This window comes from Citrus sinensis, chromosome 1 (genome assembly GCF_022201045.2).
Source record: "Citrus sinensis cultivar Valencia sweet orange chromosome 1, DVS_A1.0, whole genome shotgun sequence".
Lineage (NCBI taxonomy): Eukaryota > Viridiplantae > Streptophyta > Magnoliopsida > Sapindales > Rutaceae > Citrus > Citrus sinensis.
Genome location: NC_068556.1, coordinates 6376317 through 6664674, shown reverse-complemented (window position 1 = coordinate 6664674; position 288358 = coordinate 6376317). Strand labels below are relative to the sequence as shown.

The window sequence follows — 288358 nt, the reverse complement described above, 5'->3', positions numbered from 1 at the left end:
TCTGGCACTTAGGCAAACTCAAAAAAAAAAAAAACATCACATGCTATGCCAACCACTTTAGCATGCACCAGATTTTTCTTAGATGAGCCACCTGCAGCCATCATACCTTCCTTGAGGTTCTCCTCAAGCTCTGTGACAGTCATACGTACAAACTCAGGGTTACTTTCACAAGATCCAGGTATGGACGAGGTGTTATGAGAGATCTACAAATGGAGATCAAGATCATGCATTAATAAAGTGAAAAATATCATATAGCTGTAAGAAGCAACGACCACTCTATCTCCAGAAAGAAGAAATTATCGAGCAAGAGCTTTTCCAGTTTTCCTAGTCCCTTCATACTATACCAACCAATCAAAAAATGCAACTAAAACATAAGAACATGATTTCTCCATGTTGGGTACAAAAATTTTACTACTTAGATAAAGAAGCATTAGTTCAAGTATTTGTTTAAGCATCTACATCACTAAATGGAATTATGCAATTTACAAGAGACTACAAAGTAAATTTCACATTGTCCAAATGCCTCATTTCGTCCACCCAACCTAAAGAAAAGTGGAATATTTATCTGCGAGAGGGTGCCTTAGTCGATTCGCTGTCATTGGAAAAAATTCTCTTGACTTCACAGTCGTCGGAGCAGGATTTATGGTAGCTTACACACACAATATATAACACATTTGCACAAACTCGAAAAGTATACACGCTAAAAGTAGACATTTAGCTAACCAAACTTGTTTAAATAAATATTGTAAGCGACGAAATTTATATTTGGTAACTAAAAGTATACATGCTGAAATCACGCATTTAGCTAACCAAACCTATTTAAGTTTAATGATTGTGCTGAAAGAAGAACCAGAGGTAACCAATCCATGATTACCTCTACTACCAATATCCATCGTAGATCGGCACATGTTGCCAATTGTAGAATCATTCAGAAAACATCGTGCACTAAAATTGAGGAATGGATCAAGTCTAGAGTTCATACTAATAAAGGAATCACCATTGTAAAGTGGATCTCGTGTCGTCGTGGCCTCCGTAAATGGCGGTGGCACCATTCTGCTTGTTCAATTTGTTTATAGCTGTTGGAATTCCAGTGACTCAATTCGCTTCTGTAGGGTATATATTATACCAGCAGCCCTTTGAATTGATTACTTTTGGCTGATATTTTCTTCTACGAGTATCGCTCAAATTTGAGTCAGTTTTTCGACATCGGTCCTGACTCTCCCCTCAATGGTTTTATTTAAGAGAGCTCGTAAAGATAAAACACACTTCATAATTTTAAAAAAATTATTTTAGTCGAATTGCTGTCATTGAGAAAAAATCTCTTGAATTCACAGTCGTCGGAGGAGAATTTATTGTAGCTTACACACGCAATATATAACACATTTGCACAAACTCGAAAAGTATACGCGCTAAAAGTAGACGTTTGGCTAACCAAACTTGTTTAAATAAATATTGTAAGCGACGAAATTTATATTTGGTAACTAAAAGTATACATGCTGAAAGTACACATTTAGCTAACCAAACCTATTTAAGTTTAATAAATCAAGTCTAGAGTTCATATTAATAACAGAATCACCATTGTAAAGTGGATCTCGTGTCGCCGCGACCACCGTAAATGATGGTGACACCATTTTGCTTGTTCAATTTGTTTCTAGCTGTTGGAATTCTAGTGACTCGAAAAGTACACATTTAGCTAACCAAACCTATTTAAGTTTAATGATTGTGCTCAAAGAAGAACCAGAGGTAACCAATCTATGATTACCTCTACTACCAATATCCATCGTAGATCGGCACATGTTACCAATTGTAGAATCATTCATAAAAAATCGTGTACTAAAATTCAGGAATGGATTAAGTCTAGAGTTTATGCTAATAAAGGAATCACCATTGTAAAGATGATCTCGTGTCGTCGTGGCCTCCGTAAATGGTGGTGGCACCATTCTGTTTGTTCAACTTGTTTCTAGCTGTTGGAATTCTAGGGACTCAATTCGCTTTTGTAGGGTATATATTATACCAGCAGCTCTTTGAATTGGATACTTTTGGTTGATATTTTCTTCTACGAGTATCGCTCGAATTTGAGCCAGCTTTTCAACATCGGTCCTAACTCACCCCTCAACGGTTTCATTTAAGAGAGCTCGTAAAGATGAAGCACTCTTCACAATTTTGAAGAAATTATTTTAGTCGATTTCGCTATCATTAGGAAAAAATCTCTTGAATTCACAGTCGTCGGAGCAGCATTTATGGTAGTTTACACACGCAATATATAACACATTTGCACAAACTCGAAAAGTATACACGCTAAAAGTAAACGTTTGGCTAACCAAACTTGTTTAAATAAATATTGTAAGCGACGAAATTTATATTTGGTACCTAAAAGTATACATGCTGAAATCACGCATTTAGCTAACCAAACCTATTTAAGTTTAATGATTGTGCTGAAAGAAGAACCAGAGGTAACCAATCCATGATTACCTCTACTACCAATATCCATCGTAGATCGGCACATGTTGCCAATTGTAGAATCATTCAGAAAACATCGTGCACTAAAATTGAGGAATGGATCAAGTCTAGAGTTCATACTAATAAAGGAATCACCATTGTAAAGTGGATCTCGTGTCGTCGTGGCCTCCGTAAATGGTGGTGGCACCATTCTGCTTGTTCAACTTATTTCTAGCTGTTTCAATTTCAGGGACTCAATTCCCTTCTGTAGGTGTATATGATACTAGCAGCCCTTTGAATTGGATACTTTTGGCTGATATTTTCTTTTATAAGTATCGCTTGAAATTGAGCCAACTTTTCGACATCGGTCCTAACTCTCCCCTCAAAGGTTTCATTTAAGAGAGCTCGTAAAGATGAAGCACTCTTCTCAATTTTAAAGAAATTATTTTAGTCGATTCACTGTCATTGGGAAATATTTTCTTGAATTCACAGTCATCGGAGCAGGATTTATGGTAGTTTACACATACAATATATAACACATTTCCCAAACTCCAAAAGTATACACGTTGAAAGTAGACATTTGGCTAACCAAACCTGTTTAAATAAATATTGTAAGCGACGAAATTTAGATTTTGTCACCAAAAGTATACATGCTCAAAGTACACATTCAGCTAACCAAACCTATTTAAGTTTAATGATTGTGCTCAAAGAAGAACCAGAGGTAACCAATCCATGATTACCTCTACTACCAATATCCATCGTAGATCGACACATGTTACCAATTGTAGAATCATTCAGAAAACATCGTGCACTAAAATTGAGGAATGGATCAAGTCTAGAGTTCATACTAATAAAGGAATCACCATTGTAAAGTGGATCTCGTGTCGTCGTGGCCTCCGTAAATGGTAGTGGCACCATTCTGGTTGTTCAACTTGTTTCTAGCTGTTGGAATTCTAGGGACTCAATTCGCTTCTGTAGGGTATATATTATACCAGCAGCTCTTTGAATTAGATACTTTTAGCTGATATTTCTTTCTACGAGTATCGCTCAAATTTGAGCCAGCTTTTCGACATCGGTCCTGACTCACCCCTCAACGGTTTCATTTAAGAGAGCTCGTAAAGATGAAGCACTCTTCACAATTTTGAAGAAATTATTTTAATCGATTTCGCTATTATTAGGAAAAAAATCTCTTGAATTCACAGTCATCGGAGCAGCATTTATGGTAGTTTACACACGCAATATATAACACATTTGCACAAACTCGAAAAGTATACATGCTAAAAGTAGACGTTTGGCTAACCAAACTTGTCTAAATAAATATTGTAAGCGACAAAATTTATATTTGGTAACTAAAAGTATACATGCTGAAAGTACACATTTAGCTAACCAAACCTATTTAAGTTTAATGCTTGTGGTCAAAGCAGAATCAATGGTAACCAATCCATGATTACCTCTACTACCAATATCCATCGTAGATCGGCACATGTTACCAATTGTAGAATCATTCAGAAAATATCGTGCACTAAAATTGAGGAATGGATCAAGTCTAGAGTTCATACTAATAAAGGAATCACCATTGTAAAGTGGATCTCGTGTCGCCGTGGCCTCCGTAAATGGTGGTGCCACCATTCTACTTTTTCAACTTATTTCTAGCTGTTTCAATTCCAGGGATTCAATTCGCTTCTGTAGGGTGTATAATATACGAGCGGCCATTGAATTGGATACTTTTGGCCGATATTTTCTTTTACCAGTATCGCTCGAAATTGAGCCAGCTTTTCGACATCGGTCCTGACTCTCCCCTCAACGGTTTCATTTAAGAGAGCTCGTAAAGATGAAGCACTCTTCTCAATTTTGAAGAAATTATTTTAGTTGATTCGCTGTCAAAGAAGAACCAGAGATAACCAATCCATGATTACCTCTAATACCAATATCCATCGTAGATCGGCATATGTTACTAATTGTAGAATCATTCAGAAAATATCGTGCACTAAAATTCCAGAATAGATCAAGTCTAGAGTTCATACTAATAAATGAATCACCATTGTAAAGTGGATTTCGTGTCGCCGTGGCCTCCGTAAATGGTGGTGGCACCATTCTGCTTGTTCAACATGTTTTTAGTTGTTGCAATTCTATGGACTAAATTTGCTTCTGTAGGGTGTATATTATACTAGCAACCCTCTGAATTGAATACTTTTGGCTGATATTTCTTTCTATGAGTATCGCTCAAATTTGAGCCAACTTTTCGACATTTGTCTTGAGTCTCCCCTCAACGGTTTCATTTAAGAGAGCTCGTAAAGATAAAGTACTCTTCACAATTTTGAAGAAATTATTTTAGTCGATTCGCTGTCATTGGGAAAAATTCTCTTGAATTCACAGTTATCGGAGCAGGATTTATGGTAGCTTACACACGCAATATATAACACATTTGCACAAACTCGAAAAGTATACACGCTAAAAGTAGAGGTTTGGCTAACCAAACTTGTTTAAATAAATATTGTAAGCGACGAAATTTATATTTGGTAACTAAAAGTATACATGCTGAAAGTACACATTTAGCTAACGAAACCTTTTTAAGTTTAATGCTTGTGCTCAAAGAAGAACCAGAGGTAACCAATCCATGATTACCTCTACTACCAATATCCATCGTAGATCGGCATATGTTACTAATTGTAGAATCATTCAGAAAATATCGTGCACTAAAATTCCAGAATGGATCAAGTCTAGAGTTCATACTAATAAATGAATCACCATTGTAAAGTGGATCTCGTGTCGCCGTGGCCTCCGTAAATGGTGGTGCCACCATTCTACTTTTTCAACTTATTTCTAGCTGTTTCAATTTCAGGGACTCAATTCGCTTCTGTATGTGTATATGATATCAGCAGCCCTTTGAATTGGATACTTTTGGTTGATATTTTCTTTTATGAGTATCCCTCGAAATTGAGCTAGCTTTTCGACATCGGTCCTGACTCTCCCCTCAAAGGTTTCATTTAAGAGAGCTCGTAAAGATGAAGCACTCTTTTCAATTTTAAAGAAATTATTTTAGTCAATTCACTGTCATTGGGAAATATTTTCTTGAATTCACAGTCATCGGAGCAGGGTTTATGGTAGCTTACACATACAATATATAACACATTTCCCAAACTCCCAAAGTATACACGTTGAAAGTAGACGTTTGGCTAATCAAACTTGTTTAAATAAATATTGTAAGCGACGAAATTTAGATTTGGTCACTAAAAATATACATGCTCAAAGTACACATTCAGCTAACCAAACCTATTTAAGTTTAATGCTTGTGGTCAAAGAAGAACCAAAGGTAACCAATTCCGGATTACCTCTACTACCAATGTCCATCGTAGATCAGCACATGTTACCAATTGAAGAATCATTCAGAAAATATCGTGCACTAAAATTCAAGAATGGATCAAGTCTAGAGTTCATACTAATAAAGGAATCACCATTGAAAAGTGGATCTCGTGTCGTCGTGGCCTCCGTAAATGGTGGTGGCACCATTCTGCTTGTTCAACTTATTTCTAGCTGTTTCAATTTCAAGGACTCAATTCCCTTCTGTAGGGTGTATATGATACCAGCAGCCTTTTGAATTAGATACTTTTGTTTGATATTTTCTTCTACCAGTATCGCTCGAATTTGAGCCAGCTTTTTGACATCGGTCATGACTCTCCCCTCAATGATTTCATTTAAGAGAGCTCGTAAAGATGAAGCACTCTTCACAATTTTGAAGAAATTATTTTAGTCGATTCGTTGTCATTGGGAAAAATTCTCTTGAATTCACAGTCGTCGGAGCATGATTTATGATAGCATACATATGCAATATACAACACATTTGCCCAAACTCCAAACGTATACACGCTAAAAGGAAACGTTTGGCTACTATAACTTGTTTAAATAAATATTATAAGCCACGAAATTTATATTTGGTTACTAAAAGTATACATGCTGAAAGTACACATTTAGCTAACTAAACCTATTCAAGTTGAATGCTTGTGGTCAAAGAAGAACCAAGGGTAACCAATTCCTGATTACCTCTACTACTAATACCCATCGTAGATCAGCACGTGTTACCAATTGTAGAATCATTCAGAAAAAATCGTATACTAAATTTCAAGAATGGATCAAGTCTAGAGTTTATACTAATAAAGGAATCACCATTGTAAAGTGGATCTCGTGTCGTCGTGGCCTCCGTAAGTGGTGGTGGCACCATTTTGCTTGTTCAACTTATTTCTAGCTGTTGCAATTTTAGGGACTCAATTCGCTTCTGTCGGGTGTATATTATACTAGCAGCCCTTTGAATTGGATATTTTTGCCTGATATTTACTTCTATGCAACAGCTTTTCGACATCGGTCCTGACTCTCTGCTCAACGGTTTTTCATTTAAGAGAGCACATAAAGATGAAGCACTCTTCACAATTTTGAAGAAGTTATTTTAATCGAATCGCTGTCATTGAGAAAAAATCTCTTGAATTCACAGTGGTCGGAGGAGGATTTATGGTAGCTTACACACGCAATATATAACACATTTGCCTAAACTCCAAAAGTATACAAGCTAAAAGTAGACGTTTGGCTAACCAAACTTGTGTAAATAAATGTTGTAAGCGACAAAATTTATATTTGGTAACTAAAAGTATACATGCTGAAAGTACACATTTAGCAAACGAAACCTATTTAAGTTTAATGCTTGTGGTCAAAGAAGAACCAAAGTTAACCAATTCCTGATTAGCTCTACTACCAATACCCATCGTAGATCTGTTAACATATATGTTTTTATAATATTGATTTTGATGATAACAAACAAGATTAAGAATGATTAATTTTTTAAACTCAAAATTATTTTTTATACATTTTAAATAAATCATTGTTTTCACATTATAAATGTTTTATATTTAATGGAAAAATAATTTTATGAAATTGGTTGTTTTTCAAAGTTTATGTTTTAATTGAAAGAATTTTGAAAACTTTGAAATAAAGAAGTATTGCTTGAAATTTTGGTAAAGGACTTATTTGAAAAGTGTCATAGCATTTTGGGCTATATCATAATTTCAGAAAGTTTTGGGATTGACAAAGTATTATTTAAAAATTCTGAAATTAGGCTTATTTGTAAAGTTTTATAACGTTTTGGGCCGTCGTACAGTTTTATAAAATTTTGGGATCAAACTATAATTTTGGAAAATAGTTCACTGTAGCAGTTACTGTAGCAAGCGGCTATCCGGATTCTGACAAACGGAAGTCCGGATTTTAGGCAGAATCTATCCAAATTGAAAGTGGAAATCCGGATCCTGACAAACGGAAATCCGGTTGTTGGGCAGTAAGCTATTGAGCATAAGCGGAAATCCGGATGTGACAAAGCGGCAATCCGGATGTTCAGAAATTTAAAATTGTGGCTGTAACGGTAACATTAAGCGGAAGTCCAGATGTCCATAACCGGTAATCCGGTTACGACCAAAATGTGCATAACAGCTAGTTTTTGAGCTCAAACTATATAAACTCAAAACCAATTCATTTTTGGTAATCCAAGCAAGCAAGAATAAGTGCACACAACATATATTGAGCTTCAACTTCGTGAATCATTATTCATTAAATCATCTTTGTTCTTCAATTTGTATATCCACTCTTAAAGAGAGATTGATTGTTGTATTTTTCATTTCTCATTAAATTATGAGAGTACAAGTGTGAGAAACACTTAGAGTGAAGAGATTGGAGAGATAATCTCTTGTCGTAAAGGTTCATTGACACCTTGAAGTCAATTGTGAACGTTTGAAGCCTTGGAAAGGCATGGATAGTGAAATCCTCAAGCCCGGTGTGCTTAGAGGCGTGGACGTAGGCGGTGATTGCCGAACCACATAAAAATCCTTGAGTTTGCTTTCTCTTCCCTTACTCATTTATTATTGTGCTTTTATTGAATTTATTGTTTTTGAATTTATTAAGGCATTAGATTAGATTTGTGTGTGGTTTGCTTAGCTTAATTTTTATAATCCCAATTCACCTCCCCTCTTGGATTGCCTAGTTAATATTTCAAGATCAACACATGTTACCAATTGTAGAATCATTCAGAAAACATTGTGTACTGAAATTCAAGAATGGATTTAGTCTAGAGTTCATACTACTAAAGGAATCACCATTGTAAGGCAGATCTCGAGTCACCCAGGCCATCATAAATGGTGGAGGCACCATTCTACTTGTTGTATTTGTCTCTGCCAATTGCAATTTCAGGGACTCAATTCGCTTTTGTAGGGTGGATTTTATACCAGCGGCCCATTGAATAGGATATTTTTGGCTGATATTTCCTTCTGAGTATCGCTTGAATTTGAGCCAACTTTTCGACATCGGTCCTGACTCTCCCCTCAACGGTTTCATTTAAGAGAGCCCGTAAAGATAAAGCACTCTTCACAATTTTAAAGAAATTATTTTAGTTGATTTCGCTGTCATTGGGAAAAAATCTCTTGAATTCACAGTCATCGTAGCAGGATTAATGGTAGCTTACACATGCAATATATAACACCTTTGCCCAAACTCCAAAAGTATACACGCAAAAAGTAGACGTTTGGCTACCAAACTTGTTTAAATAAATATTGTAAGCGACGAAATTTACATTTGGTTACTAAAAGTATACATGCTAAAAGTACACATTTAGCTAACCAAACTTATTTAAGTTTAATGCTTGTGGTCAAAGAAGAACCAAAGGTAACCAATTCCTGATTACCTCTACTACCAATACCAATCGTAGATCAGCACATGTTACCAATTGTAGAATCATTCAGAAAACATTGTGCACTAAAATTTAAGAATGGATCAAGTCTAGAGTTTATACTAATAAAGGAATCACCATTGTAAAATGGATCTCGTGTCGCCGTGGCCTCCGTAAATGGTGGTGGCACTATTCTGCTTGTTCAACTTGTTTCTAGCTATTGCAATTCCAGGGACTCAATTCGATTCTGTAGGGTGATATTCTACCAGCAACTATGAATTTGATACTTTTGGCTGATATTTCCTTCTATGAGTATCGTTCGAATTTGAGTAAGCTTTTTGACATCGGTCCTGACTCTTCACTCAACGGTTTCATTTAAGAGAGCTCGTAAAGATGAAGCACTCTTTACAATTTTGAAGAAATTATTTTAGTTGATTTCGTTATCCTTGGGAAAAAATCTCTTGAATTCACAGTCGTCGGAGCAGGATTTATGGTAGCTTACACATGCAATATATAACACATTTGCCCAAACTCCAAAAGTATACACGCAAAAAGTAGACGTTTGGCTACCAAACTTATTTAAATAAATATTGTAAGCGACGAAATTTAGATTTTGTCACTAAAAGTATACATGCTAAAAGTACACATTTAGCTAACCAAACCTATTTAAGTTTAATGTTTGTGGTCAAATAGGAACCAAATGTAACCAATTCCTAATTACCGCTACTACCAATATCCATCGTAGATCAGCACATGTTACCAATTGTCGAATCACTCAGAAAACATCGTGCACTAAAATTCAAGAATGGATCAAGTCTAGAGTTAATACTAATAAAGGAATCACCATTGTAAAGTGGATCTTGTGTCGTCGTGCCTCCGTAAATGATGGTGGTACCATTCTGCTTGTTCAACTTGTTTCTAGCTGTTGCAATTTCAGGGACTCAATTCGCTTCTCTAAGGTGTATATTATGCCAGCGGCCCTTTGAATTAGATATTGTTAACTGATATTTTCTTCTATTATTATCGCTCAAATTTGTGCCAGCTTTTCGACATCGGTCCTGACTCTCCCTTCAACGGTTTCATTTAAAAGAACTCGTAAAGATAAAGCACTTTTCACAATTTTAAAGAATTTCTTTTAGTCGATTTTGCTGTCATTGGGAAAAAATCTCTTGAATTCACAGACGTCGGAACATGATTTATGGTAGCTTACACATGCTATATATAACACCTTTGCCCAAACTCCAAAAGTATACACGCTAAAAGTAGACGTTTGGCTAACCAAACTTGTTTAAATAAATATTGTAAGCGACGAAATTTAGATTTGGCAAATAAAAGTATGCATGCTAAAAGTACACATTTAGCTAACCAAATATATTTAAGTTTAATGCTTGTGCTCAAAGTAGAACTAGAGGTAACCAATCCATGATTATCTTTACTACCAATACCCATCGTAGATCAGCACATATTACCAATTATAGAATCATTTTGAAAACATCGTGTACTAAAATTAAAAAAAAAAAAAGATGAACGCCAACCATCGAAGCAACAACAGAATTACAATTGGTTTGAACCAATGATGAAGCAGTAAAAGTATTTCGCAGAAAATATCCAGAAGGCATTACAAAACCACTTTACAGAGTGTGACAATTCAAACAAAATCTGCACATCCCCGTTGTATAGCTACTCATACCCACAGAACCAGAGCTAGTCAAATCTTGATTATGATTAATGTCTGTAGAATCTCCCACACCCACCATAGATGAGCCCATATTGCCAACCGTAGAATCATTTAGAAACTCTTGTGTACTTTTCAAGAATGCATCTAGTTTAGAGTTAATGTTAATAACAGAATCAACATTGTAAGAGTAGATCTCGAGTCACCGTGGCCGCCGAAAGTGATGGAGGCACCATTCTGCTTGTTCTATTTGTCTCTGGCAGTTGCAATTCCAGGGACTCAATTCGTTCTGTAGGGTGTATATTATACCAGCGGCCCTTTTGAATTAGATACTTTTGGTTGATATTTCCTTTTATGAGCATTTCTCGAATTTGAGCTAGCTTTTCGACATCAGTCCTGACTCTCCCCTCAACGATTTCATTTAAGAGAGCTCGTAAAGATGAAGTACTCTTCACAAATTTGAAGAAATTATTTTAGTCAATTTCGCTGTCATTAGGAAAAAATCTTTTGAATTCACAGTCGTCGGAGCAGGATTTATGGTAGCTTACACATGCAATATATAACACCTTGACCCAAACTCCAAAAGTATACACGCGAAAAGTAGACGTTTGGCTAACCAAACTTGTTTAAATAAATATTGTAAGCACCGAAATTTAGATTGGGACACTAAAAGTATACAAGCTAAAAGTACACATTTAGCTATCCGAACCTATTTGAGTTTAATGCTTATACTCAAAGCAGAACCAGAGGAAACCAATCCCCGATTACCTCTACTACTAATATCCACCGTAGATCAGCACATGTTACCAATTGTAGAATCATTCAGAAAACATTGTGTACTAAAATTCAAGAATGGATATAGTCTAGAGTTCATACTAGTAAAGGAATCATCATTATAAATGGATTTCGAGTCACCGTGGCCACCGTAAGTGGTGGAGGCACCATTCTGCTTGTTCTATTTGTCTTTGACAGTTGCAATTCCAGAGACCCAATTAAAGGATTGATCTAAGCATTCAAATGAAGTGGAGAAGCGAGAGTAGACTAACGAGAAAAAAAAGACTAAATATAGAGTGAAAAACTAAAAAAAAAAATTACGGTAGGCTATCCTAATTTTATTTTACACATTTTAAATTTTTATCTTATTATCATTTAAATACCTTTAAGTTTTAAGATTCTTAAATACAAGCTAATGAATAAATTTTATCATCATTTATAATTTTTATTATCATCTATAATTACATAATTGTTAAGAAATTTTAAAATAAAATTACATTAAATGGTGAGTGGATATGGATCTGGATCTAGATATTAAGATAAATCCGAACTTGCTCCAGATCCGCCTTAGATTCACGCATCGATATCCAAATCCGATCAAAATCCATTTTAATTTGACCCAAATCCGATTCGATTGGATTTGGATCACTTGGATCATGGGTAAGATCTAATCCATTGCCATCCCTAATATACACACCAAAAGTTGACGTTTAACTATCCAAACTTGTTTAAATAAATATTGTAAGCGACGAAATTTAGATTTGGTCACTAAAAGTATACGTGCTAAAAGTACACATTTAGCTAACCAAACATATTTAAGTTTAATGCTTGTACTCAAAGCAGAATTAGAGGAAATCAATCCCTGACTACCCCTACTACCAATACCCACTATGGATTAGCACATGTTACTAATTGCAGAATCAGTCAGAAAAAATTGTACACTAAAATTCAAGGAAAATGATGAACGTCAACCAACGAAGTAACAACAGAATTACAATTGGTCTGAACTAGGGATGAAGCAGTAAAAGTATTCCGCGGAAAAGATCTAGAAGGCATTGTAGAACCACTTCCCAGAGTGTGACAATTCAAACAAAACCTACACATCCCGGTTGTATTGCTACCCATACCCACAGAACCAAAGCTAGTAAAATCATGATTATGATTAATGTCCCCAGAACCACCCACACCCACCATAGATGAGCTCATACTGCCAACCGCAAAATCATTCAGAAAACATTGTGTACTAAAATTCAAGAATGTATCTAGTCTAGAGTTCTGCCGAAAATGATGGAGTTACTATTCTGCTTGTTCTACTCGTCTCTGGCAATTACAATTCCAAAGACTCAATTCTCTTCTTTAGAGTGTATATTATACCAACAGTCCTTGGAATTGGATACTTTTGGCTGATATTTTCTTCTATGAGTATCGCTCGAATTTGAGCCAGCTTTTTGACATCGGTCTTGACCCTCCCATCAACAGTTTCATTTATAAGAGCTCTTAAAGATGAAGCACTCTTCACAACTTTAAATAAATTATTGTAGTCGATTTTGCTGTCATTGGGAAAAAATCTCTTGAATTTGTAGTCGTCGGGGCTAGATTTATGGTAGCTTACACAGGCAATGCATCAACTACATTGGCGTTTGGGCATGGAGTTCTTGTAGGAAATGGAAAGAGAAACTGACAGAGGGCTTTGCCAAACTTCAATTGATAGACCGAGAGTGCGCAGTGGGCGAGAAAACACGATGGAGGTAAATTAGCACTTTAAACTAATGAAAAGGCAGGCCTATTGGGTTGCGTTATGCAAAATGTAGCTGCGCCTAGGCCAATATGCGGGCTGCGTTGCGCAAAATGTGGCTGCGCCGCTGGGGGTTAAGTTATATGGGGTATCCATGAGTCTTTTGACATGTGTTGTTTTTATTATTCTTCCTGCGCAAAAAAATTGTGTGGTATAATTTTACAATCTCTTTCTATTTTTTTAAAAATTTTTTTCCCTAAATTTAAGTTGATAAAAAAAAATTGAGAAAATAATCAGGGGCCAGAATTCTTTTGTAGTTCATATTCATTATTCTTACGAGTTACTACATGTTTCAACAGGTAAAAACTTAACAAAGTTCTAATAAACAGTTTTCTAATTTCAATTAACTCCAATTATATATATATATATATAATCTCAACTAATCGCCGAAGAACAACGTCGTCACATATCAAGATTAGTGTCTAGTCCAAGCAACTATTGTAGTGGGACTCAGAGCACTCAGCTGTGACGTTATGCAGTGTATAGGACTTATTCATTAAGTGCAATATTGTTATTTTCCAAGTCATTTAACCATATAAACATAAAAATAGTAATTACTGTTACTTTTTTTGTAATTACATTTAAAAAGTTATTAATCTTCAATAAAAAAAATTATTGTTGCCAATTCTTATTTCGGCACAATTGTAAATAGTAAGAGAATAATGAAACCCTTGTAATTTTTTGTTCCAGTAAATTCTTGGACCTCAACATAATGGTCAACAATATAAATTATTCGGTGGCCCAAACATTTGACTGAAGTTACAAGACCCAATATCTGTACCCACACGGTTACATTTGACTATAGAAATGTCATTCCATGTGCAATGATTGATAAGAACAAGCATTACATTTGGTTTACTTGCATTTTTCATTGATTCTTATACCTACAATTCACAACTTTTGTTTCATAGAAGCAATGAATTCATTCATGCTCTTGTTGAAAAAGGTTGCTTATATAAGATAGTGAAGCAATTAAATCACTCAATTCTCAATGAATTTGCGGAAAAAAGAATTGAGTGATTTAATTGTTCTTTGCAAACAATTAACAGTACATGAGAAAGCAAGCAGTGAGTTAAAGAATGCAAGAGACAACAAATTGTATGACAGCAGGTTTTATGCGCTTGAGATATAATTACAGTAAGAAAAATCAAGAGAAGAAATCAATCCCCCCCAAAATGGCTGCAGTACTTTCGCACCAGTTAGCTCAAGTTTGAAAGTAGATGGCTCATCAGCTTGCTGCTTTTCTTATGATTATATGCCCCGATGAAGGATAAAACAAACTCAATATCACCTGAAACCACAACCAAAATATTAAAGTGGAAACTTGTCCGTCTAAATGGGAAACGTTTTTGTCTAGCTAGGGGCTGGGATGCTGTAACGATTGCAACATTTGAATCAGATGGCGACATTTGTCATTAGTTTTAGTCATTTTTCTTCCATAATGTAATTCCAAAGTCCAGTGACTTACTTGCTGGTAGAAATACGAGCCCGTGCAAGAAACCAATAATAATCAATGCCAGGAACACTTGGAGGTAATAAACCTGCAAAATATGGAGAATTCTTACGTCCATTATGTGTGTTAGCAGAAGTCATTTGCCGGTTTCCGCCACGCGTTGGCCAGCACCACCGCCATCAATCCATTCCTCTCCATCAGCTGAACCTTTCCCTACTAAAATAGATACGAGCTTTATGCCATTCATCTTGCATTTCCAAGTAAACACATGCATTAGGTAAAATTTCGAGATGTACTTTGATTAGCCATGAATCTAAACTTGGAAGCCTGTTATGGAGCTTCTACCGAGTTGCTACCATCTTAATCTAGCTTCTGAATCTTGCTTCCTGCACCTCAGCTCAAGATTTAGCTTTTGCTCAATTCACTGCACACATACACACGGGAGAGAAAAGAGAGAGAAGTGCATTGTACTCATGCCACATATCCGTGAATGGTAAACTTATAATGGGTTGTAGTCACTTACATACCGTGGCTGGGTGAAGGGACTCCTCACGTGTTAGTACAAAATTATCCATCTCAAAAGTAATAAGGTTTTAAGGGTGCGTTTGAGATTAAGACTGGGCAACTGTAGCTAAAAACTACATCACTAAAGTGTTTGGTAAACACTAGCTGTTGTAACTTGGAAGCTATGTTGATATGATTTTTCACTTGTATAATGAAAAATCTATTATATCTTTAATAATTTTATCAAAATTATTATTTAAAATTTACATTTATTATATATTATTAAATTTTGTTTCGTAGTTACCTTTTTTTTTCCACAACAGTTGTACCTTAAAAGCTGCAACACCTTAATCTCAAACGTACCATAAATATACTTAAAATAAATCACCTTATTTTAGTTATTAAATATAAAAGTGGAGTGTTACAAGAAGAAACTAACACAAGCACAGCAACACAAAAAAATTTGTTAGTCTGCCTTCTCATGGAAAAGTACATTTTAGTTTCTATGAAAACCATGCCCAAGAACTAATATGGATGCTGCAAAAGTAAAGCAGAGATATTATAATCATGTATTGAAATTAAAATGTCAAGGGACGAATGTAAAGGTACTTTGTAGAAAAATGGAAAGGACAAACAAGGCTTAAGTTGAAAAATAATGATAGAGGTTAAAAAAAAAAAAAAAAAAACTCATGATTCCCAGTTGTTTGACTTCATATTAAACGATTTGGGTAAGTCCAACAAGAACCCCGTGCAAACATTATTATCCATTAAAAGCGTAAAACACCTTAATCAAGTCAAAGAAAAGTAGCTCGTGTTATGTTGCCATCTAAACCATCCAAAATTTACTCAATTGTATAATTCTATGACACTCTGCAAATATCAACACACGTCAACTGGGACAATAGTAGTGTAAGGTCAACCTCAGGATGGAAGCTCCAAACGGTACTCAGAGCCTTTTGTGCCCGTTGGTCCCTGTTCTCATATGACAACAAAACCTTAATATCTAAACGAAGAGAAGCCTTATATTACTAACAAAAAAGCATGCACCATATGTACACAAAACTCAACAGCAACCTATTGACATTATTAGGTTTGCGACAGAAACTACATTTAGCTAAATACCCAGAGTTGCCACAACCCCCAGCAGAATCCAACAAGAAGGAAAGTTTTGTGCGCATGAAAACTAATACCGGAAGCAAAATAGAAAAATGATACTTTTAAAATCGATGTGATAGATATAGAGTAGTATCTGAAACAATTAGGAATATACATTTAAAACAATGTATAGAATATTTTAGCAAGAAAGAGAATAACAAAACAAGCAATGAGTATATTGTGAAACCATACCAAGAGATCATTGACCATCATCACCAATACAAGAAGTATGAATGATGAACTCCACAGTTCATTCAGAAGCAAAGGACAAGAAAACAAAGTCCAGTATGTCAATATACAAAGAAAAAATTACTCAAAAAGACAAAAGGGAAAACAAGGACCAGAGAAGGAATTAAAACCTGGATGTGATGATTAGAAAAACAATAAATATAGCACCCGCTATAATTATCAGATGAATTAGAAACCGATGTAATAAGAAGCTCAGAGTTCAATTCCCAATGACCCCAAAAAAAGGGAAATAGAAAGTCACATAAATTATAGAGAGAAATGCAGAAAGGTCTCAACAATAAACTCATTAAAACTGAAAAAAAAATTAGAAATATGGCTAAGATTACTGATTCATAACAAACATGAAAAATAAAAGGAAAAAGCTATTTCCCCCGAATTTAATCCCGAATCGCGCCCCGAATTGAAAAAACGATGTCGTTTTGATTAAATTGAGAACGCACCATTTTCAATTTAATTTGCGGTCACAAACCAGACTCACGCACTCTCTTAGTCTCTTACTTTCCTTTTGACAAACCACGGAATCACACCCACAAACAACAATCACCCACGGTCACGCGAATAGCCGGCATAGACGAAGGACGAGCCCACAGACGACGGACCACCGCCATCACGTGATCGAGGTCTCTGTTGCCATCACTGACAGTCACGCGACAACCGGCACTCACAAAGCTAACACGAGCAACAGCCAGCACTCCCCTCCTCATCCACTCACAAAGCGCCACACTTCGGCTCCCCTTGGCCAAGTTGTTACTGCTGAAATTTTTTTTGCTGGAAATGTACTGGTGTTGGAATTGGTGTTGGAGTTGTTGCTGCTGGAATTTTTTTTGCTGGAAGTGTTAGTGTTACTGAATTTTTTTTTTTTTTGCTGGAAGTGTTAATGTTATTGGAATTGTTTTTGTTGGAAGTGTTACTGATGTTGGAATTGGTGCTGGAATTATTGTTGGAATTTTTTGTTTTTTTTGTGTGAACTCCTGATTGTTTTTGTTTGTTTCTGTTTCTATTCCTGTCTCAACTACAAGCTTCTGTAATAAGTGTTTGGCCTAGGCACAAAATTTTTATGTTCTGATTTATTTTCAAAATGAATTGAAGCAGAGCAGAGCTCACAACGTGCTGCCCAGCTGAAATGAATTGAAGCAAAGCAGAGCGACGTCGTTTGATGAAAAGGGAATGCTCACACGCGTGCTGCCTGGTTGAAATTAAAGAGGAAAAAGGACTAAAAAAATGATGTCGTTTTCACAATATTCGGGGCTTGACTCGGGGCATATAGCAGAACTCAAAATAAAAAGAAAGGAAAATAAAGTTCAATAACAAGGCGAAAGTTATGAACATCACCATCATTGATCAGTTGTCTAAAGCACCAAAAGACCATAATATCGAATGTCTGTCATTGATCAGTGGTCCAAAGCACCAAAAGATCATAATACCGAATGTCTATCAATATATGAAAACAAATAGGGATGACAATGGAGCATATATAGATTGGATCTACTCTTCTCCAGATCCAGATCCATAATAAAAATTAAAATCCGTAGCTACTCCAGATATGTCATGGATCTATATTTTTCGCTCCATATCTAGATCCAAAACAAAAAATAAAGATCTATATCTACTCCAAATCCAAAAAGAAATATTAAAATTCAAATATACTCTAGATCTGTCATGAATTCTAAATTTTAATAATAAGAGATCAATAATTTTGTAGAAAGAAAAATTAAGACTAAAGTGCATTGGCAACAATTAAATTATATAATTTGTATAAAAAATCTAATAAGTATTGTAACTTCTACTTTTACACCAAAATAAACAAATAAGAAAGATAATAAAATATCCATGAAAAGTAATTGTAGGAATAAGATCATTATCATATTCTAATGTCTCCTTTACCATCCTGATATCAACGGCACACCATTATCATTCCTATATCATTAAATAATAACAGATAAGTTAAAAATGATTTATTATATTTAGTGCTTTATTATTTTTATTATGATCATATTTAACTAAATATACGTTTAACATAATTATTTTATAGTTGATAGCCACCATTGATTCATGATTATACAAAATAAATAAGATTATGAGAAAATGATAGAAAAAAAAACTCAAGTTTATAAAATTTCCTAGCAATTAAAGGATTGATCCAAGCATTCAAATGAAGTGGAGAAGCGAGAGTAGACTAAAAAGAAAAAAAGATACTAAATTATAGAGTGAAAAACTTAAAAAAATTAGGGCATGCTATCCTAATTTTATTTTACACTTGATAAAGTTTTGTCTTATTATCATTTAAATACCTTTAAGTTTTAAGATTCTTAAATACATGCTAATGAATAAATTTTATCATCATTTATAAATTTTATTATCATTTATAATTACATAATTGTTAAGAAATTTTTAAAATAAAATTACATTAAAATGATGAGTGGATATGGATATGGATTTAGATATTAAGATAAATCCGAACTTGCTCTAGATTCGCCTTAGATCCACACATCGATATCCAAATCTGATTTAAATCTATTTTAATCCGACCCAAATCCGATCCGATTGGATTTGGATCACGTGGATATTGGGTCAGATCTAATCCATTGGCATCCTTAAAAACAAAGCTAGATTTGAAATTATAGAATTGTCATTATGGTATTTGGAATACTGACCGAGTGCTACAGCAATATTGACAAAATTAATCCTCCAAATATCCAGATATTGCTGAAAGAAGATATAAAACACTTAGTAAGGAAAAATTTTGATCTACATATCAGAAAAGTAATGCTGTAGAGAATTAATAGGAAAGCATGCAAATCACGATTTGGGGCCACTCCAGCAACATGAAAAGAATGGACGAAATGAAAAACAATTGATCTATAAGAAATTGTTACACAGGAAGGTTAAGTTCAAATCTTCAAGGTATCAAACAATCTTAAGCTGAACTCCCTTGCAGGTCGCAATGAATGAACATAGTCACCCCATGAAAATTTCAGTTAAAAGGTTTGCATTCAACAAAACTCATGCTGTGAGTGAAAATTTTAGTATCAATCAACAGTCATACTTATTTGTTCAGTGGCAAGTGAAAAGTGCGAATCTCTTATGCCTGCTAACATGTTAGAACAAATAATTGTAACTAAACCTGCATCTAACCCGGAGGCTTTGGGCTCATGTTAACAGAAATATGTGCCAAGAAGAAGGCTTCAACTAACCATTTAGATCCACACAACTGAAGCAGGCCTCATGGCCATCCTTTGCACAATTTAGAAGATGGCAGTGCATTAACCATGAAAGCTTCTTCTAATAAGTTGCTCCACGGATGGCTGATTGTTAACAAAATCTGAGTCACGAAAGCACTACAAGAAACTCAATATAAGTCTTTCAACCCTTTTCAAGAAATATGTTATATTCTCTATACAACAACAAAAATCCATTATCAAAGAACAGTATAAAGTAACGAGTATTTTGGACAATTTGGGGTTAGTAGAAAGTACGAAAATATGGCCATGAGCAAATATAGAGAGAATGAGAGGACGGGAATTACCGTTGTGCAGTCTTTGCAGACTCCACCCATACCACAAGGTTCTTCATCATCAGGTGAACGGCAAGGTGGCTAGAGAAAAGTTAATCAGGTGTGTTGGAAATTAGGCCTTGATTTTAGCCTCAATCCTAGAGATATTTTAGGATCCATTTCCTATGTAAATATAGATGATAGCTGTCAAATATTAGCTCTTAATTAGTTTCCTTTTTTGTTATAATTGCTCTTTTTAAAAGAGATCCTTGTACTAATTGTCAATAAGAAGGATACCACTTTTTCCTTATAATTTTTAAGTTGGTATTAAAGCATAAGGAATCGTGTCTGTAACCATGTCAGAAGTCACGTCTGAAACCACTTCAACCCCTGCTGCTGCCATTCTAGAAAAAAACATCTGAGACCCTGCGAAACCCCTCCAACTCTCATTCTATTCAAATCACCACCATCCGCCTAAATGGCGACAACTTCCTCCGCTGGTCGCAATTTGTCTGGATGTATATCCGTGGGCAAGGAAAAATCGGTTACATCACTGGTGACAAGAAGGTTTATGCTAATGATGATCCGCTGTTCGCCACTTGGGATGCTGAAAATTCCATGGTTATGACATGGCTGGTCAACTCCATGGAGGAGGATATAAGCTCCAATTATATGTGCTATCCTACTGCTAAAGAATTGTGGGATAATGTTAGTCAGATGTATTCTGACCTGGGCAACCAATCTCAAGTTTTTGAGTTAACTTTAAAGTTGGGAGAGATTCGTCAATGTGATGATTCTGTCACAAAATATTTCAATTCATTGGAAAGGTTGTGACAAGATATTGACCTCTTCAACATATATGAATGGAAATCCGCTGATGACTGCAACCACCACAAGAAAACTGTGGAAGACAGTCGTATTTACAAGTTTCTTGTCGGCCTCAATGTTGAGTTTGATGAAGTATGAGGAAGGATTATTAGCAGACCTCTTCTACCACCCATTGGCGAATGAAATGCAAGTTATGCAACCCAAGAGGGGGGTGAATTGAGTTTTTAAAAATATGCAATACAATTCGCACAACAATTTAATCTATTGCCTTAATCAAATCCAAAATCATAAATTCAATCAAGCATAATATTAAAAGAGTAAGGGAAGAGAAAACAAACACAAGAAATTTTACGTTGTTCGGCAATCCCCGCCTACGTCCACGCCTCCAAGCTCACTCGGCTTGAGGATTTCACTATCCAAGCCTCCCAAGGCTTCAAATGTTTACAATTGACTTCCAAGGTGTCAATAGACCTTTACAACAAGAGATTATATCCCCAATCTCTTCACCACAAGTGTTTTTCACACTTGTACACTCACAATTTGATGAAAAATAAAAATCACAACAGTGAAACTCTCTTTAAGAGTGGATAACAAATTATAGCTCAATAATGATTCAATAAATAATGATTTGCAAAATGGAAGCTCAATATATGTTATATGATCTTATATTTGCGTGCATTAGTTCTTAAAATGAAGTTGGAGTTGAGTTTTTATAATTAAAGCCCGAAAACTAGCCGTTATAGGCAAATTCCTGTCCCCAAGCGGTTAGCCGCTTGATTTATCTGGCCAGCCGCTCATGAATAGTGATATTACCTTTTTTTTGAATTTTGCTACAGTAATATTGTTCACTAAAATTATACTTTTAGCCCAATACTTTCTATAATTATACTACTGCCCAAAATATTATAAACCTTTGCAAATAGGTCCAATTTTAGAATTTCCTAAGAATAGTTGTCTTTCCAAAACTTTCTGCAATTATGATATGGCCCCAAAGATATTATTATTTCACAAAACGGTCCTTTTCAACATAATACCCATATTTTTCAAAGTTCTCAAAATCTTTCACTTTAGTCCAAAATATTCATAAATTATAGTATGGCCCAAAATATTTTAAATATTTGCCAAAAGGTCCAACTCTGAAATTCAAAATAATACTTATTAAAATCACATATTTCAAAACTTTTCATTTAAGTCCAAATTACTCAAATCCACACAATACTCTTTCTTATAAATATAAAACTTTTTAGTTTATGAAAAGTAATTATTGAATTAATCTCTTGAGCTTCTCAAATGATAAATCATGCATCAATTAAATCATACCGGCTTTACAAGAATTTATCGCACTAATTTGTTCGTTGAGCTCTAAACTATATTCTTGATGTCGCCGTTGTCCGTTGAGTGTTTTCAATCTTGATTTCACTTGCATAAATATTATCCTTAAAAAACTAGTGAAAATGTGAAATACAATATTTATTATTTTTACTTAAGACACATGTTTGTTATCATCAAAATTACATTATGTGTAGCCCTTTAGGCTAACAACGAAGTCTTTGCTGAAGTCCGAAGAGAAGAAAGCCGAAGGAGCGTAATGCTCGGGAAAAGGAGTACCGGTGAGTCAATTGAGAATTCTGTCTTAATTACTGATGCAGCAACCTATAAGACTGTAAATTATCAGCGCATGTCTGATGATAAGTCACAGGCCTGGTGCGATCATTGCCACAAGCCTCGCCATACACGTGAGAAGTGTTGGAAACTTCATGGCAAACCTGAAAACTGGAAAAGCAGCAAGCAAGGAGAGAAGAATCGTGGGATTCCTTCTGTCAATGAAGCCAACTCAGGCCACTTTAACAAAGAGCAGATTGATCATAGATTCTGGAGCCTCTGATCATATGACGAGTTCTTTTCATTTATTTAATACCTATTCTCCTTGTTCTGGAAATCAAAAAATTAGAATTGCTTATGGTAGTTTTTCACCTATTGCAGGAAAATGACTTATCAAATTGACCGAGAAAATTAATCTCAATTTTGTTCTTCATGTCCCTAAATTAGCCTGCAATCTTTTGTCTATTAGTAAATTATCTAGAGATTCTAATTGTCGTATTACCTTCTTTGAATCACATTGTGAATTTCAGTGCCGGAACTCGGTTTTTCAAATTGGGCTTGTCTAGGATTGGCATTCAAGTCTTTACTTCTCAGATGAAATCTCTTCCTAGTATAAACCTGAAGTTCAGAATTTAGATCATGTTGATCTGTTTGTAGTACTTCTCCCCCTAAACGAGAATCTCTTGTACTAGGCACTAAAGAACTTGTTTTTCTCAACTGATCATTATCAGAAAAGTGTGGTCCTTGAATAGGACAAATAACTTTTGGAAGTGGGATAGAAATGTCCCAAAAATTGTCTTCTACTCCATTTGTCTCCCCCTGAAGAGAATTTTGAGTGAAATAAAGAGTTTTTTTTTTCCAAAAACGACACATCTATACTCACATGGAATGTTTTTGTTTGAGGGTCAAAACACTTATACCCCTTTTTGTTCGATGAATAACCAAAAAATACACACTTTTATAGCACGTGGGTCAAGTTTTAAACGAAATTGACTTCGAACATGAACATAGACAGTACACCCAAAAACTTTGACAGGTTAATCATAACACAACTTTGTTGCAGGAAAAAATTCTTTAAGGCAATCAAGGGGGGTTTTGTATTTTAACACCTTGGTAGGCATCCTGTTTATTAAATAAGCTGCTGTTAAAATTGCTTCACCCCATAAATACTTAGGAATATGCATGTAAAACATTACGGCACGTGCTACTTCAAGTAAATGTTTATTTTTCCGTTCTGCAATGCCATTTTGTTAAAGGGTATTCCGACATGTAGATTGATGAAAAATGCATTTATCATTCAAAAACTCACTCAAGTGCTCATTGAAATATTCAGTTCCATTGTCAGAATGTAAAATACCAATTCTGGTTTGAAATTGATTTTCAATCATAGCGTAAAAATTTTCAAATAAATATTTTACGTCAGATTTTTTATGCATGAGATAAAACCAACATAAACGAGTATGGTCATCAATAAAAGTAACAAACCATTTTTTACCAGAACGGGTAGTGACCTTAGAAGGACCCCAAATATCACTATGAATCAAATAAAAAGGTTTGGAGGCCTGGTACTGTTTTGGAAAATAAGTAAAACGATGAAATTTTCCAAAAGTGCAACATTCGCAATAAAAAGAAGAGCAATCAATCCCTTTAAATAATTCTAGAAACAAGAATTTCAAATAAAGAAAACTAGGATGTCCTAGTCTATAGTGTCATAGCATTATTTTTTCTCGAACAGAAATTAAACTAGTACTAATAAAATGCCGAGCTTTTTTTATTACTAATAGGTACTTCATCAAAGTAGTAAAGACCTTCAATCAACCTAACACGTCCAATCATCATCCCTGAGTTCCGGCACTAAAATTTCAGGTAATCAAATCCCAACTCCCGCTTTGATTCCTTCTATTGTTTCCAATGATTCACCAATTATTCCTGATCTTGATGTCCCTATAGCTATTAGGAAAGGTGTTCGAAATTGCACCAAACATCCTATGGCAAATTATCTTTCCTATCAAAGACTATAAAAAAACCATAAAGTTTTCACATCTAGGATTTCACACTTGTTTGATCCAAGAAATGTACAGGAAGCACTGGATGACTCGAATTGGAAATTAGCAGTCATGGAATAGATGAATGCCTTGAGGAGAAGTGGTACTTGGGAGATAGTTGATCCACCCAGAGGCAAGAAAATAGTTGGGTGTAAGTGGGTGTTTAAGATAAAATGTAATGCTGATGGAAGCGTTGAGAGGTACAAGGTGAGACTGGTGGCTAAAGGCTTCACTCAGACTTATGGGATTGACTATCAGGAGACTTTTGCTCCTGTTGCTAAAATAAATTCTATCAAAATTTTATTATCTCTTGCAGTGATTTCTGATTGGCCTTGACACCAACTTTTCGTTAAAAATGCATTTCTCAATGGTGATCTTAAAGAGGAGGTGTTCATGAGTCTACCACCAGGATTTGAGAAGAGACTTGGTAGTGATAAAGTCTGCAGATTAAAAAAGTCATTATATGGTCTCAAACAGTCAGCAAGAACGTGGTTTGAACGCTTTAGAAAGGCAGTTATCAGTTATGGCTTCTTGCAGAGTCAATGAGATCACAAAATATTTTATAAACACTCAAAAGACGGTAAAATTACAATTTTGATTGTTTATGTTGATGATATCATTTTAACTGGTGATGATGAAACAGAATTAACAGCCCTCTAAGGTTGAAGAAGTAAAGGATAGGGAACAGTATCAAAAACTCGTAGGGAAGTTGATCTACTTGTCTCTTACGCGACCTGATATCGCCTTTGCAATCAGCATGGTAAGTCAGTTTATGCACTCACCAGGGGCAGAGTATTTCGAGGCAGTCTACATGATCTTAAGATATCTAAAAGGAACTCTAGGGAGAGGCCTAATGTTTTAAAAAACATGGACATCTTCAAGTTGAAGTCTACACAGATGCAAACTAGGCAAGAAATGTCACTAATAGGAGATCAACATCTGGCTACTGTTCCTTTGTTGGTGGGAACCTAGTTACATGGCGGAGTAAAAAACAGAATGTGGTAGCTAGAAGTAGTGCGGAAGCAGAATTCAGAGTTGTTGCCCATGGAATCTGCGAGGTTATGTGGATAAAAAGAATTCTGGAAGAATTGAAATTTGCTTTCTCAACTCCTATGAAAGTCTATTGTGACAACAAAATTGCTATTTCTATAGCTCATAATCCAGTTCTTCATGATCGAACAAAACATATAGAAGTGGATAAACACTTCATTAAGGAGAAACTCAATACTGGAATAATATGTATAACATATCTTCCAAAAAATGAACAATTAGCTGATGTATTAACAAAGGGATTGCACAAGAAGCAATTTGATAAGTTGACTAGCAAGCTAGCTATGAAAGATATCTTTAAACCAGCTTGAGGGGGAGTGTTGGAAATTAGGCCTTGATTTTAGCCTCAATCCTAGAGATATTTTAGGATCTGTTTCCTATATAAATGTATATGATAGCTGTAAATATAGATGATAGCTGTCAAATATTAGCTCTTAATTAGTTTCCTTTTTTGTTATAATTGCTCTATTTAAAAGGGATCCTTGTACTAATTGTCAATAAAAAGGATACTACTTTTTCCTCATAATTTCTAAGTAGGTGACAGCAAGGCAGCTAGAGAAAAATTAATATGCTTTAGTAATCTAAAAGTAAACAATCATCTAGCAAAACAATATCTAATCACTACATACCACTCAATGGGCTTCATCCTTCCTCTTTGAAGGGGGTATAACTAGACCATCAACATATATTTGACAATGTGGACAGGTGTTGTGGTGTATGAGTGGTAGGTGTATGACAGTGGAAGTGAAATACTAACTAGGCAACCCAAGAGGGGGGTGAATTGGGATTTTAAAATTATCCTAGGCAAACCACACAACAATTTAATCTAATGCCTTAATAAATTCGAAAACAATAAATTCAATAAAAGCACAATAATAAATGAGTAAGGGAAGAGAAAGCAAACTCAAGGATTTTTACGTGGTTCGGCAATCCCCGCCTACGTCCACGCCTCCAAGCACACCGGGCGTGAGGATTTCACTAAGCTAGCCTCCCAAGGCTTCAAACGCTTACAATTGACTTCCAAGGTGTCAATGGACCTTTACAACAAGAGATTATCCCCAATCTCTTAACCCAAGTGTATCCCAACACTTACAATCTTTTAACTTGATTTTACAAAAAAGATTACAAATGAATCTCTCTCACACAATGTGTTTGATCACAAGTGAAAGCTCAATGTGTGAATGAATGAGATGAATACAAAGATTTAAAGCTCAATGAAAGTTGTATTCTCTATATTTTGCACAATGATGATCGTTGGAATGCCCCTTGTTTGAATTGGATTGAGCTTATTTATAGTTGGAGCTGAAAAACTAGCCGTTATAGACTGTCGGACAGAAAACGGTTCGCCGTTAACCCTAAACGGTTAACCGTTTCGGTCGGTCAAAGTTACCGTTGGGCTAATTTTCAAATAAACGGTTAGCCGTTTAGGCTTACCCTTTCGCCGTTAATTTCCAGAGACCTGCAAAACAAATTTGGTTTAACCGTTCTTACTAAACGGTTCAAGGTTAGCAAACAGGAAATAATCGGTTAACCGTTTTCAATAAACGGTTCACCGTTAGTTTCCAGAATCATCATATTAACAATACTTTAAAGAACATGCTTTCTGGAAATTATCGGTTAGCCTTTTTAAATAAACGGTTAGCCGTTTGCTACAGTGATTGCTTTGTAATGCTTTGTTAATCCCAAAACTTTCTGAAATTATGTTATAGCCCAAAAATGCTATGACACTTTTCAAATAAGTCCTTTACCAAAATTCAAGCAATACTTGTTTATTTCAAAGTTTTCAAAATTCTTTCAATTAAACCATAAACTTTGAAAAACAACCAATTTCATAAAATCATTTTTCCATTAAGAATGAAACATTTATAATGTGAAACTAATGATTTATTTAAAAAGAATAAAAACAATCAATTTCATAAAATCATTTTTCCATTAAATACAAAACATTTATAATGTGAAAATAATGATTTATTTAAAAGAATATTAAATAATTTGAGCTTAAAAGATTAATCATTCTTAACTTTGTTTGTTATCATCAAAATCAATATTATGGAAACATATATGTTAACAGGAAGCAAAGATGGTTCCATGTGAGAACATGCCAACGTTTGTGTCCAGAATGAGCTCTTTTGGCAAAAAATATTGAAGATGCTAAATGTCCACTTAAATTTCAGCATAGCACATGTGGAAGAAGCACAAACCTGATCATCAGGCGGACAATAAGTACCATTCACAAACTTCTGACAGCAGCCAAAAGCCTATGGTTACATCCAGACAAAGAAAGTCATAAGTTATGAAGCAGCAGGCTTAACTATGTGGCCTAACTCTGGAATCAAAGATGCCCTTGATATCTGTGAAAAACAAAAAAATACACAAGAATAAGAATATAAAGAAACAATAAGAAAAATTAACTCCAGCTTAACTTTCACATATATTTAGGATAAAGAATTCATCACATCAGGAAAGTGTTAAGAGCATCAAAAATTTGTTAACAATTCTTGATATGGACATGTCAAATCTACCAAGAGTAAAAAGTGATACTTTGCATCTAATAGTAAACTGAAATTAGTTGGAACACTGAATCACCTTGTTCAAATGAGAGCTTGAATCATACCGTCTGATGGAGCATAACTTGTTTGTATGTCTGGATTCCAAGCTGAGTATGAAAGCTGTTTGACATCTAAACAAAACAGTTTGAAGATGCTTAATGTAAACTGTAGTGTTAATCTCCATTTCAATTATGCAATAACCCCAAAATTTTGAATTTATTGCTTCATATGCTTGGGACCCAAAAAAAAAGTCTTAAGCAACCTGAGTGTCAATTGCAGACTAATATACAGTAATGTCATTGATGTTTTTTTTTAAAAAAAATCAAAACTTCCTGTTATCTAATCATTATGAGAAAAAGTGCATGACAAGACAACCAGACTGATACATATAGTTGTAATTGTTAACAACAAAATATAACGAAGGATCAACTCTTAGATACTCTGTGGTTTTATCGAAATACCCGTGATGCATTAAAAGAAAAAAAAATTGATGGTCAACAAGGTCCAAAGGGGGAACATCAATGCTAATAAACAATCAAAAGACAAAGAAAAGTCAATTGAGGGTTCAAACTTGAAGATAAGAGTACCGAGGAAGAACAATCTGTTGCTCTAAACCAGGTTCAACCTTTATAGATAGAACTTATTATGGATAAGAAACAAGCTAATATACAATAAAGGAACTCAAGAACTAACGTGGATAAAAATTTACTTCCAAGACTTAAAAAAAAGAAAAAAAAGAGTAATAATGTTGAAAGTCATGAGCCACCCATGATGCTTGTGACAGTGAACGCAAGAAACACAGCAACAACTACCATCCTCGAACCCAAAAGTCGAAGAATGTGTGCATGAACTTCCTACGTGAAGTGATATCTTTTAAAAGAAAAGCAAGAGAATATAACTTTTCACGTTTGGCCCAAGGTAATTAGCATCCTAACATATCTCAACATACTTGACTTAATTATCAATAATACTACCTTCCATACAAAATAAGCAAAGAATTGTCTGCAATTACCAGGATGAAATTTCCATAGATTTCAAAAGTAAGCTTTCAAAAATTTTAAAAGTTTTATCTTCATATATCGAGCTAGCAGTCAAGATGCTATCTGACTGCTGCCTGCACCTCACCAAAATGACTTCATAAGATCTGCTAATGAATAAGAAAACAAGGGATATCAACACTATGGTGTTGATAATTTTTTGACACTGTGCTACAAGATGTACAATGAAAACTATGTAAAGATTGATTAAAGAAATACCTTCATCAGATTCTCCACCGCATGAAGGAACCTTTATGCATAGAAAACAATCAATCTTGTTATCCTCAGCTCACAAGCAGTTAAAATCTATCAGTAGCAACTAGCAATAAAGGCAGTAACTTGCAAAAGGAAGTCGAGTAGAATAGTCGAGGCTTCAAAAAATTATCCTTTAAGTTATACAATTTTTGGACCTGTAAACATAAAGAAGACACAGCAAGCTGGCTTGGGAATGAAGTTTCCAATTGCAAATGTCAGAAACTCTGATAAACTAGCAAGAGTTATAAATGGACCAACTTCAATCAGTGCATTGCTTATTTGTGTCTCCAAAAAAAAAAATTCCAACCAAATTAAAGGTTACAGGAACCACAGAATAACAAATAAAATAAAGAAACAATAAAGAAACTACATATGCAAAGAACATATATGTGCCAGCATAATTCACAAATAGCCCCTCTGCCAAAATGAAAACATAATATGAAATATAAAATGGGTGCTTCATTCACATTAAACACACTTATACAGAAACTCCTCAGACATGTTAAACGTATGACTGGAAAATGTATAATGAAGAAAAGCCAAGAAAATTTAGGGAGTTGACATGAATTTCATCCTGCGTTGGTGTTGGTAAATTTTATAAGCAATATCTATTAATGCCAATGTGTAAGTATACACAACAAGTAATAAAGTGATAAGTATTCAAGATCGTCTCCACAGGGATTGATGTTATTCAAAATGTTATAGCACTCACAATAACGCAACTCAACTTGAAACCAAAACAAACAATTGTCAAATAATTTCTATCGTAATCAGTAATTGAAATAAGAATTAAATAAGACAATACCGTAATGAAATAAACTAGCTTAACTGTGTCTAAGATTCAATTGAGAATATAGTAGTTGAATGATCAAACTCTCCTAATTGGGTAACTGTTGTTTACCAAAATAGCACCAGTTGTTACAATAAGTGCTGCAGCACTGGGCAGAATAAATCTACATCCTCAGCTATCGCATGTTGGAAATCTCATACCTGTAAATCTACTAACAATGACCAGTTGCTCATATATTTATGGTACGGCATTATAACCTGTAATCTCTCTACCCTACAAGGTGAACACCTATGTTTAGAGTGCCACAAATCTCAACTTCAAGCATTGTCCTTTTTGGATTCAAGATAACCTAATCCAGGAAACTCTACTTAAGAACAAGTAATACTCTAATAATATCCACTAAGACATGCTCTTTTGCTGCTCTATCTTAACTGAAACTATTAAATGGGTGGTCAACTGAAATAACAGTTATATTCATAAAAGCTACTAGAGTATAATGTTATAGCAATACCGTAACAACATATAAGAACAGTCAAGAACCCATTGGATTATTTGTCACTCAACTTCAAGTAAATTTAGTTCATAATCTGAATGAGAAAAGTAAACATAAACATATTGGTCTCGGAATACATCAAATCAATTAAAGAAAAAAGATAAATATATGTTGAGCACAATGAAAATCAAAGTCAAGTAATTCGGCACGATTGTCCAATGTTGCCGAAACAATACTCCTTAATTCTGATCTTCTTCTTCTTCGTTCCTTCTAATTATTCTAATGATAATTCTTTGCCGCCTTTTTATGTGGTGCACGCCTCATTTTTATATTGCAAATTAGGTTAAACCAAAGCCCATGAGCGTGCATGTGTTTAAATTAGGAAACACGCAGATCGTGATTTTCTGGCTGACTCGCGCTTAAGTTTTCTCCCGTATTGCTCGCAGATTGCTACAGCACTGGTTGCTCTAACAGCCGCCACAACACTGCTTTATTCTTGATTGTATTTTACTTCTTTTATGGCTATCTTCCTTCCTCCTCTTGCTCTTCTAATGCCTCAACATCCTCTCATGAATTTAAAACCTATAATTTAAAACCTGTTTTTAGCACAAATTACTATGCTTCAAGCAAAGCTTATTAAGACTCAACTAAAATGAATGTTTATGCAAAAGGTAATCAAAATGTAATGAAAATACTTTATTTGTTCTCTAAGTGGCGTTAATTCAAGTCTAGAATTGATGTAATAACTCTCATTTCCTAGAGTTATCACAACCCCAAACTTAAACCATTGCTTGCCCTCAAGTAATGACACATACTAACATTTCTCGCAAACAAACATGCACACAACTTTAGCTCTTTTATCAAATTTACAAGGATTCTTCCACCTTCAGATCATAACCCAATCATACAAAATGCCCATAGTAACTCAGTTCTAGACTTAAGCTTCTTTTTATCCATATTGTGTGTGTGCTCCTTCGGTTGAATTCCAGATATGCTATAACATCACCAAGGGATTGCATGAATTTCAGCAATGAGAATACTTCATTCATAAATGGGGTAACAAAACTTTCACATACTCAACTGTGACAAATTTAGAATTTTACAAACTAGGGAATATTCAACCTCATACTGTAACATTTATCTTTCATGTGAATGTCAATCAATTATAATGATGACACTCAATTACTCAACCCATGCCAGATCAGGGTTGTTGCAGCAGTAACTATGATGTAATCTTATCTAGAGGTATCTTTTACTCAAGGCTGAACATGGAGCTCATGAACAGACCTGGCTACTCAATGCCTTAGACAGAGGATTTTTTTTTAACAGTGCTACAACATTGCTCATAACTCCTGCTACCTTTGAACACAATTCTGCATATGGGGTACATACTCATATCTGGTTACTCAGCAACTTGAGCCATTGGAACAGATTGTATTTCATAGAAATCACAGTTAATCAAACTTGCTTCTCCCCCTAAACTTAGGATCTGCTCTATTCTTCTGGCTTTGCTCTGGCAGTCTCATACAATTCAACCAAAGTCTAAGTGTCAGGACAGAATTTCACTTTCATCTATAACTTATCTCTGCTTGGCATTCCTACAATACTGAATAACATTCAATTTATCTTCATTAGGTATTCAAATCCATACACAAATACTAGATAACAGAGCTTTACACCACACAAACATGAACACATGTATACAAACATAAACATATGCATTCGGAAACAACACCCCCAAACTTGAGAGATATTGTGTCCGCACAAGCATACAGAACAAAGGCACACAACTGGATAAGGATATGGAAGACCTTACGAAACTACCACACAAATTGACAAACATAAATTTTTTTTTATAATCACTGTAAGGACATAATACTCCCCTGTGGTGGGGATTGCAACTCATAACGGGATGCTATTAAATGCTTCTTGGATGCACTGCGTAGCTTATCCTTTGGTGAAGCTTGTGGTGAAGTGGCTGGCAATGTCTTTGTCTTTTTCGTTGCGGGGCTGGTGAGAGGAGTTGTAGATGGGGTTGCTGTAGCAGGGCCTTTAGAAGTACTGCCTTTTCTTTTGCTGGGAAGTCGCGGGCTGGCGCGAACAGGCTGGCTAGGAGTTTGTAGGGAGGAATTGGAGTGGATGTATCAGCTGCCTAGCGCTCAGTTATGATGGCCACAATGATGGCCAGTAGTTTCTTAGCTTGTTCTGGTGTAAGCGTAACTTTGGCTGCTGCAGCAGCTAGCTCGGCATCAACTTGCTCCAATTCATCTGCAGAGTTAGGAGGTGTTGCCATTTTAGCTTTACTCTTGTCATTTCCTTGCCTACAAAGACTGGAAGAGACGGTTTATCTTCAAAGTCTTCCTCCTCCTCTTCTTGAATAATGTGCTGCTTTCTAGTTTTGGACTGAGTTGGGATGGTTGGTTCTTCACATTTTTTCTCCGAATTGTCCTCTGCCTCTGAGGGTGAGCTATCAGTCTCAGACTTGTCACCTTCGTCCTCAGGTGGGTCAGATGATTCAGCATCTTCTGATTCGACTTCTGCTGGTTCATCTGTAGCAGTGGCTTCTTCACTGGCTGCTGCTGGAACACTTGTGGTGTTGGTATCAAACTTGTACTGCTATAGCAGTGAATCAGGGAAGTTCCGGTGAGTGCGTTTCATGTACAGAGCAAATTGGTGTAGTTGGTTATCCAGGTGCTGTTGATAACTCCAAAATTGACCATTTTCCCTCTGCTAAGCTTCCACACATTGAGTGATACTGGTGCTGAGTGCCTGGATGGTCTGTTCTAAGCCAATAGCTCGTCTTGCTCCTGTCACAGCAGCTGGTTTAGTGGTTGTTCTAGCACTCTCACCTGCAACTCTCTCAATTGTACGTGCCGTAAAGGCACCATCATTCTTAACATGGTCATCTCTGTCGTCAAGACGAACACCTGAAACTACACAAATGCTGGTGACAAGTGCAGGAAATAGCAAGGCAGCAGTTCGGTGAGTCTTGATTGCATACTCTCGGATTTCTTGTGCAATAATGCTTCCCACATCAATGGGAAGCCCTCGAACAAGGACATATAACAAAACTAATCTCTCTTGTGAAACTGTGGTAGTGTGAGTGGTGGGCATAAGCCTAGATTTCAAAAATTTCACCCACACCTTAGCAATAGGTTTCAAATCTATCCTATTAACTACACGTCTTTCCTCGTTAGCCCATGATGCCCCTTCGATGGTAAGAGTTGTGAAAATGGTGGTCCACTTTTTCGGGGTCAATTTATCATGCAACTTGGCATACTCACACTTAATTTCAACAGGTAAATTATAAAAAGCATTTATAAGTCGGGAATCTAATGGAACAAGAGTGTTTCTTACCCAAATGTGATGCTGATCAGGGCTTACCAAATTGGCGTAAAACTCTTTGACTACTTGAAGCACAGGATCACGAGGATGATTGCAAAAGTCTAACCATCCTCGCTTTGCTGCAGCATTATGAATTGTTTGTACAATTCCAGAGACTTGATCTGGGAATTGAAACCCTTTTTCTTCCAGAATCTTACGCGGCTCTATGAATTCTTCATATTTTTCTTCGGCGTGGTAGCTCTGGAAGCGTGACGGATCTTTAAGGCGGCTGGCTGTTTTCTTGTATCTCGGCATTGCTGTAGCAGTAACAAATTGAAGCTACTTTTCTTGAGAGTAAAAAGAGAAAAACAATTTAAGGATTGTTAGAGTTGTCTTTGCGAAGGAGATGGGGAATAGTGGCGTAGAGCCCTAAACACAATGACTTCTTTTTATAATGGATTTTAATTTGAAGATAAATACGGTAACTAGAGATAATTGAAGGAATAAAATATTTGAATTAAATGTCCATATCCCCAAAATTATCGTTCAGTGAAATTAAAGCTTTAATTTCAGGGATTTTTTTCCTCAATTTTCTATCCATATCCATGCATCCATCTGTCACGGTTTTATCTCCAACGGTAAGTGAAAGGCTCCAGCTTTTAATTTACTGTAACGGTAAAATTAGTTGCTGCAGCACCCATTTGCTTGTTTTGACAATGGATACATACTCTATACTAAAGCTTCTGACACGTGGCTTACCCCTGCATTCTGCCATCATACACTCTCACTTGTCAATATGGAATTCAATTGTCACACTAACTTCAAAATAAAATTAATTCGAAAATTATTAAGAGAAATAAATAGATAAAATTAAAGCAAAAATAAAGAATGTAATAATGTAAAAGCATAAAAATAAATGGCTAATCATAGAAAAACAAAATTAAATAAGATGGTAAAGAGGGGTAGTTGTCTACAAAACCAACGGATATTAGAATTGGTTTGAAGCGGTTGTCTCCCCAATAGGTTGCCTCCCATGGAGTGCTTGATTTAAGGTCCTTCAGCCTGACCTTATTTCATTGCTCAATAGTTGGGTTCTTGAAGGAGTAACACCTCCTTGGAACAATCTGCCGCTGGATGTATGTAGTGCTTAACCCTGTGTCCATTAACCTTAAATTCTTGACCTGTTTGTTTATCTAAAAGATCAACAGCTCCATGGGGATAAACTTTGAGCAGCTTAAATGGGCCAGACCATCGTGACTTGAGCTTTCCCGGAAATAATCTTAGTCTTGTGTTGTGGAGCAATACTAATTGTCCAGGGCTAAATTACCTGCGTTGAATATGCTTGTCGTGCCAGTGTTTTGTCCTTTCTTTATAAATTCTTGCATTTTCATATGAAAATAGTCGTAGTTCATCAAGCTCATAAAGCTGAAGCTTTCTTTACTCTGTTGTAGCATGAATATCCCAATTTAATTTCTTCAGTGCCCAATGTGCTTTATGCTCTAGCTCTAGTAGAAATGACAAGCCTTTCCATAAATAATTCGGTAAGGGGACATGCCGAGTGGAGTTTTGTACGCTGTTCTGTAGGCCCATAGAGAATCATATAAGTGTAAAGGTCAATCCTTCCTTGTTGGGTTCACCACTTTTTCTAAGATCTTTTTTATCTCTCTGTTGGACACTTCAGCCTGACCATTAGATTGTGGGTGATATGTTGTAGCTACCTTGTGTCTGACTCCATATTTTACCATTGCTGCAGCAAATACTTTGTTGCAAAAATATGTTCCCTCGTTACTAATAATTGCTCTAGGAGTGCCAAATCTGGAAAAAATATTTTTCTGCAGAAAAGCCACTACTGCTTTAGCATCATTGGTAGGTAATGCTACAGCTTCTACCCACTTGGAGACATAATCCACAGCAACAAGGATATATAAGTTCCCAAAGGATGGGGGAAAAGGTCCTATGAAATCTATTCCCCAAACATAAAAAACTTCCACTTCCAGTATGTTGGTCAATGGCATCTCATGTCTGCTAGTTATGTTCCATGTCCTTTGACACCTGTCACAACATTTAACAAACTCATAAGCATGTTTAAAAATAGTTGGCCAGTAGTAACCTGGTTGCAATACTTTAGCAGTTGTTCTGTGACCACCAAAATGTCCTCCATATGCTGCAGCATGACATGACTCCAGTATATGGGGAATCTCTCCTTCTGCAGCACATCTTCGTATTACTTGGTCTGGGCACAACTTATATAAATGTGGGTCATCCCATTAGTAACTTCTAACATTATGAAGAAATTTCTTTTTCTCTTGAAACTTCAGCTCGGGTGGTAACAATTCACTTACTAAATAGTTAGCAAAATCTGCATACCATGGAGATTCTGACTGCTGCAGCATTTGTGCTTGCTGTGCCACCAACAGCTGTTCATCAGGAAAAGTTTCAGTAATGTCTTTTCTTGTCAATGTGCTTGTGTCTACTTCCAATCTTGACAGGTGATCTGCTATTTAATTCTCAGTCCCCTTTCTATCTTTAATTTCCAGATCAAATTCTTGTAACAATAAGATCCATCTTATTAATCTTGGCTTGGCATCTTTCTTTGAAATTAAGTATTTGATGGCTGCATGGTCTGTATATACAGTCACTCTAGTGCCCACTAAGTAGGCTCTGAATTTGTCAAAAACAAATACTACTGCTAGCAATTCTTTCTCTGTAGTGGTGTAATTGATTTGAGTTTGAGTAAGAGTTTTGCTTGCATAGTATATAGAGTGAAAAACCTTATCTCTTCTTTGCCCTAATACTGCTCCCCCAGAATGGTCACTAGCATCACACATTAATTCAAATGGTAAAGTCCAGTCTGGAGATATGATTACTGGAGCAGTGATCAGAGCTTTCTTTAATTCTCCAAATGCTTGATGACATTCTTTGTCAAAGTAAAATGGTTTATCATGTTCTAACAATGAGCATAATGGTTTAGCCACCTTGAAAAAATCCTTAATGAATCTTCTGTAAAATCCAGCATGACCCAAACAACTCATTATACCCTTTACTGAAGTTGGAGGTGGCAGTTATCTATTACCTCTATCTTGGCTTTGTCTACCTCAATGTCATCCTTGGATACCTTGTGACCCAACATTATTCCTTCTTGCACCATGAAATGGCATTTTTCCGAATTGAGTACTAAGTTGGTCATCTCACATCTTTTAAGAACTTCTTCCAAGTTGTGCAAACCATCATTGTATGTTTCTCTAAACATTGAGAAGTCATTCATGAAAACTTCTAAAGTCTACTCTACCATGTCAGAAAATATAAACATCATGCATCTCTGAAAAGTTGTTGGAGCATTGCATAACCCAAAAGGTATTCTTCTAAAGGCAAATGTGCCATAAGGACAAGTAAATGTTGTATTTTCCTAATCTTCTGGAGCTATAGCAATCTGGTTGTAGCCTAAATACCCATCTAAGAAACAATAATAATGTTTTCCAGCAAGTCTGTCCAACATCTGATCTATGAATAGAAGTGGGAAATGGTCTTTCTTTGTGGCTTTGTTGAGCTTCATGTAATCCATACATACTCTCCATCCAGTTACTGTCCTTATAGGAATAAGTTCATTCTTCTCATTAGCTATTACTGCTATCCCTCCCTTCTTTGGAACACATTGAACTGGGCTCACCCATGAACTGTCTGATATTGGATATATGATTCCAGCATCTAACCATTTGATGATTTTCTTCTTCACCACTTCTTTCATGATATGGTTCAACATTCTCTGGTGCTCAACTGAATTGCTGGAGCAATCTTCTAGCAAGATTTTATGCATGTAAATTGATGGGCTTATCCCCTTTATATCTGCCATGGTCCATCCAATTGCTCTTTTGTATTTTCCAAGCAAATCTACTAAACTCTGTTCTTGACCTGCATCCAAAGTAGAAGAGATGATTACAGGGAGTGTGTTATTTTGACCAAGATAAACATATTTTAAATGTGAAGGTAACAGTTTTAATTCAAGACTAAGAGGTAATTCAATAGATGGTAAAGTTATTTTTACTTCCCTGTCTGAAAGATTCAGATGCTCAATGAACCGGGTGTGCCTATCAGATTGCTTTTCTTCTATCCAATCTGTCTGAATTGCCGCAACATTTTCCTTTTCTACATCATCAAAGGTATTGACTCTGTCAAATGCTTTACTGCAGCATCTATCCATTCTATCTGCTACAACAAAATCCACTACACTTAGGAAATTACAGTCTTCTACTTCATCAGGGTTTCTCATAGCCTTTAGTACATTAAATGTGACTTGCTAATCATTCACTCTCATGGTGAGCTCTCATTTCTGAACATCTATCAAAGTCTTTTCAGTTGCTAGAAAAGGCCTTCCAAGTATAATGGGTACCTCTTTATCAGCTTCAAAATCCAGTACAATGAAATCCACTAGAAAGATGAATTTATCAACCTTCACCAGTACATCCTCTATTTTTCCTTCAGGGTATGCATGAGATCTGTCAGCCAATTGTAGAGTGACTGTTGTTGGTCTGCATTCCTCTACTCCAAGCTGTTTAAATACAGATAATGGCATCAAATTAATGCTAGCTCCCAGGTCACAGAGTGCTCTGCCAGCATACCTAGTTCCTATAGAACATGGTATTATGAAACTTCCTAGATCTTTTACTTTTGCTGGAATTTTATTTTGGAGCATATGACTGCTTTCCTGTGTTAAAGCAACAGTTTCAAACTCTCCTAGCCTTCTTTTTCTTGCCAAGATGTCCTTTAGAAATTTTACATAATTTGGCATTTGCTCCAAATCTTCCACAAAAGGTATGTTTATGTGTAATTGCTTCAGCACTTCCAGAAATTTGTTGAACTGCTTGTCCTGTTTTTGTTTCTGGAACATTTGTGGGAAAGGTGGTGGATGTCTAAATTGCTGGTTAGATTCAGGAGGTACCAAACTTTGTTTGTTTAGGTTGGTGCAGTCTGTGGCTACTGGTGTTGTAACTTCTTTTTCAGTATGTTCTAGTTGAATTTCTTCTGCAGTTACTGTAGCTGGGCCCATGTAATCAGTGTCTTGATGGGGAATTTACTGTAACAGGCTTCTCTTTTGAGTTGGTTTTTGTGCTGAATTGCATTCTATCCCATTTTTTGTCACCTCAACTGGTATATCAACATTCTTTCCAGATCTCAAATTAATTACTTTGCAGTGTTCTTTGCTCTCTCTCTTAGGATCTTCTGTATTGCTAGGCAGGCTTCCTTGAGTTCTGCTGCTGATTGCTGTGGCTAGTTATCCCATTTGATTCTCTAGGTTTCTCAAGGATACAGTTTGACTCTACACAATTGCTTCATTCTTTGCAATATACTCCTTAATCAGTGTTTCCAATGAAGTGATTGAATCCTGATTGATTTGCTTTTGCCCTTGACTCTGCTGATGAAAACCAGGTGGCTGTGTGTTTCTATTCTGTCCATTGAATGCTAGAGCATTTCGATTCTGATTGCTCCATGAGAAATTTGGGTGTTACTTCCAGCCAGGGTTGTAAATATTTGAATATGGGTTGTTCTGAGGTTGTCGATTGAAATTACCCACATAGTTTACTGAAGCTAGATTTCCTGGACAGTTATCAAAGTCATGTTCCTCACCACAGTATACACAAGAGAGTGCAGTAATTTGCTTTACTGTTGCTGGAGCAAATCTCATGGCTTTTACCATATTAGTCAATGAAGTAACTTGTGCTGATAAAGCTGTAATTGCATTAATGTTATGTACCCCTGCTGATCCTCTTGCTGATGGTTGCCTGACTGAAGGCCACTGGTAATTATTATTGGCAATTCTTTCCAGAATTTCATAAGCTTCAGTGTAAGATTTGGATAACAGAGCTCCATTTGCTGAGGCATCCACCATAGAAAGTTTCTAATTGAATGCAACAAGGAATACCGTGATGAGGACATCTTCTGAGCAATTCCTTGAACATTTCCCAAGCCTCGTACAAACTCTCATCTTCAAGTTGATGAAAAGAAGTAATCTCATTCCGCAACTTTGCATTTTTTGTTGGTGGGAAATATTTCATTAGGAATTTATCAGCCAATTCATTCCATGTAGTGATGGAATCATATAGTAATGAATTTAACCATGCTCTTGCTCGATCTCTTAAGGAATAAGGAAAGAGCCTTAGCCTTAAGGCATCTTGTGTTGCTCCAGCAATTTTGAAGCATCACTTACTTCCAAGAACAATTTAAGATGGAGATGAGGATCTTTATTTGGCAATCCATTGAATTGCCCAACTGTTTGCAATATTTGAAACATCACTGGCTTTAACTCAAAATTTACAGCGTTTACTTCAGGTCTGATGATGCCAGGATGTACAACTTGAGGAGTTAGCACAGTATAATCTCTTATGGCTCTGTCTCTGTCATCAGCCATGTAAATAATATTGTTGTTGCCTGGCTGTCTCCCGTTAGCATGTTCATTATGTTCTTCTTGAATGTTGACTGGTTGTAAGGGCCTGTGAGGGTTCAAATTTCCCTCATCCTGTAAATTATTCATGCCTGAAACAGTCTTTGAATTTCTTTGTTCTCTTTGCAATCTCCTGACAGTCCTTTCAATCTCAGGATCGAATTGGAATACCACAGATCCGTCCTTGCGCATGCACGTACTGATCTGCCAATCAATAGAATGAATCAAGTCAAATTTGGCACTATCACGATTTACTTCACACTTCAAAAATAAACAATCAATCCCTGGCAACGGTGCCAAAAACTTGGTAAATTTTATAAGCAATATCTATCAATGCCAATGTGCAAGTATACACAACAAGTAATAAAGTGATAAGTATTCAAGATCGTCTCCACAGTGATTGATGTTATTCAAAATGTTATAGCACTCACAATAACGCAACTCAACTTGAAACCAAAACAAACAATTGTCAAATAATTTCTATCGTAATCAGTAATTGAAATAAGAATTAAATAAGACAATACTGTAATGAAATAAACTAGCTTAATTGTGTCTAAGATTCAATTGAGAATATAGTAGTTGAATGATCAAACTCTCCTAATGGGGTAACTGTTATTTACCAAAATAGCACCAGTTGTTACAATAAGTGCTGCAGCACTGGGCAGAATAAATCTACATCCTCAACTATCGCATGTTGGAAATCTCACACCTTTAAATCTACTAACAATGACCAGTTGCTCATATATTTATGGTACGGCATTATAACCTGTAATCTCTCTACCCTACAAGGTGAACACCTATGTCTAGAGTGCCACAAATCTCAACTTCAAGCATTGTCCTTTTTGGATTCAAGATAACCTAATCCAGGAAACTCGACTTAAAAACAAGTAATACTCTAATAATATCCGCTAAGACATGCCTTTTTACTGGTCTATCTTAACTGAAACTATTAAATGGGTAGTCAACCGAAATAACAGTTATATTCATAAAAACTACTAGAGTATAATGCTATAACAATACCGTAACAACATATAAGAATAGTCAAGAACCCATTGGATTATTTGTCACTCAACTACAAGTAAATTTAGTTCATAATCTGAATGAGAAAAGTAAACATAAACATATTGGTCTCGGAATACAGCAAATCAATTAAAGGAAAAAGATAAATATATATTGAGCACAATGAACATCAAAGTCAAGTAATTATGCACGATTGTCCAATGTTGCCGAAACAACACTCTTTAATTCTGATCTTCTTCTTCTTCGTTCCTTCTAATTATTCTAATGATAATTCCTTGCCGCCTTTCTATGTGGTGCACACCTCCTTTTTATATTGCAAATTAGGTTAAACCAAAGCCCATGAGCGTGCATGTGCTTAAATTAAGAAACACACATATCACGATTTTATGGCTGACTCGCGCTTAAGTTTTCTCCCGCATTGCTCACAGATTGCTACAGCACTAGTTGCTCTAACAGCCGCCACAACACTGCTTTATTCTCGATTGTATTTTACTTCTTTTATGGCCATCTTCCTTCCTCCTCTTGCTCTTCTAATGCCTCAACATCCTCTCATGAATTTAAAACCTATAATTTAAAACCTGTTTTTAGCACAAATTACTATGCTTCAAGCAAAACTTATTAAGACTCAACTAAAATGAATGTTTATGCAAAAGGTAATCAAAATGTAATGAAAACACTTTATTTGTTCTCTAAATGGCCTTAATTCAAGTCCAGAATTGATGTAATAACTCTCATTTCCTAGAGTTATCAGTTGGCAAGCCCAAGATGAATGTAGGACACAACTCCCCCCACAAACAACATCAAGAAAGCAATAGAATTCAAAGAAAATTAAAGAATGAACTTACAGCTAAGACATGGAAAGGAATAACTCCCATTCTGATCAATGTAGATTTAACTCCAGAGGCACTGAAAAATCCAACAGATCCAGAGTACAGAAAACATGATGAGTATAACTCTAGGAAGGTCCAGTAACACCTATAGACCAAAATTGTAAGTCGCATTGATTAATAGCACACCTATTTTTGTCAAATAGATATCAAGGTCTCAAGAAGCATAAGATATACCTCTACTGAGCATGAACTTACATAATACAACTTCATATGAAGATAAACTCAAGCAAGAGGACCTTAATAAAACTCGGTATTTATCACATAAAAAAATAACCCATGAAACACCTCAGTATAAATTACAAACAAACACAGAAAATCCATATAAAATAAAAATAAAAGGTAGGTTACAACTTAAAGCCAAATAAAATCATACCTTGGATGCAATGTAGAAAGAAGATAAATGAGGTGTGTCTCCAAGTGCCCCAGAAATGTAGGCAAACATCACAAGACAACTTGCCTGAGATGCCGATGGCTAAATGGAGAAACCAACGAAAAGACCAATCAAATCATTAATAAGACCACATGATACAAATTGTTCTCAAGAGGAAGTTGGCCAATGTGAAGAGCTATTCTCAGTGACTTACTACTATGGTGACGACATCTGCAGTACTTTCTCTTTTCAGCTCTTCCTCAATTGAAGTTTGTGATGAAAACGAAAGAGTAAGATTGCTAGACCGAACCATTAGTAGCAGCTACTCCTATCAATTTTAATTTTTTGGAAATTTACTTTCCAACCAACCATCAAAAGTTGTGTAATATATATGAAATACAAATTACAACTGCCAAAACAAACAAATGCAACCATGCTCTAACGTAGCCAAACAATTCCTTTAAAATGGTCTATTTTAACTAAATGAATCTCCAAAGTTGCATGAAAGAGATAATCATCCCACTATACATATGTCCATACCTTAAAAATGCAGGCCATCTGATATTTCAATTATAGTTGTTGAACCATCATCATGAGAAAACACACTTAGAGATTAGATAAAAATCGATAGAAAACACCAACAATATTCTCTGAGCATGCAAGATCTTTTATGCCATTGGCAAACCACTACCACACAGTGAGAAAGCCTTTGATATACTCAAAACTTAGACAAGCATGTGCTTCCTCATCTATGTGCTACTTTGAGATTGAACAACAAAACAAATACACTAAACACATATCACCTTATCCCACTCAAAGGAATTGTCCAACTTTTGAAGGAGTTCATGCGCAGATACATTTTTTCAGTGATACATGAAATTTAGAAGTCCAAAGAAAAAATTCAAATACCACTAAACAAACAATTCTGCCAAACCTTGCCAACTAAATGAAAGCCTTTTCCCAAGCCAAAGTTTTTCTTTTCTCCTCACTTGTTTCATCAATTACATTATTGACTGGACATGTGATAATAGAGGCAGAAGCCTAAAATCGAAACACATCAACGGTTAGGATACAATCAGCTTTCAAACAAAGGGATAAAAGTATTACCTCAAAATAATCGCTCCTAGAAAATCCTAATAAGACAGTGTTTGGATCGAGTGGAGCCGTAAAAGCACTCAAACATGCGTCTGAAGAGGCATAATCCTGAAATTGGAACACACAGGGAATTAAAAAGTCAACATGTAAATAACAGTCCTAGACATACCTTAGTAGCTGTCGTGTAACAGTAACTAGATTTATAACTATCGATAATTTAGGGATTCTTAACTATTTTCTTGTTATTTGAATAAAATAGGAAAATATCATAAATCAGGAAAGTAGATACACTCTGATTTTATGGTCCTAAAAATTAGCCCTAGAATTGCTCTCTAGTTTTCCTATTTATTTCTACAGATCACTGTGTTTTGAATAATAAGGAAAAGTTCTATAGCTTTGTCTCTCTGTTTTTTCCTTTTTTCCTACATGGTATCAGAGCTTTAGGGTTCGGCCATGAATTACAAAGCAGCCATAGTTGGCTCTAATTTGACTTCCTCTAATGCCAATAGCACTGTGACATCCTCTGAAGGGATTTCCCAGCCATCCCCAATTGTGCCTGTTAGTGAAAACACTTTACAAATAACCATTCACAAGTTAAATGGTAAAAATTATTTAGAGTGGTCGTAGTCTGTGCGTTTGGTGATTGATGGCAAAGGCAAACTCAGATATTTAAATGGAGAAATTCAACCTCCAACTGCTGGTGACCCAAAATTCCTACAGTGGCGATCAGAAAATTCAATGGTTTCCGCTTGGCTTATTAATTCCATGGAACCTACTTTGGGAAAGCCGTTCATGTTTCTGCCAATTGTTCGTGATGTCTGGGAGGCTGTTAGAGAGACATACTCTGACCTAGAGAATCATTTTCAATTATATGAAATTAACACTCGGATGTGGCGGACACAACAAGGTGATAGAGATGTAACTGCATATTATAATGACATGATGATTTTGTGGTAGGAATTGGATATGTTTGAAGTTGAGGTATGGGAGAGTCCAAATGATAGTGCTCGATACAAGAAAAAAGTTGAGCAAAGTCGAGTGTTCGTATTTTTGGCAGGACTAAATACAGACCTTGATGAGGTTCGAGGACGAGTTTTGGGGCGAAAACCTCTGCCCTTTATTAGAAAAGTTTTTTCAGAGGTTTGTCACGATGAAGCTCGGAGACATGTGATGTTAAAGCGAGTAGAGGAACCAAAGATTGATCTTGATGGTTCAGCCCTTGTAGCTCGTGGTAATGAGCAATAAAGAGATAGACGATGAGGCAAACAAAGGCCATGGTGTGATCATTGTCGGAAACCGTGGCATACACAAGAAAATTGTTGAAAACTCCATGGAAAACCTGCAAATTGGAAGAAGAAATTAGGTGACGATGCTCGGCCAGCAGGAGATACTCGTGCTTTCTAGGTTAGCACCACTAATCCAGAGCAGCAGTCATCCTCAAAATCTCTTCCTTTTACTAAGGAACAAATGGAGCACCTGTACAAGATGTTTTAATCCCAATCCGTAGGAAATTCTAGTTCATCTTATTCTTTAGCCCAATCATGTAATTCTTTCACCACAGCCTTTACCTGTATCAATCCAAACACCTCCTGGATATTAGATTCTGGAGCAACTGATCATATGATTGGGTCCTCACAGTTCTTTTCTTCTTATTCACCTTGTACAGGCAATCAAAAGGTCAAAATAACATATGGTTCCTTTGCAACTGTTGCGGGGAAAGGAAAAATTATTATTTCTCCTCTTCTTACTTTGAAAGATGTCCTTCATGTTCCTCATTTGTCCTATAATCTCTTGTCAGTCAGTAAATTAACTCGTGATCATAACTGTCAAATTAATTTTTGGTCTTCTCATTGTAAATTTCAGGTTTTAACCTCGGGGAAGACGATTGAGGATGCTAGGCAAGATGGTGGCCTCTACCTCTTTAATAATGGTTCGAACTTTGGAAGGCAAGACCAACAGACTTGTTTTAATTCTATTTCTATTTCCAGTAACAATGAGACTATGTTATGGCATTTTCAGTTAGGACATCCAAGTTTTCAATATTTAAAGCAGTTATTACCCAAATTATTCATGAATAAAAATGCTTTCAATTTTCGATGCGAAGTTTGTGAATTAGCTAAACACCATCGTGCTGTTTTTCTGCCACAACCATACCAAAAATCAAAACCATTTACTATAATTCACAGTGATGTATGGGGCCCTTCTAGAGTGGCAACCTTTTCTGAAAAAGGCTGGTTTATTACATTTATTGATGATCATACTAGAGTTACGTGGGTATTTCTGCTCAAAGATAAATCTGATGCTGAAAGTGTGTTTAAAAAATTTTATACTATGGTACAAACACAATTTCAGACTCAGATTAAGATTTTTCGAAGTGATAATGGCAAAGAGTTTTTTAATCAAGTGTTAGGGAATTTTTTTGATGAGAAAGGAATTATACATCAAAGTTCTTGTAGCAATACTCCACAATAAAATGGAGTGGCTGAAAGGAAGAATAAGCATCTCTTTAAAGTTGATAGGGCCTTGAGCTTCACAACTAAAGTTCCAAAGTATCTTTGGGGAGAAGCTGTTTTGACAGCCACATTTTTTATAAATAGAATGCCTACAAGAACTTTGGGGTTTAAGACACCAATAAATCTTTTTAATGAATGTTTTCCAGCTTCAAGGTTAATAACAAGTATTCCATTAAAAATTTTTGGCAGTATTGCTCTTGTTCATAACCATGACTCTAGAAGAACAAAATTCGATCTAAAGGTACATAAATGCATTTTTGTAGGCTATCCTACAAATCAAAAAGGTTATAAATGCTTTGATCAAGTTTTGAAAAAAAAATGTTTGTTTCTATGGATGTCACTTTCTTCGAAGGACAATCATACTCTCACAATTTTCATTTTCAGGGGGAGAAAAACAATAGTGAAAATGATATGTGCTTAAATGATTCTGACTTAAACATTGAATTTGATTGTATTAATAATGATGTTTTGCCTAAAGAAAATGAGAAAAGGAATCCAAATGAATTAACTGTTGAAAATTCTGAACAACCTCCGTTAATGCCATCACATAACCAAAATTCTGGAATGTTAGAGATGTGCACAAAACAGTATAAAGGTCTTGTGTATTCAAAAGAGTACCAAGAACAAAAAAGGAAGAGGAACATTGTCCTACAGCATCACCAAGAATCTGACCAGAGGTTAGATCATGAAAATTCTAACAAGAATCCTACAGGTAATTTTGAGTTAAATTCCTCAAATCAAAAAGATCTTCCTATTGCTCTTAGGAAAGGTGTTAGGTCTTGTACTAAACATCCTTTATCCAACTTTATTTCTTATAACAATGTGACCCTTCCTTTCGTGCCTTTATTTCACAAGTCTCTAGTGTGGTTATTCCAAATAATGTACAGGAAGCTCTAAAGGTTCCTGAATGGAGGGAGGCTATTTTTGAGGAGATGAGAGCTCTGGAGAAGAATGCTACTTGGGGAAAAGTCGATCTACCACAAGGAAAAGTTGTTGTTGGTTGTAAATGGGTATTCACTGTGAAATATAACTCTGATGGGTCCTTAGAACGATACAAGGCTCGACTGGTAGCAAAAAGCTATACACAAACTTATGGAATAGATTATTCTGAGACTTTCTCTCCAGTGGCTAAACTAAACATTGTTTGTGTTCTTTTGTCAATTGCAGCAAATCTTGATTCGTCTCTAAATCAGTTAGATGTAAAGAATGCTTTCATCAATGGTGATCTTGAAGAGGAAGTCTACATGGAGCCTCCACCGGGTTTTACTGAGAAGTTTTGATCCAAAGTATGTAGACTTAAAAGATCATTATTGGTCTTAAGCAGTCACCTAGAGCCTGGTTTGAAAGGTTTACAAAGTTTGTGAAGAGCCAGGGCTATAGTCAATGACAGGCATATCATACTCTCTTTACAAAAGTCTCCACCAAAGACAAGCTCTCGGTTTTAATCGTTTATGTAGATGATATAATTATGATAGGAGATGATACAGAAGAAATGAGCCGATTAAAGCAGTGTTTAGTTAAGGAGTTTGAGATAAAGGATTTGGGGCAATTAAGATATTTCTTGGGAATGGAAATTGCGAGATCAAAAAAAGGTATAGTGGTGTCACAAAGAAAGTATACCTTGGATCTCTTGAAAGAAACTAGTATGAGTGGGTGTAAGCCAGCTGATACTCCAATTGAAGCAAATGTGAAGCTTGAAGAAGTGAAAGGAGGAGTTCATGTGGATGCTGGCAGATATCAAAGGTTAGTTGGGAAGTTGATTTATTTGTCTCATACTCGACCTGATATAGCTTTTGCTGTAAGTGTGGTAAGTCAATTTATGCATTCTCCTTGTGAGGAACATTTTGAAGCTGTGTTTCGAATTCTTCGTTATTTGAAAGCAACTCCGAGGAAAGGTCTGTTTTGTGGTAAAAATCAGCAAAGAGGAATTGAAGTTTATACCGATATAGATTGGGCATGTTCAATCACTGACAGAAGATCAACATTCGGATAATGCACTTTTATATGGGGTAATCTAGTTACTTGGAGGAGCAAAAAGCAAAGTGTTGTTGCTAGAAGTAGTGCAGAAGCTGAATTTCGCTCAATGGCTCAAGGAGAGTGTGAAGTACTTTGGTTAAAACGGGTTCTAGAAGAACTTAAACAGCCATTTAGTCTCCCTATGAGGCTATACTGTGATAATAAATTAGCTATTAGTATAGCTCATAATCCGGTGTTACATGACAGGACAAAGCATGTTGAGATTGATAGACATTTTATAAAAGAGAAGCTTGACAAAGGGATAATTTGTACTCCTTTTGTTCCCACTGTGAAGCAGTTTGCAGATGTCTTCACCAAGAGCTTGATGAGACAGCCATTTGAACTTCAAGTTAGCAAGTTGGGCATGATTGATATCTTTGCGCCAACTTGAGGGGGAGTGTCGATAATTTAGGGATTCTTAGCTATTTTCTTGTTATTTGAATAAAATAGGAAAATACCATAAATCATGAAAGTAGATACACTCTGATTTTATGGTCCTAAAAATTAGCCCTAAAATTGCTCTCTAATTTTCCTATTTATTTCTACCGATCACTGTGTTTTGAATAATAAGGAAAAGTTCTATAGCTTTGTCTCTCTGTTTTTTCCTTTTTTCCTACAATAACTGAAAACAATAATCAGCATGTCCAATTCCTCCAAGGGAATCGTAATTTCAGGGTCCTTTTCGAAACACTACCAGAAAAGGTGAAGAATACGAAAACGACAAAGTTAACACTTGGAAAGTGTACAATATATTTTTGTATATTTGCATCATCGTGGTGAATCTAAGCATACAATTAAAGATAAAAATATGTCCCATTAAAAAATGATAAGCATAGTACCTCAGCCTCTCCAAGAAGTAAGGCCTTCCCCCAAAATACTCTGTTGGCTCTAATAGAATCTAAACACATCATACAACATATATCGGTAGACACCTCAGCATCAAATCCATGGAAATGCAGGAAAATATTAAAAGGCCTGCAGAAAACATTAAATGCTCGATTCTAGGCAAAACACTTGACAAACATGAATTTAAACTCCGAATAGAAAGCAAATCCCCAAGCATTAGATCCCAAAAAAAAAAAAAATTAGAAACCTCATTATTTGTTAAACTAGTTTGTGCTGCATTATATGCGGTAGTGAGTAGACTTGGCAAAATCCGGGTCCGGTCCGGGTTTTGGTGTTGCCCGGGACCGGACCGGATGAGAGAAATGCAAGCCCGGACCCGGGTTAAAACCCGGTTTTTCCGGGTGCGGTCCGGGCTTGAGCCCGGCACCTTCCGGGTCCGGGTTTTGATCCGGGTTTTTAAAACCCGCATGTGATAACTTCAATTTTTTTTCAATTTTTTTCTTTAATTTTTTTTTTCATTTCTCTAACAATGCAAATTTTAAAAAAGAAAATAATTAAATAAACTCATTCAATCTCAAACTTTAAAAAAGAAAATAGTCAAATACAAATATATAACACATTAACAATGCAAATTTTGCACAAATGATAAATAAAAATTATTTCAATCTACTTTCTAATACCTAAATTCATCTAATTTCTAACTTAAACTCATTCAATCTATATATAAAATAAATAAATTAAATTCAACAACACAATAAATTTAAATAACATCTAACATATCATAAATTCATAATTATATATTTATATATAATATATTTATTTTTTAAATTTATTAAAAAACCGGGTCCGGTCCGGGTTCCGGGTTTTTTGTGTTGAACCCGGACCCAGGCCCGGAAATGTCCGGGTTTGAGAATTTCAAACCCGGATCCGGTTTTTATATGCATGCGGTCCGGGTTTTGCCCGGACCGGATTGGCCGGGTCCGGGCCGGGTCCGGTCCGGGCGGGCTTTTTTGACACCCCTAGTAGTGAGGAAATAGTCACTGAAATTTGATCACATTATGGTGGTGTAATTAATGACACTTGTGAAAGATGGTTTCAAGCTTGACTGCAATTTCAACACACATTGCAAGTCTTAAGAATAAAATGAACCAAAACCATCAAATGCTAGTCCATAGAACGCAGCTCCGGTAAATGATAATCGGAATCCTCCAAGCAATGATTATATTATTTCTTTCTTCAAAACCAAGAATGATCACCACAACTGCAAGCAGCAAAAACTTGTAAAGATTCACAAGAATGAGTGTTGGTTAACAGCCTCCCTACCACACCAGATTTCTTGGAACTGGAGTGAAGAGATTTCAAGCCTGTACGTCAGTAGCCCATTGAGCCCCCATTGTCATTGCATTGGCCTTCCAAAAGAAGCAATATTGCAAGGCATGTAATGCTTTTCACAGAGGTTTGGGTGAAATTTTCTAGGGACGGCATTGAGCAAAACTGCAATCCACCATCAAAGCTGATTCATCCCAAACCTCTAACAATCAATTCGAGAAACACTTCAACTACATCAAAAGCTTTGACATCACTACACTCTTTAATTCTTTTCTAATCTCCAAGCATTTAGTGATTAAAGGGCAGAGTTGATTCAGATGACTATAATTGAAAAGAAGCATTATTAACGCAGCATCAAGTAACCCAACAACAAACAAAAAAGAAATTTGTGGGCAAAATTATATAATCTTTTTTGAAAATTTTGATCCTTATAAAGACTTAAGGGAGAGATTAACACGCAAAGTCACTTTTTTTCTTTTATTATTTTTTTCCCTTTGGTTGATGTTAAAAGGTTGCCTAGCTAAGTCTATACTAATAACAAAAATCAGTAGTATAGTTTTATGATCTTATTCTTATTAAAAATCAAAATATCACAGTAAGTTGACACATTAAGCTATCAGAAGTAAATACATTAATGATCCTTGTGCCTTGGCTACAAAACAACCAGACTGCCACTGCCAAACTGCCAATGCATTGTTTAAAGGTTGGGCTGCCATAGCTAAGCAGATGTTATCCCAGTTAAACAATTTTTTTAAGACAACTAGAGCTTTTATTCTTCATATAACCAATTCCTAAACAATATTAGTTAATACAGCTAGAGCTTCTAGAGCTTCTACTCCACAACACTACAAACGAACTGTAAACTATGCATGAAAAGCAAGAGCTGGTGCCATAGAATGCAGCTCAGATTAATGATATTCTGGAGCTTCCAAGCAATGGGGATCTTATTTTCTCATCAACAACAAGAATGACCACCCTTGGGTTTCAATCAAAAAGGAAATCATTAGACGCACCTCACATCAAAGCATCAAACAAGTGCACATAACTGCAGCAGCAAAAACTTAAAAAAGGTTCTCAAGAAGTCCATCACCCATGAGAGCTAACAGCCTTCAGTGTCAGGTTTCTTAGAATTGAGCTGGAGAGACCTCAAGCCTGCAAAGGCAGCACAGCTTGAAAAGTCACAACAGTCATTCCAAAGGCCTAACAAAGTTAGGCGATATTGTAAGGCAAATTATGCTTCCTGCACATCAGGGAAACTAAAGGAGCCCTACCCGAAGCTGCAATCAACTATGAAACCAATCCCTCCAAGAAGAGTATAAAAGCACTTAATATTACGTGTCCCCTCAGGTTTACTTCCCAAACTTCTCACAGGCAATTCATCAAAATTCAAGATGCGGTTGTACCTGTTGTAAATACTGGATCCATTCTTGCTGGTGTTGCTCTTCTAAAGGCCTGAATCGAGGAGAGAAGAAGGCGTTGTTGCAGTTTTAAAAAGTTTAGCCTAGCATTAGGACCTCCAGCAACATAAACATCGGCTATCCTCCTCGTATTCTTCAAAAAAAATCTTCAAAAGGTCAATTCTTTTCTGAGGCATTAAGGCTCTCATTGCATTCACTATTTGATCCACGCCAAAGACCCTACAAATCGTAAAGACTTCTTCTGCATCAGTAGCATCCCCACCCAAACAATTCTCCAACCCATTATCTTTAAACACCTTAATCACATTCTCTTTTTCTGCATCACCACCAGCGATCACATTCTCATAGTCATTCTCCCCTATTAATTTTTTTTTTAAAACAAAAGTTATTGTTATTGTTCACATCATCATCACAGTTGAGAGGTAAAGCATCAAACCCAAACGATTTACAAAATTATCATTAAAATAAATAAAAAGATCATACCTGACGATGAATGCATGGACATATTGCTAGCTATTATTTCAGATAAATAAATAAAATTCCAAGAGATTGATTTATTGGGTTTGTTGAATTTGAAGAATTGACCACAAACTCTTCATAAATAATAATAATAAGATCCCGACGCAGCGGCAGGGCATAGGGCGCGGGCCGCAGGGGCAAGGGCAACGGGCGCAACGCCTAAATGGCTTGCCATAAACAGTACTTTTTTTTTTTCCAAACAAAAACTTAAACATATAATTCTGAATGGTTAGGAAATAAAAACTAGTACGGGCTGATTTCTTAGAGCAGTCAACTTGATCCCTGCATTTAGAACTAATAACCTAGTAACCTGTTTGACATCTTTACTTGAAATGGTTAATTTGCGTAAAACCGAACTGACATCTTGACTTGAAATGCTCGCAAGCATCAATATAACTCAGATCCGGCAGCTGCTTCAGGAAAACCAAACTGGCTTGCAGTAGTAGTATTGAGAATAAGACATTATGACCCTTTGCAACAGATTCTCCGGCCTCGGAGCCATCTTTGGCCATGCTCCCAACTTCTATATCCATCTTGATAATCCATCACATCCCATGAGCCAGCACAACTCAAACAAACATAACATGGTTCAGATGTATTCTGATGACTTGATAATATTGCGACCATTTTCATTTAGAATATGCATTTTCAACTATAAGTTTGAATGTACTGGGGTAGAGAATAAATAAATAAATATGCATTGAAGACGTGCAATAGCCATTGTTTGGCTCATCATCACTACCATTTCATTCAATAAATCTCCCATTCCCTACACAAATATTCTCTTGTTATCAATATTATGTTTTACTTGGACACAAAGTTGTGATACAAAGTGATGTGACATGCATACATGGTAAGCTGACTCCACGAGAAATTAAATTCCCATTCCCTGCATGCATACAAAGTGATGAAATTTATTTATATAAAGCTTCTAAACCCTTTTGCTTATTGTAGATGCCATGGGACTGGAGGAAGATTCTGGAGGTGCTGATACTGGCCAATTTGTTGTAGAGAAGGTGATTACTTCCCTCTTATCTTGTAAGTTATACTTGGTAAGCTGACTTCACGAGAAATTAAGAACTAAAAGAAGTTTGATGAATTGATGCTCACTATACATTATTTCAAGTGTATTGGGCCAATCAGATGCTTATGATGTTATCATCATCAAATTTCATCCAAATCTAAAATAACACATTCTTGTGTTTCTTTTGCCTAAAAATTGACATAAGCTTTCAACTTTCCTACCTTTATCAATACCTTTTTTTTTTTTGGATATTTAGCAATGCGTTTCCTTTTTGAGACATGTGAATCGTCTGAGTCTTGTTTGCTTTGCTCTGTGGGTTGTGGAGCAGCCCAAGCTTCAGCCAGAACGTCGGGTACTTTTATTGGTGGCTATTCAGTGCAGAGTATCAATCACGTTGCAATTTTATCTGGTGCTCTCTTTGGTGTATTTCTGGTTTGGCTTCTCAGCAGAGTTCCTTCTCAATTTCCTGAGAATAAGGCATTGAATCTTCGCAAGGAAAGAGACAAAACTTTGTGACAAAATTAACCAACGTGTTGTATAAGAGGACAGAACTGCTTGTAACAGCAGTTAATCTAAATTGTTAAATACTCTTATCCATAGAATTGCGGGATTGGATGTACTTCAAATTTATCCGAGTTGTCGGTGAAAAAGTTATTTTACAATGAAAACGAAGCTTATTTCTTGAGTTGTGAGTTGGAAAGTTATTTTAAAATGAAGAATACATGGCAGTGACATGAGTCACGACGTGTTTTGTAATTGCTGGAGATATGATATAGTAGCTCGTAAATCGGGTGCTTTCGGGAGGGCAATTAACTAAAAAGCTGCATCTATGCTTTTACGTTTGCATTCCTCTGTACAAGAAAAATTTTCCCCTTTAGCTTCTAAATGAAGCCGTGTTTTAAAACTCACAGCTCAGTATTGTTTATGTTAAGTTTTCTACCCCAAATATTTTCATAGTCACGTTTTCAAGGGAAAAAGCCGGCCTTTTATTTGCACAACTAAACGTTTTTTCGAAGACAGAAAAAGTAAATCAGGATGTTTATAACGTGGGATGGCAGAAACAATGCGAATTTTTGGTACAGAAAATATCAGCAGATACATGGGCTGGGATGGGGATGGGACTGGTTTTCACTTGCATAAAGAAAAAAAAGGTTAAAAATGAGAAATTCCCTTTTCTATGTACAACATATTGACTGTAATTTCCTTCAACATTTTTTTTTTTTTTACTGATGAAGAGTATGAATGTAGCTGCATCAAGAAGCAGATTTTGCATAGCTTTTCAGTTCAGGAACACCACTGTACATGAATTTGCAAGCTGACTGTACATACCGATCTGCCCTAGAGGCTGCTTCTGGCAAATAATTGGCAACCTTGCTCCAGATTTACAGGAATGAGAAAGGTACATGGATGTTGTAGCAAACCACGAGCAGTCCAAAGAAGAATCAGTATCTCTTAACAGCATTCGACCTTTTTTAAGAGCTGCAGCTGACCCTTTTTTATCGCTGCTAACTACATTTGGTATCTGTAAAAGATTAGGATAGGAGGCACTTGTAGCTTCTTTGTGATATAGTGTCTCTAAGCTTTCAACTGGTATCTCTTCCTCTGCCTCCATTTCATTGGTCCTTTCCTTATTTTTGATTTTACTTAGAATCCTTTTTGCCTCCTTGGTCAATCCAGTGGGACGCCAAGCTTCTGCAAGAAGCAAGAAGGTGGATTTCTGAGGGTGGACTCCAAATGCTTTCATGATTTGGAGTATTTCTTCAGCTCTCCATGGTTGCTTGGCTTCGTTGTATCCCCACATTAGGGTCTCAAAAGTCTTCAAATTGGGAGAAACCCCATGTTCACACATCTTGTCAAAAACCTCAATTGCACGATCCATGCTACCATCACTGCACCACCCACTGATGACGGTTGTGAAAACAACTACATTCGGGTGGAATCCCAATTCAATCATAGTCATTAGTAGCTCTTCGGCTTTTTCTGGTTCTTGTGCACGGACATAACCTTTAGCAAGAATGTTGTAAGCATGTGCATCAGGTTTTATGTCAGCCTTCACCATGTCATTGAAGATCTCTTTGTTAAGCAAAGCCCTAGCCTGTAATGCCAACAAATTTAGTTAGTTACCTGTGATATCCAAGATTTCATAGCCATAACTGGACTCCCGTGATTGGAGAAAAGAAGGGGAAAAAAAAAATATTACTCACCCAATCCACCAAACTGTCTTCCACAAAAGTATGGGTTGAGTCGACAGGTCGACGACCAGTAATCAATTCCAAAAGCATGACACCAAAGGAGAAAACATCTGATTTCTCTGTGAGTTTCCCACTTGAAGCATATTCTGGAGCCAGGTATCTGCAGGTGCCAAGCATATAAGAAAATGAAAAATTAGCTAATTCAAAGTCCTGAGTGAGCATATAAATCTCACTCATCAAAACTCTAAACCTATCTAGAAAAATAAACCAAAAAAATAGATCTGATCATTATCATTAGAATCAACTGAAAAGATTAACAACAATAATAAGGGTTACAATCATAGCAGAACCAGCTGCCTTAAAACAGATCACTATGAACAGATGAAGCCAACTTCAAACTCCAATATAAAATGTAATGAAACAAATAAAAAAAAGAGAAATTATCATTGCACCATCTTTATTTTGTCTTATGTTCATTCAACCACTAAAAAATTATAACATGTACTTTGCACCACCTTTCTTTTCACATTTGTATCAACTAGTCACTTTTACATTAACACTATTAAATAATTTTAATAAAATAATAATTTTACCCCCAAATAAATTAAAAGACCATTTTATTTTATAAAAAAATTTAAAAAATTAAAAAATATAATAATCAAAATATCCCTAAATTTAATAAAAATAAATCCCAAAATTAGAATTTTTATTTTTAATAAAAATTATTTTAATATAAAATTATAATTATAAAAAGAATTGCAAAATTTTGGGATTTAATAAAAATACCCTAAATTATTAAAATTTTAGGATTTATTCTTTTAAGAAATAAATTCAGTTATTTTAATAAAATTTTACAAAATTATAATTTTTTAATAAATAAATTCATTTATTTTTATTAAAATTTTGTAAAATTATAATTTTTAATAAAAATAATTATTAAAATTTTGTAAAATCTAAATTTAGTAAAAATCAATTGAGCACCTCTATTTGGGATTTATTTTTTATTAAATTTAGGGATATTTTTATGATTATAATTTTTAATTTTAAAAGTTTTTATAAGATAAAATAATCTTTTAATTTATTTAAGGGTAAAATTATCATTTTTTTATAAATTACTTAATAGTGTTAATGTAAAAGTGGCTAGTTGATACAAATGTGAAAAGAAAAGTACTGCAAAGTACATGTTAAAATTTTGCAGTGGTTAGATGAATATAAGAAAAAATAAAAATGGTGCAATGATAATTTCCCCAAAAAAAAGAGAGTTTAGTGCAATTGAGTTCAAGCAATCACAATGAGGTTTGGAGATATCTTGGGGAAACAAATATAACTTATGAAATTTTTGGGCCACACTCTAGTTCAACTCAAACTCAATATGGTTCATCATCAGTGGATAGGACAATTAGAAAAAAGAATATCAAAGTAGTCGGTCTTACCCAAATGTACCCATCACTCGGGTGGAGACATGAGTATTAACATCAGAAGCAATCTTTGCTAGTCCAAAATCAGCAACCTAAGGAAAGTAACTTCAAGATTAACATCACAAATATAATTGATACCTACGAAAATTTCAAATCAAACTGGTGCTAGATAGAATTTGATATTAGGTTCTGCTTGTGTTTCCACTAGTTCAAAAATTTTGAGTTTAAAAAATTCACTAATGCAATCAATACCTTTGCCTCAAACTTGAAATCCAAAAGTATATTAGCTACTTTAATATCATGATGAATTATTTTAGGATGACCCGAAAGTACCAATAGACAAGATATTAGGGTAAATCACTGTACAATCAGAAATCACAGTCCATGAAGTTAGAGAGAGAGATCTTACAATCATCATGGAGGTAAGCCAGTCCTTTCGCAGAACCTAAAGCAATTTTGATTCTTGTTGGCCAATCCATGGTAGGTTGACCCTTCCCTGCAATACGCTTTCTGTCAGATCCTTAATAAATTTCTAACATCAGCTAAACAACATCTATTACAAAAGCATCTGTGAACCATTATCTTAATTGCATTTGGTGCCTTAACAACATAATGAAGGCCAATAGAATAAGTACAAGAAGAGCTTAAAAAGTACTTTCCAACACATAAGTTCACATAACGAGTTATCTAAGGTCTTCATATGCAAACTTACCATGCAAGTGAAACACCAAAGTGTTGTTTAGAACAAACTCATACACAAGCATTCTTTGTGATCCAGCTGTATAGTATCCAACCAAGGATACAAGATGTTTGTGATGTACTCGGCTAATAATTTCAACTTCTGCCTGAAACTCACGTTCTCCCTACCAACTTCCAGCTTTCAGCTGCTTGATTGCAACTTCCTTACCATTTGGTAGGACTCCTCTGTGCACATAACCAAAACCATCTTGTCTGAGGAGGTTAGCATCTGAGAAGCCATCTGTTGCCCTTGCTAATTCTTCGTATGTAAAAGTGCTCTTCGAAAAACCTAATGAGAGGCCAGGTGATTGAGGTAGGATTGGTGCCTCAGACCCTGAATAATTAGAGCCAGAGCCTCCACTGTTGCTTATGAAAGGTGGTGGTGGTAGAGGAGGAGAGGGAGTGTATACTGGCGAATGTGGTGGGCTTGATGCGACCAGAGGTGGAGGAGACGACCTTGGTGGCTGTGTGACTACATGTGCTGCAGGAGGTGGGACATTTTGCTGCCAGTGCTGCTGTCTGCCGCCGTAAGGGTCAACTGACAAATCATAAAGGAAGCTGAAAAAAATTACTTATAATACTCAATAGTTATTAATTGAAGCAGGAATCTCTGGAGATGTTAGTCAAGGAGTTATTTGTACAGCCTGTAAACACTTTTTTTAAAATTAATTACTCAAAGAAACTAGAGAAATGACTATTACTTGCTCACAATGTATTACCAATATGGCATCACACCTTGAATTAAAATGCGTAATGAAATCAAAATTAACAATTCAACATCAAAAAGCAATTTTCAAGGTCCTCAAAATCTCAAGAAAAAAAAACAATAGCAGGAAACCATTTTTGGCACTCCTAATGATAAGATGTAACTTAGTCAACTGAGATAAAATCAAGAGTCTTGGCCACAAGCTGTAGATAAATATGTGAATGGAAAGCATCAAAATCGAAAAGGTAAAACAAAGAACAATAATTTACTAGAAGTTTAAAACTTATGTGTTACCCTAAGTAGTTCAAGATTTTAGATTTTGCAATAAACATATTTTTGGAATGGAGTTTGCCGGTTTGGTAGAATGAGACTTTGGCCAACTATATGGTAACAAAAACAAGGACCACTGAAATTATTCCGAAAATGTCCCAATTCTAGTAATAATCTTGGATATGAAAATATCACAACACCTCCAAAAGAGCAAATTTGACTCCGTTGCAATCCACAGACATTAGACAGCACACATGCAGTTGCATATCACCCATGTCTACAAAGTACAAAATAATTCAGAGAACCAAGTAAAAATCAAAGATAAGATGGTTTCATTGATACATGCATCAATCAAACAATACTGTCAAAATTGAATTACACAAATGCAAGAAAAATAAAAAAACTAAGTCCGATTTAAATTCATGCAATGCGAAGGATGAATCAAATCTTAATCATAAATCAAGAACAACACTGCAAAAACAGGTCACGGAAACGCACAAAATGATTAAAATCAACAAAACCAGAAGCAATTTGAAATAAATAAAAATACTAATTTAAAGAAAAGAAAAAAAAGTTAAAAGCAAAAACCTTTTGGGGCAAGAGGAGGTGGGGGTATATAGTAACCGGCCTCGTCATCTTTCCTCCTCCTCTTCTTGCGCAACACAAAAACAACAGGCTCACCACTACAATTACCGCCAGCACACCAATCGCTAACCCCACCACTAACCCAGTACTCACCCCACCACCACCGTCGTCACCCGTCGGAGGCGGCGGCGATCCCCGAACCGTGGGACGAGACGGCCTCCCGGAACTATTGGGAGGCGAGGGAGGACTCCTGGCCACCGGATTTGACGGGGGCGGAGGCCGGCCAAAAGGAGTGGATGGCGAGGGAGCGCTTGAGGAAGAAGGAGGTGTCAGTAAAGACGGGGGTGGCGGGGGAGGTGGAGAGGCAGGAGTGGTGGGAGGTGGAGCAGCATGAGTGGTTGGTGGCGGGGCAGCAGGGGTGGAGGGTGGGGGAGCCGAGGGAGTGGTGGGGGGCGGAGGCGAGAAATGAAAATACCGCTCAATGTATAATGTTTTATTTTGAGAAATGAAAAACAAATTTCTTTATGGTATTAGAACGAGGTACGCTGCTCTGTTTGTAACAAAAACAGAGGAAACCAACTCTTTCCCACAACCATTTTCCACCATTTTTCTTCCTTAAAATCATTCCTAGCATTACAGAAACCCATGCCAATAAAAAAACAAGCCACCTATACGTAAAAACTTGAGTTTATAAATCCATCAACAGTCTCATATATTTTCCAAGATAATGTCTTTAAAAAACCGAGAATTTCATCAAATTTCTCAGTTTCCAGTAAGCAAATTGTAAAAATTTCGCATCTCAACACAGTCGCACGCGCCTCCAGGCACTTCCCGAATTCACGGCTAACCCTCACGCGCCCGCACGCGCTCCAGAGGTTGAAGATGATTCAAAACGACATGTCGTTGTCATCTACAGAAGTGCAGCATATTGAAAAATGACTTGTCATTTTTATTCCACAGTAACCAACATGTCGGTTTGTTAAGCAGAAACAAAATGACGTGACATTTTATTCTTAGAAGTGCAGCAGCCTTTAAAAATGACCTGTCATTTTTATTCCATCAAAACAGACATATCGTTTTACTAAGTAGAAACAAAATGACTTGTCGTTTTTTCTCAAAAAAATTATATTTCCCTTGTTTGAAACTATACACCAAAAAAAATGGAGAAAATTTCAACTAAATCTACTCCTGTTGTCATTCAATCTGTTCAATCTGATGAGGTATTTAATGCCGGAATTATCTTTACTGAGATAAACTACGATGGTTGGTCTCAAATAATGGAGATGCATCTCGCAGAAAGAGAAAAACTCTCATATATTTGTAGCAGCACAAAACCATCTGACGAGTCTTCAAAGGAATATGAGAAATTGAATAGTGAGAATCAAAAATAAAAAAGATGGTTACTCATATCCATGTCTCCTGAGATCATGAAGCGATATTTACGAATTCCTACAGCCTACGAAATCTGGAATGCATTATCAAAAGCCTTCCATGATGGAAGCGACGAATATCAAGTTTTCACTCTAAACTAGAAAGCGTTCTCTACCAAACAAAATGAACAATCACTCTCTAAATTTTACTGAGAATTGATCAAAGTATTTTGAGAACTTGATCACCGAGATAAAGTGGTCATGAAAAATTCAGAAGATGTTGTAATATACAAAAAGTCTGTTGAAAGATTGAGAGTGCACATTTTTCTTGCTAGGCTAGATGAAGAATTTGACCAAGTTTGTGGAGAAATTCTACGAAAATATATTATCCCAGACTTAAAAGAATGTTATTCTCTTATCCGAAAAGAAGATATATGACAAAGCAAAATAAACAAGAAGGTCAAATCAGAAACGTCTACTATGATAGTACGACAGCAGCCTCAAAGGAAACTTGTTAACAAATCATCACTCTATTGCACTCATTGTAGGAAGAAGGGTCATACGAACGAACAATGCTTTTAAATCATTGGATATCCTGACTGATGGGATACTCAAAAGAAGAACACCAAGTAGGGATTAAAAACTGCAGTAGCTGAATCCACATCCACTACAGATCTTAGAAAAGAATCTTCAGCGCAAATTGCAACCTCTGTCAGTCCAGGTAAAGCCCTTAAAACTCTTACACCTGTTATTAATAGTACATGGATAATTAATTCTGGTGCAAGTGATCATATGACTTTTGATTCTTAATAAGTTTCTCAATTGAAACCATCTTCACAAAAATATGTTTCCACTGCAAATAGAACCACAACCTCAGTTATTAGGGAAAGATCTTTAAGACTCACAGATAAATAAAATTTAGACTTTGTGTTAATTGTTCCATCTTTAGATTATAATCTTTTATCTGTGTCTCAAATAACCACTTACTTATCATGTGTTGTAATTTTTTGCCCTGATCATTGCGTGTTTAAGGACATCCAAACAAAGCAAACGATTGGTTATGGTATTAGACGAGGCAACTTGTATTACCTGGAGATGACATCAACAAACACTGAAAAGTTAAGCCCCGCATTAGTAGCAGATAGTTCCATGAAAAAAAGGAAATTAGAAATTTGGTTATGGCATAGACGTTTAGGGCATTTGTCATTTGGTTACTTTAAAAAATTATTTCCTAATTTGTTTATGAAATTTGATGTTTGTAACTTTAAATGTGATGTTTATGAACTTTTAAAAAGCCATTGAACTACTTTTTCATTGTCCTTAAATAAGAATTCAGTTCCTTTCATGATAGTACATTTTAATGTGTGGGGACCATCTAAAGTTTCTACAATTGGAGGAGCTCATTGGTTTATTACATTTATTGATGATTGTAGCAGAATGACATGGATTTTTTTGATGAAATCAAAAGACGCAGTAAACTTTTTATTTCAAAGATTTCATAAGATGGTGACGACTCAATTTCAGACACAAATTCGAGTTCTACATGTTAGCCTAAAAGGCTACACATAATGTAATTTTGATGATAACAAACATGTGTCTTAGTTAAAAATAATAAATATTGTATTTCACATTTGTCACTAGTTTTTTAAGGATAATATTTATGCAAATAAATCAAGTGAAATCAAGATTGAAGACACTCAACGAATAACGGCGACATCAAGAATATAGTTTAGAGCTCAACGAACAAATTAGTGCGATAAATTCTTGTAAAGCCGGTATGATTTAATTGATGCATGATTTAGCATTTGAGAAGTTCAAGAGATTAATTTAATTAAATACTTTTCATAAACTAAAAGGTTTAATTTTTATAAAGAAAAGTATTTTGTGGATTTGAGTAATTTAGACTTAAATGCTAAGTTTTGAAATCTTTGATTTTAATAAGTATTATTTTGAAATTCAAAGTTGGACTTATTTGTAAAGATTTGAAGCGTTTTGGGCCATATTATAATTTATGAAATTTTGAGGACCCGAATGTAAGCTAAACACTTGAAATCCAAAATTGGACAGAGGGGAAGCTGCTAACCGCCTGAGGCTAGCAGCTGGCCGCTTGAGGAAAATCTCATATTTTCAATTTTTGGATTAAAGTGAAAGGTTTTGAGAACTTTGAAAAATATAGGTATTATGCTAAATTTGAAAAGGATCTCTTTGAAAAATAATAATATCTTTGGGGCCATATCATAATTTCAAAAATTTTTGGAAAGATAACTATTTTTAAGAAATTCTGAAATTGGATTTATTTGTAAAGTTTTGTGACGTTTTGGGCTATAGTATAATTATAAAAATTTTGGGCCAAAGTGTAATTTTAGTAAACAGTGTTAATGTAGCAAAATTCAAAAATAATGGTAATATCACTGTTCCTGAGCGGCTACCCTCTTGGGCGCGGGAACTTGCCTATAACGACTAGTTTTCGGGCTTTAACTATAAAAACTCAACTCAAACTTCATTCTAAGAACTAATGCAAGCAAATATAAGATCATACAACATATATTGAGCTTCCAAAACGCAAATCATCATAGATTGAATCATTGTTGAGCTATTATTTGCATATCCACTCTTAAAGAGAGTTTTTATTGTAATTTTCATTTCTTATCAAATTGTGAGTGTATAAGTGTGAGAAACACTTGGGGTAAAAAGATTGGGGAGATAATCTCTTGATTGTAAAGATTCATTGACACCTTGTAAGTCAATTGTAAGAACTTGAAGCCTTGGGAGGCTCGGATAGTGAAATCCTCGAGCTTGGTTGGTTTGGAGGCGTGGACGTAGGCATGGATTGCCGAACCACGTAAAAATCTGTGTGTTTGTTTTTCTCTTCCCTTACTCTTTTATTTTTACGCTTATTTGAATTTATTGTTTTCTATTTTATTAAGGCGTTAGATTGATTTGTTGTGCGAATTGTATTGCATAATTTTTAAAATCTCAATTCACCCCCCCTCTTGGGTTGCATAACTTGCATTTCACTACATACTGATAATGAAGGCGAGTATATGAGCACAACAATTCAACAGTTTCTGAAATCACAAGGAATTGTCCACCAAACTACTTGTGTGGGCACACTCCAACAAAATGGTGTTGCTGAACGAAAAAACAAACATTTAATAAAATTTGTTCGAGCATCACTAATCCAGGCCCACATGCCACTATATTATTAGGGAGAAGCACTGGCATCCATAACATACTTGATCAATCGAACACCTTCAAGCTCCATTAGATTCCAGACTCATTTCCAGGTTCTAAATGAAGCAATTATGTCACCAAATGTGTCGAATTTACCCCCACAAGTGTTTGGTTGTGTTGCCTTCGTTCATTTGCCGCAACAAGACAAATTATGTCCTCGAGCAGTACGTTGTGTGTTTGTAGGGCATGTCTTACATCAAAATGGGTACCGATGCCATCATCCTCCGTCAAGAAAAATATACATTACCATGGATGTCGTCTTTCATGAAGATATCATGTACTACCTATCGGAGCCTAAATTTCAATGGGAGTATAATGAAGAGGAAATTCATACTTTTACATATCTTCCACCTAAATAAGATCAATCCTCCATTGAGGTAGTAAACCTTCAAGATACTAGAAAAGAAAATGGTGATGATTCTCGGGCTGAAATAAGTAAGACACATTTGGGAAGCAAAATAACTCATACACAACCATAATCGAGAACGAGTCTTATGAAGAACCACATGAAGAAATACTTAACCAATCGTTTACAGAGGATGTTCCTACCACAAGTCCTAGTCTAATCAGAAGAATACTTCATCAGCGTCAATATAGAGGTATCTCTAAACCCACATATGAGCATGACCTCTCTAGTAGAGTCAAATACCTTATGAGTCATTTTGTGTCTAACCATCGCTTGTTAGAATTAAATCAGTCATTTATGAATCAATTATCTACTGTATCTATCTCTAACAGTATGCAAGAAACCTTAAAAGACCTAAAGTGGAAAGCAGCTATGCATGACGAAATGAGATATCTTCAGAAAAATCAAACATGGGAACTAGTTGATCTTCCACCGGAAAGTTGCCGATGGATCTACACTATAAAGTACAAGGCATATGGTTCCATTGAACGATACAAAGCAAGGCTCATAGCTAAGGGTTACACCCAAACCTACGAGATAAATTATACTGATACATTTGTATCGGTAGCAAAAATTAATATTATTCGTATCTTATTATCATTAGCAGCAAACTTGGATTGGCCAGTGCAACAATTCGATGTAAAGAATGCTTTCCTTCATGGAGATCTGTCTGAAGAAATTTATATGGATCTACCAACAGGATGCAGTGGACCAAAACGACTCCATCAGGAAGTATGCAAATTGAAGAAATCATTATACGGGTTGGAGCAATCCCCAAGAGCATGGTTCAGGAAATTCACAAAGATTATGAGTGTTTTTTGCTATAACCAAAGCAATTCAGATCATACCTTGTTTATAAAAAAAAGGGCAAGGTAAAATCACTGCCCTTATCATCTATGTGGATGACATGGTAGTTACAGGTAACAACAAAGAAGAAAGAAAAGCTCTTCAGAAGTATTTGTCGAGAGAGTTTGAGATGAAGGATTTAGGAGCCTTAAAATACTTTCTTGGAAGGAATCTTCCTGTCTCAAAGGAAATATGCCTTAGATCTATTGCATAAAACAAGAATGACAGCTTGTTAGCCTATTGACACCCCAATAGAAGAAGGACTAATGTTCTGTATTACCCCAAACTAAGTTCCAGTAGACAAAGGAATATATCAAAGACTGATTGGAAGATTGATGTACTTGTCCCACACAAGGCCAGATCTTGCTTATGCATTGAGTGTTGTAAGTCAGTTTATGCATAATCCCGGAGAACAACATATGGAAGCAGTAATGCGGATCCTGAGGTACCTGAAGTTAAATCCAGGAAAAAGAATCCTATTTTCCAAAAATGAAAATTACAACAACATAAAAGTTTATACTGATGCAGATTGGGCCGGGTCAGCTAGTGATAGACACTCTACTTCAGGCTACTTTACATTTGTAGGAGGCAACCTTGTCACATGGAGAATCAAAAAACAACATGTCGTTGCCCGTTCGAGCGCTGAAGTAGAATATCAAGGCATGGCCCTTGGAGTATGTGAAGGGCTATGGATAAGCTTTATCTTAAAAGACTTGGGTTATCTATCACAACAACCAATACAACTATACTGTGACAATAAAACTACACGAGATATTGCTCATAACTCAGTTTAACACGATCGAACAAAACACGTCGAGGTAGATAGATTTTTAATTAAGGAGAAATTAGATGAAAAAATCTTAAAACTGCCGAAAATTCATTCAGAATATTAACTTGCAGATATTTTAACGAAGGCCATTTCAAGTAGAGCATTTACAAAATTCCTAGACAAGCTAGGCATGCAAGACATCTATGCACCAGTTTGAGGGGGAGTGTTGAGAATGTCAAATAAAACGGCATTGAAGGAAGTTTTCAAAGGCATGATCCGCACTTGCCAAAGACACGATCCGCACTGAACGGATTGACACGTTTCCTTTTGTAATCACGTATGTAATCTTTGAAAAAGATGTAGCCTCTACATCTATAAATAACGCTCAATGTATAATGTTTTATTTTGAGAAATAAAAAACAAGTTTCTTCAGCTGCCTGAGACTACATTTTGTAGACCCATAGCTACAAGTTTGAAGTAGTACAACAAAGCAAGCAACTCTCAGAAACTCCAAATGATCAAGAATTAATGGAGTATTGAACATCAATTGTTAAAATTTCATTCTGAAACATTCAGCTTCCACTGACACTAGTATTAAACTCTCAATTAATAAAAATGAAGGGGACTTACACAGCAGTAAGAGGGGTACTAGATCCTTCAGAGCCAGCACAGTCCATGTTAAATATGTGGCCTCCATTTGGTTGGTCTCTCATCACACGCATAGCTTCACGAGTGCAGAGAATAGATCCAACTAGATTTGTTGAGACAATCTACATAAGGATCCCCTTAAGTTACAGTTGTTGTAGCTTTACCGCCTGCGATTTGACTAACTAACCAATAACAATCTGCCACATGGACAAAAAAAAAAAACAAAGCATAACTAGTAGAAACGGTTATAGACGGGGTGATTGAAAAAGTCAACCCAGATGATTGACTGTTGCGGCCGGTTGCAATTGATTAAACGAATTGAATCCCTCACCTCTTAAGATAAGAAAACAATGACGAAGAGAAGCTAAAGTTGCGTCTCCTCCAACCAGCATCCTACTGAAAGTCCACCACCAAGAGAAGCCGAAGCTGCATCTCTTCTAACGACCATCTTACTCGAAATCCACCACTGAATTTTCTACAAACTAGGCTTCACTTGATGCAAATGGACTTGCAAATCAAATTGGCGCAAGCCGTTCACTTCTTGCATGACAAGACTGGATCATGTAACCGGGTGGCAGCAAATTAGTGGCTCATTCAGTTTCGACAAACTAACTCTGCTTGGGAGGTCACAACCTCTATCCTCTCCTCCGATCTCCAGTCGTTGCTAGCCAATTTCAAAGTCGAGTTCTTGGCTACTCAGATTCTTAAGAGAAAGGTAAATTTCTAGGGTTTTAATTCTAGTTTGATGATAAATTGCTTAGTGTAATTTGATTTTCTTGGGTGCATTTGTTAATCAATCAATTACCTACATGTAATTTACTAAAAATTTATAATTCTCTGCAGGCAGCTGATCAAAAACAGTAATGGCCTTTTTACATTTTATATTCATTCTTCCTTAATTTACTCATGGTTTAGAGATCTATAGAATTGGTTAATTAGAGTATTTTCCTATTTACCCGATATAAACTTGTTAGTTGCATGATTTTTAACAATTGTTTCCTGAATGCCAACAAGATGAATGTATAAATTGATTTTTATTTTTAAAATATATAATGGTTGTTGTTGGTTATTATTATAATTAAATGTTATTGATGTCAATGTGCAAGTGTACACAACAAGTAATAAAGTGATGAATATTTAAGATCGTCTCCACAGGGATTGATGTTACTAGAAATGCTACAACAATCACAATAGTGCAATCTACCTTAATTCTGAAATTAGCAAATGTAAATTTGGTTCTATTGAAATTGATAATTGTGAGAGAATAAAATAAAACAATGCAGTAATGAAATAAATTAAATAAAATGCGTCGAAGAATCAAATGAGAATAAGGTAGTTGAATGATCAAACTCTCTTTATGGGCTGACTGCTTTTCATCAAGTTAACACCAGTTGTTACAATAATTGCTACAGCACTGGGCAGAATTATTTTGCATCCTCAGTTGTCGCGTGTTGAAACTCTCATACCCTTAAGTATATTAGCAATGACCAATTGTTATTCTACCTACGGCATGGCATTGTGAACCTTTATTCTCTTCACCCTACAAGGTGAGTACATATGCCTAGTTTGTCACAAATCTTAACTTCAAGTATAGCTCTTATGGGATTCAAGATAAACTTAATCCAGGAAACTTAAATTAAGATTAAGTATTACTCTAATAATATCCACTAAGACATGCCCTTTTGCGGCTCTATCTTAACTTGAACTATTAAATGGGTGGTCAACCGAAATAACAATTATAATAATAGCTACTAGAGTAAAATGCTACAGTAATAACATAGCAACTCATAAGAACAGTCAAGAACCCATTAGATTATTTGTCACTCAACTACAAGCAAATTTAGTTCATATTTTGAAAGAGAAAAACAAACATCAACATATTGTTCACGAGATACATTAGATCAGTCAAAGAAAGAAGAAAAGTATATGTTGAGAACGACAAAAAGTGAATCTAAATAACTCTGCGGGATTTTTTCAATGCTGCTGCAGCCGTTCCCTTGAATTCTGATATTCTTCTTTTTTTCTCTCTAATTTCTCCAATGATACTTCTTTACCGCCGTTTTATGTAGTGTGCGCCTCTTTTTATAACTAAAAAGTAGGGTAAACAAAAGCCTCGGGCGTGCATGAGTTAAATTAGGAAATTGTAGATCGCAATTCTGCAGCTGACCCGCGCTAAGTTTTCTCCCTCAGTGCTCCCGGATTGCTACAGCAATGGTTGCTCTAGCAACGACTATGACAATGTATTGTTCCCGGTTGTGCTGCACTTCTTTTGTGGCCATATTCTTTCCTCCTCTTGCTAGTCTAATATCTCAGCATCCCTTCATGAATTATAAACTTCTAAAAACCTACAATTATGCACATGTTTTGAGCACAAATTACTTTAATTCAAGCAAAACTTATTAAGACTCAACTAAAATGGATGTTTATGCAAAATATAACCAAAATATAATAAAAACACCTCATTACTCTCTAAGTGGTCTTGATTTAAGTCTAGAATTGCAGTAATAACTCTCATTTCATAGAGTTATCAGTTGTCAATTTCGGCAGAACTATGTGCAGGTCAGTATGTTGCAATCATGTGTACCGATTTGTGGAGTCTTGCTATGAACTAATGAGAAGGATAATTGTTGTTACAACTGAGTTGGCTTATGAGGCATTTGAATCAGCATGTTCACTTGAGAAGGAAGTAGATGATGCATCAAAGATAGAAGGAAGGTTATTGGAAAATATCTCTTCCTCTCACTATTTCTCACTCTCACTCTAGTTTTTATATGCAGTAATATCATACCATTAGCTTTTTATTAATCTTGTTTCACATATGCACGATATCCCAGTGTTAGGGAGTATGGATGCTTTTCTCTTACTTGTGAATATTTTGAGAAGGAAAACATTTATTTTCTTAATTGTGAAAGTCACTCCTCACCAGAGCTAGATCTTGGCTTCAAGCAACAATTGATACTAAAACGATGTTGCTTTTTCTTTTATAAACATATTTTTCTTCACTGGCTTGCTTCAATATGTATTCATTAAAATAGAGGTATAAATCCTCTGTCAAGAATGATATGATTGATAAAGAATGAGAAATTAAATTAGAATGTACAGCATACTCATGGAATTGAATTTCTGCATGAGAAAGAGAAGCCACAAAAGCAAAGATGAACAGGACACTAAGTAACAGGCAAGAGCTCCATGGCTTGATTGTAATTATTTTGAGAATCCCCATTTCTTGTGTTGAGTAAAGTCTTAGGTGATTTACTAATCTCTGGCAAGGTAAGTTCATATTTTTTTTTAAATGATTTTTATTTCTTTCCAGTATGACTAATTTCTGTTATTCACTTTATATGGAACTGATTGAAAATAACATGATATTACACCTAATGTTGTGGCATTTATTAAGTTATGAGTTAATCTGAATGATGGACACTAAGAAGGCTTCTACATCTCATCGGCCCTCATATATTCATAATTATGAACTAATTTGTGTTTGATGCAATTTTAAATGTATTATTTCCTTCCTTTCTCTGTCATCCTTGTTTTCTAGCATTAATATGACATCTAAATAAGAGATTTATCTATGACTTACATATGTCAAATATAAATACTATGCATATCATTTAAATTTTCATGGCAATATTAAAATTTTTCAGTTAATTCTTTTGTAAAAGTAGTAATGAATGAAATGATGACTTAGAGCACTTGTTATGCCTTGTTTGGTTGGTTTGATGCTTAAATTGCAACAATTTTATTCCCCCATTTAAGTTCTCGTTTTATCCAAGGAATATTTCTAACTTATTACATTCATTATGCACAAATCAGGCATAATAGTTTTCCTTGGCACTAAACAGTTTTTGATTTCATATAAGCGATTCTATTATTCATTTTATGACCGGAACCAGGATCACATTGGCGTACATCAGTAAATAAGGAAAATGAGTTCCTTCACATGCAAATAAATAATGCACTTGGATCAATTTTGTATGCTTTAACTCGCAACTTGATAAAAGTTCGTTATATGACATTACAAGGCAAGAGAAAAAAAAAAGGTTCTTTTTGCTATAGATAACATTGCGAAAGTAGACCATTCACAGAAAAATTGGGATTTGGGCGGTAAAGCTACTACATTGCTGTAGTCCAAGGAAGAAAAAACCAAGATGCAAACTGAGACGAAGTTGTCTCAGGAAAGACTTGGAGTTGTAAAAAAAGAATTTGAGGATTTGACTAAGAAATCCTATAAGATAGATAGTAACTTGCTAACTATTCAAATGTAGATATAGAAAAGTTCAAGATCTGTCAAATAGATGGAACTTACACACCAAGTTGTGTACTCCAATAAAAGGAAGCTCTATTAGAGATTAGAGAGAAGGGAAAAACATAAATCGAAAGCATGATTCTTGAATATATGCAACATGTGTTTGAGGTTGATTTGACGGAGGCAGAGATGAAGATTGTAGAAGAAGAATTGTAGCTAGAATTGGGAAGAGCTGACAAGTTGCGAGTATGGAGGGTTGCAGCTGCCAAGAAGAAAACCCAACTGTTGGACCACACAAACAGTAACTTATACTTGTTCTTGGAAAAGACAGAAGAAGAGCTGGGTGGTTTCGGTGAAGTAGGTGGTTGGATGGCTCCAAAGCTTACCAAGTTGGATTTTCCACGTTATGATGGCTCTGAAGATCCAACACTATGGATTTGCAGGGCGGAGCAATTCTTCGATTTTCAAGCAACAGCTCCTAATGATCAGGTTCGATTAGCAGCATATTGAAATGCAAGTTATGCAACCCAAGACGGGGGGTGAATTGGGATATTAAAAATTTATGCAATACAATTCACACAACAATTTAATCTATTGCCTTAATCAAATCAAAACAATAAATTCATTCAAGCACAATATTAAAAGAGTAAGGGAAGAGAAAACAAACACAAGGATTTTTACGTGGTTCGGCTATCCAAGCCAACCGAGCTCGAGGATTTCACTATCCAAGCCTCCTAAGGCTTCAAATGTTTACAATTGACTTCCAAGGTGTCAATAAACCTTTACAACAAGAGATTATATCCCCAATCTCTTCACCCCAAGTGTTTCCCACACTTGTACACTCACAAATTGATGAGAAATAAAAATCACAACAAAGAAACTCCCTTTAAGAGTGGATAATAAATTATAGCTCAATAATGATTCAATAAATGATTATTTGCGAAATGGAAGCTCAATATATGTTATATGATCTTATATTTGCTTGTGTTAGTTCTTAAAATGAAGTTTGAGTTGAGTTTTTATAGTGAAAGCCCGAAAACTAGCCGTTATAGGCAAATTCCAGCGCCCAAGCCGCTTATTTATCCGGCTCGCCGCTCAGGAACAGTGATATTACCGTTATTTTTGAATTTTGCTACAGTAACACTGTTCATTGAAATTACACTTTGGCCTAAAACTTTCTATAATTATACTATGACCCAAAACGTCAAAAAACTTTACAAATAGGTCCAATTTCAGAACTTTCCAAGAATAGTTGTCTTTCCCAAACTTTTTGAAATTATGATATGGCCCCAAAGATTTTATTGTTTCGCACAAAGGTCATTTTCAACATAATACCTATATTTTTTAAAGTTCTCAAAATCTTTCACTTTAGTCCAAAATATTCACAAATTATAGTATGGCCCAAAACATTTAAAATATTTGTAAAAACATCCAACTCCGAAATTTAATTCTTATTAAAATCAAAGATTTCAAATCTTAGCATTTAAGTCCAAATTACTTAAATTCACAAAATATTTTTCTTTATAAAAACAAAAACTTTTAGTTTATGAAAAGTATTTAATTAAATTAATTTCTTGAGCTTCTCAAATGCTAAATCAAACACCAATTAAATCATACCGGCTTTACAAGAATTTATCGCACTAATTTGTCCGTTGACCTCTAGACTATTCTTGATGTCGCCGTTGTCCGTTGAGTGTCTTCAATCTTGATTTCACTTGATTCACTTGCATAAATATTATCCTTCAAAAACTAGTGAAAATGTGAAATACAATATTTATTAAATCTCTCAATACATATGTTTGTTATCATCAAAATTACATTATGTATAGCCCTTTAGGCTAACAATCTCCCCCTTTTTGATGATGACAAACATCTCATGTATTTTGACATTTGTACTCCCCCTTAATACATGGCATATATAATTAAACATATAAATCAAATTCAAAACAAAAACTCTCCCTAAATATTTGATTTATGATAATTTGTAAGCTCCCCCTTAATATTTCAAAATCATGCATAAATACTTGAAATACAAAATATGTATTACATGTCTTCATATTCAAAATACATGACTTCTCCCCCTTCATCATCAAAATTACTAGAAATTCATGTTGAGACCGATAATATGTCAATGGTTAATCAAGAAACATATAATTACCAAACATCCAATTAACCATTAAACGATCATGAACCATCATGCCATCAAAAGAATGCTCAAAATGCATATTATCCAAAAACATATTATATGCTCCCCCTAAATATATGGCCAATTAAAAAATTTAACCAAAATGATATTATCCAAAAACATATCATATTTATCTCCCCCTAAATAAGAAAATAGATAGATGTAATTGAAACAAGAGCATAAAAAATAATTCGATAAGGATATTACCAATTTTGTGCGAGGAAAAATTTCAGTAGAGTCTCCCCTTAAAATGCACAAATCCTTAAATACACAATGTGATTAATAACACTTCCATATAAGCTTAAACAATTATAACAAACCAACAACTCCATTAATTTTTCAAGCGACACATATCAAATTCAATATGAATCTATGTTTATACCAAAAAGAACATCTCAATGATTAATCAAGAACCATATAAAAATAAAGCACGCAATTAATCCAAAGAGTCGTATTCATTCTAAGAATTCAGAAAATATCATCCAAATATAAATTATCCAGATATTAAACAACCATCATCCATAATCCACAATTAAAACAATTATGCATATGAAAATATAGGTGCATAATATAATAAGGAACCATGGTAATTTAAAATACCCAAAATGCACAAATTCGGTTTTGTAAAATAATGAGTGAAATGGATTATTTTAAACCGATTATATTTATCCAAGAGATGATTTAAGATAATGGATGGTGTTGATATGAACTCCATATTATCTCCATAATTGTCCTTACATCTCTTGGCAACTTGTTTGCTCATGATTTATTACCATCCACCATTGTTGGAACAAAAACAAGCTTAAAGATCCAATTTTGAGTTTACAAAAATTGAGTGAAATGGATTTGTTTGAGCCAAGAAAATTGATCCTAGAGATGAATGAAGCTAATAGATGATGTAGATTGGATAAAAAATGGGCTAAAGAAGCTTGAAAATGTAGAGAGAGAAACGGGTAGAGTTAGGTTTTTGATTTTGGGTTTTATGTGGAGAGTTGATGAAATGAAATTTTGAGAACGAAAATTGAAGGAGTAATGGATGAATAATGATTTGGATGATTGATTTTAACAAGAAAATGAGTGAAAGATGAAGAATTTTGAGAGAGAAATGGAGAGGTACTGTTCACGCGTGAGAGATGATGATGAAATGATGAAAAACAAGTGAAGAAATCATGATGGAGAAGTGTTTAATGAAAATGAAATGCATGGGTATTAGTTTGAATGGTTGATTTGGGCATGAAAATGGATGAAAAAGGAAGAAAATGGAGGTGAAAATGGAAAGGATGTTCACGGTTTTGGTGAGAGAAGAGAAACATGTGCAGAAAAATCATGAATGAAGAAGAACAAGCAAAAAAAAATTGTCCAACCCGTGACCACGCGGCTAGCCGCTTGCTCTCGGGTTTGGGACAGTTTTCCAAGCGGCTAGCCGCCTGGTTGCTGTCCACCTGCACTCTACTTGCTTTCCGGCTTGTTTCAATCAATTCTGTGATTATTTTGTGATCCCGAAACATCTCAAGAGCCAATTTAATGCATGATTCATGATTTTAAACATCCAAAAGATAATTAATTAAAACAAATAATCCATCCAACAAGCATACAATCATGAAGCATATAAGCATTCAAAACTTAATAAAATACAGAAAGGTCAAATTCAGAAAAACAAAATGTATTGATTGAGCCAGAATTAACATGCAACCTATATACCGTTGGAAAGATAATTAAGTTAGCTTTCCAATAAAGTTTACAGAGCTTGATTTGGAGTTCTCTAGAAGGAGTTATGACCAATTCATTACAGCTTGTGCAGACTTGGGATTTTCAACGACTCCTTTGTTTTCCAAACAATTTTAATAGATTCAATAACATAGATAGAGATGTTAATGCGAAAATTTCATCATCCCAAGTTCATGCCGAATTTTTGAAAATTGTTCTTCGCAAAGGGGTTTTGTGAAAATATCGGCAAATTGTTTTTTCGTAGAGATAAATTCTAATGCAATATCATTCATTCCTCATGCTTAGGCATTACATAATCATTAAAAATCAAACAAATTCATCATGATGAGTTGACATGCTACCATCATATATATTTATCCATGCATCATGATTACACACAATAATAAATTAATTATGTAAACGTACGAGCATGCTTTTGTAAGTTCAAGCTATTATCCATCCATCATGATTCACTCAACATAATCAATAGCCAAGATAAACTTATCCACATCATGTTAATGCACTTAATGTTATGATACCAAATGAATTATTAAATACTTACTAAGATTAAAAGACCATCACTTATAATCAATAAGGCAATAATTGTTACCAAAACAATTAAACCATCTTGCCTCATTATTTTTGCCCAGACCATGATTAAGTGATTATCCTCACAAGCTTCATCAAGGAACTCTCCATCCTTATTTGTGGTACCTACAAAAAATTGTTCAAGTTGTGTATTTTGGTACCCAAATATTCTTGGGTCCTTAAGTGTTAGCAATGGTTCCTTTTAGAACCCAAATACATTTTGCTCCATAATAAGCATTTCTTTTAACTGGACATCTATTCTTTATGTGACCATTTTGATTGCAATAATGACATACAATTTGATCATTAATGGAGATAGTTTTAACAAAATAACTCTTATAGTATTTTTGTTTCAAATTTGGCTTATAACCAATACCTCCTTTATCAAACACACATTTTTTGTGAATTAAGCAAGTTATCCAACATCTTTTGCCCATTTGTGAATTTTAACACAATTTGATTTAGCTCATTACTCTTCTTCTTAAGCACTTCATTTTCTTTCATTAATTCATCAACATGTGATTTCTCATGCTCATATGAAGTACTTTGTTTGCATTTAAATGATGCAATTCTATCATGCAACATTTTATTATCTAACGTTAGTCCTTTAATCTTTTCATTTAATGAATCATTGCATTTTTGTAAAGCATCCTTTTCATTTTTCAAGTCATCTACATATGATTCTAGATGCTCATGTGAAGTGTTAGGTTTCTCATTTGACAATGCAACTCTATCATGCAATGTTTTATTCTCTAATTCTAGGCATGTAATCTTTGCACTTAGAGATTCATTCTCATTTGTGAGTTTTACCATTTTCTTTTTAAGACAAGCATTCTTTTTACCAATTTTTATCCAATTATCATGCAATTCTTTAAAAGCATCATATAATTCATCATAAGTAGAAAGATCATTTACCTCATCAAGTTCATCATCCGATTCATCTCCAATTGCCATGAGAGCTAGATTTTTCATTTCTTGATGCTCTTCATCATCACTTGTTTCCTCATCGCTATCATCCCATGTGGCTACTATTGCTCTCTTCTTGAGCTTGTTGAGAAGAGGGCATTCTGTTCTTATATGACCAGGCTTCTTGTACTCATAGCATTTGATTACTTCCTTCTTCTCATTTCGGTTCTTGAGGTCTCTAAATTTTCTTCGTTCACCGGATTTCTTAAAAAGTTTTCTAAGCCTCCTAGCCAGCATATCCATCTCCTCCTCATCCAGCTCGCTTTCTTCATCACTTTCATGTTTCAAGGCTTTGAGAGCAATGTTTTTCTTCTTCTCCTCATTGCCTTTTTCGGCTGCCAAGTCTTCCTCATAAGAAATAAGAGAACCAATTAAATCATCAATAGGTAATACATTTAAATCTTTGGCTTCCTCAATGGCAGTCGTTTTTTATCTCCATTCCTTAGGTAGTGACCTAATGATTTTCTTAACTTTCTCACTATTTGAAAAGGTCTTTCCTAGGGCTCATAGAGTGTTCACTATGTCCGTAAATCTAGTGTACATAGAATATACACTCTCATTTTGTTCCATTTGAAACAATTCATATTGTCGAGTGTACCTACTAATTTTAGACTCTTTCACTTGATTTGTGCCTTCATAAACAACTTCAAGTTTGTGCCAAATTTCATTAGCACTTTCATAACTAGATACTCTATGAAACTCTTTCTTATCTAGTGCACAAAACAAGGCATTCATAGCTTTGGAGTTTAGATAAGCTTTTCTCTTTTCCAATTCATTTTATTCCCTTGAAGGTTTTGGAATATCTTCCCCAACTTCGTTTTTAGTCAAAGGCATAAATGGACCATCACAAACAATTTCCCAAATTTCATAATCTAAAGCTTGTAAATAAATTCTCATCCTAGTTTTCTAATATGGGTAGTCATTACCGTCAAAGAACGGTGGTCTAATTGTGGATTGTCCTTCCCTAAAGGTTGAGTCACTATGGGTTGCCATGAATCTTTAACTCTAGACGGCTAAGTCTACAAAAGAGCACATCGCTCTGATACCAAATGAAATGCAAGTTATGCAACCCAAGAGGGGGGGTAAATTGGGATATTAAACATTTATGCAATACAATTCGCACAACAATTTAATCTATTGCCTTAATAAAATCAAAACAATAAATTCATTCAAGCACAATATTAAAAGAGTAAGGGAAGAGAAAACGAACACAAGGATTTTTACGTGGTTCGGCTATCCCCGCCTACGTCCACGCCTCCAAGCCAACCGAGCTCGAGAATTTCACTATCCAAGCCTCCTAAGGCTTCAAATGTTTACAATTGACTTCCAAGGTGTCAATAAACCTTTACAACAAGAGATTATATCCCCAATCTCTTCACCCCAAGTGTTTCCCACACTTGTACACTCACAAATTGATGAGAAATAAAAATCACAACAAAGAAACTCCCTTTAAGAGTGGATAATAAATTATAGCTCAATAATGATTCAATAAATGATTATTTGCGAAATGGAAGCTCAATATATGTTATATGATCTTATATTTGCTTGTGTTAGTTCTTAAAATGAAGTTTGAGTTGAGTTTTTATAGTGAAAGCCCGAAAACTAGCCGTTATAGGCAAATTCCAGCGCCCAAGCCGCTTATTTATCCGGCTCGCCGCTCAGGAACAGTGATATTACCGTTATTTTTGAATTTTGCTACAGTAACACTGTTCATTGAAATTACACTTTGGCCTAAAACTTTCTATAATTATACTATGGCCCAAAACGTCAGAAAACTTTATAAATAGGTCCAATTTCAGAACTTCCCGAAAGTAGTTGTCTTTCCCAAACTTTTTGAAATTATGATATGGCCCCAAAGATTTTATTGTTTCGCACAAAGGTCCTTTTCAACATAATACCTATATTTTTTAAAGTTCTCAAAATCTTTCACTTTAGTCCAAAATATTCACAAATTATAGTATGGCCCAAAACATTTAAAATATTTGTAAAAACATCCAACTCCGAAATTTAATTCTTATTAAAATCAAAGATTTCAAATCTTAGCATTTAAGTCCAAATTACTTAAATTCACAAAATACTTGTCTTTATAAAAAAAAAAACTTTTAGTTTATGAAAAGTATTTAATTAAATTAATTTCTTGAGCTTCTCAAATGCTAAATCAAACATCAATTAAATCATACCGGCTTTACAAGAACTTATCGCACTAATTTGTTCGTTGAGCTCTAGACTATTCTTGATGTCGCCGTTGTCCGTTGAATGTCTTCAATCTTGATTCACTTGCATAAATATTATCCTTCAAAAACTAGTGAAAATGTAAAATACAATATTTATTAAATCACTCAATACATATGTTTGTTATCATCAAAATTACATTATGTATAGCCCTTTAGGCTAACACATATCACTTGGAAAATGATGCACAGTTATGGTTTCAACGTTGTAAGAATTAAGGGCATCTTGTGACATGGGAGGGCATGAAGGCAGGCTTGTTAGAGCAATTTGGCTCTACTGAATATGAAGATCCATTCGGTGAGTTGTGCAAGCTTAAACAGACAGGAACGATATCAGAGTATCAAACTCAGTTTGCAAGGTTACTAGCCCGAGCAGGTCACTTAACAGACAAGCAAGAAGCTGGGTGTTTTATCAGTGGGTTAAAAGATGGGTTACGAACTGATGTGCGAGTACAAAATCCTTTAAATTTAAGTGCAGCGATTGCGTTGGCCCGAACTTATGAATTTAAGACCCAAAGATCCACGAATACACCAGTCTCATCCTTTGGACAAAATTCTAACACACAACTAGGCACAATAAATTTCTCCAGAAACTCTACTTCTGACCTCACACTACCAATTCACAGGTTCTCCCCAACAGAACTCCAACGTCTGCGGGAACAAGGATTGTGTTATAACTGTGATGAGAAGTATACCTTTGGACACAAATGCAAGAAATTATTTTTGATTGAGGCGGAAGAAGGGGACGAGCCAGAAGAACATCAAGAGGAGAAGGACGATACATAAGAGACTCCCGCTATTTCCTTGCATTCTCTAGCTGGGGTCCAATCTCCACAAACAATGCGACTTCAGTCAAGTATTGGTAAAGCCTCTCTGACTATTTTAATTGATTCTGGTTCAACTCATAATTTTTTCCATCACAAATTTGTAAAAATTACGGGACTGAAGCCGGAGCCAGGGTGTCTGCTTAGTGTGGTAGTTGCCAATATAGAGAAATTGACTAGTCCTGATCCTTGTAAGGGAGTACAGTTGCAGTTGCAGGGGACTCAAATTAAAGCAAAGTTTTACCTCTTTTCTCTAGAAGGATGTGATGCGATGTTAGGGGCACAGTGGTTATGCACCCTTGGACCAATCTTTTAAGACTTTGACAAAATGGAAATGCAATTTACTAAAGATGGGCATTAGGTGACATTACGGAGTGCTACTACTTTAGAACTTAAAGCTATTGAGGGAGATACAATTCCGAAAACATTGAGGAAAAACCAAGGTCGTGGGATCATTTTACAACTTTGCTCAATTTCAGTGGATAACGAACCAACAGCAACCCATGAGGTAACACAAAATGATGATTTGGGATTCTTACTTACTGAATTTCATGATGTTTTTGAAACTCCAATAGGGCTGCCGCCCTCGCGTTCCCAAGACCATCAAATTCCTCTTCAGCCAGGAACTGGGCCGCTATATGTTCGTCCTTATCGATATTTCTTCACCAGTATTATTAGTACGAAAATATGATGGGAGTTCGAGGTTTTGAGTGGATTACAGAGCACTTAATCGACAAACTGTGAAAGATAAATTTTCAATTCTGGTGATCGATGAACTATTAGATGAATTGCATGGTGCCAAGTTCTTTACAAAGCACGACCTCAAGTCAGGCTATTTTCAGATTCGCATAAACCTAAATGACGTGCATAAGACGGCCTTTCGAACTCATCACGGACATTTTGAATTCCCAGTAATGCCCTTTGGGCTCTCTAATGCACCTTCTACATTTAAGTCCCTCATAAATGATATCTTCAAAGCTCATTTACGTAAATTCATCCTAGTTTTTTTTATGACATTTTGATTTATAGCAAATCATGGTCCGACCATCAAAAACATGTTCGAATTACTTTCTCGATCTTGCGAGCTCATCATTTAGTTGTTAAAAGGGAGAAGTGCCAATTCGGGGAAACCCAAGTTAAATACTTAGGCCACATTATTTGTAGTAATGGTGTGAAGGTTGACCCTGACAAAATTAAAGCAATGGAAGGCTGGCCAAAACCATCTAATGTCAAGGCATTAAGAGGTTTCCTGGGACTCACTGGTTACTACAGAAAATTTACTACATGTTATGGCAACATAGCCGCTCCTTTGACGTCCATGCTGAAAAAGAAATCTTTTTTTTGGAATTCAGAAGCAGACATGGCCTTTAAGTTGTTGAAACAATCCATGACTCGTGCTCCAATGCTAGCCTTGCCAAATTTCACCCTTTTATTCATCGTTGAATGTGATGCATCTAGGAGTGGTTTAGATGATGTTTTAATGCAAGAACAGAAACCAATTGCATATTTTAGCACTGCTTTAAAATGAAAGAATCTATTACTCTCTACTTACGAAAAGGAGTTGATGACACTTGTTTTAGCAATAAAGAAATAGAGACTGTACTTGTTGGGGCGCCATTTTATAGTTCGAACTGATCAACAGAGTCTAAAATACTTGTGGGAGCAGAGAATAATGACAGAAGCTCAACAGAAGTGGCTACTCAAACTGATGGGATATGATTTTTCCATCGAATACAAGAAGGGAAAGAGTAATGCAGCAGCAGATGCATTATCTAGAAGGGACGCACAAGGCGAAATCAATTTTATATCCTGCCTTTTACCACAATGGTTAAAGATGGTTTGAGAGGAAAATCAGTCACATCCCGAGTTACAACAAATACAGGAGAATCTACAGCAAGGTGAGGCAGTGGGGCCTTGGGAGAATCGAGATGGCATTTTATTCTTCAAGGAACGGATCTACTTACCTGAAAATTCACCATTAATTCCAACAATCATCCAAGAGATCCATGATGGCAGTCATGAGGGGTTTTACAAATCCTTCCACATAATCAAAGAAGTTTTCTATTGGAAGCACATGAAAGAGACACTTAAGAATTATATTAAACAGTGTGATGTGTGTCAACATCACAAGGTTGATCATCAATCACCCTCGGGCCTTCTTCAGCCTTTACCTATTCCCACAGAGGTATGGTCTGATATCTCGATGGATTTCATTGATGGATTACCCCCATCTAAAGGAAAATCAGTTCTCTTTGTGGTGGTGGATCGGTTGTCTAAATATGCCCATTTTATTCCAATATCTCATCTTTATTCTGCTCCTAAGTTGGCACAACTGTTTTTTGAGAATGTGTTTAAGCTTCATGGCATGCCAAGATCAATTGTGTGTGATCGAGATTCTAACTTTTTGAGTTCTTTTTGGAAGGAGCTTTTCAATTTACAGGGCACTCATTTCAATTTCAGCTCATCTTATCATCCGCAAATGGATGGGCAAACTGAGGCAGTGAACCGAACTATTGAAATGTATTTGCGATGCTTCACAAGTGCCAAGCCAAACGAGTGGGTTCACTGGATTTCCTGGGCAGAATTATGTTATAACACCAGTCTTCACGCTTCCACTTGAAAGACTCCCTTTGAAGTGGTGTATGGGTGAGCTGCACCTAACTTGTTAACTTATGTTCCTGACACAGCTAGAGTAGAAGCCGTGGACCAGACGTTGCAAGCTAGAGATCGGGTCATGCGAGAGCTAAAGACTCAACTCCAACAAGCACAAGATAGAATGAAAGCTGTATATGATCGTGGAAAAGTGGAAAGAGAATTTTTTGTGGGGAATTGGGTGTATTTACATCTGTAGCCCTACCGGCAGACCTCCTTGGCTCTGAGATCGTCAAACAAACTCTTGCCCCGCTTTTATAGTCCTTATCGAGTGTTGGAGAGAATTGGATTAGTTGCCTATCGCCTCGATCTTCCGCCTGGAAGTAAAATCTATCCTGTTTTTCATGTCTCTCTCTTGAAGAAACAACTGGGTGCCCAAGATCGAACTCTTTCTAGCCTTCCATCTATAGTAGATGAAAGTGGAGAACTTCAGCCCCAACCTTCAGCAATTCTGAAACACCGTAGGACAGGACACAAGTGTGAAATGTTGATTCAATGGGATGGTCTCCCAGCTTCAGAAGCTACCTGGGAGGAAGAAAGTTCTTTTATGGCAAGGTTCCCTCACTTTAAGAGTCCTTGAGGACAAGGACCTATTCAAGGGGGAAGGAATGTTACGAGTCTGCAGCACTCTATTTTAATTATTCTTTTAATTCTATTGAGTCAGTCAAAGTAGTTGGTCACTACTCTGAATAATGTGCACAAGTCTGATTTATTTGCTATTTTTTAGCTACTGTTGCTATTTTTTTTAGTTATTAGTTGTGCTTTCGTTGTTAAGATGCAAAGTCTTGCAGTGTATAAATTCAGCATAGTTTATTCAATAAAGGCATCAAGAAAATTCACAAACTTTATTATATTATCAATTGTTCTATCATTATTTCCCACTGTTACTCTTATTACAACAACATAGCTCGAGGAAGGGGCAGAGGGAGGGGTCGAGGTCAAGCCATTGGAACATATTGTGACAATCTCTTCCTTACATTCTTGTATATTTAACAAGCAGTAGTAAATACAACTATTGGGGGGGGGGGGGGGGGGGGGGGAATTACATATTAGAGGGGGACTTTCAATTCATAGTATGGATGAAAAAGAAGTGTGTGCCGGGGACTTTTGTAACGCCACTTTTTTTGTTTATTTATTTTTTCTCTTTTACCCTTATTAAATTGAGTATGATAGTTATTATTGAGTGTTTGTGTGTGAGTAAAATTTATCAAATTACTTTTAAAAAGTTACATAAGTTACTAGTTTTTATAAAAAAAAAGTATTTATTATTTACCAAGTATTTAAGAGGAAGCCATTTTTTTAAGAAGCCGTCTTTTATTTTCTACGCCGTTACAAACTCTAAAAAAAAAAAAAACATAAGTCTTTGGAGAAGGAAAAGAAAGTTTTATAACTTCTTTTCTTAGTGTTTGCCTTAAGGTATTAAGTATTTTTTTGAATTATATGATTTATTTTTATGAATTGTTTGCCTTTAATTACTTGTAGTATAGTTTGGGTAATATATGTTTGTTTGTAATGTTGTGATGATATGAACAGTCTCTAGTCCTTGCTTGAAATCGTTTTCTTTATTTAGAATCACGTGAACATGCTTACATATCATGGAACTAGACATCCTAAGCTTTCCATTGATAAGTTTTGTGTTGAAATCCTCTGAGTATGCAAATTGTTATGGTTTTTCGAAATTGGGTTACTGGTGCTGGAAAATTCTGATTTTCAGCAGCGGTTCTCACTTCTAGAAATTTTTCTGTAAGGTTACACATCCTTAAAAATTATGGCAATTTTTATATCAACAGATCTTGTCTCCTATGCTTGCATGTTTAATTTCATAGTTTTATTCTTTATGGTTAAATTATTAAAAATCGTAACATGTGGCTGCTGCAGATCTGGAAACTGTTTTCCAGAATTGCAGAAGCTGAAACGTGTAACAGTTGGGCTAATTTATGAATATTACATGCCATTTTAGGATTTTATAATGAAATTTCAATCTTTCCTCTGTCTTTAAAAACTGGAATCGTGATTTTTGGGCATGTAAAATAAAATATATGAATTTTTGAAGTTCTGTTTTTAAATCTGAAATTTTCTGGCAGGTTCGATGTTTTTGGAAATAAAATGCTTTTAAAATAGTTTCAGGCGTCCAAAAATTATGAATTTTAATTATATTATTTTTTAATGTGTTTTCTGTAATTAAAAAAAAGAAACATATTATTTCGAGTACTAAAGAATATTTTATGAATCTCCTAAGTGGTAAATGTCTGTTTTGTTCAATGCTGGGCAGTTTTGTTACTTTAGTGAAAGGTCAATATTCTGGCTCGATTTTGACTTGTGCTGATTTTGTGAAATATTGTATGCAATGCTATGCATGTTCACAGTGCCTCTGTAAATTTTCATGGTTTTCCGACATTTGTATAGGTTATTAAAAATCAGCATATGTAAGATACTCATACTTATGTCTAGAATATGTATAAGTATTGAGCTAGTATGCCTATGAATTAAGGATGATTGGGATTATGTTTAAGGTCATAGATGATATTGATAAGGATATTTTTATGATGATTATAGGATGTGGGTGAGCTCGTTGGTTGTTCTTATGGTATTGAGTTGATTGCTGCGGATTGAGGTAAGTAGATTCACGCATGATGTGCTTCATAATAAATGTAATTTATGTTATAAGAATTATGTTTAGATAAAAAAATTTTACAAAATTGATTTCTAAAATATTTAAATGAATTTTGTAAAATAACCTTTAAATGAATTTATAAAAATAAAATTTAAAATGAATTTTTCTTAAGAAATTAGTTTTCTTAAACAAAATGTTTTCTTAAAGAATTTTCTAAAATAATTAAATGATCAAAGCCAGGTACTTAAATGTTTTAGAAGACTTTAAATGCTATTTTTGAAAGGATGTAAGGTGGATTCAAAAATGTTTTGACTCAAAATCCGTAGTAATGTATATGATGCCCATGTTATGATGTTACGAAATACTATGGCCAGCTTGCTAGTATGATGATGATCTTGTGCACAAGGATGTTATGAACAATGTGGGGTATAATATCCTGAACGATGAATGATGAATGATGATGACTACATGGCATGAGCTACCAATGTTTATGTTTTAATGTTTTTAATGCTTTTACATGAATCCACCCCTTATGCTAAATGAAGATGTTGTTATAAAATTTTTAAAGGTAAAATGACAAAAAATTTTAAATATTGTGCATGAATTTGCTTACCGAGTTAATGGCTCACCCTTCGTCTCCAATATTTTGCAGATTGATTAGAGATATGGCTTGAGGCTTTTGAATATAGAATTTTTCTTAGTGGATCTTTAGAATTGCTTTAAAGATTAAATTTGGCTAAATTTTTATTTTGAATTAGAGACTTTTCTTTGGAAACTTTATTTCAGATGTTTTATATAAAGATTCAGTTGAAGTATGAATAATGATTGTATATCTTGAGATTTATTAATTAAAAAAAAATATGCGGTTTCATTCCAATTTTACCCTTGTGTTTTCACGGGTAATTTTTGGGATGTTAGAACTTTACAGAAAAATAGTGTCAATTGTTAGGGGCTTCCGCTGAAACCTTGTCTGTGACTATTTTTCCTCGCCTTTCCCATCTCTATTTCTCGGGTGTTATGGCCTTCACTGCTAGAGCTGGAAGAGTGTAAACCGTAATCGCTGGTAGGTCTACTGTACCCGCTACTGGCACTGATTTCCTGGCTGTTTAGTGCCATCTTCCTGAATTTTTTTAAGTCTTCATTGTATTGCATTGTATCATAGTCTAAGCTTCCGTATACACTGCTTTGGCCAGGTCTGATTCCTTCATTAAGGTCAGCCAGAGATGCATCCCCTTCCAAAGTACGGACTATCTGCTCTATAATAAATTATGAATTAGAAGTCTGATTAAAAAGATGATGTTTTGGTAATTGATCAACCAAATTCAAGCTCATTACCTGGCTAATTCTTGGTCGGCAACGTGCTGAATGGCGCACGCAGGCAGCTGCACAAGCAACCATGCGAGCCATCTCGTTGTGGTTGTATTCATTATGCAGTTTTGGATCAACCAGAGTGTCAAAGTTTCCATCTTCTATAGCTCTATTAAGCAAAGGCCTTGCCTGTAATGCCAACAAATTTAGTCAGTTCCCTGTGATATCCAAGATTTCATAGCCATAACTGACTCCTGTGATTGAAGAAAATAAGGGGAAAAAGGAAAAATATTACTCACTCAATCCACCAAATTGTCTTCCATGAAAGTATGGGTTGAGTCGACAGGTCGACAACCAATAATCAATTCCAAAAGCATGACACCAAAGGAGAAAACATCTGATTTCTCTGTGAGTTTCCCACTTGAAGCATATTCTGGAGCCAGGTATCTGCAGGTGCCAACCATATAAGAAAATGAAAAATTAGCTAATTCAAAGTCCTAAGTGAGCATATAAAGTTCACTCATCAAAACTCTAAACCTATCTAGAAAAATAAACCAATAAAATAGATCTGATCATTATCATTAGAATCAACTGAAAAGATTAATAACAATAATAAGGGTTACAGTCAGAGCAGAACCAGCTGCCTTAAACAGATCACTATGAACAGATGAAGCCAACTTCAAACTCCAATGTAAAATGTCATGAAATGAAGAAAAAGAAAAAGAAAAAAATGAGTTAAGGGCAATCAAGTTCAAGCATTTACAACGAGGTTTGGAGATATCTTGAGAAATCAAAATATAACTTATGAAATTTTTGAGCCACATTCTGGTTCAACTCAAACATAATATGGTTCATCATCAGTGATACGACAATGAGAAAATAGAATATCAAAGTAGTTGGTCTTACCCAAATGTACCCATCACTCGAGTGGAAACATGAGTATAAACATCAGAAGCAAGCTTTGCTAGTCCAAAATCAGCAACCTAAGGAAAGGAACTTCAAGATTAGCATCACAAATATAATCGAAACCTATGAAAATTTCAAATCACACTAGTGCTAGATAGAATTTGAAATAAGGTGCTGCTTGTGTTTCCACTAGTTCAAAAAATTTGAGTTAAAAAATTCACTAACGCAATTAATACCTTTGCCTCAAACTTGAAATCCAAAAGTATATTAGCTGCTTTAATATCACGATGAATAATTTTAGGATGACCTGAAAGTACGAATAGACAAGATATTAGGGTAAATCACCGTACAATTAAACATCACAATCCATGAAGTTAGAGAGAGAGAGAGAGAGAGAGAGATCTTACAATCTTCATGGAGGTAAGCCAGTCCTTTCGCAAAACCTAAGGCAATTTTGAGTCTTGTTGGCCAATCCATGGTAGGTCGACCCTTCCCTGCAATATGCTTTCTGTCAGATCCTTAATAAATTTCTAACATCAGCTAAACAACATCTATTACAAAAGGATCTGTGAACCATTATCTCAATTGCATTTAGTGCCTTAACAACATAATGAAGGCCAATAGAATAAGTACAAGAAGAGCTTAAAAGTACTTTCCAACAAATAAGTTCACATAAAGAGTTATCTAAGGTCTTCATATGCAAACTTACCATGCAAGTGAAACTCCAAAGTGTTGCTTGTAACAAACTCACACACAAGCATTCTTTGTGATCCAGCTGTATAGTATCCAACCAAGGATACAAGATGTTTGTGATGTACTCGGCTAATAATTTCAACTTCCGCCTGAAACACACGTTCTCCCTGCCCACTTCCAGCTTTCAGCTGCTTGATTGCGACTTCCTTACCATTCGGTAGGACTCCTTTGTGCACATAACCAAAACCGCCTTGTCCGAGGAGGTTAGCATCTGAGAAGCCATCTGTTGCCCTTGCTAATTCTTCGTATGTAAAAGTGCTCTTCAAAAAACCTAATGAAAGGCCAAGTGATGGAGGTGGGATTGGTGCCTCAGACCCTGAATAATTAGAGCTAGAGCCTCCACTACTGCTCATGAAAGGTGGTGGTGGTGGAGGGGAGGGAGTGTATACGGGCGAGTGTGGTGGGCGTGATGCAACCGGATGTGGAGGAGCCGGCCTTGGTGGTTGTGTGACTACATGTGCTGCAGAAGGTGGGACATTTTGCTGCCAGTGCTGTTGTCTGCTGCCGTAAGGGTCAACTGACAAATCATAAAGGACACTAAAAAAAATACTTATAATACTCAATAGTTATTAATTGAAGCAGGAATCTCTGGAGATGTTAGTCAATGAGTTATTTGTATAGGCTGTAAACACCTTCTTTAAATTTAATTACTCAAAGAAACTAGAGAAATGACTATTACTTGATCACAATGTATTGCCAATATGCTATCACACCTTGAATTAAAAGCGTATTGAAATCAAAATTAACAATTCAACATCGAAAAGCAATTTTCAAGTGCCTCAAAATCTCAAGAAAAAAAAAACAATAGCAGGAACCATTTTTGGCACTCCTAATGATAAGATGTAACTTAGTCAACTGAGAGAAAATCAAGAGTCTTGGCCACAAGCTGTAGATACATATGTGAATGGAACGCATCAAAATCGGAAAGGTAAAACAAAGAACAATAATTTACTAGAAGTTTAAAACTTATGTGTTACCCTAAGTAGTTCAAGATTTTAGATTTTGCAATAAACAGAATTTTGGAATGGGGTTTTTCGGTTTGGTAGAATGAGACTTTGGCCAACTATATGGCAACAAAAACAAGGACCACTGAAATTATTCCGGAAATGTCCCAATTCTAGTAATAATCTTAGATATGAAAATATCACAACACCTCTAAAAGAGAAAATTTGACTAAGTTGCAATCCATAGACATTAGACAGCACACATGCATATGCATATCACCCATGTCTAGAAAGTACAAAATAGTTAGAGAACCAAGTAAAAATCAATGATAAGATGGTTTCATTGATACATGTATCAATCAATCAATACGGTCAAAATTGAATTAAACAAATGCAAGAAAAATAGAAAACTAAGTCCGATTTAAATTCATGCAATGCCAAGGATTAATCAAATCTTAATCATAAATTAAGAACAACACTGCAAAAACAGGTCACGGAAACGCACAAAATAATTAAAATCAACGAAACCAGAAGCAATTTGAAATAAATAAATAAATAAACATGCAAATTTAAGGAAAAGAAATAAAAAAGTCGAAGCAAAAACCTTTTGGGGCAAGAGGAGGTGGGAGCGTACAGTAACCCGCCTCATCATCTCTCCTCCTCCTCCTCTTCCTGCGGCAACGCAAAATCAACAGGCTCACCACCACAATTACCGCCAGCCCACCAATCGCTAACCCCACCACTAACCCAGTACTCACCCCACCACCACCGTCGTCACCCGTCGGAGGCGAGGGAGGACTCCTGGCCACCGGATTTGACGAGGGCGGAGATGAGTCAGAAGGAGTGGACGGTGGAGGGGCGCCTGAGGTAGGAGGAGGTGTCAATGAAGACAGGGATGGCGGGCTCAGCGCCGGAGTGGTAGGTGGAGGTGTCAATGAAGACGAGGATGGCGGGCGCAGCGCCGGAGTGATAGGCGGAGGTGTCAATGAAGACGAGGATGGCGGGCCCAGCGCCGGAGTGATAGGCGGTTCTCTCAATGGAAACCCAGATGGCGGGCCCAGCGCCGGAGTGATAGGCGGTTCTCTCAACGGAAACCCGGATGGCGGGCCCAGCGCCGGAGTGATAGGCGGTTCTCTCAATGGAAACCCGGATGGCGGGCCCCGCGACGGAGTGATAGGCAGATTTGTCAATGAATACGGGGATGGCCGGCCCCGCGCCGGAATGGTAGGCGGAGGTGGAGAGTCAATAGTGGTGAGAGAGGGAGCAGCAAGAGTGGAGGATGGGGGATCCAAGGGAGTGGGGGGGGCGGCGGCGAGGTGGTGATGGTGGATGGAGGATAAGCATATGCCGGTGTAACAAATCAAAATAACGAAATATAAAATATCTTGAATTGAGAGAGAATGTTGGCGTTGTGTTTGTTGTGTTAGAAATTAGAATTGTGAAAAATGAAGAGAGCTTAGTATTAGTATTAGTATTAGGGACATGTCTATGGTACAGATTCTTTAACAAATATGTCCCGTGATCCCACCGTCCCATTTAGGGGTGGGTAAAAAAATTGTAGTCTTAAAAAAATTGAATTGAATATGGTTTTTTTTAATTTGGTATGATTTTTTTAAAAAAAAAAAATCAAACGGTACAATTTATAAAAAAATTAAAATATCGGTTCGGTATTCAATTCATTTAACTGGACCGAAAAATCGAATTATTTTTAAATTTTATTAAATTAAATATGTGTTAATTTTTAACTGATTGTGTAAGATAGCTAACATAAACTTGCATACACACAATCAGAGTATATATATATGTTAGTGTTACAATTTCGTAAATTTTTATTTTCCAAAATAAATCCTAAAATTAAATATAAAACAATTTCGTAAATTTCGTAAATTTAAACTAGCATCTTATTATATAGATTGTTTATTTAATTATTTATTAATAGTTAGTAAGATATTATTGATAAAATGTGTTTTGAATACTTTGTATTTATTGTTAATATTTGTAATGAAATTATAATGAACTTATTGAAAAAAATTATTACATTTATAAAGCCCAATTGACTAAAAATTTGAAAATTCAAAATAGGCCCAATAGGTCCAGAACTGAAAAAATCGAACCGAACCGAACCGAACCGAAAAGAACAGTTTGAGTTCGATTCTTTTTTAGTTCGGTTCTTTTTATAAAATAATCGATTTAAATCGGTTCTACTTAATTTCGAACCGAACCGAACCGTGCCCACCCATAGTCCCATTTTCTATTGTTTAGTTTCTCACTCCACATCCAACGGCTGATGTTGCGGTCTGTAGCTTACAGATTCTGTAAGCTAGTCAAGTCATTGGCTTACAGATTCTGTTAGAAAATAAGTACAACAAGACAAAGCGGATTACTGTCTGTTTGTTGCGGGGACGATTCACATGGGGAGGAACTCAAAGAGAGAAAGAGAGAGAGGAATTATCGTCTGCCAGCTTTTTCTTTTATCCTCCTTAATTCGTGTAAATTATTCAAAATTTTGTATCTGTGAGGAAATAAGCTACTGGTCAACTAATGGTCGTTGGGTTTAAATGGAAGATTTGAAGAAGTCTGGGGGCATTGTGCAGATCGACTTCAGCTGGAGGGGTCTAGTTGAAATATTAAAGCTGATGTGGCAAGAATTCGTTATGAGTTCGTTATGATTTCCCAGAAATACCAGAGTATATATATGTGTGTTTTAGCCTCTGATATGGGGTTTATAATCTTTCTCATTTCTTGATCATTTAGTGAGCTAATTGGTTCTTTGTGATCCTTGTAAACTCCTTTATAGAATCAGCTTGTAATTCGATTCATAGTGATCAATAAAAGAGCAGTTTTTCCTTCTACAAGTTGAGTGCTTGGAACTGTGCTCTGTTAAAGTTCTTTCCTGTTTCTTTCTTGATTAGCTTGCTTTGATTAGTTCTTTCTAGATTCAATACGTTAATAGGGTGATAACAATTGGTATCAGAGCCAGTGGTGGTTCAAAAACATGTCTCTTCCAAAACCCGATATTGAAAGGTTCACCATTGGTGGTGACTTTTCACTTTGGAGGATGAAGATGAGGGCTCTCCTTGTTCATCAAGGTCTCGAATCAACGCTGGAAGAAGATGATCTTGGGGATGCTTCAAGTTCAGTCTCTGATGAGAAGAAAAGACAGATACAGAACAAGGCTCACAGTACCTTGATCTTGAGTCTCAATGACTCAATTCTAAGGGAGATTTCTGAAGAGAAGACTGCCCTTGGTATCTGGAACAAGGTGGAGGCCTTGTGTATGAAAAAGTCCCTGGCACACAGATTGTTCTTGAAGAAAAGGCTATATACCTTTTTTATGAGAGAAGGAGTCTCGATTCAAGAACACATTGACAACTTCAACAAGATCATTCTTGATCTTGAAGGAGTTGAAAATGTGAAAATAACTGATGAGGATAAAGCCTTCTTTCTACTGAGCTCACTGCCAAAAATCTATGAAGGATTTGTAGACACCATGCTGTATGGAAGAACTACACTCACTTTAGAGGATGTAAAAGCTTTTTTGAGTTCTAAGGAGATCCAGAAGAATAATGGGCATGAAGTTAGTAATGGTGAAGGCTTATTTGCCAGAACAGAAAAGAAAAATCAGAAGAAGAAGAACCAGAGTCAAGCTAAAAAGGATGATGTATCTGTAAAAGAAAAAATGAAGAAAAGAAAGTGCTTCTATTGCAAGAAACAAGGTCACTACATCAGGGACTGTGCTGAGAAAAAGAGGGATGAAAAAGAGAGAACATGTGATGCAGCAGTAGCCCCAGAAGACTCCTCTGATGATGGATACCATAGTGCTGATTTGTTGGTGGCTTCAAACAGCAATATCAAAGGTCAGTGGGTTCTTGATTCAGGCTGTTCATTTCATTTGTGTCCTAATAAAAGCTTTTTTCATACATATAAATCTGTGGATGGTGGTAGAGTGTTTATGGGTAACAACAATGTGTGTAAGATTGTTGGTATGGGGTCTGTCAAAATAGAGATGTTTGATGGGTCTGTTCAAACTCTAAGTGATGTAAGGCATGCACCTAGGCTAAAGAGAAACTTGATATCTTTAGGCATGCTAGATGGTATGGGATATCACTTCAAATCTGAAAATAGTGGTTTGAAGATTATGAAGGGGACTGAGATGGTAATGAAAGGAGTTAAGAAGAATGGCCTTTATGTGTTAGAAGGGTCATCAATGCCTGGATCAGTTGCAATGCCTGCTGTTTCTGATGTTAATATAACCATGTTATGGCACCTTAGACTAGGCCATATGAGTATTAGAGGAATGCAAGAACTGAGTAAGCAAGGGCTGCTGTGTGGTGATAATATAGATGAGCTAGACTTCTGTGAAAACTGCATCTTTGGCAAGGCACACAGGTCCAAATTCACAAAGGGCATACATGTATCTAAACAACCATTAGATTATGTACATGCTGATTTATGGGGGCCTGCACAAGTACCATCCTTGAGTGGGGGAAGGTATTTTATGTCAGTCATAGATGACTTCTCCAGGAAAGTATGGATCCACATACTGAAGACCAAAGACCAAGCCCTAGAGAAGTTCAAGATTTGGAAGACTTTGGTGGAGACTCAATCTGGTTTCAAGGTGAAATGCTTAAGAACAGACAATGGACTTGAATTCTGTAATAAAGAGTTTGAACAATGCTGCCAGGAATGGGGAGTTAGGAGGCACAAAACAGTAAGATTCACCCCTCAGCAAAATGGTTTAGCTGAGAGGATGAACAGAACACTTATTGACAAAACAAGATGCTTGTTGATAAACTCTAAGCTTCCTAGGAACCTTTGGGCAGAAGCTGTTTCTACAGCTAGTTACCTGGTAAATAAAAGTCCATCTTCAGCAATTGGCTTCAAGACACCTGAAGAACTCTGGTCTGGAAGACCTGGAAAATATGAACACCTGAGGGTATTTGGATGCCCTGCTTATGTCCATGTCAGACAAGGGAAGCTTGATGCAAGAGCCATAAAAAGAGTTTTTGTTGGCTATCCAGATGGGGTTAAAGGCTACAGGGTCTGGTGTAAAGAGGCTAACAAGTGTCTGATCAGTAGAGATGTCTAGTTCAATGAAGTGGCCATGATCAATAACTCTGACCAAGCCACTTCTGCTAATGACATCAATACAAGTGACACACAAGCCACTACAGAAACTGAGCAAGGTGAAAAGATTGAAGTGGAGTTGTCTAAAGACTATGAAGATCAAATACAACCAGAGGCTGTTGAAGCTGAGACTCAAGATGCAGAAGTAACAGAAGGTGAAGTACCACAAGTAACTGATTTACAACAATATCAATTAACTAGAGATAGAGAAAGAAGACATACCAGACCTCCAGCAAGATATGCATATGCAGATATGGTTGCATATGCCTTGATGAGTGCAGAAGATGTTGCAATTGAAGAGCCTAACAGCTATAGAGAAGCAATGAGTAGCAAGAATAGCAGAAACTGGATTAAAACTATAAGGGAGGAAATGGATTCTCTGGGAAGAAATCAGACTTGGATTCTGGTCCCAAATCCAGGGAATAGGAAGATTTTCAGCTGCAAGTGGATATTCAAGAAAAAGGAGGGCATTCCAGGTGTTGAAGATTCAAGATATAAGGCAAGACTGGTGGCAAGAGGGTTCACACAGAAGGAGGGGATTGATTTCAATGAAATCTTCTCACCAATGGTAAAACACAGTTCAATCAGAATCTTGCTTGCTATGGTGGCTTTATTTGATCTAGAGCTTGAACAAATGGATGTAAAGACTGCCTTCCTACATGGCAATCTTGAAGAAAAGATATTGATGTCTCAACCTGAAGGCTTTGAAGAACAGGGACATGAGGAGTATGTGTGCCTTTTTAAAAGGTCTCTATATGGCTTGAAACAATCCCCTAGGCAATGGTATAGAAGATTTGATCAGTTTATGATCTCCAATGGCTATTCCAGGAGCAAATATGATAGTTGTGTCTATCATGGGATTATAAACTCAGGTAAAGCAGTATATCTTCTACTATATGTTGATGATATACTCATTGCTGGTAAAGATCTCAGTGACATTAAAGAGCTTAAGAATTTGCTGAAGGGGGAATTTGAAATGAAAGATCTTGGCAGTGCCAAGAGGATTCTTGGGATAGATATTGTTAGAGATAGAACAGTTGGTACCTTGTTTCTAAGCCAGTCAAGGTATATCAGCAAAGTGCTGGAAAGATTTCAGATGTTGGACTCAAAACCAGTACTGACACCTCTGGGGGCTCAATTCAAACTCTCTGAAGATATGTCTCCAACTTTAAATGTTGGGGTGGTAAAGATGGTTGACATACCATACTCTCAAGCTGTGGGAAGCTTGATGTATGCAATGGTTTGCACCAGAGCAAACATAGCTTATGCAGTAAGTGTGGTGAGTCGATTTATGAGTAATCCTGGTAAGCTTCACTGGGATGCTGTAAAATGGGTCATGAGGTACCTAAAGGGAACCTTAGATCATGGTTTGATGTATGGTAAATCCAAGCATGAGGTCTGTGAAGTCAGAGGATACGTTGACTCTGATTTTGCAGGTGACTTGGACAGAAGAAAATCCATCTCAGGTTATCTGTTTATGTTGGATAGTTGCCTCATAAGTTGGAAAGCTACTCTACAGCACATAGTAGCTTTGTCATCTACTGAGGCAGAATTTGTTGCTGCAACAGAGGCAGTGAAAGAATCAATGTGGTTGAGAGGGCTGCTAAATGAACTATAGTTGAAACAAAAAACAGTAGAAATTTTTTGTGATAATCAGAGTGCCATTCAGCTCATCAAGAACCAAGTTTATCATTAGAGAACAAAGCACATTGATGTGAAGTTGCACTTTATCAGAGATGAGGTTGCAAAGGGGTCAGTTGCAGTGATCAAGATACATACAGACACCAACCCTGCTGATATGCTAACCAAAGTGCTACCAACAACAAAATTTAAGTTTTGTGTAAACTTCATTGGTGTTGGCAGCAGCTCTAGTTCCTGAAACATGTGTCTTTAAAGGTTTTTTATGTTACTTAATTGAGATGATCAGCTGAATCGAGTCTGTAAGGTGGAGAGTGTGAGGAAATAAGCTACTGGTCAACTAATGGTCGTTGGGTTTAAATGGAAGATTTGAAGAAGTCTGGGGGCATTGTGCAGATCGACTTCAGCTGGAGGGGTCTAGTTGAAATATTAAAGCTGATGTGGCAAGAATTCGTTATGAGTTCGTTATGATTTCCCAGAAATACTAGAGTATATATACGTGTGTTTTAGCCTCTGATATGGGGTTTGTAATCTTTCTCATTTCTTGATCATTTAGTGAGCTAATTGGTTCTTTGTGATCCTTGTAAACTCCTCTATAGAATCAGCTTGTAATTCGATTCATAGTGATCAATAAAAGAGCAGTTTTTCCTTCTACAAGTTGAGTGCTTGGAACTGTGCTCTGTTAAAGTTCTTTCCTATTTCTTTCTTGATTAGCTTGCTTTGATTAGTTCTTTCTAGATTCAATACGTTAATAGGGTTATAACAGTATCAACCAACAAAACGACTAGGAAAGGAACTTGTACGGCTTAAAAAAAAAATAGAAAAAGTTTCAAACTGTGAAATATTTTATTGCATATATTTCCACGAACGAATGCACCTAAATCCCACTGGATTTTGGTTTATTTATTTTATTAGAAAATAAAACAGTGTATCACGCGGCTTTAAAAAAAATTAATATTATTCTTTTTTTTTTACTTTACACTTAATGAAACTGATAAAAAAATATGAATTGATTTTTTTTTAAAATGAGGCAGCCTTATAAAAAACAAAAAAAAATTATTAGCCAGCAATATAAATAAAGAAGCAATGTAAAATAAAGAATAAAATGAGAAAATATATTATAGAGTTATTTTATTCATTTCAATTGTGTGTGTACAAAATAAAAAGATGAGCTCTCCTTTTATAGTTACATAATCACTCCATAAAATTAATAAAAAATTATGGATCATAATTTCTTGTGAAATAGTGAGAGTTATAGGGAAGTTAAAGGTTGCTAATGAGAGATAGTGGGGAGACTAAGAGATATATGTTATGAACATCTACATTTATTTTAATAAATTCATAACACTCCCCCTTGAATTTTCATTACAAAGAATATACTTCATTAAAATCTTTACATAATTGTATTGTGTAATAACAATCAAATTAATTATGAGAAGATGAAAAACCAAATATAAAAAAAAATTCTCTATTTATTAAATAATAAAAAATATACAAAGATAAAAAATAGTGATGTCACATCACCTCCCAAATCCCAATTTTATATATAGATATAGATTGGACTTCTATCTTACGGAGAGCGGAACGTGTTAGAAAATTTGCCACATACACCTAGCTCTTTGAATTTCCTTTCCTCCAATGAAAAATGAGAAGAACTATCAGTGACAATCAAACCTCACCATCCGTACGTAATACGCCTTACTATACAAAGTCTTTTTAAGTCGCCTAATTACTTCGTGTCAATCTCATGTATTAATTGTAGCCCTTCCGTTACTTACTGCAATCTGCAAATGTGTCAAAAATCGGTTAGCACGAATTGTGGCAGTCTGGCAGATTGTTGAAGATAAATATTCCACAGGATCATCATTCTTTGCTCCACAAACTTTTTAACTTTTTAAAACATTGAGTTTGTAGTTAAATGTCATAATAATGATGCTTTACGAAATTACGATTATGTTTACTGCTTGCACCTTTTTGATGAATTTGATTATGATGGCATTTCTAATCATAAATTATGTTACTATTGTATGAATTTATTATTCTGATGTTATTTATAGACGAATGTCAATAAATATTAACATATTTTTGGGGTTCTCTTTTTTTTGTATTTAAAAAAATGAAGTATGTTGTTTGACAACATTTTGGACCAAATCAAATTAAGGAGTCTTTTAAGAGTTATTAAACGTGGGTATAATATGCGCAAGTTGGAGTGCAAGGGGGGCGCCATTGGGATTTGGGAGCGAAGGAATATTATGACACGTAGGGGTGTTCACGGATCAAATTTTACGGATTAGACATCAATCCATATCCGATCCATAATTTTGCGGATTATAATTTTTCAATCCAATCCAATTCACGGATTGATTAAACTCAATCCAAATTCAATACATACATCTACGGATCAGATGCGGATTTGACTCAATCCATATCCAATCCATATGTCTGCGGATCGGATGCGGATTTAACTTAATCCATATCTAATCCACCATTTTGTGCATTAGTTTCGAATTTAAAATTTTTAGTTCTCCCCAATCCATGAACAAATGAAATTTTAAAAAAAAAATCTAATATAAAAATAATTTTACTACCGATTAAAATTAAAATTGAATAAAATTTAAACAAATTAATTGTTTAAATAAAACTAAAATAATACGTTTAAAGTTTCAAAATATAACATACTAAGATTAATTGTTCAAATAAAGTTACAATAATACATTAATATAACACTGAAATTAATTGTTCAAACAAAGCCATAAATAATTGAAATGACAAAGTTTCTGAAACCAAACACAGTCTGATCCTTCACCAAGGCTGTCGCACTTGTCGAAAAATGGTGATTATGGGTCGAAAAGTGGTGATTATGGAGCCGTCAACGATGGGAACCAGGAGAAGTACGGGTGGCGATCTTAAAGGTTGTGATAGTGCAATTGTTTGGCTGTAACCAGTGATTGTGAAGTGGCTCGATGGACTCAGGGAAGAAGATGGCTTGCTCTCGCTGGAATCACGCGACCAATGTCCTTCAAATCGGTGTCGAGAGTGTATCGAACCAGTATTGGGTGTTGGTAGTCGCGTGTGACGGTGAGGAAGCTTAGAGTTTTTTGTTTGCAAATTGTTGGTGACTTGGTGTTATTTTGCTTTTGAGTGACTTTGCAAATTATTGGTAATTTGACATTATGTTACTTTGTTTTTGCTAGTGCGTGTGACTTTGCTTTTATTTTGTTTTACAATTTTTACAAGTTATATTTGTATATTTAATTATTTAATTATTATTTTTATTTAATATTATTATTGGGTAATGGCTAAGATATGTTATAGTGCTTATGTAACTATGTAATGTCACATTTATAATATTCTTTAATTAAATTTATAATAATTTTTTAACTATATATATATATATATATATATTTTTTTTTTTTTTTTTTTTTGCGGATTCACGGATTTTTACGGATTTACAGAAGTAAATCCATATCCAATCCATCGAATGCGGATTTTTAAATTTTTAATCTATATCCAATCCACGGATCTATGGATCGAATTTTTACGGATCAGACGGATTGAGCGGATCGGATTGGATTTTAAACACCCCTAATATTGACACATATAACATAATTTCATTAGATAAAAAAAAAAGAGTTATATAACTAATTGAGAAATTAATGATGTCATAAATAAATTCACATTTAACTTAATGATGTTATAAATTAATGATCATACTCGAATTTATAACATCATACTCGAACTTACTGATTTCATGTTGTATTTAATTGTATTAAAAAAAGATAAACATGTTTTGGAGAATCGCTCTTAGTAATGTCTGCATAAAATTACAATTATTATACAGAACTTGTACCTTAATTAAAAATAATAATAATAATCTTCTTTTCGTTGTTCAATATTTATCCGCCGTTTCGGATTCGTTGCGATTCTGTGTGCGCTCCTGGCACGTTGCATTGAATCCACGCGGCTCCTTATCAGAGCTTCCCAGTTCAAGGGATAAGGCGTGGTGCAAACGACGTTGTATCATCTGCAAACCTACAACTTTTGACAAAAACTTCGGTCGAGAATATTGATGTCTACTTCATGGGCCTGAGCCTAACATGTACAATCAGGCCCAAATAAATTAATTAAAATAATGAAACTTTCATTACAAAGCTTCTATTCACTCATGGGGTTCATTACAATTTCGTTAACGCATTACGTGTTACCACAATAAAAAATTCTTCACTAAATTTTGTATCTTTTTTTTTTTTCAAATCTTTACATAAACCTACACTATGACTACGTACGGTACATACTTTATCCCAGGATGAATGATCTAATAAGATAACTGAACACTTGCATATATGGTTAAGGGCCTGAAATTGCCCGTGAATTCACACTAAAAGTGCCAGCTTGTTGTAGTTCTGACGCTTTCTGGTTGCAACCGAAGGTAAAAAGAATCAGGTGCCTGGAAATGTGTTGCTACCTGTGCTGGAGAGGATTATGAAGGCGCAAACTACGGAAAGGGAGAACACGGATACCCATGTGTTCTCTGTGTACATCTCCATTGCATCTGTAAAGGAAAACCGTGCCCGATTTTCAGCCCAGTTCCGTATCCGGTCTGCTTCTGCAGCATACAATGCCCTTCCCTGCAATAGTATACCAGGAATAATCTTTTATTTGAGACTTGACCGGGCAGAGGTTGGTACAAAATGATGAAACTGGCCAGGTATGTTACTAAAAGGAACTAGCATTACCTGGTCATCAAACCAACGTCCTCGTCGCAGCCATGCAGTGACTAATGCAAGTAGTATCCTGGGAGGAGTCAAGTAATTTATAGCCTTCCCTGAACCCTTCACCACCCGTATCCGTGGAACTAAAGTTCTAGCCACAGTTTCAGGAAGCTCGCAGATGATATTAAACATTTGTTTGTTTTGTATAGTTGAGCCACTGCAGAAAAGCCATGAGCAAACGTTTTCAACGTTAGCATCACCAATTAAGTAATGAGGACCACTCACAAGCCAAAACGATCAGCAAGGAAAACTCTTGTGTGCGTGTGTAATGGAGTTTAAACAAATTCAAGCTGTTTGGAGAGATCATAGTACCAGTTCAGTTGGGCACGAGTTAGTTAAACTACAGTCAACCAGACAAGTCAAGTGGAATAACAAATGAAGCTTGCATGGTACCTTAACAGCAAATCCGTAAGGACCATGCCTGGCGATGCTGTATGCACTCCAACTTTAGACCGCTTAGACTCCTTGAAGAGTGATGCTTGAAGCTGCCTGAGACCACATTTTGTGGACCCATAGCTACAGGTTTGAAATAGTACAACAAAGTAAGCAACTCTCAGAAACTCCAAATGATCAAAGAATTAATGGAGTGTTGAACAGCAGTTGTTAAAATTTCATTCTGAAACATTCAGCCTCTGCTCACACTGGTACTAAGCTCCCAATTAATAAAAATGAGGGTGACTTACACAGCAGTGAGAGGGGTACTAGACCCTCCAGAGCCTGCACCGTCCATGTTAAATATGTGGCCTCCCTTTGGCTGGTCTCTCATCACACGCATAGCCTCACGAGTGCAGAGAATAGATCCAACTAGATTTGTTGAGACAATCTACATAAAATCACTAGGTGAGAGCCCAACTTATTTAAACTGTAAGGTACAATCACCCTCGACTAATTGCTTTCATGAAAATGAATACCCAGAAAGAATTTGAGAACATGCAGGCATTCTTGCAATCTAAATATTTCTGCCACACATAGTCTCAAACAAAAGTGCAGAGAGAAAGAGATAACAAAAGCCCAGGGGTTTGGGAAACACTGAAACAATGACGAGCCTTAAATATTATAGGCAGTAATTTTTTTTATAAGAATTTTTTAGACAGTGATTGAAACAACTATAACAGGCAGTGATTAATATCAGGTGGGAGCTCCTGGCACTCAGGCAAACTCAAAATACAAGAAAAAGGATTCTCAAATACCAACACTTTTAAGACCAACCAAGAACCCTTATCACATATACCTGTTCAATTTCTTCATTTGTAAACTGCAGCAAGGGTTTAAAACCTTTGTTTGTACCCGCATTATTTATCTGTAAACCATTAGAAAGTAACAATAAAATAAGAAGATGTGAAAACCTAAAGCAAGAAACATGTTTGCAAGAGACAAACCCAAACTACTCACCCATATGTCGATAGAACCAAATTCATTGACAGCAAAGTTTGACAATTTCTGCACATCAGCTGGTTCACAAACATCACATGCTATGCCAGCCACTTTAGCATGCACCAGATTTTTCTTGGATGAGCCACCTGCAGCCATCATACCTTCCTTGAGGTTCTCCTCAAGCTCTGTGACAGTCATACGTACAGACTCAGAGCTGCTTTCACAAGATTCAGGTATAGGCGAGGTGTTATGAGAGATCTACAGACGGAGATCAAGATCATGCATTAATAAAGTGAAAAATATCATATACCTGCGAGAAGCAACGACCACTCTATCTCCAGAAAGAAGAAATTCTCGAGCAAGTGCTTTTCCTAGTCCCCTCGTACTACACCAACCAATCAAAAAAATGCAACCAAAACATAAGAACATGATTTCTCCACGTTGGGTACACAAATTTTACAACTCAGATAAGGAAACATCAAGTCATGTATTTGTTTAAGCATCTGCATCACTAAATAGAATTATGCAATTTGCAAGTGATTGCAAAGTGAATTTCACATTGACTATTTGCCTCTATCCGTCCACCCAACCCAAAGAAAAGTGGAAGCTTTATCTGAGAGAGGGTGTCTTTTAATTCTTGATCTAATGAAAATCCCCCCCCCCCCCCCCCAAAAAAAAAAGAAAAAGAAAGAAAAAAGGAAGATAGAGAGAGGGAGAGAGGAGAACCTTCCAGTAATGACAACATTTCTTGGACCAGCTTTACAATGTTCTTCTAGAACCATATTAGCTCCTACCATAGTTCCAATAATAATTCCTCCAAGCCAGCTATACCATATCAGTGCATTCATCTGGCTGTCTCCACCTTCATCAAAATTTGCAAACAAGCGATTTTCCACAGAAGGAGTATCAAATTTTACGGAAGAATTCTAGCGTGCACATCTCAGTTTTTTTTTTATCTTTTTTATTTCAGTGAGTTATGGCAATGCACATATTGTGAAAGTATAACAAGTGCAAGTAAACTAACCTGACAGCTGAAAACCAACGGCAAGTACAACTCCAGTGCTCATCATTGTCACTATATATCTCCCAATTTGAATGGCAATCTGGGTCACAAGATAAAAATAGGCAGAGTTAAACAAAAACTTACTACAATTTATGATGGTTTTTAAAACTCTAAATTTGTGTTCTTTTGTTCCCAGAATTCAATCAAGCCAATTTAATCAAGTAAACTCTAAACAGCCGGTCTCATCAGGGGAATTCAATTCAACTTCAAGCAACCCAATAAGCTCATTAAACAAACAAACCCCTGATAATAAAATAAGATAATTACATAATTAGCCAAGCAATCTCTTCAACATATTCAGAACAAATTCATACGAAAAATAAAATTCAATTAACAAACAAAGAACTTACCGAAGAGAAAACTTTCTCAACTTTAGCCACGGCCTTACAATACTCATCACTTGATTGAGAACCCGGCCCATTTACCCGAAAAATAACATCTTTCAAAGAACTCCAGAACCCACTTGTTTTCTTCAACTTTAGCTCACTCTCCGCCTCATTTTCTCCCTTGTCGTCGGTCTTGAAGGACCTGCACGGCTGCATGTGCAACCCATAACGGCGTTTGTACGCACCCAAACCGGACCGGTAAGAAGCCGGTCTGAGACAGGGCCCGCGCTGCTGGTCCTTGAAGCAGTAATAGTGCAAGGTTTGTAGGGATATGTGCGGCTTGGTGAGTGTTGCTGGTGTCATCTTCGCGAGAGCTTGAGATTAAAAGAACGCGAGTTCATGTAATGCGAGTGCTTCTGCAGTTTGCAGTTCCAGATATTGTGGGAAAATGTTCGATGTTGTTTTAAAAAATAAAAATAAAATAAAAATATCTATTCGAAGGTTTAAGTGAGAAGCTGGATTCTGGTGCGGTGGGGATGGTCCGGAGAAATGTGACGACCACACGTTAAAGCAACCTCATCTTCGCCCACGTGGCCCTTTTCTGGGTCTGTCTGTCGCTTTCCTGAAGAAAGACGACGCTTTCACGCTTTGTTCTACTACTCTCTCCTCTCCATTTTGGTCAATCATAATAATCTTTATCTTAACAACTAATAATTTTTGGACCTATATATATATATATATATAATCTCCTCTTGCTTTGAAGTTTTGGATTCGCAGTGCCGAGTCGAGAGAGAATTGCTGATTTGGGTAAATGGGGTGATTGATTCATTAATTTTGTCTTAATATCAATCGGATCCTGATGGATGGATATACTTTAACACGTGTCACGCATGCGTGTAGGATAACAGCAAAATTTAGAACATATTTTACTTTTACTGGATATTGCTATAAGAAGAAATAGTCTCTCCGTATATTCATGAGAGCAGATTTCAAATTATTTTTTTTTTTAAAATAACTATGAATCGAGTAAAGGCGAAATAGTGAAATATTGGTGCTTAATATAATAATAATAATAAAGATAGGAAAAATATCCACGTCTATCCGTTTTTTTTAAATTTTTTTAAAAATACACAATTTTTATTTTTATTGGAATCCATCTAAAATTATATTTTATTTCACTTTTCCACTTCCGTTTGAAATCCGTTAAAATCTTAATAAAATAATTATTTTACCCCCTAAAACGAAAATTACAATTTTACCTTAAAAATTATAAAAAATAATCAGATTAAATCTAATTATTTTCTCCATTGGTCAATAAATAAATTGATTCTACAACCATCAAATGCATATTTTTTTTAAATATGTCTGTAATTAGAATGCTAAATTATAACAATAGTATTAAAAATAATTTAATCTCGCAAACCATCAATTGAATTTAAGATAAATAGAGTTTTATTATTCATTGAGTTATAATTTCTAGTAGTTAAGATTTTTTTGGTACTTCATTAACGTACCAATCATGATATTCATCATTAAATCTGATTGTTTTTTGTATTTTTTTAAGGTGAAATTATAATTTTTCGTTTTGAGGGTAAAATGGTTATTTTTTTAAGTTTCCGTTAGTTTTCTTAACGGATTCCAAACGGAAGTGGAAAAGTAAAATAAAATGTAACTTTAGATGGATTTCAGTAAAAAAAAATTATATTTTTTAAAAAATTAAAAAAAAAATGGTGGACGGTAGATATTTTTCTATAAAGATATTGAGAAGTAACGGGTTATTTAATAATTTTTGATAGCCAAAGAATTAATTAAATTTTAGGTTTTCCAAAAATATTATCCGACAAAAACCACAATAAAAGGGGCATTTGCGTCTCTATGGTCGGTGCCGCCCGACACCTCAGACTCGAAGGCGAGAGACGCCGAGCACTTGTCGTTACTGAGATCTGAGTGGTTGGCAAATGGCAATTGCACTTCGCCAAAATTTTAAGCCCACATAATCCCAGTATTACAAAGAAGTCTATTACGTTACGTAAAAAGGCTTGCATGTGCCATGCTTCACTTTCAACCAAGAAAAACTTTGCCCGTTATAGAAATGGATCAGCCCGATTAACAAAGAAGGCCAGCCACGGCCCGCTTGGCCAAGACCAACCCAGGCTGGCGGGCCGTCGGTTGACAGTTTGTTTTTAATTTTTATTCTGAGTAAGATTTTGACATCCTTCAAAATTTCTCATGAAGCTCCTTTCTAATTACAATTACTTAAATAACTAAATATATTTTTATTAATTTCTTATTTTTTGAATGGAAATTTAATTAAACACTTAAATAAATTATTCTTATAACAAAACTTTTTACACACACTGTATTTCATAATTTATATTTATAAATAAAATTTTCAAAACATATATTTTTTCAAGGAGAAATTTTATGCGAAGTTGATTAATTTAAGGACAATTATCTACTGATCACCTATTTTTTTCACATTTTTTTCAAAAATACACAATTCTTAATTTTTTTCTGAACTCCACTCGAAGTTATATTATTTTGCACATATCCACTTCCGTCTTCAAACTGTTAACAGAACTAACAGAATATTATATAAATGATTTTTTTACCCCAAATGTAAAAGAGCAATTATCCACCAACCACTTTTTTTTTTTTTGCATTTTTTTGAAAAATACTCAATTTTTTTTTCTGAACTTCACTTAAAGTTATATTTTTTTGCACATATTCACTTTTGTCTTCAAACAATGTCATTGTGAAATGAAAATTTTACCCTTATGACGCCAGCAAATTTCTAACAGTGTTATAACATGAGTGGATTAGTAAAAAAAATATTAATTTCAAGGGAGCGCTGCAAAAAAAAAAGTGTATTTAAAAAAAACTAGAAAAAACATATGGTCAGTGGATAATTATCCTTAATTTAATATATGTTTTTGCATTTTATATGTTAAATGTGGGGTATTTTAGGAAATAACAATCTAAAAGGGTGTTAATAAGGAGTTAGGCCAAGCCAACCTCGAAATGCTTGAGCTCGCTCAGATCGAATTTTTCTACCATCTCTATTTTGAAACTTAATAAGTGGTAATATTTGACTTCTTTTATTTATTTGATTAGCCTCTTTTTTTTTTTAGTTATTCCCGCCATTTTTTTCTAACTGCTCTCTCAATATACTTCAAATAATCCACAATTTAAACTTACGAATACTTTTTCATTTTTTATACACCCTCTTATTTGAAACTCCAAAAGAAATATACTACACTACCTTTAAGATATGGGAAGAGATGCTGAAAAAAAAAATTGCTCAAAGTTATGTTCATCCCAATATTTTGTATTTTTGAAGCTCATAAATTAGAAAAGTTTATTTTAAAAAATTAACGGTGTTCAATACCATCATATGTTAAATTAATTTTTTTATATGTTAATAGTATTGTCTAAAATTGTATATTAATGACTAGATAACAATAGATGGCAGGGGACACATTTGATATTTCAATCAACAATATTATATCAAGGATCAAATGTGTTCCATAATAATTTGAAATTATTATTATTATTTTTTGTTAAGATTATTCACCATTAACCATTGTCTACTATCGTCGATATTATCTTCCACTATCAATCACTGCATTCGTATCTTTTTAGCTACAATTTGGTAACATTAAAATTCTCGTTGTTGCACCTACACAACTTTATTTTCCACTATCAAGTATCAATCATGTAATGCGAGTGCTTTTGCAGTTTGCAGTTCCAGATATTGTGGGAAAATGTTCGATGTTGTTTTAATGATGTGTTTACTTAAACATTTAAGGAATGGTAATGAAAGAATGAGAATGAAACACATGTTTACTTAATAAAATATAATTTAGGAATGAGAATAAAATGTGTGGTTCCGCACAAATTGAGAATAAAGAATAAGAATCTCATTCATATAGGGGGATTGAGAATGGGGTTTCCCATTCCCTAAACTGACTTTTGTATCCCTATAATTTTTTTAAATTTATCAAATTACCCTCGTTGAAATCATAATTAATTTTATTATTTTAAATGTCATTATTATTATTATTATTAAATTTTATTAACTTTATTATTTTAGTTATTATTAATTTTATATTTTTTTAATTAATATCATTTTTATAATAATATTTATACATGTATTAAGTTAATAAAAATTACATTATTTAATATTATGAGTATTTTGATAAATTGATTCACATTCACATTCTCATTCTTCATTCATATTTATTTTGTTAAGTAAACACATCAATTACATTTCAACGTATTCTCATTCTCATTTTACTTCATTCTTATTCTATGAAATAAACACACTATAGATGACAAGCTGGATTCTGGTACGGTGGGGATGGTCCGGAGAAATGTGACGGCCACACGTTAAAGGAATCTCGTCTTCACCCACGTGGCCCTTTTGTGGGTCTGTTGCTTTTCCGAAGAAAGACGACGCTTTCACACATTGTTCTACTATTCTCCTCTCTATTTTGGTCAATAACAGTAATCTTTATCTTAACTACTAAATAATTTTTGGACCTATATATATATATATATATATATATATATATATATATATATATCTATATATATTCTCATCTTCTTGCTTTGAAGTTTTGGATTTGCAGCGCCGAGTCGAGAGAGAATTGCTCACTTGGCTGCGTGGGGTGATCCATTAATTTTGTCTTAGTGTCAATCGGATTCGGATGGATGGATATACTTTAACACGTGTCACGCATGTTTACTTTTACTAGATATTGCTACTTGATCCAAAGACATTTATGTCCTCAACATATTGAGAAATCAGTTTAAAAGATTTTCTCTCCGTATATTCATGAAAGCAGATTTCAAATTATTTATAAAAAAAACTAATTATGAATAGAGAGAGTAAAGGCGAAGTAGTGAAATATTGGTGCTTTACACAATAATAAAGATTTCGAGAAGTAACGGGTTATTTAATAATTTTCGATAGCCAAAGAATTAATTAAATTTTTAGGTTTTCCAAAAATATTTTCCGCCCAAAAACCACAATAAAGGGCATTTGGGTCTCCATGGTCGGTGCCGCCCGACACCTCAGACTCGAAGGCGAGAGACGCCAAGCACTTGTCGTCACTGAGATCTGAGTGGTTGGCAATTGCACTTCCACCAAAATTTGAAGCCCACGTAATTCCAGTATTACAAAGAAGTCGATTACATCACGTAAAAAAGCTGGCACGTGGTATGTTTCTACCAAGAAAAAGTCTGCCCATTATGGGACTGGATCAGCCTGATTAACAAAGACGGCCAACCCCGGCCTGCCAGGTTGGCGGGCCGTCTTTTGGCAGTTTATTAAGCTCCTTTCTAATTATAATTACCTAAATAACTAAATATGATTTTATTCATTTCTTATTTTTTGAATGAAAATTTAATTAAACTTTTTACAACCACTTTATTTCATATTTTATATTTATAAATACAATTTTTTAAAATATATTTTTTTCAAGGAGAAATTTTATGGGAAGATGATTAATATAATGTATATGAGTTTGTATTTTATATGTTAAATGTGGGGTATTTTAGGAAATAACAATCTAAAGGGGTGTTACAAGGAGTTAGGCCAAGCCAGCCCCGAAATGCTCAAGCTCGCTCGGATCGAATTTTTCTACCATCCTTATTTTGAAACTTAATAAGTGGTAATATTTGACTTCTTTTATTTATCTGATTAACCTCTTTTTTTTTTTTTAGTTAATCCTGCGATTTTTTTTTTCTAACTGCTCTCTTAATATACCTCAAATAACCCACAATTTAAACTTACAAATACTTTTTCAGTTTTTATACACCCTCTCATTTTTAACTCCAAAAGAAATATACTATACTATCTTTGAGATATGGGAAGCGATGCACACAAAAAAAAAAAAAAAAAAAAAAGCTCAAAGTTAGGTTACACTATCTTTGAGATTAAGGGAGGAGATGCTGAAAAAAAAATTTGCTCGAAGTTAGGTTCATCCCAATATTTTATAATTTTGAAGCTCATAAATAAGAAAATTTTATTTTGAAAAGTTAAGGGTGTTCACTGTTCAATGCCAGCAAATGTTAAATTAATTTTTTATTTTAATTTTTTTTGTCTAAAATTGCATATTAATGACTAAGTAACAATAGATGGCGGGCGACACATTTGATGTTTCAATCAATAATATTATGTCAAGCATCAAAGATGTTCCATGATACTTTGAAATTATTATTATTATTTTTGTTAAGGTTATTCACCATTAGCCATTGTCCACTATCGTCAATGTTATCTTCCACTATCAAATCACTGCATTCATATCTTTTGAATCACAATTTAGTACCATTAAAATTCTCGTCGTTGTACCTACGCAACTTTATCATAATCATCGACAATGAAGCTTCTATTCGCCGTGATTTGGAACTGAGTCGGCATCATCTAGGCCAGGTTTCTTCGCCAAGCCTAAATGATGGACTGTGTTTAAAATTGGAAGCAAACCATAACCAAAGAGCGTGTGCACTCCAGCTGCGTCGTGGAATTATTTCGTGCCCAAAATGATTTTGCATTACAGCTCATTAACAGAGGAATTGCAAGTGGGACATTCTGAGAATCAACCCACAAAACAAAAACACACGCATCTCCAATGAGATGATGCATTCTTTTGTTAAACTTCCATGATACTTCTCTTTCAAAGTTTCAAGCCGAGTCTCTTACCATCAGCCCAAATCTTAATTCAATGTCACTGACCATAACAACTCATGTTCCACGTGAACTAATAATAATAATACATAATTGTGAATAAATGAGGGATATTTAAGTAATTATACCAAACTAGAAAAAGAAAGTCCAGTGGCTAAAAACTGGAGGGGACAGTGAAGCAGCAGCAGTGTTAGAAGAATCGGGCGCAAGAGTCGGAGGGTGGGGAATTAATTTCCTTAAGTGACCGCCAAAGACTCAACAAGAAACAAAAAATTCTATCTTTATCTGAATCTCCATTTGGCTTTTAGATTAAGAGGGATTAGGCGCCAATTACCTCAGCTGGGGCAGATGCAGAAGAATCAAGATCGACGGTCAAGATCTGCCAAGCCCGCCACCATTCATGGCTGCGCCCAGTCTGGGGATCTTCTCGCCTTCCAGAGGCTACTTCGAGAGAACCCATCTCTTCTCAATGAAAGAAATCCCGTTGTAAGATCTTTTCTTTCTTTTATCTTGCTCAAAAGAAATGATCTTTGTGCTGTAATCTGCTTTGGGTAGTCTTCATTTTGGTCAAATGTTCATATGATCAACCTTTTCATTTTTCCATTGCTTACTCTTAGCGAAGTTTTGAAATTTTTTCTTTCGTTTTTAATATTTTTACGATGTTTGACTAGTAAAATGAATTGGATGGGGCCTGCATATACTTCATGCAGTAGGATTTACAGTATAGACAAATAAAGTGCCCCAAGTGAAGGGAACTTAATGCAAATATGAAGCTAGATCTAATGCGAACTCAAGTGGGTTTGGTAATTGAATTGTTTTATCATGATAGACCCGGTGAGCTGCTACTGGATTTCGAGTTTTGTTTCTAATTGATTTCATTGTGTCTGAGTTTTGGAGGTTAGGCTTCTTTCTATAGCCAGGAAGAGGTCAATGCTAAGTTCTGCATGAGTTCAGTTGAATGACTTTGTCATTTGAAAATGGTTGGGACTTCCATTTCAGTTACTTGTCTGTGATTACGCTGATAGCATGTATTCTGATTGTTCTGTCTCCGTAAATTTCTTGTCATGTAAAATGTGTGCCGGCAACTTGTGTTTTCTCTTCTTGTTTATGTATCCTCTTCATTTGGTTGAAAATGCAGATGGCACAAACACCCCTTCATGTTTCCGCTGGTTATAACAAGGCTGAAATAGTTAAATCTCTGCTTGAATGGCCAGGAAACGATAAGGTTGAGTTGGAGGCCCAAAACATGGTTAGTAAAATTCATGTTGTATGGCACTATTTAACATGAATCCTCCTTAAAGAGCTCCTATTGATATGCTTAAATGATCACAATTTAGGTGCTAATCTGTTGAGTTTTACAGTATGGAGAAACTCCATTGCACATGGCAGCGAAGAATGGATGTAATGAAGCTGCAAAGTTACTTCTTGCTCATGGTGCTTTTATTGAAGCCAAAGCTAATGTATGTTCTTGTTAACTCCATTTTCCCTTTTTTTAATGTTTTTTAATTCATGTTGTAGATTATGGGAGGTGCAACTTTATACTATTTTTTTTTTCCTCCCTCTCTTTTACATGCAGAATGGGATGACACCATTACACCTTTCCGTCTGGTACTCTATTCGGTCTGAAGACTACGCAACTGTTAAGACATTGCTTGAGTATAATGCTGACTGCAGTGCTAAGGACAATGTACTATAGATTGGAATTAATCAATTCTATTTTGAAATTTTAAAATCTTTTGTTTTTCTAAGCAATTGTTGTTGGTATGACCAGGAGGGCAAGACTCCTCTAGATCATCTCTCAAATGGCCCAGGCAGTGCGAAGTTGCGTGAACTATTACTCTGGCACAGTGAAGAGCAGCGGAAGAGAAGAGCACTTGAAGCGTGCAGCGAAACAAAAGCCAAGATGGATGAACTTGAAAATGAACTATCAAACATTGTGGGATTGCATGAGCTCAAGATACAACTTCGAAAATGGGCAAAAGGGATGCTTCTGGATGAGAGGCGCAAAGCCCTTGGTTTGAAAGTTGGTGCTAGAAGACCTCCCCATATGGCATTCCTTGGAAATCCTGGAACAGGTACTCCGTTGCTGATTATTTTTTATAAGATGATAATGTTTTCTTGTATGTATCAATGGCAATAATTACATTCATATCTGTTGCTACTTTATCTTCTGTAGGAGACTATCTCATAATTTGGCATTATCGTTGGTAACAACTTGGTGTTCTCATTGTCACTTTTATTTTAAGAAAAAAAAAAAATTAGTTTCTCATTTTCTTCTTTACACTTGACTTCCCTTAGATTTCCAACTTCATCTGATGCATGCATCATATTGATGGTTTTTTAAGCATGTAACATTACCTCAGCTTGTCTAGATACAATTTGGCAGTGAAGAACCATGGTCAATAAATCTTCAACTTCTTGATTTGGAGCTGGGTACACTATATTGTTTTTTTGCATTTCACCTTGATAAGGGCCATACTTTTGGTTCATAGGCTTACCCATCCAAGTAGTACTCTTTGTATTGCATGGTCAAGTTTGTTCCTTGATGTTCTTATGGTAATACTACGTCAAAATGTATGCACTTCATCATGTTGATGCAAATATGAAGCTTTGATCTCCTTTTCCTCAATACACATTTTAGTGATCAAAGTTTGCTTTGAAGAGAGGGAATCTATTTATAGACACGTATTGGTTTGATTTGTATTTCTAATTGTGTATCATTGTCTCAATCTAGTTTGGTTAACTGACATGATTTTTTTTTCCCCCTCTTTTTGATAAGGGTTAGCTGACATGATTAATCACACATGATAACAGGGAAAACTATGGTAGCTCGAATTCTCGGAAGATTATTGTATATGGTGGGAATTCTGCCTACTGACAGGGTAACCGAAGTACAGCGAACAGATTTGGTTGGTGAATTTGTTGGTCATACTGGACCAAAGACTAGAAGAAGGGTGGGCCATTTGCTTTCTGAAATTACGTGTTTAACTTTTATTTGGTAAAAACAAATGTAAAACAAACTAATTTATGAACTATTGTTCCCAGATAAAAGAAGCTGAGGGAGGAATTCTTTTTGTGGACGAAGCTTATCGATTAATACCCATGCAGAAAGCAGATGATAAAGACTATGGCATAGAAGCCTTAGAAGAGATCATGTCTGTTATGGATGGCGGAAAAGTTGTAGTCATATTTGCTGGCTACAGTGAACCAATGAAGCGCGTAATTGCTTCTAATGAAGGCTTCTGCCGAAGGGTAACCAAGTTTTTTCATTTTAATGATTTCAATTCTGAAGAGTTGGCCAAGATCCTCCATATCAAGATGAACAATCAAACAGAGGATAGCTTGTTGTATGGATTTAAGCTGCACTCTTCTTGTAGCATGGATGCAATTGCAGCACTCATAGAAAAAGAAACAACAGAAAAGCAGCGCAGGGAGATGAATGGAGGTTTAGTGGATCCGATGCTAGTCAATGCAAGGGAGAATTTGGACCTTAGGCTCAGTTTTGACTGTTTAGACACTGATGAATTGCGCACCATCACCTTAGAGGATTTGGAAGCAGGTCTAAAGCTTTTATTACGCTTAGGCATTTAGGATAAGAAATTTAAAAGACTAGCTTGTAATCATTCTTTTGGCAGCCTGACTGGGTTACATTGAATTGCGAAGCAGGAGATCTGTTTACATATGCCTTCATTCTTTTGCCTCCAAACTGGGGGGTTTGTTGTTGAATTTGCTGCTTGAGTGGATCTATTGATGCCCTTGGGGTTTTTCTTATGTATTCTAGTGAACTTGTTTTTTTATATTTGATCTTTTGGAACAGCAATAAATTTCTTTCACAGCATGTTTACTTGGCAATTGATGTAGTTGTTGCTTCAAGAACTCGGTTCATTAATCATTTTGGCGTGGTTAACTTGAAGCTAAACAGTAGTTAATGCGTGGTTGCATTTGCTTGCTTCGTTTACTAAGATTCATCGGCTTCCAGTTCTTTTTACTTGGGTGTGTGTATATGATTTTACTAACTAAATGGTGAATTGGTCCCAAATATCTCAAAACGTGCACATTAAAGCATAAATCAACAATAAAGTATGAGCAAATAAACAGCTAAGAGAGTATTGGAGGAGTACCCAAATCACTACAGGATTCTATGATTAAGGTAGAACAATGATCCCTTTTTTTTTTTAATCTCTTCTAATCTCTTTTAGTTAAATAAGTGATAAGATTGAGCTTTAAATTTTAATGTCGATAATTAAACTAATCTTTTTTACTAAATTAAAAAAATTATAAGAGACTGAAAGTGAATAAAAATAATAAGGAAGAATCCTAATCCATTAAAATAACATTCAAGCAAGTGCAGAACTGAAGCTTCTTGCCTCGACCACTAATGGAAAACAAGAAGAGTTGTCATAATATGAAGTGGACAAAAGCCTCGCTGCTGATATTATTATTGTTTTATTTGGCATAGAAATCAGCACTCGAGGTTCCTCAAAAATAGAGAGATTTTTTCTTTTAATTTTCTATTGTACAATTTTTTGGTCGTCTGGTCAATTCACATGCATCTTCACTATCCCAAAACAAACTCGTTTTATTTTAGACTGCTGGAGAAAAGAGACCACATCTTTCCAAAAACACCCACACAAGCAAATAAAAACAAAAGAGCAACTCTGCAAACTTAAAAAAAAAAAAAAAATAGAAGAAATTTCAGTTGGCGTAGACGTGGCCTGGCCTGGGTGACCGAGCCATGGTCACGCCTGCAAAGAAACAAAAAAGACATGCTGCAGCTGCACTGGTACTATCTCTACTGTATTCACAAAAAAAAAAAAAAAAAAACCAACTCCGAAAGCTCACCCAAGAAGGAAATTAGAAAAGGAAAAGCAAAATTACCCACAAGTAGAGAACTTTGCGAGAAATTTTCCGAAATCACCATGAAGGAGATGTACATGCAGACCCTGAAGATGATGACGAATGGCCATTGTTACTAACAGAGTCACTACCTGACGTGCCAAGCGACCTGGCATCCCTCAAAGAAACTGAACAAGCTTCTGCCGGGAGCTTCTTCATTGGAGTCAATGGAGGCGTGTTTGGCACCGGCTGTGGACTAGATGGTGATGCCGGGGCTATCTCGTCTTCGCTGGAAGAACCACCACCTGATTCTAGTCGCGAAGGCGATGTATCCGGAGTTTCAAACGGAGTATCTGCCATGCTCAGCCTGCTTGCATCGTTGTCGTAAATGGGATTGGATATGTACACAAAATGCTCCCCGCCAATGCTACCACCACGAGCTTTGTCATTACGAGCACTGTTGGAACCAACTTGAGCTGCGGTATCTTGAGTTGGCCGAGGTGACGTGATGAAGGGAGTTGGTGGGGAGGATTGAGATATGATGCCTAGACAATGAGGGCTTGTGTTTGGTTCTTGGGTATGAATTTCAAGGACACTGTGATGGGGTTGAAAGCTTTGGTTCTTCATTTCTACCTTGGTTTCTTTTGAAGAAACGTCAGGGAAGAGCAAGCTTCTTGGAGCATCAAGAACTCCCTGGGCATAGAAGCTACTGAGAGGGCTCGCTGATTGTTCTTGGGTTTGTGTAGGCAGAGAAGAAGAAATGTTGGTGGTGGTGTTCCTGAGCCGACGCCTGCGGAGTAAGAGAGAGCAGTAGAGCTCAATTAAGAGCACTAGCACGAGACCTAACACAATGGCAAGACTCACCACCATTATCAGTGTTGCTCCCACTATCACCTTGGATGCGCCCTTCATCTCTGCCCTGCCTCTCTATTTTGGTTCGTCTCTCTCTCTCTGTGAAGAGGAAAGGAGACAGTAAAAGGACAGTAATAAAGGAAGAGCCAGTAAGTCCTTTTGGCGGGAAACAGTCATTTACCTTTGACAAGTACAGGAGACGGGAAGCGAATCTTTTAGGGCACGGGGCATGGGGAATTTAAGAATTTTTTGTTCTCAACTGCGAGCGATTTCCTGATGTTGGAGGTCATAGTGGTCAATGGCAAAAAATGGTTAAATAAAAAAATGAGCTAAAAAAACTGACAAAAAGACAAAATCCATGCCTGAACATTTTCATGGCAAAGTTCATCGCCATTCTTTGTGGCTAATGTCGGCACATAAATTTTATAACTAAAAAATGGTTAACGTAATAGAACCATTACAGAACAAATTTACTGTAAGTAACTGCTTTTAGAAAATAGAACCACAACACAGTAGACACAGCCTTCTCAATTCTTTGTATCAAGTTACACTCAACATTACAACTTTTACAATCTGCTATTGATGCAAATCTAAGAGCACCAAAAGAATACCGTCAGTGCACATGCACATAAGGACTTTAATCCTATGACTGCTAATTCAAAGGGACAAACTTGTGGGAGCACTCACTTACTGTTGATGGAGGTCAGCGCCTGCCTCCATTCTTCTTTCAAACTCAGCACCAGACCCAACTCAGGGAAATGAAAGCAAGAAGATTACTTTGACGATATCATACCAATGAGTAGACGGAAAATAATTGCTTGGTGGTTTACCTCCCTTTCAGTGCTGCAAAGCGGGCAGCCAAATCATCATAATCTGGTAATTTTGGGTGCACATGTCGAGCTTCATTCAACCTATCTGGTTGAAAGGATGCAGCACGAGCAAACACTTTGGTTGTCTTTGGAGTTGCTTGTTCTTTGGGAAGGGAAATTGATCTGGCAGGAGCAGGAACTATCTCTGACATCTCATCAGGAACATCTCTATCTAGAGTCTGAGGCGCTTCACCTGCATTGTTGACCCCATGATGTGCATGATGACTTTTGGACTTTCTTTTCAACAGTCCCGGCTCATATGTCGATGGTTTCATACTGTAGTACATCAAGAGCTTGTCCATTTTCCTTTCCTCTTCATCGTTCTCACACCGGTCATCATCAAACAAGATTTGTAGGCCTTGTCGGGAATCATCCCTTCTCCTGCTTCTTGATCTTCTTTTTACAACTTCCACATCTCCAACACTGCCAACATCATCATTACCAGATGCTGATTTATGGTGTCTCCTCCTGACTGATCTAGGTTTTGGTATAGGATTCCCAGCATCGTCATACTTATAGTGGCGATATTTTTCAACAGCATGGCCATCAACCCTTTTGGTTCCAACAATCTCCCTCTCATGCTCATGAAGATCGGATCCTAACTGCTTCTGTGATCTATCAGCAGAATTAGCTCTAATATGCACTGAAGGATCTTTAGGAACTTCATTATCATCAAAACCAAGATGTGAGGATCCTAAATTGGCTCCATGTTTTCTGTCCTTTGATTTGATAGAACTATCTTTTGATTTCACATAAGGTGGGGGGAGTGCATTATTGCAGTAGGATTTAAACTTCGTTATTTCTTCCTCCTGCACTTTCCTTAAATTTGAATTCTTGTGTTGGCCACCACAGCTGTAAGAGTCAAGTGGGTCATTTCCATCACTCTTAACATGCTGCCCCATATAACTAGGAGAAATAAAGGGCTTCTCATAAGGTGAACTGTCCTTGCCTTCTCTCTTAGGTACAGCATTCTCCCTACCACCATGCGGCTTGAGTGTACCGTCAATGGACTCCATTCTTTTCCCATGAGTTGAACTGCTGCCTCTGACCGTTTTTAGGACAGCGTCCTTCTCTCCATTCCAATCTTTATCGCCAATGATGCCTTGCTTTCCTTGGAGTGAAATATCATCCATTTTTGGCTTGCTTTCTTCTCTGCCATTGAGTGGCTTGAATCCATTGCTTGAGGATGCCAATCTGGGCTGAAAGCTAGGCTCAATTCTAACTGCGGCATTATCCTCTCTACCAATGTGTGATCTGTGCCCATCAATCCTATCTTTATATGAAACATCATGATTGTCTTCATTTGGTATGGTGTCCTTGGCATTGATTGACTTGTATTTATCATTAGAGACACTAAAATAACCACAATCTCTAGGTTGGTCCTGCAAAAACATTCACCAATCGCAAATACCTTAGGAACAGTTTCTCAAATAAGGCAAAAACCATTAAAAGAATTTAACCGTTTTCTCTATCTACTTTCTAATTCTAACTCATAATGATGTCAATCATGAAAGGGAAATAAAGAGGCGCATACCTGGACAGATGCAGAGGGTTTTGACATCCTTTGTTGAAAAGCTTGGGAGTCCCATCTGATGGAATACTCTGATGCAATATCTTGCATTAACTGAATCTTTTTATCCATTGTAGCTGGCTTGGAAGATAATTTCTCCACAAACTATTAATGAGACTTAAGATGTCAGTTATAGAAAATGAGGTTGTAGATTTATAAAGTCATAGATGTAGATCTACAGAAAACTACCTCCATATTCGCAAAGTGTTCCAAGGAATTTCCGTATTTCTCATAGAATATATGCCTAAGGTCACGCAACTCTGGCAGATCAGAAAATCTTGCAGCAGCAAACATCAGGGACGATACAACCTCTCTGCAGTCCATGGGGCAAGCACTGTAAAGGCAACCATGAAATTAGCAATTTTTCAATAAAATCTACAAAGTTAAAAAGTGTTTCAGTTTGAAATACAAAGAAAAACGTCAAAGAATAAAATGAAGCCAGAACCAAGCAAATTCTCACAAGTTTAACTCCACTCCATTAGTGCATCTTCCAAGGATAAAACCATCAACAGGAAAAACACATAATCATAAGATCACATCATGTGCTATTACCCTCCCGGCTATGAAGTTTCAACCACACGCTTCAATGTTGCTTGCCATCTACCATATATTCTTAGTGGAGTTTTACAGGCATGATTTTAGCTATTGATCCTTCCAAACAGATTATAAGTGCACTTGTATTGACTCACAAACTCTAGGAACAGGAACCATTAGATTGTGAAAAGCATACGTGTGCTCAACTCTCTAGGCTCATTTTGCTGATGAACCTCTGGCAAAATTAGAGTTCTGACATGCACTTCAACAGAGCATATAATTTCTTCTCACTGATACTAAAACCCAAGGATTTTCCAACAATACTAGGAAAGAAATTCTAGCATCAATACCAGAGTCGTTAAACTGGTAATCTGGAAAATCAAACTAGGAACATCAAAAGTCACCAGTACCATAACAATTATGCAACAGAGTAAATAGAAAAAATATACCAAACTTTTAAATGGAATGCAAATTTGGTAACATGTTTCAATTATGACATAGATGACTATTAACTTGGTTAGGACTGATGTCATAAAAACCTATGCATGCATGCATATAAAACCACAACTACAATAACTGTTGCATTCTACACGACATCTTCATTCCACGAGTAAATTAAATTAGAGGCCAAACAATCTAATACTGTGCAATAATAGCAGTGGAGCCACTCCACTCGTACCTGAGTCTCTGCATAACTGAAAGACTCTTGTAAACAAAATCACAGCATTGCTCAACAAAATCATAACAAAACGAAACGTTCAGCTCAGCTAGTAGACCGTCGGCCTGTTTCATCACATTGCAAAAGCATCAACTCAACAACATTCACATCTTAAATCGATACAAAATCAAGAAAAAAAAAATCAACAAACCTAAGATCTCAAGACATTCAAGAACTGCTGAAAATGCGACTTCGTAAAACTTTAACATTTTTTTTGGAAAAAAAAAGATCACACGTAAATTAAAAAAAAATCAATAAATAATTACCCTGCCATAAGCATTAATGTCGAGTCCATTAGAGAGCAGATCAGCAATATCTTTCTTCAGAAATTTCTGAGTAGCATTTCTCTTTCTTCTTATCACATCGATCCGATTCTTTACCAATTTTATCAACGACTTACTGTAAAAAAAATCAATCATATTAAACACAATTTTTTTTTTAAAAGGAAAAAAAAGAGAAACAAATATATTATATGCATAAGAATAAAAATACAAAGAGAGAGATCAGAGCACGAACCACTTAGAGGCAAAACCTCGACCTAACAATCCGTCCAGCATCTTCGTCCTCGGTTTAGCTCGAACAGATATAGTGACCGTTGCGGTTTTCAAAATTTAAAAGAGAAATTTCAAAACGAACAGATATAGAGATAATGTGAGACGAGATCCGCCATTAACGAAATAAAAGGAGAAAATCAAGAATCAATAATACATTTTGGACATTTTTCTTTTTTGTTTTGTTGAAAAATGTTTTTCAGACACCTTTTGTGTTTAGAGGTAGCTTAACCACTGAACTCAACTAATTGATGTCTCTGTACACTGTAAATTGTACTTACCCGATAATGCCCTTGGTCCCGGTGCGAGCGAGCGAACGTGTTTTGCAACGTTGAGGAGGGTGTTTTGGGAATACAACGCATTATGATTCGGTGCGCATGAGGCGGAGTGATGGGTTTAGTTTATGGGAGATCGTGGCCGCTCGATTAGACGACAAGCTTTCGTGAGTTCGGCGGAATCTGCTGAGCTGGACCGCACCCTCTTGACTGCGATCAATTTGCTTGATGACTTTTAAATGAATTTTATTGTTATTAATTAATTTATCTTTTGGATTGGGCCAAGACAGAACGACAAGTGTTAAAATTAGAGCGCAGGACTGTTGTCTCGGTGCCCAAGTAAATTTTAACGGCCGATTTAACGGTCTTAACTACAGTTGGTCCACTTCTATTTCAAAAAAAAAAAGTTTATAAATTATCATTAAATTTAAAGGAAATATCAAACGAAAATAAAATAAGGAAAAAAAATATAAAAAAAAAAGTAGTAAAGCACTGGTCTTGCTCCGTCATCATCAAATTCCTAATTTCTTCTAAATGCGTAAGTCCAAAGGAAAGAGAAACCCGCAAGTTATTTCCAAGTCTTGACAGTCGGTTGACAAAATTATTTTTCACTCAAACAAAATCCATGAAGCAAAGGGACAATTCGACGTCGGCTTGAATTTGTTTTGTCCTAAGTTACAACCAATCATCTAGAGCTCAATTTTTTATTTTATTTTTAATGTTTTATCATCGAAAGAAGAATAAAATGGTAAGGAAAAGTAATGCTATTTTATTAGGATTGGTTTCGCATTAAATTTGAACAAAAAGTTAAAAGAGAGAAAAAGACGATGGCACGCATGTGTTATAAACTAAAATTGATTTTAGAGGGTTGTTTATTTATTTATTAATTAATCGGTTGTGGCAGCGTCCACCATCTTATCCCCGGGCCAGAACGTGCCAAAGGAAAAATATTCACGCAAGAAAGTGAATAAAATTGTGAAAATGTCTAATTAGTTTAGATTTTTCTAAGAGTCTAAGATAGCTTAAATATGTTAAATTATAAAAGATTGAAGGAAAAAGATTGGAGACAGAGGTTTACATACAGGGTATCTTGTAAGGTCATTGTTGTTCATGTTATGGTAAGCGATGTTACAACAACACATTACTCTGTTAGACTCATAAGTTTAATAATCTTCACATGAAGTTACGAAATCATGTCACGTGTGTCATCAAAATGTTATTAGCGGTTAAAAAGGAAAATTAGGGTTCTAAGAGATGAAAGTGGGAGATAATCTATTAGAGATTTAAGCACCATTCACCTAATTTTTAAACAAGAAACAAACCTTTCCCTAACGCCATGGCTCAGCAGTTTGTAATAATCAGCAGTGAATATGTTCTTTGATATGAAACATGGGTTTCATGTATGCTTATACATATTGATGACGATAAGTCTGGCTCTGAATTTACCCTTTAAAAGCTTCAGCCCTTGACTATATCCCAATAGGATCTTTCACACATAATGAAAACGTTATAACGTTTCTCATGTCAAGATATAGCAAAATCACTCGACTTTGACCAAAATTCACAAGTGCAGATAATTCTAGCTACCAAAAGCATCGCAAGAAGTTGATGAGGAAGTGGAAAAGATAATTTTCGCGACCAAGTAACTGGCGTCGAACCATTCTCTCCAAGAAGATATTATGAGGTAGAAGTTCACTGTAGTAAAGTATTGTCGTGACTGAAACTACCGGCTCATCTACTATCGACGTTACTAGCCTCACCACCGACCGGAACATCAATGGCGTCAGCGACTGCAAACGAAATACGCACTGCTTTATTAGCGAATCAAATTAGACAGCTAGCAAATGAAGCTGATAAAATGTATTGAAGAGTCATCACACAAACGAATGCATGTACGTACCATGGCTGATGGCTCTGCTTTGGGTGAACTGAATTTAAGACCGAGAAATGTGTAGGAGATGTAATTCTTTCTTTTACCTGAAGCAGCCTACCAATGCCAATCTCCACCTGACTGTCAGACCTAACCGTCCATGCAAGTCTTACAACACGCTAGCTACTAGCTAACATTGTGTACGTTGCTTCTTTCTTTCTTTGCCTGAAATGTTTCTTTTCAATATTTCTAGAAACAGATGATTTTTAGCTAGACTTAATATATTACTTAACAATTATCTTATATCCGTATTGGCTATTCATCATTTGAATGTTAGTTTACTTTAATTAACCTTTCTTCCATTGAAATTTGAAAAAGAAATGATCAAAACTTTGCTCAGTCGTCTCTTAGTTGAATAATCGAAATAGGTTACAGTTTGCTCTAAACATAGTGACCGCACGGATACCAATTAGTCTCATCTGAAGCAGGGGGCAGGCACTTTAGAGAGCAGAAAGAGAATATCCATTAGATGCTTAATTTATTGCTACGCTGTGGGCAAATAAGACTCTGGCTAGCAAATGCTTCTAGCGGGCTCCATGTGCCACCTTATAAGAAAATGGAATTTACTCATGCAACAAATTGGTGCGACCAACAATAATCTTGCTGTTAATAGATGAACACTCAAGACGAAGTTGACATAATTTCATAGTTTGTCTGGCCAAATACAGATTCAGGAGGCAAAAACGTTAAAGGTTAATTTTGAATTATCCCTCAAGAAATGATAATTTTCAAGATAGGATAATTTTTCATTTATATTAATTTGAAAATATCTTGAAAATTATCGAGAAAAATAATTCAACGTTTACCCGGTGGTTAATAGAAACAATAGTCTCGTACTCAAGTTAATGACAGAATTATACATCATAGAATATGGAATTCTGAACTCAATAGAATTAGCTAAAAGACTGTATCATATACATTCTGAAAAGTTGAGGAATCTATAAAAGCAAGGTGGTCTTTCTAGTGTTGATAATAGAATTAGCTAAAGGACAACCAATTGACAAGAGAACAAATTAGAAGCTCTAGGGGAATAAATTATCGGGCTACATCTCATTTCAAAAATACTCGCTCAAGCAACCAATCTCATATTACTTGAAAAAGAGAATACTCTGCCAAAATGGAAATAAAAGCCTACATATAATAATCCTGCAAGAAGTTCCAAAGGAGAGATTTCAATATCCTTTCAACTGGATAAGGAGGAACATCACCTTCGACAACATTCAAGTGGCAAAAATATCGGGCCATCCCCTTTTCTACACTAAGCACACATGATGATTATTAACACACTCTCCAGCTTAGTGAACTCAAAGTATAGCCCTGCTACTGACGTAACACTACTGAGAATTGGAATTCCCTGATTCTTCCTTGTCGGGATCTTCCTTATCGGGATTTTCCTCCTCTTCCTCTTTCTTTTCTTCCTCTTCCTCGTCTTCTTCTGGAGGATCGCACGGCAATGGCGGCGGTAATGGTGTTTTCATTGGACTGAATTGGGGGAATATATCAGGTCTACGGGCAGGCTTAGGTTTCTCCCACTCCTGCCACATAGAGATAAACAGATATCATTTACCACCTCCAGCTCTTACAATTGACACATATCAAAAAATTAAATCCACTAGAAACAATTTTCAAATAACCAAACATCTAGGAAATACAATTCATATTGATAATTATTCATTTAATTCAAAACAAAAGCTAAAAAGCTTGAATCCTCTACCAAGCACTCTATAACCGAAAGCAAAGAGCACATTCAAAGCACTTTTAGATAAGATTTCAAACAAAAAAACTTCCTATTAAAGCACTTGGGTGCCTATTTTGTATAAACATCTAACAAAAATTTCCAAAAAACAATTTGAGGTAGTCATTTTAATTATATTAAAAATTTAAAAAAAGGAAGAATTTTGAAAGCAACTATCAGAAACCCCTAGACAATAAAAAAAGACGAGCAGTTTTTATCTGCAAGCTCTTTTAACGAGCCAAAAGCAATCTCAAAAACTGGAAGTTTCAATCACATGGTGCGCTTGGACAAAAATTACAGTCTCTATATGTTTATAATTCTAGTGACCAATACAGAAGATTATAAATCGAATCAGGGATAATCAAATTACATAACAACAAAACTCAAGCTTGATTAACAATATTAGAAAAATAAATCAAAAGATTAAACAAATAAATAAATACATGAATAAGAAGCTGAATCTCGAAAAGTAGAATTAAAACGAATAGCTTACGATGGGGAAGTCGAGAGGACTACGGCGAGTCAATTTCTCTTCCTCGGGAGCCATACGCACCACCTGCCTCTTCGCTCTCTGATTATATCTAATCACACGGGTAAAGCCGAACTGCGGCACCACCAGCGTCTGCGCAATCCGATTATTCGGAATCAAACGGTTTGAACTGAAATTCGGCACCGATTCCATCGAGCAGCTGCAGCTGTGGCTCGTTGAAGCCGATGACGATGTCATTTTGGCCGCGTGCGGAGGAGCAAATGCTAGGGTTTTCGATGTCGATGCCGTAGATAGACAAAACGATGCCATGAGCTCTTCGACCGCCTCTTATTACCAAACAGCACGGAAACGGAAGAGCTCGCGTTATTATTATCCGCGTGAAATGTGGGCCGTGCCGGGCCTGGATCGGTTCGGCTTTTAGCAAGCCCGCTGAGTTTGCGGACGCGATGCTTTTGGGCCCACTTTTAATGAATGGTGGGTAGCTTTAGACTTTGGGTGGATGTAAAAGGCTCGTTTTATTTTCATCACTTCATGACCAACATATAGTAAGCATTTGTTGTCTTTAGCTATGCACCATTCAGCATGCCATGAGAAATATGCTTGCAATTGTGGGAAACGAAACGAAACGAAACGAAACGAAATTATCCAAGGGGCACAAGCTATTTAGATAGAAGTGAATAAACTTGGTAATGAAAGTTAAAACACAATTCACAAAATAGAGCTGTTAGAAACTATCCCAGTTTCATGCTTTAGCTCTCCAGTTCCCCTTGCGCTTCCGTGCCAACAACTTTAACCTCAAAGCTCCATCCATTTCCTCCTCACTGTCTTCACTATCTAGAACAACTATTGCTTCAGGAATTGGTGATCCTTCTATTTTTTGTTGCTCATCACGATCTGGATTATACTGCTTGACATTACATCGGTGGTCTTGGCTCAAGGGCAAGGACATACCATCCATGGAGAGGTTCTCAGGGTGTGGAAGCTGACAGTTGTTATAGTTGTCTCCCTGCAACTGTCTCAGAGGACCAAGTGTCAGTTTTCGCCCAATCCCATTCTTTCTGTAAGAGTTTTGGGGGCTTGAGACCGGCACTTTGTGAATTGGGACAACGTTCTCCTTGTTATCCTTTTCCTGTCCCTGAGATGAGCCTTTAGATCCCAGTGAAAGCTTCTTGCCAACTGAGGATATCCTCTTACATGTTGCATCAGTTGAGACATTTCCCATTTTCTTAACACAATCCTTGTGAGGCTGTAGTTCGTTGCTATCAACAGGCAGGGAAACTGATGAAGCCCCATCTGACACATTAGAATTGGACTGGAAGAGCAATACTTGGGACTCAGCAAGCAGTTTCTTGTTATCACCATCACTTGTTGGGAAAGAGTTGATAGATGCCCTTTTCTGGTTAAACTGACTAGGCTGCTGTGAACTTGTGCTTAGGTTACCATTCATTGGATCACTGGTTTGATGAAGATGATGCTTTTGCCGACTACAGATGTCATGCTGCAGCATGGCCGACCCTGGATAATCCATGGAGATAGCTGGAGATTGATTTGCCACAAGATTCTCATTTTCATGGCCATTTCTCTCCTGAATTTGACAAGACGACTCCAGTGATAGCTTCCGCCTAGTTCCACATAGTTTCGCTTGTCTCAAATTGCATTCATCTAGAGTGTTGTTTACTTCCTTTTGTTTTCCTTTAGCTTCCATCTGTTTTCAGATACAGCAAGGTAGGTCAGCAAGAGCATTGGTAGCATCCTTTCTTGTCCTTTTAAACTCTTCTGCTATCTAAAGCAGAAATAAAAGGTTATTATGTACCTCATTCACCTCCACATCATTGCCCAGACTTTGGATTGAGCTTGAAGAATCTAGTGACAGCTTCCAATTGATAAGACAAGGCTTCTTATGAGTAGAAACAGTTTCATTTATTTCAAGTCTTGACTCCTGAGATCCTCCAATTCCTGTCTGCAGCAAGAAACTTCAGAATCAAGAAAAAGTCATATTTTAAGGAATGATATTAAGGCAAATATACCACACTTGAATATGAGCTTTGAACGCCTTGAATGTTGCAACTATTCCCACCAGTTTCTACCTTGGCATATTTCTCAGTCATAGATCTTGCTTTTAAGTCAAAAGCTTGTCTGTTATATTTGTACTCCTGGCTCTGCAACACACATAAAATATGTCAAAGGGACCTCTTCATTGACCACTGTTGCCCTGTTAATCTCTGCAGACAACACTTACCGCTTCACACATTAGACCATCATCAGGATTTGGTTCACTCAATAACAACCCAATGCTAGTAAGCACAGTTGAAATGTTCAGCGATGGTTGCCATGCCCCCTGTTTGTGAAATGAAGTGAGCCTTGTCATAAATTATAGTTATGAAAGAAATAAAAGCACAACCTCATGACTGATGATGTTACAAAAGATCAATCAAGTTTGTCATGCTAAAACAAAACGGTCCAGCACAAGAGTAGGAGTCACAGAACAGAATCTAGATGGTGAGCTGCAATAGGTTCGTTGTTCACAAAAAAATATCCCCAGATATATGAAAATTAACTGTCAAAAAAAGCATCCCAAATTATCCTAATTAAATACTCAGATACCACAAGTCACACATCAAAGATATTCTGAATGACATTGCAAAGTACCCTAAAATATGAACAAGAATTGGACCATAAATTATAATTGAATAAAGTCCTATTCACAACAATGAGACACACCTTCGGAGGAAGATTGAGAATGTCAAGGCAAATTCGACCTCCATTGTCAATGTTAGGGTGGTAAATTGGTGTGGCGAAGGTGACACTCGGAGGCTGAAAAGGGTACCTATATAAATATGCCAAAAATAAAACAATTTTCAGGAAAGGAAATCAGAAACAATCTTATCACCATTATTAAAGAAAAGATTATCACTTAATATTAACACCTTTCAGGTATTTGGATTTTGACCTCGAAAACCCCTTTAGCATATACAGTCCCCTCAGGGCCTTCAATCTCTGCAACAACAAAATTAGAAATAATTATAGTAGAAGAACAAATTTGGGTCAAAAAGAAAAGAGAGAAACTAACGCGCATGGATCGTAGACAGTGAAGAGAAGTCGGAATCGGAGGAGAGGAAGGGAAACGAAGCGCCGGGAGGCGGGTCGGTGAGGAGAAGTTTCAGCTCCTTTTGCATTCTCAGGTTCAGCCTCGCGGCTTGAGCCATTTTTGCTTACTTTCGTTTTCGCGTCGTTCGCCAATTTATTGCAATTCGAAGATTTGAGGGATTTAAAAAGGCGCGGCCTACGAAATTTATATTAAAATATTGTTTTTTTAAAAAATATGAATTTTTGTTGAGAGTGGGATTTGAACCCACGCCCTTTCGGACCAGAACCTTAATCTGGCGCCTTAGACCAACTCGGCCATCTCAACCTATGATGAATCCTACAATTTATATGGAATAATTTTTAATCATTTTTTTTTTAAAAAAAAAGAACTGATCATTATAACTAAGAGTTCAATATTGCAAATGATTAGCAATGCAGTGAGTGAAATTTGGAAGTACTGAAATTACAGTGGCGTAATTCCCATTCTTTAACAGATTCGTTTTTAAGGTTTTTTAAAAAAATAATAATTAAAAAAAAACTCAATTTAAAATTAATGATGTGTAAAAATCAATTGTTGACCAAAGTCAAGCCGAGTGATCCACTGGTCTACGGGCCAAGGTATGTACGACTGAAGGGGGACTCGAAATACCACTTTTTGGGACTTTATTTGTGGTGTAGGAGGAGTTTGGCGTGGAATAAAAAGAGTAAGGTGGCATTTTTTTTAATCTAAAATCTGAAAAAATTAGAATTAGTATAAATTTTAAATATATTTGAATGTATAAATCTGAATGATATGTGTATTTTTTTTAATCGTTAAAAATAAATATAAAGTTATTTTTTTACTTAAAAGGTCTAAAAATTAATATTTTTATAATTGTGACCCTACAAATTATAAATGTAAAATAAATACTAAACATCTCAAATAATATAAATAACATAATATATTATCATAATATAAATCATGTTTAATTGAATAAATCCTTTAATATTCTAAATCAGTACGTGTTAACCAATTTTATTGCAGTTTATAATGTTTTTACATGAAAAATATTCGTAAAAAATTATGAAGACAAATAATGCTAATTTGAAGAAAACAAAAGGATAAAATAATAATAGTTTATCGCTATATTTTCACAAGTTTTAGAAATGGGTAATAATACTAGTTAGTAAATTCTATTTAGGTGAGGATGAAAATTAATTATTTAGATAGAGATATTTTAGATGATATCTTTTAATTGTATCATTCAGACTTTTTAGATTAAAAAAACTAAAAAAAATAGCTTAATAACTTAATGACTAAAGGCTTTTTATTAAATTAAAAAAATAAACGAACTTAATGATTTAACTGATTGAAATTATGTTAATTAAATCATTAAGTAAAAAAAAAGAAAAAAAAAAACAACTCCTAAGTCTCCTAAATAAAGTCCAAGTTACAATGTTACATAACATAGCCCAATAGCCCACAACTACATTCACTTGAGAGACACACACACACACAATTCTTTTAGTATCCATTTAATCTTATTGAAATGATTACAATGTTACATAACATAGCCCAATAGACACACACACACAATTCTTGTATCATTTTGAGAGTTTGGAGCTGTTGTGTTTCTTTTCTCTACTGCATCAATGAGACGATCAAGCTACCATGACAGTTTTGCAGCACCTCCTACTTTGTTCCCTTTTACAGTCACTCTTTTACCTTTGATTCACTTACTATCATTAGACACAATATACTCATTAGAGTCAGCAGTACTCTCAACACGAAGAATTGTGTGTGTCTGTCTCTTATTGAAATGATTACAATGTTACATAACATAGCCCAGTAGACACACACACACACACACAATTCTTGTATCATTTTGAGAGTTTGGAGTTGTTGTGTTTCTTTTCTCTACTGCATTAATGAGACGATCAAACTACCTTGACAGTTTTGCAGCACCTCCTACTTTGTTCCCTTTTATATCCACTCTTTTACCTTTGATTCCCTTACTATCATTAGACACAATATACTCATAAGAGTCAACAGTACTCTCAACACGAAGAGATTCAGATGCATCATTACTCTCTAAAGGAAAACCAAATGAGGGAACCCAAACATGCTCACCCGTAGCCACAGTGTTCATGAACATTAAATTTAATTTTTTCTCCAACTCTAGATCAATACCATTTTTCTGAAATCTATTGAATTGCATATTTTCCTTTATTTTCTTTTCCCACCATTCCTCACTTGCATCAACTGTCCTCAACATATGATTCCACCCTAAATCAGTTTCCTTGCCAATCAAATTCTTCCACAATTTCCAATCAGTTCTAAGAGAATCCCATTTATTTTTCATTTGAGTTCTGTTGTAATCTAATCCAGTTTCTTTAGTGAACTCCTTAATCAAATTTTCATATCCATGGGAAGTTAAATGAGTCCCAGAACGATGTCCAATATCCACCTCTTTAATGCATAAGTCACAAAATACATCTAAAGTCTGGGGGTTCCAGGTAGCCTTACTAGTTGAGCTACTAGACATAATTTCATACACTTAAACCTAGAAAAAAAAATATTTCTTTGTCAAACAACAATATAGGAAAAATAAGAATATAGAGGTTGAGAAAATTACTAGAATCTTGTTATGGATGGTGGAAGGAAAAATAATTCGATATTAAAAAAAATGGCAAACCAGAACAAGTTACTTTACTTGTTACCTTACTTTACTTAAAATACTTTTAATCAAACACTTAGTTTACTTGAAATACTTTTCCAACAAACAATAATGATCATAGCACACGATACAAATAACTGAAATACATCTAAAGTATGAGTTTTGTCATGATACAAATAACTGAAAACTCAAATAAAAAATACAGGATTTGAGGCAAATGAACACAACCAGATAATAAAAATCATAAACTCAAACTTTGAGAAAACAACCTATACCACTCATAAGTGCATACTGTATATTACAAATTCCACAGATAAATATAAACGAAATTGAAACTTGTTAAAATATCAGGGCATGAACTCTGCTCAAATAAGTTTGAGATGGATTTTTATTAGGGGAATTTCATCAAACATGGGATGTCCGTGTCTACAAAAAGCAATTACAAAAATAAAAACTATAATAAAAATAGTGGTTACAAGCAAATAAATTACGCATGACCCATCACCCATCAATTTATTCTAAACAAAAGCCCCCAACAAATTATGAACAAAAAGGAAGAAAATGAAAAATTGCATGCAATAGAAAAAGGAGCACTAAAAAACAAACAACAAGTAAAGGAAAATGCACCACTGACAGAGGCGTATGAGAGTGGCCGGTGTTGGAATTGCGTCGATGAGAATTATCGGTGTCGAAATCGCATCAAGAACTGCTACAGTCGGAATCGTGCTGATTAAAATGGGTGTTTAGGATTTGTTTCAAAAAAAAATTGATATGAAATGAAGTTTAAAAATGAGGAGGATAAAATTGAAATTGAATAAGATGTAAGGCTAATTTAGTAATTTAACCTACGGCTGGGAAAAAAAATCTGCTGAGCTGCAAAAACTCAGTTACAAGTGTAACCGAACACTTTAGTAGTTGGGTTTTGGCAGCCGAGCTACCTTACAACACTCCCAAATGAGCTCAAGTTACAATGTTACATATCATAGCCCAATAGCCCACAACTACATAAAAGCTTCTTCTTTCACACACACACACACACAATTCTTTTAGTATCCATATAACCGCATTGAAATGATTATTAATATATCTTCCAAAATTACGTCTTAACTTTCCAGCAAGCTCTGGCTTTTGGCGTATAATCTCATTCACAAAATCAACATGCCCAAGCATACATAATTAATGGATCTTGTTGAAGCAATTCTAACGAGGTAGGCATACTCCTTTTTAATGTTGCTTCATAAAGCATACTTTTCATTGTTTCCATATCTTGTGCTATTGATCTTTGTTTACTGTGTGGGAAATTTTGCTTGCATAAATTAAAGGCCAGCAGCTTGACATTCATATATGGAGATCCTGTTGAAACAATTAAAAGAATAATCTATTTTATTCTTAATTTTTTTTTTAAACTAGTATTCCACTCAATTCTAAAACTAGATAACTTTTGACACAACTGTCATAACATAATAGGTCGTGGTATTATTGGACATTGAATTTATAACATAAAGAATAATCTATTTTATTACTGAACATTGAATTTATACTGGACAATAGCTGGCATAACATAATAGGCTGGGAATGATGGAATGTTAAAAAATTAATGCATGAGTGAATAACATTTCATCTTGCAACAAACTTCATGTGTTTTCATTTTTTTACTCTTTTATTAAATGACGTTTCATATTTCAACAATGAATCCAATTACTTGTGCAACTATTTCATTATTCCCCCTTTTTTTATGAACAATGCAGAATGAAATTCAAAAGATTATTTCTAATCATGAATCTACTTTGAGAGTGGAGTCTGAATTCGGCCAGCTGGTAGTTTGAATTATCTCATTATAATTTTGGGTAATCAGTTATATATTTGATCTAAAGATATGGATAATAACGAAGAGGAGTTTGACCAGCTTGTTTGTGTAACATCTGTTTTGATGCATCATTATTATTTGATGTTTATCCATAAAGAGCCTTGTATGAATTCTACTCAAACAAGGCATAAATGGTTGATAGAAATACTTGGTGGAAATGTAAGCAGGTGCTTTAACATGTTTCGAATTAACAGTGATGTATTTTTAAGATTATACACCGACTTAAAAGGTAATTATGGGTTAAAGAGTTCAAGGAGAACATGTGGCCTTGAGATGTTAGGAATGTTTTTGTATACAATAGGGCAAAGTGTAGGAAATCGGTCAACAATGGAGTGGTTCCAACATTCTAGTGAGACTGTGAGTAGATATTTTGACAAGGTATTAGATAGTGTGTGTTGTATGTCTGTAGATTTGATAAAATCGTTGGATCCTAACTTTATTACCACTCCCAAAGAGATATATGAAGATTTAAAATGGGTAATTTTTATTTTCCTCCCTTGAGCTTTAGGTCTTTTGCACTTAGATGGCCAAAATTCATTTATTAGTAAAAACCCCCTTATGGAATGCAAACAGTAGATCTCATATGGTTAGTTATGGGCAATTTAGTAATTTAATTTGACAAGCATAACTTTTACACATTTTGGTTGACATGAGCCCAGTGAATTGTCAAATCATTGTGAAAAAATCGTGTCTTGTGATCATTCATATAAATAAAAAATTGTAAAAAAATAAAAGCTTAAAACTTTTTCTCTTTTCTCTGAAACTAAATGTTTCTTTTTCATGAAGCTCAGACGAAAGCTCTGTTGAGAAGGTAAAAATTTTTTAATTTCTAGCAAAGCAGTATTTATTACTTGTGTGAAGTGAAGAAGAAACACCAAATCTGTATTATGTCCCGCTCTGAATTTCGCCGATGCTCGAAAGATTTGAATTGCTATGTTGAAATTAATAATAGGTTAGTTTTGAATAAATTTTTTTTTTTGGGCTCCATTTAGAGCGTATTGATATTATGGTGAGTTGTTTGTAAATGTCAAGTTTGTGCTTCATTCTTTGTTCATTGACACATCTTTGATAATGTTTATGGAACTATGAAATATAAAATCGAGAATAAATTTTCCAATGTCATTTTGGGTATTTTGCAAGCATATGGTTTCAGGTTATGTTACGGTAGATTATGCATTTGATTTATGCCCTGTAATATTCATGATGTACTTTTTAAAGTGAGTTTTAATAGGCCTGAAATATGTATGAAAGTATAAATAATTTTTTTTTTGTTTGTCTTAATGACAGTTATACATAGCTAAAAAACTGAAGTTTAAAACACTTGATCATTATTTTTAATTGCATAATGTAATATATGCCTCAATAGTCGTTAATTAGATAATTGATAAAATTTTATTTCGAGAACTTGAAATGTTTCCATTTAGAATGATTAGTCTCTTTAAGTTGGTTAGATGTTGTTGAATATGTATAGTCTTGTTATGTACTAAATTTGTTGGCATCAAATAGATGATATGCTGCATTTTTGTATTACTACCAGTCAACTACATTTTGCATTTTCTATTTGCTAAATTTTAGCTTTTTCTTTAACATTAATAGCATTTATTTATGTTGTTTTATTGCATTTGAAGGGGTATAATGGTAATATTGTGGTTGTTATAGTTTTCACGCCAAATGTATAGCATGTTCAGTCTGAAAATCTAATTGGGGGTATTTCAGTCTTTTTGAATTCAATTAACAGTCAACTACAAAATTAACTGACGGTAGGGGGGTCTTTACTAATAAATGGATCTTGGCCATCTAAGTGCAAAAAGTCCAAAGCTCAGAGGAGGAAAGTAAAAATTACCCGATTTAAAATATATGCCTTACTTTAAGATAATTGATAAAACTAATTTAATTTATTATTTTTATTTTACAAACCTAACCACTTCATAAAATAGTTAATGTATATATGCTTGTGATACTCTCAAGATTGTATTGGTGCTATTGATGGTGTTCATATACTTACCTCAATATCTTCGGAGGATCAAATTCCATTTATAGGTAGAAAAGGGACACCAACTCAGAATGTAATGGCTGTATGTAGCTTTGATATGCAATTCATATTTGCAGTGGCTGGTTGGGAAGGCAGTGCCCATGATGCAAGGGTATTTCAAACAACTATTACGAATCTTGCATTCAATTTTCCAAACCCTCCTCCAAGTTTGTGTTTCTAATTTTTTTTTATATACTTATTCAATTGATTAGATTGTGTTATTTATTTTTGTTATTTATTTTTATTTTTAGGAAAATATTATTTCGTAGAGGTAGCCAACCAATGGGTTATAAAGAATTATTCAACTACAATCACTCTTCCTTGAGAAGTGTTATTGAGCGTACTTTTGGGGTTTAGAAGAATACATGGAAGATTTTATGAAATACGCTAAGCTATCCATTCAAGAAGCAGGTGAAAAAAGTTATTGCTACCATGGCCTTACATAATTATATTAGAAGATATTCACAAAATCATGATCATTTTGATGAAATAATGGATGAGTCAAGTCATAGTATTAGTGAAAGTTATGAAACAATTGATGATACAGCTCAAGATATAATAATCTTGAGAGATGGCATTGCTGCGAGTTTAATGGAGGTACAACAATAGAAATATTTATACGAATTTTGTAATTAATTACATTTTAATTTGATTATGTTTTATTGTATGAATTTGTAAAATTTAAAGCTTGATTTGTAAAGTTTATTGGTATGCGATGTCAAATGCATGTAAATTAATTTTCTATAATTTATTTAAGGTAAACGTTGTGACTACTGTATTTTCAAGGTATTTTATTCTATTGGTGAACACTATGAGACAGTCAAAATTTATTAATTTTTATTGATTAAATTTAATGTTCAGGCTATTAGTATAAGAAATTTCACAATAAAATAAAAAGATTGTGTAATTTTCAAGGTATGTTATTATCACATTTTAATTTTAATTTGTACAATAATAAATTGTAATTTTATGTCAATATAATAATTCGAAGTATGAAAAATAATTTGATTTGTTAACAATTAAAAATAATGTTATTTAAAATTAATTATTACAAATATTCATCCACTCTACAACTATTAAAATTTACCAAACACCATCAGTAGCTGCAGCTTAAAAATTACAACACTTTTACCAAACACCATCAGCAGCTTAAAAGGTACAGCACCTTTACCAAACACCATCACCTTCCACTCCATAGTTATAGTTTTTACTCCACAGCAGCTGTAACTTAAAAGCTATAGCACCTCACTTTCAAATACACCATTTAGCTCGTACATAAAAATAATGTAACTTGAGCTAAAAATAGAACAAAGTTAAAATAACCATTATTATCACATATCTAATCTCCTCTTAAAACCCCTATTTCATGTTTACACTTTTACCCTCAATTGTAATTACATAAAGAAGAAGTATAAACAAAAGTACAATCTATTTTATCGTTCCACCATTCTTTTGACAACTTAATTGCTTGTTGTTTTCACATAAAATACAAATAAAATAAAAATTAGTAAATAAAACCAGTAAGAGAAATTCATAGTAATTTCTTAGAATTAACCATTATACCACTATTTTAAAATTTAGATGTATGGATGGAGTTTTAGAGAAAAGATCAAATAGGTGTCCTACTCATTACGTGAATCGTAGGGGTAACATTGTTATTTCCCTTTTATTTTAAGAATCACTAATTAAAGGAAAAATGGTACTTTATAAGTAAACTAATAAATCAACTAATGAAAGTGATCAACATGTCGTAGGTTCTTATTTTTAAAAAGTTCATGTCGTGAAGTGTTACCTTATAGTGATTCATGAAGTGATTTATTATTTTGCAATACTTGCCGTAGTGAAAGAATTACAAATTTAAGTTTCGTTGGATGAAAACATAATTTTACCCCAACAACGTTAGTGTGACATCATCATTAGATCAACAACAATGACATAAATATAGTAAACTGCAACTTTTATAAAGTTAATATAGTGAAGTGTTATCTTTTCAATAATTTGTGTAGTGGTTTATTATTTCGCAATATTTTACGTAATGAAAATATAATAACTGATAACTCTATAAAATGAGAGTTATCATGACACTTTTAGACTTAAATCAATATTGTTTAGAGAGTAAATGATGTGTTTCTATTGCATTTTTGTTACATTTTGCATAAACATTCATTTTAGTTTAGTTTTAATAAATTTTGTTTGATTTAGAATAATTCGTGCTTAGATTGTGTGCATAATTGTAGGTGTCCAAAAGCTTGTATTTCAAGGAAGGAATGCTAATGCAATAAGCTTACAAAAATGAAGAAAGAACATGGCTACAAAAGAATTGAAACAAATCTGGAACAATGTAGTTGCTGTAGCAATCCTGGAACAACGACATAGAAAATTTAGCGTGGGATACTTGCAGAATCGCGATCTATAGTTTTTTAATTTGACGTATGCGCGCCCTAGGTTTCCGTTTACCTTAATTTTCAATTATAAAAGGAGCACGTATTATATGGAAGGGAGGCCGGGAATTAACATCAAAGAAATCAAGAGAAAAATGAGGAAGAAGCAGAATTCAAGAGAGAACAAGTTTGTACCATTGAAGAAATCTGCAGAACTATTTGGATTCAATTTTCATCATTCTTTACTTGTCTCCTTACTTATTCTCTGATTGAAACGATGTATTTCATGGCTGATATTTTGCTATTAGTTTTTCTTTTACAAGTTATGAACTAAATTTGATTGTAGTTGAGTGACAAACAATTTTAATGGGTTATTGACTGTTCTTATGAGTTGCTGCAAGATTACTGTAGCATTTTGCTCTAATAGCTTATATTACAATCATTATTTCGGTTGATCTCCCATTTAATGGTTCAAGTTAAGAGAGAGCCGCAAAAGAGCTTGTCTTAGTGAAAATTATTAAAGTAATACTTGATCTTAATTTAAGTTTCCTGGATTGAGTTTAACTTGAGTCCCAAAAGGGCCACACTTGAGTTAAGATTTGTGAAGACTAGATATAAGGATTCACCTTGTAGGGTAGAGAGAGTGTATGTTCATAATGTCATATCTTAGGTGAAATAACAACTGGTCATTGTTAAGTTGCATAAGGGTATGAGAAGTCCAACAAGCGACAGTTGAGGATGCAAAATAATTATGCCCAGTGCTGTAGGAATTGTTGCAGCAACTGGTGCTAGTTTGTACAAAACAGTCAGCTCATGAAGAGAGTTTGATCATTCAACTACCTTATTCTTATTAAATTCTTTTTGCGCAATTAATCTAATTTACTTTATTACTGCAGTTATTTTATTATAGTGTTAATTTCATTAGTTAATCAACTTTAATTAGATTTTTCTTTAGATAGAAGGAAGTTTGCACTATCATGATTGCTGTAGCATTTCTAGTAACATCAATCCATGTGGAGACGATCTTGAATATTTATCACTTTATTACTTGTTGTGTACACTTGCACATTGACATCAATAGCAATTGAGTTAAAATATCCAACAATAACCCTAAGAAAAAAAATTTGAACATGTCTATAACTATCTTAACTTGATATCTAAACATGGCATAAACGTTATTTTACTGTAAACATGCTTATTTTATCGAAGTGATTATTCTATTATGATAAGTGCAATTTTTACCTAAATTCTGGCTTAAAATTTTGACACATTCGTACTCAATTACCCATAATATCTCATGTGATTTAATAAAAAAATATTTGACATAAAAAATAACATTAATTATTGTCAACTCATGTTTTTTTCCCCAAAAAAAGAGTAGTAACTCAATCCACCTAACCATTTAAAAAGTCAATCAAATCGAACTCAACTCAAATCATGCAACCGTGGGTTGGGCTATTTCTAAGGGCACAACTTACTTTGAGTTTTCGAAGTGTCCTTTTCTAGTGTTTTCAAAATCAAAATAATAAAAAAATTAATAAATTTAGATTAATTAAACATAAAATGTAAATAATAACATCCATATAATTTTGTAGTCTAAGTCCAAAACATCACTAACATATAGTTCTTTAACAAATATTAAAATTAAAAGTTTAAAAGTCTCAAAAATCAAATTAAATGTTGATGCCGAAATCCAGTCGAGTCGGTTAACGATTTGGTACTAGACCTCTGCGTCAGCATTCAATAACTTTGGTGGGGAAACGGCTTGCCAAACATCAAGAACACCCTGCGACCACTACGAAATAACTTGAGAAAACCTGAAATCACAAAGAACGGTAAGCAGCGTTAGAAGTTTTTCCTGCGATAACCCTCTGATACTTAAGTTAGTTTATTGGTTTTACCAAAAAATAAAATATATAAATAAATAGTTTCAGATTTTTTTGTAAAGATGGAAGAAGACTCTTTAACAATGAAAAGAGTAAAAGATATTATAGAGAGAGAAAAATTCCACACCTGCTTTGGATTTTTTAGTACTTTTATAGGCATCTGAAATTATCATACCATCGTCAAGGCATTGGCATTACTAGGTTGAATGCGTCGCTTGAATCATGAGTTAATGCACTCGTTACAGAGTAGTTATTAAGCTATAATTATAGTAGTTGCGTGTGCATGGACGTTATGCTCGACTTTTCAAAAGGAACTCATCAATTAAACTTAATTGGGTCTTGGATCGACCTGGTTCTAGTCTCCTCAAACTCATCTGCTCATGGTCTTGAAATTACATCCTGGTCGAGGTGGTCTACTCAAGGCCACTGGAATTTTCTTTTGGTTGAGGTGATGTTCTCGAGATAAACAAATAATCTCTTGGTCAATGTGATTTGTTCGAGGTCATCAAAATTACCACATGGTCGAGATGATCTGTTCAAGGTCAATAGAATTTTCTCCTAATAGCCTATCAACTATTTGCTCACTCTTTATTTTAAGGAAATCGTGGTCACCATATTTTATTCCCCAAACACTAGTCCCTTAGTTTCTAGTGTTGAGAGTAAAACGAATCAACACTGAAAACTATAAAGTTTATAATTTTTTACAAACTTAAACCTTAAGCAACTTTATTTTGTTTCCTCTACTGATCATACCATAGGTGAGCAGATATTGTCAGTTTAAAGTTTTATGTCTTATCTAAGGCAAGTTTCAAAGCTTTTAACCTTTTACTGACTTAAGCAATTTGAAGTCACTCTTATCAGTTTAAGGTTTTATCCCTTGCCTAGAATAGGCTCTAAGGCTTCTAACCTTGTACTGACTTAAGCAACTTTAAACAACCCTTGTCATTTTTAGGTTTATATCTTACCTAGAGCAGGTTTAGAGCCTTTTAATTTTTTACTAACTCTCTTTGCTTTTTTAATGTCTTATAAAATATTAATGAATTTATCTATAAACTTTGCTTGGCTTATCAATGCTAGCCTACATCTCTCCTTTCATAACTTGCTCTCACATTAAGCAACTTTCAAGAAATCAAGTTAATTAAGTTATACCATCAGTCCTAATATGAGCATAATCAATTTAATAAATATAAGTTATCCTCATTTCACATGGCAGGACTTAGAGAAATAATTAATTTTTCATGAAAAAATTACTTGTAAATCAAAATATAACTTCTAACCTGTTTTGATTCCTATAAACGTATGCTTTCAATGTGCTCTCATTTGAGTTTTTTACTTCAAATCCTTAACTATGGATCTGCTTTGCAAACTTCACAAGCGGCATTCCATTTAGCCTTGATTGGCTTCCTCATTTGAGCAAGTTCATCCATGTATGCACCGCAATATTCTGCCTTTGCTTCGGCCAGATAAAAAATGATAGAGATAACAAGTCGGCTTTTCGTACCATTCCCTACAGACGGCGCCAAATGGTGATGCCGAAATCCAGTTGAGTCGGTTGGCGACTTGGTGCCAAACCTCTGCGTCAGTATTAAATTTGTTTGGTGGGGAAGCAACTTGCTAAACATTAAGAACACCCTGTGACCACTACGAAATAACCTGAGAAAACCTGAAATCACAAAGAACAGTAAGAGACGATGTAGCACCTGAACATGTATGTCGTACCATCTTCAATGCGTTGGCGTTATTGAGTTAAAAGTGTCGCTTGAATCATGAGTTAATACGCCCGTTTCAGAGTAGTTATTGAGCTGCAATTATAGTAGCTGGGCGTGCATGGACGTTATGCCCAACTTTTTGGAAGGAACTCGTTAGTTGAACTTAATTGAGGCCTTTGGACTGACCTATTTCTGGTCTCCTCAAACCCATCTGCTCGAGGTCACTAGAATTAACTCCTGGTCTTGGTGGTTTACTCATGGTCTCGAGAATTACATCGTGGTCTAAGTGGTTTGCTTAAGGCCATCGGAATTTCCTTCTGGTCGAGGTGATGTCCTCGAGGTAACCAAATAATCTTTTGGTCGAAGTGATTTGTTCAAAGTCATCAAAATTTTCACCTAGTTGAGATGATTTGTTCAAGGTCACTAGAATTTTCTCCTAGTAGCCTATCAATTATTTGCTCATTTTTTATTTTGAGGAGATTGCGGTCACCCTATTTTATTCCCCAAACAATAAACATTAACAACCCATGATTCCTAAGACTTGATATTACAAAACTAAATTACAAATTATAACACAAACAATTCATAAAGAAAAACAAATTATAAGTTCAAAGTCAAACTCAAACACAAAAGATTAAGTAGCAAATAGAAGTAGCTTTAGAAGCTTCAATCTTTTTTTTTTTTTCCCCTTTTTAGAGAAGTTCAAAGTTAAGCACAAAACGTTAAGCATAAAAAACAGTAGCCGCAACAACAAAAATAGCAACATAAATAGCAAAAACAACAACAACAATACAAGTTGAAATTTATCAAAAAGATTTATGACTATGGGTTTACGGGTTATGAATTTACCTACCCAATCTAACCTATAAAAAATAGTGCGAATTGCACAAGATAGTGCCGCTCTTAATATTAAAATCCGACTGATAAAAAAGAAATGAAAGAAATTTTATTGGGTGATAAGATGTTGATTTAATTGCTTTTAAAGTGAAGTCGCATTATGAAATTCTAATAGAGTGATCGACGTTCTTTTTAACTCCAACTTCTCACTCCAATACCTAAAGATATTTTTCAAAAATCAAGAAAATGAAACGGAAAATAGAAAATGTAAGAAGGTGAAGTGAAGTTTATTATTATTATCATAGGTATGTATAAAGTAAAAAATAATAATTTCTATTCTATTAAAAGCGTCATACGGATTCAACCGCGCATTGGGTCATGCTTTTATAGACGAGCCGACAAAGGCAACAACCCCGTTTGAATTCTAACTTTCCCTCCTTCGTTGCCTCATGCATCCCCCTAACACGTAACAACGCGATCTTATCGCTTAAAATCTTGAACATCCTACGTGGACCGTCCAAAATCCAAACCATGCTCACAACTCATGACGCTCTTAAGTTTTTAAATATTGGCAAGTGGGCTCCACGACAATGATGAGATGACCATCCACGGTAGAGAACAAAGACAGCATGATCAATCACCGTATCCGCGATTCACTCAAGTAGGCCATGCACCAAGCGACGTGATGACCAACAACAGCAACAATTGACTCGGACTCTGTTCAAGACCGCTTTGACACCCCACCAAACCAAACAACCCACCCACGGGCGCGCGTGCACACGCAGACGGCACCTCATCCTCGATCAAACACACGCGCCCTCACACGCTCGCCTTGGTCCACTGTTAAAGTAAAAACAAACCATCGAGCCCAAGCAAGGAGACAACCAGACAAGCTCACAAGCGCACTCCCGCGTTCCATTCCCTTCGCCCGGCCACATAAAACAAGTGGGCCACCATCACGCGGTGCCTTACCTCTTCATTAACGTGGTAGACACGCGCGAGTTTTCTTCCTTAACCGTGCTACTGTTTAAGCTTTAATAAAACACCTCGAGAGTTGCCCGGTCTTCCTTTTCAAAGTTTCAAAATCATTTCTCTTCGCACTCTCTGCTTAAAAAATATAAAACAAATAAAGCTTCGTCATTCAGGCTTCAAATATCTGTTTAATTTCTTCATTTTTATCTATTAGTAAGAAGTTTTTTTTTTTTAAAAAAAAAGAAAAGGTCTTGAAGCATCGGTGTGTATTGCACGGCCGGCAGATTTTGTTTGCGTTTAATAAACAGATTGAAACTGATAAGCTAGTCTGATCGGGAGAGATACAGCGAGAGAAAAATGAACGTGGTTGGAAGACAGGTGTCGAGATCTAATACGGCGGCGCATCACCAGCGTCAATACTCTGATAACTTCCTCGACTCATCCTTTAGTTCGAAATGGCTGCAATCTTCTAATGTTCGTTTGTTCGATCTTTTAGCTCATCTTATTTTTTATTTTTTGGTTTTGACAGTCGAACTTTGACTAAACGGTTCGTTTTAACGTACAGGACTTCGGATTCTATGGAGGAAGAACAAGCAGGAAGTCACCGGACCCAACGACGCCGCCGGTTACCTCGCGCTCGTCGAGTATGAGGAAGAATGCGGACGACCACGTGTCTCCAAGTGAGCTCAGCCCTGGCTTGCTGGATCTACATTCTTTTGATACTGAGCTTTTACCCGAGGTCAGCGCTTAGCATTGACTTCTTAATGTGCTTGCACTAATTGACTGTTTTGACATTGTTGATTGATTTTTATGAATAATATTATAAATTATCATGTTTTGAGATAAGTTTATGATGTCTTGAAATGAAACATTTAAATTTCTGATTGCGATAATGAGTTTGAAGCTTAAATACTTCGGTTGTATGTGTACATCTTTTTCCTTTTAATCAATGGTGATCAAGTCAAGTCATCATCGTTGACTAAAGAGTGAAAGAATTACCCCATATTGGATCTCTTAATTCTATTTAATGGTAAACATGAATTGGCCGAGAGGTCTACATTTATATTATTTGTCTACTGATACTCATTATTTCCATTCCTAGATGTCGTTTACTAGAGCTCCAGTTCTCGGTAAAAGTTTTGACGACTCCGAACCATATATGTCTACCAGCAAACTCACAAATCGAATACGGGGCGTGCCGGAGAATAGCCTACTTAAAAGTTTCTCAGGGGATAAAGAAAGGGCTAACAATGTTGCTAAGATCAAAGTCGTGGTATGTTTCTTGATGCCATGTCAATTCTTCTCTTAATCTTTACCTTTAGTGTACTTTGGCATGTTTCTTGATGCCATGTCAATTCTTCTCTTAATCTTTACCATTATTGTACTTTGGCTTTAAGAAAATGCTAAGCTGGCTCTAATCAATCACAGATAGTTATAAGTTGTGGATGCAACAATGTCACAGTAGCATTTCTTAGTGAAAGTGAAAGAAAGTGTTTAAATTTGAAGTTCAGAAAACAAATGAGCTACAAGTAAATCTGAAGGTTGCCTGCTGTCTTTTGTTTCTTTATAATTCATTAGTAAAAATGCTAGTGGTAATATCGCAGGTGCGCAAGAGGCCCTTAAACAAAAAGGAAATAGCTAAGAAAGAGGAAGACATTATCACCATACAACCGCATTCCAATTATCTCACAGTTCATGAAACTAAATTGAAGGTAAGAACCCAGTGAATCATTCTTCTAGCATTTCTATCAGATTTCAGATGAACATTCTTTTCTGGCAATGGGTGCTGAAGTTTGGCTAAATGTAAATGAATTGGTGGTATTCTTCATGAATAGAAGATGTTCACCAAAGCATTCAAAAATGCATTTGACATAGTATTCTACCCTAGCTCTAATACATCCTTTCCGAGTTTTCTTTTGAAAATTATACCCATATTCACTATCTCTCTCAGCTGTATAATTCTATTGTTATTAGATATTTATGTCCTTCAGTTGCCTTTTTTTCCTCAATGTCCAGTTTACTGCTCTCTGCAGGTTGACTTGACAGAGTACGTTGAGAGACATGAATTTGTTTTTGATGCTGTGCTGAATGAAGATGTTACAAATGAGGAGGTGAGTAAATGATTAGATGGCTAACACCACATTGATGGTACAAATTAAACTTAATTCACTGAATTTTTTTCTTTCTATTGCAGGTGTATTCGGAGACTGTGGAACCCATAGTCCCCCTAATTTTCCATAGAACTAAAGCGACCTGTTTTGCATATGGGCAAACAGGCAAGTGGGTGCCTTGACTGGCTTGTTGTTGGACATCTGTATGAAAGGAGGATAATTATTTCCACTTATTAGTGTGATAATTGTTTTGTGGTGCTATTTGAAAATATTTCTCAGTATGGATAACATTTTACTTGGAATTTTATACATCCATGTGAAAGAAAATTCGAGAGGTATTAAACGGATAACAGACTTTTCTGAATTTAAGTGAATGGACTTTTAGTATTTGTTTCATTGTTTTCCCTTTGGTAAAGCTCGCTCAGGATATGCCTTTTAACATATTGTTGTAAATTTAAATAAAATGGTTTCTATTGCTTCTTTTGGAAATGGCTACATACAGAGAATTTGTAAATATATTCTTGAAAAAAATTTCAATTTTCTGACACAAATGCTTGCTCACTCGTCAGTCTCACATCTATTTATTCTCCTTGAAATGAAAGTGCATTTTTTTTTCTGGATAGAAATGTTTGCGTATGCTTGACATATGGTTTGGTGGTAGTCCTTCATATTTTTCAATTAAATGAAGATAGAAGATATATTTATCATCTTGTGAGATTTTTTTTTAATTTTTAAATTAATTTTCATTGAAATATTGTTAATAATCTTGAGTTATCTACTTTTGCTTGTTCAGGGAGTGGAAAGACTTATACAATGCAACCGTTGCCCTTAAAAGCGTCCCATGATATTCTAAGATTAATGCACCAGATGCATCGGAGCCAAGGATTCCAATTGTATGTCAGTTTCTTTGAGATATATGGAGGGAAGGTATTCGATCTCCTAAATGATAGAAAGTAAGTTACTTCAGCTTGTGGGCTTTTGATAAAATACAAAAAGAGAAGCGAAACGCAGTCATGTTTATATTCCTGCCTGCTATTTTCATTCTGTAGGAAGCTTTGCATGAGGGAGGATGGGAAACAACAGGTATGCATAGTGGGTTTGCAAGAATACAGAGTGTCAAATGTTGATACTATCAGGGAGTTGATTGAGAAAGGAAACGCCACGAGAAGCACTGGTACAACTGGTGCAAACGAAGAGTCTTCCCGATCACATGCTATACTTCAGCTTGCCATCAAGAGATCAGCTGATGGTTCTGATTCAAAGCCTGCTCGACTTGTAGGAAAACTGTCTTTCATAGATCTTGCTGGGAGTGAGCGAGGGGCAGATACTACTGACAATGACAAACAGACAAGGTATTGCTGAGTAGGCATTAATCATTCCCTTCTCTGAAAACTTAAGCAGTTTCATATTTATTGTCCTTCAAATGAATAGCTCCATGCATTACATGGAGTCCTGTGGTCCCCCTTAGAGATTTTCCATCCCAGAATGTGCTAGTACTTTGGAATATTATTTGAGTACCAACTTATACAAAACCTGTGGAATTCAATGAATAGTTTGCTCTATTTTAATTTTTTGCAGAATGGAAGGTGCAGAAATTAATAAAAGCTTACTAGCTTTGAAAGAATGTATTAGAGCTCTAGACAATGATCAGGGTCACATACCTTTTAGAGGAAGTAAACTGACTGAAGTTCTCAGAGATTCATTTGTTGGTGACTCACGCACAGTTATGATATCATGTATCTCACCAAGCTCAGGTTCATGTGAACATACTATCAACACACTGCGATATGCTGACAGGTATTTGTTTCTTCAACCTGTGCTAACTTTCGTCTTCCATACGGGGTGGAGTGTGTAATTTCATTTTCACTTGTATTATTCTGATGGATGTGTATTCCAGGGTGAAGAGTCTGTCAAAAGGGAACATTTCTAAAAGGGATCCATTATCTTCGTCGTCTAACCTCAGAGACTCAACTGCATTTCCCGTATCATCAGTTGTACCAACTAAATTAACATCTGAGGATAATGTGAATGATGTTCCTCATGAAAAGAGCAGGTTTGGATGGGCCAAACAAACTGAGAGAGAGCCATCCCCTCCGAGAGTGAATCGTATTCCTAGTGGAAGGGCTGAGGGAAATTTGGCTCCATATCCAGAATATTACAAGGGTCAGAGAGGCGGTCAATATGATGTTACCGAAGACGATTATGATTACTCTGAAGAGACCTATGAACAAGAGAAAACATCATGGACAAATGATGCGAAGTTGGAGACTTATCAAATGTCAGCTTCAGAGGATATGCGGAAAATTGATGCTGTGAAGAAAAGGAGGGATCTTTCTTCCTTTGAGGCAAACGACTCTCATTCAGATGATGATCTTAATGCCCTCTTGAAGGTGATAATATTTTCAGATGTCTAATGTTGCCTTTGCCTCTCTGATCTGTCATTCAATGGCCAGCTGTACTTTATCTACAATTTTTTTTTTTTTTAGGAAGAGGAGGATCTTGTGTCAGCTCATCGTAAACAAGTAGAGGAGACTATGGACGTAGTTCGAGAGGTAAGCAAAAATCCTGGCTTGTCTAATTTTGTTTGTCTACCATTGTCTGACTTGGTAAGGTTGTTCATTTTATGCAGGAAATGAATTTGTTAGTTGAAGCTGACCAACCTGGCAATCAATTAGACATTTATATCTGTAAATTAAATGCCCTTCTTTCAAAAAAGGCTGCTGTAATTGTGCAACTGCAGACACGATTGGCTCAATTTCAGAGGCATCTGAATGAATATAATGTTTTAGCATCATCTTCCATTAAATAAAGGGTAGTGGTGACAAAGCCATCTTATGTTGATAATGGCTCATCAGCTGGTATGAATTGGAATTCTGCAGTTGATGGATGACAATATCTTTCATTGGAGGTTTCATCTTTGGTATGCGATCAGTTCACATTTGTTACTGGTGGATGTTGCTTTCTCCAGTGGGTATTCTGAGTAATTTGCTATTATGACTTGGGAATTAGCAGGGAACATGCTTTGTAAAATCTCTGCGGCAATTTAATCAGAAGAGATCTCCTGTTTGGTTTGTTGAGTTTGATTTTATAGAGCTGTAAATTTCATGTGAAAGTGGCGTTCTCTCCTTGAGACCTGCCTGCTTAAGGCTTCATGTGGACTGCAGAGTTCAGAAACATGCGCTTTGCATTTGTACTAATTGGTATGCTATTTTTATAGCTTTATCATTCCTCATTATTGTTGTTCATATTCAATTTGGTATTTCCTGAACTGCAATAGGCGCTTGCCCAACTTATATAACATTTTGTGATATTCCAATTGAAGATTGTATAAATTCATTCTCCACCAATACTTGTACTAGAAACCAAGAAGAAGATGTGAAGTGGTTTGTGAGCCAAGAAGACAATGACTATTTAGTGATGAAAGTTGGGTTCATGTGCTATGATGTTCATCGGCTGAACTTTTTAAAATTCGAGGTTTTTTCTTTCTTTTTGATCGTAGATAGAATTTTGTCATTTGATATAAAATTTTGGATCAATACCATGAGAAATGCTATCGTACAACCGCTGTACATTACAACGGTCATAAAATTTTCGTTGTTGACCACAAATTTGTTGAGAATGCCAAATAAAACGGCATTAAATGAAGTTTTCAAATGCATAATCCGCACTTGTCAAAGGGATGATCTACACTTGTTAAAGACACAATTTGTGTTGAATAGATCGACACATTTTCTTTTGTAATTACATATGTAATTTTTAAAAAAATATATAGCCTTTGCATTTATAAATAACGCTTAGTGTATAATATTTTATTGAAGAAATGAAAACAAATTTCTTCAAAATTATCCTTAACCGAGATAAAGATTTTTGTTACGATTCTCAAGTGTAATGCCAGGACCACCGAAGTATAACAAACATGTGAAGTGTAAGGAAGATGAGTAAGTGATCGACAACGATAAATTTATGACTGTTGGGACATATAATAGCTGTAAGGAAGACAAATGTCATGAAAAATATGAGACGATTTATTATCGTACATCACCCGCAAAGAGTGAAAGTCAGAAGTAGATATCCAAAGGCTGAACGATTACAAAATCTTTTTTGAAATTTAAGTCCAATGTAAGGCTAGTTTTTAGGAGTCAAAAGTCTTATTTGGGTTTATTTTTCTTTATCTTAGAAAGTTTTCGTTCTTTTAGTCATGTTTGTCATCTCAAATTTTTTTTTTTACCATTTGAGTTTATTTAAGTAGCATTCTAGATAATCTACAACAGATAGGTTTTAATCTCAATTATTCATTGAATTGATTGGGGTATCCTCGAAGACAAAAAGTAATATACGACACGTTCGATGTCATCAACGTGATTTATTTATATCTATTAGAATGATTTAAACATGTCGACAAGATGATTTATCTATCAAATACTGGAACAATTTATACGTGTCAATAAGATAATTTATCTAATTTATATATTAGAACGATTTAGATATGTTTTGGCATTTGGCAAAGTGTGTGTGTTCCATCACCGAAAGTAGGAAATGATAAATTATTCAATTTTGAGAAATTATGGTGGCTAACTTGATAGGAATGACAATTAGGTTGCATTTGAATATCAAAATTTATACGTGGCACAAAATTTTTAAAAGTTCTAGTGAGATTAGAAGAGAATTATTATATGTTTTAATAACACTTAAAACAATAACACTTAAGAAGGATGAATACCTAAAAGATTGTTTCTATCGAAATATATTAAACCCTAATTGAAAATTACAGCTTTGTCAACAACATAAACTTAGATTAGGGATCAGGATTAATAAAATTAAAAACAAACAAACAACAAAATTTTTGAGCCGCTGATATTTGACTGCTGCATCAACGTGCCACATGCGAGTCTCCAAAAATTTGGAAAAACTGGTAAAAAAATCTCTAGCATGGCACCATCCATTCAAAATGGTACTTCTATTCCCTATCTCCTCGAGTTTTGTGCTTCTAGAAAGACTTTGTTCTAACCTAGCAGGCCAGTTGAAGCACGTCTCATTTTTATTTTTTTTTCTAGCTTTCTTAATCAGAATGTTTTATATTTTTTTTTTCATAAATAAGAAATTAATACATGCAAAATTTTAGTGAATTCAAGAATCACAGCCATCTATTTTCCAAAAAAGAAAAGAGGGAGAATTAAAAAAAGTCAGCTTGAATAGTGAAAGGGTTGAAATTATGGCGTTAGTGGGTTCAGTCAATACTAATCTTTTGTGGGATTGTTTGTTTCTCGTTCTGCAAGTTTAGTTTCATGCAAAATGAGCCTTACCAGAAATGCTAAGTGTGGACGAGTGATTCGTGCAAGGAACATGAAAGAACGTGCAGGGCAACTTTTTGAGATCAATAATTGCCAAAATGGAAGTGCAGCGACCAATTAATGAAGCAAGAAGTGAATCTTTTTAACCTAATTGCCGAATGGGTGAACCTCACACTTGGCTGCACGTTTCTCTACACCATTATTGAAATGTCCAGTGAATTGCTTGCTGTATATTCAATATGTGTTGCATGATATGATATTGATATGATGCGCCATCATCATGAGGTTAAAAATACAATTACCGAACAGAACAACCAATAACCCACCATCAACTTGTGCTTATTCTCAACGTGTATCTTTAAGATTGGAGGGTTTTGACAATTCGTGTGTTGTGGAAGTACCTTTATTATTCTAAGTGAACCTTAATACAGTGGGTTTCTGAGTTGAGTTTATGCATCTAGTTATAAATTATAATGTACGTGATATATTATCATATTAAAAATATAATAAAACAACTAATAATCCTCTTCAAATGTTAAATAAGATTAAAAAAAAAAACCTCTGATTGTGACTCATAAATAGCACAAATTTTCATTTAAAATATTAGAACATTAAAGATCACATAAGCAACTAGTGTAGTATCTTGCACTATAGCGGCCCAAAAAAAATTTTTTTTTATTAAGGCAAAAAAGTAGTGTTAATTTTTCTTTTAAAGAAGACTATAACATACTCAAGATATAATCTTCTTAGGATTTTTCGGATGCATTGTGTTTCTTAGGAGGTTGTTAAAAAAAGGAAAAAAATTACTAAATATGATTGACTATATAATATCCAATAAATTTTATTTCGTTTTTTTTTTATTTTAAAAAATAAAAACTCAAAACTCTCCCAGGAAAATTTTTCGGAAATGCATTTACACAATTATTCTTGCAGGTCAGTTGAAACACCTCAATAACTATTTGTTAGTTTCATTTGATTAGACATTGAAGTCTTTGTAATTACTTACTGATAAGCATTAATCTTTTAAAAACCAAGGTTTCAAATTTCTTTTCCTCTAGTAGGTCGGTACCTCCTCCCTTTAATTTTTAAGTAGAAGGTTTTGAGTCTCCTTAGTGGTTACATAGTTTATTTTTATTTGATCTTCTATGTTGGACTTGAATTGTGTACTTCTTGTGGGTTATCTATCTTGTATTTTGTTGTCTATTTTTATAGATTGAGTCACCTATTTGTAAATTGCATGATATTGAAAAGGACATTAATTTTTCTCTAAAGAGCTTGGGATTCTATGATTTTGCGGCACTTCAACTCGATGATTCTTGTTTATCCTTTTAGTTCAAATAAATCCCACTTCTATTTAATCACAAAATCCAAGATGCCCCACAAATCTATATAAATCTTCAATTATCCAATTTTTTTAGATTGTAAGATTAGGACAAGCTGCATACGTTTAATATAATTTAAAGTATTTTATGTCGGTTATTGTCAAATTTATGCAACTAGTCATAAAATTGGCTCCCAATTTCTAGATAATCAAATTGGACGTAGCAAATTTAATTTAACATCGAAAATTATCGAGTGGTTATCACATCCACAAATCCGAAGTGGGTGCTAAAGAGTTGTTTATCGAACTTAGACCTCAGATAAAATATAACCCTAATTTTATAATTACTTAGCCAGCCAATCAGAGACTTAACTCCACTCTTCATTGATATAGTTCCGCTAAAAAGATCGATAAAGAAAGGTCTCGAAATCATGTAAGCTTAAATATTAATATGAACATGATCATGGGCTAGAACGTTGTGATTGAAAAGTTGATCACACAAAAATATTTATTAAATACTCCTCAAGGACCTCAAATTTGAGCTAAGATTTAAGTAATTAAATTTCTTGTCATGGCTACGGGGTGCACGAAAATGACACATGATTGGGGGAAAAAAAAGGGTTTTCAAATTTAAGCTAACAAAACAAGTCAAACCTAAGCCAATTGGTCGTTGGAGGAAAAGGTTTGGGTGGTTAAGTGACCTTGCTACTTGGGGAAATGGTAATGGCTGTGATGGATTTGGATGGATTTGCAGAGAGGATTTGAAATTATTGAAGGTGCATTGAGTGTTCATTAGCTAGCTAGCCAGCCAGCCATTTAATTAACGGCTATTATATATTTCTAAGATATCGATTTGTTTCCCACTTAAAAGATTCCAAAAAGAGCAGCAAATTTTGACAATCATCAAAACTTGAAAGCTTTTTTGCTTACTAGGATTTGACGATCAAAAGCTGCATTAATTTGCTATATATAAATCATCAAGCTAAAACCTAAAGACAATTAACTCTATGTAAAAAATAAAAAATGACTAGCAAGAAATTTTGTATTATTTAAATAACATATTGGATTGATGTGCTACGAAAGAAAAAAAAAAAGGAAAATTGCAATTCAAAGCGTAATAAATCTTTTCTTTATGCACAAGATACGGTATTGTTCTTTGCACTTGCTTGTAACGTGGGTCAAGTGATGATTGCAATTCTTATTTTGGTAAGCAATGGACCGACCTATCTTGTCTTGAAGAGGAAATTATAAAGATTTATATATCTTATGATCCTAATTAATAATTTTATATATATCTTATGATCTTAATTAATAATTTTATGTGGCCATATGAGATGAAGACAACACTGACCATCGGTTAGTTGTGAATTTTATATTGCGTGCGCAGCGTTCGATGAAATTGAGCCACTGAAGTAAAGAAATATGCATTATCCGCTTTTAGAAATTGAGACGTGGTTTTAATTTGGAGCAGGAATCATAAATTTAACATAACTCTTTTTTTTTTTTTTTTTCCAAAATGATGGAAATTTTATTAAATGAAAAGAGAGAAGGAACAAAAGGTTAGTAGGGAAAAAAAAAAACCCAAGAGAGAGAGTTCTCACAATCTCACTGGGTAAATGTTAATTTATTTTCAATATTTTATGTTTAAGTGTTGGTTTAAACCTTTTATTTTAAAAAATATTCCAAGACGTCCCTGCTATTAAATTATCTCTTGTTCTCACTTTTTCTAATCTTCTATAATTTAAACTGATTCATATTAGTTTTATTCTACTTTTAAGATTAATTTGATAAATTGATTTTTTTAATTAATGTCACCAAAATGGTTGAGGTGATATGATTGTAGAAGTTAAGAAAAATTAAGGAAAATGTGTGAGGAGTGTAACATAATCAACAATAGAAGTTTTTAAAAAAATAGAGATTTCGTGAGTATTTATTAGTTCAACCCTACATGATAAATCCATAATTGAGCAAACCTCAAATATTATCATGTAAATTTTATTTTAGTTGCATGCGATCACGAATGACATCGAATGAAAATATTATAATTCTCTCTCAAAATTAATTAAATCATAGTTTGGGAACAAAAATTATCTTCCCGATATTTTAAAAAGCATAAAAAAAATCGGTTTTGATAGAATTTTCTTTCATTATTCAGTTGCATGCAGTTTTACCGTCTAGTGGTGAGAAAATGAAGAATTCGATAAGAATGAAAAAAAGATTCATTAGATAATTTTATCTATAAAAAAAGAGTTGAAAAATAAACTTATGGCTTAAATAATTTCACCTTTAAAATATTTATATAGGGAAATATATATGTACACCATTAACTTTTTTCTTTTTTTTTTTTTTGTTGTGATAATGATGTATATCAATAACTTGAAAATTTAGTTCATTCCAAAAAATAATAATAACTTGAAAAATTAGTAAAATAATTCTTAAGTAAGCCCACAAACTTAAAAAAAAAAAAAAGGAAAGAAGAAAATATACATGTAAATACTAAATAGATGGAGACAAGCTTAGGTTTTGGTGCATATAAATCTGTTCCCCAGGCAGCAAACAACAATCCAAAAGACTGAGCAGACTATGCCTCACACGTGTCCCAATAAGAATACGCCACATACGCCAGTGCACGAGGCAGTCTTGGCTCTTTGCCCATGCCTTTATGTTATGAGACCGAATCTAACCCGTTTGCCCCTTCCAATCTCTCTTTCTATTTCACATTTTGTTTTATAATTTAAAAAATTAATAATACATTTCCAATCTTCCCCTCACTCGCTTTACGTTTTACTCACACGTGATATTTTTCATTTTAGGCATTATTTCGCTGAGGTTTCATTTGATATAGTTTTTTTTTTCAAATAAAGTTTATTTAAATAAAATTTTTATTAATAGAGATTTTATAAGTAGAATTGTTTTATAAAAAATTTAGTTTTGTGGTTGTTAATGAGAGTTTTTATTAAAATTATAAAATTATTTTAATAGATAAGTTTTTTTAAAAGTTTTTTTATGAAGAAAATGAAATAAGATTGTCATATAAGTAAATGACATTTTAAATATTTTAACATTCAAAAAAAGCTTTTAACTTCTACTAGTAAGAGTTCAAAATTTGAGTTTTTACTAGTAAAGGCAAAATAGCTTATTTAGTCTTCAAAAATTCTACTAAAAAAATAACCAAATAACAACAAAAATTTTGATAAGAGTTTATAAGATTAAATAAGTACTTATGGCAGATAGATAAGTCATACCAAACAGACTCAGAGTTGATGAGAAAGTATTAAGTTATAATACTAATTATAGTAATTTGTATTATTTTTAAAACAAAAGATTGTCGAGTCTTTAGGTTTTTATCTAATTATATTTTGAATCTAATTTAGTTTTATGTAATAAACATAATATTATCAAGTAAACTACCTAATTTGTCTAATTTGTTTACTATATAATTTGTTTCTTTTAAAAAAATGCAATTCGTTCCTAAAAAAAAATTATCATAGAGTGTTATAAACTATACTAATCAATTCTTCACGTTTGAAAACATTTGCCTTTTTAATTTTAAAATAAATGATTTTTACCTAAAATTTCGGATAATGACGTATAATATCTTAATGAAGTTATGAGCGCCCTCATATATATTTTTTTAATGTAGACATGCTTTTTAAAGTATGTGGTTTAAGAGAGTTAGTTTTTAATACTATTAAAGTGAACGACTTTATAATTCATTAAAAAAATAAGTCTATTAAATTTTATAGTTTAAGAGTGTGTCTGCATTTAAAAAAAAAAAAGAGGATACACGCGCCTGAAAATAATTATATACACACACACATATGTATGTATGTATTTTTTGGTTTTGACCACGAGGTATCCTGGGGAGGACCCCAACTGTGGGAAGCACCTTTAAGCTCGTACCACAGCCCAGACTAGAAGTCCCCGCTCGAACCGAGAGGCACAGGTTCTCCCAACAAAGACGACTTCCCTGCGACTCGAACTGGGGAGCAAACCCAATCAAACCACTTAAGGGGATGCGACTCGAACTGGGGAGCAAACCCAATCAAACCACTTAAGGGGACTCCATTGACAGTGGAGCCAACACTTTGTTATATGTATGTATGTATTAATTATATATATTCCTCTTGCTTTCTTTATTTGTCTTTTTCCTGAACATACTTTCTTTATTTGGTTGTTGAAAAACAATTTTAAAAAAATCAAAAATTAAGATTAACATATAAAAAGAAATTAGTCTTAATCTGTACTTATAAACGTGAAATTCGAAGTGGATAAAATTATCATGGTTGATATAGATTTTTGACAGATCTTGAATATCATTAAATTAACAAATCAAATTGAATGGCTCAAAAGGAAAACAAAAAAAAAACTTCTCTATAGTCATACTGTTATTACTATAAGGAGGTTATAATTAATAGAAATATTGTTATAAAAATTAATGTTTTAACTTAGTTATCCTTGATGTAAGTGATATAAAAGCAAAATATGCATTACATTAATAATAAACTGAAGGAACATGTCAAATCTCACATATAAATATTGAAAAAAAAATAAACAATTTCAAAAAATTATATGTATTTATGGAAAGTTATACAAAGTCATCTTGTATAAATATTTGCATTTTATTAAATATTTTTCTCTCAATATAAATTTTAAAAATATTGACGATTATATAAATTATTGTCCTGAATAACTTTAAAAAAATATTTTAGTCCTGAATAACTTTAAAAAAATATTTTATTCTATCTTACAACTTTAATATAACATAACATATATTTTACATATATTTTTTTGAAATATACAAATAATTATTACCATGTGGAGATAAGTTTTTTAAGACGGGATTCAAAAAATTATAACTTATTGAAATATAGAGTTTATTCTTATATATTGCTGACCTAAATAGGGATTAAATTTTTTTATGATCATATAGAAATTATTTCTTTATAGAGTATCATTATATAAGGGTTTTCTTGTACTACGTGTCGTTATTTACTAATTTTGTTCACATGTTTGCTTATACTCTCTCTAAAATTTAATTGTATATATATTGCATTGAAATATATTTTATTAGATCCAAACATAAAAAAATCAATGTTAAGTTATGCAATAAATACAAAATTGCTTGAAAGTCCAAAATATTGTACGAAATTAATCAACATTAGACAATGATAAATTTATACAGAACTTGCGGACATCCTCTACCTCTAAATTTATTATTATTTTTCTTTCATTTTAAGCAGAATATTTTTCTACCGAATTGTATAAGGTTAATCTTAAACGTCCAATAGCTTAAAATAATCATTGAAAGCTAATAAGATAGAAGAACTCAATTAAAATTGAAAAAAATATAGTCGGTTGAAACAGCGGTTAAATAATAAATAATAATAATAATAACAAGACTGGACAAAGATGACAAAGATGATGGTGGCTAATCAAAATTACACACCATGGAAAAGTGACAAATATCTTCGTTAAATGTTAAAAAATAGCAATTTAATATTAATCCCCACCGCCAGCAGTAGCCGACCTGTCGTTTAGCAACTAAATAATAATATTAAGGGGGCACCAGCCCCCACCAATTAAAAGTGCACAGCTCACTCGCGCCCCCGTGTGCGCGTGGGAGACGCACCGGCGCTGCTTTTTCCCATGTAAAATATCTAAACACTGGAGGGGAAGGGGGCCGTGACGTGTTGCTAAAGATGATAAAAGCGGAGCCAAGTGGGTCCCGCCTTCTCGTGACCCCATCCAAATATCATATAACCGTCAGGATTCGTGCCACGATACCTCATGTCACTGTACGTGAGTCCACTTATATATTTACGGTGGTGCCTCCGAAACTCTGACGATACAAAAGCGAATGCGCCAATTCAACCACACTAAACAAACGGAACGCAGCACAGCACAGCACAGCACGCACCCTTTGTTCCTCCCCACCGTCTCACTCTCTCCTTCTCTTTTGAGTCTTTTTTCCTCTGTATGGGATGGAGCCCAACAACACCAACAACGTGATCGCTCCGTTCGTTATGAAGACTTATCAGATGGTCAACGATCCAACGACCGATTCGCTAATCTCCTGGGGTAAAGCCAATAACAGCTTCATCGTTGTCGACCCTTTAGATTTCTCCCAAAGGATCCTGCCCGCCTACTTCAAGCACAACAACTTCTCTAGCTTTGTTCGTCAACTCAACACCTACGTAAGTAAAAATTACTTACAAACCCTCACGGTTCAATTGAATTAGTTAATTAATTAATTATTGTGATTATTATATGTGTCAGGGTTTTAGAAAAGTTGATCCGGACAAATGGGAATTTGCGAACGAGTGGTTTCTGCGAGGGCAGAAGCACTTGCTGAAGAACATCGTAAGGAGAAAGCACAGCAGTAACAGAAGCGCTCATCACATGATGATGAGAGGCGGTGCCGGCGACCAAGATTTAGATGATGAAGAAATAGTGATGGAGATAGCGAGGTTGAGGCAAGAGCAGAAGTCTTTAGATGAAGAGCTTCAGGGCATGAACAAGAGACTGGAAGCAACAGAGAGGCGCCCTGAACAAATGATGGCGTTTCTTTACAAAGTCGTTGAAGATCCCGACTTGCTTCCTCGCATCATCATGGAAAAAGAAAGCACCACCAACAGGAATAATTATTATCTTGGGGACAAAAAGAGACGCTTGATGATCTCGTCGTCATCACAGCAGCAGCAGCAGCCTTCTAATTCTTCTTCTTCGGGCATGGCAGCTTCGAGCTCGATAAAATCTGAAGAAGAAGAAGTGGGCAACATAGGGGTGATCTCATCTTCTTCCCCAGATTCTGGGTTCGATAATAGTAATAATAACAACAGTAACAACTTTTGTCAGTCATCTCCGTCACCAGATAGTAATAATAATAACAATAATTACAGTGTTTCAAGTTCTGGCTGGTTATTAGGGCAAAGCAGGCAAGTGATGAATAGTTATGGCTGCGCCGCCATTCCTAGTCCGGTATCGGCGATTCCGGCGACGGCGAGGAATAGTACTAGTAGTGGTACTAGTACTAATGGGCAAATGGGTTATTTTGGAGAAATGGTAACGGGGGTAGAGTCTCGTCCGCCAACGCCACCTTATCCATTTTCATTGCTAGGAGGCGGTTTTTAGTTTGCTTATCACAAGATTTATCTTGGATTCTATCTTTGTATTAATTTTTTTTTTCTTTTCGCTTTTTGGTAATTAATATTTTTTTATGTTTTATTATTACTATTATTTTTTTTGGCCGAACAGAAAGAGAGAGAGTGAATAAATATGTTTTTATGTATAAGTTTTATTTGTTGTATATTTCATACATAATACATGAAATTTATGCTGCGACTTTGGAGGATATGAAATTCAATTTTTGTACATAAAAGTAAGATTTATGAGCCAAATGTGTATGTCTAGAACAAGAGGTTAAACCCGTTTTGGAATTTGTTGGATGTTTGGTAAAAGCATGTGCTTGATTTTCTTTTGTATATGTATGGAAACTTTTCCAAGTTTTCCGGCTAGAAATCTTAAACCACTCTACCAAATTTGGTATAATAGTTATAATCGAGTCTAATATTTTATTTGATTATAAATAATTAAATAAAATTAATTGAGAAGATTTTTTCTTTTTGGTAACAATTAATACAACATTTACTTTCTATTAACGGAAGTTACAAGCCTAACCCATGTTAATTTTATTTTGAATTTCAATTATTAGTTGAAAAAGGTCGGCCAAAAGCCCAAAACGGGGACAAAGAATTTGATTTTTTTTTTTTTTGTGTATTCTGAGATATTAGAGTATATTCAAAAAGTCTATAAATTTTACTTTTTAAATATTTATTTACTTACTTATGTGGTAAATAAAAGGGTAAAAAAATATGATATTTTCTAAAACACTCTTTAAATATAAATAAATTAATATTATTTTAATTAATTAATTAATTTTTTAAAAGAAAAGTCAATAGCAATTAAAATATTTCTCTCTCTTTCTTCAATGAAAAGTAATGAAATATGAATTGAAGAGAGAGAAATCAGCTCTTTAAATTTGAAGAGAGATAATTATTTTTTAATTAAAAAATTTTAATTAAAATATTTTTTAAAATTTTAAATATTGACGTGATTCTTTAAATAAATAATAAAATTTTATTTAAAATTTTTTTTAGGGATGCTCTTACTTTATCGTTCTCACCTTTTTTTTTAAAAAATTTTTTTGTCTTAATTTTGTCTTGTTCAAAAAACTATTAATGTGTGGCTTATCTTCGAGTCAACCATATAATGCTACGCACAATTCATTGCAAGTTTGTAACTGAGGTTATATATATTATGCTAAACAGCGGTTGGCGAATAAAAATTAATTATGATTAAACAGTGGCAAGGCGTGCGGCCATTGGTTGTGACAAGATATGGAAAAGAAAGTCAAGAGCAGAGAATCGATTGCAATCCCACGTGACAACGATCCTTTGGATGCCCGTAAAGACAGCTCAAGATTAGAGCTTTACATAGGCTTCTCTTAATAAATAACGTAGGCCCATAATCTCTCTGTACACTTGCCTCTACCTTCGGTGTCTCATATTTCCTTTGTCCTTTCCGTCCAACTCTCACGCAGAAGAAATTTTAGAATATATATGTTGTATTATAATTAATTAATACATATATTACATATGTAATTAAATTTAATACAATTATTATTTATGTGATAATTTATAAAATAAATATACACATATCATAATATTATTTATTTATTATATAAATGACATAATACAATAAATGTAGTATACCTGTCTTGCGCCTGACACGTGACACTTGCATTCCTATTTTGGTAATATTTTATCTCACTCCATTTTATTGTGATGAATAAAGACACCTTAACTTTTATCATTCCTATTTATTTTTTTAAAATAATTTCTAGCTAAGTTATATTATATATAATTTTTTATTATTATTAACTCATGCATTTATTGAAATTTAATTTTACAACCGGAAGCCGCTCTTGTTAAACCTTAGTTTCAATTATCTATTTTTACATATTTGTGACTTACATCAATTTAAAATTTATTTTTATTTATATGACTCAATTATTAGATATCGAGCAATTCAGAAATTATAGAAGACTAATTTTGGATCTAAATATAATGTAATTTAGCAGCTGTGAATATATTTCATCAAGTACTCTCTTTATTTCATTGTTCTTTTTTTTTCCTGGGGTCCTTTTATCAAGTACTCACATGCCCAGGAATAAAAAAAAATCATACGAAAAAATATCTGTGATATAGTAGCAACTGTGAAAAATACCATATTCATCAACTGTGAAATTGTTTGGATTCCACCAATTATTTGTTGGATTAGTGAGTTTCTGTATATAAATTCCATTACATTATAAAAAAGAAAATGCTGGGGTACTACAAGACTTAAAAAGAGTAGATCCCACTTGCCCAATAGTGTGAAAATTGTTTGGATTTTAATTTATTTGTTTTTTTTATTAACCTAATGGAAAATTCAATTGTTAAAATAATAATAATAACAATAATAATAATAATAATAATAATAATAACAAGGTTATTAGTTGGTTAGAATTGTGGCACGCAATTATGTAATTAGTGGCTACTGGAGTCAAACAGGATGACCAATGATAGGGCGAAGGTCAAAAAAGACTTGTCACATACTCTTCCTCTTCTTATTGGTTCGAGCTTGAAGGTGACGAAAGATTAACGTGAGGGCTCGATAATGTGGGCCCCTTCCAAATTGGGTTATAACCGAGACGCGTGTCGCATGCTGAGTGGGCAACTCCAAATTAAAGCAGGTCCCAGTACTTGTCAATAATAGAAAGGTCAGGTGGGTCCCAGACTCAAGTGTTGGGACAAAAGCATCTCTTCGCTCAAAACCTGACCTGTAGCCCTCTCTAAGTACCTTTTCTTTTCGCTTTAGCGTGGGGACCAGCTCTCTCGGCCGGAGCGTCCACGTGGGGATGGTGCGAGTGGAAAGGGTACGTGTCCGCATCCCGATGAATTGCCTTTTTGTCCTGCTGTTAAAAAGTTTTTCACAAGATACTCCTACCTCATGAGCGGTAATGCAGTGCTGCTCTGGCACACACAATCATGGTGGACGTTGAACCCATTCTTGGATTCATGGCCCCCCACGTGTAATCGTGATGCTCGGCCTGCTGGCCAGGAGAGTCTGAAAAGGAAACAGTCCAAGGGCACACTGTGATTTGTCATAGGCCTAAATCGTCGAGTTGGGTGCATGAAGTGTGGTGCAACAGGTACGACATCGTATTCCTTACTGATAATAATTTATTTTATATTTTATATTTTATATTATATATGTATTTTTTTTCATGTAATTTATGTCAGGAAAGTCATTACATATAATGGTAATATTAGTACTATAAATAAAACATTTATGATAGAAAAATTAATATCGAACATATGATGCGGTTGGTGCACGGTAGCAAGACCCTCACTTCTACATTTCCATATTTTATTATTGTTTTTTTTTTTTAATAATTGGGTTTTGGGTGTTAGAGAATATGCTTTAATTTGAGTGGACATCGATCTTGAGGCATTGCAAAAGATTTAAAAAAGAGAGAGAGAGAGAGAGAGTGACACCTGTTCCCGGCCAATCCGAGGAAAGTCGTTGTCTCTCATGATCGGAAAATCCGGACCATGTATTAGTTTTTTTTTTGTCGTTTATTGGAGAATAGTGTTTAATTATTTTACTATTAATTTATTATTTAAATCATGGTTCTTAATGACCCACGTATTTATTTTAATAGCTTTACTTTTGGTTTGATTACACAACAAAAAATAACAATAAGATAATGCAGGTGGTTGGATTAGACTGAGAACTGAATAGCACATGTGATGCGTATGAGGTTTCATTGCCTTTAGCGGTTAGCCTAATTGTGATTTGTTGGGCAATGCATGGTTATCAAATCTATTCACGGGGTCAAGAGGCATTTTTAGTTTTTGCACTTCTGACTTTTGGGGTGCGAACTGAGGACTGTATATTTTTGTATCTGCTGGTGCACGTGGGGTGGGTATAGGGATGGTAAAATTTGGGTTTGGGTTCGGGTTTAGCCTTTTTGGATCCGGATATGGATACCATTTTCTTTTTCGGACCCAAATTTTAACCTAAATTTTTTCACCCGGGTCTGGGTTTGGGTTCAACCCAGAAAAATTCGGGTTTTCAGATTCTGAATTTTGAACCCGGATCAATGAATTAATATCAATTTCTAAAATTCTAAAAATAAAAAATTAATACATTTGCAAAGAATAACACATCTAGATTAATCAATAAAATTAATTAAAAAATAATATTAAAATTAAATATCCGGGTCCGGGTTCCGGATGTCCAGGTTAAACTAAACTCGGACCCGGACCTGGATATATCTGGGTTATTAAAATTTATTTTAGACCCGAATTTTTTTACATTCCGGTACGGGTTCAACCCGGAAAAATCTGGGTTTTGAACTCGGATCAATGAATCAATATCAATTTCTAAAATTGTAAAAATAAAAAATTAATACATTTTCAAGCAACAACACATCTAGATTAATCAATAAAATTAATTAAAAAATAATATTAAAATTAGATATGTGGGTCTGGGTTCCGGATGTCCGGGTTAACCTAAACCCGGATCCAGACCCGGATATATCCGGGTTATTAAAATTTATTTCGGATCCGGATTTTTTTACATTCCGGTACGGGTTCAACCCGGCCCGGATTATCCGGGTTCGTTCGGATCCGGGCCAGGTCCGGGTTATTTTGACATCCCTAGGTGGGTATGCTGCGACTCTGTTTGATATTAAACAGAGTATCATACCACTTCTTTTTTTTGGCAGCGCACTGTAAATTTTTATTTAAATTTTACCTCATAAATATTGAACTAATTTCTACCGCATCTATAGACACATTTTAATTAGCAGCTTCCATTATTTAATAATTACAAGTTTTTATTATATATTGCACCTACATCACAATACCCCTTCTCTACTATTTTGAGATTAAATAATTGACATGTTTAATTTAGTACCTTAAACTCTCTTTTTTTAAATAATAGGATTTTTTTTAATCCACTATCGAATTTCATATTTATAATTTCTAGCTACTCATATTAACATAAGATTGTAGTTAATAGTAATAATAATAACACTAACAGCAAGATTTGCCCCATTGTTTGCATAATACGGTTGCCAAATTGATATAGTAATTGATGATCAAATTAAATTATAATAATTACTATTTTCTAATAATAACAAATATATCTACTAATTACTGAAATTTCTTTTATAAATAAATTTAATTAATAATTAGTAAATATATATTATAAGTGCTAAAATATATAGCCACTTATAATGTGTCATGTGTCCATAAATATTGCATAATCTCCAAATCCAGACCAAGGTAAAATAGGTATATGGTTACATGAGGAACTACATGATAAACCATACAAAACTTAGAAAATATTAGTGGCCTAATCCAAAAATATAACAATGAATGCCATGTGTTACTAACAAAATCACGAGTTTACAGGTCAAATATAGCAAAAAACAATTATAAATCTAAGGGCTCAAATTAGGGGTGTTTGCGGATCGAATTTTGCGGATTGGACATCAATTCATATTCGATCCACGATTTTGTAGATTATAAATTTTTAATCCAATCTAATCCAAAAATGGATGAAATTCAATTCAAATCCAATCTGTACATTTGCGGATCGAATGCGGATTTAACCCAATCCATATCCAATCCACCATTTTGCTGATTAGTTTGCAAGCTAAAATTTTTTTATTCCGTCCTATCCATGAACTAACTAAATAAAAAAATTAATATAAAAATAATTTTCCTACCAATCACATTCAAGATTAAATAAGATTTAAATAAATTAATTGCTTAAGTAAAGCTAGAAAACACATTCAAAATATAACACACCAAAAAGAAAAAAATCTCATTTGTTTACATCAGTACATAAAAATTAACTGCTTAGTAAGCTATATTTGTTTATTTAATTATTTTTATTTTATAATATTATCAGATAAGATATAATATAGTGTTAATGTAACCATATTCTAACTTATTTATTTATTACTAAGTACTAATACCATCTTCACAAGTAATAATTACCATATTCATAAGATATAATATGGTGTTAATGTAACCATATTCTAACTTATTTATTTATTAGTAAGTACTAATACCAAATTCACAAGTTTAATTTTTTTATTAAATAAATTTTTTAAACGGATTCGTGGATTTTTACGGATTTACAGAAGTAAATTCATATTCAATCAACCAACTGTAGATTTTCAAATTTTCAATTTGATCTAATCCACGGATCATATTTTTACAAATCGAATTTTTATGGATCAGATGGATTGAATAGATCGGATTGGATTCTGAACACCTTTAGTGCAAATAAAAAAAACAATTATAAACGCACCCATAATATAGAAATACTTGAATTAAATAACATGATAAAAAAAAGTATGAAAAATTATAATACTATTTGTAATAGAACTATTGGGATTACATAATTTATGAATATAAGAAAAAAGTATCATAATATTTATTAAAAAAATTGAAATAAAAAGGGCGTAAAGTGCTAAATGAAATTTGATAGTGATTGTAAAAAAATACCCTGATATATTAACAAATTGTAATTAAAAAGGAGTGCAAGGTTTTAAATTAAACATGTCAATGATTTAATTTCAAAATAGTAAAGGGGGTATTGTAATATAGGTACAACATTGAACAAAAAATTTGTAAATATAAAATAGTGTATAGTGCTAACTGAAATGTACCTATGAGTGTGGGCAAAAATGAGCTAACCTAGATTAACATATCAAAAATTACATATTGTTTCGGTTCGTTTTTTCCCCTTTAAATCCTTTGTATTTTTTTTTATTTTTCCACTAGTTAATTTTTTTTTATATTGACTGATTACTTTATCAGTTCGATTTGATTTGGGTTTTCGGTTCGAAAATTAGCCTCTGTTAAATTTAAAGGGGAAAAAACGAATTAAAGAGAAAATTAAAGGGCTATTTTAAAATTAAACATGTAATTTTTAAAATAGCCCCTTTAATTAGAATTAAAGAGAAAATTACTTGAGTTTAAAATTAGCCTCTGTTAAATTTATTAAAATAGCCCTGTTAGGTATGTGAAAATAACCGCATAAACCTATAAACTATAAAATTTAAACATTAACTATAACAATTACCAAAACCTACTCTTTGATTAAAAAATGACGTGTCTACAATAACCTATTCAATTGATTTTATTATTATTTAATTTAGTCCCATTAAATCTATTAAAATAACTTCCATAACTAATACAAATTGTTTTGGTTCATTTTCTTTCCCTTTAAATCCTTTGTATTTTTTTTACTTCTTAATTTTTTTTATATTAACCGTTTGCTTTTTCGATTTGCTTCGGGTTTCCGATTGATTCTTTAGATATTTTGCTCACCTCTAAATGTACGCAACATATTGTATAGTTATTAGTTTGAAAATATAATGAGTTTTTTTTTAATAAAAAAATATAATTATAGCTTAACAACAATCTAACATCTTTTCTCTCTAATATGGTGTTATCATTTTGTCTGCAGGGGCGTGGCTAAGTGGCTCTCAAGCAATTGTATCAATTTAGTCATCAGAGTTTGAATTTTGGGGAATGTAATATATTAGAAGAAAATAAATTTATTTTCATCTATCTGAGCGGAACTTGAATCCTAAACTTCTTATCTTCCCACAAGATATTTTATTTTATTTATTTTTAATAGAAAGTAAACCTTTCATTCCAAATGGACAACACTATTGAGTACATTCTGCACATCTACTGGAAAGGTTCCAAGCCAAATGGCAAATGAATCATTCCTTAAAGCAAAGTTTGCTAAGGCATGGGCATAGGCATTACAGATTCTAGGAATAAAATAGAATTGAACACTTTGAAAATCCTTTTTTGACTTTGGATATATGAAATTATCCAAAAAAAAATTATGTTCGGCTACCCTTTGTGTTGTTGATTAAGTCAGCCACTTCTTTGCAATTAGTTTCCACAATTAAACTGGAGATGGCTGCTTTCTTTGCCACATGCAACCCCCATTGAATGGCTTCTGCTTCTACTAAACTGACCCCCTCCCTTAATTGAGCTTGCTTGATTCCAGCGACTATAACCAATCCATCTGAATTTCTAATTACTGCTCCCAGCCCTGTCACTTGGTCTTTATTGTTTATAGCTGCATCTACATTAAGCTTTATGACATTTTCTGGGGGAGGTTTCCATCTCTGCTGATTTGCTCTTCTATAAGAGCTGACTTTTACTGATTCGGCTTTTCTCACTCTTTGATAAGCCTCCAAAACTGATTCTGCTTTGGCTACTGAAATCCTTGGCCATAGCTTCTTCCCTTCAAAAATAAAATTGTTCATTGCAAACCAAATCATCCAGCAGTACACCACCATTAGCTCTGCTTCCTTTTTCCTTGCTCTGGAGCATAAACATTGGACTGTATTGAGAAAATCTTGGCTCTGCTCAGTATGTGAGTGCAGAGGGAGTGGAGCTAGCTCACATACCTTCCTTGCAGCTTTGCACTCCACTAAGACATGCTTTATAGTTTCCACGTCCTTCTTACATCTTTGACAGATTGGATCTTGCAGGCTTTTCCTTTTCCACAAATGTTTAGCAGTAGGTAAAATGTTTTTTATCACCCTCCACATGAAAATCTTGATCTTCTCAGGCAAGTCAAGCATCCACAGAAATTTCCAATGCCTAGAGCCGTTTTCTGAGTTGGTAGGCGCATTTGGGAACTTGAGATTGAGGGCTATTTGATAGCCACTCTTCACAATGTACTCCCTTCTTTTATCGAAATGCCACAAAGCAACATCTTCCTCGCAGCTTCTAGGTAAAGGGATCTGGATGATAGCTTCTATATTTTCCTATATGAAATGTTGCTTTAATTTATCTACTCTCTACTTGTTGTTAGCATCAATGAGGTCAACCACCATTGTCTCAGCGGGTAAATTTTGAGGGAGAAAGGCTTGAAAGTGACTGGTCTTGGGATCCAGTTATCTTTGTAAACCAAGACTTTCCTTCCATTTCCTATTCTCCATCTCACCCATTTCTTGATTACTTGCCTTCCCCATAATATGCTTCTCCAAATGAAAGAGGGATTAGAACCTTCCTTTGCATTCTAAAAAGTAGAGTTTTGTAATATTTAGCTTGCATCACTCTTGCCATTAGGGAATTTGGGAATCGAAGAAGTCTCCACCCTTGTTTAGCCACCAAAGCTTGGTTGAAACTAGTTAGATCTCTGAAACCCATCCCCCCTCTACTTTTTGCTTTGCTTAAGCTATCCCACATCGACCAATGAATCTTATGCCTATCTTTTTTGGAGCCCCACCAGAACTTTGCAATTGCTTTTTGAATATCTTTACATAATCCCTTCGGAAGCTTGAATACGCTTATAGCATAAGCTGGAACTGCTTGTGTTACTACCTTTATTAGGATCTCTTTCCCACCACTGGAAAACTGTTTGTGATGCCAATTTGAGATTTTGCTCAGCACCTTAAGCTTAACCTCAAGAAAAAACTTATATTTTTTCTGCCCATCATGGATGGTAAGCCTAAGTATTTTTTGTACTTAGATACACCACCTTCAATTGTAGGAGATCTCTTATTACCGTGAGCTGATTGTTGGTGACCCTCCCGCTAAAAAACATAGAGGACTTCTCGAGGTTAAAAATATGCCTAGAGGCCTTTGCATAGCAGTCAAAAATCTCCTTCAAGACCTTGCAATCAGTTACCGAAGCTCTGCTGAAAATTAAGCTATCATCTGCAAAGAGCAAATGTGAAATAATGACATATTTTGCAAATCTTAAGCCTCCGATCTTTTGCTCCCTTTCCGTTTGAGTCAGCAAGTTTGAAAAGACTTATGCACAAAGAATGAACAGGTATGGAGAGATGGGACACCCCTGGCTAAGGCCCTTTTGAGGCTGAATTCGTCCCACTGGAATCCCATTGATAATTATGGAAAATAAAGAAGTTGTAATACATCTCATGACCAGGCCTATCCATTTTGTTGAGAACCCCAAAGCTATCAAAGATTGTTTCAAAAAGCTCCATTCAAGTCTATCATAAGCTTTGTTGATGTCTAATTTCAAAGCCATTAAACCATTCCTCTTTCCTTTGCTATGCTGAATTTTATAGAGGTATCCATAATCGATAATCACATTGTCTGTAATGAGCCTATCAGGGATGAATGCACTTTGGTTTGAAGAAATAATATGAGTCAAGATTGGTTTCAGCTTATTTGCTATTGCTTTGGTTATAATCCTATACACCACATTGCAAAGACTTATTGGTCTAAAATCAGATACTGCCTTAGTCTTCTCAATCTTAGGAGTAAGAGCAATAAAAGTGTGATTGAGGGATTCTAAGGTACCTTGCTCGTTTAAAATGTGTAGGCATGTTTTGATCACTCTAATGCCAACTATTTGCCAATGCTTTTGAAAAAACATAGTATGCAGACCATTTGGCCCTGAGGCTTTTGTTGGACACATTTCTAATAATGCACTTGTTATATCTTTGGGAGTAAATGGTTCCTTCAATTAAGCATTCATCTCGGGCATAACTTTTGGCAGCATCATTTTTAGAGCTTCATTAATCTGGCTCTGACTTGGTCTAGCTGAGGTGAAAAGCTGCTGGAAGTAATCACAAAACTCCATTTCTATTCCTTCTTGTTCGTTTATCCAGTGCCCTTGAGAACCTTCAACTCCCCAAATTTTGTTTTTTCTCTTCCGAGCTGATGCTTTGGAGTGAAAAAACTTTGTGTTTTTATCGCCTTCCCATAGCCAATCCGCTCTTGATCTTTGCTTCTAATACATTTCTTCCTCGATCAACATGTTGTTTACTTGAGTTTCTAGCTTCATGATTTCTTTCCCATCCACAACCTGAGATAGCTTCTACCAAGCCTTTTCCAGTTGCTCCATCATATCATTTTGCTTCTTTTTCCTACCTTCAAACTCTTTTTTGCTCCAAATTTTAAGCCGAGCTAAAGACCTTTTTGCCACCATCTGAAATCGTTGCACTGGACTTTCCCATCTTCTAGCCTAAAAGAGATCCCATTTACCTTTCAAATGTTGCTGCAAGCCTCGTACGAGCTCCACATATCCTTGTAGTGGTCTCGGGGGAAGGAAGGATCTTCTCTTGTAATTCAACCTTTTACACATTTCTTTTACCTCGAACATGATTGGGCAGTGGTCTGAGACCCAGCTCACCAAATTTGTTGCTAGGAGGTTTTGAAAGTTCTTATCCCAATCCTTGCTACACAAGAATCTATCCAGTCTTTCTTCGATATAGTTGCCTCTAAATCTCCTATTTGACCACGTGTATTTGTGCCCTTTATAACTCATATCCATCAAATCACAGGCTTTAATGGTCTCCCTAAAATCAGCCACCATATTTACACTTCGTTCATGCCCCCCCGATTTTTCATGAAAATCTAGAATTTCGTTAAAATTGCCAAAACAACACCAAGAATATGAGTAGAGCTCAGGTAACCTTTTGAGTAAAGTCCATGTATGATGCTTTTGACTGGCTTCTGCGTGGCCATAAACCCAAGTGCATCTCCAAATCTTATCGCTATGATTTTGCACAATTGCATAAATATGGTGAGAGCTATAAGATTTAATAGTGACATCAACTCCTGAATTCCAGAAGAGTGCTAACCCTCCTCCCATTCCATTTCTATCAACTACAAAACGGTTCTCAAAATCAAAATTTTTACAAATTGTGGCAACCTGCTGAGCCGTCATCTTTGTTTACAACAAAAGAAAAGATGAGGTTAATGCAGGTGGAGAACTTTCTTTATAGCTAGGCGCGTTCGAAGCTTCCCCAGACCTCGAACGTTCCAGCTTAAAACCCTCATGGCTGCTGGCAAGGCTGGCTACCAGCTCCCGCCAATGTGTTTCCATATTTGTTGTTGCATCTTCAACCTCAATTTCCTCTACATCTACCAGTTTTAGCTGACGTTTTGCTTGGGAGGGACTGAGCTGATTTTGAAGGTTCAATGCTTTGATTGGGCTCAACATTCTTTTCTTTTTATTTTCGAGGCTAGACCACGTAATTTCACTGCTGGGCTTTTTTAGGCTTACTGGCCCATTTGTGTTTATTTTCCCCGTTTTCTGAATCCTTGCTTGCAGTTTCCATTTTCCACAAGATATTTTATTGATTCAAGTAGAGTTTAAGATTTATTTATGTGATTGCATGTTTGGGGAAATTCGTAATTACAATTATGTACATTGAAAATATTTTAATCCTTTGGCTGAATTTCCTTAAGAAAGAAGACACGAATAATTCACGAGTTTTGGGTTGTAAATTGTGATAATAATATTTGTATTTTCAAACAGAAATCAAACATTTATGCCGTTGAGGAATAAACATTTGTATTCCGCATAAATACCAATAAAATTAAGTATTTAAAATAAATTTAGCCCGTGTTTAGTTTGAAAAAAATGGAAAGAAAGGAGAGGAAATGAAAGAAAGATATGAAAAATAAGTAAGGGAAAATGAAATTACAATATATGTCAAACAAGATAAAATGTGCACAAATTTATACAATATAATCCATACAACGGCAATGATATCGTATTCAACTTTAATCCATCATAATATAATACAATACAATAAGTGGAAAATGTAGCTCATAACCAGTGGAGGCTCAAGCCCTCTGGTGGAGGAAATAATTTTAAGAATTAAAGAGAAAATTACTTAAGTTTAAAATTAACCTCTGTTAAATTTATTAAAATAGCCCCATTAGGTATGTGAAAAGAGCCACATAAACCTATAAACTACAAAATTTAAACATTAACTATAACAATTACAAAAACCTACTCTTTGATTAAAAAATGATAAGCTCACAATAACCCATATGATTGATTTTATTATTATTTAATTTAGTCCCATTAAATCTATTAAAATAACTTTCATAACTAATAAACCCGTAAAAATTGCCACTTCGGCCTTGGCCGAAGTGGTGGGCTGCTGCCCTCACAAGCATTGTGAGGGCAGCGGTTCTAGCCCCCACAAAAGCATTGTGGGGGCTAAATGTTCTTTATATCCTTCTCCCTTGCGAAATGCAAGTGGAGTATGGACATCCTCTCCTGTGAGGGGTTATTTGTATTGGGCATGTACTTCATAGAATTCATTGTAATAATGTAAGTTCCAATCATGTATATCTGATTGTAAATATCAGTGTAATACCTCTGCTACAATAAGCAATTGTTGTAAATATCTGTGTAATGCAGTAATCTGATGATTAATCAGTCTCAAAAAAAAAAAAAAAAAAAACCCGTAAAAATTTTGTTTTCACGTTTTATCACTATGTAATTTAACTATCGGAAAATCACTTGGCTTGATCTGCCACTAAGTACAATATAGTACAATGGATTTTAATTTTATTCAGAGCAATGCAAATTGCAATGCTCTAAACACAGGCTTACGGTTTCCCCAAAGTAGGCAACAAAATCGAGTAAGATGTTGGGAAGATCTTTTATATAGTATGACACCACGTACGTATCAAAATCCGAAGGAAAGTGAAAGATTGTCTCACGTAAAACAAAATGAATATATCTTTGATACAGAATCTTTTCTTCTCTTTTCTTTTTCATCATTTTCTCTTGATTACAACAGTGAATTTTCAAACATGAACCAATACAATGGAATCTTGGCACTCTTGTGTGATGCCTCTAATCTAAAGAAGGTCATCCTCAAGGGCCTTGAGGCCCAATTCTTGCATTAGTCCATGGTTGAAAAGAAACTAGTATTTGACCTGGCGGCGCATGTAATTTCTTGATCTCCGATACTTCCATAGCTCAAAAGTTGGTTCTTTTCCTTTTTTTTTTTTTAATAATGCTTGTATCTTAATATTTGAATTCTAACTTCATTCGTAGTATTATATTAATCATATATTAGATGATAAATTGTGACATTGCTAATTAATCTATTATATCATCTAATAGATAATTATTACATCAATTAAGTTTCAAATCAAGACTTAAATATGGGATTCCTAGACATTACTTTTTTTTAAGGGAAATTAATACATATCACTTACCACCCCTTTACTTTCATGGGAAATTATCCAATGTCTACCCGTTTTTTTTAACTTTTTCAAAAACACACAATCTTTTTTTTTATTATTGGAATCTACCTGAAGTTACATTTTTTTTTTACTTTTTCACTTCAGTTTGGAGACTATTAAGAAAACTAACAAAATATTATGTGAATAACTTTTTTTACCTTCAAATGTAAAAGATAAATTATTCACTGACCACCTTTTTTTTTTTCAAAAATACACAATTCTGAATTTTTTTTTTACTGAATTGTACTTAGAAGTTATATTGTTTTGCACATTTCTACCACAATGTCATTGTGAAATGACAATTTTACCCTTATAATGTCAGCAAAGTTCTAACGGTGTTATAACGAGAGTGGACCAATGAAAAAAATGTCAATTTCAGGTGGAGCGCTGCAAAAAAAAAAAATTGTGGATTTTTTAAAAACGGTGAAAAAACAGATTGACGGTGGATAATTTCCCTACTTTCATAATACTCTAGATCTCCCTAGCACCGTAGTCTTACATTATTACCTTTGTTTTCAAATACTTTTTCTTTTTATTCATATTTATAGTAAATTATTCAAATATTACAAATTAAAATCAAAATAACAATTTTAAGTACCAAAAATAGAAATATAGGCTTCATCATGAATAAAAACATTAATAGTAATTAAGATAATTTTATTGTATTTTTAATCATTTTTCCTTATAATAAATATATATGCCATATTCTAAAAATCAAATATCAAGCAAGTAAATGATCAATTTATCTATCTTTTTCTTAAAATTTTTATGTGCTAATGGGGTTATTGATTATTAGCAAAACAGTGAAGGATAAATGGTATATATAAATTTCAGTAGGGGAACTGATAATTTTTTTTTTTTTAACATATGAACCGAAAATGTTTGGTAAAAAGATTAATGGCTTCTTAATCCCGACTTCCTCTTCTTATGTGGAAGATTAAAAACTAATAACGGTCCATTAAGCCAAGGCGCGCATTGTATTCAAGGAAATCCCGATTCTTCTTTGAAATATCTCGATTAGGCTCATCTAAAATTCTTTCCCTTTTCCAAGAACCCATTAATCTTTCTCCCTAATGCCACGTGGGGTGGGGGTTCATACGTATTAGGTCTTAATTAATTTTGATTAGCCGCTTCTTCTCGTGTTCCTTTGGCTTTATATTTCTGTACCTAACATTCTCTGCATTGAGACATTACATTGTACTTAGATCACATGGCTTTTATTTTACACTAATTAATCAATATCTAACCAAACCTTCCATTAAGTACGTCATCATTGACGTGGTAGACAAATTTTTGAATAATAAGATCAATCACGTCGAGGATCTTGACTGACTGATATTGGTGCTTTTGCTTAATATTATTAGAAAAGAAAAGAACATTGGCGCAAGTTGTCCTTTCCAGCTTGTCAATTTTTTTTTTTTAAACTGATTAAAAAGTTATTGTAACATTCCTGATGGAAAGGTCCCGATGAGTAGAACTGGAAGAAAGTGATTGCCATGTGGATTCTCTCGTCGCATTTGGTGTTTTTAAATGAAGGAGTGGAAATTAACAATTATTTTACTGAAATTCTTACCTCTTTTTTTCAAGTGAAATTAGCCAGATTCGATTGTGTTATATGCATATGGGGCATGACCGAGATCAAAATTCTCAATGACAGAAGTTGGAAAGCTTATTCTTTGATTATAGGTTTACTGTTTTTACTTTATACTTTGTTTTTTACCATTTTAGGCTTCTCAAAAGATTTAGAAAGGGAGAAGCCAAGAATAATAATAATAAAGGAGCTGCAGAGAAGTATATGGGTTTTTGGAAAATGATGATCGATTTTCTCATTTATTACAAGACGATCAATTTCTAGATAAAACAATTCATTGACAAGTATTTAAACGTCTGGCTTCTTAGTTATTGCATGAGACTCAAAGAAGACCGTTGAAGAGAATCAAGGATTAGCAATATGTAGATATACAACCTGAAAGGCCAAAACTTTCGCTCTCCAGCTTCAGGAACGATGAAGAGAATCAAAGTAGAGATAGAAATATGGACAATAAACACCAAAGATGTTTTCTCAATTTTAACAATTCACAGAAATATTTTATTGTCTATTTCTTGTTAATTAATTAAATTCCTAAAATCATTTTAATTGTACCGTTTTCATTTTACATTTTCATTCACCGGGTAAATTGAGCCTTTATGCTTATGAAAATGAATAAAAGTGAATACTTATGATTCCTTATATTATTATTTAAATTCATAGGTGATTCCTCAATATGGTATCAGAACAAGTTTGAACTTATATATTTTATCTTTGAATGTCCTTAAACACGAATTAAGCTCAAACAGTGAGTACTCAACCACATGCGTTAGATCAAGACACAAACCCAAATAAGTCTTGGATGTGAGTGAGGCTGAAAAGCAAGCTCCAAATGCCATTCTTTGGACATCGTCTTCCGAGTTTAAACTTTGGGTTAAATGACTTCTCAGCTTAAGCAAAGCCCTGCAGACATTTCTGCACGATAGTGAAAATTACAACTTTGATGTATATGGGCATCACAAAATGGAATGTCTTATGGAACTTCGAGGGGATGTTTCTCCTTTTACCTTAAGATAATATTATTCCTTAGGCTGGCATTTTTTGCTGTTTTATTTATGCTTCACGAGCACGAGTCATATGCATTTGTTAAAGCATAATTCGAACTTTAATTTAGATTAGAATATATGCAACAATGATGATCAAGTCCGACCTTAAAGTGATAATAATTGAGAATCTCAGTCGCATTATAAGTAAATACAAAATCACCGTTTAAAGTTAATTTGATGGGCATATATATGCTCAACTGAACTCTAATTAAAATTTAGACAGCCAGTTATTTTCATGTGTTGCATTCAAATTATGACAAAGTCGGATGCTTTGCTTACTATTTTTTATCTTCTTTCTACTCTTGATTATTATATCACTAAATTTTTATTCTTGGTAGCACTAAAGAAGAAAGAAATAAAGAGAGTTATAGAATGGTATATGTCCCTTATTTTTTATTTTTTAAAAAATTGTGTTTAACAACTTTGTTGACGTTCCTTAATAAGTAATTAAACAATAAAAGAAAGCATAATCATGCATAATTAATGTCAGTTAAAAGCTTCTCAAAAGAAAAAAAAAATTGTCAGTTAAGAGGTTCACACGATATTTGAGTTTCCTATTCTTCTAGTTGGTATAAATATAATCAAATTCTCTATACATTTGATTGGATTTCTTCACCCCCATTTTCTTCTCTCCCTCTCTCTTTTTTGGAAACGCCATTTTCTTTTCTCTTTAATTTTCTATAAGTTTGTTCTTTGAAAGATAAAGCAAAGAGGGTCGGCTTCAAAGAGGAGGTCTTACTCTCACCCTTCGAAATTAGACATTCATGGCCCTTTTCTTTTGCTTTTTTAGACAAACTTTTATTTGTATAATAGTTTGATTAATTTATAAGGACCATTACCTCTCACTCATCATTATTTTTAGTGCTTGATTTATAATAATTATACACATACAAATAACCCGAGATCTTATGCGTCCGTGTATATAATTCGGAGGGCCTACATTCTTTCAAGATATTTTTATGAAATCCTTGAATTTCGTCGTCGGTAATGTCATCATTACACGATCTAAAACATCTAGAGGTCTAGATAGTCTAGTTAGTAATACGTAAAGGCTAAAGATGCTAATATGAAACTAATTGGTATTATAGATTAAAAATTTCATAGTATTTCTGCACCAATAAAAAATTGAGTTCCAATTACCTGGAAGCATTTTTTACAAATTAATTGTAGTTAACAAATAAATATACTATCTTAATAGATCAATAAGGCTAGCTAGCTCATAAGTAACACAAAAAGGCTACATCTGTTAGTTTAATTAATTATAGTTCTAAATTATTTTGTCGATCAACAATTAATCCAAGGAGTTTCCTTTTATGTCTTTCCCATAAAACCTACGCTCGATGAACATATAAGAAGCTTATTTGACCGTGTCAATCATTTAGCTTCACGGTTCTGCTTATTAATTATTTTTGTTAATTATAGCAGACGTGACATATTGAATTATATTAAATGTTAAGATATTATATATGCTGTAATAATGTAATTACCGATAGGATTTGAGGACAAGATCTGCCAGATGCACTGTTATTAGTTTCTTTTTGGTGGGTAATGCTGGCATTTGTATAATATTAATTGGTTCCTGCAATTACAAGAATGAGTACAAGTAGGTTACTTTATTATTTTGTGATAATTCCCGTAGAAAAAATAATGTGTATACTAAGCTTAATAGATGTTGCCTAGCTGATTAACTGATTAGGACATGAAGCACAATACCTGGCTAGTTTTGAAGAAAGATCTGTATAGCATTGATGCGCATGGACTATTGAAAGTAGATTCACACGGGTACGCAAATGACAAAGCAGTAGCAGAATATGGAGCATTAGGCTGAGTAGTTACATATTAAGAATCTTAATAACGACCAAGTAACCAACCATTTGTCTTGTTTTTGGAAACTTAGCTTACACTCATTACCCATGGCCATTAATTGGCTCACTGTATATATTTAACTTGTAAAATTTAAAGGGACTATTGAACGTCTCTTCAAGAAAATATCCGGCCATCTTTTGCGAGAGATACATACTTTAAAGTTCAAAATGAAAAAAGTTGTTCTTGTTCAAATCAAAATTTAACAATTTGCTTCTGAAGAACTCGAGTAGTGTACAAGGTGGGATCATGGATACTCTGAATATGTCAGACTCAATTATGAACATGGCCACTAACAATGGCCTAGAATATTCCTCTTCACTGCTGTAACATGCTGCATGAGTTGTAATAACTAAGAAAATTTAGAGTATCTTTGGCGTGGGGTTTCTAATTTTGTACAAGTTGACTGCATAACATACCCGTTTTGATACACCCATCATAAGGTCAACTTATGACCTTGAAAGCATGCAGGCCCTTCCCTTTTGCAAAAAAAAAAAAAAATTAGTGATCTTGGTTAATCTTCAATTAATTTAGCAATGCCTAGTGTTTAAAATAAATTGGAAGGGCTTTTTTAGAAAAAAATAGAGCAAGATTATGTAGCTTTTGTGTAAAAGTGAAAAGAGGTTATATAGGATTGGGCAAATCTTAAAATGTCAAGGAAATACCAAATCAAAAGGGCTCTTCTGTGCACGCGTCAAAAGGTTTTAGAGTTTTCAAGGAAAGAATCTCGGAAGAAAAAGATACTGTTTGTTGCAAAATCTGATTTTATATTTGAAACAAGAATAGAAATGGTGGGATCTCCAAACTCACAGGGCACTATTGTGGAGGGTCTATCTCTTCTCTTGAAAAGAATCAACATAGTGGACAACTTATCACTTCACTTGAATTAGTGTAAATTGATTCTTATTTGCCATCCCACTATTTTATTGCATCCTAATTATGGAGAATCCCTAATTTATTGGGAAGTTAGAGAATCTTGGATCATCACAGTTAAGTGACAACTACGAAAGTTACTATAATGCTAACCTTACTATCCAAGGATAATTCTTTACAGTCTTTTTTTTTTTTTTTTGGGTAGAAGAATTATTTAATGTAAACCAACGTTGAAGGTGTAATAAATTTTTGTTCATTGCATTTAAATAAGTTTATATTGTACTTCTCTCTTTCATCCATTTGTTGTTACCAAGTATTTAGCTTCTTATATCACTAACCGTCTCAAACTGAAAATTATTCCCCAATGGGTCAAAGGAGTATATGATGACTTGATGAGTAACTAGAGAAAGCCTTCAAATCAGATGGTTAGGAACTGTCAAATAGGCCATCAACGGGTCAGTTTTGATGCCTCTCGACAGAAACCCACAATTTTGTGGGTCCCTCAAACAAAAGCTTCAAGCATCCACAAGCATTAAGAGTAAGCACTTAAAAAAGAAAAATAAATAAATAAAATATCCCATACCTGGAAATTATTGGTCGACGAAAACCGCAAGTCGTCCCAAAACACTAACTGGTGTTGATCGATCGAGTTGTGTAGTTTCTGTATGTGTCACAATAGAATTAGCTACTTGTCTTTATATAAGTAACCAGACTTTGACTATTTGTATATATGCATTTTGTTCCCTTCGTCCAATTAGTCGGTGAATATGAATGAAGAAGAGTTTGTTGTTTGTTAAAGGTTAGTTATTACTATGACAATGCCTGTTTAATTACACCCTTGGCTACTGACTGCCACTTGTATAAATAAGCCCTATTCTTGGTTCTGCAAAATAGCCTAGAGAGACCAGGCCCTCAATAATTTCGCAAAAAATAGATAAGACTCTCTCAATAATCTATATTCTCCCTCAAATCCTGGAAAATTTTCGCTCAATATCTCCGTCAAATCCCTTTGTGGATCAGATAAGATAAAACCATGTCTCAAAATTTGAACCCAATATCCCCATATACTAGATACATATAAAATTTTACTACTGATTTAGATTCCTGGTCATCTTCATCATCATCAACTACTTGTTTAACTTGCTAAGTGGTAGTAGTACTATTGTGGGTTTTGGTTCTTGGGTTTGCTGATAATGGATAATAATAATCACTTGAAAGAAGTAGAAGGCAAGAGGGTTCATGATCATTTTAACAATAAGAAGGCCGCAATATCAGCAGCTAGACGCATAATGGTGCCTGGACCAGTCATAGTTGGTGCTGGTCCATCAGGGCTAGCCACAGCGGCTTGTCTTACAGAAAAAGGAGTCCCAAGCTTGATTCTCGAAAGGGCTAATTGCATAGCTTCTTTGTGGCAGCTCAAAACCTACGATCGTCTCCGGCTTCATCTCCCTAAACAATTCTGTCAGCTCCCTCTCATGCCATTCCCTTCTAATTTCCCTACCTATCCAACCAAACAGCAGTTTTTAACCTACTTGGAGACCTACACAAACCATTTCGGCTTGGACCCAGTTTTCAACACCACTGTGGTTAATGCTGAGTATGATCATCTTAGTAGGTTGTGGCGAGTCAAGACTCAGCAAGGGCTCAAACAAGAGGAGACTGTGTATCTGTGTCAGTGGCTGATTGTTGCGACGGGTGAAAATGCTGAGGAAGTTGTGCCTTATATTGAAGGAATGGATGGTTTTCGAGGACCAATCTTTCACTCAAGCTCTTACAAGACCGGGGAGCTGTTTCGTGACAAGAACGTGCTTGTTGTTGGCTGCGGGAACTCAGGCATGGAGGTATCTTTAGATCTCTGCAACTACAATGCTCGACCTTCCCTCGTCGTTAGAGATACGGTCAGCATATATACCTTAACTTTTTAACTTTAATTTGCATAATATAGAGTAATGATCCAGTGGTTGACATTGCTTTTGTTATAGCAACTAATCCACATGTGCTTATATACGAAGTTGCTTACCAGATCAGTTTTTGCTTAATATATATACATAATCATTCTTTGCATAATATATTTCCATCTTTATTTGTTCTCTAACTTTCTTGGAACTCGTATGCATGCGCAAGATTGGTCATAGCCAGCTGAAAATTCACATAATCATAAAGTTTAATATACTTTGTAATTTTTTCCTTTCCTCTCTGGAAAGAAATAGTCTGAGTATTTCATTTTAGGTTATGGGATGTTGTCATGAATGATATCATCATGTATAAAATAAATTAAGGTTTGAAAATTAAAGCAAGCAACTTTTGGTTCAAGTGTTGCAGGTGCACGTTTTGCCTCAAGAGATGATAGGGAGATCAACTTTTGGACTGTCCATGTGCTTACTCAAGTGGTTCCCCGTGCGCCTTGTGGATCAATTTTTACTTCTAATGTCGTGGTTAATGCTGGGAGACACTTCTCAGTTTGGACTCATTCGCCCTAAACTTGGCCCGCTTGAACTCAAGAACGTGTCTGGTAAGACGCCAGTACTAGATGTTGGCACTCTAGCAAAGATCAGAAGCGGCAACATTAAGGTTACACTAATTACATGTATATGATCATGATTCTCATGATCTATTTGTCTATTTTAAACATTGTGTTATATTTTGATTTTTGGAACCCAGGTTTGTCGAGCTATTAAGAGACTAACGCACCATGCTGCTGAGTTTATTGATGGGAGTATAGAAAATTATGATGCAATCATCCTAGCTACGGGTTACAAAAGCAATGTACCATATTGGCTAAAGGTACCTAACTTCCTTTTATAAGTAATCAATCTGTAAATTAATTACAAGAGATATAAAGTTAAAAAAAAAAATTACAAGATATGTAAACATATATTTATATCAAGATTTTAAATTAAATTGGGATTTTAATATGTCGTCAGGATACGGAAATGTTTTCGGAGAAAGATGGGTTTCCTCGGATGGAGTTTCCGAATGGATGGAAAGGAGCTCATGGTTTGTATGCCGTAGGATTTAATAAACGGGGGCTGCTTGGTGCGTCTATTGATGCAAGAAGAATATCAGAAGATATTGAGCATCAATGGAATTCCGAGGCCAAAAAGCTCATGGCCTTCTCTCGCTCTCTTCCATTGCCCCCAAATCAAGACTTAGAATTTAACTCAATGGTCGTTAATTAATTCGTTGGAAGGAGGCTTCTCCCATATATTAATTAACCCTTCCAATTAGGAAGATTATGGGTGTATACCTTGTACATTGCAATTTTTCTCTTGTTAATTTGAAAAGTTATTGAGAGAGGTTGAGGTTGCTGTTTAGATTTTTCAATTTTTTGCTAGGCTTAATTTATAATTAAATAGGGAGTTTTTGTGGTGAGGTGGAGTGCCTGTGTTTCTCTCATTGGAGATCATTAGATCATTGTATAAAATTTATATGACTGATTCCTATAATTAATAACAGTTTAAGTAACTGATAACAGTCCTACTTTATGTTTAAATTGGGAGGCATTCTCTCCAGAGTAAAACTAGTTAGGGTGATAATTAATGGTTAATAGTTAGATTAAGAATTAAAAATTAGTTAAATTTTAACCATAAATTATTACTAATTCTTGATTTATATATTTTACAAGTAGCACCACATAGTTATTTTTAACCTAAGTAAAGAAAAAGAATCATATTAATAAAAGAAATGAATAGTTATTTACTACATTTTAATATTCCAATGAAGGTAACAATTCATTTGTTGAGATGTTTGACTCTTTTTTCCATTATCTTTAAAGTAGAGGGTTCAAGTCTCCTCGTTGAGCGGAGAAAGTTATCTTTAAGGTTATTCTAAGCTTCTGCTTTAGGCTTTAATTATGTATTTTTTAAGTGATAGACCTAATTTTACTGTACATAAAATATTAAATAAAAATATTTCTATAAAGCATTAGGTCTTCATAGGGGGACCATAATTTCATTTATTTATTTATTTATTTGAAAAGCATAAAATGTCTTCTTTACTACAAAAGAAAAAGTGAATTTAAAAGAAAAGGAAAAGAGAAGGGGGGAAAAAAGGTCCTTTAGGCCATCCATCCGTTTGGAAGGGAAGGAACTCAAGGAAGTGGCCCTCCTCAGGTTCTCTTCTGCATCTTCTACAAATTTTCTTTATAATGTACAGGCTATATTAATTTAAACCAAATGTTATAATCGTTGCCTGATTGCTTCGGCTCCCAAATCCTCATCAGTATTTGGACCACCATTAATTATTATATATCGAGAAGTTCATATAAGCTCCACCAGATTTTGCTCCCCCTCCATGCTTGGATGGGGTCTCTGATGTTTATATTAAAAAACAATCATTGCAAATAAATATTGAAAAAGAATATATAGGTGATCAGTTAAGAGGGCTGAAAATTTTGTCAACATATGAACAATTTATTAAATAAGCATAAACATGGTTTGTGTAAATTCGTCCCACCTAACTCTTCATATATTAAAAGAGATGCATAGTATTAATGAAGGTTTTGAATAAAGAAATAAATATTAATTTTGATGTGAATTATTCTATTCTTGAGGCTTTAAAAAAACCCGAATGTTTTTTTTTTTAATTTTTGGGTTGTAGAATTGGTTCATTTTAATTCGAAACATTCTGATTGGGTCATAACTGAACCAGTTAGACGTAGTTATGAAAACTTAAGAAAGAAAAGCTTTTGAACAAAAGATGAGGATTATAAAGTTATTTGCAGGAAAAAAGAGGAGGGGTTACATATTATTAAGAAAATTTTAAAGAATTGTTGTGTTGGTAGGTTTTATTCCGACCGAACGGTATTGATGATGAGCACATATATACAAAAATCAAATCTTTGGCTTCAGATTTATAGCGACAGCAATATGCAATTAATGTATCAACATAAAAGAATTTCTACTTGTAAAATCCAATTCTAGGACCATAAGGGTTGGCCTACTAATAATTGCCTGGTCCATTAGATTCCCTAATGCTCTCCTTAAAGACCCCTTAAATTCTTCCATTCTGCCGACTATTTTCTTCTTTTTAATCCTTTGGTGACTCTTATGTGGCACTTGGTCAAACAAATTAATTTAAAGAATAATTAAGGATTATGGAGATATAATTAATTTGCTTCTGTATAAGGATTTTGATAGTGCTATTGTATATATATATGTTTTTTTTTCTATCTTTCCGCCCAACGCAAGTTCCTCTTCTCCCACTAATAGCATATCACATTTCAACTTCCTTCTTGGTTTCTGCTTCGACCCACTGAACTTATCCAAATAAACCACAAGTTAAGCGTGCTAATTAAGATTGTATTAACAACACATAATGATTAAATTAAAGAATATCAAAGATCGATGTGCATGACTCCATGGTCCAGATCACGTGATAGCCAGGCGGAGAATACAAGTCTCAATAGAGTGAGCAGCTTTCCCTGTACTGTGTTTACACTTGGAGCACATGCTGGCTCCTGAATTTGGACCATCCAATTTGATGGGATTTAATTATTTACTGCTTTTATTGTGCGTGGTCCTAAAATTTATGGCATAGTAACTCTATGCTGGACCATTTCTAATATTAAGTTTAAATGCACAATTGAAAGGGCGGTGTTGTGTTAAATCACCATGTTCTATTTTTCCGTTTTCACCATACTCAAATAATTGTGATTAATCTCTTTGAGAAATGGTACATTTCGTTTTCTTTGATCTTGTTGTGTTTTAAGGATAACATTACTAGGAAATGTAAAAAGTAGGGGTGATTAAAGACAAATTGATTTTTTTTTTAACCAATATCTCTTTGATGGCTAGTTAAGAAAACTAATTAGAAACTTCTCGGTCATGCTTACTACTATTATTTTTTGAGAAATTATCATTGCACCGCTTTTATTTTGCCTTATATTCATTCAACCACTACAAAATTTTAACATGTACTTTGCACCATCTTTTTTTTCACATTTTTATCAACTAGCCACTTTTGCATTAACACTATTAAATAATTTTAATAAAATGACAATTTTACCCCTAAATAAATTAAAAGACTATTTTATCTTATAAAAACTTTTAAAATTAAAAAATTATAATCATAAAAATATCCCTAAATTTAATAAAAAATAAATACCAAATAGAGGTGCTCAACTGATTTTTACTAAATTTAGATTTTACAAAATTTTAATATAAATAAATGAATTTATTTATTAAAAAAAGTATAATTTTGTAAATTTTTATTAAAATAACTGAATTTATTTCTTAAAAGAATAAGCCCTAAAATTTAAATAATTTAGGGGGTTTTTATTAAATCCCAAAATTTTTTAATTATTTTTATAATTATAATTTTATATTAAAATAATTTTTATTAAAAATAAAAATTTCTAGTTTTAGGATTTATTTTTTTATTAAATTTAGGGATATTTTTATCATTATATTTTTTTAAAGTTTTTATAAAATAAAATGATCTTCTAATTTATTTGGGGGTAAAATAATCATTTTATTAAAATTATTTAATATTGTTAATGCAAAAGTGGTTAGTTGATACAAATGTGAAAAGAAATATGGTGCAAAGTATATGTTAGAATTTTGTAACAGTTGGATGAACATAAGGCAAAATAAATGTGATGTACTGATAATTTTTAACCTGTATCTTTCTTAAAATGTAAATCCAAATAATTGATTAAAAAAAAAAAACACTGCTTGAAAAATACTCTTGTCAAGTCCCTACTACAAAATTACCATACTGATTATACTTATCTTTCACATCATGCACACCCTAAAGTTCTATCTTATATTGACAAACAATCATTATTTTGCAATCGGTTGAGATATCGCAATTCATGTTCAATTACATCCTCGTAGTTTCTTTCTAACAATAATTGCATCGAATTAGTCTATATATCTGTATGTGCTCACAACGTGTCAGAGAGCTTTAAAGATATGATATATCCATCAAAAGGTCAATAATCGCAATCATAGGCTAGGTGGCCGTACTCGATAAATTGATAATCACATTTACCTGAACAAATCATGAGAATTAGTCAACATTAATTCTTATCTTTTATTGGGACATGGTCCTCTTATCACAATATCTAATCGCGCGCTTGTTGTAATCTAACTAGTTGTCAAGAGAATCACTTGTCCATATGATGACTTGAACGCCAACTTTGAATCTTCAAAAGTAATGAGTTCGTGTATTTCATAGGCTCTTCAAGTTTAATCGTTAGTAATAAAAATGTAAAAGAAAATGCTCGATTTTAGTGATGAGAGACGTCAACTGTTTGATAATTAACCCGATAGGCCACCATGCGTAGACATTTATGGAACCAGATGCAACCTCCCTCGTATGCATAAAGCTTTTGTAGGTTAAAATGTCACAGTAACTGTTAGACTTTCTTATCAACAAAAAAATTGTAGCAAAACCCTAGAAAGGGGTTAACATTGAACGAAAAGCCGAGTGGACAATAATAGAAAATTAATTGACACAAAGTGAACACTTGAATTTAATTTTACTATCATGTTAGAGAGACCGCTAGACGAACCGCTTAGTAAAGGCCTAAAATATTTCAGTATAAAAAAAAAAACGTGGTTTAACTGTACCATGTAGTTTCCTATAATTAATATTGATAAGCTTAAATGATCTGCTTTAAAAGAATACAAATGGTATAGTTAGCTGCCACCACTCATGCACGCATGGTACGCTTGTGCTTAAAAGAGAGACCCAGCACATATTGACATATATAGTAGTTGAAGCCAATTAAGTAGCTACTAGCTAGGGCTTTAGAGAGTTGATGATTGAGGTGTGAAAGCAGTTATGCTTTATGACTATGGTTCCTGCTTTATTACGTAGATGAAAGGGGCAAGGCACGCAGGCGCGAGAGAACATGAGCAACACTTGTCAATTTCTGAGAAGATCAAGAAGAGGGCGATCTAGTAAATTAATTAAGAGTGTGACAAGTAATTAAGGAATTTTCAAAAGACTTTTTTCATTCCAAAACACCCGTTGGGTGGATAAGTATATATGTTGAATGTCCGTTGGATATGGACCACCACTCTCAACTTGTCTTCTTCAATAATCATAAGCTCATCTCTAGCTAACCCGCATGTTCTGGGATTCTAAAGTGAAAAATTTTGCAGTGGCCAGTGAGTGCATGGCTTTTCGCTTTTCGTGAAATCTCTTTCTAAAAACTTCAACGGTTGGTAGACCAATTGACCAATCATATTTATCTTCTTTTAACTCTGACATTACATGCCATTTGGCTCATAGCGGAATGGTACTATGTGCTTGACATATGTTGAGGGAGCTCATTCCGTTTAAATAAAGATTGATTTCTCTCCGCATATTAGTCAAATTAGATTTTTGAGATTATTGCTCGTCAGACCTTTGGGTTGTACTACAAATGTATGTATATAAAGTTTTAGTAAATTTAGATTGCATATATTTATAAATTTGTGAAATTTTCCCTAAAAAAAAAAACTCGGACATTACATTAAACATGTATTTGATAGAAACCTAGATTAATATCTACGTGGTTATGGCAAGGAAGTCAGAAGGGTCTTTTTACCTTTTTTTTTTTTTTTGCCCTCTTGTTGAAGTACTGTTATTTTGTTAAATAACACTATCATATACAATATAGATTAACTCTATTATAGGATATCCGAATATTATTGAGTCCCATTTTGAGCATACATAAATTGGACCCATCTTAGGCTAGGTCTACAAGCGAAAATGACCAAAAGCAACTATGATTTAAGAGAGAGGTGTCTATGAGAAAAAAACAACTAAACAAATGATGAATAGTTATATCTTGATAAAAGTACATATGTTATTTATTCTCACTAGTTAAATGGATTGTCTACAGTGGCCACAAGATTTTCTCTCCATTTGACAACTAGAACCCACCATCAACCCTTGAATGTGTGTGTGTATTAGGGGTGGGCAAATCAAATTTCGGTTTGGGTTGTTCGAGTTTCGTTTTAGGTTTCAACCCATTTAATTTGGAGAATTCAACCTAAACGGGTTCAAATTATAAACCCGAACCAAACCAAATTGAATCGGTTCGGATTACAAATTCAAGTTGACTTAAATTACACACCCTAATTTTACATTTCTCATAATCTCAAAAAATTAACTAAATTACATAAACAAATTTATATTTAACAATTAACAAAAAAAAAATTAACAACACTTGACAAAATAAAATTAAAAAATTAACTAAGAATAAAAAATTAATTACTAAAAATTAATTAATGGGAAATCAGAAAAAGAAGAATAAATATTCGATAGTGGAGGAGGAAAAGAAGAATAAGAAGATTTTTGGCAGCAGCGAAGGATAGAAGAAGAAGAAGATGTTTGGGCGGTGGCGGAAGGAAAGAAGAAGAAGAAGAAAAAGACAAAAAGAACTAAAGAAGAAGAAAAAGAGAAAAAGAACTAAAGAAGAAGAAAAAGAGAAAAAGAACTAAAGAAGAAGAAAAAGAAAAAGAAAATAAGAAGAAGAAGAAAAGAAGATGATATTTGGCAGTGACGGAAGAAAAAGAGGAAAAGAAAAAAAGAAGAAGAAGAGGACAAGCAGAGGAAAAGTGAAGGCGGTGGCTGAGGATGAGAAGTGTGTGTGTGTGAATTGTGATAGTTAGGGTTACAAAAGTGTTTTTAAATTTTTTTTATTTGTTAGTTAACCCGTTCGGGTTGGTTATTCGGTTCGGGTTGAACCCAAACCGAAATACAACCCAAATGGGTTATAAGGTACAACTCGATCTGAACGCTCACCCTTAATGTGTATTTAGTGTGTGTGTGTGTGTGTGGGTGCACGCACATATGTATACATATATATGTATATAGGCCAAAAGAAATACATTAAAATTACTAACAAGTACGTAGATCAACTGGCATGAGGTTGTTCTAACTTAATTAAGGTCATCAATTCGAGGCTTGAGAATATAATTGCATTAAATACTTATTGGAAGAGCTTTGCCGTCGTAGTGGTCTTACCCGGCTCGAATCTCGATTAGTCGGGACCCAATGTGGTCTTCGGATACCAGATGGTTTAATACACCGAAAAAAAACATTAAAATTCAACAAGAATTATAACTAGACATATTTCATTTCATACTAGAATAAAATTGCTCAAGGCAGACAAGCAAGAACAAACTAAGAAAATATAACTTCTCTCATAAACATTTTATTTTTGATAAAATAGGTTATCTTCTTAAATCTAAAATAAGAGGTATGAGATAATAAAAGGAGTTCATAGTTAATAAAGTGATGATATTTGACACATTTATCTCAGTAGCTGCCACGTTTTAATTAATATTATTTATTTCAAAATTGTCCTTATTACAAAATAAAAATAATAAAAAATTAATATATATTTTTTTGTCTCAAGCTCTCAATAGATTAATTTCTCATCTCTCATATCTCTCTCATTTTTTAAATTGATATATAATTTAAATCAAATATTAACTCCTAATCAAATTCCAAATTAAATTAAACAAAATCTTAGATAATCACATAAAGCAATATTATCAAGGGAAAAGGACAAACACACCCTCAACGTTTAGACAAAAAAGACAAAAATCTCCCTAACGTTTCAAAAAAGACATTTACACCCCCATTCACTAACGGAAACAGTAACTTTTAATAGAAATTACCGTTATACCCTTCTACCATATAAAAAATTATTGATTATCCAATTTGTCCATATATTATTAATAAAATTATAAATATACCCTCATTACTCAATTCCTCTATTTAAATTTTTATCAAATTCCCTCTTCAAGCCAAATAAATTTAATTCATTACTCAAGAATAAAAATAAATAAAATTGGTTATTAATGTTAACTTGTATTTCAATTAATACCATAATAAATAACATAAAAAAGTAATTATAAATATACAAGTTTAAATGATAACATGTGGAGAATTGTTAAATATATAAGTTTAAAATTTAAATAAAATTTTATGGTATTAATACCACAAGTTAAACTTGTATTTTTTTTATATGCTAGAAGTGTATAGCGGTAATTTCTGTTATAAGTTACTGTTTTCGTTAGTGAATTTGGGTGTAAATGTCTTTTTTGAAACGTTAGGAGGGGTTTTTGTTCATTTGTCTAAACGTTGTGGGTGTGTTTGCCCTTTTCCCTATTATCAATAACAACAAAACCCACCAATTGTTCATAAGATTTAATAAAATCTAAAATTGAAAATCATCATATGTCGGTGGAGGTGATAGATAGATGGGTGAAAAAGATAAGTTGTGGTGTTGTTGATGATTATGTACTTGTTATTGATAAATTAAACTAGGGGAGTGAGGGGAGATAGAATAAAAAAATAACAAGATAGACTAATAAGGAATTCGAATATCATTACTCTAATTAACGAGACTTTGAAGGGTTTCATAATTGTTTTTTACCCATAAACCCATTACTTACTTGGATGTTGTGGAATCGACGTAAAAAGAATGTGCTTAGTTGTCAAACCACATATAAAAGAACTAATGAGTAGAGTATCCAGCCATGCAATCGAATATCATGATGTGATGAAGGCGGAATCCACGAAATATTCCCTCTTGTGTACATCACTTTTCCCCCAGAATTTGGCTAACAAGCTAGCTAGAGAGTGACGCATGATAAAAAGAAGATGGTTCCTTGTTATCTTTTCCTTCTTTTTCTTCCCGAGCGAATGTGTCTAGTGAGCACTATACAGCTGTATTAGTACCCCCAATTGCTCACTTTTGTGGTGAAATTTCGACCGTTTCACTTTAAATTTAAAATTCTAATGGATATTGGTGTATTTATTTGAAGAAATGAAAGGAAAGGAAAGGAGAAGAAGGAAAAAAAAATAGAGGGCAAAAAAATAAATTTTATTTTTTTGGTACATAAACGTGCCTGGCCAAAGTTAGGGCAAGACCAAAGGAGGGTGTAACACCCCAATACAAAAAAAAAAAGAAAAAGAAAAAAGAATTTCATATATATAAGAACCAAATAAGGAAATTGAATTTGACTTTCTTTTTTCCTCATCTTGTGTTCCTCTCTCTCCTTTCCATGCCTCTCCCCTCTTCTCGTTTCTTCTTACTAAACATGGGAAATCTCCTCTCCGAAGATAATAAAGAGCACCACCAAATCTGAAGAAAGTACTATTAATCCCTTCGCCATTTTGGCAAGTTGTACGGGATCCACCTCAAAACTCTTGTTCTTTACTTCCTCTATATTGGTCTGTTCTTGAATTTCTCTGTCCTTTTGACAATAGCTCCCGCCGGCCATTGGAATGTTGGAATCATCATCTATATTATTTGATTGGCGACACGTTTTGACTTCTCTTACAAATAAATGAATTGCATTTGCGCGGGGCTCGGTCTTTTCATTCACCCCTGGGCTTGTGATTTTGGGCCTACGATGATATAATTTGCAGAAGTGAGAACTTGGACCGTTGAAATTTGAGAAGAGTACCGGTATATTTACAAAGAGTTGGACTATTAGCACCCCTCCAAAATTCTATTAAAAATCCTATTTCAATTATAATTCACCTATTGTCAAAAATACCCTTTTTCTTAATAATTTTTTTTTCCGTTTAAAAATCTTTCAATTTACAATAATTCTTTTACAATGAAATTCAATTGTTCGCCCCACAAGAAAATTGGTATAAGCTAAATACAAATACTACTATAAACGGTCCAAGTTGCCTAGAGTACTTGGCCAAACTTGTATTCTCCCTTCATAAACACTTGGTGGCTGGTGTGGCTTAGGGATGGTAAAATTTGGGTCCGGGTCTGGGTTTAGCCATTCCAGATCCTGACCCAGACGAATATTTTCTGTACTGGACCCGGAAATAAACCTGCCTTTTTCCACTTCGGGTCAGGCACGGGTTCAACCCGGGAAAATTCGGGTTCTCGGATTGCAGGTTTCCAACCCGGATTGATGAATCCAATTGAAAAAAAAACTAAATTCAACTAAAAAATCAAATAGAAATACATATCCAGGATTTCAACAAATCAAATACAAATTCAACTTCTAAACAAACTAAATACAAATAAGCTCGTTTGTTTCTTGGTTCGAACCTCCCACTTATAATCAACGATATCATCATCATTATTGCTACTTCTTTGCGTTTGAATCAAATCGATCACGTTTCCAGCACTCTAATATATTAACAGCAACAGCCAACAATTAAAAAAAATTCAAAATTAAATAAATTATAAATAACAAAATGGAAGCATATTGATAACTCTAGGAAATTAGAGTTATTACATCAATTTTAGACTTGAATCAAGGTCATTTAGAGAACAAATAAGGTGTTCTTATTACATTTTGATTACCTTTTGCATAAACATTCATTTTAGTTAGGTTTTAATAAGTTTCGTTTAAATCAAGTAATTTGTGCTAAAAACAGGTGCATAATTGTAGGTTTTAAATTCGTAAGGGGATGTTGAGACATTAGATGAGCAAGAGGAGAAAAGAAGATGGCCATAAAAGAAGACAAGCACAATCGGGAATAATGCAGTGCTGTTGTAGATGTCAAGGCAACTAGTGCTGCAGCAATCAGAAAGCAATGCGGGAGAAAGCTTAAAGCGTGGGTCAGCCATAAAATCGTGATCTGCATGTTTTCTAATTTAAACGCATGTACGCGCATGGACTTTGGGTCTTTTACCCTAATTTGCAATATAAAAGGAGGCGTGCACCACTTAGAAAGGCATCAATGAATTATCATAAAAAATAATTACAAAGGCAAAAAGAAGGAGATCAAGATTGAGGAGTGCTAGTCGGAAACAAATAAAAGAATCGTGCAGAATTATTTGTCTTTCATCGTGCTCAACTTATATTTTCTCTTCTTCCTTGAATTGTTTGGATGTATTCTGAGTTCAATATATTTGTGTTTATTTTTATCATCCAGATTATGAACTAAATTTACCTATGGTTGAACGACAAATAATCCAATGGGGTCTTGACTGTTCTTTTATGTTGTTAAGGTAATGCTGTAGCATTATACTCTAGTAGTTTTTATGAATACAACTGTTTTTTTGGTTGATCACCCATTTGATAGTTTCAATTAAGATAGAGCAGCAAAAGGGCATGTCTTAACAGATATTATTAGAGTATTACTTGTTCTTAAGTCGAGTTTCCTGGATTAAGTTACTTTGAATCACATAAGGGCAATACTTGAAATTAAGATTTGTGACACTCTAGACATATGTGTTCACATTGTAGGGTGAAGAGATTAAAGGTTATAATGTCGTACCATAAATATATGAGCAACTGGTCATTATTAGTAGATTTAAAAGTATGAGATTTCCAACATACGATAGCTGTGGATGCAGATTTATTCTACCCATTGCTGCAGCACTTATTGTAACAACTAGTGCTAATTTGGTAAACAACAGTCACCCCATTATAAGAGTTTGATCATTCAACTACTATATTCTTAATTGAATCTTAGACACATTTAATTTAGTTTATTTCATTACGGTATTGTTTTATTTCCATCTCTCATAATTATTAGTTACGATAGAATTATTTGACAATTGTTAGTTTCGATCTTTAGTTGATTTGTGTTATTGTAATTGCTTTAGCAGTTTGGAGTAACATCAATTTCTGTGGAGACGATATTGAATACTCATAACTTTATTACTTGTTGTGTATACTTGCACATTGGCATTGATAATAATTGATTATAGAAATCAATCAACACATATCAAAGCATAAGTATTAAAATCAAATCATAACAAAGCATAAATCACATACTTATAAAATGAAAGACAACAACTTTCAACGAGGGAAGCAATAACTCACGATTCGGTATCCAAGAACTTGAAGGATTGGCGTCCAGTGAGGCAACGAACGGCGAAGGCAAGCTCGTTACTTCTAATCGTATTGAATCTGGTTACTGGTCGCGACAACGGCTAATGATGATGAACATAGCCGCGATTGCGATTGGCGAAGGCGGCGTTCGACCCATACCACAACTGGTTACCGGTTGCGGCAGAAAAGATAAGGAAATGATGACTGATGATGATGATGAACAGCCGAGAAGATGGGCAAGTGATGACGACGATGATTTGATTTGATGAAGATAAGCTGAAGAGGGACTGAGAGAGGAAATGTTTGTGCGGCTGGGAAAGTATAATGAGCTAGGGCACCATTTGGGGCTTTTTATTTTCCTATTTATATTAAAAATAATTTTTAAAAATTAATATATACTGGGTCCGGGTTCCGGATATACAGGTTTACCTAAACCCGGAACCGAACCCGGACACATGCGGGTTTTTAAAATGACATCCGGATCCGAATTTTATTTAATCTGGTACGGGTTGAACCCGGACCGAAAAATCTGGGTTTTATCTGGGTCCGAGCCGGGTGCGGGTTGAATTGCCATCCCTAGTGTGGCTAGAGGAAGCTCCTGCATAAATTGTAAATATATTGTTGCTCCCTTGCTTTTTTTTTTCCTTCTAATATAAAATACTCTTTTTACACTTTTTTAAAATAATCTCTTTTAAGCTAAAGAAATAATAAAAAATTATGCTGTTTTGATATCACCAATCTTCTCCAACTTTCTTTCTCCACAAAACCAAAAATATCTATCTCCCAAACATAAAAATAATCAATATGAAAAAAAATATTGTTTTAAGTTTGTGTAAACTAATTGTATAGGTGAAACTATGAAAGAGAAAAAAAGAAGAGAGAAAAATGGGTGGTGATATTTCCACCCCATAAATTTTATTAACCCATCCCAATTTTAAAAAAATTATTACAACAAGTGCACATTATTTTTAAAAAATTCAAATTAGGAAGGAATTTAAAATTTTAACCAATTAAATCCATATTAATTAATTTTTTTTATGAGACTTTTTTTTAATTATATTTTATCAATAAGGTTGTTTTAACATAAATTAATATAATTATCCTAACCTCATAAGGTAAAAGTACCAAAAATATCTAAAAATTTACTTTAACTTTAATAAATTTTTATACAATTTTTTTTTACATATTTTATTGATGTATAAGTAGTGCTTTTTTAGTATGATTATTAATATTCCACTAAACTAACGGGATGTAATTAGGACATTTGAAGTATTGAAAATTATTAAATTTTATATAAAGCATATTAGATTATAAAACATAAAACTAAATGTCTAAACAATTAGTTACAATAATATATATTTCTTAGGGTAATTTGGTTATTTATATTATAAGGGTAAATTAGTTAAATTAAACTTATCTTAAACCAACCTTAAATTGTTAAAAATTGTTAAAAGACAAAGTAAGAAAAAAAATTTACAAGAATGATTTAATTAATTAATTATTCAAACTTATTATTAATTTGTAATTCTATGAAATAATGTGAACTTATTGTAATTATTTTATGAAGGTGGGGTGGGTTTATAAAAATGGTGGGGTGGAAATATCCACACCCGAGAAAAATATAAGGTTAATTCTATTTCTATATGTCTTTAAATGTAATTATAATATAATAGGAGTTTTATAAGATCAATTAAGGGGTGCCAATAGTCTAACTCATTTACAAATTTGAAATCTAAAATTTATGTTCTAATTAACGTGATGTCTACATGAATTTATCATTTGGATGAAAAATGATAATGTCGTACAGCCACGATATAAATATTATATAAAAAAATTTTAAGCCCATTATTACTAATAGTAATAAAATTTCTATTGCCAATAAGTTTTTCAAGGTCATTCTATGATAGCCTTTTTTGTTTTGGCATTAATAACATAACAAATGCGTACAATTAAATTTAATCAATAGTAATAAATATAAATTCTTTAAAAATATTGTAATCAACAAATTGGCTAAAAAGTTATTTAAAAAATAAAAGAATAAAAGGATAGTTATAATGGGTTGCAAAAACGCCTTTAATTCAAGTCTCTCCATTCAATTTGAATCCATTAACCTATTTTAAATGTTATCTATTGTTTATTAATTAATTAATTATTTATCTACTAAACTAAACCAATGGTAGATATCAATAAAAAAAAAAAGAGCCTGAAATCGAATGATCCAGAACAATCCGATTATCAATAGGATAAAGTTCATACGGAAAAATCCACTTTAAAATAGATATGAAAAATAACATGTGAAACATATTTTATAACCATAAATCTTCACACAATTTTGTTTAAATGATCATTTAAATATGAAAAAAAAACTAAAAAATACATCTCTAATTCTCTAGTGCAGGCTCTGAGTGTTTGTTTTGAAAAAAAATTCACCAACTCTTCAAGAGTTATCTCACGCGGACAAGTCAATATTTTGAGTAAAAATGTTCTAGATGCTTTTTTTTTTTTAAATCTGAAATAGAAGAATAGATCTTTGTAACAGTATTTCATTATTTCTTCAATGCCTTTGTCACTCTTATGAGCAGCTTAAGGATAAGATAACGAAAATGAAGTGGGCATATTTAGACAACCAATGAGTAATTGCAAAGTTGGGATGAGATGAGATATCGTGTGTGGTAACTAAAAGAGTAAGATCACTACAGATAGTTCAATTAATTTTTGCCTCTTGCAACGGAAGTTAGAGAATTAATATTAAGAATCTTATTTATATTAGGTTAATGAAATTCTTTTTTTTTTAAAAAAAATCTGTATGCTAGTATTTTACATAGTGATTTAAGTATTTTAATCACACTTTTGCCCAAAAAAAACAAAAAAAAAAAGGCCTACTATATTCTCTCCATGTCTATCATAAATTGACGTAACGGGCCAGCCTAAACCAATTCCAACGATAATGGGCTGGATTGTGTCGAAATAATGGTCCATTTTCACAAAGTCTGAAACGGGGATACGGCTTCATCTTTCTAAGACTGGAGTGTATTATCTCATGGTGCCGCAGGAAAAGTGTTCTTTAATCTTTAACCCAAAAAAGAAGAAAAAAAGGTAGTGATCACAGTGGAAAGAGAAGAGAAGAGAGGGGATAAATAAATTAAAATGCAGTAAAGGGGAAATGGGATTGTAAACTTATAATTTCAATTAAGAAATGGGTATGAAAATAATCTTGTACCTATTCCATAATTAGTGGAGAGGGGATTCGAAAGGCCCGTTTCCATAGAAATTTAAGCCATCTTTAAGTAAAATACGATAGCATTGTTTTACTGGAAAAAGGGAATTAGTACAAGATTTTACAATGAAAATGATGTGAAACCCACTAATAATCTCCACCTCAATCCCACTGGCACAATCTTTTCAGGACTTTTTGTCATTAATTCAAATTTTAAGAGTATCCATTAAGATATTTCAATCTTCTGGGGGGTTAAGGAGGGGTTGGGCTCTCTATCATTACTCTTTACAATTGACAAACAAAAGAACATTTTTTTTCCCCTCCTTTTTTATTCCCAGTGTTATCAAAAGATTAAGTGATCTCTAAATGATGCAAAATATTCAACCTCAGAAAAATGGGAAAAAAATTTAATTGATGGATTAGTTCAACTATGAGCCACAAAAAAGAAAAAAAAAAAGGTCACGAAATATCAAATTCATCAATTAAGAAAGCATAGTAATAGATAGATAGATCTTTTTCTTTTTAACATAAAATGAAACAATTATGGTCATTGGCCCTTGGAAGTTATGAAATTAAATGAAGAGATTCGCATCAAGAATAATGTATCCAAAAAATGAAATTGAAAAATAAAATAAAATAACAAGAAGGAATTAATGTTGTGAAGGCACGAAGTCTCCTCTCTGAATTGCTTCATAACTATGTTATGATCGTAGCTTATTTGGCCTTGAACTGATACAAGCAGGAGTACTTACTGCAGAGTGATGACCAAAAAATTCAGCATATATTTCGATGAAGAACTTGTCAACAATGTCAACATAAGCAGGGCACGTGAGGCGAGAATAATAATGAAGAAACTCTTCAATGTCCAGCACGTGATCAACGTCGCTCATATCCATCAGCTCCAGCTCCTTTAACATTTCAGCAAGCAAACAGCTCCTTTCCTCTCTCATCATCATTATCATACCCCTACCACTACTGAAACGTGAATCTGCATGATGAACAGTTTTTGTTTTCAAGTTTTTACGGTTATTACCCTTCATCATGAAACCCTCACTCTCTTGTTTCATTGGCGATGATGATGATGACGACGTTACATTATTGATGACATTCTTCTTGTTTGGTCTCTGCTTCTTGATTGCCTTGATCTCTTTATTATTATTAGCTGATGATGGCTCCCATTGGTTGGTGAAGTGATCGGCGTAGAACGTGTCAAAGTCTTTGCCGTAAGTTGTTTGTATATTCATATGGGGAGGTGTACTTTTGGGCAATCTTTGGTAATCACTACCAGAAAAGAGAGATTTAAAGCTGTGTAGGGTTTTTTGAAAGAACCTTTTGGTGCTAGAAATGGAGTTTCTTAGCAGCATTGGTGATATCTTTGTGCCTTGGCTCTTCTATATTGTGATGATGTCAATTAAGATTGAGCCACTTTGAAAGGGCTATTTAACATGACTAGCAGAGTAGTCATAAGGAAAGAAAGCTCAAAGCTCCTTTCTCTCTTTTCTGAATTCTGATGATGATCACTTTGGCAACGTTCGGTTCCACTTTATGTTTATTGTTTGTCTTCACACGCTCCTTTCTTGTCCTTGAGTTTTCTTCTTGTTTGCTAAAAGAGTCCCCACTTCCTCTCTCTTTATTACGCTAATGAAGATTCGAAGATATGGAAGATTAACTAGATAAGTTAAAGCTTTTGATGATGTTGTATTGGTTGTTGTTGTTGTTATTAACTAGATAAAATAAATAGATAGAGTGTACGTTACTTTTACTTTTGTCGATGGAGTTGGTATGTAGCCTCTTTAGGAGAAAGAAAGGAGCGGGTGAGGTTGTTGAATTGCTTCTCTCAAATATTGTGATTGATTTGCTTTATTTGTTGCCCATATATTATTATACGTACGTACATCTCTACATATGTACTAATGGTCACCTAGCTAGTAATTAACTTCTTTCTTTGAAGTTTGAAAGTGAAACCCATGTTAAAGTATTGAAGCTAGGGCAATTGACCCCACCATATATAATATGTATACCAAACCAGCTTTGATTCCCTTTTGAATGAGTGATAACCAGCTTAGACCATCCACATAATTCATAATTGTTATGTATATCGCCGTGAATCACGGGATGCGAACTCCCACTATTGATGCAAAAATTAATGAGCTTAATTGTTATTATTAGGTTAAAGACCTTATTGAAATTCTCATACCAATGAGCCTCAACGTGCGGAATAGGGAATGTATAGGTTTTTAAGTAATTCAAACAATTCCGTCCACTTTACAAATCATTTCTTAAAACCACTATGATCACTTGCTAGCTAGTTTCTACACAGTAAACAAAAATGGATTTGCAACACAAGCTGGTGTAGGAAAAGATACGACTCAACTATGGGCATGGAAGGGAATTGATTGTTGACCCAACGCATTTAGGAAACAGCATTCTCTTAATAGCTATTAAATTTACTTTCAAAATGTAATATTAATATTATACTTTGTACACTACTAATTTTGAAAAGCAAAAAGAAGAAATACACAAGGCAATATAATGATACAGTATGTATATTGTCGGCCTGGCGGCACAAGGAGAATTCTGTAAGTTGATAAGAGAGCAAAATGGATTGGGGGCATGATTAGGGTTTTGATTTTTGAAGATGACACGAGAATGGCTACGGTATTTTAGCAGAGACAAACAAAGTAGTTGGTAATAAGTAGTGCATAAAAGACAGATTCGACCAGAGAAAATTGACCACTCGTCCTAGGGTCAGAACTAGTCCTAATCAGAGACAACAGAGTGTGACCTAGCCGGCACTTTCACGCCTCTTTATCCTTTAAAATTAAAAAATTTCCACCTCGTGCTGCTTAAGGTTAGCCTTAGCCACATCCACACACTTAACGTTCCTCCTCATTTTTCTTCTCCTCTTACTTACCACCACACCAGCTCAGAAACGTCAATTTTATACACATATAACATTTTACCTTGTTCAGTATTGTTAAGAGAGAGACAAACTGACAAAGGCCAATATGAAGCTTGGTCACAACAAAAGCCCAAATTTTTGCCCAATCCAAGCCACAAGCATAGTTTTTGGTTCCACGCGGACTGATTTGGGTTACACAATCTGCATTTCCAACTTCAACCTTTTTCGGTGTCGAAATTGAATAGTCGTAATTTAAAAGCTATATTAATAAAATGTATGATAAAAATTAGCTGTTGTGACTTAAAAACTAAGTTGATTCATGATCAATTGAGAATTGTGATAGCTGATGAAATAAAATATTTTTTATTAAATTTTCCCACGTTGTTTAAGATTTCATTTTCTATCACTTTCGTAATTTATTTTTATCTAATTTTCTCTTTGTCCCGCTCATCATTGCGAAGCCAAGAAATTTACTACTTTAATTCTTTGAGTTTGATAATTTTTCTTTTTATATGAGCTTAATTTGAATTGTTGTGTCATATGTATTGAAAGAGAACTTGTATACAATATTGATTAAAATTTCATTATTGATGAGTTTTCAAATAATCTTGACTGCTTCTACCCATTTATAGGAGAATTAAAATTTCAATACCAACTTTTATTAGCGGTGAGACTCAAACTTGTGTATCTCAATTTTCAGTGTGCAGGTTCTCCCATTTGGCTGCGAAGACAGGTGATAATAAGAAACTGAATAGGGAATGGATAAGAAACTGAATAGGGAATGGAAACTAAGTATTAGATAGAGTCAACTTTAATATCATGTATGTGCTTTTAAATAAAATAGAGTTGGACCTAGGGTAGGCCTTTAAAAATCAGTCAAAATTCCTCATAACTTTTTAAATTGAAATTACTTAACCTAAAACAAAATAATTGGCTTCTTAATTTGAATGAAAGCTCCATTAAACACTTAGGTATATTATTTTTTTTAACAAAAATTTTAGACCTACCCCATTTCATAATTTATATTTATATTTAACTTTTAAGTTGAATTTTTTTAACAAAATTACAAGATTTTAGAAACTATGTAACAAAAAAAAATTAAGATAAATTTATTATTTTAGAATTCGTATTCAATTTAAAAAGAAATGAAATTTATGAAAAAAAATAGTTAATTTTAATATATCAATTTGTATTCTTTTCACTTTTGGGGACAAACATTCAAACAGGATGGGTTAGAGACTTAAAGCTCCAGTCTTGGACTTATTACGAGAAGCCGGGCCCAAACGTTTGGCCCATAAATTTGTTACCGTGAGCGTTCATGCAATGCAATGCACGCATGCGTCGTTCAGTATAAATATTAATTTTGAAAAAGCAGATGACAGGACAAGCCGAAGCGAAAAGATGAAAAGAGAGAGAATCGAGGGGCTCAAGAACCCAAAAAATGCGAGCATTAATGAGAATAAAACCCAATGAAGAGACAAATATGAAATATCCAACGCAACCTCCCCTGCCAATGCTCAGGAATTCTTTAAATTTCATCCTATCATCACAATACCTCTTTGCCAATTTTGGTCCTTAATTGGTCATCGATTTGGCGCAATGTCCTCATTTCGTGGTTACAAAAAAGAGCCTTTATGCATCATACTCATACAGACGAAAGAGACACCAAAGAAAGCTACAGCTCCTCAATAGTTTTGTTCCCAAAGGGATCAATTAACATAAAGTTTCGTTCACATTCTCTGGTCAAGACCCTAAACAGTAAACGTCATTGATCTCTTTTGTCAATTATCTTGGCCACATCACCCCATCTTTTGAAACAGACGTTTCACTATTAATTTTTTTTATTTTTAACCTATCAATTTCGAATGCTTTTCTTGTGTTAAAACGTCGTACTCATCTTTTATGCAAAAATAAACCCATTTGTTTCCTTTTACTTTAAAACTCTTTTGGCTAAATTAATGACTATCTAATTAGAGATACGCCTTAGATCACATGCTTTAATTTATTGCAGCCTTGCAGGCACAAAATTATCGACCAATCATAATAGGCCACAGTCTATATTTGAGCTACAAGCTGCTCCCAGCTTAAGTTTGAAATTAAAATCTTAGAAAGCGTTACAGCAAAGACACAACACACTAAGTTACAAAACAAAAACTCTGTTCGATGTTAGGGTGGTGGTGGGGTGTGTTGGGTCTTGTCTTGGCTTCTTTTTTTCATGTAATAGAAACAAGAATGCTGTAATAAAGAAACTGATTTAGCTAATAAAACAACAAAAAATAGATGTACCAAACGCTTGAATCAGATATTTAATGTCTTGTCTCTTTTATGAAACAACAATCTTTTTTTTTTTAATTTAACGATTTCATTTATTTGTCTCTAGGCATCTTGCCAATCAATACTTGCTTTATCATTCAACTGATGCTATTATTTAACTTTTTTTTGGTTTTCTAGATGGCCCTTATTTGATAATAAAGTTGATTTCAAATTATGAAACTAGTGGACTTAATAAATTAAGGGTTCACTTCTTCAAGCATCTTTTAGCAGTTCAAACATCACAATTTGAGGGTAAGAAATAGTATTTGTTGATGGTATTGGCCATTGGGATACATGTTATATCAATGGACAATAATACAAGAGAATCGTTTTAAATCTTTCATTTTTTTTTTTAAATTGTTTGATGGTGTAGGTTTGATCTTAAGCAATAGATATAAAATGTAGCGATCTCACTTGGATTTTTTTAGGTCACATATTGTCATAGTTGGTTTGACCAAAAATGACTTTTTTTTTTTTTTTGAATACTGTTTATACAAGATTGTAGGTATTACAATTAATATTTACACATAGATTCTACAATTGGGACCTTCATCGTGGCATGTACTCCTCTGAAGCGCTGCCCAAATTCTTCAAACCCTCTCAAATATTCGAGGGCTGTCCACTCTACTCACATTTCGTGAGGAATAGACTGGCTCCACTCAATTATGTGATAATTGAGGAAGGATTGTAAATAAGCCTCATAAATGCTTTTATGGAGGCTCAAACCCTTGCACTCATTATTCTAAGTGTAAGGGCTCTCCCACTGGACCAAAGGCCCATTGGTAAAAAGGACTTAAGTACTACACAATCAATTCAATGATTCCTATAAAAAAAAAAAAATTGAGAGCAATGACCAATATTCCAAATATCATCTTCATAATAGTTTGAGCACCATTAAATAATCATATTTTATTAATTTTGATTGATTTTCTGATAATCTCACTGTGTCTAGACTACGATAATCCAAAACTTAGATTCTAGTGTGTGTGTATGTGTATATATATATATACTCTCATAACTGAGTGAAAAAGTCATTGATATTTGTATTCTTATTTATTCTAACATTTTATTAGAATATTGTACAATAAAAAAAAAGTTCAAAAGTCCACCCATAAAGAAAATGAGGGCAACTTTATGGTATGACATTTGCTTTCTATTTTTCTAATCAAACAAAAAGCCAGTGCAATTCCATTTCCCACATCTTTTCGAGTTTCAAAATTGTTGACAAGCCTGGAGGCCAAATTAATCTCTGCGCAATATTTCAAAAGCAACAAAACTATTCCCACTGCTGATCTTTCTTTTCCAAACGCAGGCCCCTCAAAGCAAGACGAACGAAAATACAACGAAGAGAGAAAGTAGAATCCGAAAGATTACATAAAAAATAACAGTGGCTAGCTAGATAAAAGTCATGGCTACTGACTAGTGACTGGTCTAAAATTATAAAAAAAGTAATAATATTAATTCATCCGAACATAAAATAAAATGACATACAACAAAAGATAGTACTGATCCATTAATAATAATTGAAGTTATGTTACAAGCAGTACATAATTTTCATAGAAGAGAAAACAAGAAAAGTTTTCTTCAACACAGGTCAAAAACATCAATTAATTAAGACCAGTCAGAGAACAAAGCTTCCCAAATTTCAGTAAAAACCTCAAGAATAATCCTATGGTGATGATGAGAGTTCAGAGACAAGAAACACTGCAAGAGCTGCTCAAGATCCTTAGCTGCGAATATCTGCTTCTCAACAATCATCTCCACCATTGATGTCCTAAAATCATTGTAAGGATCACTCGAACTCTTCACCACAGCGAAGCTGTCTTTCACCTTCCCACCCGGTAAAGGCAGAACATCAGGACCAAGCTTTCTTGCGGCAGCTCTCCGGCGGCGAGTTCCGTCCTTTTTCCGGAGGGAACGGTGACGCCGGTGGAGAGAGGAGCCCGATGAGTCGGACGAGAGAGTTTTAGAAGAGAAAAGAGTCTCGGTCTCATCTTCTTTCTCATTGTCGTCTTCGTCACTGCTAAACCACGACCAGCCTCTGAAACTCTCTTGAGAAGAAGAACTGAAAATGCAGGCACTGTCTGATCTTCTGTTGGTTTTTCTCGAATGGGTCCTTTTCTTTTTCCTGTTTTTCTCTGAATGTGAATGATGTTTCTTTTTCTCTTTATTACACCCATAGTAGAAGAGGGTATTATCGTTGAACGGAGAGGTAGGTGAGGCAGGAGGACACATAACGTGTCCGTTATGGTTATCACTACTATTACTAGTAGTGGTGGTTAAAGCAAAAGGGGAATATTGCTCAGAAACTTTACTTCTCGGGGCAGTGTCGATGCAGCAAGTGTTGTTAAAGATCATCATCTGTGGATGCGTTGTCGTTATTTCCGGGCATTTGGGACGGCAAATGGAGGGGAAAGGGCGAGGTTTAGGAGATAAAAGTGGCTCTGTCATCATCATCATCTTCATGTGGGAGTTACTGTTTTTGTGGGTTAGCTTGACGACGACATCAGATTCCGATATGTTTCGGGACCGGCACGACCCGAATGAGGAGCGAAACAGGCGGGAGATTCGGAGCTTCAATCGGTTTTCCATTTCCAGAGAATATGCGAGAGAGAGGGAGAGAGAAAAATGAAAGAGAATTTTGAATGGCGGGGGGGTGAGTGCGTTTATGGAGAGGATCGAATTAATAGTTCGTGAGAAACCGAAAGTGGAAGTTTTTTAAATGATAATTTAATGAATGTCTGTATGAGACTTCTTGCTGTTTTTTCTGTCCTCTCCTTTGTCTTTATCGAGGATAAATCTTTATTTGTTGAAGAGATTGAATCTGATTATGTTCGGCTAACATATGAAGTCTTGTATTTGAAATTGCTGGTCAAACCCGAGTTGCCTTTTGAGTGTCCATTATCTCCGACTTATATCAATTCAAAATCATTTTTTTTTATGACTTAACTGTTGGTCATTAGGTAATTAGAAGATCTTGAGATAATACTTTTCGATCAACCTATAAATTATAAATTATGTAAGTTGAACCAACAAAGTGTTGGCTCCACTGGCAATGGAGTCCCCTTAAGTGGCTTGACTGGGTTTGCTCCCCAGTTCGAGTCGCAGGGAAGTCGTATTTGTTGGGAGAACCTGTGTCTCCCGGTTCGAGCGGGGACTTCTAGTCTGGGTTGTGGTACGGGCTTAAAGGTGCCTCCCACAGTTGGGGCCCTCCCCAGGATACCTCGTGGATAAGACCAAAAAAAAAAAATAAATAAATTATGTAAGTTGGAGTATTACCAAAAGGGTTTTCCAATTTTACTCTCTAAATTTTGATTTGCTTCTTTATGTATCAAATAAAAGAATAAAAAAAATAAAACTCTTGTCCAAAAGACTCCTTAAATTATAACAATTCAATATTATTTTAATCGAATCTTTCTTCTCACTAAATTTAACTACCCTCCATATTTTCTCAACAAATTAAATTGCCCTCAATTTTATCACACTAATTATTTTAATCAAATATTTTCCTTCACCAAATTTAACAACCCTCAATTTTTCTTAACAAATTTAATTACCCTCCATTTTGTTTCTCCAATTATTTTAATCAAATATTTCCTTCACCAAATTTAACTACTCTTTATTTTTTGTCAACAATTTAATAACCTTCCATTTTATCACTCCAACTATTTTAATCAAATCTTTGTTTCTAAGTAATCTTGTATTGATTTTAAATGTTGTTGTAGTTGTTATTATGTTTGAAATATGTTTATCTTTTAATAACTATGTTTATGTGTTCTTAATATGTTATTTCCGTAATGTTTGTCCATTTTTAATTCAATGATTGCTAAATAAAAAATAGCTAGAAATTAATAATTAAACACACAATATTAATTATAAAATTACTTGATAACATAAAACACTCTGAAGAAAAAATTTGTAATGAGATGTGTATGAGTTTAATAACATTTAATGGGGTAAAAAAAACTGTTAAAGTGCTATTATTTTTTTTGAAAAGAAAAATAAATAGTAATTATATTGTTTTCTCTTTCCATAAAAATAATAAAATATTAATAGAAGAGAGCGAAGTATATCTTATTTAAAGAATCCTAATTAAATTGTCTTTTAAAGTTTTTAATGTTGAAAAGTATTTTGATAATGCTCTTAGAATTGAGCATTTTGAATGTATAAAACTCACAAGTTGAGGGTTGATCTTATCAATTTTTTTTTCTTAACTTTTTGATAGGGGAAAGTGTTTAAACTATTGTTGAACGAGGATTATAGTTTGGCCGGGTCATATTAGAAAAACTACAAATTTTAAACTATAACATAAAATTTGTAAATTAAGTTGCAACAATAGTGCTACAATGTATAAATTATAAAATATAGTACAGTATAACAAAATTATGTAAAAATTAAGTGAGCCAAGTGTAAAATTAAAATACGGGCCGCCCTACGAGTACACAAAATTCACATACGGCGCCACCCTAGGAGTACACGAGTTTCTGCGGCTACGAGTCTTTGTTTATATATGAATTTCGGACTCTTATAGCTTCCTAATTTTAAAATCAATAAATGGTAATATAATTCTTTAAAAAAAGATATAATAATTTGTCTCTCTTAGTATTTTACATGTCAAATGAAAAATAAGAGTCAAGTTATATATATATATATATATTTTTTTTTTTTTCCTAAACTGTAAGCGAGTTCTCAAATGGGTAAATAAATTTGTGAGGGTTAAAATCTGGGCAGAGCTCCATTAGCATTGATGTCAGTTGGTCCCAGTAATAGTCTGATTTGTAAATATCAGTTATAGTCTCATGTAATATGAGTTATAATCTGAGCAATAGTCTCATGTAATCAAAAAAAAAAGGGCAAATAAATTAAATTCAAGATTCAAAAAATAGTGAAGGCTCTGCTTATGCTTCGTTTGGTAAGTTGGAAACGGAATCCTACTAATGTGATGTAGCTATATACGTGCTTTACAGAAAATATGTACATACATAGGGGTAGGGGGACCAATTAAATAAATAATGAGTGATTTGTATGGATCTTCACAGAAGCTTTTGAATTTGAAATTGTAAACAAGGAATTCAGCGACAGCAACGTATGCATATAAACCCAAAAAAGAGGGCCTATATAGAGACTGTAGCATGCATGCATTTTAGATTTATCACGTGATAATAAACAACATATAAAACATTATTTACTCAATATGGTATGCTAATGACTATACGATCCACCTTAGAGTTAAATACTGCACATTGCGCACTGTATATTGGGAGTAAATATTACAGTCCAATAATGTCGTATATATGGTAACTGTTTTGGGTGGCGGGATTTGGGTTTCAATTTGACAAATAATTCAGTGACGCGTGGGCCAACAAGGAGCAGCCAAGAGAAAAAATGAAAATTCATATTGGAGGCTTACAGCCAATTGAGAGGGTTGAAAATGAAAAATGAGATAGCTAGACTATCATGTCATGAGCCGCGTTTACAATTACACCCAATTGCAGTAAGATCTATTTTCTTTCTTTCTTTCTTTCTTCTTCAAGAAAGAGGTGTCATTGGAAGCTTGAACCAAATTTGTATGGAAACAAACTATAGACGATCAAGCCATGCGACCAATCTCTATGATCCGTGCATGCTACAGCGTCTCTTATATATATATATTAAGCTTTTATCGTATACAGCATTTTCAGGGAATTTTTATTTTTATTTTCCCTATAAATAAACGCGTATAATCATCTTCCGTTAATTTATTTAGCAATTTTGATTAATTAAGATTTGGGTGGCTAACTTAAGACTTGACTCATCTCTTATAGTGAGTATGGAACTCTGTGGGTTCACTTAGCTTTTGCCAGCTTGGCACCACCTAACTGAAAAAGACTGATTTATAATTACTTAATTATGCATGAAGCGTGGAATGAATGAGAGTCGTTGGCCAGTATCTGTATGTATTGTTAAGCAGCTGCTCCTTCTGCTTCAAGCATGTATTACCTACGGCTAAGATTCTATAATTAAGGGTGCACTCCAACAATGTAGGTCTTTAAATTAGTTGACATGAGCAAATCGATTTTCTCTGGTACTAAATTATAGCAGCATTTATCATCTATATTGTGGTTTTTGGTCATTAACAAATGGTCTACAAGTAAACGTTTTCAACTCCTAAAACTGGTAAAAAGAAAAAAATTATGATATTAACTAATGATTCATATTTATCAGCATACACAGCCGCCATACCATTAAAGATAATGGTTAATATATACAATTTGATCATCATTAATTTGTTTATTTTGAAAACATAAGTATAACAAATACTCCTTCCATAAGAATTAACCAGAAATTTAAGAATTTATTAGCTGTCTTTCACAGTACAATGCAACTTAGGAGTTTAAACTGAAAAATCTTTTAGTTGTTTCAATGATCCCTTCAATTCCAACATTTCAAGATTCTTTCTCCAAATTACATATTATTTATGGTTATACAGTCCCATGGTTACATCTTCCAAAGTCAAACATTGTACAAAAAGTTAAAGGAATTGTAACCCGATGGCAACATCTAATTTTCTATTAATTTAATTAGGCAGGAGTAGATATCTCTTCCACTAACAAGGATGAAACATATATCTAACTAATATTAAGTGAGGGTAAAAATTTAGATTGTGCCATAATATATTTCATCTAGGATAGTCTTATCGATTTCTTGTTGTAAATATTAATAATAGATTTGTGATTGTAATACAAATATCGCACTCTAAAAAAAAAAAATCTTTATCCTAAATTATTAAATGCAGTGAGTTGGGAAATAAAATATGAAACTTGGGAAAAAATGGTTTAGCATCATATAATTTGTACATGAGTCTGTGTGGTATGAGAGTGAACAAGAAAATTTTAATTTCTTGTGATGGGAAGAGAGAATTTTGAAATGAGAGACATTCAGAGTGGAGGACAAAGGCAATATTGTCACTTTTTCCATGTCTTATAGTGTCAAAATTTTTAATTGTGACCTTTCCATGTTTTAGCCTACATAGATTTTATATAAACAATTGTCTAATTGCTTTTGTATGGCTCGAACATGTACACTTGTAAAAAGACAAGTGAAGAGGTCTAAGGCCTTGGCTTCCCAAATAAGTTGAAACTTAGAGAGCATTCATTTCTATTCCCAAAATAATGAGCCCTCAGCAACGCAACGTCGAGGCCTCAAGCTCTCACTTCCCCATGAGCATCTAAAGATTGAAGAAGATTCCAACAACACAAAAACAGATAGAGTTTGCAGCTCTTTCTAATTTACTACTTGAAATGCCCCCACCAATAGCAAACAGACAGTTCTGGGTAGATGGATTCAGCTTTTCAAGTCTGAATTTAGCTCAATGACAAGCAGAAACTATCTTCTTGACATAGATTTCCTGACCCACTCTCCCTTCGTGCGTTGATTCTTTGGTCATGATTACACAGCAACACTGAAAATTTCAATCCTATTTTGTTATCATTTTCCAATCTGGCTTTTTTGTGATCGATTTGATGAGGGTTGTGTTTGCCACGTGGGTTATGACTTTCGCTCTTTGAAGTGTATTTTTATACTTTTTGTTATTTTTCATGTGTCATTGTCTTTTGCGTTGGCTTGGCTCCAAAATTATGAGAATTTTCCAGTTTCCACTTTCCACCACACTCATCAGTGCTTTGCAATGAGATACTACTTACAACGGCGTAAATTTTTTTACTACATCTATTTTTTATTATTTTTTTCTTTTTGGTAGTATATTATTCTAAATTATGTGACATGTGATATATCGTTCATTATGTGATTAATAATTTTTACTAAATTTTCAGTGAATAGTAAAGAATAGTGCTATATATCCTAAATTTTTACTTGAAAATGTTATCCCAAATGATATGACATTCACTAATTAAGGTTGAGGTATAAATAAGAGAATAAGAAGGCATTTAGGGTTTATGCTGAATTTTGTCAAATATTAGGAGTAGTTAAGAATTTTGAGAGAGATTTGATCTACCTCTCGAATTACAAATTAAAATTATTCTTTTTTTATTCAATTAATAAAAATAAGCCCTAATTTAACTTAAGCCCTTTCAATATGCTTGGTGACTATAAGACAAGAGTATTCGACCAAAGTTTGAGCCAAGCTTGTAAGATAAGAAAGAAATTGAAAGAACGAGATAGTTATGAGGTTCGGCTTGGTTGCATTGGAATTTCAAAATCAAACCTCATGGGCCCTATTTTGATTATGAAAGTTCATGTACATGGTACATGGCTGAGAACTATTCAAGAAACAAAAGGCTGCGCAAAAATTAAAGCACTAAACGATGAAAAAATGAGTCAGTCCATTACTATCTCTATTACGAGTCAACCTACCATGCAGCGCTGTATCTCATACAGCACATGCATGCAACCGGTACAACCGGTTTTTAACCGGATAATATAATGAAAATTATATTTTTATTTGTTTTTAATGTGAAAAAATTATGAAAAAATTTGGAAAAAAAAGAGTAAAATTTTAATTAAATAAGGAAAAAGATTGTAATAATTTAAAATTTAAAAATAGTACAAAAAATATAAACATATCACAAAATGGTTACATTCCTACTTATTTTGTCACATTCCAATATTTATAATGCATATTTCAAGTTTACTTTTCAAATTCCTATTTCTAGTAATGATTTATCTAAATTTTTGTAAGTTGTTTCAACTCATTTTCCCACTAGCTTTTGGTTCTATATTTCCACTCTTTTCATCAACTTCCATATTTTTTGATAGATATTTCAAGTTTATTTTCATATCTCTACAATTTGTTAAACTTTATCTAGTTTTTGGTAAATTATTTCGATTTATTTTTCCACCACTTTTTTGTTCTATATTCCTACTCGTTTTATTAAATTCCAACATTTTGTTTAGAAATTTCAAGTTCAATTTTTAGATCTCTATTTTCTGTTAAAATTTATCAAATTCTTGTTAAGTTATTTCAACTTTTGGGTTAACTTCTTCTACTCTTGTTTCCACTACTTTTTGGTTCTTTATTCCAATTCTTTTAATTGATTTCTAATATTTTGGTTAAATATTTCAAGTTCATTTTATAGATCTCAACTTATTGTTAAACTTTATCATATTCTTGTTAAGTTCTTCGAACTTTTAGGTTATGCTCCCCAACTCTTGTTTCCACCATTTTTTTTGTTTTATATTTCTACTCTTTTCATTGAATTTAAGTATTTTTCGTGAATGTTTCAAGTTTATTTTTTGATCCCTAATTATTGTTGGATTTATCATATTCTTGGTAACTCTTTCCGAATTTTAGGTTAACCTCTTCAACTCTTTTTTCCACCACTTTTTGGTTTTATATTCCTACTCTTTTTATTGAATTCCAACATTTTATTTGGAAATTTCAAGTTAAATTTCTAAATTCCCACTTTCAATTAAAATTTATCAAATTCTTAGTAAGTTGTTTCAATTTATTTTTCCACCGGTTATTCGTTCTATATTTCCACTCTTCTTATTGAATTCCAAATTTTTAGGTTGATTTTTCAAGTTTATTTTTTATATCTCTATATCCTGTTAGACTTTATCTAGTTATCGTTAAGTTGTTCCAACTTATTTTTCCAGCACTTTGTGGTTCAATATTTCTGCTCTTTTTATTGAATTTCAAATTTTGGGTAAATATGTCAAATTTACTTTTTAGATCCCTACTTTGCGTTAGAATTTATCAAATCTTTGTTAAGTTATTTCAACTTTTGGGTAACTTCTTCCACTCTTGTTCCCACTACTTTTTGTATTTGTATTCCAATTCTTTTAATTAATTTCTAATATTTTGGTTAAATATTTCAAGTTCATTTTATAGATCTCAACTTATTGTTAAACTTTATCATATTTTTCTTAAGTTCTTCGAACTTTTAAGTTATGCTCCTCAACTCTTGTTTTCACCATTTTTTTTGTTCTATATTTCTACTCTTTTCATTTAATTTAAGTATTTTTCGTGAATGTTTCAAGTTTATTTTTTGATCCCTAATTATTGTTGGATTTATCATATTCTTGGTAACTCTTTCCAAATTTTAGGTTAACCTCTTCAACTCTTTTTTCCACCACTTTTTGGTTTTATATTCCTACTCTTTTTATTGAATTCCCACTTTTTGTTTGGAAATTTCAAGTTTAATTTTTAGATCCCCACTTTCCATTAAAATTTATCAAATTCTTGGTAAGTTGTTTCAATTCATTTTTCCACCAGTTATTTGTTCTATATTTCCACTCTTCTTATTAAATTTCAAATTTTTAGGTTAACATTTCAAGTTTATTTTTTATATCTCTATATCCTGTTAGACTTTATCTAGTTATCGCTAAGTTATTCCAACTTATCTTTTCACAACTTTTTTGTTCAATATTTCTACTCTTTTCATTGAATTTCAAATTTTGGGTAAATATGTCAAATTTACTTTTCAGATCCCTATTTCGTGTTTGAATTTATCAAATTCATGATAAGTTATTTCAACTTTTAGGTTAACTTCTTCTACTCTTGTTCCCACAACTTTTTGGTTCTGTATTCCAACTCTTTTTATTGATTTCTAACATTTTACTTAGATATTTCAAGTTTATTTTCTAGTTCTCGACTTATTATTAAACTTTATCATATTTTTGTTAAGTTCTTCAAACTTTTAAGTTATGCTCCTCAACTCTTGTTAAACTCTAATAATGGTTTTATGTTCCTATTATTTTTATTATATTCCAACACTACCAGTACATGTTTCAGGTTCTTTTTTTTTACTAATAATAAATTACTTGTTGAAAATAACAATAATATCAATAAGGCAAATTATGGTTGACCCCTTACTATTTTAACAAATATCAATTTACCACATAATACTAAGAATTTTTTTATTGCAACCCTTCATCATTTTCAACATTTTGAGTCCATAATCTAAGTCCTTTTTTTTTTCATCTTCATTACTTCATGCAATCTTTTGAGTTTGATTGTATGTATACTTGAGCTTTTAACTTTTATACATATCTATTCTCATTGTAATCATTTTAATTAATAGCGTTTAATTATATTAAAAATAAATCTATGCATTTATTTTCATCTTTCTCTTTACTTTTCAAATTAATTGCTTTAGTTTTTCATAACGTCAACGGTAAATAAATAAATAACAAGTAAGAAGGATTGCAATTGCTATGCTTCTAAAGCTATGATGATATAAGTTAAGTTACAAAAATACTTTAATTTACAAGATTAAAGTTTAGTTAATCTATTTTAGTTGAGCATCTCTATTTTTTTTTCTGTGTGCTTGTTGGATATTACTACAGTTATTATTATTAATATCATATCCTGTGGGATTTATAATTAAATATAATAAGAATGTACATATGTCCTACGCTATTTTTGCACTCGATGGATATCATTAACATTTTGATTATGCAATTGATTTTTGCAAGTTACAAAAGAGTGATGATGTATGACAAAACTTCCACGGATAAATTTGTTGTGACCATTCAAAATCTAAAAATTCATTTTTGTAATTTGTAAATAATATTTTCATTGAGGCGGTAGTTTTACTTGCCAAAATTTTTCTATGTATAAATTTTACATAAAAAAGATATATTTTAAACTTTTGTGCTAATATAAAATTAATTTTCTACAAATATATTGATAATTTAATATAGATGAGATATATTACTTTGTAAGTATATTAATAATCACGTTGTGGGTACTAATTAATGCAGTTGTAAATCATTTGAATTAAAAACAAAATAGTTGATGTTTGAATCCATGGGAGTAAATTTAGTTGTTATTAAGCTAAATTAGCCACTTAGGCTTTAGCCCAGTGGTGAACCATTGACCTTATGGTGCGTTTACGTCATAGAATGAGAATGTGGTAGAATAGGAATGGGCTGGGAATGAGAATGAGTTGGAATGAGAATGCGATTTTAATGTTTACTCGGCAAAAATAAATGGGAATGAGAATGTGCTGAAATGTCATTGATGTATTTACTTGACAAAATAAATGGGAATGAGGAATGTGAATGAAAATCAATTTACCAAAATACTTATAGTATTAATAATTAATAAAAATAATTAATTTATCATTATTAACAATATTATCATTATTGTTGTTTTTATTATTACTATTATTATTAACATTTATTATTATTAAATTTTATTGACTTTATTATTTTAGTTATTATTAATTATTGTTATTATTATTTTTATTAATATTATCATTATTAACATTTATTATTATTATTATTAAATTTTATTAACTTTATTATTTTAATTATTATTAATTATTGTTAATATTATTTTTATTAATATTATTATTAACATTTATTATTATTTTTAATTAATATCATTTTTATATCTAGATAATGAAAATTAGATTATTATTACTATTAAATTTTATTAACTTTATTATTTTAGTTATTATTAATTATTTTTATTATTATTTTTATTAATAATAATAAAAATAATGATAAATTAATTATTTTTATTAATTATTATTTTTATCATTATTTTTATTGTTAATAATGATAATATTAATAATAAAAATAAAAATAATTAATAATAACTAAAATAATAAAGTTAATAAAATTTGATAATAATAATAATTATCATTAATGACATTTAAAATAATAATAAATTTTTGATAAATTAAAATAATAAAATTAATTGTGATTTGAATGAGGGTAATTTAGAAAATATGAAAAAATTAGAGGAATACAAAAGTAAACATATATTTCATTCACATTCCCAACCCCCGGGAATGAGATTCCCATTCCTTATTCCCAAATTGTGTGGGACCCACACATTTTATTCTCATTCCCAAATTACATTTTGCCAAGTAAATATATGTTTCATTTTTATTCCTTCATTCTCATTCCTCATTCCATGAAGTAAACACACCATTAAAGTAAAACATGACTATGAGGGCAATAATTCGAGTCCTCATAGACTCAAACTCCCTTAATTAAACATAATTATATGGAGATTATTTGTAAAATTTTTCTCCCTTACGAAATACAAGTGGAGTGGAGACACTCCTCCTCCGTGAGGGTTATTTGTCTGGGCACTTACTTCATAGAATTTAAAATGTAATAATATAAGTCTCAGTTTGTATATCTAATTGTAAATATCAGTGTAATAATCTGCTGTTATAACAGTTGTAAATATCTGTGTAATACAGTAACATGATGCTTAATCAGTTAAAAAAAACTAAATTGAAAAAATTATATTCAAATTCAATTTCTTTTACCACTAGAATAAAAGTATATAAATTAAATTTAGCGAGAATTACAGTGAAAACATATTTCATGTGGCAAAGATTATAACAAGCTTAAGACGTATAAATAAAAATGAATTTAAAAGACTATATTTCTCCCCAATGGCATAAAATGTTTTAAAAGTAAATTTAGTAAAACATACTGCTTACTATGAAAATGAATTTATATTTTTCATATTTTTAAATAATTTAATTTTTTTTGGTTGTGATATAAATTAACTTAATTTCAAAAAAATATAGATATAAATTTAAGATTGAACATATTTTATAATACTTGCACATCATTTAGTAGACAAATCATGTACCCATATAGTGAGTGCAATGTTACTCAAATAATTTAATTTAATTTAGAAATATAACTGTCATGCTTAAATTATATAACTATAAGTATAACATAATACAACATTATTCAATATTAGTTGCATTCAAATTGTAATTATCCATGTTATGTACCATTATGAATTTGATTAATGTTTAACAAAAAAATTATTATAGCAAAAAGGATTAAATAAAATAATTAATCTCACTTAAGATAGTATGAATTAATTTGCACAAGAGATTGATTATGAGTTTTATTTAAAAATATCAAATATTAGATGCTTTATATTTTTGTAATATATGAATATTTGTTTTAGAGGGTATACATAAAACATACTAATATTGGCCACTAATAATAACAACAACAACATTTGAGGGGTAATTACGATGTTTGGAATGATAATTATTTGATAGTTGGATAAATATTGTCCTCATTTTAGTAGGTAGGGATTTAAGTCCTTGAATGTGAATCGTGAGATCCTGGAATTGATTTCTTCTAAATATCTGGAAATAAATCGATTTCGTTATATGTTTAGATACTCGGATTCTAATGTAATTAAAAGTTGATAAAATTATTTTGATAGTTTTGTAAGCAAAATATCATTATATTTATTACATAATATTAAAAATAGTGCAATTAATAAATTAAATTTTTTAATTAATATATAATTATTTCCATTTATTATATTTAAATAGTATTCTCATTAGTACATAAGTTACATTTTTTAAGGCAAAATATCATTAAATTTATAATGTAATATTAAGAAAAATAATATAATTATTTTTATTTAAATATATTAGTCCAATTAATTTTATTTAATTATGTTTCTTTTAGGATATAAGTTAAATATATTAACTATATTTTCCATGAATCAAAAGAAAAAGGAAGTATTTTTTTGGTGTAAAGTTGAGGGGGTCTTTGATAATTTACTAGTTTTGAATTGATTATCTTAATATTTCCTAAAATGAGGGAGTTCTATGATAGTTTCTTTTAACATTTGCCGCTTTAAGCGATTAAAAGGAGCGAATCGGTGGCCGGTTACATCCGCATTATTAAAAAAATAATAAAGGCAGCTGCATGACATGCAGCACTGCATTACAGCCCGACCCCTCTATTACATGTATATCCCCACCAAAGTCAATATTGCAGTGCATGATCAGCACCTGTTCCCAAGAACTTTTGTCTTCGAGTCGTCAACCATTTTCCTCTTCCTTTTTTCTATTTGCATATTCTTCCCTTTTGTACATGAAGACAAATTAAACATTTTTGTTTTTCAACATAAGAAAATATGACACAAAATTAATTCTCAGGGACAGTAATCATGGTATGCACATGCCACATGAACGGATAGATGTACTTAATCAAATGAAAGATCTCTCACTTTGCCAATCAGTAGACGCATTTATTTTTCACTCGTTTCCGTTTGTTGCTTCTCATTCTCATCCCTGCTTGTATCATCATTATCACCCCCAAATAGAGCTTGCATTTCCTCTAAAGTCTTTCCTTTTGTCTCCGGCAAAAAGACATAAAAGAAAATAGTCCCCACTGTTGTGATTCCGGCAAGCAGGAAAAAAGTTCCCCCAAATGAGAGCCTGTGGGAAATGCTCAGAAATGTCATTGAAATCACTCCACTCACCAGCCTGTTCACTGATATGGCCAGGGCCGAACCTTGGGCTCGTAATCTCAGTGGGAATATCTCTGAAGAATAGACCCATGTGATGGGTCCAAGCCCAATTGAAAAGAATGACACAAAAGCACACACTGCAATTATACACAGCACAACCACCACAGTTGGAGTGCTGCCTTCAAGAATCTTTGATCCAATGCCCAATAAAAGCAACGACCCAACCATCCCACTTGAGCCTAGCAACAACAGCGGGCGTCTCCCAAATTTGTCCAAGTGCAGTGCCGATAGAACCACAAAAAACGTTTTGGCTAGTCCCATAACTACGTTGATACCAAACAGCACCGGCTTGCGGTGAATTCCAGCACCTTTAAACACTGCTGGTGTGTAGTAAATCACAGCATCATTTCCTGAAGCTTGCATGAAGAAGTTAATACCAACGGCTGCAATGAGCATCCGACGAACAGCTGGAGTCGGTTTCAATATAAGATCTTTCCACACCCCCTCTCCCGTGAAATTACCTTTTGGTGGTCCTTGATCATCATCAGGTCCTGAAGGGGAAGACTCCTTTGCTGCCTTGATCATATCATCGAGTCTTTCTTTAGCTTCCTGCTCTGTATCAGAAACTTTGAGCAGAACCCTCTTTGCCTCGTCGTATCTACTCTTCATGACAAGCCAACGAGGGGATTCAGGCATGATCAAAACACCCACACCAATAACAGCTGCGGGCACAGCGGCCAGGCCTAACATAATTCTCCAGTTGATGTTTCCAGGGAGACCAGATAATGCGTAGTTAAAAACATAACCCGACAGGATACCGAGAACGATGAAGACTTCGGGGAGCGAGGTAAGGAAGCCACGTTTCATTGTGGGTGAGATCTCGGCTGTGTACACTGGGGAGATCATGAGGGAGTAGCCAACGCCAATACCAGCAATCATGCGGCCTACGATGAGAAATGGGTAGTTTGGTGCCAGTCCCATTGCAAGGGCACCTACTAGAAATGTTGCGGCTGCTACCACAATTGTGTATCGCCTGCCTATGTAATCTGAGGTTTTCCCCGAGGCCAGTGACCCTATTAGTGAAAACACATTCAAAATCCCCACCAGCACCTCTACTTGGACTTCCGTTATCTCAAGATCTTCTTTGATGTAAAGAACTGCACCACTCATCACTCCAATGTCTACAGCGTCACCGGCAGTCACGTCGTCACCACACCATCGTCCGATTACAATTGCATGCCAAATATTTATATCTTAACATTTTTTAGTAGAAATTAAAAGCAATTAGGAAAAAGGGAATTGAATGAAGACTCACCGTAACCCAATAGAATTGAGTTAATCGAGGCCAAAAGAGCACAGATGAAGGCATACTTGTTGAGCCCTTTCTTTTGACGACCCGTACCCGCTTCTACATTTTGATGATCATCGGGTCCTCCTGCTTCAGCGGTCTCCATTTTCAGCTCTCCCACTACAACCAATTCGGCAGAGAAGCTGATATCTAGCCGAATGGATCTGGGTTTTCAGGAGTGAATAACGGAGTCGGTTTTGATACTTGTTATTGGGTCTGAATTTTTTTTAAAAAAAAAAAAATCCAACCGACCCAACCACAAAATGATGACCAAACTGCCTGGCGTTATACGAGGAAAAGCACAACACGTTTCTCAGTTTGCAGATAAGATACTCTTTCGCTGTTATGATGTGTGGCCTTTACAATTTTATCCAATCTTCTGTTTCCTCGTAAACTTAAAAACTCTCATGTTATTGCAAGAGAGGAGGTTCTTATAGTAACTGTGGTCTTTGCTCTCGATTGTCCAAGGCCCAAACAGGATGCGTTTCTTTTGATCAGTTTATGGGTATTTACACTTCACTATTATCTTGAGATTAAAGTTTGCATTAATATTATCCAAAACAAGATGGTTCAGTTCAGCCAAATATGGAAACACACATGCTATGCCTATAAAAGGAATATTAGTTTTATGGATAATTACTGATATCCTAAAATGGGAGCAAAAATATTTGGACCCAGACATCTATGGTGATCTTTTAAAAATTGTATATCACACTTAAGTACTTATATATTTTTATTCAAATTTTTAATATTGTGAGTCAGAAAGAAAAAAGAAAGTGTCATTGAAACTGTATGTTATGAAAACCAGTACTCAATTGTATCTGAAACCTATATATTACAGGAATTGATGATGTTCTAAATTAGTGTAATGGGTCTATCAAGAGTATGATTATCATGGGCTTTGTCCTCGAAGAGAAGCCCAATATCTTCTAGACTCTTGCCTTTCGTTTCAGGTAAAAAGAAATAAAAGAAAACCGTGCCCACTGCCGTGATTCCAGATAGTATAAAGAACATTCCTCCAAATGTTACTGCCCTAGAAATGCTTAGAAAACTCATGGCGACAATCCCACTCACCAACCTGTTAACTGATATTGCCAAGCTTGAACCCTGAGCTCTAAACTTTGTTGGAAATATCTCTGATGAGTAGACCCATGTAATGGGCCCAAGCCCAATTGAAAAGAACGAGACGGCAGCACATACAGCTATCACACACAAGGCAATGGCCCATGCCGGCTTGATATCAGACTGATCCAGATACTTGGAGCCCAGGCCTAGCACAGCTAGTGAAACAGCCATTCCTGTAGAGCCCAACATCAGCAAAGGCCTCCTCCCAAAGTGATCCAAGTAAAGAGCTGATATCAACACAAAGGACGTTTTGGCAATTCCCATGATCACTGTCACCCCCACAAGTTGTTTCTTGCTGTTGATTCCCGCATCCTTGAACACTTCAGGGCTGTAATAAACAACAGCATCATTGCCTGAAGCTTGCATGAAGAAGTTAACACCAATTGCTGCAATGAGGATTCGGCGAAGGGGTCGAGATGGTCTTAATAGTAGCTCTTTCCAAACACCTTGACCCTGCCAATTGTTTGAAGAAGCTGCATGGCCTAAATCTGCAATAGTTCTGGTCATTTCATTAAGTCTGAATTCGGCTTCCTCGACGCTGTCTGATGTTTTGATCAGAGCCTGTTTTGCGTCAGCAAACCGGCCTTTCATTACCAGCCAACGAGGGGATTCAGGCATTGCTATGACACCGAATGCAACAGCTATTGCTGGCAATGCTGCTAGTCCAAGCATAAGCCTCCAGTTTATGTGTTCAGGAAGACCTGATAAAGCATAATTGGATATGTAACCCAGTAAAATTCCAAAATTGATGAAAACTTCAGGGAGCGAGGAGAGGAAGCCTCGGGTCATCGCAGGAGAGATCTCTGTGGTATAGACCGGGGCAATCATGAGAGAGTAACCAACTCCAATGCCTGACACTACCCTTCCAGCCATGAGGAAAAGAAAGGATGGTGCAAGCCCCATTAGCAGTGCACCTAATAGAAATGTGGCTGCTGCTAGGACAATTGTGTACCGCCTGCCAATACAATCAGACGTCTTACCCGCAGCGAGTGATCCAATTAATGAACATACATTTAGAGAACCAACCAAGACCTCAACTTGGATTGATGTTATATTAAGGTTGTCCCGGATGTAAAGTATCGCACCACTCATTACCCCAATGTCTGCACAATAAATTTACAGCGTGATGAGCTTCAGTTTTTGTTAACAAAGATCTGAGGAGAATTAATGTCAGAAATGTTCAATGTTATAAAATTAATGCTACAGAAACAGAACAGAACTCACCGTAGCCCAATAGAATAGAGTTTGTGGAGGCCAAGATGGCACCAGTGAGCGCATATTTATTGAAACGAGGCTTCTTTCTTTGAAGAGATACGCCTGGCAGGTCCGTGTGCTTTTGAGATGCAACTTCAGATGCCTGCTTGTGCCATAGCTCCTCATGTCTCCTTTGACCTTCTTTAGCAGCAGGAGATTCTGAATCTGGAAGAAGGTAGTAACAATCTTGTTTGTCCCGTTTATGGGAAGAGCTGAACTGCATGACTGGAAGATTAAATCAGAAAACCTATCACACTGAATTGAAACAATAAGGAATATAACTGAAGGGCGTGTGCTCAACACAAACTTAATGCTATTATAATAGGACCAGCTCAGAACTACAGAAAGTGGAATATATCTATATATATATAACTGAAGGCTTTTCCTTTAATAAAGCCACTTTCTCCAAAAGTAGGAAAACCAGGCACGCTACTTCCTATTGTGAATCTGTTAAGAAATTATTAGAAAAAAAAAAGATATGGACCTACCCAACAACACAGAAAGCATACTTATATTGACATTATAATAAGAAAATCTGTGTGGTTGATTCCACTGCCACTAGCATAAATCATGATGTTGCTTAAATTTTGCATAGAACACGTTCAATTTTTATATTGAGAATACAAACTGTCCACAATTGCAGTGTGAACACAAATACGGAAGAGAATATTCATTTAAAATATTTCAAGACGTGGACTCGACTTAAAGGAAGCCAGCCCTATCCAGAACCAGAAATGAGTAAACATATCCAATTACGCTCTCCATTATTGTTAATTTTATAACTTAAAAACAGTTTTGCTTTGATCAGCTGTTTACAACTGCTTCTTAAGACAACTCACGTTTCATTTCTATTTCGCTGTCCATATCCGTAAACACAAGTCTGCTACGTAAGCACTGATTTAAAATCCAAGATTTCCACCTATTTTAATCCAACCTAATATAAAATAAAATCTTTCTCATCCCAATCCATTTATAATATCCATGTGTACCAAAATGAAATCACTAGTAATACGTGCACATCACAAGGCAGGTCTATGATCTATCGTGTGATTAATTAATTGATAATGAAAGGCACCTGAATCAACATGGTAAACGTGGCTTGCGGCTGCCGATATTCGGAAATTTGGCATTGAATCAGATTTATCGCTATACAAACAAGAAAATCAATATTTTGAATTCGTCAAACATTTGCTTTTGGAGGATTTCTATTGAAAATTAAATTCCGCAAATCATGACGGCTGAAAAGTCCACATGGGGGAAAAGGATGGAGGAAGGAATATGAATCCCGTTCTTCATAAGAATATTTGCACACACTATCCCAAAATTGCATGAGCAATTTAGAAGAATGTTTAAATCAGAAAAGCAAGTCTGAGAATTACTCGCAGCTTAGCATTAGCTAGAAGTCTTGACTAGAATTCAATATTTACCATTCAGCCAGCCGAATCTAAGTAAAGTTGCAGATTTTGACATAATGAGCTAGTGATGCACAACAGGATCACAAAGTTCCTATGGCATGAAATAAGCTTATCATGGCAAAAAATTTGGTCTAAAGATTTCCACTTTCCATTACTTGTAAAGCTTGAGTCAGAATGTCTCCAATCAAAGTTGATATATTTTTAACCATTAACGTATAAAACACGAGGAAAAGGAAAAAATGATAAGACAGTAAGTTGGTACCTTTTCTAGAGTTTCATGAATGTTTATGAATCTCACATAGTTCTTGAATCTCCTCTTTCTCGTAGAAATAACTCACAGGCGCCCATTTTGTGTCCACAAGCATTGTTGAAAGCGGCGACCAACAAACAGTGTACGCACAAGTCACTGCTAAGGGGTGACACCTCCTGGATTCTCGTCGAGTTTTAGATAAAAGCAGAGCAATTGGGTATCTTCAGAAACACCCAGAACAGAAAGAAAAATGGTAATTTCTTTCCCTTGTATCAATCTCAAAACAGAAAAATATTGTCACCCTCATTAGAGTTGATAGTAATGATGATGATGATGATGGTGTTGTATCTTTGTAATGGAGGCAGGGCAAAGGAACACGGAGCTTCGGGAAGAGAAGGAACAAGACTCACACGCTATGGGTGCGGTGTGGCCGTCGCAGCTTCCATCTCCAGCATAGTCGCTGCAGCTCATGTGGCTTTCCCTCTAGTCGTATAAATGTGTATAATGCTTCTATTGTTGATCTGTTACAGTTTGTATTTTTAATTTTCTTGGATAATTAGATAACTGGAGAGCATGAAGGCAATTCGGAGAAAGACTACTGGGACAGGGAATGAGGTATCTACGTACGGTGCCTTTGGATTCAAGACTAACTTCAGAGAAGGTATATTTGGAATTTCATTGTTTGGTAAGAATGCCAGCTTTCCATTTGACACATTGTGATATTGTTGGCTCCGAGGATTAATGGAGCTGCAGCGGCTTCAGCGTCATCATAGTTTGTTATGTTAGGAATTATGCTGTTGAGTTTGGATTCTAGTTTTGGATGTTTGTTTGAATAGTTAGACGGTTAACTTATAGCCTAGGCTAAGGTTCTGCTTTTGTGTTTCTAGTTTTTATAACTCCTGTTGCACAAATGTTCTAGAATGTTGAATGACCAAATAATGAAGAGGTCTCTGTTTGTGATGTCAATTGTCATGTGTTTAAGCTTTATAATTTTCTTTTTAAGACTTTTAAGAGTGAATCTTCTTAGAAATGCGTCAAACACTCCACCTTTGTTGGTAGAGATTTTGGATTCAAATTTACATTCAACAATCGTTACATCTATAATCTGGATGCAGCTACGCAACAAAATTATACGAAAATGGACGGAAGGAAGGAAGAATAACACGGCAACTTTGATCTCAATTGATTTCAATTATATTTTACAGTTTTAAGATTGTAGCTTGACAAACAAATCACTACACCTTTGATATGACATGGGTGGATAAATTTACAAAGGCATTTGCAGATTACCTTGGCCTCGTGAATTTTAATGACTGAAAAACAGATTGAGATTTTCACATCGGTTCAACATACTGGTGAACTTCGGATGCAATTTGGGAGATCCAATTCACTGTTGTGCCGAAAAAGAGTTCCCAAAACCAGAGATCCAGTGCAAGGACTGAAGAAAAAATAAGCAATGCTAAAGTCTGGTATCGGTTCAATGGCCAACCTAAAACTTCAGCCATTGTCTTCAGAAATGGAAAGGAACTGCTACTCAAGTCACGGTTTCTTATGGACCATGCTGTTATCCACTGAACCCGAGATGGAAGAAGGTCGAACTCCTCCCTTAATCGCCTTCCCAAGTCTGGCATGTGGCCACCACCATACAGGATGGCAATCCTGTTGTGGCCCTCATCAATTGCTCTTCTAAGAGCTTCAATTGCAGCTCTGTTCCTCTCGCCAATGATGACAGAGCTCTCCTCCACATCTGCAGTCACTTGAGTGAACCTATACAATAGATGGTATGATCAATCCACTAATTGGCAAGACTTTTCACCAAATAAAACACACATAGCACAGCACATCTGTGCATCATTTTTATCCCCAGCCCCATGCCCAACATTTTCCTACGATGATCAAACACTATACCTTATAGGTTTCTGCAGAACTGTTGTGCTTCAACTTAACTTTGAAAGTAACATAACTAAGATACTTGGTAAAAACATCTACTTTTACTAGGTAGCTAATATTTACCATCCACCCGCACACTTGTACATTACAGCTAGCAATTCCATCTCACAATGACTGTGAAGTAGAAGCCATTATGCCTCAATCAAAAACATAACCGCAAGACAAGTAGCTTAAAAAACTTTTAAGGTTACAGATTTAGGACTAGCGGCAGACCACCAACGGATCAAAATAAAAAGTGTTTGGCTAGTACTCTTATCAGAGATTTTCTCTTAGAAATAAATGATGGCAAACTTTGCATGCTTAAAATCATTTTTCATCTGTGGCAAAGACAAGTAACTCTCATGATTTCATTATTAACTAAAAGAGCCACTGTTACCAAACCAGAATAACCAAGGTAATAAGAGAATTTTAACACCAACATACAAGAGACTGGTAAGTCATATAACATGAGACATTAGTTATCACACCACAAAGCAGGTAAACAACTACATATAAACCAAAATAACTGATTAATACTCACTCAGATGTTAGTCGCTTTGCCAGGAAGACCTTCATTGCAGCACCAAAATCAAGCATAGATAATGCTTCTAGTTCTGGATATTCTGGTGGCTGACTTCCTACATCAGCACAGACACTTCCAATTATGAGAAGGCCTACAAGGGGCATTGGAAGTACACGTGAAGCCCATAAAAGCTTGGATCTCCAAGGATCAAGGTCTTTTGGAATTGAAGGTTGCACCATAGCTTTAGTTGATTTGAGAGTCATATCCCTTGCAAATGTAAATAAGCTTTCACCTTTCTCAAGCTGAAAGCAAAGATAAAATGGTATTAGATGTAGGAGTCAGCTGTCATTCACAAACAGAGCAAAATGCACCAAGTTTGCAAGAGAAAAAAGTACAGGAATGCATCAAACCCCAAGAAACATACATGGCCATTTATGGTCTAAACTAAAATAATAATTAAAAATATAGGTTTCATCAACACCTGGAAGTGCAGGGACAATACACTTAAAGAAAGCCTAAAACCTGGGCTCCCTCTCACAGTTTTTCATTATTTGTTGTATCTTGTATTTGAAACATCTTGAATCATCTGGCTAATATATAGAATATAATATGAGAACATAGGAATGAAGTACATTAAAAACATGTATTATTTTTAGCCTTCATGATCATGCTCTCATTCATTACATCAATTTAAGAAGTGAAACCAATAAAGTGGTACTAAGAGTGAGAGAAAGGCAAATCATAAAAGAAAAAGACAAGTAACCTGAAGTAACTTGAAGGTCTCATAATCAAGATCTGCATGGTACCAATTCTCAGCCTGGTAATCAAGACAGTCTAATTGGAAATCAAGCATAAGAATTCGAGCCATCTGCCGCTGGATGCATCCTAGAATGTTGAAACCTCGTGAGCGTGAACCTTTGAGCTTCTTCGTATCCACAGAATTTCTTCTTTTCTCTAAACTCTCCCGGCTAGCTACCATCTCATAAAGGACACAATCATAGAGTTCAAGTTCCCTCTGGAGGGTTTCAAAGTACCTTCACAGCAATATTTATCTTTCAAAGTGGTTTGATTGGAAAAATAAATACAATAACCAACTGAGCCAACAAAACAAAAATTCACACGAGCCTGGGGATCAGTAGTCATCAGCAAGTAAAATCTCACAAGGGGCTCAACCTATTCTTTCCACCGACAAGGCAAAAGCAAAATGCTACTTCTATGCATATTTATTCTTTAAGGTACTCATAATTTGATGCATGGTTGATTAGTCAAAATTATATGTAAAATTAAGAGTTAAAAAACATAATCCAATGCTTCATGCCTGTTTCCTCGATTTGTCCCCATAACAGGCTGCAATTGGGGTTACAAATTACAATTTGCCCTTATGTGAGTAGCACCAATCAATTTACAAGGGTTACACACGGGCACTCACTCCCTAGTTACTCATCTAAACCTCTTAACTTACACTGATTTTTGGCGGCAAAATTGCCAACTTGCACACATTTTAGCTTCCAATAATTAATAGCTATAATAATAAATATTGACAGTGCAATCAAAAAGGAAAGATTTAAGAAAGTTATACTACAAGTAAACGTACTCTTTATCCGCGATATGAATTGTTGAAACCAAGTCAACCTGAAAACTCCAAAATTAAAATTTTTTTTTTTTAAGAAAAGAAAAATTGTAGAATTGGGAATGAACAAGAAAACAGGTGAAGCACTAAAACAAAAAAAGAAATAAAAAATAAAAAAAGAATAAGAATACCTGAAGAAAAGGAGGAAGAAGGGACCAAGGAAACTTCTTTCGATAAGTGACGACAGCAGTCTGAAGCTGGCCGCTGCCTCCACCATTGCTTCCTCTTTTGAATCTCATAAAATCTGCTATCGAATTGTTCTCCAAGAACTGCTCCGCAGAGCCATCTTCGATCTGCTGCCGCGCCGATGAGGATGACGAGGCAGCAGCAGCGGCGAGTATTTTATTAAAGGAGTGACATTTGCGAGGTTTTTGCTTTAGAAATTTAATAGGATTTGGTTTTAATAAAGGCGCAAAGCAACTGAGACGAGACGATGTGGTGCAGCATGAATCGGTGCTTGAATTTGATGCAAATGCAAGTATTGACACCATTACTTTGCCTCCTTTCTTCCTCTGTCTTCTTCTTTTTGTTTTTAAAGAAAATTATTTTTTTCAAAAAAAAAAATAACGGAGAGAAGAAGAGGATTGGGTTTTGTGCTCAGCAGATTTTTTTTTTTTTTTTTTTTTTTTTCAATTTACGGTTTTCTGTTGATTCTGTTAGATTACCACTATTACTATTTTTGTTTTTTTGCTATCACTTCTTGTGATGTCATATTTTTGACTTGCACGCTGTGCTCAGAGTCAATTCATTTAAATCTGAATAATATTCCACAAAATAACAATATTTATAATAATAATTGGCATACGTTAAATAAATATAAAAAAAATACAAGACATAAATTAAACAAAAAATAGTAGTAAAAAATGTTAAAATTAATTAGATGTACGTTTCAACTATTATACATGATAATTCTACAACATATTATTGTCAATAGTTAATATAAACAAATGTACTTGATTTATCCAATACTCATTAGTGGAATTGATAATTCCATGAAAATTATGGTAATTTGTTTCTCAATATTCATATAAGGTTTTGCTAAGTTACATTTCAAGTAATTTACAGTCCATGTAAAATAATACAAAATTAACAACATGCTCACCAATTTTTACATGGACTGTAAGTTACTTAAAAATGTAACTTAACAAGACCCATTCATATTTATATATATAGCCTCAATTGTTTCTAATTCTTACACCTCTCTTTTAATTTTAATTAAGCTGTTTGCCCCTACATAGAAAAAAAAATTGTTTACAATTTAATTTAAAAATTATAAAATGTCGAAGAATCTCAAATTCATCATCTTGGCATTGTTTGTAGTGACAAGCACTGAAAGCATATTTGTTTTAAGTACTAAGACTGATCAAGAATTTAAGTCATATGTTTTATCTTCTACAAATTCTACAATATCACCTGATAGTTTTTGCTCAGGATTCACAACTGAAGAATGTTTGATCAAGAAGGCTAAGTATGTTCCATATTTAATCCCCTATAACGATGAATACTTTTGTAACAACCATCAATTGTAGAGAAATTGATGTTATATATTAATAAAATAAGAAATTAATAATTGTGATTATATGATATCTTGTGTGTGTTATATGATATTGATTTTATTGTGTGTGGATATTACTAAACCAATTTATGAGCGAGCACTCTATTGATTATCGATAATGACTAAACAATTTTAATTGTTTTGCCAAGTTGTGACAAAAAATATTCTATTTAACACCCATATTTTATCTTTTTCTTTTAATTTCTAAACTGTCTTTTAATATATTTTTTATTTTTTATTCTAAAATTCAGGAGGTGTGACCATTCGCAATAGACAGCTGGCGCATGGCTGTGTTTTGTTCCATTTACTCACCTTAATTACTGATTTTAGTTATATTTATAAGGGTTTTCCAAGTTACATTCATGAAGGATATGGCTTTTTCAAATCAAACCAGAGGCACACAGACCCTAATTACACATTACCCCTAAGTTCACCCCCAAATTCAATTAAAATACAGCCTAATGAAAAGATCCTGCATTAATTTAAAGATAAAATTGATTGAAGTTAAACCATACGACAAAAACTACAGCCAAAACATCACTCAAAAAATTCAATTGGATGTCAGTCTACACTTAGAAATTATTAGGATTACATTTTGAAATTATTCAACACTCCGTTCCAGTTTCCACACCCATCATCATCATTCATCAGCTCCTTCATGCAAACTGCTCGGTCCTGCCTAATTCAGCCCCAGCTCATGAATTATCAGTCTACCAGACAAAATTCCTTAGTAACAAAACAAGTGGACTGGGCCTAATTTGACAAAATTCCCTAAAAAATGTACCCTCTTTACCGCTTTCGCTCAGACCGCCACTTATATGCAGGCTTGGAGGATGGACAGACAATCTCTTCTTCATGTAGTTTGCGTTTCCGGCCCTTTTTCTAATCATTAAAAAATGGAGAAATATTTTCAGTAGCCTCAACGTCCAAGTCCAACACAATAGACAGATAGAGAAAGGGAGTAAGAGATCGTTTTATACCTGTAATTCCTTCTGCAATGACATATCCATAAACAGCTTTTCCAACTCCTGTACTCTCTTTTTCCTCCCTTCTAGTTCTCTGTAGGAAGCAGCAGTCTTCCTGCAAACGGAAAATATGCAACACAGTCTGTGTCTCTGTGAAGAGTTGGAAAACAGCTCAGGTTGAACAACATCAGACAAGAATAAGCTCAGGTTGTGGAGAGTAATTTTGTCCAACACAATGCATTAAACATTCAACAACTACCTCTTAATGTGATCAGGAATGTCGTCAAAAACAGGCAATGTAGCTTTTCGTCCAGATATATATTTTATTTCTTTTGTCTCTTCCCTGCACGAAATACAATAAGTACAGAACAAAAGTAATCCAAATATGCACCGTAACTTCAAATCAAATATTGCAAGGATCTGCAGATTGCTTAACATGTTGTAGCAAATTCAAGCTAAAATGGGAAAAAGAAAAAAGCAAAGATAAATATGAAGGGAGGAGAACTAATTGCACCAGACAACTCAAAACATTGGAAAATACTCCAGATTTTCAGCACTCGCATCGTAATAATACTTTCTGACACAAAAGAGCCCAACAGTACAATGCTAATAATGCTACTTGAAATTTTATTAAACTAAGAGCTAATATATTAATGGCATTGAAAAAAACAATTAGTGTACTAATAATGTTATAGTTAGCATCACATTACACGACTGAGGTATTCTAACTCAGTATTCAAATTAAAAACGGAGGAGATAACCACATAAAAATTCAGAAGTTATAAAAGTAACAATCATTCAAGCACTCTTATCTTTATTAAGAATCTACATATTCTCCATATATAAGATTGCCAACAAGTCCAGAATATTATTGCCTTCAGAAAAAAATGGAAGCTTTGATAACATAAACCTGTCTTCAGCATAGTAAACATGTCTGCTAGATAGATTACTATCAAGAGAGTGCAACATGGTAGTTAACTTTTCAATTTTCTGCACCAAAAAATAGTTTTTTAAAGAACTATGTCGAATGTAATTGAAAAGGCAATCCTTATATGCACCATAAACACAATATAGAAGCAATTTCTTACATTTCTTTCACTTTGCAGTTTCTGAAGAATATATCCTATATCCTGGGTCTTCATCAAAATAAGTTCTTCTTGAGTGTACTTGTTTGCCTCACTCCTAAAAGAATAAGACCAAGCAGTCAATCACAATTTGCAAACAAGAAGAAATTATTACGAAGAAAAGCAATGCGATGGTAAACTTACTCTAGTCTGTGCACTCCATCAACAATTTTCGTTTTGATCATTTTGAGGTAAAATTCATCCGGGTTCCTAAATGCTGCCTTCTCTTTGAGTCTCTGTAACCACACAGAACAAAGCACAGCCATGCACAAGCATGGACAATATCTAACAATTAAATAGAAGTGAAGACGAATGACAATGCAGGAATTAAAACATAATTGTGGCAGTAGAAATGTCACCCGTATAGTCTCCTCCTTCTTGTGATATGCTTTTGCACGAACAACATAGTCCTTGTGCTTTTCAAGAAGCCCAAACTTCTTCCTCGATTGCCTATCATGGATCAAAGATATTTCATCTCAAAAGGGTTTCCAAATAACTTCCCAAAAGGAAAGAACTTTAAAAAGAAAAAGTAGTCACTTACGGTTGAGCTCTCTCCTTATGAGCCCTTCTAGGAATTGCATTCCTAAGAGAAGACATTTTATGATCACGCTGTCAATGTATTCCAAATTGATGCTTCACTAAAGACTGTTCAAAGTTTTGGTATCTTAGTTGCTGCAAATTTGAAACCAGCACAACAAAAATATAAGAAGAGTATAAATAAGAAAGTACACGTTTAGGTTCATTATGATAAATCAATCGGCAAGATATAGTTACAATAACTTAACAAGATTAAAATCCATATTTTTTATAAACATCTTATAAATTTGTTTTTATTTTTCTTCTAAAAGAATTAATTATTTACTACTGAAATAATTTTCTTCATTGTATTGTCTCTTAACATCAAACTTTCATATTTTTTATAAACAATAAATTTATATCAGCTGACTTTCAGTTATTAACTCTAAACTTGATAAGATTGAAAAGCGCAAATAAATTCTAGAAAAGAAATTAAAATATTTAGAAAAAATACATTATTGTAGTAACAGATGCACAAACACAGCCACGTGAGTTTTCTTTTTCAATAATTTTAATTCAAGCCCAAATAATGTCTAAAATTAAGAAAATTACAAAAATCATTCTAGATTTTGGTTCGGTTTGACAAACATTATGACAAAAATCAAATCAATTATGATCATCTATTCCAGTACATTTCTCGTTACAATCTCATATTTATTTGCGAACAAGATTCCGACATTTGACAAACCCAAAATTCATTTTACCACCATAAGTTTTGTTAATTTCATTTCATTTCATTGATAATTAATTTAGTCTAAAATCAAACTTCTATATTATTCTTTATATTAATAGAGTGAAAAAATGCATCAACCTCATTACAATCTCATAATATACATTCCAGTATATTCCTCGTTACAATCTCATATTCATTTCAGTGCACCAATTATCCACATCCAATTTCATTAGCAACAGCATCATGACCGAAATCAAATTATAAAAAACTGTATGAATGCCGAATGGAAGGAAAAAAAAATTAAAATATCTGATGCCGAGTATTAAATTAGACTACGAACCACAACTCAACCGAGTAATTAATTTGATTAATTGAATTAAGGACAAAAATTAACGAAAAATAAATAAAAATAAAGAACGAAGTCAACAACTCACCGTCTCCGGCGGCCGGCACGATGTCAATGGCTGAATGAGGTTGCGAAGGTAACAGCTGCCAGCTGGCAACGAGATGGCTGAATCACGACCACGATCTGCCGTCTGCCACCTGCCGCGAGCTAATCAGAAACTGAATCACGATTGCGTGAGTGACGGGCTGACGGAGAGCATGAGAGTGAGATGCCGACCGGAGACGCCACGGAGAGAGTGAGAGAGCGAGGGGCTGGCGGCTGCTGCATCCGCCGGTCTGCGTGCATTTAGCCTTTTTTTTTTAAATTAAAGGTTCCTGAACCGAACGGTTCATGCGTTCGGTTCGGTTTTAGAAAAGAACCGAACATAAACCGTTGGGTGCAAGGAAATTGAAACCGTTCGGTTTTTGCCTGTTAAACCAAATCAAATGCCCAACCCTTGTCCGTACGATATTTAAAAGTATTGACTCACCAAATTAAATAAATGAGATTAATATAAACCGCAAAACATATATATATATAGATATATATATAGATGAATTCATTATCAAGGTCTGGAGTGGTGATCATGTTGACTAGACTCATGATTCTGTAGGAAGTGGTTCTCCTTGGCATATGTGTGCACAAGGAGGGATGCTTTCCTTCAAGCTGGCACTTCTCACATGGATAGAGGGCTTTAGTCTCAGTGGGAAAAGAGACAGATACCCTTCCTTCTTGGAATCGGCTTATTTTTGGGACCTCATGGATCTGTTGAGGCCTGTTGTTTTTCTCATACTCATTGATCCATTGTGGTGGAAAAATGAGTTAATTTTGCCTATAAGTCCTAGGTTGGAAGACTCTGCCATCACCAGCAAGAAACCTGGTAATAGGTTTGCCAAAACTGCTCATAAAGAACAGATGGGTTTGGACTTTATAGGTCATGGTGTGGTGGATTGCCAAGGCAGATTCGTCAGGTTTCATGGTTAAACCATTAACCTGAATTAATACCTTAATGGCATCTGTGAGGGATGGCTTGTGTATGTCAAGGGTGAAATTTGGTTCAACTTGGAGAACAACATGACCTTGGTTGAGTCCTGCTTCGACGACAATAATCAAGACTTTCTCAAAGGTTTGCCACCACAAGGGATTGCACCTTGGAGCCATCCAGATAGGGATACAACCATTGTTCCTAGTTGGAAAAGATATCACATGCTTTATTGCCATTATAGACACTAGGTGGCAAACCTTTGAGAAAGCTATATATATATATATATATATATTAGAAACTTTGGAGGCTGAAATGGTAAAATTTAGAAATTTAAATTATTTTAATGTGTATTTTAGATATTTCAAGTTAAAATAATTTTAAAAAATGGATTAAAGAGATAAGTTAAGGAGATTAAATATCAATATTTCTAAATTTAATATTAAAAATCAAATGGTATTTTGTTCTTCTAGCACCACTGGACTAACCTGCTACTACAGCAAGATTGATTTCACGCAAATTTTATCAAAAGATAGGATTATTTAAATACATAATTTTTTTTCTCTATACTTAATTTCTCACCCATCACACAAATTTTAAAAGTAAAAGTTTACTTTATAAACCTTATTCCCATTATTCTACTTTGAACCATCTAAATTAGCTGTATGTCATAAGCTAGTGATTATCTTGGCACATGACGAGAATGTTAATTGATAAAAAACCAACCTGGCAATTCATTATTCATACGATATAAGTGGAAAGGTTACCCATCTCTACACATTTATAGAGTCCAGCCAATAAAGGACCTACGCCTACCTTAATGCCACCTTTGTTGTGGGAATTTAACCTTTCCCTGAGATTCATTGGCATTGAGAATGAGAACCCAGCCGTGCACTAAATGTTGGAACCCTCTTTTTTTAGATGTGGCTTACTTACATGTTTCAAGATTTAACTAGAGCTCACATATATGTATTTAGATTTAATTCAGAGATAAGCTGATTATAAATACTCGCAAGTTTTTTCAAGGATTCGATAATGATATAATTAGTGTTCAGAAATTCAAGAGATTAAGATAAAAGAGGAATTTTATTCACTTTCTTAATGGAACGAAGTGATAAGTCCATTAGGGTAATTTTTAAAAACCTCCCCTGAGATTTGGGCTTGTTGTAAGTAGATGGTGAGAATTGGTTTATTTGTAAAAAACCCTCTACCGTCATTTAATTTTAACATTGATCGTTAGTTGACTGTGCAAAGACAATATTACCCTTAACAATAGTTTGTAGACGGAAATAGCTATAAAAAAAAACCAATATTATTGGCTATTTTACCATCTTTAAATTATTGATATTTTCTTAAAGTTCCTACAAAAAAATAAAATTAAAAACTTGAAAAATCCTCTTTAAATTATTGATATTTCCTTAAAGTTCCTACAAGAAAGATAAAATTAAAAACTTAAAAATGAAATAGTCATAATCGTTACCTATGATATTGTAAATCTTTGGAATTAACAAAGATAAAATTGTCAAAAAATAGGGTTTGTGCTTTTCGCGCTAACAATTTTAGTTTTTTTTTTAGTTATGTTAGTCTACAAACTATGGTTAAGGGCAATATTGTCTTTGCACAGTCAACTAACGGTCAATGTTAAAATTAACTGACGGTAGGAGGTTTTTTACAAATAAACAGATTCTCGCCATCTACTTGTAACAAGCCCAAATCTCAGGGGAGGTTTTTAAAAATTACCCAAGTCCATTATATAATAGGGTCCTAGCCCTTGTATTTCTTGTGGAATGAGGGACGTTTCCGTCCTTTTGTTTTGTTTACTTCAAACTTAAACACACTTGTTTCAGTTTTGATTTAAACTGACCGTACAAAATCTTGAAGAAAATACAAAAGGGGAGCATCTCGGCTTTGTTAATTGTATATCTGTCACAAAGAACACACCTTCTGTGCAACACAACTAACCTTGTCCTACTTCTGAGTTATTTAATAAGCCAGCTGGTTTACACACGGCCACTCACCCCCTAGTTACTCCTCAAAATCTCTTAATTTACACTTATTTTTGGCGGCAAAATTACCAACTTACACACTTTGTCCGCGATATGAATTGTTGAAGCCAAATCAACCTGAAAACTCCAAAATTAATCTTACAAAAAAAAAAAAAAGGAGAAATAAAAATTGTAGAATTGGAAATGAACAAGAAAACAGGTGAAGCACTAAAAACAAAAAAAACAAAAGAAAAAAGAAAAAGAATACCTGAAGCAAAGGAGGAAGAAAGAGACCAAGGGAACTTCTTTCGATAAGTGACGACAGCTGGCCGCTGCCTCCACCATTGCTTCCTCTTTTTGAATCTCATAAAATCTGTTAATGAATTTCTCTCCATCTATTTAAAAAATTTATAAATTCAAATTTGAAAAATAATGGAAAAAAGGTTTGAATCCCTAATTTATATGTCAATAATAAATTAAAATACTTAAAATTATAATACTAAATTCTCTTTTAAAGATTAATTAATTAAGAGAGTCTGTGAATTAGATAATCCAGTATAAAAAAAAATTAAATATCTAAACTTTTATTTGCTTTATTTTCTTTATTATTACTTTATTTTCAAAATATTTATTTTCTTTAATTCATTGTTGATTATAACAACTTGATTATTATTAACTTATTTCAAGTTTATAACAATTTTAAAATTTTTTGAAAAAATAAGTAAAAATCCAAGCCTAACACTTGCACTTTTACTCTAATGGGCTTGGGTCGGGCCCAAGAGAAACCGAAAAAGTTATTGCTACTCAACAATTTAGTTTCCAAGTAATCAATTAACATTAAAATTAAAAAGCTCAACTATTGGCCCGCTACTATATCTACATCTCGTTCTTTCTTTAAAAGCCCTAAACAGTAAACATCATTGATTTGTCATTTTTCCTCGCCGCTATCGCCCCAATTTTTGAAGCGGATGTTACAATATTAATTTTTGTTTTCCCTATCAATTTCAAATGCTTGTTTGTGTTAAAATGTCTTTGTCAGTCTTTTTTATAAAATGAATCTCATTTGTTCCGTCCTTTTATTTGGAAAGTCTAGGGCTAGTTATTAATTATTCACCTATACGTTAGGTCACAAGCTTTAGTTTATTGCATACCCAAAATTACTGGCAAATCATAATATGATACAGTATGGTTTTAGGCTCTGGATTGCAAGTCTTAATTGTTTTCAATACTCGCCACAATACAAGTCTTAAGTGTTGTATGTTCACATCTCTATTAAGAAGAATCTTGCCAATAAGGCATGCCATGAGTTGCTATCCTTTCTCTTTTCATTTTCATCCTTCCAATAAAAAACACTTTATCCCCTTCTTCCTTAAAAAGGAAAAAAAAAATCAAAATAAAGATCAAGCATACAAAATCTAAACAATATTTGGAAATTATGGTGTGAATGGAGTTAAGCTGGGGCTGCAACCCACAAATGCCTATAAATACTAAACTATATTTGCTCATATTCCAAATATTTGAAAAATTCTTGATATCATGGCATTGAAAAAGTTTTCAATTGTGATTTCTTTTTCTCTTTATTATCAATCCGATAGAGGCCGAAAACTCCTTAAAGCCTCACTTTAGTACCACCAATGAAACTCTCAAGCCACCAATCTCTCCATCAACAATTCCTCAAGCTGATATAATTTTTATTGATGGTAATTATTTGATGCATTTATCAATCGGCACTCCTGCTGATGATATATATGGTTCTATTGACACAGGAAGTGACTTCATATGGACACAGTGTGAGTCTTGCCCACAATCATAATGTTTCTAGCAAGAGGTTCCATTCTTTGATCCTAAAAAATCTTCTACATACAATTCTATTTCTTGCTCCTCATTCCAAAATACCATAATTGCAATGAATTGCTTTAAAAGAGATTGGATTTACTCATTCGAATATGGAAGAGGTTCACATGGATCCTTCTCAAGTGGCAATCTTGCTACTAAACCTCTTATTTCCAGACAACCCATAGAAATGGCAAAAGTAATCTTTCGTTACAGACAAAACAATGGTGAAAGCCCGCTTTGAATCAAATCGGCACCGTTGGCCTTGGACCTAACAATTCTTCACTAGCTTCTTAAATGGGAACATCGGTTGCTGGTAAATTCTTCTATTGTTTGGTCAATCAAGGTTCAAGCACAATATACTGCAGCCCACACTGATTGCTTCAACTAGAAACGGGCACAGCACGACATGGGCACGAAACGACATAGGCATAGCACTGTGGAGCACGTGGCACAACAAGACACATATGCCGGCTAGGTCGGGCTTAGAATTTTAGGTATGCAGACCTTAAAAGTATGAAACGATTAGAAATAGGGTAAAACACGGTACAGTGTAAAGGCTCGCTTCATCGGTGGACTAGCACCCAGCTCGTAGGCCCTCAATAGCAAGTGGTCCAAAATATATAAAATTAAAATTTTTAATGAAAAGTAAATATAAAATATTATGATTTTATAAATAACTTGAAATTAAACTTTTTAGTATATTTTATTAGCTTAGGTTTTAAAAAATTAATTTAAGTCAGTTTAAAAAAATTGATTGTTTTATTAATACCATGATTCTAAATTTTTAATAAATAAAATTATTAAAATCATGATTTTATAAATGATAAATCTAAAGTTCTACAACATTAATATTTCATTTATGAAATCATAAGTTAGTTAAAGGAGATATGTTTCATTTGTGAATAAAATATTTTTCATAGTTACAAACGAAAAATAAAATTATGAACGAAATATGTTTTATGATAAATTAAAAGTTGCATTTTCATTCAATGGAGTTCAAGTGCAAGTACAATATTAGTAGTTCAAATAAAATTAGGTATAATTTGCATCACTGTAGTTAAACAACACCATTCCCTGCTCGATGTTATAGCCTATTAAGAAGTTGATTTGTATTATTCTACCATAAACTATATTGAGATCGCCACTTCTAAAAGCAAAACACATGACCTCATCTGAAATATTCCTATAAAGATTGGAGGGGCTGAATGTCACATCTACACATTTGAAATGAATTGTAACCTCACAAAATTCAGGTTGTGAACTAATATTGTAACAAAGAACATCAGAAAAGCCAGGCTTAGTTTCCACGCCTTCGACAGGTTGTGCCCTAATCATATTAGACATTACCGACTTTAATTTTGAGTGATACTCTAATGGCAATAAAGTCTGCAGAACACCCATATCAACAAAAATGTTCTCGGTATCAATAAAAGATTTTCCACTAACAATTTATGAGGGCACAAATTCTAATATTTGGTCACCCACACTGATTGCATCAAGGGTGAGAAAACAATTAGTACAAGTGAAGTGATCAAAGATTAGAATTTGTATCCTTATCAACTGTTAGTGGAAAATCTTTTATTGATACTAGAAACATTTTTGTTGATACGGGTTTTCTGCGGGCTTTATTACCATTAGAGTATCACTCAAATTAAAGTCAATAATGTCCAATATGATTACAACACAACTTGTCGAAGCGGTAGAAGCTGAACCAGGCTAGAAGCTGAACCAAGCTTTCTTAGTTATTTGTTACAATATTAGTTCACATCTTGAATTTCATAAAGTTACAATTCATTTCAGAGTTGCAAATGTGAAGTTGAGCCCCTCCAATCTTTATAAGAATATTTCAGATGAGCTTTTATGTTTCTGCTTTTAAAAGTGGTGATCCCAATATAATTTATGGTAGAAAAATGCAAATCAACTTTTTAATTGGCTATGGCATCGAGCGGGGCAGTGTCATTTAAACCATCTGGATACTCCAATAATTAATTAAGTAATTGGCCGACACTGATTGTCATTTAAGCCGTCAAGTTATCAACAAATGAACTCTAAACAATCAAAGCTACAAAATTGCTCAACAATATGTGGTAGGATAAACCCACAACAAATCCTTGCCAGGGAAGTTTTCCTCTGCCAAGAAATATTAAGGTATATGCCAATGATTCAAGGTCATCTCTTCAGCTTCCTGTCCTACCTAAATGAGCATGTATACTTGCATAATGTACAGTTCCCCTGCCAAAAGTATAAGATATATCTGACTGTCAAAAGATAAAAGTATTTTTTGTGCATTCATTTGACGGAAGATAAAAGCATGAAATACAATTATGGCAATGTGATATGCCATAATGAAAAGACAAATTATCACATTCAATAAAAGTATAAAATGAAATATACAAGATATGTAGAATCAACGAAGCTCAAACATTTTCATGACTTGTGCATATGGTGTATCAAAAGCAGCAGAATTTTGTACTCGTACAAGGGTGATGGAAAATATGATTACCTGAAAACATCAGGCTTTTGGTCATAATCGATATGACACCAAGAACTTGCATCTCTCCATCTTAAAGCTGAAGTAGACAATGGTAGACTATTTATAGCTCATTTCATTATTATCAATGACATGAAACTGTTGAAGTATCTCCATATGAAGTCATACCTCTACCAATATCAAACCAAAAAAATTTCTTCTAATCAGTTGTTTCGGGCTGGCCAAGCAAAAAGTTTTATGACTTAACATCTCCATGTACAAAACTACGATAGAAACCAAGAAGTCCTGGAAAAAAATACATTAAAGAATAAAGGAAATAAAAAGGAAAACATCGAAGATCCTAGCAATTTCAAAGTACCCTCTAAGGTGAAATTGTTTCGAAATAGATATTTCCTCCACTACTATACAAGCCACCATCTCTTCAGGTAGCCTCTGAGAGGAAGAAAAATAATGATAAATAATCAACAAAATTCAAAACAGAAAGACAACAATACTGAAAGGCAAAATGTAATTTTTGAGGAACTAATCATGGTAATTTTTTAATTAACAGAAATAAATAAAACAATGACAAAATAGAGAGAGAATATAATTGTTTTATACATCTGGTTGTTAGAGTTCCAAACATCCCATAAACTTGGGCCTAGTATGTCCATTACCTGAATTTACAAACCCCAAAACAATTGAGTACAATGTAATTGTTGATAAATTAGAAATAATTGATTAGGATCTGTTTGTTAGAGATTTGGATAAAATCCTAAGATTTAGGGATGAGATAAGTTAGTTCCTAAGTATATGATTAATCCTTTGTTTTTTTCCCTATTTAAGTTGTTTGTTTTCTCTATTTTTTATTGAATGGAATAAGAGAAATTTTCCTCCTTTTCCCTCTGTAAAATCTACATGGTATTAGAGCCTCGAGCTTGATCATGAATTTTAAGGCTGCCATGGTTGGCTCTGGTTCAACCTCTTTAGATGGCAGCAGTAGTGGGACTTCATCGGAGGAAGTTTCTTAGTCGCTTCCGGCTGTTTCTGTTTATGAAAATTCTCTTCAAATTACCATTCGCAAATTGAATAGAAAGAATTATTTTGAATGGTCTCAGTTCGTGCATTTGGTGATTGATGGAAAAGGGAAACTAAGGTACTCGAATGGCGAGGTAACACCACCAGCCATTAATGATCCAAAATACAGGCAGTGGCATTTAGAAAACTCAATGGTTACTGCCTGGCTGATCAACTCAATGGATCCTATTATCGGAAAAACCTTCATGTACTTAAATACTACTTGTGATGTCTGAGAAGTAGTTCGAGAAACCTACGCAGATCTGGAAAATCAGTCATAATTGTATGAATTAAACACCTGTATATGGAAGATGCAGCAAAGTAATCGTGAGGTAACAACTAATCATAATGATATGATGGCTGTTTGGTAGGAATTGGACTTGTTTGAAAATAAACAATGGAAAAATTCTAATGATAGTGCTCGGTACAAAAAGAAAATTGAAAGAGATCGGGTATTTGTTTTCTTGGTTGGTTTGAACAAAGAACTTAATGAGGTTCGAGGACGTATACTATGGAAAAAAAAACCTTTGCAAACTATAAGAGAAGTTTTCTCAGAAGTGCGTAGAGAAAAAGTACGACGGCAAGTGATGTTGAAGAATAATGATGAACAAAAAATAGATGGTAAAGGATCAACTCTTATGGCCCGAGGTATAGACCCAGGGGGAAAGCAGAAGCCCTGGTGTGACCATTGTCGAAAGCCGTGGCATACTCAAGAAAGTTGCTGGAATTGCACGGGAAACCAAAGAAAAAATCAGGCAATGACACTAAGTCAGGGGGAGATGTATGCGCATTTCAAGCTAGCAGCACAGATCCAGGGCAACAATCATGCTCAGAGTCTCTTCCTTTTACCAAGGAACAAATAGAGCATTTATATAAAATGTTTCAGTCCTAATCGTTAGAAAAATCTAACCCATCTTGTTCTTTAGCACAGTCAGGTAATTCTTTCTTTGTAGCCCTAGCTTATACCAAGTCTCATGGCTCCTAGATATTAGATTCAGGTGATACTGATCATATGATTGGTAATTCTCTACTCTTTTCCTCTTATATACCTTGTGGAAGAAATCAAAAGGTTAAAATTACAAATGGTTCTTAGCTACTGTTGCTGGAAAAGGAACAATTATTATTTCTCCTTTTCTAATTCTTATGAATGTTTTGCACGTCCCACATTTGTCTTATAATCTTTTATCTATCAGTAAATTAACTTTTGATCACAACTATCAAGTTATTTTTCAATCTTAATGTTGTAAATTTCAGGATTTAACCTCGGGGAAGATGATTGGGGGTGTTGAAATGAGTGGTGGACTCTACTTCTTTAATAATGGATCAACTTATGAAAGGAAAGATCTACAGACTTGTTTCATTTCTATCTCTATTGTTAATGATAGTAAGATTATGTTATGGAATTATTGATTAGGACATCCAAATTTTCAATATTTAAAGCATTTGTTACCCAAGTTATTCATGAATAAAAATTCTTATAGTTTTCGATGTGAATCTTGTGAATTAGCTAAACGTCATCGGGCTATTTTCCAATCTCAACCATATAAAAAATCAAAACCATTTACGATGATTCATAGTGATGTTTGGGGTCCTTCTAGAGTGCCAACTTTTTCTAAAAAGCGCTGGTTTATTCTTTTTATTGATGATCATACTAGAGTCACTTGGGTCTTTCTTTTAAAAGAAAAATTTGATGCTGAAACTGTGTTTATAAATTTTTATAATATGGTTCAGACACAATTTCATACTCAGATTAAAATTTTTCGATTTGATAATGGAAAGAGTTTTTAACAAAGTGTTAGGGAATTTTTTTGCTGAAAAAGAGATTGTTCACTAAAATTCTTGTAATAATACACCTCAACAAAATGGGGAGGCTGAAAGAAAAAAACAGACATCTCCTTGAAGTTGTTAAAGCTATTAGTTTTACGACTAAGGTTCTCAAATACCTTTGGGGAGAAGTAGTGCTAATAGCCACTTATTGGATTAATAGACTGCCTACGATAATTTTGGACTTTAAAACACCAATTAAAGTTTTAAGTGAATGCTAACAACCGACATTCCCTTTAAAATTTTTGGAAGTGTGGCCTTTGTTCATAATCATGATACTAGATGTTCAAAACTTTATCCAAAGGCACATAAATGTATTTTTGTAGGCTATCCTACAAATCAAAGAGGTTATAAATGTTTTGATCCGATTTTGAAAAAAAATGTTTGTCTATGGATGTCACTTTTTTTAAGGACAATCATACTACAACAATTTCCATTTTTATGGGGAGAGCACTAGTGAAGATGATTTTTTAGATAATTCTGATTTAACTTTTGAGTTTTTTCAAGATGATGATGTTTCTTGCAAACAGTCACCGAAAGAAAATGGGATGGGAAACACAAAATCTGTGGAAATAATTGAACTAAATGTTAAAAATATTGCATCTACAACTGAACAACCTTTGGTAATTCCATCGCAAAATCAAACTAATGAGACAACTGAGATGTATGCAAAACGGTTTAAAGGTCTTGTATATTCAAAGGAGCATCTAGCACAAAAAAGAGTCACTATCATACAACACCATTAAGAATCTGACTAGAGGTTGGATCATGAAGTTCATGACGATTCTTCAGAAATCCCTTAAAATAATCCTCTAGATAATTATGAGTCAAATTCTTCTAGTTAGCTTGATCTTCCCATTGCTCTTAGAAAATGTGTTAGGTCTTGTGCAAAACATCCTTTGTCAAATTTTATATTTTACAAAAATATTTCTTCATCATATTGTGCTTTTATTTCACAAATGTCCAATGTGGTTATTCCTAAAAGTGTCCATGAGGCTCTAAATGTTCCTAAGTGGAAAGAAGCTATGCTTGAGGAGATGAGAGCCCTAAAGAAGAATGCTACTTGGGAGAAAGTGGACCTGCCATATGGGAAGACAATTGTCGGCTATAAATGGGTGTTAACTGTGAAGTACAATTCAGATGGATCCTTGGAAATGTACAAGGCTAGATTCGTAGCCAAAGGGTTCACTCAGACATATAGAGTAGACTACTCTGAGACTTTCTCTCCAGTGGCAAAGGTAAATACAATTTGAGTACTCTTGTTTATTACAACTAATCTTGATTGGCCTTTAAATCAACTGGATGTGAATAATGATTTGTTGAATGAGGACTTAGAATAGGAAGTCTATATAGAGCCTCTACCTGGTTTTAATGAGTAATTTGGAACCAAGGTACGTAAACTAAAAAGGTATTTATACGGCCTTAAACAATCTCCCAGAGCTTGGTTTGAGAGGTTCACAAATTTCGTTCAAAAACCAAGGATATGATCAAGGACAATCTGATCATACTCTTTTCACAAAGAGATATATTGAAAATAAAATTTATGTTCTTATTGTCTATGTAGATGATATAATTTTAACTGGAGATGATATAGTATAAATGAGCATATTGAAACAAAACCTAGCCAAGGAGTTTGAGATTAAAGATTTAGGCCAACTAAAATACTTTCGTAGAATAGAAGTGGCAACATCAAAGAAGGGCATTGTTGTCTCACAACGGAATTATATTCTTGATCTCTTGAAAGAAACTGGGATGAGTGGTTGCAAACCTTCTGACGCTCCAATAAAAGCCAACTCTAAACTTGAGGAAGTAAAATATGGTGTTCCAGTAGACAATGGGAGATATCAAAGACTAATTGGGAGACTAATTTACTTGTCATATACTCGTCCAGACATTACTTTCATTGTAAGCATGGTAAGCCAATTTATGCATTCTCCATATGAAGAACATCTTGAAGCTCTATACTGAATCCTTCGTTATCTGAAAAGTGCACCAGGAAAAAGACTCTTTTTCAAGAAAAATGAGAAGAGGGGAATTGAGGTGTATACTGATGCTGATTGGGCAGGTACAGTAACTGATAGAATGTCAACTTTAGGGTACTGTACATTTCTATAGGGCAATTTAGTCACTTAGAGAAGCAAGAAGTAGAATATTGGTGTTAGAAGTAGTGCTAAGGCTAAATTCAGATCAATGGCACAAGGAGTATGTGAGATTCTTTGGCTAAAAATGGCTCTAAAAGTGCTTAAGAGACTAGTGAGTTTGCCTATGAAGTTGTATTGTGATAACAAGGCAGCCACGTTGAGAAAAGCTTGAAGAAGGAATAATTTATACTCCATTTGTACCTACCACACATCAAGTTGCAGATGTTTTAACTAAAGGCTTGCTGAGAGCCTGAGACAGCCATTGGAAGTTCAAGTTAGCAAGTTGGGCATGACAGATACATTTGCACCAACTTGAGGGAGAGTGTTGATAGATTAGAAATAATTGATTATGATCTATTTGTTAAATATTTGAATAAAATCCTAAGATTTAGGGATGATATAAGTCAGTTGCTAAGTATAAAATTAATCCTCTGTTTTTTCCCTATTTAAGTTATTTGTTTTCTCTATTTTTTATTGAATGGAAAAAGAGAATTTTTCCCCCTCACTCTGTAAAATCTATAGTAATCATAGAAGATTACTAATATCTATAACCAAAAGGTAAAAATAACCTTCTACGTAAACAGGAAATATAAAAGATGCAAAGGGTGAAACCTATAAGGATATAGTAGTTTCTTTGCTGGCCTTTGTAATGAACCAAAGGAAGCCCATAACAACCATTAAGAGTGCTGAACAATAATTTTGAGACAGAAAGATTGGTTAGGACATAAAAGTTGAGTTAAAACAGCAGAAGAATCAAACTCGCCTACCTATGTATAGCTCGTTTGGGAACTAAGGTGTTTGGTAACACTTGTAGTTGGGCTTTGATAGCTTAACAAATTTTTTTCCTAACTTCTATTCCACAACTGTAATTTTTACTCCACAGCAGTTGCAGCTTAAAAGGTACATCACCTCACTTCCAAACACACCCATACTTACTACTTGTAAGGAGGGCTTAAGTTGCACCCTTTATTATTTCGACACTCAAACTTCATAGCAACCTACAAACATAACAGGAGAATAACATTAACAAAACATAACAAAAAAAATCCACTTCCTAATAATTCTGCATGGTTTACCAGAATTGCACAAGAAATTAAACCTCTAAGGCATCAGGCCCATGGCGCCCTATGCTACCGGTCATCCTTCTTCCAACATACACTTGTCCAAAACCCCATTTTTCCAGTTTTTTCTCTACCTTATACAAAGGGGAGTTCCCAAGCTATATCTGAAGAGGAAATGCATAATAAATTAAAAATAAACTACTTCCAAGTATTGCCTCTAATGCATGAACTAGAAAGACATGACATAGGCTGCTAAAGCTAACAACGCATTATAACAAGCAGAAACGTTTTGGGTAAAAACAACGTATAAAGCTTAATCATTTTAAAACTTGACTTTATCTTAAAAATTCTTGGCTTATTTTTCCATAAACAACCAAAAAACAAATTCATTTGACTGCTTGTCATGGTTGAGAAGAATTTATTTAAAATCTAACTATAGCCAACAGCTTTCCATGATTTTTTTTTTTTAAGTTTCCATGAAAGTTAACAAGGTTTAAGAAAGAAGCAACTATAAAGTCAATGGACGATAAAAAAGAAAAATATCAATTCAGGTCAAGAGCAATGTGATTTTCACATTAGAAAATGTAATAAAAGTTGTCTGTTTTTATATCTACTAATTTTACTACAAGTGTTCACGATGAAAAAGTAGTACCTTCCTAGGAAGTGGACTTGCACTTCCTTCCTCCTCAACAGCCAATAATTTTTCAGCCCTTTTCTCACCTACCTATTTCACTGGCAAGTCCAAACCTGTGCCAACCCTGACGCGAAGCCCAGCAACAGAAGTCTTGGCATTCTCTTGATTCACCATTTTACAACCTCTACCTCTGCGTCTACCACTTGCACCTGAATTTGGACAAACAAAAACTGTCTTTAACTGGATTTCTTGTTAGGACATCCTAACAGTAGGCTCTAGAGCTATTACCTCTTCTAGCATGATGCTGGGCGATTGGAGCAAAAGATAGAGGATTCTCCTGGCTTTTATTGAGCCTCTTTTATCGATGAATTCCACCTTCCAAATCTTGCATTCTTTTCCCATGCAAAGATGAACCGCTCTAACCTTAATCTCCTCACCGAAAGAAAAATCAATAACCTACAATTTCACTTAGTAAAAAAAGATTAAAAACATGATGGAAGAAGAAACAAGGAAAAAACCCAATAGTAATTACTAAATCATAAACTTGTTCCATGGATATGAAAAAAAAAACACGACACGCACTCGTAAATCGAATAAAGAAAACTCACTTATTTTGGCAGATGGTCAAGACATAAGAATCTTCAAGCAAAATTTCAAACGAATACGTGTATTCGATCACATGATGTTAGCAGTGAGTACAATGGGAGTTTTACAACATCAAGAAAATTGATAGCTTGATTTAATCTGGATTAGGCAAACCCTCACGATAACAAACATTGGATGGCTATATCAACCAGTGAAGCTTATACTCTAAAATTACTCGTATGTAAAACGTTGCAGATTTTTTAGTAGTTCAACAAAATCTAATCAATCAAACCACAAGTCCAACTGCATCTTCTTCAATATAAAAAACCAACACATATGCAAGATGAATTCCATCATTAGAATTGTTATTGCCAATGAGGACTAAATTATCACCATATACCAATAAATAAGCAACACCCGCATGAGAGTAGGTAAATAAAGAAGGGTCTGATAATGAATTGAAAAATCCCATCGATAGAAGAAAGTTCCGAAGCTTAGTGTACCCGGCATGTGGGGCTAGCGTAGAGTGCTTTTCTAAGTTGCAAACATAAGTAGGATATGTGGGATCAATAAAAACAGGTGGTTGAGACATAAATACCTCATTAAGTTGTCGCAAAGATCATCCTTGTGATAATGCCAAACATAGTATAAGGCAAACGGTAGTAGGCTTGATTACAGAGCTAAATATTTCAGTGTAGTCAAGCCAGGGCCTCTGATGGAATCCTTAAGCCACAAGCCGAGCCTTTTACCAATTTATAGAACCATCAGCATTTCGTTTAATTCGAAACACCCATTTACAGCCCACAATATTTTGAGATGGAAGAGAAAAGATGGAGTGAGCTCCCACGTACCATTACGAATAAGAGCATCAAACTCCTCAGACACGACTGTTCTCCATTATGGTTATTTTAATGCTTGTGAGACAGATGTAGGCTTAATAGTGGCTGGAGGTAAATGTCAGCTGGAGACAAAAAATCGGGGATTTGATCTAAAGATGTTATTTTGGGCACGGGTGATGGTACGAGGGGTTTTATTGGTGTTGTTGAAGGCGGCTTGAGGTATTAAAAGGAGATAGGGATGTGGAGGTTTTCTTTTGAGATGAGGAAGTCTCACTGTCAAAGGCATCTTGTGGGGTCAAAGATGTGCAAATGGCTAGCTCATGCAACATAACAGAAGGGCAGGATTCTTCGGAAACACTTGTAGTGAGAGACACGTGATTTTGGGTTGTGTTTGGTGGAGATGTATTTGGTTGAGTTGGGGAGGAGTGATTTTCTGTGAAGTTAAGAGGAATTTAAGTGTGGTTGGTGATGTGCAGGAGTATAAAATGTAAATGGAAGGAGGAATATTTGGCTTATTTAAGGAGTGATTTTCGGTATGGAGAGTTTGACTTTGAGTGGGAATAGAAATATGTGATAGTGAATTAAGTGAAGGGACCCATAATCCCATATGTAAAAATTATCTAGACATATTCTGGGCAAGTTTTGGTCAATAGAACTTTTAACGAAATACATTCTCAACAAATAGTACATGTCCAAAAATATAAAGTCTTTTGATTGTAGGGTCAAGGCATTTAAAGGCACTTTGTGTGGAAGAGTAACCTAAGAAAACATTAGGCTTAGATTTTGGTTCGAATTTATAATTAGTGTAAAGTTTGAGCCATAGACCAAAAAAAAAAAAAAGCACCCAAACACACGTAATTTTGTGTAATTAGGTGAATGATCAAATAATTTTTCTAACTTTGAAATTAATTGGAGCAGCGAAGTGGGCGTACTATTAATAAGATAGATAGCTGTGAGAAAGATTTAAGACTTGATCTAAAAAAGTGATTCTTGTTTCAAGATCTCGATGACGATGCTCAGTAGAGCCATTGTGTTCGGGTGTGTGTGGTGGATTGAGGAAGTGAGAGATACCATGTTAAGGAAGGATTTTAGAGCTTGAAATTCACCACTACTATCCGTGTAAATGGAAATCATAGGAGGGGGGATGTTTCAATTTCGGTTCGGTTGGTGACCCATTCAGGTTTAAAAATTCAACCCAAACAGTTAGAAAATTATTTTGGTTTGGTTCGATTCCACATTTCGTTTGATTTGACTTAGGTTTTTAATTCAGTTCGAGTTCAGATTGTTGATTTCGGGTTGCAATATGGTTTGGGTTAATAATTTGGTACGGATTACTAATTTGGACGGGTTAATAATTCGAAAATAAACAAATTAAACAGCAAATGATGAAAATATTAAACAAATGATGAAATATTCAGGATACCAAAACACCAAATCATACAATTTATTCTGATCTAGAAGACTAGAAGACTAAAGCTAGATTACGTGACAATCTAACTAAATGCGAAGAAAGTTTTAAATTTGACACGAAAAGGGAAAAGAAATATATACAGGTGCATTGAGCTTGTGCCCAGAGTTACTTCTGAAGTCATTTTGAAAGAAAAGAAAGTAAAACAGATCCGTGATTTTCATACGAACTTTAGTAATTTAGTTCGAGGCAGCCCGTATGATGCAGAAACTAAACTGAAACAGCGGCTGAAATTGCTTCCAAATGATAATTGGAGAATGAAAAAAAGATTATCATGTGATTTTCATACGAACTGTAACTATATTACACATATTTTACCAAAATAGCCAATTTCAAGTACGCAGTCCATTGCAAGCAATTTCGTTTGTAAATCTTTCACATCTAACAGGCTAATAATCTTTGGTATTTCACAATTTGACTCAATTTCATCCACAAATAGTGACTTAATTGACTTGATCAGCCCACAAAGAACTTTGATTGAATGCGTTGAGCTCACTGTTAACAGAGCTTATATTGTTGGACCCATTAACACTTGACCCACAAATGCAACCAAATCAAAAAATCCTAAACAGAAAAAAAAGGTAAAAAAACAAATTCGCGTCGGGTGAAAATTGAAATTACACATTTATATTCTTCCTCACCGCATATTTGCCGCTGTTAATAGCTTTAAGTTCCATTTTTTATCTCAAGACCGCCTCTTATTATTCAAAATCTAATTTGAGTGTTTGAGTATGGTTGTCAATCACTGTTGACTCTACCTCTAACCACGATTTACTTCCATTTTGCAGGTTCTCACAAACCCAACTTGGTGGTTTATTCCTTGTTTTTATTACATCTTCATTCCCTCATCAGAGCTAACTCAACCATATTTGGGGTCTTAGACAAATGGTTTTAATTAGTTCTTCTTAAAATTTAAGACAATATATATATTAGTTATATATTATTTATTGAAAATCAATTCTTTAAACAATCTAAAATGTAAAATTATTAAATAAAATTATATTATACTATTGCTAATCCATGAAATTTTGATTCAATTATAACAATTTCACTTATTGTTTTTTTTAACTCAAATTAAATATTTTTTTACTACTCCTTTTCTAGATTAAACTAATTTTTCTATTCTTCTATTTTCTAAAGTTTTTTCAATATAGTTTTATTTCAAAATAGATCAAATAAGCACACACAAAAAAGTAGATGAATAAAAGAATATATTAAAAAGAAATAAGAACAAATAAAGAACACAACTAATTAAGAGAATAATAAAAAGATAAAATCTGTAATTTGAGATGAAATCATAAATTAACTTTATCTTTATATTAATTGTTTGAGCATTTGAATAAATACCAATAACCATAGAGAATAGAGAAAATTATTAGATTTTTTCTTTTTCTTTTTAAGTGGAAAAGTAGAGGAAGTAGGATTTTTTTTCCTTTTCTCTCTTTCTTTCTCTCAAAGACCAAGAACATATCGTGTCTTGATTGTTGGAGGAAAAACTTAATAGATAAATAATAAAATGTGAGGCTTTTATAGAAGTTTAAAATGAATATAAAACTTTTAAATTATAACATATTAATTATAACAATGAAATAGAGAATTTGTAGGATTGAAACTATTAATTTATCAATTTTGTAGGAATTAAAACTACTAAGTACTATATTAAATAAACTTTATAGGAATTTGATAGTTTATTTAGGAAAAGATAAATACAAAATATAATAAATTAAATGCATAATAATGATTTTTAAATTCACTTTCTCTTTTTATATATAAAATAATTATCTCATGGGGCTTTCATGTAAAACGGGACCTTAAGCAACCGCCTAAATTGCTTAGAGGTTGAGCCTACTGCCCCTCATCAAATACTCAACTAGCTATCCTCCTTGGTCTTGTGAAAAGCACATTTCAAGATTGGCAACCTTTCTTATTTAAAATGCTATCTTATTTGTTGTAATCGGATCCACCAAAATCCGGTTAACATTGCCAAAAGAGATCTCCTTCAAAATTTATTTTATAAAATCAAAATAAGTATAAGATAATATAAGTTTCAAAAACTCCATAAGACAATGTGATAGCAACAAACAAATAATTGTTTATGCATCAAAACTTTGGCTCTCACCCTATTTCACAAGATTTTCAGTAATTTTTCGCCCGAAATTTTGATTAAGGACACTTATTTTCAATAAAAAATAAACTTCTAAAAAAATAAAACTCTTGAAATTATGATTAATCAAAATATAAAATTCTTGAATCATATATAAAAATAATTATAATTAAAAGTACTAATAAAATAATTTTCCTTAAAACTTCCTTATGTACTCAAAATATTATTACATTGCTGTGTAATATGACAATTGTATAATATTCCACTAACCCAAAACTCAAAAAATAAAAAAACTCAATGTGCCTGAATTGTTATAAATGAAATTCGTAAGGAATTTAGCGAAGCTTCCTTGATTATTATTTACCATAAGCTTTGATTTTTCAATGTACAGATTCTCAATAACTATCTTAATTTTCCCAATGGAATGCTCTCCAATCCATTCTCATTTTCATTTCTTTTTACTACAATATAAGCTATATTTATAGCTCTAAAAATTTGTCCCATTAATCATAATAATACTAGCACTAAAGCATTAAAAATTCAATTAATTGGCTTTTGCTCCTATAATAGAGCTAGAACTACTAAACTGGTAGAGGCCATTAATTTCACAACAGGAACGAAAACTTAACTAATATTTAGATATCTGCAAATACCATATCTTCAGCAAACCGGTTAGGTATTCGATCCGCCTTGGGAATTGGCATTCGGCCAACCCTACACAACCCAACTAGTAGGTCGTTATTTTCTTATTTTTCATATCATCAAGTGGCTGCGTATCAACTTACGAATTTTTTTGCTGCATATCATGAAATGGCCAATTGGCCATAAAGAAGATTATCTCGAATTTTTTTGCTTTTGTTTCGTATATTTATTTATATAGTATCTTGAAATGCGAAAACACCCATAATCGTGCAGAAAATACAGGATCGGACCCGGAAACATGAACAAAATCGCATACACCAAGTAAGAGGAAAAAAAAAGAAGTATTTGGATTCAATGAAAGATTGCAGTAACCAGTTAATTACATATATAGGGCAAGGCTACAGGGCAAAGAATAACAAATAATGCAGTGACTTTCTCTCCAAGTGAAATGATTGTGGAGAAAAACTACATACATAAAAGAATCAGTTGAAAAAGAATCAAAATCAATGCACCAGGTATGTAATTGCCAGCGCCAGCACCATAAGGATGTATGCAATCCCCTGATCGATCGCTGTTCCTGCAGATCAAACCCAATCCACTTCAATTAAATTTTATTTTTCACTTTTAACCCAAAAAAAAAAAGATTAATATGGTTGATTGATTTGTGTATGTGACTGACTATACGAGTACTAACCATCGCTAGACGGAGCCGGAGCCGGTGAAGGAGCCATGTTTTGAGCATTACCCAGTTGCAGTATCGCCATGAACATGAATCCAATTACTGGGAGAGCGTATAATCTCATCGAGTTCATCATATTTTCCCTCGCCGAGTGATACCCTGTAACAACTCTGTCTTTGATGAGTGCTTTTCGATCGGCGAGAGGCGTTGTGATATTTTATTTATACGAGAAGATTTGTAAGCAATCAAATTGCACTTGCAGTTTCCTGGAAATTTCAAGAAAGTGCAAAGGCGTGGCAAATATATTGGGAGTGTGGAATCTAAACTTCAAAGCAACGCGTGGTAAACGCGAGATTTATTTGACTCGATTCGGTTGGCGGCTCATCGAGGAGGACTAGGACTGTAGGACACGGAACTGGCTCGGACTCCTCGGTCCCTCCCTCCTCCACTTATACTCCGCCACGTTGCCTTCTATATTGTTTTTATATTTTGACGACCAAAAACAAATAATAATTAACTTCTAGAGACAAATCAGTGTGAAGGAGAAAGAAATTGTATACAAATAATACAATGATACTTTGCTTGGTCAGCTGTTGTTTCCTTTTATTTTCGTTTTTCTTTTATCACATGATTGGCTAACAAAATTGATGTTGTTTTATTACGTAAACGCTTACGCTTATATTTAATTATTTTATTATAGAGTAACTATAATTATTATTTATTTAGATGGAGATTATGTCTCAAGTTATCGACTTTTATATGTTGAGGGAGATATAAATTCTTAATTATTGATCGTGGAGTTACGGAAAATAATATTGTCAGTTAATTTATCGTATGGAGTGTTTGAATTTTCTATCCTTGTCAACGGTAGATTTGCAACAATACATTTCAAAATTTGTTGGTTAAAAAATGATGGCTCTTTGACTTTGGCTTTTTCCTCCTTTAGAATGGTCTCATAACATAGACACTTGTGGGCTTGTGGCAGCGACTAAGAGACTGGTTGAAGTTGAATAACAAAATAAGTCCTCGTCTATGGCAATATTAGGGGAAAAAAAAGGGGGAAAATTACACCGATTATAATTGAGTTGTATCGAGATGTACTCAGCGAGACGTCATTGAGAAGGACCATTGAATTGAAGTCGGAGATTTATCTGGAAAACAATATATATAAACGTCAATTAGGTATTTGACTATTTGGTAACTAATAATTAATACGGAAATTATCCACCGTCCACCCGTTTTTTCACTATTTTTTAAAAATATACAATTCTTTTTTTTTTTTGCTGGAATCCACTTGAAATTACATTTTTTTTCACTTTTCCACTTCTGTTTGGAGACCGTTATAACTTTACTAACATCATAAGAGTAAAATCGTCATTTTACAACGACACAGTGGTGGATAGGTGTAAAACAATACAACTTCGAGTAGAGATCAGTAAAAATAAATTAAGAATTGTGTATTTCTGAAAAAATACACAAAAAACAAGTGGTCGATGAATAAATTATCTTTTACATTTGAGGGTAAAAAAGTCATTTAAGCAATATTCCGTTAATTTCCTTAACGGATTTCAAACGGAAATGAAAAAAAAAAATGTAACTTCAAGTGGATTTTAGTAAAAAAAAAATTATGTATTTTTTAAAAAATTAAAAAAAACGGATGTACGGTGGATAATTTCCCTAATTAATAATTGTAGGATGACAATTAAATAAAAAGATGCCAGCCAGCAGCATAACCTAACAGATTACTGCTTGTCAAGCCCGATTTGCTCGGTAAAAGTCAGTTTTCTTCTGATCTAAATGTAAAAAACATTTCTTTTGTATTATTGACGCAATGTGTGAATTCATTCGGAAAAAGTAACAAACACATTTTTGTTACTGATCAACGGTGGGCCCAAGATCTCGTATGGGCTTGTTGTAAGTATATTTGTGTGGACCCAAGTCCGTTACACTGGTAACACCGTAAAGCCTTACGTCACTCTCTGATCGGTGAAAAGCCTTCTCTTGCTCAAGATCCACTTCATAAACTCTAGTCAGCCCAACCCGAACTCACACATCGCATGACGAAAGCAACCTTTTGCGAGATAATCAAGTCCATTTAATTTTAATTTTAATACAACATGAGCCCATACCACATCAACACCTGTCCTACCCACCACTGCCAATTGGACATGTAAGCGGATTGAACTCCCACCTCCACAATCTTAATTTGAAACTCATTTTCTATATTGGCCCAAAATAAGTGTGCAACTTATAAAAATTCATATTGGCCCAAAATAAGTTGCACACTTGGAGAAACCATTAGGGGTGGGCACGGTTCGGTTTGAAATTAAGTAGAACCGATTTAAATCGGTTATTTTATAAAAAGAACCAAATAAGAACCGAACTCAAACAGTTCTTTTCGGATCGGTTCGTTTCAGTTCGGTTTTTTTCAGTTCGGTTTTTTCGGTTCTGAACCTATTGAGCCTATTTTGAATTTTTAAATTTTTAGCCCATTGGGCCTCATGAATGTAATAATTTTTTTCAACAATTAATTTATCCTAATTTTATTACAAATACTAACAATAAATATAAAGTATTTAAAACACATTTTATCACTAATATCTTACTAACTATTAATAAGATACTCCCAAAATATGAAATATTAAAATTTTAAAATATATAACCAAACTCCAATACTCCATCTATATAAACATAATCATAATGTTATAAAAAGAAATAACACATGTTTGATTTGAATAAAATAAAAAAATAATTCGGTTTTTTGATTCAGTTAAGTGAACCGAATACTGAACCGACATTTCGATTTTTTTTACAAACAGTATATTTTGGTTTTTTTAAAAATAAAAACCGAACCGAATTAGAAAAAACCGTCGGTTCGGTTCGATTTTTTTAAGACTATGGTTTTTTTGCCTACCCCTAAAAACCATTCTTCTAGTTATAGGCATCAATAAGTGTGCAACTTATTTTCTTAAACCACATAATTGAAAACGGATAGGTACTACTACCGTAGTAAATGTTTCTCATTTATCAGAAAAATACTAGGATATTCTTTAGCATTGAGGTTGTGCAAATTTAACGTAAAAATTACTATATTAAAATATTTTGATAAACAATAACTGTTGTTATTTATTAATTAAATTAATTTGGTCTATCATTTGTATAATAGAAAACTTATAATATATTTATTATTTTTATTAAAATTATAATTTAAAAATCATACTCATTATACATTATTAATTTTTATTTTTATAGTTATAATTCACTTCAATAGCAATCAAAAGACAAAAGAGTCTGAACGAAACCAATTCTCCACCTATCAGAATATTCTTTTTGCTTTTCTTGTTTGTGGTACTAATATGAATGCGATCGCGAATGAATAAGCATCGGCAATTTAGGCCCAGTCATGGCTTTTGCTTTTTGCTACCATCCAAAAATGAACTAAACTTTTGTTAAGAATCTGACCTGGAGTGGCATCAGCTTTGGCTTGTCTTTTTTTTCCTTTTTCCTTTTACGCCCAACCCCTCAAACTTCAAAACACGAATTGCGTAAATCTCAACAAACTCAATTTTTAACGTTATATCAAAGAAAAGTCCTAAAACCAGCAAGCAAGCAAGTAGCAACCATTCGTCCCCGTGCAAAGTGAAAGCATCCGCACACACTGAATTAACTTCAGCGTTACTTACTCAAGCATACATGGTGCTGCTCTATTTACCACTGTGCCCACTCCACTCACATAATGCCACGTTAGAGATCCTCCACACGCGGCACTAGTATGTCCTGTGCGGTTGTGTCTATCTATCCACGGCTGTCTAATCTTCTGATAGACAATGGTTTGGACACGTGTACGCATGAGAACCTCGTTTTCAGAGAAGTATCATCACCTGAGAGAACATATGCGCAAAACGCCTAATTGGGAGCTTTGGAAAAAGCAAAATGTTTTATGCGAATCAACCTAAAAGCTTTTTACATATATCTGTATCCCAAAAACGTATATAAATAAAATAAAAACTTTGCTTGGCCACCTCTCTTTCATTCTTCCTTTCTTTTCTTTTGCATAATAATCTCTCTTAAAGCACGCAGATTCTTTTCTTTTCTTCTCTTTTCAGGCTGCACATTCGACAACACAAAATAACATAGACTTTAGAAGAGGGCGTGAAAGCACAAAAGGAAAATGTGTTACCCAACAGGCGTAAGTCTGGTTAGCCGTACAGACTTGGTGCTGGTTCAAGGCAGATGGTTTGTCTCAAGGGTTCCGGTGCAGGGAGCAAATGAAGAAGTGGGTGGAGAGGCTGCTGGTGGTGATGGTGGCAGCGGCGGTGGCTTGATAAAGCAGTGCGTTTGTTCACCGACGACGCACCCGGGTTCCTTTCGTTGCAGGCACCACCATGCCCAGTATGTGTGGCGTGGTCGTATAACAAAAGTTGAGTCAACTCCAGTCTGTAATTAGCTGTAGGTTTTATCTGATTATCATGTTAAGTGTATAAATGAAATAAAGAAATACATGTATTTGATATGCTCGACGCAGTAACTCAGCTTTTTTAATATTAATCACTCTTGAAGTCTTGGTCTCAAGCTAGTTAATGTGAATAATATCGTTGAGCTTCTTTCCTTCTCCTTATGTCTTCCTTTTACATAATCACGATTCTATAAAGGACGAAGAACAAGAAAAATAACATCCACTTTCAATATTCAACCGAGTTCCTTCACACAAATTTTTACAAACGCCAGAAATGTCCACAATTTGTCTATACCTAGACAAATTTAATAACGGAAGCCAGCTGAGTGTTGGGTCCTTGTCCAAATTCATTTTTATGGTAAAGATTTGCATTGTTTGATTGATGAGCAGGTGTGAATGTGAGTGATCAGAGAATTCTTCTGCGCTGGAGGGTAGAAGCTTCAACAATAATATTGGAAATGGCCCACAGGCTTGAAAAGTGACACTCTCGGCAGGCATCCATCAATCTCTTCATTTTTCTCTCTTCGAATGGGCTCATTCAGCGGCCTCACAATTTGTAATTGCACATTTGCATCAATATGACCACCGGCACCGGAGTTCTCGGTCCATTTGGCCAATTATGAAAGCCTCAATCAGACGAGACTTTTCTAAGATGTTGACCAGGCACGCAACTATTCAAAGCACAAATCCATCCTTCAGGATAGGCTTGCTATTCAATGGACATCTCTCCGGCTTCTTTTTTCTTTTCATTTGTCCTTTTTTAATTTTGAATTTATTACGATTTATATGTATATATGGGTTCATCTACGTTGCAACAACTGGTAACGTTCCCATCTTTGTACTTTATGATTTAACTAATGTTAAATTTCACCAATCACTTTAAACTCCTTTTGTTTATAAAATATTAAGAAATATTGTGATATTTTCTACTTACATACACTACTAAAGATTCTGGTTAACACATTACTCTCTTTTTATTTATTATTTTTATAAGTATTAAGCTGCGTTTACTTGCCGAATTCAGGAATGGAAATTTGAAATTGGAATGATTCCTGCATTTACTTAGTAAAATAAGGAGGGGAATGGGAATCATTTTTGTGAACCCCACAATAATTCGGGAATCAAGAATGAGAACTCACTTGGGAATCAGACTCTCTGGGATTTCCCATTCTACTCCCATAAATTTTTTATTATTTAAAAAATACCCTTACTTCATATAAAAATAAAAATAGCGAAAAATTAAAAAAAAACAAAAAATTCCCTAAAAACCTAAACACACTCTCTCTCTCGCATAAACCAGAAGCTTCCATCACATCTCCCTCCCCTGCTTTCATCGCGTCATCGGCACTCCCTCTCTCTCGTGCATCAGTCACCGCCTCACCGGACAGATTTGTCACTCTCTGGCCAGATTCATCAGCTCACTGGCCTGATTCATCACTCGTTTTCTTCTTTCCCGTTAGCTAAAGCAATAACCTGACCAAAGGAGCAGAAATAGTCAAGGCGCAAGGGATGTACCTTAGATTAGGGATGACAAAAATCCCCACGGGCACGGGTACTCTCGGGGATTTTTTTCATTCGGAGAGGGTATGAGGATAATTTTATACCTAATTTCTTATTCGGGGAAGGGATGGAGAAATTTTTTTACCCAATTTCTTATTCGAGGAAGGGACGGGGATGAGGTGGAATCCCCATCCCCTACCCATTTCCCCATTTTAATTTTTATTTTTTAAAATTACTAATAAAAAAATAATAAAGTTTGAATTATAAAATTATAAGTATTGGTAAAAATAAAAAAATATCAAAATATTTATATTATTAAACTTTTAGGCCTAATTAACTAATTAAAGTCCTAAATTTTTATTTAGGACATTAAAAAGACCGGATAGATTCTATTAGGTTAAAACTTTTGTTTTAATTTTAATATTCATGAAATATTTTAAACTTAAGTCTATTTTTTATTTATTTTTAGATGTTATAGTTGCCCACAACAAATCACAATTTTAATATCTAATCTAATCTAATATTTGCTATTGATTTGCTACGACTTAACTATTGTGCTGTAAAGTGAATAATCCAAATTTATAAAGTGCCCACACCACCATTGAAAAGTTAATTTTGAATCTAAATTTGATTTTATTTGTAACAATTTTGTATTAGGCTATTAATTTGTTCATGATAGTTTGTATTCCTTGCATGCTGCGTTACTTACTAATTTAATGTATGTGACTTTTGTAATGGATATTAATGTAAGATATATTTCGAACTTTACTTTTATTTGAATTTTTTATTTTAATATGATTAACTCAAAATCAAAAATAAAAAAATGTATTAGTTATTCGGGGATCGGGGACCTTCAGGGATCCCCTGTTATTATTCGGGAAGGGGATGAGGATTCTCTTAAATAATTTTAACGGGGACGGGAAGGGGACGGGAACATACGCAAAATATCGGAGATAGATACGGAGAGATTAGTCCCCTCCCCTCCTCTCCCCATTGCCATCCCTACCTTAGATGCTGAGCACACAAGAAAGTGCATGAGTGACAAAAAAAGTTCCATCAATCACATGATTTAAGCCACGCACTCATAACTCATTATGCAAACAGTCTATATAATACAAATTAGACCAAAAAAAAAAGTTGATTATGAAATTCGTAATGGCACTGGCTGTCCATGAAAAGGCAAGTGTATTCAGAGTCAATGCTGGTGCTAGAGTATAACAAAAATAGCACATGAAAAAAAGATTTACACTTTTTATTTCTTTCTTATTTATTATTAGCAGATTTTTTTTTTAAGCAAATCACAGTCATTAAAATGAAATGCAAGGTTATGCCATCCATGGAAAAAAAACAAAAAATTAAAATCAGTAAAATATGCTAAAGAGAAGAAAATAAAATCTACTTCAGAGTTTCCCCATTTTCTATTCTTGAATTATCCATTCCAATATCATTTGCTAATTTTACACTCTTCCTTGGAAACACACCTTCCCCAAATCATCAAAGGAAAAATGTACAATAGTTTTCTTTTTTGCTGAGTATACTTCTTAATCGGAGGATAAGCATGGGTCCATATATCATGAGCATACTTCTTAATTAATCACAGGATTAAAGCTCGAGCTAGTCCTAGATATGCTATGATAAGCATCAAAGTTTATATATTTCACCAAGAGATCACAATGCTAAGGTTCATACGCATGATGTCTGCCCACTGCCCAGAGCAGCAAGCCGTACGCTTGTAAATTTGGTATCAAGGCTATAAACAATTTCAAATGAGAAGAGGAGGAGAAGAAGGCAAAGTTCATTGTTGCCACGGCTTTTCGTAACACCAAAAATACCTAAACTCTGCACCTTATCTATTTCTTTTGTTCAGAAATATTTGCAGGAAGGGTAATTTTGTCCTTTTAAGACAAACAAATTGTAAATGAAAAGAGTGCAGGGTGCTCAAGTAAATTTGACAGTAGTTAAACTATAAAAGACAAAAATTGGGGTACAGGACAACTGTTGCAACATAGCCAGATCCTCTATATAATCTGTCAGGAGTCTGAATACATATACTTTGTAGTCTAACCCAGAGATTTCCTGAGAATTGGCTCATAAATCTACTCCCACAAATAATCACTTTTTATGCAAAAGGACTCTAGGACCAAGAACTCCACAAGCCTCCTTGCTTGTGTAATCAAAGGCAACTCTGTAGAGTCCTGGGCTACTAGAGCACCAAATCTATTGCAAGATTAACTCAAGGCATGTCACTGAAGTTGCAAAAGATAACAGTTCTATCTTTAAATATTCTGAAGCTACAAGGATAAAAGAGCCCATTCCTCTAGCACAATTAAAATTAGCGCAATCTTTGCACAGTTTCAATCATTCTCTCTCAGATAAATATATACAAGAAAGTTCTTAACTATACTGGTGTGGTACTCAAAACAAATGTAAATCCTTTTAAAAATTACAAGTTTAAACCATGTAGATAGCACACACCAACCTCTTTATGTAACTCCTACTCCTGAACAAGTTAATTCACCCAAGGGACCACAAAGAAACAATGTTGCATGTCTCCAATCAAACACGAATTCCTGCAGCCAATCATCGACATTGGTGGCATTCAATGAATCACTGAAAAATCAAATCCCAGGAAATGGGTCAGCTGTAAATAATTGACGCTTCAGGGCAGTTATTTGTCATGCAGACAAGACCAATGAGAGACCAAAAAGTACATTGAACTACTTTAACCAAAGCATACACAAATTAAGTTAGGTCAGCTGTCCATGTGATACAGAACAAGAAATCTCTATTTAGGATCTTATGAATTAAGATTATTGCTTATTTAAGTTGAGATTGGTTAAATGTTTAAGTAATATTTAGCCCACCTATAATGATTTTCTTGTTTGGGAAAGTGCTATATGCTTACTACGAGTATATTTCTTTTCCTAAGCAGATTTAAATTTCCCATTTTATCTAGGGGATGGCTACTATAAATAGAGCTTTCTTTTCATTTTTGAGTAATCTTGATGCTACCAATGATTATTGGAATGTAGTTTATGACATTCCCTCTCACTTTCTTCAGAATTTTATCTCTCCTATTTCATATCTGGATTTCTCCCATTTCTTCCTGTTGTTCATTGGACAATGCCTCCTAAATCACTATGTTAACAGATAGCGCATGCACCAGACGACACACCAGATAAGCCAAAACAAGCAAAACAATCCATAGTTATATGCCAGGAATGATTAGTAACACTCCTAGGTACACAACCAGACATCTTCCACCATTATAATCAAGAAGCACATTAAAAATGGATTGTTGTTGTGGCACATCAAAATTTAAACAGAGGAACAATGATCAAGATGATTTTGGTGCAATGAAGATGTCCAAGAACTCTCTCAACTTGAAAGCAGTTGCATCGCTATTTAAATAAAAATACTATTCAGCTATATAAAAGAAGAATGTTTTATCACATAAGGGTAACAATTTTGACAGACAATCGTTTGGTTGCTTGTATTTACATACACTTCAAAGGATAATTTTGACTGAAGCAGTTAAAAAAACATAAATATTCCTAATTATCTCCGAATTGTTTGCTTCTAAATCAATTATAATTGAAATCACAATTCACACATAATGCGAAAAAAAATCAGAGGAATTTCAAGGAACAGAAGTCGGAGTTCGCCATTGACCATAGTAACAGTATCAAAGGGAATGACTCCCTCAGTCAAATCCTCAATCAAGTAAGAACATCGTGAATAACCTCAAGGCCATCAAGTTCCAGCGTGGCATCAACACACGAGCTGCCTCTGGCTCTCACTCTACTTCCGGGGGACCTAACCAACCCTAGCTCTTCTCTCTGTAACCCATCGAAACGTCGAGCAAATCGTAGGTCAACGAGACGAAGTCTATGTTGTGGACCTTGATCGTTAGAGAGGAAGAGAGGTCCAGCGTGAGTTTAGTAAACGATTTGACTCGGATGTAATTGAGGTGGATTCGGACGAGTCGGAGGGTACGAGTCGGAAGGGAATATTAAGAACATCGGAAGAGAGAAGAGAACGATGGAGGCGATTGAGGATAGACATCTGCTAAGATTACATACTGGGTCCCACATATTTGAAATTGAAAATTAAACTAATATTATTTTTATTTGCAAACTGCACTGCAATTAAGCGGCGATTACATTTTGAATTGTAACGGGAATCTTGAGTATGAAGTGGGATTAGATTATTTATTTATATTGAAAAATTAAAATAATAATTTAATTTATGTGTTTATATAGTTTTGAATTGAGAGTAAATGGTTTTAAATTATAGTTTCATCTTTATTTAAAGAATTATAGTTTTTAATTATAAAATTAATAAAATATATATTTAAAAAATAAAATATTTATTTTATTATATTTATAAATTAATAATAATTTATAATATTATTAATTATGTAAATTATAATTTCTTACTACTCTTAATTTTAATTATGTAAATAAAAAATTATTAATAAGAACAACACAAATGAAACATTATTAATAATATAATACAAAATTAATATTTTCTTAGAATAAATTATTTATTATTATTAATTACTAATATTAAATAAAATAATACTATTATTTTAAAATAAATATAATAATATTATATTTTCAAATAAAGATAGTATATGGTAATATTATTAATTCTCTATGAGTATAATAATATTATTTTTAAGTAATTTTAACTTAGAATCAATGTAAATTATTATTTTAACTAAATATAATAATATTAAATATATTTTAATATGCTTAATATTATTATTTTTAATAAATGTAATTTTATTTTATTAGATATAATATTATTATATTATTTAAATAAATATAATTTTATTAAATATAAGAGTAATAAGAGAAGGGAAGAGTGGATTTCCACTCCCACTCCCCCCCTAGGAATGGGATTCCCACTCCTTAGTCCTTACTCTAAAATTAGATGGGACCCACAGAGTGAGATTCTTACTTTTTTTAAAATTTATAAGTAAACACTGGAGTGTGAGAAATTTATAATCCTCACTCCCACTCCAAAAAGTAAACAAAACATTAAAGTATTGGCCGGAAGTGTGGCACTTTTTAAGCTATAGTTGTTGTAAAAAAAGTTATAACTATGAAATAAAAATTAATAATTTATAGTAACTATAAATTTTCAATAATAATTTTAACAAAAATATTAAAAATATAATAAATTTTTCATGATACAAGTAAAAAACTATATTAATATAGATTTCAAGTTACAATAGTTAATATTTACCAAACATTTTAATGCTGTAATTTTTAAATTACAGTTATCTAACATCAATCTCAAATGCATCCTAAATCAAATTTACCCCCTTATAATCATTGAGTGAAGTTTCTAACTCCCTTCTATAGCACTGATGAAACCCCATATTTTATATTTATACCTTTTTCTTTTATGAAATTATTAAAAAGACAAAAAAATTGCCATAGAGTTTTAATTACATTTTATTCTCATCTAAAATAAATTAATTAAATTATGAAATATACTTTTTCATAATTAAATCATTGCTTCAAAATAATTTTTTATTAGTTTTATAAAAAAATTATTTCTCTCACATATTAAGATTTAAAAATAGTTAGGGCTTTTGTAAAGACATTTTAGTTTAACTAAATTCGTATTTGTCTTTTTCAGTAATTTCTTTTAGCAATAAAACTACAGTTTAAAAAATGAGGTTTTATAAGGAAAATAAAGGGGTGCAAAAAGCATTACTCGTAATTCATATGTATTATTTTCATAATAATATGTTCCAACATACTACGAACGTATTTTTACTATTTTATTTTTCTTCATTTTCAGAAATATCATACGAATAAGAAGTTGCCAAACTCGTTTTTCTATTTTACTGAAACTAATAATTCAAATATTATAAAACAAATAAAAGAAAAAAAAAACACCATGTGAAAAAAGGTAAGATTATTTGCACTCTAAACAACTCTTTATTTTTAGTATTCATTTATTAAATTTAAAATTACTCAAACAACATATTAAAATGGGTAAAATACCCTTCATTTAACCTTTTAGCCATTTTCTTTCTACTGTAAAACTCTACTCCGTCAATAATTTAAAACATAACTGATAACTAATCAAAATCTAACTTAATTACTTAATGCAGAGATAGAAAATTTAAAACCCATTACCTCCAATCAATACAATTCCATATGAATCTTGCAAACCCAAAAGTGAAGAATAGCCTTTCAAGTACTAATTGTATCTTTGCTAATTTTGAACTTTCATTTGCATTCAGCCGACTTTATAAATAAAAATGAGGCACTAGAATGGACAGCAGTGCTTTTCATTGGGTTCTTTGTATGCTATTTATTAAACTGCATGTAAAACAGAAATACACAATTTGACATTTAAAATTTTCATCTATTCCGTCAAATAGAAAATTTGTTCTGTTTGATGATTAATGATGTTTAAGAGGGAGAATAGACATGAAGAAATGAAAGAGGAATGATGTTTGATTTAATGTTATTATTAGATCGTAGTTAATAATAAATTACTCTATTATTTTTTTAATCTTAAAAATATTAATTAAAAAAATGCTCAATATAATTTTTAGAGTTAAAAAATAGGTGTTCGATACAATTTTTTAAGTGCAAATAGCGCTACCTTTGAAAAATAATACTAAACGCACTTTATTATCTTATTATCTTCATCTGTGCACGACACCCTAATTTGTCATGTAATTTTGTGATTTGAGGTTAGTAAACATGTTTTGTTGTGGGTTTATTTCATGACATGGCAAGATCAGAGTGGCTTACATCGGAGATGTGTCAAGTTTTTACAAGTCAACAAGAAAAGAACCTACTGTGAGATTATTTAGAAAGGCAGGCCATGTCCTCGAAGTGAGAAGGCATTTAGTGCACCTGGAGCATTGCACTTCATTTATCCATTGCTTGCTTCGTGTGTTTACATATTATTATGATTGATTGAAACACACATGTGGCAAAGAATGAATGAAAAAAAAGCAGTACACCAAAAGCAGCCAAGACTTTTCACCTCAAAGTGGCTACCCAAACTCCACACAAACCTATGTCAAATTGCTATCCCTACTCATGCAATAAAAGGCAACTCGATATGTGACTTGAACCCTCAAAATATTATTAAGTTACAAGGTGAAAAGAGCTAGTTTAAAATAGCATATTCAGTGCACAGTTTCCATCATTCTGTCTCAGATAAAATATACACAAGAAAGTTCCAACTAAATTTAAATTTAATATTTCTTATATATTAAGGGCATGATACAAATGCACTGGTGTGGTTACTGAAACTGATAAATCCTTTTCAAAAATACAAGTTTAAACCATGTAATTAACACACGCCAACCTCTCCATGTAACTCCTATTCCTGCACAAGTGAAACATACCCATGGGACCACAAGGAAACAATGGTGTATGTCTCGCATCAAACAGGATTTCTTGCCAATTCATCGACTAAACAATAATAGTAAATTGGTGGCATCCAACACATCACTGCAAAATCAAATTTCAGGTCATGAGTCAGCTTTATAAAATTGATGCTTCGGGGCAGTTACTTGTTATGCAGGCAAGATCAACAAGAGACAACAATGTAAATTGAACTAACTTAACCAAAGCACAGCACAAATTAATTTAGGTCAACTGTTCAAGTGATACAGACCAAGAAATCTCTATTTAGGATCTTAGGAAGATTAATAGATTCTTGCTTATTTAAGTCAAGATCAGTTAAATGTTTTGGTAATATTTAGCCTACCTATAATAATTTTCTTATTTGAGTGAGTGTTATATTACTTTCTACAAGTATATTTCTTTTCTTAAGCACAGATCAATTTCCCAGTCTATCTAGGGTTTGGCCACTATAAATAGAGATTTCTTTCTCATTTTTGAGTAGTCTTGAAGCTATCAATGATTATTGGAATGTAGTTTATTATACTCCTTCCCACGTTCTTCTGAATTGTCTCTCCTTTTTCATGCCTCGATTTCTCCCATTTCTTCATCTGATTCATTGGACAATGTGTTCTAAATCACTATGTTAGTCAGTTTAACAGATAGTGGATGCCCAGACAACAAATGATTGATCCACACCAGATAAAACTAAAACAAGCAAAGCATTCATAGTTACATGTGTAACTTGGGGATGATTAGCATGTAACACTCCTAGGTATACAACCAGACATTCTCCCAACATTATAATCAAGAACAGCATTATCTACGGCACTTAAAATGGAATTTTGTTGCACAGCAAATTTCTATTTAAATCAAAATCCTGTTCAGCTACATAAGAGAAATGCACTTTTCTCACCTCAGGGTAACAATCTTGCCGGACAATAGTTTGGTTGCTTGTATTTACATACACTTCACAGGATACTTTCGCCTGAAACAGTTCAAAAATCATAAATATGCGTAGTAATTCTCCGAATTGTTTGTTTCTAAATCAATCAAATAATTGAACTCACAATTCACAATTAAGAAATCAAGGCAACTTGGATATAAATATATATACAGCTAATCAAAATACAAGCGATTAATTCAACACCGCGAACGAATGTTTATAAAAAAGAAAATACCTTCAAAGGAATTTCAAAGAACAAAACTCCGAGCTCGCCTTTGACCATAGTAACGGTATCAAAGGGGATGACCCCCTTGATCAAATCCTCAATCAAGTAAATAACGTCATGAATAACCTCAAGGCCATTGAGTTTCAGCGAGGCATTAACATACGAGCTGCCTCTGGCTCTCACTCGGCCTCCGTGGGACCTCACCGACCCTAGCTCTCTCCCTCTGTAACCGATCGAAACATCGAGCGAATCGTAGTTCAACGAGAAGAAGTCTCTGTTGTGGACCTTGACGACGAGAGAGAAGGAAAGGTCCAGCGTGGGTTGAGGAGACGAGTTGACTCGGATGTGATTGAGGTGGATACGGGCGAGTTGGAGGTACGGGTCGGAGGGGTAGAATATGAATACCAGAACAGCGAGGAGACTCGCGATGGCGGCGGCTGTGCATAGACATCTGCTGAGATTTCGGCGGCGCCGCCAGCGGCGGAGATCGGGTTGGTAGTAGACGGGTAGAACGATGACGTTTTCCGTGGGAAGGGGCGCGTACGCCACGTGGTCGTGAGTTGAACCTGAACCCATCGTTGTTTTGTTTGGTGGGTTAGGAGACTTGGTGGTAGCATGATTTAGATGTGGCCGAAGGAGGTAATTTATCTCATTAATCTTTTTAATGCGTACGGCACCTTAATTCTTGTGATGTAATTTTGTGATTTTAGTTTAGCAAGCATGTCTTGCGGGGTTGTAGTGCGACGTGGCATGATCAGAGTGGCTTACGACAAGATCTTATCTGGCGACACGCTTTAGAAGTCAACTGCAAAATAACCCGTTGCTCACTATATTTTTCACATTGGAGAAATTCTAAAATATATTTATTGGCATTATATTAGTCATATAATAATATAACTAATACTATTATGTATACTTATTCTAAAAAATTATAATGAAAATTGTAATTGTATTAAATTTAATGGCATGTATCATATGTGTCTCATTAATTGTATTATCTTTGATACATTTTAAAATCTCTTATTTTTAAATAATTTTTTTTAGTTAGAGTTACAATGCTAATAATATTTAATTATCATAAATATATTAGAATTAATGGATTTCATTTATTAATTTTTATTACGGCCGTCCTAAATCACCGCATCCATTTATAGGAGGACACTAATTATTCTCAAGTGCGGGCACTATTTTTTTTTTTTAATGTGGACACGAAATTAAATTGTGTGGTTTAATAGAAGAGTAATGATGTAGTTACAAACTCTTGTACAAACTTATTTTGTACAAATTGATATGACGTTAATTCATTGATTGAATTAAATATTTTTTAGCCCACATGATTTATTTATATTATTTTATAATTTTATTCAACCAATGAATTAATGTCATATCAGTTTGTATAAAATAAATATGTACAAAAGATTATGGTTGTATCATCACTCTTAAGAGAATCATTTCTCAATATATTATAAAATTATACAGTCTAATAACATGTCTGCACCGACTCTATTTAAACTTTATGATTTAATAATGTGAAAAAAATAAGAGTGCCCGAACTATAAAAGAATTCATGAGGAACTTACTCACGATTTTTTCGATAGATTAATTTAAGGAGAACTCGAATTCTGAAATTGCAGAAAATTGAACTCACTCCCTTAATTAACTCTCAAAATCAGTTTCAGCGCTTTAGACAAATCCCATCACAACGCTGCTTCAAGAAATTGTTATTGCTAAGGAACCTCAAATGGTCAAACGGGCTTATAAATGTAACCCTTATACAACTTTTAGATAAACTAAGATTAAAAGACTCCTATTATTGGCAAAAACAAAATCAAACGTTAATTAAATTACACGTGCTTAGCAATATTAATACGCGTACTGTCATGTTATAGCAAAATCTTTTTTGTGGACGAGGTATGGACTACGACTCCACACCACGGTGCTTAAACACTTCATTGATGTCATTTTCTTTTGATTTGTATGATCAACTTATGAATTAATATTCTCAATTATTGAATTTTAATTCCTAAGAGGCGCGTAGCTATCTGGATTCTGGATGGAAACACTCTCATGAATTGTCACGTACATGCGCCCATCACCATCTCAGAATAGCTTTGGAACAAAAAATCAAGCGTTCTTCAATCTTGATCAACTCATTTTATTATTTTAACATAAAAAAAATCTTTGATGGGTTCTTTACCCTAAAATGAGAGAGAGCCATTCATAACTCATCCAACCATTCCATTACCGTCCAGAAAAAAAAAATGAAAAAAAAATGAAGACACTATAATCAAACTTCAATATTGCTTTTGTCCTCGACCGATATGTGTAATTTTTGTGGATAAGAATGAACTATATACGTTCGGTTTTTTAATTACCATTTGATCAGGTCAAAGATTAGTGCCCTAACTTGTTTTGAGTGGGGAGAAAAAAAAATAAAAACAAAATTCTATATTCGTCTCTTGGTATTAATTTTTCAGAGTCAAAAAGACTGATATAACAGATTCATCAATCTACAAGCTTAATTAAACGGAGAACAAAAAAGGGAACAGACTAATAATGAAAGCAAGAATTATTAACATACAGGAGCCAAACGAACAACAGAGGGAGGAATTAATTTTACATACCAGCCGCGGGCTGCCTATAGGCTATTATCAAGAACGAGTTTTAACAGTTTCAAGCATTGAAAATCCCAAGCAGAAACATATAAAGTCAAGTATCAAAGCTATTACATATTGTTTTTTTTTACAGAGCTTTGAAAGATATATATGAAGAAGCAGCTAGCTGCCATTAATTAATCTTTAGCTTACATGGAATAGGCGCGGTCAAGTCTCAACTGACTTGGGAGAAAAAGAAGCCACCGCTGCTGATTTATCGGCAGGCATGGAGTTTGATCGCTTCATGATCCAAGCCGCCGATGACCCTCCTGCAGCCGTCCGATGAAATCTGCACCGGAACGACCCTTGGTGAGTCGTCGGCGAACACAGGCACTGCCCTTTCGGTGAACCGGCACCGCCGCCGTGAGGATCAGTAGTACTCTTGCCACCTTTTGGGGAGGTGGTAGTGCTAACTTTGATGCTACCATGAGAGGCCATAGCCGAGTCCGAAGAAAAAGCAACTTATGTATCAACCTATATCTATACACACACACACACACACACACACACACACACACACACACACACACATATATATAAAGCAGTAGGAATACTAAAGGAGCCAACCAGCTTTTTTACTTTTGTTTTATTTTAATTTTGTTTTATGATAAAATATTGAAATGGAGATTTTGTCATTCATGGTTAGAACTAATCCAATCAAAGTGGTGGCTCTCCATGACTTCACCTTGTTTGTCCATATTGAAGCTATCCAAATAATAATCCCACCTCCCTCTTCCTTATCTGGCTAAGTCCGTTAAGTTCCCAATGTACAATGTTTTAGGTGCATATAGAAATTTAGAAATTTAGAAATCTAGAAATCTAGAAATTTAGAAATTTAGAAATCTAGAAATCTAGAAATTTAGAAATCTAGAAATCTAGAAATTTAGAAATCATGACTTTTGATGTACCATCTATCTACCTAATTTTAATTCCTGTAATGACTATCTCAATTAGCCTGTATTATTGAGGAGATATATGTATATTATAAGAAAATAAAAATTTACAATATTAAATTAACATATAGGAGATCCACTAGACATCATAATATTAAGTTAATAATTAATGGAAAAACTCTAAAAATAATGACATTGTTAATGATGGTTAAAAACATGGGAACAATTGTCAGAAATCAGATTACAAAAGAACAATTAGCACATGGACTAATGAACACGAGTGTGGGTTGATGAGGACATTGGCGAGGCCCTTCATGTGGGTTTGTTTGATTAGGAAGCTGATTTGTACACGTAGCCGATTCCCTGATTAATCAAAAAGTAATTGAATTATGCATTCAGAGTGGAAAATGTCGAAGTGACCCCGTTTACATCTTTCCACGTGGATTAGATTTAGATCTGCTGTTGTCCCATCAGTTCCACTTAATTGGATTATGCTGTGCTGTTTAATCCCATTAACCGACAGTGCATTTGTCCTTTTGTGGATATTATTATATTAGAAGCGGTAGTGAGTAAAGCTGTAATTATTATAATTTTTTATATTATAAATAGTTAAATACAACTGATAAAATTTGACATAATTCAATTATCTAATACGAATGCGATACAAATAAATGAATATGGGTCATTAAATTTAATATTATTATTAAATAGATTAGGATAGGATTGACACGGTTTTTTCTGTGTCGGATTAACGTTAAATTTCTTAACCATTTACTTAATTAAGTACATAATTATATTTTCTATTTAAAACCAATTTGTATGCTCTCATCATCAAAACTCAACTACTAGACATGATTTTCTTTTTCTATTTTTTTTTTGAAATGATGAAAATATACGTAGTGTTTCGTTTATAAAATTTTATATAAATTTAAAACTTTAATAGTGTAAATATATAAAATATTGACAAATATGCGTGTGCATATATAAATGAATGTAAATATTTAATGTAAATCTTGTTAAATATAAAGACTAAACATATTATTAAGGTATTTATTTATTTTCTGTGTGGATTAAAATCTCAATATTTTAAAATAATTATCTAATAAATCATATTTAGGCCAGCTTAAATTTATTACCGACACAAAATTACAAGACATGAACACAATCCGATAATCATTTTTACCAATTGTAATTATAAAAATTGTAATTTTTTTTAGTTAAAACTGCAATCAATTGATGATAATGACAAATCGAAGAGGAAGTATGGGCTGCAACATGTGATTCGTTCTCTTCGGTCTTGAAGCGCGCAATAGTTAATTGTTTGTTTGGGCGGGACAGTGCCGTTCTTCAAATACGCCGTTTGCCTGCATCTGTGCATCATCAACACTAAAATAAGACAGGATATGAAAATGTCAAATTCTACTTCGATTTTCTTTTGGATTCTTATGATTCCATTTTACAATCCATTGTAACAGAAAAAAGTTAATTGTCGTAGTAAAGTAACCGTCTAAATACAGTAGTAAAGAGTAATTTTTTCATTAAGATTCAAAGTCCTAAAATTCGAGAGCGAATTAATAATAAAAGATGTTAAGTCCATTATTTATAGAGTTGATAGTTTATGGTAAGTCTAATTAAATTGAAATTTTATTCATTACATATCTTGTAATAGGAATTAATTTTACAATCCATCGTAACAGAAAAAAGTTAATTGTCGTAGCAAAGTAAACGTCTAAATACAGTAGTAAAGAATGGTTTTTTCTTTAAGATTCAAGTCCTAAAATTCGAGAGCGAATTAATAATAAAAGGTGTTAAGTCCATTATTTATAGAGTTTGTATCTTATGACAAGTCTAGTTAAATTAGAATTTTATTTATTGCATATCTTGTAATAGAGATTAATTTATTAATTCCCTAATTTAGTGATATTCCAATTTATTAGGAATATTTGTTTCCTAATTTAATTAGATGTCTAATTTAGTAAGTCAATTAATGATGAGATTCTATAATTGACGCGTGAGATCTATTTAGAGCTAGAAACTGGTTCAAACAGGAAGTTCATTAAATGCTCCAGATATTTCTTGGGAGACAAGTAAGACAAGAAATCATATTTATTCCTATTCAGATTCATAGGAATTATAAGAGGAAAGAAACTCTTATTTGTAAAGAATCAAAGTCTTTAAAGACTTACTATTTTTGTGAAACCTTAGTGTCTATATAAAGAGAGGTATATAAAAATCATTGTGTCTTTATTTTCTGCAATTTATTGTTTCTTGAAAAATTAATATTTTTGATGTGGATGAACAGTAACTGTAAATAGTAACCATGAACGATAATCGTGAACAATATCAGTGAACAATATTTTTGAGAATTAATTAAGTTGCTAATTTTAGATTTTTAATTGCCTACATCTATTTGCCATAGATTCAAATTCCTTTCAAAAGGAATTAATTCCTAATGGGCTAATGCACTCACAAATTTTAGAAAATTTTAGAGCATGGGTTGAGTCTCAGCTTCTCATTTTCCTTCTTCAATTGAATTGGATAGGAATATGTTTCAAATCCCACTAAATGTAACTAGAGGAGATATTCTTTTGGTATTATGTAAGAATAGATTTTTAAATTATAATAAAATAGACTTATCAAAGATAATTTCAATAAATTTTTAATTTTAATACATATATTAGTGTATGAAAAAAAAATAATTTGCCACAATAAATAAAATATACATGATTTTCTAATTCAATTTAATGCCAAAATTACTCTAAAGCGGTATTTATTTTTTTATCTGAAATCTGAACAAATCCAAATTAGATGCTGTTTGTTTTTTTATTTTAATATGAAATCTGAATAAATCTAAATTAGTTTGAAATTTGAATTAACTTGAATGTTGGATTTTGAATAATATATATATATATATATTTTGTGAATCTCTAAACATAAGTATTAAGTGATTTGTTTTTTCAACTTTAAAAGCTAAAAAACATTTATTATTGGTGGTAAAATGTAGACTAGAGGTATTGAATAGGACTTGGGATTGTGACAAAGGATAAATAGGAAGCTAAAAAGGGAGGATGGAATTGGAAGATCTCAAAGAACTAGCATCAACCACCTAAATAATCTGAAGATAACAAACAATGCCTCCTATAGTGTAACCCGCCACGTGTTAATACGAGACCACAAAACAATGATAGCCTTGCCAACGGTAACAGGACACATCATCACAACAAAGTCTTCACCTCGATTGTCTCTAAAATATCTCCTTACAAGCTATCAAAGTCAAAATTGAGGAAAGGGGATCACAGACAAAGTCACCTGCACAATCTCTAGTGAAATCAAGTACTTCTCAGCCCAATTGGTTCATTTAAAACCAGCCAATCAGAGTTGAGGATATGTTGCCAAGTACATACTATCCCTAGTGGACAGCTATCCAACCCAAACAAGCTAAAACACCTCCACAAGATGTGCCAAATTACCCTTAAAACCCTACCTGAGAAGGGAAGTCACTAATAACGGCTCGCCACATGTTCAAAAGGAGATAAATATGCCCTCAAGGGTATTATACTTTTAAAAAATCAGGTTAATCACAAAAGAAGTAAGTTCACTAATTCACAAAACACTTAATTTTCTCGTAGGGTTTTTGGAAAATCCATCATCATCTTCAACCTTATACTATATTGACCGTTGGAATGCCGTCTCTAGCCATCGCGCTGCCTCTAACGTCTGTTTCTTGTGATTTCATGTTTGTCTTAGCTATCACTATCCCTAGAAAACCGTCTCTATATATCCCAATATGCATCTTTACCAGAAAACAACCCTCTGCAGAGAAGTTCTCATAGTGCTTTGAGCTAAACCAAAATCAGACCAACACATGTACTTTTACTTTTGCATCCTTTATATATATATATATATATTTCAAAGGACATAAATATCATAACATTTTACCATATATAACCAAAACCACATTCAAGTGAATATATAATAATCTTAGCGTTCTAATATATATATTTTTGTGAATCTCTAAACATAAGTATTAAGTGGTTTGTTTTTTCAACTTTAAAAGCTAAAAAACATTTATTATTGGTGGTAAAATGTAGACTAGAGGTATTGAATAGGACTCGGGATTGTGACAAAGGATAAATAGGAAGCTAAAAAGGGAGGATGAAATTGGAAGATCTCAAAGAACTAGCATCAGCCACCCAAATAATCCGAGGATAACAAACAATGCCTCCTATAGTGTAACCCGCCACGTGTTAATACGAGACCACAAAACAATGATAGCCTTGCCAACGGTAACAGGACACATCATCACAACAAAGTCTCCACCTCGATTGTCTCTAAAATATCTCCTTACAAGTTATCAAAGTCAAAATTGAGGAAAAGGGGACCACAAACAAAGTCACCTACACAATCTCTAGTGAAATCAAGTACTTCTCAGCCCAATTGGTTCATTTAAAACCAGCCAATCAGAGTTGAGGATATGTTGCCAAGTACATACTATCCCTAGTGGACAGCTATCCAACCCAAACAAGCTAAAACACCTCCACAAGATGTGCCAAATTACCCTTAAAACCCTACCTGAGAAGGGAAGTCACTAATAACGGCTCGCCACATGTTCAAAAGGAGATAAAGATGCCCTCAAGGGCAATATACTTTTAAAAAATCAGGTTAATCACAAAAGAAGTAAGTTCACTAATTCACAAAACACTTAATTTTCTCGTAGGGTTTTTGGAAAATCCATCATCTTCTTCAACCTTATACTATATTGACGGTTGGAATGCCGTCTCTAGCCATCGCGCTGCCTCTAACGTCTGTTTCTTGTGATTTCATGTTTGTCTTAGCTATCACCATCCCTAGAAAACCGTCTCTATATATCCCAATATGCATTTTTACCAGAAAACAACCCTCTGCAGAGAAGTTCTCATAGTGCTTTGAGCTGAACCAAAATCAGACCAACACATGTATTTTACTTTTGAATCCTTTATATATATATATATATATATATATTTCAAAGGACATAAATATCATAACATTTTACCATATATAAGCAAAACCACGTTCAAGTGAATATATAATAATCTTAGCGTTCTAATATATATATTTTTATGAATCTCTAAACATAAGTATTAAGTGGTTTGTTTTTTCAACTTTAAAAGCTAAAAAACATTTATTATTGGTGGTAAAATGTAGACTAGAGGTATTGAATAGGACTCGGGATTGTGACAAAGGATAAATAGGAAGCTAAAAAGGGAGGATGAAATTAGAAGATCTCAAAGAACTAGCATCAGCCACCTAAATAATTCGAGGATAACAAATAATGCCTCCTATAGTGTAACCCGCCACGTGTTAATACGAGACCACAAAACAATGATAGCCTTGCCAACGGTAACAGGACACATCATCACAACAAAGTCTTCACCTCGATTGTCTCTAAAATATCTCCTTACAAGCTATCAAAGTCAAAATTGAGGAAAGGGGATCACAGACAAAGTCACCTGCACAATCTCTAGTGAAATCAAGTACTTCTCAACCCAATTGGTTCATTTAAAATCGGCCAATCAGAGTTGATGATATGTTGCCAAGTACATACTATCCCTAGTGGACAGCTATCCAACCCAAACAAGCTAAAACACCTCCACAAGATGTGCCAAATTACCCTTAAAACCCTACCTGAGAAGGGAAGTCACTAATAACGGCTCGCCACATGTTCAAAAGGAGATAAAGATGCCCTCAAGGGCAATATACTTTTAAAAAAATCAAGTTAATCAAAAAAGAAGTAAGTTCACTAATTCACAAAACACTTAATTTTCTCGTAGGGTTTTTGGAAAATCCATCATCTTCTTCAACCTTATACTATATTGACGGTTGGAATGCCGTCTCTAGCCATCGCGCTGCCTCTAACGTCTGTTTCTTGTGATTTCATGTTTGTCTTAGCTATCACCATCCTTAGAAAATCGTCTCTATATATCCCAATATGCATCTTTACCAGAAAACAACCCTCTGCAGAGAAGTTCTCATAGTGCTTTGAGCTGAACCAAAATCAGACTAACACATGTACTTTTACTTTTGCATCCTTTATATATGTATATTTCAAAGGACATAAATATCATAACATTTTACCGTATATAAGCAAAACCACGTTCAAGTGAATATATAATAATCTTAGCGTTCTAATATATATATATATATATATATATATATATATATATATATATATTTTAAATAAAAACAGATTATATAATTACATAACAAAACTTAAGAATAATATCTTTGATTAGCAATAATGAGAGATTCAAGAACATGATGAGAAAAAGCAAAGTAAGGAGGGATTCCATGATGGTTGAAAATAAAAATGAGATTATTAGTGGATAAACATGTATGGGTGGATTTTTGGATAGGCATGAAAAAAGTAATAAATTATGAATCTTTTTGACATTAGAAATTAGTTGACTAATTCATATTTCTCTATTAGTAAAAAAAAAAAGGGGGGGGGGCTTATTAAGTCATAATTATTTGAAAAGTCCCACTAAGTTAAAGAAACAAACATCTCTTATTAACTTAATTATTTAAGTTAAGTCACTTTAAATCATTAAGTTAAAAACAAACATCCTCTTAATATGAATTTTGAATAGAGCCAATTATTTGAATTTAACTGATATGAGTATTTTTTTTGTCTGAACCGTTGAAATAAGTATTAAGTTATTTTTTAACTTAAAAAATCTAAAAATTAGTGTTTTTACATATATGCCCTTATAAATTATAAATGTTAAACAAATAATAGACATCTTAAAAAATATAAATAAGATAATATATTATTATAAAATAAATCATATTCAATTGAATACAACCCTTTGATATTCTAAATTAGTTTATGCTAATTAATTTTATTATAGTTTATAATGTTTCCATATGAAAAATATTCATAAAAATTTATGAACATAAATAATGCTAATTTGAGAAAATAGAAGATAAAAAAATAATAATAATCTGCCATTATATTATCATAAGTTATAAAGATAGGTAATAGAGTTAATTATTAAATTTTATTTAAATTAATAAAAAAGATAGAGGTATTTTGGATAATATTTTTTTATTGATATCGTTCAGATTTTTAAATTAAACAAAAAATTAAAACATTAACTTAATAACTGAAAATCTGAAAATTTTTATTAAATTAAAAAAAAAAAAACATAATTTGATTGAAATTAAGGCAATTGAGTCAGCAACTCTAACTCTTATGGCAATTGGCAGGTCCTTGTGATTCCCGTCGTTTCGTTGGTGCTCTACACACATCAACACTCCCGCTACCAAAAGTAACCGAATGCAAGCCCGAACAGCTCCAAAAAAGGACCAAAACGACACCTCCAGGCTCCAGCACCGTTTTGAAATTGATCATTCTAGAAGTTGATTTGGGAGAATGAGCAAGAGACCGCCACCTCCTGATCCGGTGGCTGTGCTAAGGGGCCATCGGGCTTCCGTCACAGACGTTTGTTTCCATCAAACAAAACCAATTCTATTCGCAGGGTTCTAATTCAAACTCCATTTATTATTCTTTTGTTTGTTTGTTTTTTCGTTCTACGGAACTGACTAAAACTTGCACTCTTATTTTGCAGTACTACTGGCGGTGAGCTGCGAATTTGGGATACGGTTCAACACCGGACCGTGTCTTCTTCATGGTCAGTTATTTCTTTCATTTGATTATTATTATTTTTAATGATCATGGTTTTGAATTTGATCGTTGTATTGCTTGCAGGGTGCATAGTGCGGCACATGGCATTGTATCTGTTGCTACTGGTCCTTCAATTGGACTTAACAAAGTCATAAGGTGCTTTCTCAATATTCTATTTTACATTTTTTTGCCACAAATTTGATTTCATTTTTTCATCTTCGGGAACTAATGCTCGTGTCGTATGTCTTGTAGCCAGGGTAGAGATGGAACTGTTAAGTGTTGGGACATAGAAAATGGAGGTTTATCAAGGTACTATTATCCTAGGCTTCCGCTTGTATAAACAAATTAGCTCATGTTTATTGTCTTCTGCCCGCTTGCTTATTACATGATTTAGCACTTTTATTTGCATATGTCGGTGACATGTAGATTGGTTGTAATGTCTGATTATCAATCAACTAATAAATTGTTAAAAGGGAAATTGGTTATTCTTTGTGTGAGGGGAGTAGTAGACTTTTTTGTGGGATGGTAGAAGCATTACCGATTCAGTACATGTTTTGGGTTCGCAGATATGAGGAGAATGGGTTGTTACCATTCATCACTAGCGTGGGGTGTTTCCTATAGAATTTGTACTTTTAGTATGTGAACGTTTTTTTTCACTACATTTAATTTTTATTCTTATCATTTCATAGAAACCTTATTGCCCCTTGTTAATTTTGTCTTGGTTGTTAAAATTGAGCTGTTGTGATTGGCAGTAACCCATCACTGACTATCAAAACAAACTCATATCACTTTTGCAAGCTTTCATTAGTAAAGGAGCCTTATGCTAATGCAAAACAAGCTAACGAGCCTAAGGATTGCTATGAGAGGGAGGTTGGAGAAACAGTTGATACAGATAGTCTGTGTGACAGCAAAGGTAAGGCTTAACAAACCTCGTAGGTTTGTTGAAATTAATATTGCAAAAGGATTTATTTATTTCCAATCAAAGTTGATCATCAAAGTTTTGGTGAAAGTATATAAATGGTTTTATTATTAGTCTACTGTGGGGAACTCAAATATGCTTAGAATGGGCAAATAATCTCAACAAAATTTCTCTTAATTTTTTCTTTTTCCCCCCACAACTGGATGCTGAATTATGCATTAACATCGTGTCTTTGTTTCATAATATGATTAATTGTAATTTGCAAAAGAATCCAAGTAGTAATATCTTGTCAGGATGGCAAGGCATACTTCTGACTGTTATCTATAAATACATGAATGTCACAGTGATCTTCAAGCCGGTTTAGTTAATATATACATGTTTCTTCAACATATTGTGAGAAAGTTTCACTCCACTCATTTTTTGAACGTTTTTGTTTTGATCTTTACCGATGCATGATGAGTTGAAGCAGAAAGTAATAGATCTTTTGAAATCATAGATGATGTGCCTGCTGAAGGACCTAAGTATATGGCCGTAGCAGGAGAACAGCTTTCTGAGGTCAATATACTGCTTCAAATTTCTATTTCAAGTAGAGAATTATGTTATTTTTGTTGTTCCCAATTGTTCGCTGTTTCTGTGTTTTTGATGTTTAAAGGTCGAAATATGGGATCTCAACACTGCAGAAAGATGTACGCGATTACATCAAAACAGCTGTGGGGGCTCTCCAAACTTTTCGTCTAAAGGAAGAGGTCTTTCTTTTCTTATATCACCTTTTGGCCTATGACAATGGTGTTAGTTATTTCAGTAAAACAATATATTAGAGTTGTGCATATAGAGCCACTATGTATGCATACTCATAAGTTTGATCCCCTAACTTGATTGAACGGTTGTATCTGATTAAAATATTGCAAGTGTTCCAGAATGACATGATGTGACATAAAATATGATTTTAGAAAAAGTATTCTTGCTTCAATGATCCGGAAGTTAGATATATAATAAGTTGCTTTCTTCTCAGGGATGTGCATGGCGGTTCAAGCATATTTACCTTCTAAATCACAAGGATTCGTAAATGTCTTGGCAGGGTAGGTACTCCTTCCCAAAGTACCTGCACACATTTATTGGTTTTATGACATGAATTCAAAAGTTTCTTGGTTGGTTGGTGGATTCCAGGCTAAAGTTCAAGCCATTTTATGTGGTTTGTGGCCATAGATGTTCACAGTATTCAGCAATTTAAGTCTGTTTATGATCACTGATCATGATTATCCAACATTAGGTTTTTGGATTTGCGTAGGTGCCACACTATAATAGATAAAGTAGTTCCCTTGATCCTTAAAGTTCATTAACCTTTCAACCTATATGATGTGTGTCCCTTTTCCTGTACACATGACAGATATGAGGATGGTTCCATTCTTGTATGGGATATACGGAATCCAGGGATTCCACTTACTGCCATGAAGGTTCATTTAGAGCCAGGTTTGGAATGCAGCATGTGGAGAAACCCCATGTATTCTTTTTCTCCTTTATTTTCCTTCTCACTTATATTTTCTCATTCAGTGTGATTCATGTCATATTTTGTTTGCAGTACTATGTCTGAGCATTGATGAGTCATGCAATGGAGGCATATCAGGAGGTGCAGACCAAAAGATTGTACTGTATAATTTAGATCATTCCACGGTAAGTCACTGTGTCATTTAGTTATTGCTCTGATTCTCTGTATATAACCTCTCCTGTATTATAAGAAAGCCAATTGGTGGCATGTTGAAGTTGAGCAGAAGATGGAGGGATATATGTGTAATTTTTGCATTCGCATATTTTTTATTATGAGCCTTACATTTGGAATTTTGAGGGGCCTAACACGGAGTGACCAACAGCAGTGGGTGAGATGAAAGATATAAATTTTATTAATGCTTCTGTAGGAAACTATCTTGACCTTTTATTTTCATTGGTTTGTTTCAGACTTTGAGTGCTACAACTTGATTTGTTTCACTGCTACTACTTGACTACCTGTTGCGTGTTAATGACTCTTTGCTTTGGTTTCTCTACCTCAGCATATATTTTTTAAAGTCTGATGTGTAGTTACAGTACGTGCTATTTGGCATAGGGTTCGTGTGTGATCAAGAAGGAAATAAATTTGGAACGACCTGGCATATCAGGCACCTCAATTCGACCTGATAGCAAAATTGCAGCAACTGCTGGCTGGGATCGCAGGTCTGTATTGAATTCTTTTTCACTTAATCTATCTAGTCTGAATTTATCAGGATATTCATTGAAATGCAAAAAACATAAGATATAAATGACACAGGTTCCTGGTTTAATGTCTAAATCATATATCGAGTGGAAAAGATCGATTACATGTCAGTATTTCTAAATTATATGATTTTACTAGGAAATTTTTTAGTGATTTCTTAAACCAATTTGAACTCGATCAACTCCTAAAAGAATTTCCCATCAATCTCGAGGTTCTCTTAGTAGCAAATTACGGATATGTTACATACAATCTTAGCTAAGATTCTTCTTCTTCTTCTTCTTCCTCTTCCCTTTCCTTTTTCCAGAAGTTGAAACAACATCAAATATTAGATTTTTTTTCCCCTTTAAGTTTTCCTAATTTCTAGAACCACCACACTGAAGTTTAATAACTTTTTGTAGCATACAGGTTATGTTTTAAAAGATCTGTCACCTTGTCTACTGTGTTAGCTTTCAGTCCCTCTTTCACTGGTTCCTTTTCTCGTTTTAATTTAACGTTTTAAATACTCATTCTTGACAGAGTTAGGATATATAATTATCGCAAAGGAAGTGCACTGGCAATATTGAAGTATCATCATGCTACGGTATGTTTTCTCTTATCATATGTTAAAAGAATAAAAAATGAATCAAAAGTTCCCTTCATAGTTTTGAGTGTTTTATGTTGAAATGAAGAAGTTATTTATTTTTCTGTTTATCTCAACATAAAAAATATTCACTTGGCAGATTTTTGTACTTGTTCTCCGTATACTTGGAAATTCCTATGTATACATCATTTTCCATTTTCATTGGCATTAAGAGTTTATAAGCTTACATCCATGCTTTATTTAAAATCGAAGCTACATACAAATTATTCTATGGCCTCTAATCTGACTGATAATTTAGCTGCATATTGATCTCTTAGTTGACTGGCTTAGTTTTTCTTTTCTACTTTGAGGGAGTTCTGTGCTGCCTTTCTTATGACATTGCAACTTGCATGTTTGTGACATTTGATAAATCTCTCGAGCTTTCTCTTGCTCTTTATGAGGCTTCTCAAAATTTGAGTGGTTATTTATTTCTAGTTTCTAAAAGTAAATGATCTGCTATTACTGTAGTGCAATGCTGTCTCATTCTCATCTGATTGTAAGCTCATGGCCTCTGCATCTGAAGACTCAACAGTTGCGCTATGGGAACTCTATCCCCCACATGCTTGAAATGAAGCAATATTAATTGCTATCCAATTTTGTATCTTTAATTTCTGGTCATGCATGCAAATGAAAATTGGCCTATGCACTTGAAATGCGTTGTTTTAGCAAAAATGTCATTTGTAAAATTCAAAATTTTGTATCCATTTTCTGTCCTCGATGGACTATGTAAATTAACAAATGGATATAGCATGTGAACATCCCCATGAAGAATAAAATGTTCCAGCTGTATATTTTCTTGATTACAGATTTTGAGTTATTGTCTATTCACGAAGACTGAAATGGTTTGCGTGATGTATCCTGGGAGATGTTTATGATCTTCCTTGAAGATACATGACAACTGCCTTCTACTTTTCCAGGGGCAGAGTCAAATTCGGTGAGAACCTTTTGCCCTAGCTACTATTTGTCTTCTGACCAATCATAAGGCCTGTGGATGATCCAAGTCTGTAAACATTTCTTTTAGAGCCCACAACCCACCCCACTGCTGCTACTTTTACGATCCAATTCATGCAGATAATATATTGTAAGTTATGATATTCGGGCCTGTTTAAAAATACCGAAGCTGAATTGATACAAAAAAGAATTAGAATTGAGATTCAGTGCGTTTGATGAATCATCATCTTTAAGGCCTAAACATTAATGTTGCTCATCTTTGAGCTTCCGTATTTGTTTTGAGTTGCAATGTGTAAGAGGTTAGGGGCTACTATGACATTATATACCCATTTCTTTTCTTTATGCTATCGATTCTAAAGTACCAGCTAATATTGCATCGCCATATGATTCATAACTTAAGTTTTAACTCCCTCGACGACCTTTTAAATGAGCACACATTTATTCATTTTGAGTTCTGTAGTCATTTATTAATAGATATGAACATGTCACAAGTCACAAAGCGTCAGTAGTGAAAAGTTCTCTCGTACGTACAACAGGCATGCAATAGAATTAGCCCTCAGGGTAGCTCCATCATCAACTCTCGACAATCCACCATTACCATCTCATATAGCAATATTCTTGAAAATAATCGAAGAAAACCTGTTAACAAATGCCAACATCCAAAACATATTGATTTGCAATGCAAGGAAAACAACATGTAATTGAACTGAACTGAGGCTTCATATTTTAAATAAAAGATGGGATCCGATGGGCGGGGAGCCCCTGTTGGAAAATCACCTGGAATTTGATAGGAAATGTGGGCATTTTCAGGAGCAACAAAACCCTCTTCTTCCACCACCATGGCTTTCAGTATGCAACTTCATTCCAGTTTGGCGTGAAGGGTTAACTTCTGCCAGTCTCTTTGCTGCAAGCAAAATGTATCCATGAGCTTTGAAGGGAAAGTCTGAATAAATCACAAAAATCATACCACAACAAGAAGCATATCTACCCTATGTGAATCATAGTGGCTGCATTAACAATGACTTGAATTGCAAACATACACTTTTGGATTTATTGTGGAGCTATAAATCATTTGCTTGCTTTGTAGGATATTTTCTCTCCCCAGGGGGAAAGGGGGCTTGTGCGTGTGTAGATGGTGTGGCTAAGTTACATCATATATGGGTTACATCCAACCCAAGAGTTGCACCCATTAACTCAAGATATGTTAATAATCAAACAACACTTGATTTATTGGGAACAAATCTTGGGTTGATGTAAGTTACATATAATGTAACTTAGCATGACCCACATATATTATCATTTTACTTAAAAGAAAAAAGAATGAGCAAATCAGAAGGCAATATATAATAACCCTTTGCAGTTTACACGGTAATCCTAACTGGGACAGAGTGGAAGTTCCAACAATTAGCATGAGATACAAAGGCATGGGCTAAGTTTGGAGTGAGAAGCATTCAGTACAATCACCTATTTCATAGAAGAGCTCGTTGACATTATGTGCACTCTTTGCGGATGTTTCAAGAAAAGATAGACCATTTTCCTGGGCATACAACTCCCCTTCCTGCAAACAGTTTTTAGAGATTCAACTCCAACATAAATTACACAATACATGTGAAATACTCTCCCCATTGCATGACACAAGTTTGAAGTGTAACCATAAGGAGCTATTTGCTTTACGGGGATGTGTTTATATGCGAGTGTGTTCTCATATAGACACAAATTTAATCAGTTTCAGTAGATATATCACCGAAGAAATTGTGTACAGAGTGCAGTTCAGATACAAAGAGAGGACACTTGCGACACCTAAGTTCCTAGATGTTCAGGGCAACCTCTAGGGAGCAGATGTTGAAGTGAGAAGGTGTTCAAGGATCTCCAAGCACTAAAAGAGTGAAGGTGAGTGGTTCTTGGGTTCAATTCTGACCATTGACCCATAAGAAAAGAAAAAAAGAAATTTATAAATAAAGAATAGACGAATTGACAGATACCTCATTTTTCACCTTTCTCTTTTCTTCCAAATCAACCTTGTTTGCCACCAAGAACATAATCAAATTTGGATTTCCTGAACCAATATAAAATGAAAAATAAGACTTAGAATAAAGCCAATTGTATTTCAATAGTTAGTAGTGCAGTCTATACAAGTTGTAACATCATTTTGAAGGAGAACATTCTGTGAAATTTACAGATTCAAGTAAATACAAAACGTTTAAAGTTATTAAAAGTAGCTGTAGAACTTTGTGGGACAGCAATATTTGAATCTTCATGTGCCACAGCAGACATAAAACATGTGAGGAGAATATCATGAAAGGTTGCCTGCTTACAGTATGACAATATACAGCATGTCCATTTGTGCTAAGTTAATTAAGTTTCAATAATGTAAGAAACAAAGTATTGAGGGCCTGCTGATGACAATAGTCCGAGTGAATGACTTAGTCTAGAAACTGATTGCAAACTTCACTCTAGCGACTAAAATAAAAGACAAGTCAGAGAGGAACTACTAATGACAAAATTTTCAACTGAACAACTTCTAACTGCAGTTTATCTAAGACACCTTCTGCTGGTCCTAAGTCAAAGAGAAAGCAAACGGTTCACATACTCTAGTTACCTTGTCTTTGCAATTCTTGAACCCACTTTTTCGCTCTTTCAAATGAGTCCTAGAAGAAAAATGCAATATGAGTTAAGCCAGACATCTGGCTTCTGGATAAGAATAGCATGGCATCCATGAAACAATTGGAAGAAACTGTAAATGGGAAATTCAATATCTTTCAATAAGGCTAAATATTACAGTCAACAAGGGTTTGATTCAGGTACATAACGAAGTACTCAGTAACAAGAGCAGCTATTAACAGAATAAGATGAAATTCAGAAAAGGCCTGCAGTATGCTCTATTGATATGAGATCTACTAAGGCTACTTGATCATGTCATTGAGCACTTAATGTCAAACCTCAAGAGCGCCTAGCTCGTAATCTTCTTGTCTCACAAAGTACACATTTTAGTCATACAAATTGAAAAAGATAGTAATAACATCCGCTGTTTTTATAAGTTGAAATAGAATGTGAAAAAATCATTAAAGGTTCACATGTGCAATCCACTACAAAAACTTTCACATAGATAAATAGAAAATCGAGTTAGGACGAAGAGGATTGAAGCTAATTCAAAATTTCTTCACTGAAAACCACTAGAAATAACTACCATGCTCGTAATATCATACACCACGACAGCTGCAGCTGCACCTCGATAGTACATAGGAGCCAGGCTATGGTACCGTTCTTGCCCTGCCGTGTCCCATATATCAAACTTTATGGTGACTTCATTCAGTGACAAAACCTGAGTGAAGAATGCTGCTCCAATTGTAGATTCCTGCAGCGTTACTACATTAGAGCTCATGCACTTGACCATTAGAAGCAATTAAAAAAGTTGAACATACACTCAGCTAGGAAAAACGCATTCAAAAGCAAAACCTGGAAATCAAAAAATTGGCCTTTGACAAATCTCAATACCAAACTTGTTTTCCCAGTTCCCATGTCCCCAAGAAGTACCTGGCAAAAGCTCAATAATGTGTCAATTAACTGAATAAAAAAAGATCAAGAAATTTCATTAACAAGGATCTCTGTCAGTAGTACATAAATAGAATATAATAGCTGCTATATTGGGTACTGAAAAATCTTCATGAAACAGCAATAATAGGCAGCTGAAGCAAAGTTCTACAGTAAAAGTTGAAACTAATTATATGCTGTGTCTCTCCTGTTCAATTAAAATACTAAACTGTTGTTCGTTCCTAATTTAATCAAAGCAGCAGTTATATCTTCATAATTTTAATTAATAAAAATAACATAATCACAACAGAAAGCCAAATCTTGAAGCCCCTGGAGTAAGATACATCTAACACAAGAACGAAAGCAGCAAAAGAATCTAAATAAAACGTAGGAACCCTGTTGCTAATGCAATGATCCATGCAGGCAGAAAATTAAATCTTATCAAAAAATAATTTCAAAGAAGAAAATAAAGGGAAAGACATACCCACCAGCTTGACTTGTATGTTCTTGTTGCTGGTTCTCGCCATTAATTATCAATGAAACAATAAGAGTAGTCTTTCTTTTATTATTTGTTTGGTGGATAAAAATTCACATAATTATTAATTATAATTCGAAGAAGAGAAAAAAGTTTACTTTTAGCGAAAGGATTAGCCAAAAGAAGGAGCAGAAGAAGCAATAGCTGTTTCAGTATGAGACTGGTAGCTTTTCGGTTGACTGGTAAGTTGGCTTCCCAATTTTTCCGTCTTTTGTAATTGTACCCCATTTATTTTTTTGTATTTGTCCTTTGATTTCATCACGTTTATTTATTTATTTTTTGTCACGTCATCGAAGGTTTTTGGTTTACGCACCCTAAAATTTGCTACAAATACCCTTCATTTTATAAACAGATTTTATTACATAAATGCGTTAAATCAAATAACAATTTACACATATGAATAAATTACATTACACATGAATAAATTACACCACCTATTAAATATTAAAATAAAAAATAAAAAACATTGAAAGACAGTTAAAAATTAAAAAATAATAAAATATGAGTGTTAAAAATATTATTAAAATATAAATAGTCACTCTTTCAAAAAAAAATACAAATAATCACACTCTAACGAGAAATAGATATAAAATAAAAAAGACAAATAGTATTTTTAAATAAAAATAAAATATAAATGGTAAGAATATTTGATGAGTAACCAGTGAGTGCATGCCTGTACGTAAACCTTGTACATTGATTGGTGCTACTCACATAAGGGCAATTGTAATTTGTAACCCCCCATTGCAGCTCGTTATGGGGACGAATTGAGGAGAGAAGAATGAAGCATTGGATTATGCTTTTATGTAACGCCACAAATTTCCATAACATTACATTATGGAAATTGGGTTTTCATTAGGAATCATGTGTGGCCTATAACCCTTATTAAAAAGGGATATTATATTATAAATAAGGATTATTTATGAGATAATTTTAAAAAATGATTATTTTTTAAAATTCAATAGGGTTACATAAGACTCCTTATAAATTCATATTTTTCCCCTTCCATGACCCTAAGTTCATGACGTTTATTCTTTTTCTCTGCTGCTCTCCTACCCAAACTCTAGTATTCAAACATTTGCTTAGGAGAGAATCAAAGCGATTGGTAAGTTTATTCTCCCTATTCTCTACAAGATTTCCAATCACTATATTTAGGGTTTCTATTGGCATGATTTTAGATTGTTATAGATCATAATGCATGATTTAGGGTGTGTTTAGGCTTTGTTTAGGGCTCTGATTTATTATGAGTCTAGTTAATTAATCCTTGCTGCATTAAGCACACATGATAATTCTGGACAGTGTGAGTACATCGAATTTAAACCTGTATTTTCTAAACGATTTTTCTTAAGAAATTTATATTTCTGGAAACTAGACATGTAAGGCTTCTTCAATAAATTTTGTTTCATTAAATTTGACTTCGTTTTCAATTTTATATGTATTTTCGAAATAGACACCACTGCACTGGAAAACTGCAATTCCAGCAATGCGATCAGATTCACAAAATTATTGGTACTATTAAATGAAGTCGAAAGATTCTAAAATTTTATATGGAAGTTAATTTATGTGTCTAATATTTTCAGTTTTAATTTCGTAATTTTCTGATCAGTATTGTATTTTATAAAAATCTCAGAACCCATTATGTTCGGTCAAGGTACTGTGAAAACAGTTTCAAATTTGTCTAGTAATAAATAGTTTTTAAAATGTTTTTGGTATCGGATCCTCTTGAAAACTTTACATGAGGTACCATTGGATGTTCAAAATAGCCTTGTATAATATTATGTCATTTGGAGGTTTAGATTAAGAGTTAAAATTCCGAAAATCAGACCTGTACGAGTATGAATGAGAAAAAAATCAAGTTCTTAGAATAAGTTATTAATTGTCATATCTTGTATTTGTTTAAGGTGTTGGAGGTGGTTGAGGCTCTTAGAGGTATAGAGGTGCATTAATTAAAATTCTTTTGTCAAGATAAGTAACTTTATTCCTAATGTATTGGATATATATAATTATTTTGATATTATTATAAGTATAAGTGTTTTTATACTACTTAGAAGATTAATTGATTTTGATAACAAAATTAGTTTTATGTAAATGTTTTAAAGCCTAAATTCTTTTTAACAAAGTATTTTATAAATGCTTTTTAATACGTCAATTATTTTATGATGACTACCGTTTATGATTTTATGTATAAAATACTCTGCAAGCCCAAATTGTTGTTATGGACATTTATGAAACTGATACGAATGTTTTGTACCTATGTATGATTTCAATTATTTATGATTGTACAGGGGCCACCTCTTGGGACTATATGGGGGCCACCTCTTGAAGGCCAAAGCGTCGCAAAGTGCCATATATAATGCAAAGTGCCACATATAAGTCATTATATTTTGGCTCATTGTCCGTAGTTATTCTGATTCTGATTTTGATCGTATAATACGATATATGTCTGTTTTAGACCAGTACTGGGTTTCTGTTCTGAGTGTGCACACGATATTCTGATTATGTTTCTGGCCGGGTCACCAGGACTATAGGTGACACTATGTGACATGAGCTAACCTTTTGTTTTTTGTAAATGTGATATATGATTTGCTTTCATAAGTAACTATGCTTTTGATATTCTGAACTACAATGAATTTATGTTATTTTATCGTGATATATCATTTTATGAAATTTATGGATTATGATGTATATTTTAATTAAAAGAAGGCTTGCAATATTTTTGGTATCGATAGGCCTAGTGTGTTAGGAATGGTTTTACTTACTGAGTTGACGGCTCACCCCTCGTCATTACTTTTTGCAGATTAAGTTTCTTTTGAGAGGTGCGCTTAGCTTTAGAGTTAGTAATTTTCGTTTCCGTTTGCCATTTGAATAAGAGGAGGAATAGACTTATGTTTCTATTTAGTTATTTCTGATATGAACGTGTAATTTGGAGTTTGAGGCTTTTGTTATTATTTTTATGTCTTCAGGAGAGATTATTTAGTATTAAACGTTTGAATTTATGGATTTATTTGAATGAGAATTCGAGGTATTTCAGTGTGAAACTTATGAGTAAAGATTATGATTTGTGAGTAACCTCCTTCTTCACGTGCTCCGCATGTGTTAAATTTGGGTGTTACATTTTAGCTCTTAATTTTACGTATAAGATTGATTAATCAACTATTCATCAAATTATGAGTACCTTGGAGAATAAATATTTCTCTGTGTGAAACCATCCAGAAGGATCTTGAACTCTACAATTGTGTCCTTTATGAGATGATAGCTAGCAGGGAAAGTCTTGACAAAAAAAAAAAAAATTATGGAGATACGAAGAAGCTCAAAGGTTCATGCTCATGACGTTTCAACATTCTAGGATGCAATTGAACTGTCTTGATTACCAGGCTGAGAATTGGTACCATGCAGCTCTTGATTATGAGGCCACCAACTTACTTCAAGTTACTCGTATTTTTCTTCTATGATCCGTCTCTCTCCCTCTCTGATTTCTGGGAAAGTTATTTAGTTCCACTTTATTGATTTCTCTGCTTAAATTGATGTAGCGAATTAGAGCTTGATCATGAAGGCTATAAAAAAGACA

At 34.1% G+C, this 288358-nt stretch overlaps 23 protein-coding genes, 3 long non-coding RNA genes and 2 other non-coding genes across 53 annotated transcripts; 8 read left to right on the top strand and 20 right to left on the bottom strand.

Moving 5' to 3' along the window:
• Window positions 1–35823: 35823 nt before the first annotated feature.
• LOC112497966 (uncharacterized) lies at window positions 35824–37475 on the bottom strand. The gene is made up of 4 exons (XM_025097838.1): window positions 37284–37475; window positions 36982–37185; window positions 36578–36627; window positions 35824–36262 (listed from the first exon to the last, which is right to left on the bottom strand). Exons 1-4 carry the CDS (start codon window positions 37473–37475, stop codon window positions 35824–35826), a joined length of 885 nt encoding a protein of 294 aa, XP_024953606.1.
• Window positions 37476–38531: 1056 nt separating this feature from the next.
• Window positions 38532–39254, bottom strand: LOC107176669 (uncharacterized). Its single transcript, XM_015529486.1, has one exon. The coding sequence runs from the start codon at window positions 39252–39254 to the stop codon at window positions 38532–38534; it is 723 nt and encodes a 240-aa protein (XP_015384972.1).
• Window positions 39255–40123: 869 nt separating this feature from the next.
• Window positions 40124–40231, top strand: LOC112498036 (small nucleolar RNA R71). The gene has a single exon (XR_003065121.1). It is a non-coding gene; the product is annotated as a small nucleolar RNA R71 (small nucleolar RNA).
• Window positions 40232–54925: 14694 nt separating this feature from the next.
• On the bottom strand, window positions 54926–89548 carry LOC102617477 (probable serine/threonine-protein kinase PBL7). Of its 4 annotated transcripts, none has more exons than XM_052441992.1 (7): window positions 89400–89548; window positions 87808–88349; window positions 87506–87592; window positions 87335–87405; window positions 87099–87175; window positions 55891–56038; window positions 54926–55781 (listed from the first exon to the last, which is right to left on the bottom strand). In XM_052441992.1, exons 2-7 carry the CDS (start codon window positions 88202–88204, stop codon window positions 54966–54968), a joined length of 1596 nt encoding a protein of 531 aa, XP_052297952.1. In that variant the 5' UTR covers window positions 88205–88349; window positions 89400–89548; the 3' UTR covers window positions 54926–54965. The 4 variants fall into 4 exon arrangements, with proteins under 4 accessions (XP_052297952.1, XP_052297943.1, XP_052297937.1 ...); XM_052441983.1 differs by having other exon boundaries at window positions 87808–88388; window positions 89400–89546; XM_052441977.1 differs by having other exon boundaries at window positions 87808–88368; window positions 89400–89543.
• Window positions 88203–90118, top strand: LOC127903023 (glycine-rich cell wall structural protein 1-like). Its single transcript, XM_052443563.1, has 2 exons — window positions 88203–88357; window positions 89491–90118. The coding sequence occupies exons 1-2, from the start codon at window positions 88203–88205 to the stop codon at window positions 90116–90118; spliced, it is 783 nt and encodes a 260-aa protein (XP_052299523.1).
• Window positions 90119–99680: 9562 nt separating this feature from the next.
• On the bottom strand, window positions 99681–103788 carry LOC102617189 (probable chlorophyll(ide) b reductase NYC1, chloroplastic). 2 transcript variants are annotated; one of them, XM_006475562.4, is made up of 10 exons: window positions 103120–103788; window positions 102731–102809; window positions 102433–102568; window positions 102017–102091; window positions 101725–101920; window positions 101564–101632; window positions 101016–101155; window positions 100726–100848; window positions 100297–100489; window positions 99681–100188 (listed from the first exon to the last, which is right to left on the bottom strand). In XM_006475562.4, the coding sequence occupies exons 1-10, from the start codon at window positions 103456–103458 to the stop codon at window positions 100000–100002; spliced, it is 1539 nt and encodes a 512-aa protein (XP_006475625.1). In that variant the 5' UTR covers window positions 103459–103788; the 3' UTR covers window positions 99681–99999. The 2 variants fall into 2 exon arrangements, with proteins under 2 accessions (XP_006475625.1, XP_052295252.1); XM_052439292.1 differs by having other exon boundaries at window positions 102731–103012; window positions 103120–103269.
• A 6022-nt stretch (window positions 103789–109810) lies between these two features.
• On the top strand, window positions 109811–113621 carry LOC102616877 (uncharacterized). 2 transcript variants are annotated; one of them, XM_006475561.4, is made up of 7 exons: window positions 109823–110269; window positions 110922–111032; window positions 111145–111243; window positions 111360–111470; window positions 111555–111858; window positions 112598–112737; window positions 112829–113621. In XM_006475561.4, exons 1-7 carry the CDS (start codon window positions 110132–110134, stop codon window positions 113372–113374), a joined length of 1449 nt encoding a protein of 482 aa, XP_006475624.1. In that variant the 5' UTR covers window positions 109823–110131; the 3' UTR covers window positions 113375–113621. The 2 variants fall into 2 exon arrangements, with proteins under 2 accessions (XP_024953433.1, XP_006475624.1); XM_025097665.2 differs by lacking the exon at window positions 111360–111470 and having other exon boundaries at window positions 109811–110269.
• A 522-nt stretch (window positions 113622–114143) lies between these two features.
• LOC102616286 (uncharacterized) lies at window positions 114144–115794 on the bottom strand. The gene is made up of 2 exons (XM_006475559.4): window positions 115653–115794; window positions 114144–115570 (listed from the first exon to the last, which is right to left on the bottom strand). Exon 2 carries the CDS (start codon window positions 115529–115531, stop codon window positions 114698–114700), a length of 834 nt encoding a protein of 277 aa, XP_006475622.1. The 5' UTR covers window positions 115532–115570; window positions 115653–115794; the 3' UTR covers window positions 114144–114697.
• A 134-nt stretch (window positions 115795–115928) lies between these two features.
• LOC102616577 (uncharacterized) lies at window positions 115929–120324 on the bottom strand. 2 transcript variants are annotated; one of them, XM_006475560.4, is made up of 6 exons: window positions 119679–120324; window positions 119429–119561; window positions 119124–119227; window positions 118100–118244; window positions 117875–118015; window positions 115929–117722 (listed from the first exon to the last, which is right to left on the bottom strand). In XM_006475560.4, the coding sequence occupies exons 1-6, from the start codon at window positions 119717–119719 to the stop codon at window positions 116298–116300; spliced, it is 1989 nt and encodes a 662-aa protein (XP_006475623.1). In that variant the 5' UTR covers window positions 119720–120324; the 3' UTR covers window positions 115929–116297. The 2 variants fall into 2 exon arrangements, with proteins under 2 accessions (XP_006475623.1, XP_024953172.1); XM_025097404.2 differs by lacking the exons at window positions 119124–119227; window positions 119429–119561; window positions 119679–120324 and adding an exon at window positions 118371–119102.
• Window positions 120325–123038: 2714 nt separating this feature from the next.
• Window positions 123039–124495, bottom strand: LOC102616010 (uncharacterized). The gene is made up of 2 exons (XM_006475558.4): window positions 124147–124495; window positions 123039–123453 (listed from the first exon to the last, which is right to left on the bottom strand). The coding sequence occupies exons 1-2, from the start codon at window positions 124450–124452 to the stop codon at window positions 123253–123255; spliced, it is 507 nt and encodes a 168-aa protein (XP_006475621.1). The 5' UTR covers window positions 124453–124495; the 3' UTR covers window positions 123039–123252.
• Window positions 124496–124784: 289 nt separating this feature from the next.
• Window positions 124785–127397, bottom strand: LOC102615715 (uncharacterized). Its single transcript, XM_025097731.2, has 7 exons — window positions 127214–127397; window positions 127071–127140; window positions 126865–126970; window positions 126383–126481; window positions 126171–126302; window positions 125957–126103; window positions 124785–125848 (listed from the first exon to the last, which is right to left on the bottom strand). Exons 1-7 carry the CDS (start codon window positions 127347–127349, stop codon window positions 124886–124888), a joined length of 1653 nt encoding a protein of 550 aa, XP_024953499.1. The 5' UTR covers window positions 127350–127397; the 3' UTR covers window positions 124785–124885.
• A 77-nt stretch (window positions 127398–127474) lies between these two features.
• TRNAL-AAG (transfer RNA leucine (anticodon AAG)) lies at window positions 127475–127555 on the bottom strand. Its single transcript has one exon. It is a non-coding gene; the product is annotated as a tRNA-Leu (tRNA).
• Window positions 127556–129152: 1597 nt separating this feature from the next.
• Window positions 129153–129755, bottom strand: LOC107176668 (L10-interacting MYB domain-containing protein-like). Its single transcript, XM_015529485.1, has one exon. It carries the CDS (start codon window positions 129753–129755, stop codon window positions 129153–129155), a length of 603 nt encoding a protein of 200 aa, XP_015384971.1.
• Window positions 129756–141353: 11598 nt separating this feature from the next.
• LOC102615412 (kinesin-like protein KIN-13B) lies at window positions 141354–147003 on the top strand. 2 transcript variants are annotated; one of them, XM_052440277.1, is made up of 12 exons: window positions 141354–142045; window positions 142137–142310; window positions 142674–142844; window positions 143176–143283; window positions 143605–143682; window positions 143766–143851; window positions 144480–144635; window positions 144732–145034; window positions 145261–145479; window positions 145580–146072; window positions 146169–146234; window positions 146312–147003. In XM_052440277.1, exons 1-12 carry the CDS (start codon window positions 141929–141931, stop codon window positions 146489–146491), a joined length of 2151 nt encoding a protein of 716 aa, XP_052296237.1. In that variant the 5' UTR covers window positions 141354–141928; the 3' UTR covers window positions 146492–147003. The 2 variants fall into 2 exon arrangements, with proteins under 2 accessions (XP_052296237.1, XP_006475619.1); XM_006475556.3 differs by having other exon boundaries at window positions 141355–142045; window positions 143766–143847; window positions 144476–144635.
• Window positions 147004–156123: 9120 nt separating this feature from the next.
• LOC102615136 (heat stress transcription factor C-1) lies at window positions 156124–157655 on the top strand. Its single transcript, XM_006475555.4, has 2 exons — window positions 156124–156491; window positions 156574–157655. Exons 1-2 carry the CDS (start codon window positions 156279–156281, stop codon window positions 157426–157428), a joined length of 1068 nt encoding a protein of 355 aa, XP_006475618.1. The 5' UTR covers window positions 156124–156278; the 3' UTR covers window positions 157429–157655.
• Window positions 157656–177541: 19886 nt separating this feature from the next.
• Window positions 177542–180106, top strand: LOC102614828 (indole-3-pyruvate monooxygenase YUCCA2). The gene is made up of 4 exons (XM_006475554.4): window positions 177542–178690; window positions 179115–179363; window positions 179454–179576; window positions 179717–180106. The coding sequence occupies exons 1-4, from the start codon at window positions 177986–177988 to the stop codon at window positions 179969–179971; spliced, it is 1332 nt and encodes a 443-aa protein (XP_006475617.1). The 5' UTR covers window positions 177542–177985; the 3' UTR covers window positions 179972–180106.
• A 14974-nt stretch (window positions 180107–195080) lies between these two features.
• Window positions 195081–196382, bottom strand: LOC102614538 (uncharacterized). The gene has a single exon (XM_006475553.3). The coding sequence runs from the start codon at window positions 196136–196138 to the stop codon at window positions 195476–195478; it is 663 nt and encodes a 220-aa protein (XP_006475616.1). The 5' UTR covers window positions 196139–196382; the 3' UTR covers window positions 195081–195475.
• A 5218-nt stretch (window positions 196383–201600) lies between these two features.
• Window positions 201601–202581, bottom strand: LOC102610065 (transcription repressor OFP8). The gene has a single exon (XM_015529484.3). The coding sequence runs from the start codon at window positions 202579–202581 to the stop codon at window positions 201601–201603; it is 981 nt and encodes a 326-aa protein (XP_015384970.1).
• Window positions 202582–214678: 12097 nt separating this feature from the next.
• LOC102614042 (polyol transporter 5) lies at window positions 214679–216999 on the bottom strand. Of its 3 annotated transcripts, XM_025097748.2 has the most exons (3): window positions 216504–216999; window positions 214946–216441; window positions 214679–214800 (listed from the first exon to the last, which is right to left on the bottom strand). In XM_025097748.2, exons 1-2 carry the CDS (start codon window positions 216640–216642, stop codon window positions 214967–214969), a joined length of 1614 nt encoding a protein of 537 aa, XP_024953516.1. In that variant the 5' UTR covers window positions 216643–216999; the 3' UTR covers window positions 214679–214800; window positions 214946–214966. The 3 variants fall into 3 exon arrangements, with proteins under 3 accessions (XP_024953516.1, XP_006475614.1, XP_006475615.1); XM_006475551.4 differs by lacking the exon at window positions 214679–214800 and having other exon boundaries at window positions 214868–216441; window positions 216504–216997; XM_006475552.4 differs by lacking the exon at window positions 214679–214800 and having other exon boundaries at window positions 214868–216369; window positions 216504–216991.
• Window positions 217000–217313: 314 nt separating this feature from the next.
• LOC102613737 (polyol transporter 5-like) lies at window positions 217314–220737 on the bottom strand. Of its 3 annotated transcripts, none has more exons than XM_025097961.2 (3): window positions 220593–220737; window positions 218886–219140; window positions 217314–218764 (listed from the first exon to the last, which is right to left on the bottom strand). In XM_025097961.2, exons 2-3 carry the CDS (start codon window positions 219136–219138, stop codon window positions 217392–217394), a joined length of 1626 nt encoding a protein of 541 aa, XP_024953729.1. In that variant the 5' UTR covers window positions 219139–219140; window positions 220593–220737; the 3' UTR covers window positions 217314–217391. The 3 variants fall into 3 exon arrangements, with proteins under 3 accessions (XP_024953729.1, XP_006475613.1, XP_052291454.1); XM_006475550.3 differs by lacking the exon at window positions 220593–220737 and adding an exon at window positions 219404–219570; XM_052435494.1 differs by lacking the exon at window positions 220593–220737 and adding an exon at window positions 219404–219570 and having other exon boundaries at window positions 218886–219132.
• Window positions 220695–221540, top strand: LOC112498004 (uncharacterized). 2 transcript variants are annotated; one of them, XR_008052585.1, is made up of 2 exons: window positions 220695–220833; window positions 220946–221540. It is a non-coding gene; the product is annotated as an uncharacterized LOC112498004 (long non-coding RNA). The 2 variants fall into 2 exon arrangements; XR_003065087.2 differs by having other exon boundaries at window positions 220942–221540.
• A 199-nt stretch (window positions 221541–221739) lies between these two features.
• On the bottom strand, window positions 221740–225292 carry LOC102613449 (uncharacterized). Its single transcript, XM_006475549.4, has 5 exons — window positions 224794–225292; window positions 224627–224664; window positions 223796–224066; window positions 223051–223334; window positions 221740–222347 (listed from the first exon to the last, which is right to left on the bottom strand). Exons 1-5 carry the CDS (start codon window positions 225151–225153, stop codon window positions 221915–221917), a joined length of 1386 nt encoding a protein of 461 aa, XP_006475612.1. The 5' UTR covers window positions 225154–225292; the 3' UTR covers window positions 221740–221914.
• Window positions 225293–226694: 1402 nt separating this feature from the next.
• Window positions 226695–230258, bottom strand: LOC102612867 (probable U3 small nucleolar RNA-associated protein 11). Of its 5 annotated transcripts, none has more exons than XM_025097879.2 (10): window positions 229990–230258; window positions 228848–228978; window positions 228666–228756; window positions 228451–228542; window positions 228271–228364; window positions 228093–228172; window positions 227442–227525; window positions 227198–227324; window positions 227002–227099; window positions 226695–226927 (listed from the first exon to the last, which is right to left on the bottom strand). In XM_025097879.2, the coding sequence occupies exons 2-9, from the start codon at window positions 228901–228903 to the stop codon at window positions 227007–227009; spliced, it is 717 nt and encodes a 238-aa protein (XP_024953647.1). In that variant the 5' UTR covers window positions 228904–228978; window positions 229990–230258; the 3' UTR covers window positions 226695–226927; window positions 227002–227006. The 5 variants fall into 5 exon arrangements, with proteins under 5 accessions (XP_024953647.1, XP_024953646.1, XP_052298128.1 ...); XM_025097878.2 differs by having other exon boundaries at window positions 227011–227099; XM_052442168.1 differs by having other exon boundaries at window positions 227011–227099; window positions 227198–227297.
• Window positions 230259–249910: 19652 nt separating this feature from the next.
• On the bottom strand, window positions 249911–250831 carry LOC102612461 (uncharacterized). Its single transcript, XR_370395.3, has 2 exons — window positions 250283–250831; window positions 249911–250165 (listed from the first exon to the last, which is right to left on the bottom strand). It is a non-coding gene; the product is annotated as an uncharacterized LOC102612461 (long non-coding RNA).
• A 7684-nt stretch (window positions 250832–258515) lies between these two features.
• Window positions 258516–260468, bottom strand: LOC102612056 (uncharacterized). The gene is made up of 2 exons (XR_370392.4): window positions 259967–260468; window positions 258516–258833 (listed from the first exon to the last, which is right to left on the bottom strand). It is a non-coding gene; the product is annotated as an uncharacterized LOC102612056 (long non-coding RNA).
• Window positions 260469–263449: 2981 nt separating this feature from the next.
• LOC102611769 (hypothetical protein) lies at window positions 263450–265424 on the bottom strand. The gene is made up of 3 exons (XM_006475546.4): window positions 264793–265424; window positions 264528–264599; window positions 263450–263719 (listed from the first exon to the last, which is right to left on the bottom strand). The coding sequence occupies exons 1-3, from the start codon at window positions 265357–265359 to the stop codon at window positions 263717–263719; spliced, it is 642 nt and encodes a 213-aa protein (XP_006475609.1). The 5' UTR covers window positions 265360–265424; the 3' UTR covers window positions 263450–263716.
• A 10124-nt stretch (window positions 265425–275548) lies between these two features.
• Window positions 275549–281074, top strand: LOC102610888 (protein DECREASED SIZE EXCLUSION LIMIT 1). Of its 9 annotated transcripts, none has more exons than XR_008053130.1 (13): window positions 275549–275848; window positions 275938–276000; window positions 276078–276149; window positions 276246–276302; window positions 276746–276906; window positions 277382–277467; window positions 277565–277658; window positions 277925–277991; window positions 278300–278382; window positions 278492–278583; window positions 278992–279117; window positions 279674–279737; window positions 280694–281074. XR_008053130.1 is itself a non-coding variant. In XM_052437118.1 (13 exons), the coding sequence occupies exons 1-13, from the start codon at window positions 275742–275744 to the stop codon at window positions 280712–280714; spliced, it is 1074 nt and encodes a 357-aa protein (XP_052293078.1). In that variant the 5' UTR covers window positions 275550–275741; the 3' UTR covers window positions 280715–281074. The 9 variants fall into 9 exon arrangements, 6 of the variants coding, with proteins under 6 accessions (XP_052293078.1, XP_052293076.1, XP_052293071.1 ...); XR_008053131.1 differs by lacking the exon at window positions 280694–281074 and adding an exon at window positions 280583–280601; XR_008053128.1 differs by lacking the exon at window positions 280694–281074 and adding an exon at window positions 280245–280388.
• A 70-nt stretch (window positions 281075–281144) lies between these two features.
• Window positions 281145–285000, bottom strand: LOC102610579 (ras-related protein RHN1). Of its 2 annotated transcripts, none has more exons than XM_015529513.3 (8): window positions 284743–285000; window positions 284184–284261; window positions 283915–284082; window positions 283327–283375; window positions 282710–282783; window positions 282192–282285; window positions 281505–281631; window positions 281145–281366 (listed from the first exon to the last, which is right to left on the bottom strand). In XM_015529513.3, exons 2-7 carry the CDS (start codon window positions 284244–284246, stop codon window positions 281534–281536), a joined length of 546 nt encoding a protein of 181 aa, XP_015384999.1. In that variant the 5' UTR covers window positions 284247–284261; window positions 284743–285000; the 3' UTR covers window positions 281145–281366; window positions 281505–281533. The 2 variants fall into 2 exon arrangements, with proteins under 2 accessions (XP_015384999.1, XP_006475604.1); XM_006475541.4 differs by having other exon boundaries at window positions 284747–285000.
• Between the last annotated feature and the right edge of the window lie 3358 nt (window positions 285001–288358).

What these genes read in the sequence shown, in the direction of transcription:
- LOC112497966 (XM_025097838.1), bottom strand. Translation starts at nt 37,475, where the DNA reads ATGAATGACTTCTCAATGTTTAGAGAAACATACAATGATGGTTTGCAC. An exon ending in TAGACAAAGCCAAGATAGAG is followed by an intron (nt 37,186 to 37,283) that starts GTAATAGATAAC and finishes GATTTTTTCAAG; the next exon opens with GTGGCTAAACCATTATGCTC. An exon ending in TAGGGCAAAGAAGAGATAAG is followed by an intron (nt 36,628 to 36,981) that starts GTTTTTCACTCT and finishes CCTGATGAACAG; the next exon opens with CTGTTGGTGGCACAGCAAGC.
- LOC107176669 (XM_015529486.1), bottom strand. Translation starts at nt 39,254, where the DNA reads ATGGGCCCAGCTACAGTAACTGCAGAAGAAATTCAACTAGAACATACT.
- LOC127903023 (XM_052443563.1), top strand. Translation starts at nt 88,203, where the DNA reads ATGAAAGGTGGTGGTGGTGGAGGGGAGGGAGTGTATACGGGCGAGTGT. An exon ending in CAGTGCTGTTGTCTGCTGCC is followed by an intron (nt 88,358 to 89,490) that starts GTAAGGGTCAAC and finishes CAAAATCAACAG; the next exon opens with GCTCACCACCACAATTACCG.
- LOC102617477 (XM_052441992.1), bottom strand. Translation starts at nt 88,204, where the DNA reads ATGAGCAGTAGTGGAGGCTCTAGCTCTAATTATTCAGGGTCTGAGGCA. An exon ending in TTTGGAGTTTCACTTGCATG is followed by an intron (nt 87,593 to 87,807) that starts GTAAGTTTGCAT and finishes AGCATATTGCAG; the next exon opens with GGAAGGGTCGACCTACCATG. An exon ending in ATTTCAAGTTTGAGGCAAAG is followed by an intron (nt 87,176 to 87,334) that starts GTATTAATTGCG and finishes TCCTTTCCTTAG; the next exon opens with GTTGCTGATTTTGGACTAGC.
- LOC102617189 (XM_006475562.4), bottom strand. Translation starts at nt 103,458, where the DNA reads ATGACACCAGCAACACTCACCAAGCCGCACATATCCCTACAAACCTTG. An exon ending in AATGTTGTCATTACTGGAAG is followed by an intron (nt 102,092 to 102,432) that starts GTTCTCCTCTCT and finishes TGGTTGGTGTAG; the next exon opens with TACGAGGGGACTAGGAAAAG. An exon ending in GTGGTCGTTGCTTCTCGCAG is followed by an intron (nt 101,921 to 102,016) that starts GTATATGATATT and finishes TTGTGAAAGCAG; the next exon opens with CTCTGAGTCTGTACGTATGA.
- LOC102616877 (XM_006475561.4), top strand. Translation starts at nt 110,132, where the DNA reads ATGCAGAAGAATCAAGATCGACGGTCAAGATCTGCCAAGCCCGCCACC. An exon ending in AGTTGGAGGCCCAAAACATG is followed by an intron (nt 111,033 to 111,144) that starts GTTAGTAAAATT and finishes TGAGTTTTACAG; the next exon opens with TATGGAGAAACTCCATTGCA. An exon ending in TTATTGAAGCCAAAGCTAAT is followed by an intron (nt 111,244 to 111,359) that starts GTATGTTCTTGT and finishes TTTTACATGCAG; the next exon opens with AATGGGATGACACCATTACA.
- LOC102616286 (XM_006475559.4), bottom strand. Translation starts at nt 115,531, where the DNA reads ATGAAGGGCGCATCCAAGGTGATAGTGGGAGCAACACTGATAATGGTG.
- LOC102616577 (XM_006475560.4), bottom strand. Translation starts at nt 119,719, where the DNA reads ATGCTGGACGGATTGTTAGGTCGAGGTTTTGCCTCTAAGTG. An exon ending in AACACTTTGCGAATATGGAG is followed by an intron (nt 118,016 to 118,099) that starts GTAGTTTTCTGT and finishes TCTCATTAATAG; the next exon opens with TTTGTGGAGAAATTATCTTC. An exon ending in AACCCTCTGCATCTGTCCAG is followed by an intron (nt 117,723 to 117,874) that starts GTATGCGCCTCT and finishes ATGTTTTTGCAG; the next exon opens with GACCAACCTAGAGATTGTGG.
- LOC102616010 (XM_006475558.4), bottom strand. Translation starts at nt 124,452, where the DNA reads ATGGCATCGTTTTGTCTATCTACGGCATCGACATCGAAAACCCTAGCA. An exon ending in GTCCTCTCGACTTCCCCATC is followed by an intron (nt 123,454 to 124,146) that starts GTAAGCTATTCG and finishes TCTATGTGGCAG; the next exon opens with GAGTGGGAGAAACCTAAGCC.
- LOC102615715 (XM_025097731.2), bottom strand. Translation starts at nt 127,349, where the DNA reads ATGGCTCAAGCCGCGAGGCTGAACCTGAGAATGCAAAAGGAGCTGAAA. An exon ending in AAAGCTCATATTCAAGTGTG is followed by an intron (nt 126,104 to 126,170) that starts GTATATTTGCCT and finishes TTCTTGCTGCAG; the next exon opens with ACAGGAATTGGAGGATCTCA. An exon ending in ATGATGTGGAGGTGAATGAG is followed by an intron (nt 125,849 to 125,956) that starts GTACATAATAAC and finishes ATCTGAAAACAG; the next exon opens with ATGGAAGCTAAAGGAAAACA.
- LOC107176668 (XM_015529485.1), bottom strand. Translation starts at nt 129,755, where the DNA reads ATGTCTAGTAGCTCAACTAGTAAGGCTACCTGGAACCCCCAGACTTTA.
- LOC102615412 (XM_052440277.1), top strand. Translation starts at nt 141,929, where the DNA reads ATGAACGTGGTTGGAAGACAGGTGTCGAGATCTAATACGGCGGCGCAT. An exon ending in TTCATGAAACTAAATTGAAG is followed by an intron (nt 143,284 to 143,604) that starts GTAAGAACCCAG and finishes TGCTCTCTGCAG; the next exon opens with GTTGACTTGACAGAGTACGT. An exon ending in CTATGGACGTAGTTCGAGAG is followed by an intron (nt 146,235 to 146,311) that starts GTAAGCAAAAAT and finishes CATTTTATGCAG; the next exon opens with GAAATGAATTTGTTAGTTGA.
- LOC102615136 (XM_006475555.4), top strand. Translation starts at nt 156,279, where the DNA reads ATGGAGCCCAACAACACCAACAACGTGATCGCTCCGTTCGTTATGAAG. An exon ending in TTCGTCAACTCAACACCTAC is followed by an intron (nt 156,492 to 156,573) that starts GTAAGTAAAAAT and finishes TATATGTGTCAG; the next exon opens with GGTTTTAGAAAAGTTGATCC.
- LOC102614828 (XM_006475554.4), top strand. Translation starts at nt 177,986, where the DNA reads ATGGATAATAATAATCACTTGAAAGAAGTAGAAGGCAAGAGGGTTCAT. An exon ending in TCAGAAGCGGCAACATTAAG is followed by an intron (nt 179,364 to 179,453) that starts GTTACACTAATT and finishes TTTGGAACCCAG; the next exon opens with GTTTGTCGAGCTATTAAGAG. An exon ending in ATGTACCATATTGGCTAAAG is followed by an intron (nt 179,577 to 179,716) that starts GTACCTAACTTC and finishes ATATGTCGTCAG; the next exon opens with GATACGGAAATGTTTTCGGA.
- LOC102614538 (XM_006475553.3), bottom strand. Translation starts at nt 196,138, where the DNA reads ATGCTGCTAAGAAACTCCATTTCTAGCACCAAAAGGTTCTTTCAAAAA.
- LOC102610065 (XM_015529484.3), bottom strand. Translation starts at nt 202,581, where the DNA reads ATGGAAAACCGATTGAAGCTCCGAATCTCCCGCCTGTTTCGCTCCTCA.
- LOC102614042 (XM_025097748.2), bottom strand. Translation starts at nt 216,642, where the DNA reads ATGGAGACCGCTGAAGCAGGAGGACCCGATGATCATCAAAATGTAGAA. An exon ending in CTCAATTCTATTGGGTTACG is followed by an intron (nt 216,442 to 216,503) that starts GTGAGTCTTCAT and finishes AAAAATGTTAAG; the next exon opens with ATATAAATATTTGGCATGCA.
- LOC102613737 (XM_006475550.3), bottom strand. An exon ending in CTCTATTCTATTGGGCTACG is followed by an intron (nt 218,765 to 218,885) that starts GTGAGTTCTGTT and finishes TTTATTGTGCAG; the next exon opens with ACATTGGGGTAATGAGTGGT.
- LOC102613449 (XM_006475549.4), bottom strand. Translation starts at nt 225,153, where the DNA reads ATGGTGTCAATACTTGCATTTGCATCAAATTCAAGCACCGATTCATGC. An exon ending in ATTCATATCGCGGATAAAGA is followed by an intron (nt 224,067 to 224,626) that starts GTACGTTTACTT and finishes ATTGCTGTGAAG; the next exon opens with GTACTTTGAAACCCTCCAGA. An exon ending in GCAAAGCGACTAACATCTGA is followed by an intron (nt 222,348 to 223,050) that starts GTGAGTATTAAT and finishes TCTATTGTATAG; the next exon opens with GTTCACTCAAGTGACTGCAG.
- LOC102612867 (XM_025097878.2), bottom strand. Translation starts at nt 228,903, where the DNA reads ATGTCTTCTCTTAGGAATGCAATTCCTAGAAGGGCTCATAAGGAGAGA. An exon ending in AGAAGGAGGAGACTATACGG is followed by an intron (nt 228,543 to 228,665) that starts GTGACATTTCTA and finishes GTGTGGTTACAG; the next exon opens with AGACTCAAAGAGAAGGCAGC. An exon ending in TGGCGGTCTGAGCGAAAGCG is followed by an intron (nt 226,928 to 227,010) that starts GTAAAGAGGGTA and finishes TTTGTCTGGTAG; the next exon opens with ACTGATAATTCATGAGCTGG.
- LOC102611769 (XM_006475546.4), bottom strand. Translation starts at nt 265,359, where the DNA reads ATGGGTTCAGGTTCAACTCACGACCACGTGGCGTACGCGCCCCTTCCC. An exon ending in TCTTTGAAATTCCTTTGAAG is followed by an intron (nt 264,600 to 264,792) that starts GTATTTTCTTTT and finishes GAACTGTTTCAG; the next exon opens with GCGAAAGTATCCTGTGAAGT.
- LOC102610888 (XM_006475543.3), top strand. Translation starts at nt 275,742, where the DNA reads ATGAGCAAGAGACCGCCACCTCCTGATCCGGTGGCTGTGCTAAGGGGC. An exon ending in AAACCAATTCTATTCGCAGG is followed by an intron (nt 275,849 to 275,937) that starts GTTCTAATTCAA and finishes CTTATTTTGCAG; the next exon opens with TACTACTGGCGGTGAGCTGC. An exon ending in TTCGTAAATGTCTTGGCAGG is followed by an intron (nt 277,992 to 278,299) that starts GTAGGTACTCCT and finishes TACACATGACAG; the next exon opens with ATATGAGGATGGTTCCATTC.
- LOC102610579 (XM_006475541.4), bottom strand. Translation starts at nt 284,785, where the DNA reads ATGGCGAGAACCAGCAACAAGAACATACAAGTCAAGCTG. An exon ending in AGAACATACAAGTCAAGCTG is followed by an intron (nt 284,262 to 284,746) that starts GTGGGTATGTCT and finishes AGCTTTTGCCAG; the next exon opens with GTACTTCTTGGGGACATGGG. An exon ending in CGAGCTCTTCTATGAAATAG is followed by an intron (nt 281,632 to 282,191) that starts GTGATTGTACTG and finishes TTTTGCTTGCAG; the next exon opens with CAAAGAGACTGGCAGAAGTT.